This window comes from Aythya marila (assembly GCF_965140915.1).
Source record: "Aythya marila genome assembly, chromosome: 15".
Taxonomy (NCBI): Eukaryota; Metazoa; Chordata; class Aves; order Anseriformes; family Anatidae; genus Aythya; species Aythya marila.
The window spans coordinates 4,192,494-4,420,970 of NC_139056.1; the positions used below are offsets into that span (position 1 = coordinate 4,192,494).

Sequence of the window (228,477 nt, forward strand, 5' to 3'; positions counted from 1 at the left end):
AATTATTTTTGTGTGTTTTCTTGCATAATTAAATGCTTCGCTGCATAATACTAGTCAAGTGGGAGCTGTGGCAATAAAAGGTTTATGATGCCAAAGGGCTTTCACAGCGGTGATGCAGCCAACTCCAACAGGCTGTAGAAAAGAGACTCCTCCACAGTGCAGTTCGGTTCAGTCTCTCTGTATGCTGCAGGCATTACAGGCAACGTTAGCTTATAAATATTTGAGGAGCCCAGGTTGGATGGAGAAATATGCCAGCTCCTCCAGCAGCCAGATGCGTTGTCCAGAAGCATCAGCCATTAGCAAGTGCTGTTCGGCTATTGGCAGACAAATCCATTTCGACACCTAGGGAGCACTACACTGGGAGAGTCCCAGCCTTCCATGACAAGTGTTTGCCTTGTCCCTGGCAAAAATGAAAACAGTAAAATAATGAGCCAAAAGCTCTTCAGGGAGCTGCCTGCCATCCTTCCAACCCCAAGCAAGGAGTCTTCGAGCTAGCTTTGAAATGAGTGGTAGAAGCAAATTCCCTCAAGGACTAAGACGCTGCTTTTTAACACTTCACTGTTCATCAGCTCTGGTCAGCTCCAGATTAAACCCATTAACTTAAACCACCAGGGGAATAGGATCAGGCTGTAGAGGTGGTGTGCTGAAATAAATGCATTTTAATTCTCAAGACTGTTGTGAGATGACTTGAGAATATAAATACAGCTGTGACAGCTTGGCTGATACACAGAGATACACAGATACTCATTAACTGATGAAAACTTGTGTGTTTACAGTCTCATATTCCCTCTTCTCTGATGGTTTTACAAGTAGCAGCTTCAGCACCTTGTCCTCACTGGTGATGGCACCTGAAAGCTTCCTGTAAGATCAGATAGATGTTTTTTCTTAGGTGATAGATTGGGAAACTAGGTTGCATGTCACAGGAGATTTCAATCTGTAAATGCTGCTTCAGTTTCAGTGTGGTGTGACATTGCATTTCTCTTCCTTTCCATTGAGTACCTGAGTCCATATAACCTGCAGACTGCTAGCTAACTGCTTTCCATGGAGGAGCCATCCCAAAATAGTGTTCATCCCACATATAAGTCTACCAACCTGATCCTGCACCACTGTTAAGAACAGGAGATGTTCTGCCTTTGTACTTTGGCCTGGAAAAATTACAGATGTTTCCAAGTAGTCTACAAGGAAATATGGTCATAGATCAGGAGTGGACAATGCCACCACAGTCCCCAAGAAAGGAAGATCTGATCTAATCTAATAGAGGTGGGAAGTTAGAGTTCATCTCTTCTACTTTGTTATTGCACAAAGTTCGATGCTTTGGTAAATCTCACTGAAGTTGCTCATCTTGTGCTCAGAATAGAATTGACTGATTTTTGGTGGGGAAAAAAAAAAAAAAAAAATGTTGTCATTGAGAGAGGGTTAAGAACTGAAGAGCTACAGAAAACCATAGCATTCTGTTTCCTGAACAACCTCATTTACATTTCCTATACCAGTCCTGAAATCTGTCTGGTTCAGTTGTTCAATCCTTAGTCAGTCCGTCATATTCAGGAAATGAGCCATGATATAAAGGTATTTATTTTTCTCTTATAATTTATATTCCCAGGTATTCATTTTGATTGAGTTTAATAATTTCAACATTTGTGACAAATAAACTAAACCCAATACCATTGCTCTATTTCCTAAGAGTAAAAACAGTTAAAATTGTTTGCTTTTTATTTTTTATTAAAAAAAAAAAAAAAAAAAAAAGTTAACAGTACATTTTCCATCCCCTGACATTTTAACTTTAGGTGGCCAGCAGCTGGGATATGTGTCCAGATGCAGTGAGTTACTGTCTTGGATACAGCAGTTCCTAGGTGGGATTCTGTAGGCTTTAAAATAGAGCAGCTACAGCCTCGTGAATGTGGCAGTCTCCTCTTCTCTTCAAACCATACCAAAAGTAGCATGTATGGAAATGAACCATTTCTTTCCAAATACAGCCAACTGCTCAGTGTTGTCACAAGATGTCAGCAGAGACTGCTGCTTCTGTGCAAATCCGTGTAAAACACTAAAAGGTCTCAACTCAGCATTCAAAGTCTGCTTGCTAGCATTACATACGTGTCACCAACTTGGGATGTGACCCAGTGGTGGATACTGCCACTGCTGATGTCCATCCAGAGACTGAATGTGACAGTAGCTTTACTGCTGAAAGTGCTGGCAAAAGGGGGGAAACATTTGAAGGCCCAGTTAGGGTTAAAACTGACTTGTAAAAAGTACAAGAAAGTTACTACAGTAAGACAGCTCTATAATGTTTCAGTAAAAGTAAAAAGATTATGTTTTGTTTTTGTTTATGTTTTGTTTTGTTTTTAACCTAACTATAACGTATTTTAGTAGCTAAAGACCTATAACCTAAAAGAGGGATGGCTAAAGCCTGTGGGTTGAACTGGCCTTCGGGGTGGTGTTGCCTGGCCTCCAAGAACATCTGCCCAGCGCCTGCGGTTGCGGAGCTAATGACTGTGCCTGCTGAGCAAACAAACGGGGAGCACTGGGGCACAGGGGAGACTCTGGAGCACGGCTATGCCAGTTCCAGGGAGAGTTGAGGCAACTTCATCTGTTAATAGGAGACATGTTTTTTACTGGTATATACTGGGACACTGTTTCACTCAGAGAAATTTGTAAACTGAAGCAGAGAAAAGGGAAATCAAGACTTCTGAAGTAGAAATGCTGCTCTATGGCACCCAGCTCAGGAACAGACCCAGACTCCCTGTGGTTGCATGTCTGCATTATATTCACCGGCCTTTCCTCTAAAGCTCTTACAAGTCTTAAGTTTTTCTACCCCCATGGATTTCTGTGACCTTTCCTATCCTAATCTGCCATCCTTTGAGGGAGCCCGTGCATGGCTAGCATTGGCCAGTAGCTCTGTGCACTCTATCAGTTCAAATTACTGCTCTGCTCTGCTCAGTATAATGTTTATTTTTCTTCACTTTAAATGTGGCCAATTACCTATGAGTTTGCAGTTCACCAGGAGGTACTGGGAGCAGTCAAGTCTCTTTGTTTCACTAGTGCATTTTGGAAAAATACAGCAAAGAACTGGGTATCATGTAAATATTAGTTTCATTATAAGTAGGAGGCTGATAAGATCACTTGGATTGAATTACATAAAGTCTTTTCAAGGATGTTTTCTCTTTCTAGTATAATATTTCAAATTGTTTAAAGCTATTGTTTTCTATTATTTCTATCTAGTTTTGTTGACTGTTCAAAACAATCTTTGTATTCAGAAGAACTTTCAAAAAAAAATCAGGGGCTATGCAAGTATAGGAGCCAAAATTACTCTTTATTACCATTGTGCCAGATATTGCAGGAAGTCAGAATGAGAAATTCAGGAAAGCCATGGAAATGTGAATTGCTCTAATTGAATAACAGATTCATTGGCTTTCTAATTAGGTTTGATCGCTTGAGTACTGTATATCGTAGCTGCGTAAGTATCTTATAAATACCTACCACATGTGACACAGGTACTTCAAAAGCATCACATAAACTGTAGAATAGATCTGCAGAAAAAGATAAAGAAAAATATATGTACATCTTAGTTATTCCATGTCTTCATAAATAATTCCCAGCTCTGGGTTGTCATTTTATTTAATTTTACACCATTCAAAACCACTGTTATATAACATCTGCAATAAACACTGAAAAATAACTCAGATGGTATGTTACTATTACAGCTTACTGTAATGTCTGACTAACATCATATAATTGTACTGTGTTAGATAACTTCACCAGCACCAAAATATAGAAGTGTTACACTTTACATAATTCACTTAAAGAGCAATTCAGGTGGAATTTTGGCTACAAAGGATTTTTTCTTATCCTCCTTATAGCGTTGATTTGGTATGCTTTAACTTGTCAAATGACTCCATTACACTGCCCCAACGCAAGGCAACATGGAAAATACGTGAAAACCCATGCGGGAGCAACCGAGAATTACAAATTGTACTGGCTGTTAACAGGACTTCTACGTCTTGCTCCATTCAGGACTTCTAATCTCACTTCATTCTGATGGCACGTCTGCCACCCAAGGTCTTAGGCTGGGATTTGGAAACCTCTGGTTCTGCTTGAGCATGGGCAGTGTTTGTGCCTCAGTTCCCCATTCACAGCAGTGTTGTAATGTTTTCCTTTCCTTTTACCTGCAAAGCTCACTGCTGTTTTTCGTGAAGTGCTTGGTACTGTGGGACTAAGCTCAGTAAATGTGCAAGCTTTAAAAAAAGACAACGATCAAATCGTTCTGATGTTTAACAGAGGTAGGTAGATGATGCCCTTTGCACTGCTGGAGGAAGCACAAGGGACTTGCCCAATGGCAGCGTGCCTTCCTGAGTCACGGTCTGGAGCTGCTGTAATATGCTGAAGTTGTCCGTAACAGAACAGAAAGGTAGCAGGGCAGTTTTACACTTTCAGGTCTTTATGTCAGGCCACAGTAGTCAGGAAAAATTTCCTGAATAACTTCAGAGGGCATGAAAGTAAATTTTCACTTAAGTGCAATTGCCCAGAGGTAAAATAAATGAAAACTAAATTGCTTGGCCCTTCAGATAAAATTCAGGCATCCTGTGTGCTCAGTTTTACTCAGCAGTTTTGGGCACAGGTTAAACATACTGTAGCACAAAGCAGCATGTTAGTGTTTTCATGAGAAAGAAGCATCAAATTTGCGAAGTAACAATTGGGAAATCTATTAGATATGTCTTCTGAGTTACCAGATTGGAAAAGCAGCTTGTAATGAGCTGAAGGGGGTAAGTACGTAGCCCAAAGCATATGATAGATTGGGGCTGGCTGCAGTGGTTAATTAAAACATCCAGAAAAGCAGCTGTAGCTTCTCTGAGAGTAGTACACACCCCGTTATATTGCCCTTGAGAACTTCACTGCCATAGTCAGGGCTGTCTGGAGGATAACGAGTATTGAGTCATTCACAGTATCTAGGCCTTACATCCTTTCATTTCTTCACAGCACCAAAACTCATTTCTAGAAAATCATAGAATAATTTCAGTTGGAAAAGACCTTCAAGATCATCAAGTCCAACTGTCAACCTGACTTACAGAGTCCCATCATTAAGCCATTTCTACAACAATTATTCTCATGTATTATTCCTATACTAACCCTAATCAATCTTTTCCACACTTCAAAGAATGTGAGGATGACATGGAGCTTTCTGCCTGGCAAGTGTCAAAGCCTGAATGTCCGCCCAGCATCACTTTTATACTGCTGTCCTCCATTTAACTATTTATTAAAGGCTGGAGTTGTTAGGACTTTCTGTTCCTGTGGCCCCTTTCCCCCAGGGTTATCCAGTGGCATTATGCCACAAGCATTGGGGGATTTTTACCATAAGAGTAATGATTCTTAAAAAGATGGCATGATGATGTGTTTCTCCTTAGTCACTAGACATAGCTGACATAGAGTAGGCTTCTGGGGTTCTCTGATCTCTCAAATGATCATTTTTGCATGTTGTCACAGCAGTAGTGTGGTTGTGGTAGAGGAGCCAGGAGGGCCTCTTTGGGGAGATGCTATGGAAAAGAAAGATCCTATAAATGTGGGAAGTGGACACTAGACTAGATGTCCTAGCCATGCCATGGTGTTGGAGATTATCACTGAATTTCTCCAGATTCTCTGAAGTTCTTATTCTGGACATTTACATTTGATTTTGCTTTGTGCAACAAAGCCGTATGGAGTGTGCAGTATGAATGGAGGATTCTTAGCCCCCACACTCTCTGCCTGGCTTCAGGTATACAGACATCATATTTCGTATATGGTAGAGGCTGCCAATGTGCCTGGAATTCTGGGCATACCCATTAGGAGTCTCAGAGGAGAAATCAGAAGCTAAGTGGACCGTGCAGCCTGGCCTGCAGGGTACTCTGAGGGACAACAGATGGGGAAGCAGAAAGACAACAGAAAGCCAGAAATTTGTCTTGTTCTAAGCAATGAATGTTGATGTCGTATGAGCTACCAGCTGAAATTATTTTAAAAACACTAACAATGAAGCATACTTTCTTCTAAAGCTACAAAGCTTTCCTTATTGACAACACTAAAAATGTTTTACTGATTTATCAGAATTTTTGTATTTTGTAGATAATTTTGAGGAGAGTTTATGGCAGCTGGCAAGATACTTAGTCACAGCCTTGCCATTTTTATTACCCCCAGTGACCACACAGACCAAGCAATCCACATTTCTGTGCTCTGCCAGATTCTGTTGTTGCAATGATACCTGCTGTTCATAGCGCCTGTTCACGCCGCCGTTTCAGGCCCACGACTCTCGCTGCCAGGAGGAATACAGCCCCAGTGAGCACTTCTGCGACAAACGAGATCCATACCAGGGCCAGAGACCAGCCAAACCTGATGTCAATTTCTACCAGGACATCCTTACTCCTCAGGAGGCAGACAGCTTCTTCAAAGGCAGCAGCTGAATATGCGATGTAGACACAAATCCCTGTAAGCGTAACAAGAGCTGGGAAAGAAAAACACATTCAGTTAATCAGGATCCACTGCAGAAAGTAAAAATACCTGCACTTTGGGCTTCCTTGCCATTCCTTTCTATCTACCTAGGCCAGATTACCATTTAGCCTCTGATTACTTCCCCAGTTGTGTCAAAGCTGTTTTTTAGGGAAGGGTGAGAGAAAAAGTATTATTTTTCTATATATTGAGTTTCTCGTGTTCAATACTGAATCAAAATGTGTAGCAACAAGCCTTCTGCAATAGAAATCTAGTCATGTCTTTTACGGGTACCTCATGCATCTCCGACTTCATTGTATGTTATAACACATCCTAATTTCTCATTGCTGTGCATCATGTACAGTTGTTTACGCAAGAAAGCCCATGGCAAGAGGTTCTTGCATTTCAGGTCAGTGACCTGAATTTAGGCTGGTTTTGAATGTTGACTCTCAAGCAAGAAGCCAGATGTTTCCAGAATGAAAGGATTGTACTGAATCTAGCAAACTTGGGGAACTGTACATCTAGCACAAGCACGTGCTAAATCCTGGGATTATCATCTGTTCACTCAAAGGACATGTACAAACTTCAGACTTCATTCAGTGGCAAGAAAGAAGACAGAGGAAGGCCCATAATTTGAGGACTGTGGTCTAGGAGAAGTGGGAGTCACTGGAACATTTGTTGGAAAAGACGGTGTCTTATCTGATTCTGAGGGATACAAAAATCAGTTGGGCTTTTATCACAGTGTAAGTCTAGATGTGATTATGGTTTTGCCAGAAAGACAAGTTTTAGTAGAGGCAGACTAAGACAGAAGATAATTGGGTTATCCAACAGTCAAAATTCATACTCATGTTCTTGATTTTAGCCATACTTTTATGTCTGTGCCTTGTTCTAGGCCTCTGCAAGGGGAAAAAAACAAACAAACAAACAAACAAAAAACTTTTCTATACTTCTTGTGAGCTGAAATGGAAATAGTGACTGCTTCATTGAAGTTTGAGGGTTTGTTGAGTTGCGTTCCTCCTCAAATGTAACTGCATTTAAAAAAAAAAAAAAAAAAAAGTGGAACCAAATACTATGTCTTGGGATGTGGAACATATCAGTTCTGCTATTTTCCCAAATAATCACATTTCTAGAATTACAACCTAAAATACTTCCTTCTGGCAGGACAGGACTATCTAATCAATATCAAGCTTCATGAACTGGAATATCGTATAGACCTGTTACATACATCAAGCCTCAGTGCAGCTGAAACAGCCAAACAGTACTGCCTGAGTAGGAGGCTCTGGTCTCGTGTCAGTCTGTACACGCTGACCTCAGAAACAACACTAGCTGCAGGTTCAGAACGAATTGTAGCCACCCTTCCCCAGTAATGTCTTTGTGTTTCCTTTCCCTCTCTGCAACCCTGTGTGTCTTAGAAAGGCAGAGTACTCCACTCCTCAATAGGATAATCGTGCTTTGCACTTCACAGCTTTTCATCTTTCACTTACTATTTAGGGTAGTTTTCAAATAGCCTAAGCCTTTTTAGTGAGTTCAGCTTTCTGATGTTCTAAGGAAATAGGACATACAGGGTTGTTGGTTTTTTGTTTGTTTGTTTGTTTGTTTGTTTTTCAGAATAAAAGCATAATGGGTGGTGGCTGGTCTTTGTAAGAACTTCAGACTGAAAGGTTCAGTCAAGACTTTGAGACAGCAGCACATTTATTTCCAAGAATCTCTTCTCACTCTCTTCTTAAAAACAGGATTATAGGAGCAGGTGATGTGGACCAATACTGACGATCCCCTTTTCTGTGGGAGAAAATTTCTATTGCAAGTACCTCACAAAACACTACTGAATATATCTTTGGGGGAGAAAAATGGAGATGAATTTAAACCCAGTTATCCTACTTCAACATAATGTTTTTTGTTTTAATTCATAAATGACTTTTTAAAATGCAGAGGTTGTGGTTACAGCAAAAATAATGACGAAATGAACCCCACAAAACTTAAAAGAATCTGATGAGCTTCAAATTGAAATGTTACACCAACTAAAACAGCTCTTTGGGGGCTCCTTCCATAAGAATTTCAAAACATGGGATTTCAGTTTAGTAATCTGAACGGGGGCAATAAAAACAATGGAGCTTTCATCCCCTGCAAAAGTCTGGTTGTAAAGAAGTTGGTAACCAGGCCAATACCACATGAAGACATGGGCAGAAGGGCCAGGAACAGGTGAGTAACAAACAGGTGGTTCAGGTGGCAGCAGTGTTTGGGTGCATTTCACTGGATTTTGGGTGAACTGCAGTAATTGCACTTATCTTCCATGTGAACAGTGCTGCTGTTCTCAGTCCAGCTACCAACAGGAAAGGAGGAAGGGGTTTATTTAGGGGTAACTTCAATGAGCAGCGCTGTTCGGGATCCTTGTCGGCCCAATGCAGGCTGAGGGAGACTCTGGTCTCACTCACATTTGGACTGGGGATCAGAACCCAGCTCTGCACTGGTGCAGACACAGCCCTGGTCCACGAGGATTAAAGAGGAACTCTGGTGTTACCATAGAGCAAAAATAATGAAATATATATAAAATCATCATATTTTTCAGACAATATGCTGTACAACTGGTGATTGTGACGAATCGGAAAATTCTTCTGTGACATGCTCCCTACAGCACCTTCCTTGAGGAGCACAAACCTCTTCAGTCAGTGTTGCACTGTAAGCATGTGACTGATGGGCAAATAACCCTCAGCGTCTTCCCTGTACGGTGTTTGGCCTTCTCACAAGCCACTGAAGTCCTAGAACCTGCTGCTGTGACCTGAAGCTGCCTGTGGCAAGCTGTGCTGGGGTGGTGCAACGAGCTGAAGGCTTTGTGCCCCAACAGTTAGGAGACAACACTCCAGCTCAGAACTAGCAGTAAAGCCAACCCAGGAATACCAAGCAAAACCCTCTTCAGGAACTCTATTCAAACTCCTTTGAAAATACATCATTTAATTTGTAGGTATAAGGTGTGTGCCAGCCTATCAAACCCTGTGCTCTACTAATACCAAAATCACATCTCCATAACTTCAGATTTCAGACCTCACCTGTGAAGACTCCAAGCACTGTGCTGTGAAGGTATTTAATCTTTTTTGTCAATGGACAGAGCAGTCATATGTTCAGGGTGTGACTTGCTCCATGTGGATGTATGGTTGTGTGTGCTCACAGCCACTCCTGGCTCTGTGGGGCAGCTTTTCTACTCCAGAGCCCTGTCAGGAGCTGCACAGACACCAAGTGAATGAGCAGCAGCATTATTCTGAAAGCGAAGTCTTGCTTCACCTTTTCCTCTGGAAGGTAAAGTGATGTTTCCCAGATATAATCTCTTATTATCTAAAAGCATTAAGCCAGGAGTTTGATATAGTACCTCCAAAAAGAAAAAGCAGACCCGTCATTAGAAGCAGTAGGTAGGCCCTGGCAAGAATACTGATGAATCCAGTCATTCCTCCAAAAATCATCAATATCAGGCTGAGGGGCATCAGGATGACAAATGTCCCATGCATGTCTGAAGAAAAATGGAGAATGTTAGTATCATAATGTTTTACTGTGGTGTCACTGGATAATTAATAATTAATAACTTGTAATCAATCATTATTGAGAGCAGGGCCCCTAATCAGGATGAAAGCCTTTTTCTGTGCAGCACGAACAAGGAGCTGACCTATCTCTGGGGTTCTCGGTTTAAGTAGGCAGGACAAATACACGATATGGAGAAGAAGGCATCACTCAGAGGGAGCCCTTTACAGACTGTGCTTGAGAGACTGTGACGATAAAGGATACGTCTACATGGACATGTTTAAGCAATAAATCTGTTTCCAGGTATTAAACCTAGCTGGCTAGCAGGTGATGCATTGCATCTGGTAGTCACTAGCAACCTTAATAAAAAGCAGTCAGGTTATCTAAATCATACCTATCATAGTGAGTGGCATTGTTCTGTTTGGCTGGTGAAGTCTAGCAGATGCTTTGCTTAAACGCTTTCTTTTCTGTCACACCCTCTGCTGATCTACCAAACTGTTGACCTTTTCCTCTGTTGCAGCAGAACAAGAAGTAGAGGCAAATTTCCCTACCCAGCTCTCATTCTGTGTCTGTCATTGTTTTCTACAGCAGCTTCACTAAGGACATTAGCCTCTGCTGGTTTATTTCCTCCTATGCTAAATGTTTTACATTAGTCCTTATTGATCCCTATAACGTTTGAATAGCTGTGTAAACAGAGGGTTGCTATGTATTTTTCATATCATGCTGTTTTTCCATTATAAACCATCTTTGTCTCATTCTCTCTCATGCAATCTATTCACAGTGTTCAACCCTACCTTTCCTAGAATAATAACAAAAAATCAAGTAAATGCAATTTCCAGCATCCTCTTACTTTATACCTGAATAGAGAAAATTTACTGAGAAAGGAAACCTACATTCCATTTTCTGAGGGGTTCTGGGCTTCAGTGACTTACTTAATTTCACAGATAAATAACAATACAACATTAGCTAGTTCCCAAGGAAAATGAGTCAGAAGATCAGAGTTTGTGTGTAATCAGATCATTTTTTTTAAGTGTCCGTAATTCCTGCTTAAGTGGAGGTACACCACTTGTCACTGGGTAAGAAGCCAGCTTATCCTCTTCAGTATAATTGTAATGATTGCACACAGTCAGGGATCAACTTGTGTTGCTTCTGTGCTTGTTCTTTCAATTAGTTAGTTCAGTCTGTGTCTTTGGAGCTGTGACTCGTGAGTGATGCTCAGAACTGCAACACCCACTTGACTTTGATAATTAGGTAAAGATTTGTTATTACCTCATTAATATAGGTATTTGTTCCTCCTTACCTTCTGTATAAAGAAGAATCTGCAAATTGCCCTTCAGCTTTACTCGGAGAAAATTTATGAATGGGAGTAACTTATTCATCTTATTCCTCATTTGTACTACTGTAAAGTCACTGAAGCAAGTTGGAGAATGTCTGTGTAAACAAAACTGAATCTGCTCTAAGGCTAATTAAAAAATGTAACTTGGTTCAGTTCTAGAACAAAGCTGCTCTTTCAGTCATCTTGATGGTGCCTTGTAATGTGTCAAGGACTTAGCTGTTTAGCTCTTAATGGTTGAAGCATCCTCTCAAATATTCCCAGTGAGTTAACGAAACATATTGAGGCAAAGTACTAGATTACTCTGATCAAACATAGCAAGGTGGTTTTTTTTGTTGTTGGTTGATTGGTGGTTGTTGTTGTTTTATGTAAGAAAGTCCTGGTAGTTTTGGTCATTATTTGTTGTAGCTTGGACTTTCCTTGGACCTGATGAGTGGAGAAAAGGAAAAATCTCAAGCAAATGTGATGAAAAAAGAGCAAACTGCCTCAGCTAGAAGATGCACCAAGCAATAGAGATAAATGAAAAGATGACTCAAGGGAAGCCAGAAATAAAACTATAACAAAAGCAAGAAAGATAGCATTCAGTTTTACAATGAACTGGCAATGAAATATTGTGACCTACTAGAAAGCTTGGATTCTCTTTGGAAAGCATGATGTGAGTTCTAGTTACTCTGGTGTTCTGGAGACCCCGAGTTATGCTCAGGGAGACATTGGAAGGCTCGGAAGAGCCAGCATGGGAACAGGGCAGATACCTCATTTCTTGAGTGGAATGTGGTCTTAAGACATAACTAGTCATTTTGTGTCGTACATGACATGCTCCCAAGGAAAAATGTTGCACATGACAGTTTTGGGAGGTCACCCTTTTGTTCCTCCATTTCCTTTCATTTATGCTGGAATTAGTTTCTGGTATTAAATGAGCCCGACGTAGCCCTCCATTGGTATCAGTTGATGTCCAGGAAGCAGGAATTCAGCATTCTGTGCAGAAGGGAGCTCTTTCTCTCTTTGCTTCTAAGTCTGGGGATAGTGCCTGGCCTTTCCTTCAGCAAAACTGGCCCATGGCTGATGTTGATGACTGGGAAACACAAACCTGCAGGAGTTCTCAGGTGCTAAGTTTCAAATCAGCATTCAGCTCACTGCGTATAAATCAGAATGTCAAAGCTGTTGGCAAAAGGAGGAATAGGCACAGAACTTGGCCCAGGAGATTTACATAGTAAGAGTGGTTGTCAGGCACACAATGCAATGTGACATGACAGAACAGAGGTTTGGTACACAACTGAGTTCTCATTTTCTACAGAGGCAGCAGGAACAGGCTCGTCTTCTGCCCTGGTTGTGCTTCCTGAGGGTATTAGGCCTGATTTTGATCTTCCACCTTCCTGATATCTATGTGTCCTCTTGGCTTTAGTAATACTAGTCTTGTGGGTAAGAGGTGAGAAGGGGTTGGAGGAAGGAAAGCTGATGCAATTAACATTAAAAAGTATGAATAGTGCAACTGTCCCTAGGCCTGGCTTTGGTGGGAGGGTAGCCACGTCAACACGCTCACCACAGGGCCTGTGCTTTGTCACATCCCTCACCAGTCCCTCACCGCTACCAAACCACTCCTCAGGACAGAAGTGCTGACAGCTGCTCGTTCTTTGACTTTCCTTTCCACCGTGTGATTTCAGCTTCTGCAGCTGGGACTGTAACCTTAGCTAGGACAAGTGCAGACAATCAGGCCCTGAGTGTCTTTTCTTTTGAACCAAAGGGAGAACAAACCCATACCCCAGACTGTTATCCTGGGGAGTGTCATAAACTGCATTACTGATCTGTGACAACTGCATGCAACATCAGAATAAAGATTTTTAGGCCCTCTGCAGTGAACGTATGTATGTTTTAGGGATATATCAGGTGAAACCCCACACATCCCACTTAACAGCCTTTTCCTAAATACAGCTGGGATCATTGTTTCTCATGAATCACCTGTGGCTGTTTTAAAATCAAATATTTAATGGGCTGCATTTGGCTAAACAGGACTTCTATCACCTTGAGTGTTCTAGTTCAATACCTAATACCCATTTGTGCTTCTTCTGTGTAATCTGCAACTGCCTGGAAAACTTATTCTAAGATGCTGCCATGGAAACCACTCAGGAATTTGAATTCATGCCATCTGGCATATGATATTATGCCATTATATGCCTTGATTAGAGGGACAGAATTAGTTTATAGAAGGACATGACTTAAAATATCTTTACTGTATTTCTGCCTTCAATAATTACCTGGAAGAGAAGTTCAAACACAAACTTTGCAAACTTTTCTGTTTAGGTTGTGTTGAAATACACATTTCTGTTATGTATTATGCATATAACTCTTTATTTTGATAAGATCAGTATTGAAAAAACAATTATTTTGCACAACAGGTACGTGTACTTCCCATAAAGTAGATCTGTTTTCCACATTGATTTCTCAATAATGCCCGAGTTCCCTGTCAGTCTAGCCCAGAAGATCCAATCCTGAAACAAACTAACATATAAAAAGTACTTCGCTTGCTGTGTCTTCATGCGGTTTTACATCAGCTAGCCAAAGCTGCTTTACTCGAGCTGTGACCAAATGCCTCTAAGAGTGCTGTCCACACGCAGCATGCATCTAGATCTGTGCTTGGCAGACATTTCTAAATTACCATCTGACACCGTTGGTGATGAGCAGTTTGTAACAGATACCTCTGGGACGAGGTACAGGAATTGAACGGTATCGGAGCTAACCAACAGCAGGTCTAGCAGCTTTGTTAATCGTCTCCTGTTAACCTGATGGAGCTTTGTTGCTGCAAACTAACTTTGGATTTGTTTGCACAGCTTATAATATAGCAAGGAGCCTCTAGAAATCTGCAACAGTCATCTCATCAGAAATAATCCAAATGGCAGCAGCTCAGAAGAGCCTTATTAGGGACCTGTTTGCCTTCCCCAGCAGTAACTAACCAGCCCCTCAGAAGGAGCTGCGCAGAAGCCTGCAGCTCCAGCAGAACGCTGGCAGGAGCAACAGCCAGCAGGGCTGCCTTGGAAAGGTTTGGCAGGGGGGATGAAGTGGTGCACTCAGAAAGCCTGACCTGGTCAAAAGGAAGGAAGGAAACAACCTGAAGAAACAAGCAATAGAAAAGAATTGCTGTCTGTGGCTGGATGTAAGGCTTCTGGGCTAGAACCCCAGGGACTCAAGGGCCTGGATTCCCTCCTGTTCAGCAGAGAAAAGGTGGTGGTGGAGGAGAGCTGACAGCTTAGGGTGGCCCAGGATAATTGGCTAGGCTCTGGACTTTGGTTTGGCGGTGTCTGCTCTGTGCTCTTCTCTGCTAACAAATCTTTGAGCTGAACTGGAAGACAAAGTGAAGACAGTAGAAATATAATGATGCTGACCTGATGGGAAGCTTCAATGCCAGGAATGGATGGAATGGTAAGCATAAGCAGTGCAACACGGTTCAAATTCTATTGCTATGATAGCAATGATATAGGAAAATGAGAACATTCATCTGAAATTGTCACTCTCTGTTATTTCAGATTTCTGTACATATTTACTATAATATCTACTGTGAGGACTGGAGCCCCTCTGAAGAACCACTGCACTGGTGCTCAGAAACAACGATCTGTTTGGGTATACATCTGCCATATCAGTGAAGACAGAAATTCTGTGTACTGCACTTGGGGCTTATTTCACATGGCCCCTACACTGGCTTTTGATGGGTAGTCCAACCATAGCTGTTCTTTTTGATAAGTTGAAACCAAAAAGAAAAATTGCAGAGAACTGTAAATTCACCAGGTAATATGCAATGGCAGCCAAACAGATGGTCATTCCAGGATAGCACCATGAGTACAATCATTTAACTCAGTACAAATGAAGCAGGACTATTAAGAGGGGGGAGAAGAGTGAAAGCAGTTGGTTAGTGACTGTTACAGGGTCTGCATGCTGGGAGGAAATCCAGTCTTATTAAAGTAATTCTGTTGAGGAAGAAACTGAGGCAACTGTTACATTACAACGGAGGTCTTTAGGAACTGACTCTACTGCGGAGCTTGTTTCTCTCCAGGAAGCGCCAGTTCCCTGCAGGAAGCACTAACTTGTCTGCAGCCTCATGGGTCCAAGTAAATTAATGACTTTAAAAAATAATAATAATACACTGGGGAGAATAATTTCAGCAGTTGTGGATGGGCAGCTGCACACTCCCATCTTGGTTTTACAAGCATTTTCTTTCAGTTGCGTATAAGTGGAAGCCACAGACATTACCTGACCATCCCAGGACAGCTCAGGAAGAAAATAGTACTAAATAAAGGGGAAAACCAGGTAGCCATCAGTAACTAACAGTTCCTGTAGCGTTATTTTTGTACCACTGGCTCCAGCTCTGCAGTGTAAATGGGCCCCAACACCAGCTATTGGTGCAAAGTTAAGAGATTTTAAGAGGAATTAAGCATTTGGTAATTTTGCATCTGCTTCCATCTTTGGACCAAAATGGCCTCTTTTAAGTTTTGGCCAAGTAACACATTATGGATATTGCTTTGATGTGCCAAAAGAAAAAAAAAAAAAAAAAAGGAAGGAAAGAAAGAAAGAAAGGTTCTGTGGTTCTATGACACTTTGGTTTTCAACAAGGCAGGGGGAGTCAACACACATAAATCACCACGATTTAACAAATTCCACCATGCTCTGGAAAAACATTTGTGACAGCTTTCTGGGATCAGCAAATCATATTGCATGTGGTTCAGAATGTAGCTGGAAGTAATTGGTATGCTACCAGGCAGGGGTCACTCTCCAACCACAACTGAGACACATAGGAATAGGTTTTCTGAGCTTCCAAAAAGTCAAGTTCACAGAAGGGTCTTGCCAAGACACTTCAGTACCTAGCTGACACATTACTGATTTTCTTTTGACAGCTTAACTGTCCTACAAGAAGTACTCAAACCCAGCCTGGAGTACTGATTAATTCTGATTTAAAAAAATATATATATTTACAAAATTGTCCATTTTGCTCAGATTACACTGGTGCACCTTTATTTAAATTTATACTGGCAATTACTACTTAAATGACAATACCGAGTTTGGTAAGTTAAAAATATTTGTATTACAAAAACTCCCAAGAGTAACCTTTTCCCACTGAAAGCTTTTTTTTTTCCCTTTTTTTTTTTTTTTGATAAAATCATTTTACAGCAACTCTTGGGGAAAACTTTTCAGTTGATTAAATCCTGCCACTCCTTCCCTCTCTCTGTATGTGATCCTCAACATCTTAGATGTGATTTTGAATGTTACCTGCTGGTAACAGTGGAAGCTTTGGCTTCTGTCAGGTTTTGCTGAAAGGATTACCTCTGACATCTGGGATGGGGTAACAGTCATCCCGGCTCAGCATCATTTGGAGAGGGAAAGCACTAGGAAGATTCGAGCAGTTCTGCTAAACACAGGCATGGTTCAGGTCTTTCAGACATGCAGAACCTGCTGCAGCCTGAGCTGCTGTTGTGAAAATCCATGTTAGAAAGTGCCCAGAAATGCAATAAAGAGGTTTTTCAGTTTCTGTACAAAATTGATGGGCTTCCATTACACCAAATTAGCAGAGCAGATCCAGAAAAAAGAAATAATGTTAATTTTATGTTATGAAAGCATAGAGGAATTTCCCTCAGAAAGATACCTTTTCGTGGTATTTCATAAAGTCCCGTATGGAGCAGAGGAAAATAAACACCTCTGGCAAAAATGCATTTTATAAATGCAGAAAATTCAGAAAAGCTCCTGGCAGGTAGTCAAGTCATATCTTTCTTTGGATGGTGGCTGATGTTTTAAACAAATAGACTCATCCCATAATGTAATCTGTAGTGGGAAAACATTTTATACATTGTAGGTTTGGGGAGGGGGGGTGTATGTCATATGTTCAGCTGGAGGGAGTGGTAGGAAAAGCAGTGGAAGGTTAATGTCCAGGGGAAGGCATGCTTGTGGCTAATCTGTTAGAGAAATTGCTCGGGGGTGCTCTAGTGATGTGAAAATCCATCATACTCTCGGGGTTAACAAGACTGAGGCTAACTGCCTGAGCGATGCTGCTGGTAGCACAGAACTTTAATTTGTACGCCCAATTGTTCTAATTTGTCAGGAGCTCCCTCTGAAGCATGCAGTAAGCCTCAAAGGAAACTGCTGGGAATGAATAGGGGAGGGATTGGAAATGTGGAGGGAGGCAATGTGCAGGCTTTTCATTCCCTAACAAAGGGTTCATCTTCAGGCAGTGACCAGCACGTCGGCTGCCACTTAGACTCAGCTCTATGCACACGGGCACAGACCTTCCCTCATCTTTTTGGCTCTTGTGTCTAGTTAAGATGTGCCAGGAAGAGCACGGGAACACTGAAGAAAGCAGAATGGGATTCCTGATGTGTGACTTAAGTGCCCGCACTAAGAGACAGCCCTTTACAGATTTTTAAGGAATAAAAGGCAAGAAATGTGCCTGATGTTACCAGAGCTGCTGAAAGGCAGTCTGCCAATCAAACAGGGAGAGATACGGGTGTACAGCAAGACAGGATGAGACTAATTCTGTGTGAATGTGACTCATGCTGACACCGGCACAGGCACACAAAGGAAAAAAATGCATTTAAAGCTGTGTAGTTAGCCTGTTTGCCCCTTGTAGCAACACATGAAGAAATTACCTTAACTACACTGGAATCAAGAACGTGGGAATTGTCCTCTGAAATTCTAGTTAAAATTTACTCTAGGTGAAGGTTAGCACTGATCTGCCGAAATATGATTCAGTGACCACCGGCAGAAAATACCTAAGGAAGAAATACGAAGCTCAGTACTTAACAAATCTAGATGACCCTTAGAAATACCTGTTGTTCCTAGAAGTACAGCTGCTATTGCTGTGGTCTGTAGCCTAACTGCGTTGAATCTGCCCATCTAAAATATCAAAAACTTCACTCTGTAACACATTCTAATCAAACCTCACAGGTTCTTCTAACTAAAGTGTCCTTAATTCCTTACCTCCTGATTTTTAGGCATATTACACCTGCTTATAAGAAAATACACGAGTGTCTTTGCAGCCTGTGGTCTTTGCCCAAGAACCTAAGAATAGTATTTAATGTGAGAGACAAAATTTCTCTGAGGCTTTGAAGAGTCTGTAAACACAGTTATGAATCCATTCTTTTCCCATTCATTATTTTTTTACACTTTATGACTACCAAAGACGTCCTTTGTTTCCAAGCCAACATCATTTTTGTATCAAAAAGAGCTCCATAATAGTCTTTGATTCTGTTTTGGCAGAATTCAGCTTCCATCAAAGAGCTGTAATCTAAAATTTCCTTGTCTGAGAAGAATTACAGATGTAGCATTTGCAAATATGACCACAATTTTTGAAGTGCCAATAATTTTGTCCTAAAATTTTAGACAACCTCCAACTTGCTAGTTGAGGTACCCACACTTAAAATGAGATCAGTGTGGTTAGGTTCAGTGAACTATTAAATAATAGTAAAAATTATTTTACTTTGGGGTAAATTAGCCGGAGAGGATTACATGATCCAGCAGACAGTCATTCTCAGTTACCTGCACAGTTTTCACCAACATCAAGCAGCGGAGGTCCTGCGTCTTCCTATGCAAGGAAGATGACAGCAATGGGACTTTTACACTGGGAAGCACAGAGAACAACCTGTGCTGGTAGGCTTGAGCCTGTTGATCCGCCAGTTCCACAGTTACAGCAGCCCACGGGGGTCGTGCTGCTGCTTTAACTTCGCAGCCACTGCTGCAGCACAGCTGCGATAGCACCATAGCCTTTCCTTGCCATGTTTAGCTCTGTCTGGAGATGCTGCTCCGAGAGACTAAAGACACTCTGAGCCTCTCGGAAGGGCTGCTCGGGGAGATGGATGGATTTGGGGGAGAGAATACAGCTTTAAGGCACAGGACAAAAGCATATATTCTGCTTGTATGGGGAAAACAAACAGGGTCAGAGAGGAGAGGTAAATAAAATAAAAGGGCCCACATACAAACTCTTGTATGAACAGTATCATGCTAAAGATGATGCAAATAAGCTAATTCGTCTTTTATGAGAAGCCCAAAAGCATTTGAAAGTGTTTAGTATGGACTGTCGGAAAACATGCTGATACTGACAAGTGAATCTAAAGGCAAGGAATACCAGCGTGTGTAATTAGAAACTTCAGGCAAGCTTTTTGAACACGATGTTCTTCATTGAGTTTGAACACTTTTAGTTACCAGTTTGTTTTATTAAGTTCCTGCATACTCATTATTTTTTCAGTGCAAAGGATCCCAATGACAGGGTAGATAAGTATCTGTCTTAAACAGCAATTTAACTGTCTGCTTAAGGGATTAAACTATTTGGGAGGGGTATTTTGAACACTCTCGCTGTTTAGCTTAAGCAATCAGGTACCTTCCTGAGCCATGCCAGGCAGAAACATCTTGCTTCCCTGGAAAAAACTAGCGGAACTTGACCTGAAATAAATGCTTCCATCAACAGAAATCACACTAAAGGATGCCACGCAGTGACAGCTCTGGCACTGAAGCAGCCAAAGCACCTGCCTGAAGAGTTCCCCTCTGAATCAGAACCAGGACCGTGTAAGTGGCTCAGAAGGGAGGGAAGGGTGGATGGCAGCACAGAAATAACACGGCGTTACTCACATAAAAGCTGTCTGTGCGAGGCGGTGATGTTTGCATTCCCATGCCAGAAGGGGTTGATCAAAGGGTAGCATTTGTTCCTAACTGATAAAGAAGGGGAAAAAGAAAAAAGCAAAGGACAAAAATGAAATACAGCAATATATTCTCTTCCTTGTGTGTGTGTGTGTGTGCATACAATAAATATGCTATCTTCTCCTTTGCAAACAGTTGTTCCTAGCAGGGAAGCAGAGGAGGGGATTTTCAGTGCTCCACCAAAGTAACGTCCTTCTCGTCTACGATGCCCATCGGTTACTCCACACTCCTAACGGTGGAGTCAAACCCCAGATTAACCCCAGTGCTACAGCAACACGCCCCGCATGCAGTGAAGCTAAATGGGCAAAACCCTGGAACATCCACGCGTGGCTGTGGGGTCCTTCGTAACAGCGCCAACCATCAGGGTCCCATCCCGGGCAGTCACCTGCCCTTCTGCTGGACGGGGCTGCAGCAATGGGGTTGGGGCTGGGGTTGGGGTTATTGCAGCGCGCACCAAGCGCTGCGGTACCCGGGACACCCAGGGCAGCGCCCGGAGCCCCCGCAGCCGGCACCCCCTGGCGATGCTGGGGGAGAGGGGCGGGGCCTCCGGGTGCCACGCCCCCCTCAAACCCCGCCCCCTTTGTTCAAGCCCCGCCCCTCCCGCCGGCCCCGCCCCACTCACGCCGGCAGGTCCGCCAGAGCCCCGAGTGGGAGCTGAGCGCCGCCGTGCCGTTGGCGGCCGCCTCCAGGCGCGAGGCGTCGATGATGTACCAGAAGTCGGTGGCCATGGCCACGGCCAGCAGCACGAAGCTCGAGGCCCCCGCCAGCGCCAGCACCAGCGGCAGCGCGCCCAGCCCGCCCCGCATCGCGCCACGGCGCGCGGGCAGCCCGGCACGCCCCGCCCACCGCCCCGCCGGGGACACGCCCCCTCCGCGAGGCCACGCCCACCGCCCAGGCCACGCCCCCGCCGTGCCGGCGGTTCCCGCGCGGGGCCGCGCACGTGGTGGCGCGGGGCAGCGGCCGTCGGCGCAGGGAGCGGCGGTGCTGCCGCTCGGCGGGGCGCTGCGAACAGACACAGCTTTGTTCTGCGCCTTCGCTGTCTCCTACGTGCCCGGGATGTGTTCGTGATACGGGTAAGAGCCCGCCGAGATCTGCAAACCGAGCAGTTGTTGCCACCAGGTAACATTGAGAAGGGCGGAGGACAGAAGCCGTACAGGGTTTGCGGAGGAGGGTAAAATAAGTTTTGTTAGACCAATTGATCCAGTAAAGAGAAACAAATGAGTTTTGGGATGTCTTAGTTGGGACCTCAAGCTCATCTGTTTCCTCTAACTCTATTTGCAGTTTACTTGAAAGATTTACTTGGCCCCGCAAGCATCGTGTGTTGAGCGGGTGTTTTATCAGCGCTCTTCTCATAAGCCTGCATCAGAGCCATTCGTATCTGAACCGTCACACCACTGTGATGATCAGCCATTTGTACAAATGTTAAAAAGCCCTCATGTTAAAATCAAGGGGAGGCAAAGGGTGTTACAGAGCAAAGCGGCAGGAACGTGCAATCCGCTTAGGTCCAAGCTGCAAATTGAGGATTTTATAAAGTGATCATCTGTGTCCTGGGCAGTTCTTTTACTAATTTTGGTGCCACGAAGTTCTAGCTATATGCTTATTTGTAGAAACAAGTAAGTTGTTTTAGTCATCAAAATATGTGGAAGCCCTTGTCGAATCTGTCTAGATTCACTTTACAGTAAACAAAAGCCAAAGCCTGCTAACTCCTGATCCTTTTGTGCCCAGACTGTGATAATAGAAAAGCTTATGTCCAGAATAAGTCAACTCTATGCGGAGATTTAATTTCCACGTCAGCATAATCAGATTAGGCAGTCATCCTTGTGCTGAGGAAAAATGAAGAAAGTCAGAAAAGTAAAAAAGTACAGTTCATCAAAATAATCTTCTTGTATTTGCCAGGAAAGGTTCATAATGAAAGGAAAAAGACAGTAGTACAGATTGGCTTCACCAGAGATACAATTTCCAATTTACCGAGATCTCTAAAAATAACACAAATTCCTGAAGTTATGCTAGGATTTTCAATATAGGGTAAGAGCTCAGATTTTAATACAGACTTATGTTTGTGGAAAAGGAGGGACATGCTTTGTGTGCACAGACTAGCTGTTGATTAGATCTGCTGACATCAACCTGCTATGCAGAATACCAGAGATCGTTCAGAAAATGCTGCCAAATTTGCAGTCAATTAATAGCCCATGGAGTGCAATGTACCAAAATTAGCAGTCCTCTGGCCTGAATATACCAGAGCTTCTCTAAGTAACTTCTACCTCACCCTTTCTGCTTGCAAGGTGACACTGCTGAAGGATTCAGGGTGTGTTCTGCTCTGAAACCCTCAGCATGGCTTCCCAGGGCCCTTATTGGGCAAAATGCATCTAGATTGCAGTTCCTTCTCAGATGCTCTGATTCTATATTGTACTGGTGCAGCAGAGGCCCCAACCCAGTTATTTTCATAGATTAACAGCTAAATCCAAAAAGTTATTTGAGGTAAAGCTGCTGAGGAAGTGCTGTGCTAACTCACTGTGTTACTGCTGGAAACGAGTGATGAAAGAAAGGCAGAGACATTGATTTGGCACCCTGTGGCCAGTCATTCTGGAACTTTTAAATGGTTTACTGAGTATGAGCATTTTGAGTAGGAAGCAGCATGTTATTAATTCCATTATAAACATGTTTGCTGTCGGCAAAACATCTACCTTGTGTCTGGACTTAAATTCTATCTGGTCTTAAAAGAGCCATTCCTCTCATAGGGTCAGTGTTTATCTTTTCAAACCATATAAACTATCCATGTAAGTTCAATAATGGCTTTTTAGGACATTTATAAAAACCTTTATTTTTTTAAAAAGGCTCTTAGACAATAAATTTCTCAGTTTTCCCTAATGTTTATTGTATTTTCTCTACTCTGTATTTGTGAAAGAGATGTTTGATATACTTACAGTAAATTATATGAAAATCTGTTTCTCACAATGTTTACCCATATGACTGCAAAAAAGGTAAAAGCCAGACACCATAAATGTGCACCAATGAATTTAAGTAATTCCACCAAAACGAGTAATGCCAACTCATCCAGCATCATTCAGAATCATTGCCCCAAGTAATGAGCTGCAGGGTTCCCTGCCCTGCAGGTATATGGAGATCACAGCTGTGAGCTCACATGAGAGGGAGCAGAAAGGTAATGAGAGGTTGTAAAAACAAGTAGTGTATAGCAGCAAATCTGGATTAATATTCAGGTTCAACAAACATCAGTAACACTATGGCAGTGAATAGACTTAAAGATTATGAATTTACCAATTCTGTAGCAGCGAATATGCTTGTGGTGGGTCATAGTTATCAAGACTACGCGTGCAGTAGGTCATGCTTCTCAGTACTGTACTTATGACAGGCTACGTACATGTATATACGTATTCACCTACATATTCACCAGACCCAAATGCAGCAGGCTGACCCCAGAAGAGGGGGAAAGGTCATACTGACCTCAAAGGGTGTGATTTAAAAAACAGTCTCAGAGGAGACTGACCACCCCCAGAAATGGGCCCAGACATGGGACCACAGTAGCGTTCACAGTCTCACTTCGAAGCTGAACCATGCCACATTGCGTAGAGCATCAAAGAGCTGAGAGTCAGTCTCAGGCTCTTTTTATTTCATTGAGACTTGAGAGGATGCAGCACACCACCACTTCTGATGACCAACAGATCTTGTTACTTTCCATCTTCCTCCTGAGACAGCTAGTAGATGATGATATTTCTTATTTTAGAATCATAGAATATCCTGAGTTGGAAGGGACCCTTAAGGATCATCAAGTCCAACTCTTGACACCGCACAGGTCTACCCAAAAGTTCAGACCATGTGACTAAGTGCACAGTCCAATCTCTTCTTAAATTCAGACAGGCTCGGTGCAGTGACCACTTCCCTGGGGAGCCTGTTCCAGTGTGTAACCACCCTCTCTGTGAAGAACCCATTTTCTTTCATTTTCTTAAGCAAAAATTATATTTTCCCAAACTGATACATCCTTTCTCAGACAATAAGTTGTTGCACAGTTTCTTGCTTTGCCCTTATCGATGGTATCTGTAGGATGTCTCCAGTTCTCAGGATGTCCCAGCTTCCCAAGCCGAAGGCTGAGTTCCTAGGCCTGGTTTCCAGCCTGGCAGACATTTCTTCTGTCAGTGTTCAGCAGCTGTTTTAAGTCACTATTTTCTCATGGTTGGGTTGTCTTCATAACTGCTGCCATCACCAGGAAATGTCCTATTTTGTCTGCTATTTTTTTTTCTTGGCTGAGGAATTTAATAGAAAAAGAGTTTATTATTCAGCATTCCAGTAAAGCTAATTGGATTCTGAAATTTATTATTGTTTTAAGCTATTAAAAGGTTACTGCAATTACTTCTCTGTGATTAAAAAGAGAAAAGCTAAAAGGCAATGTATGGTATTATAATTTTTAGAGTTAGTGTCCTTTGAAATTACTAGCTTTTGTCTGATTGATCTGAGGTTTGACCATTACTTCTCCGATTTAATCTTTTTCATGCAGTTGTACACATTCATTTTTTTGAACAGCCTCAGCCTGCAGTGAATTTAGAGGGCAGGCCAGTCAGAATTGTATCTTTGACAAGAGAATACAGGGCGTACATCGCAACGTCCTCACGCCTACTCAGTATTACCTGGTCTGCCAAAGAACCCATAGTGTAGTTATGTGGTATTGAATTAAAAGGGTAATTACATGAGGGACATGGCTGAAGTACCCAGCACAGATTATTGCAACCAATTAATTTTTTTTCAAGTCTTGCTGCAAATTGTTCTGTTGAAAAACTAGTTACTGAGGTTACAGTAGGAAGGGTAGGTAACTCATTCTGAGCCAGCTGACCGTGGCATCCTCATCTGCTTGAAAATTCTGTAGTGCTGCACAGATTGTATCCCGTGATCTCATCTGCAACAGATTCTAGCAATTTTATTCTGAAAATTGCAGCAACAAAAAATTCTGTAGCATCACCTATCATTTTGCTTACTGTCTGCTAGGGAAGAATCTTCTGTCTGTGCAGAGACAGCATCATCCATGTCTAAATGGAGGTAGACTAATAGTATCTCTACAGAGATCTCTTACCAAGCAAGAATATAGGTTTCTAAACTTTTTTTATTTTTTATTTTTTTTGGGGGGGGGTGGGGGGGAACATCATCTTTCTAGTTACTGATTCACATATCCCATAGGCTCTGGGTCAATAAAACATTCCAAAAAAAAGCATATAACTTCAAATGTGTGTACATCAATAGTAATTCCATGATCAAAACCTAAATGAGACTAAAGTCTTCCAGAAGCGTGACTGTGGAATTATTTGTTGGAAGTACACTGTGAAGGTAGAAGTCAAGTTATGCTGTTCAAGGCTTCCCATTGCAGGGAGCAGCACTTTGATCCCAACAGGATATATGCTTTTATTTGCACAATGCCCTAAGAGGATAGGTCTGCCAGGACCTTGAAGAAGTGTGCCATGTTAGTTTACATCACAGTGCTTTCCCAAAGGAGAAACCTGTGTGCTTCTGAATTTAGTCACATCATGCTTAGGCATCTTCCTTTGGACTGGGGTGAACTTGAGTCTCAAGCCTTCCTGCTTTCACTGTGTGAGAATGGAACGTGGGAAGGCTTTGGTTATCCATGCTTATGCTTGGTGATGCCATGAAAAAGACTGAACTAAAGAATCTCAAGAGGCTGGTTTAGGTAAGCTTTGTAGTTAAGATTTTCCAAATACTTCTCTGTTTTCAGGCAGTACAAAACGCTCAATAAAGAGATTAGTCACATCTCATCCTTTTTGAAGTCCTTAAAGCCCCCCAAAAATACCTTTTTTATCTAGCCTTTCTTTGAATAGACAGATGGTAACTGTAAGCATGCCGGACAGTTAATCCATTGCTCTGAACGTACAAAGTGTTAGCTCAAGTATGTGAAAGAAAAGCTCCTGGTTTAGGCACTCTACTTCTAATCCTGCCTAACAATATCTGAAAATGATCTCCTTGTTGTTGTATTGAATATAAATTTTTCCAACATTTTCTTCTTTCATTTTTGATCTCCAGCACTGTAAATGACCCAAACCTCAGTGCTGTTTTTATATGTCACTTCTCCCAGTTTGTAGTAAGGCCTCCAACTCACCTCAGTCCCCAGAGATAGCAGCACTGTTCCCCCATGGTGCATCCCAGCTTAAATGCTGTATTTAAACATATTTTAAAAAAAAAAAAAGAAAGTAGTCTTGAGCCTCAAATCACTCAGTTACTCATGAAAGATGCCAGACATAAAAGATACGAGTATTGATAATAAAAAACAACAGCCTTCCTCATTTCTCTCCTCTTGCAAATTGTGTGCTCTGGAGATGAATTTGTGGAGCACTAGGTTGAATGCTGATGTGACCACACACAAAGCGCTGCATAAAACCCTGAGAAACACAATTTGATCTACTGGAAATTGTAGAAAACACAAAGTAAAAATGGAAGTTTGTGTTACTTAATCAGGGATTTATTTAGCATGCGAAGCAGAAGTTGTGTAGCTTTTAAGCTGGTACAACAGGTGCTGATAACCTGAAACACTGAACAGGGACAGGCCTGGCATGGACAAGTAAGTTCAGGAAGACTGGGTATCAGGGCACAACACAAAGGCATGGCACGCTAAACAGAAAGAGCCCATCTGTCCCAACAGAAGGAGTTTAGATTGCAGTCTCTGTGTGGGCAGCCTGTGCCAGGGCTCTGTCATCTGCCTGGTACAGAAGTGGTGCTGGTGCTCAGAGGGAGCCTCCTGTGCTCCGGTCTGTGCCCACTGCCTCTGGGCCTGGCCCTGGGCACCGCTGAGCAGAGCCTGGCTCTGTGCACCCTGCGAGGAGAGATCCCTGAGCCTCCACTCCTCCAGGCTGAGCAGGCCCAGCTCAGTCAGCCTCTCCTCACAGGAGAGGTTCCCGTCCCTCCATCGTCTGTGTGGCCCTTCACTGGACTCTGTCCAGTGTGCCCAGGTCTCTCTCATACTGGGGTCCCAGCACGGGGTGCAGCACTCACTGAGCTTCTCTATCTTCTAGCTCTGCTTCAGCTCCATAACAACAGCATTCACAAACAGTGTATTAGCTGAAGTTTCACTTTCCCTGAATCCGCAGAACTTGGAATTTTCTATTATTCCTCCCATTGCAGGCTTTTCTACCAGCCATAGTCGCAGTACTGCAAAATCACAGTGTGTCACTTCAGCTATTCTTCATCTGACAGGCATGCTAGCAAAATCCTTTCTTTTGGTGTGATGGTATTTCAAGAATCTTTTCAACCAGGAATATCAAAGTAAGAATCTTGCTTTTACATTTCTAATGAAGAAGTACTGTTTTGCTTTGTAAATTGATGTGGTTCCATTGAATTTGTTTTTAAATATTTTTCATGCATGATTAACTTAAATTGAGAAAGCAGCTGGAAGATGACTTTTTATTTCTGAAAGCATAAATGCCTCTGTTTCCTTTTATGATGTCTTTAGGCTTAGAATCAAGTCCATTAGACAGGCCATTAGCAGGTTCATAGTTGTCCTTGAGCTCCACATCGGGCCAAACTAGACTGAATTAATTTGATTCTTCTTTGTTCTGATTTTATTTTTGGTGTTGGGATAGTCTTGTTTTGTGCAAATGCTTTACCATAGGCATATTGTTAAGTTTATGGACAGCTTCACTTATTTATTGCTTTGGCTTTGTTATTCCTTCAGCTTCCCCAGTAAAAAATACAAATGCATTTTCCATTCATTTGCACTGTAATTTGTATTTAAAATGAAATATGCCTTTGCACTTGTTTATACTACTAGTTCAAACAGATAAGCTAACAGCTGCTAGAAAGAGATGGATGTGAAATGTTCATAAAGAGAAAGTTCAGAATTGATAAATCTGGTAGAATGAAATAGGTATCAAGGTGACATTATCTTATGATGAAAAAATTCATATAGGCTAAACTGAGAGTCTTGGCTGCACTGCAGCGGGAACAATGGGGCAGATAGAGAGCAGGTGGTATGTGCTGTGACACGCAGCGTTACCTGCTTCGGGGCTAGGCCTGGAGACATCTGAATTAAATTGATTAATACATACAAGATTATGGAAACCAAACACTAAGCCTTCAATCAGGGAAGGTTTGCATCTCAGGTGGATGCATAGTGGGTAGGAGGCAGAGACAATAAAGACCACACACGATGAGCATCACACTATTCTCTGACCCATTTGTTACTCCTTTTCTCTTTCCACTGGACTGATGATTTTTCAAGCCATGTTTGTCTAAGCAGATATTTGTTAGGGATCTAGTAAAAGCTTAGGCACAGATAAGATACAGCTACTTTGAGTGCTTTTTTTGTGTATAGCTCTTACATGCTGAATAATTTATCCTCTCTTTGCTGTGCATTCTACGGTGCATGTTTAAGTTGGCTGTGTTTGATGTAAACAAGTAGTGAAAACTAATTCCACGTATCTCCTTTCAACAGCACTGGTATAGTAGGATTGAAAGGATGGGGGCTGATGTATTTCTTCTTCCTGACAGCCTTCAGTTTGGTTTTGGTTTTATTTTTTGTTTTTACTGACCCGATGAAAGCACTGAATGTGTTTCTGTCTGCTAAGCATGTAATGAAAGAAAAGAAGACAAGCAAAGAGACAGTACAGTAAGTACTGGAAAGATACCATCAGCCATCAGGGATAAACTACTGAACAGTACAAGATCAGATAGATTTATTTGTAGTGATAATTCGTCTGGTTATTTCTGTCTTAGAATCAGCTCTGTTCTCTTACACATTGCTAAGCAATTAGATTTGTCCCGTGATACATATTTTTCAGGGCTGTCTCTGGTTTTCCTCTTCTCTGAACCTCATGCAGCAGTGCTGGTGTTTCAGAAGGCATCCTGCAAGGACATTGTCCTATCAGTCCTATGGGCCATGAAAGGTTTGGGTGAAAATGGGATGCTCTGGGGTTGCCTTCTGTAAGCAAACTCCTAGTTCATGGGGCTGCGAGGAAGACATAAAATTGAAGTGCATCTTAGTCTTTTACAAAATAAGTAGATCTCAGGAATTTGAAATACAGTTCAGGTTCTTGAGATCCTCGTGACTGTAAAACAAACCAATTTGGCAGCTTGAATTTTAAGAGTGAAATTCTTGTGGCAATTCCTGGTGCTCTTCTAATCACAATGTGTGTTGTGGGCAGAAGTAGCAATAAATATTTCCAAGACTTGCAGTGGAAAAATAGAGCTTTTAATATGTGTAACTATGTTAGAAACCAAGTAGAGCTACATTAGCAAGACTGTAAGCTGTACTGAACATGAGGATCCTTGCCTACAAGGATCAAATAATGAAGCTAGAATCAAATTCATGTGCCTTGTAGCAACTGAAAATTGAAGAGATTCCTTGTTAGACACTGCCATGAAAATGGTGAGGGAAGATGCAAACAATGTTACTAAAGAGAGAAGATTTTTATTTTTAAGACACAGGAAAAACAAGTATAATCCCTATGAAAGGGACAGTGCATCTTTGGCCTGTGAGCTTCATGCACTGTCTTCACCAGCGTTTCATTGTCACTCATGCTGCTGTTCCACACCAGCAGTTCATGACTAAGAACAGAGAATGGCAATTGAAATTAAAGGCAGCTAGTTTTCATTTTGCTTCTGGCAGGAGTAGCCTGGTCAGGGGCAAAGTACAGCACTGGGAGGAAGCGGGAGCCAGAAGTTTTGAGTGGATGCAGATGAGGTCATTTTGGTTGGGCCATTCTGAGTGATGACTGTAGTGAGTTCAGCGACTGTAGCTGTCCTGCTGGGAGTAGAAATTACAAGCCAGAGCTGGGAAAATGTAAGAAGAAACATGACTTTAATTTTTCTGTCACCAGATGTGGCCAGCCCAGACTTTGCTTTCCCTCCCACACCTCTCAGAAAAGGTAAAGTTTTTATAAACTAAATACCTTTACCAACTTCAAGGAGTTGTTGAGGTCGCTAAGTTATTACTACACATCTGCATTGCTTCCAGAAGTGCACACAGCCAAAATCTCACTTCTCGGCGTGTCCTCATAACCTTTATGCTGCAGTGGAGAGGGAGGATGAGTGTTGAACCCATCTGCCTTCTGCTGTGGGGCATCCCTTCAGAGCTTCACGGGCATTTCTTGGTCTGAAGCTTTCCTCTTTTTAGGTGTATCCCTGCAGCTGTTACCAGCCCACAGCTCCTACTCATCCATGGACTGCCTTGTTGCTAAAGCCCTCTTGTGTGTAGTCCAGAAACTGCATCTGCACAGCTAGATTGTCAGCTAGCTGTCAACTGCATTAGAATGTCTGCAACCACACTGGCTCCTTTAAGACCTTCTGCAGCCATTAGCTATTCGTGCTTTGCCTAATGATATTATCTATGTGAAACAAGGTAATTGCATTTTTTAGAAAATAAATTATAACAGCTCCATTTGTCATACAATATGCTCTTGTGTTTAAAACACCTGTGTAATGGAGTGAATTGCCTAACTTTTTAACTGCAAACTACAAACTTTGTCTGCACACCAGTAAAGCATCTCTTACTACAAACTGGTAAGATTTTGTGACAAATATCTGCTTTGTCTGCATGTTGTTAGTGCTTTATAGCAGTGGAGAATATGCCAGCAGAGAGAGACTGCAGTAATAACTTAACTGGCAGAGTATCACCACAGGAAGCAAATAATATTCTGGTCTTTCTCAGGAGCCAGACAAAAGGAAAACAAATCTCCGAAGCATTTTGTCAGATATTCACCCACAGACACTCCAAGGAGAGATCTGAATGGCTCACTGTGTTTTCCATTTCATTACCACTTAGACTGTAAATACAGGGAAAGATTGCTACACTCTCTTAATAATTCTTAGTCTTTATAAATAGATGCAAATAACAAGAAACAGAAAGACGTCTAAAAATACAGACTTTGCATTACATTCCAAGTTTTTTCTAAGAGTATTGATTTAAAATCTTTCTTCGCTACGAGCATCCACTCAAGAAAAATACAAGGATCATGCGTAGCAACTCTATCATAGTATATAGTATCATATAGCAAGTAATTGATATGTAAATGTCTGCTTTTGAGACACGTCCTCCAGCAGTTAAGATAGGAACAGCTTGACTAGCCCTTGAAGAGGAACTGAGCTAGAATCCAGATAGGAGTTAGAGCATAGCTATGCCTGATGCTGCACAGAGACCGGGAACCAGAGGGGTGGTCAGCCCGGCCACCACAGCACATGGCACCCACAGGCTGCCAGGTGAGAGCAGCCTGTCCCAGGCCCTGCTGTGCCTGCCCTGGACCCTTAGACCCGAGGTGTGGGTAATAGAAGCTGCTAGTCAGCGGGTGCCTAACGCTACAAGTTGCCTACATCTCTTGCTAGTTTCCCCAAGTGCTCTGGCACAGTGTTCCTGCTCAACACCAGACTCGGGCTTCTTTATTTTACCTGGCTTATTACACCTGGTGAAAACTTTGGGATTAAGCAAAGCTCCTGCCCCCAGTCAGTGCACGGCTGCCGCTGTTGCTCCATCTAACTCCACTGCGGCAGCAGCAGCTCTGACACTCTCCAGCTACAAAGCGCTCTGCCCGCTTGCCCCTTTGGTTTTGTTCTGTGCTGGCGTGTTTTGAAGTTTTGCATGGAACTGGGTATGAAGCGAGGCAGCGTAGCTCTGAGCCAAGTAACTAGCGGCAGTGGGGAGCGTGGGTTCACTGCCTAAACGCTGGGGCTGCTTTAGGGACTGACAGAACTTAGCCGCTGGCGTCTCCTTTTGCCAGCGTGCCGCACCTCACCTCGGGCTTAGCGCTAATTACAGAACCTCAGCGCGAAGCCACCTCAGCGTTTGCTGTGAGGAGCTGCGCAGGGCTCGGGAGCGGGCACGAACGGCCCCGGCGTTTCCTCAGCGCCGCGGCGGCCTCGCGTCAGCTGCGCGCCGGAAGGGGCCGGCGGCTCCGCCATGGCGGCGGGGCCCGGGCTGCGGGAGGTAGCGGGGGGCGCGTGAGGGCCGAGCCTGCGGCCTCCGGGCGTGGGACGCGGTTCTGGGTTGGCGTCTGCGGCTCGGCGGCGCTTCGCGAGCCCCCCGCAAAACGCCCGGTTTGGGGCGTGTGGGGAATAAACGGCGCCTCTCGCCCCGTGTTGCTGGGGGGTCAGTCACCCGCTCGTGCCCCAGCGGAGCTGTGGGTGTGAGGGAACGAGGGCGGCTTCGGTCGTTTGTTTTCTGGGGGGAAATACAGAGCGGGGATGGCAGGCAGGGTGCCTTACCTGCTGAGTGGCAAGCTATGCGCTCAAGTCATTTCAGTGAAGACTTGGCTTTGTCAAACTGTACATTTGCAATAACACTTCCTTTTTCACGGGTTTGTTAGTATTTAAGACTAGCTAATTAGCAGCTCTACTACCTAAAGTACGTGGTATCTGCCAGCAAGCTGCAGGTGACAGTTGGTACAGTGGAACATTGCTAACGAGAGCATTGAAGCATTGCAACTTTATAGTCCAGTGAAACCATATTTTAACCTTCTAAAATGCTGCTGGAACAACACTATATAACTAAAAGCTGTCTGTATTTGGTTTTAGGTTGAATATCCAGATTCACAACTTGGTGTCGTATTGGAGCATGGGGGAGCTTGCACAACTGCAGCTTGCATGAGCTCTTCTCAGCACCTGCGTTGTGAGGTTGTCTCACCGAGCAGAGCTGCTGCCTGATGCCTGCTGACAGAAACTATTGGGTCTCTTCGTGACAGCACAGCACAGCACAGGAAACTGGTTACTGTAAATGTGCCTGTCACCAGCGTATCATGGGAGATGTGACAGAGAAGGAGATGGATAGCCTCACGTTCAAAAGTGACACTGTGCTTTCTGACGTTCACATACACTGTCCGAACAAGAGACATCTCATGGTACGGTTGAATGCAGTTGGACAACCAGGTAATGTGTATTTAGACTGATGGAACTGTATTTTAAGTATATTTGAATATCTTTGTAATGGCTGAATCCTCTTTTGAATGGTTGATAGTAATCAGTACATATTTTGCTCCGGCTAGAAGCAGAATTGCTTCCTGCTCAGTCTTTAGGAAGAGAGCTAACTGGATTGTCCTTGTGAAATTAAATACATAAATTAAAACTGTTAATGTGGAATTTGTAGACAACCCATCTTAAAAAAAAAACACAAGTTACTTTCTGAGAAGAAGTAACCACATTAACCTTCATGACGGCTTAATTTTATTTATCTGTAATCTCAGGACAGCACCTTGGGAATCATGTTAAAAAGTTAGGATGTTTCTTACATGTAGACCAAAGCTGAGAAGCTGTTGTTTTTAAATATTATCACTTAAAATAAAAAGATAATTATTCATGATTTCTATAAAATTTTTAAGTGATGATTTACCATTTGTTCCAGAGGAACCTAACAGCTTATTTATTTATTTGTTTGTTTGCTTATTTGCTTGTTTGTTTTTTTAAAAAAAAGCAATGACAAAGCTCAGTATAGCAATGGACTCACATTAGCAATGGCTTGTGTAATTTGAAGAGTCAAGGCCGTAGTGAAAATGAATTGACAAATGAATGCCTCTGCCAGTTTGTGGGCTTCTGTAAGGTTGTCAGGGAAAATGACTTTGAAGCTGTTACTAAAATGTTCTGCAGAAAAGTATCTCTTGTGCTGTGACAAAAGTGTTAATTGTTTTTCAAACCTAGTTGAGACTTTACAAATAAAAAAATCTTGCAGTTATTCTAGTGCATGCTAATGTAAAAAAAAAAAAAAAAAAGTATAAGAGACAAGAGGGTCAAAAGGCTTTCCAAGGAAGTAGAAACTAATTATGACCTTGATCAGGTCAAAATCAGGTAGTTAATGCTGTGATGTGTTGTCACAATGACTAGCATTCATTTGCTGTGATTCTTCTTGATGTGAAGATCCTTTCAACACAACAAAATGAGAGTCAGTGCTGTGTACTCTGAAATAAAGGAATTTTCCAGGTCAGAACTGGATAGCAGTGTGACAGCTTTAGCTTAACAAATGTGACAATAGAATTTCATACACTGTCGAGCTGTTGAAAGCAATAGTGGCAATTGGTTTCCCTTTGATAAGAATAAACACAATTGTAAGAAATTCTTAGAATCCTGCTGGTATTGACCTTTTTCACTGGTCATGTTCTTGCTTAAAAAAAAAAAAAAGTGATAGCATGTCAGTATGTTCAGCCTGAGCTGATACAAGACAGGTTGCCTATTTGTGCTGTCTCATTCTGCTTTAAGCTGATTTCAAGGTAAGAAGTTAGGTGAATCTCAAAAGATTTTTTAAATAGTAAAAGAAATTCTGTTTACTTTTTACTAGAACATGTTAGTTTCTTTTAAAACAGGAATTAAATCAACATAAAGATACAAATTGTAATTTATGATATTATTTTTTCTTTCAACTTGGTTTAAGCTTGTCTCAGCAGAAGTTCTCTTGAAGGATGTAAAAAAAGCATTCCTTTTCCCAGTTGCTAAAAGAGGTGTTATTATATCAGGTGAAAACGTAAACTTGACTGAGTAGATGTTGAGTCAACCAGCAGACTGTGGAAGTGCTTCATTTATTCCTACTGTGACAGAAATTAGTAGCAGACATATTTCTTCCTAGCAAATAGAACTGTATTTCAATATACCTGTATGATTTGCAATCTTCTATATTTTTATAATATGTGAAATGCACATCAAAATGTCATGCATCTGGAAATTGGCCTACAGATTCTGTTCTTACCTAGTGCTAATCTTCAAATTCTTCCTCCTCCTGCTCCATGTTCTTGCAGTATTCCTGTCGTATTTCAAACTCCTTTGGAACACAGATGATTCAGCATCTGAGAAATCTGGAAGAGAAGCTACAGCTGAAGGGGAACACCAGTACAGCAGTGGAGATGAACTGTGTGACAAGGACAGGAATAATCTAAAAAATGAAAGGGAATCGAATACTGAAGGACTAGAAGCTCTGCTGGATGATGATGGAGACTTGGAAGTGGTCAGAAGACCTCGAAGCACTTCTGATTTAGAGGCAGAGGATCTTTCAAGGGATAGGGTATATCCTGTAATTCTGATGAAAGGGAAAGAAGATGCTTTTGAAGACGAAGAACAAGAATGCACTTGCACTGATGTTGTTAAAATAGGTAAATAGTAAGCTTATGTTCAAGGAGAAATGGGATAAGTATCTGTTTGGGTAAAACAAAAGAAAAATAGCTCTTATAAATTAAACAAAAGTAGTTACGTGAAAGGAGATAATAAACCAAATGTAATACTGTGATATTGTAAGTATTTTAAAAACAAACTGCTTTTCTCCAGAAGTGATTTGGGCAGTAGTATACCATAGGGGAATGTTTCTACTTGATTAGAGTGGGGTCTTCAGCATTATCTAGCATTACTATTTAAAATGAACAGTGGTTAGTTCTAGATTTAAAAGGGAAGCATGAACTGACTTTTCAAATTTGCTACTTCCTATGGAGCTTGATTTGAAAAATGTTTTAAAACAATTATTTCTGCTCCTCCTCCATTTTCACAGAGCATACTATGGCAACCCCCTTAGAAGATGTTGGAAAACAAGTAGGTATTGTACCTTGTATTATCTTGCTGTTCATGGATTGTGCTTCAGAATGTGCCCAGTGTAACTGCATCTCTTATCTGAAGGTCTGGCGTGCAGCTTTTCTTCTTGCTGACTACGTTCTGTTTAAACGGGACATGTTCAGGTGTTGCACAGTACTAGAGCTTGGAGCTGGCACTGGAGTTACGAGCATTATCATGGGAACAGTTGCCAGCAGAGTTTATTGCACAGGTAAGGCACTTGCTTTTAATTAAATATTTTCATGAAACTCCACAAAGCAGTATTTTCATCCTGGGATTTTCATCCTCATCTATTCTTTTTTTAATTAATAATTTGTTATCAATGTGTATAAAATTGTGTTTATTGAAAAGTAGCAATAACTTTCACAACAGGATGAAAAAGCAGTAATATTTCTAGGTGCAAGCGTTTTAAAAAACAATATGTTGCTGTGAGTTAAGGATAGATTGCCTGTTAAAGTACAGCAACCTAACGTTATTCAAGGATGACTCAGAGCTTAGTACTGAAAGACACAAGCAAGAAGAATGCTAGGGAAGCAGTTATCAAGGGAGAGAGTTGCTCTGAATTTTCCGTAATCTCATGAGCTTGACAGAAATTTAGAGAGTTAGTCTGAGAGGTTAGGGACACACGCAGCACATGTAAAATAATCTTATTTTGAATATTGTCACTGCTTCTTTCCAGATGTTGGTGACGATCTTCTGGCCATGTGTGAACAAAATGTTGCATTAAACAAACATTTGATGGAGCCAGGAGGTAAGTGCTGTGCAGTCAATACTTGTACTGTTGCCTATCTGTGGAATTCCTTTGGGATTAATCAATTTAAGTCATTGGCAATGTGGCGTGTTTACATGTAAAATTAAACTTCTGTCTTGGTTAAAAGTCACTCATTTAGAAAGATAGAAGAAATCTATATGTGGTCCATAATGGGACAACTTCCTTTGGAAAAGAGCAAAATACTTGATCTTTCTTTGGTCAGCAGTTAAGACAAGCTGTGGTTCTAGTCATTGTGTTAGTTTCACTGAGGTATTTGGAGGATCACAGATGTCTAGGTGCCAAGGGTCATGTAAACAGAGTGTAAATGACAGAGGTGGAACTCTGAGAAGTATTTAGCAGCTGAGATACGTAGAAGAGAAAGTGGGGTGTTTCTGATCTTTAAGTTCATCTTACATTCCTTTTGTAAGGGGTAACTGGTTTTGTAAAGTAAATGATTTGATGTTCAACCTTATTTGTTTCATGTGTCCTCATAATACGTCTTTATCACTTGTTGCAGCACTGGCTGAAGGGCTGTTTGTGACTGTTGTGGTCTTTCTTCACCCACAGGAGGAGAAATTAAAGTAAAGGAACTTGACTGGCTGAAAGATGAATTCTGCACTGGTAGGTAGTTGTAACGGGTCCTTTGTGATGATTTTTTTTCCTCTCAAATCCATCAAGAAAAGTTCACTGTTTATGTAGTCAGCTAGCTAATGAGTAAGAAAAGGATTACTGATAGGTTGAGGATAGGTGAATAGTGGTTGTCCTTTGCTTAGTGAGATCAAAATTCAGAAGTGCAAATACAGTGTGTCATTATGTGGTGGTAACAAAATCCAAATACAATGACGTGGATTTGTATAATCCAGATTGTGATGTGATGGTATTGTGTTGCTTATGATGGCTTGCATACAAAACAATGCAAGGTGGGGGGGAGGACAGAAGATCTCTTGAAGGTGTGTAAATCTTTTTTCCAAATGTAGGGATGAATGTTTTATATTTTACATATTTGGAAAGAGAATACGGTTTGCTACTTTTAGTAAAAAAGGCAGTTAATACGAGTAATTTTAAAAGTGCAATTAACAGTAGTAAAGCAGATCAGTAAAGCTGTCTAGTAGTTACAAATATAGACCTTTTGTAAAAGAAATTTAAGGTCAACACAAAATTATAGCACTTGGGTGTATGAATCCTGCTTTGCTTTTTAGGTTTTGGTATCACTTAACTGTAGTAGTTCGATGTAATGATTCGAAAAATAGAACATCTAAGTAGGGAAGTAAAATCATCCTTTACACTTTCAAAAGCCTCTCTAGGACCTTAGAAATTTTCATGAAATGATAGCATTTAATACCGCTAGTTGAAAAGGCTGTGTGATCTTTAGACCATCAAAGAGAACATCTAAATTTTAACCAAGTCTAAATTTTAGAAAGCATAACTAAGCAGGAATCCTAATCAAATTTTGCATGAAAATGCATTTTTCTAGTTAAATCTGTGATCTTCCTACAGGGTAGTAATTGGTTGTAAATTCTTATGTCAAGGAAAACTTACTCGTGCCAATTGATCCTGAGAGGACTGGACATATGGCACAGAAAGCAAAGGACTGCAGGGAACTTAGGGAACAAATGGAGGCTGTGATTTCCCTGTAGTGGGATGCTCTGCTTGCTGAGTAGCAGATGAGCAGAGGAGTTAAAATGTTTGATTGTTTGTTTTTAAGTCTATCAAACACTTGAGCCAGTTAACCCTGTACACCAAAGCCATCTTTGTTGTTACAGATCCGGAAGCTCTTTTTAGCTGGTCTGAAGAAGAGATTGCTGATTTGCATGACCACTGCACTGTGATAATGGCAGCTGATGGTATGAAAATGTAAACAGTAAGCTTTTTACATCAAACACGAGTAAATAACATAACCATGCCTATTTTGCTTTTTAAATCTAACAGATCAGATCCCTACGTAATTTGTCAAACCTCTGCCACATGTTCTTGTCTTTATTTTTTTTTAAACAATTATATTTACAATCTGAATTAGCAATAGGAGAAGAGACACTGAAAACATCCACTAACCTTTTCTTTCGTTTTATGTGGTAATTTTTTGTAACTAAATAAATTACTCAGAGAACATAATCACATATAAGTGATGAAATTGACTTTCAGAAAAAAAAGAGTTAAGTGTTGTTGTCCTACCTTTGTCTTTCATCAAATAACCTCTATACAAATAAAGATTGATGGTCAAAATCACGTGTACTCTAATGTGGAAAAGAAGTCTCAAGCATTGCACTTACCCTTAGAGTGTGTCCCTTCGGACATTTTTCACTTATTTTCCATTCTTGCTTAATGGAAAGAAAAAAGATGAGCTAGCTTATCTGTATAGAAAAACTTCTTTTAATATTTAAGTAAAGGAGGATTATTTTTAGTTATGATATTGAAAGATATTGGAAAACTGCCTTCCAAAGAGATACGCTCATAGTGGTATAATTTACTGCTTTTTTTATTCTTATTATTAAATAAAGGTGGCCCTATACACTGTGATATCATGCCTTTTTTAGCTTTGTGGTAAGATATTTCCAGGATGAGGGAGTTTTTGTTAAAGTTTTGTAAGTTGCCTGACGGAAGGGATTGCCATAGACAGAAGAGAAATCTTTAAGAACGTCTGACATAAAGAGCAGCAGTGGATATTGATATAGGGTCAGTTGTTGCCATTAAAAATATAATACTTTGGGATTTAGCTAAAATAATGACTTATAAAAAGCTCAAATGATGACTTATTTGATTAGAATGATTTAATTGTTGTTGTTTCATGCCTGAGATTTAAGTAAGTACTACTTTTAAATGTACATACTCTGTGCTCTTTTTCCTGTAGTGTTCTATGATGATGACCTGACAGATGCCTTGTTCAGAACGCTGTATAGAATCACACACAACTTGAAAAAATCTTGCACAGTTTTCCTAGCAATAGAAAAGAGGCAAGTATTGCCAAGAAGCACTAAAATTTTACATGCTTACCTTTATTTGGAAAAAAACCCTGATTTACTTGAAGGTTGTTTTATGATTATTGAATTGGTTGATCCAAGGCTGCAGTAAATGCATTTGGTTTTATACTTATTTAATTTTTATCAGTTCAGAATTTTACTTCCAGAAGAGTTTGGCTTTTGTGATCTTACTTGTGTCTTGCATCAGATAGATAACCTCTGTGCAAATAAAGGTGCAAATATGTGCAAATAGTTGGCTAGTCTGATCTGCAGTACTTGGTGTGTACTGTGTGTAAAGTGTGCTGTGTATTTAGGAGGTCATGGACTAAAGTGTCGAGTAGAGTGAAGGAGCTTAGAATGAGGACATAATCTCCCAGCCTGCATCCCTCCATAACAATTTCTCTTGTGTTTTCTTTGAAGGAATCTTTGTATGTTTTTGAGTACTCACATGTTGTAGTCCGTTCATGAAGTGATGTATACATAGTCCTTGTGTAAAGATGTGTAAGCAGTAGCTATTCATATGATTTGTTGCAAAGCGTTTCTCCCAGAAGCTAAATTAGTGATTTTGTTGAGGCAAAATGTGCTAAAATCAATGGAAAGCTTCATCCAAAACTTCCTGACTTATTGATAGCATGTCTCATCGGCTTTTTGGGGACAGCAGGGGTTACTTCTTTGACTGTGAGAGTTAATTACACTGAGAAGACCCACATTTGCCATTAGCTGAGGAAAGTTACATAGCTCTTTAAGAAACCAGTATAGGAGAAAGGTTTTAAATTAAATATTTTGTTGCCAGACTGAACTTCACTTTAAGACATATGGATATTACATGCGAAGCCTACAGCCACTTTAGAAATACTCTAAATGATCTGGAGAATCTCCAGGATGGAAAAATGAAATATATTGTGGAGCCGATTAAGCCTGATTTCTGCCAGTTTCTCAGTTATGAACGGATCGAGCAGTTGGTAAGTGGCATTCATTAAAATAAATGTAATGTGTTGGGCTAATAATCTCAAATTAGATTTTAGCTGTTTACTTAATATGAAGTAAGAACAGCAGAATAAATATTACCTTCTTATTTCCATTTAGCTGTTTATTATTTTAAAATAATTCTTGTCCATGCTTACATAATCTATACTAAATTGACATAACGTGCCCTTTGCTATTATGGAGCAATACAATGGCTTAGATTGTTTCTTAACTTCTGAGGAAATGAGTGCAATTTCCATTACTTTGTAAAATACATGTGTTGCGATTGACTAGAAAATGGACCAATATCTCTTTTCATTTATTTGCTTGTAAAAGAGCTTTCATTTTATAGTTTTTATAATTCCTTTCTCAGCTCAGGGTTAAGGTAATAATATTCTAATACCTGTGAAGAAGTTGATTAGTAGTAAACTTCTGGTATTCAGAAATGTATCACATACATTATTTCTGGTTTTCTAATTACATTCCAAGCATTCATGGTTCTCTCTCTCTATTTTTTTTTTCCTCAGTTGTCTTCTCTTATGAATATTGTGCAGGCTAGCTAGTAGCTTGCTAGCTTCTATAGTGATACAAATTAACTGACCTTTCGGGAGAATTTGCAAGTCCTATAGTGGATTGCAAATCTATTACCATGTAGTCAACGTGCTATTGCTTTGTCTACTACAGTACGTGTGCATAGTAAGATTCTGGGGACCACAGTTGTTTTGTGAGATTGATTTATTTTTCTAGTTAGTGCTTACACCTTCAGGTACCAAGTTTTGCACGTATGATTTATAACAACTTTTACAAGTGTAAAAATATAATACAGGTTATATCTAAATGTGTAAACTCGTTCCCTGCATACTTTCTATGGAAGGTTGCTACTGGTCTTTGAAATAGATGCATTTTTTAAAACACACGTGTTTTTTTATTGTGAAGTACACTGCCACAATTCAAGATGTCATGGTGATGAGTATATGATAGTCTGATTGCTAATCTTTATTTGACAGGCAAAGCTTATACTGATTTATTCTACAAAAATGAAGTGCTCTGTTTTTCATCTTTGTTGTACAGTGGATTGAGAAGTGTGTGTGTGTGTGTATAAAACATGCACTTGTGGGACCTTGATTCCTCGGTACATCAAGTACTTTTTCAGTTGTATCTTTATTGGCATTATTGGAAGCATTTGTCAACACAGGCTAAGATAAGAGCAAGATTCTCAGTCAAAATACTGCAAAAAATTATGTAGACCAATGAAATAATTTTAAGAAACTACCTGAATTATACTACTTATTATTATAAAATGTAATAATAATAATAATAATAAAATCCATGCTGCAGGAAGAAAGGACTCAGTTCTGTTGCTCTGTCTCAAGGACAATTTGGTGGTCATTGTAAGAGACTAGAGAGCTGGATTGACTATAAAGTATAGAGTGTGTCTTAAAAGTTGTGTTAAAGTGTGCATGTTTAACATTATCAAATAACAGTCTGCTGGCCTGAGAAATTAACTATAAATATTTTTTCTCGTATAGGAATTGTGGAAGATTATTGCTGATCAGCTAACGTGACAGGGACATGAGAAAATAGAAGATACTTATCGAAGGACAATGACCTTTTTTTTTCCAATGTTTATTAAAGAAAAAATCCTGCTGGAACTGAGTTCTCAGAAAGTAATTCCACGCAGATTTGCCTTACCTCAATAAGTTTTTGTTTTGGCACTTAGGACATAGCTTCTTTGCTTCCGTTATGAAACTGGTTAATGTTGATCTTCCGAGTACATGCTGGATGAGAAGCTGGCTGTGGCACGGTACTGTCAGCTCTCCGGGACTGATGGCTTAGGTTTTAGATTCTGACAAAGAGGTATTTAACCTTGTTTTGTGTGGCTGATTTGCAGATGTCATGCATATTCCCCTTGGGTTTTCTGAACTTGGACACTGTTCTGTCTTATCCTGAGTTGCACATTATTATATGTATTTATGGACACTTGTGAGACAGTCCTCTGTCATGAACTTTTCTTTAAACAGTCTGTTTATGAAATGTAGTTCTTTGGTTTTGGTTTGCATAAATCATGCTAGTTAGGGCAACTGTCTCAGCTGAAAAGAGACAAGATGCATTTAGTCTGAGCCTCTAAAAATGTTCCACATAGGTCTCGGAGCCATATTATCCTGCTAGCATTTTAAGCTATTCCGTGCTCGCCAGGTTGAGGATAGGAAGGTGCCATGTGATGTGACCTCCCCCTCTTTAAAAGCCGGAATTCAGAATGTATACATGTGAGGCAGGGGACAAGGAGGTGACCCACAATGTCTTGCCCATGAGGGGCTATCAGTGCCTTAGCTTTTGGATTGAAGTACAACATACTTATCGGATCTCTCCTGAGTTATTAATGAAACCAAAGTTCACAGTATTTGTACTTACTATAAATGTTATGTGTCCTATCATGTTTATATCACTTGCCATATGTACACTATCACTCAAATTCTTGTGCCTACTGGATTCTTTAGCATTACAAGAATGTTATGATAAAGCTGTCCCAGCCCGTGACTCGTGGGAGTGTGCATACATTACATTAGAAGCATCTGGTTGTCTTCTTGGAAGTCTGTTCTACATTTGGTTTAGTTTGGTTGGTTTAGGTCAATTATTTCATAACCTTAATGCTCATCTACATGAAGGCATACTTGTTCTATTTTTCATGTTGTTTAACGAGGTGAAAGGTCATTAGATGAAGATGGCCTTTTCCTTTGAGTATAGCCAAAGTAAAAAATACGTTATGTTGGTGTATACCTGCCTAGATTATTGTAGAACTCTCTCAGAACCCTCATTTAAAGCTGAATGATAAAACAAACAAACAAAACCTTCTATCTTAATCCAAAGATTCCGAAACCAGAGTTCTGGGTTTTGGTGCGTAGTGGTTTTGGCAACATGCCACCTCCACTGTCCTAAATGAGCATCTGAACGGTTAGAACCTAAGCCATAGACTAAATCAACTCTGTGGGTAGTTTATGGACATTTCACAGGGGTGGTTCATAGACTAAGGGAACGATACGTGGGTATAAGTTGAAGGATAGTTAATCAGTGAGCACATACTGGATAAGGTGGGACCTGAGCATAATGTAAATGGTGTGGAATGAGGGGTGGATATTTTACCAGCTTTGTCTGGGATAGAGTTAATTTTCTTCGTAGTAGCTTCTGCTATGTTTTGGATTTGTGATGAAAACAGTATTGATAGCACACTGATGTTCTAGACATTGCTGTGCAGTGGTTACACAGCATCAAGGTCATCTGTGTTTCTCATGCTGCCCTGCTGGTGAGTAGGAAGGGAAGGGGACGCAGCCGGGACTGCTGAGTGCAGCTAACCAAAGCCATGCTCCATACCGCGTGGTGTTGTGCACAGTAATAAAAGCTAGGGGAAAGGAGGAGGTGGGAGGGACGTTCCGAGGTACAGTGTTTGTCTTCCCGAGTTGCCGTTACACGTGGTGAATCCCAGCTGTCCTGGAATTGGCTGAACACCAGGGGGAAGCAGTGAATGAGTCCTTGTTTTGCTTTGCTTGTGCACGCAGCTTTTGCTTTACCTATTAAACAGTATTTATGTCAAACCATGGATTTTTTCATGTTAACGTTTCCAGTTCCGTCCCCCATCCACGTGGGGGAGTGAGAGAGCAGCTGTGTGGTGCTGAGCTGCCTACTGGGGTTAAACCGAAGTTTGTTTTGCAGTGATATTAACTGTGACAAATTAACTGAAGAAAACTGTTTTTAATGTAGCTGCTCATTTAACTAGCGATTTTCTGAAGGTTATAGCAAGAGATGAGTGTGAACTGATGTGAAATAGTGTATGTAGTTAAAGAAGAGTTTTACTTGCATGGGAATTCTGAACTCCTTTGGAATTATCAACGGAAATTCATCCAGGTAGGGGGGTACTCGAAATCTGTTCAACATAGAATTCAGTCACTTTACCACAACTGGCTTAAATTAGCATCTTAAAAATATATACACACACATACATTAAATAAATAAATAAATAATATATATATATATATATACACACATACATACACCTGTGTCTTTGTTTGAGTAAATATGAACATTGCTGCTGCTTGGGAAGCAAGCTGGAATAGAATTTCCTCCTAAAGACATAAAGCTAATCTTTCTGTTGAAGGGAAACAACTTCTTTGGGGGATCGGTGACTGAGGTCTCTGGTCAGCTTGCAAATTTGGATGTGACACTTATCACTAATGATAAGGAATAGTCAAAACCAGGCAGTAATTCTAAGAACACAAGAATTGCAAAGAGTGTTAGAATGCCTTGGCTTTGCAATATAAATGAGAGAGAAATATAGGCTGACCTGCCAGGGAACTGGCTGCTGCTACTTAAGGATACTTAGTGAGGACCTTTTCAATTTTGTTCTTAATCGCGCTTTAAATAGGTCTGACATGGTAGTATTTTTTTAGAACTCATCACATGAATTTACACCTTTTTTGTTAGGATGATTAAAAGTGGAAAATTGCTTGGTGTTAAGTATACAGATAATGACTGGAAATCAAGTTAGTGCCTAAAATGATAATATTTCTGGCATGTTACCTGTATGTATATGATCAAGATGGTGTTGTGTTTTTTTCCTAATAAAGCGTGATTTTCTTAAAAATGGTATGCTTGTGGGGTGGTGCATCTGAATTCTGAAAAATTCCAACAGGTAATGTTCTTTGATTTTTGCCAGTCCTGTCTTATAAGTGATTTTTTGCTGTGTGTTAGATGCAGTTTGCCATGATTCTAAAATCATAAAAGAGAAAATACGCTGGGGGCAGGGGAGTGTACTGGTGTGTGGACAGCGCTCCAGTATAAATTGCATGTGGCTTTCAGGTCCTACAGAAAAGTCAAAGTATTCAGCATCAGTTTGGATTGTCTTGGACTTGTGAGCTACAAGGAAAGAGTTTGCACATTTTATTGTCAAACACTTAAGAGCTCTGCTGGCTTACTCATACATTTCTTTTTGATCACCTTGTAGTGAGTAGGAAAATAAAAAGGTTTCTTTTTTTATTTGCAAACCAGTAAATGTTCCTAGTCTGTGTCACCCATTTCAGCACCAAATGTTTCTACTCTTCTGTGGAGTTGAGACTGGAAAGGTTTCACACAGAAAACCGCCTTACTCCTCAGCTAAGTAAAGGTGGTCGGCTCCTGGGACACCTCTGCTGCTGGCTGGTCAGCCAAACACATGGTGAGGGTGGAGGGCAGCCTGCACAACCCCTGCAGGGCAGTGCTTCTGGTGAGGGAGCAGTGTCCTGCTTCTGTTGGGAAGCAGAGTAATAGTAGATACGATCTTCTGGTAGGATTTTGGTTGGAAACAAACTGACTTTTCTTCTGTCCCTCATCTGTTTTGAAATAATACGCCTGTCCTTGGTCCCCATGCTCAGATAAAGATGCCTAGCATCCCTGTCCTTCTCTCTTAAAAGGAACACAGATTACAATTCTAGATACTGGTCAAAAGAAGAATTTGATGTGACGTTTGAATGAGCCCTGCAAGTTGGTAACGTTTCTTTCTTTTCATTCTTGGTCAACGTGAAACTCAGCAGCTCTGTTGTGAACTCCTGTTTGCGAAACTAAACTTCAGTGTGTCTTTTTGTATTAGAAAGAAAAGTTACATGAGATAATTGCTTTATTAGAGGCATTATAGATGTTTATTAACTTAGTTCTCACATGTAGGTGGCTATTCATACATCATACTTGCAGCTCCATCTGCTGTGCAACACTTTGAGTCAAAACATTTTGCAGCTTGTTAAACACCCTTGTTGTTAAACACTCTGTTCTTTTCTGTTTTAACAGTATTGTGGGTTTGTGTAACAGTTTAGGTTGAATACACAGTTCTGCACTTCTGACTTGCAGATGTGTGTGTTAGAGATGAAATGACTGTGGAAATAATCACAAGAAAGGCAGTGTGTATTTACTAACTTTTTAACGGTACTTTTAGGATGCTGCCTCCAGCAGTTTGGGATTCTCAGGCAACATTTTAGGGAGTAGCGGACATAAGGTCTGGTCTGTGCTAGGAACTTGTCATTTGTTAGAAAATCAGAGCTTAAAGTGGAGCTCCAAGTTATAGCAGCTAAATTTCATGAGATCAGCTCTTTGTTGTTTTAACTTGACTGTTCTGGTGAACTTTCACGTGCACCACTGGTTCCACTTGGTTTGCGTTTTCACCAGAGACTTGAGGGTCTATCCCTCACGGCTGCCTTTCTGTTATTTTTCGGTTTTTTTTTCCTCCGTTCTTATGGTTGAATTTCTGTTTTGCAGTGTTTGTTTTTTTTCCATTGTGGTGGACATCTTCATGAAAACTGAAGAAAATTTTGTGAGCTTGAGATTTGTACTCTGTTTCATGTAAAGATCAATAAGCCAGCGGACTCCAGCATCTTTCCTTAGAGAGCCAACGTAATGCTGGACTGTCTCCAGTGGGGTAGCACAATGTGCTCGGAGTAAATTGTGAAATTGATTGTTTCGCAACAATAAAAATGACTGGAGTTGATTTTGGAAAACCTTAAGTGTACATTAGCAGAGACCTTGCAGTATTACATGATGTTATAAACATCCATCTTGCTGTTTCTGAAGCACAGACCTACCTCTTGCTAGAGATCTTAAATAGAATAAAGAGAAGGGAAATAGCAAAGTGGATAATACAATACGTATACAATAATATAACACATATATAATAATACAATATAATACAATACAATAGTGCAATAGTAATTATTGTATTTTTCCTGGTGCTTTACAAATAAATCATGTTAATTATACAAATAGAAATGAGAGGAGTCCTGGTGAGACAATGAGATTCCCTGAAATGAGGGGGAGATTCACAGAAAGAATCAAAGAAAATCCTAGAAACCAGCACAGGGAATTAATTCTTGGAAAGCCAGTGGACTTAGAGGGGTAGGAGCAATCCTACAGAACTGAGGGAAATCTTAGAAAGTAGCACTGGGCTTTCCATGAAAAGCCAGGAGTTGGGGGGATCAGGGTGGGGGGTGCAGTCCTACACAGCAAAGTGGGGTTTGTCAGGAAGCAGCACAGGAAACTCCTAGGAAGCAATGGGATGGGGAACTTCTGAAAACCGTAGGGGAAATTCAGGAGCCCAAATTTCTAGATTATGCATACAAGTAAACAATGTATGATTTATTTTTTTTCTTTAATGTCCTTTTATGTAGAGGTAGCAGCCTGCTAAAAGATGAAGATATAAGTAAATGTCTTTTTGGAGAGAAAAGAGGGTAGGTTGCTGGGGACAAAATGAGGAAGGAAGTCCTCGGTTTTATTCCATCTGTGCAGTTGCCTCATTCCTTGCAGTGAGAAAGGCACTTTTGGAAGCCGATTTCCACGTGTGCTGAGGTTTGGCTTGCTTGCCTTTGAAGATCCCTAGTTCAGCTGATGGGCTATGGGGCTGTAGCTGAGCCACACACAGCCTGTGCCTGTCTGAACTGTGATCACTGTAGGGTATGCATCATGTTTTGCTCTGTTAGCTACAGGTCACAGGTACAGTCTTAAATCATGCTTTATTTTGATATAAGAATAGGCAGCTGCAGTAGAAGCAGTCCTGCTTTCAACCCTTTTGGACTTTTTTTTTTAATTATTATTTTACTTGTATATTTTCCACTTCCATAATTTTGGTTATAGCAGTTTTGCAATCTGAGTCAGTTTTTGAATCCAAGGGCATCTAATTGCAGGTGTATTTCTCTATTAGCTCAATGAACTAATCCAGCTGACTCCTGTGTTCCTGTACAAGGTCATCAGCAGAATTTTGTTGCTGAGGTTACAACGAGCAAGCAGACCACGTGTTCTGAAGACAATGGATTGCTGGGTTGGCTTTGGAGTTCCACGAAACCATTCTCCTAACAGGTGTGGATGAATGCACCAGCACATGGCATTTTAGGAGCTGTATTACTTGTAGTCAGATTGACAGAAGTGCTGATGCCAGATGCTGCTGTTGCTTTTAGAGGCAGTTTTTGGTGCTGAGCGTTGGGTCTAGAAAACTAAAGATTGCTTCTGAAAGATGGATATTGAATTCCTCTGTATCTGCTTGTTGTGAAATGTTAAGAACAGTTGCCTGTCATAAACTTCAAGAGATTTTTTTGAATATAAAAGTAAATTGAGAATTATTCTCTTTGTGCTTATGAGATGTCTTTAAGTTGCAGTTCAATTTGTGAGTGTGGTGGTGGTGTTGGTAACCTGGAAAACACAGCTGGCAAAAAAAAAAAAAAAAAAAGCTTTTCTGTATATTAATCCCAAAGGGAAGGGACTGAAAATGTGTTAAGACCCATGTGATGTGACATAGAAAATTGGGAAGGAATGAAGGTAGGAAGTAATACTTGTCCATTTCTCCCTGCATTTTGAAACGTGATTTCGTTCATTTGATGACACGGTCAGTGAGAAGTTAATTATGGTTTAGCAAAAACAATCAGGCTCAAGTCTTGAATGGGATTTGTGAAAGCTGCTGCAAAGAAGCTGCTTCTTTTCTGCTTCTTCCGTGTCTAGTTCAAGTCCTGTTCCTTCCTCATTTTTTCTTACCTTCTAGAGAGAAGATTTAGTGGTTTTCACGGGACAAAATATAATTTGTTGATTTAATGTGCTGTTACCTAAAGACTGACCAGGTGAGCACATTGTGTTGTGCACAGCTAAAAGAAAATAAAGAGAAGTCCCTAGCTTATACCACACTGAAAGCTGGTGCATTAGCAGGGTGAAGGTTCATCCTGAAGGTCCTGCCAAGAGAGGGCCAGAACTCTGTGGCGTTTCCAACAGGTCAGTCAGGTGTGTGGGTACAGTGTGTTGCCTCAGAGGTGGCTTCTTCCAGCAGATGGCACATGGAGTTCCCTTTAACAATACCATCACCCAAGTAAGTCACAACATCTACATGTGTGTGTGATTACGGATTGCTTGCCTAGGCCGGTCTGAGAAGTGTGGAGGAGGAGATGTAAAGGGACCTTCAGCAAGCTGAGCGTGCTCTGTCAGCTCCTGCTTCCTTTGTAGGAGGGCTTTTCTGAGGTACAGGTAATGGCAGTAAGTTGTACTGTGTAAAAGTTATCTTCGTTTGACGGGTGGTCTTTTTCACTGGTTTCTTATTATTAGTAATAATTCCAAAAGAGCGTGAGTCTTGTTTTATGTTTTTGTTCCAAGGGTTTGAGCAGATCAGGCAGTGCAAATAATAACAGCACCAGCCATAAAGAAAGTGTGTTCTTTGGAAAAAGAAGACAGTTTAGCAATGTATGGCCCAAAGATGCCTTCCCAGTCTCTACGTGCAGCGTGTTGCTAGCACAGGAGCCTGTGCCGTGTGCTCCCTTGGGAGCTTTGGTTCAAGCGGATCAGCTCTCCTCCGCTCCTCGAGAAACGCCGTTCATTTTCCCGTTTGACTGGGGGGGAATTGCAGTGGGTCAGATGGGGACTAGTGAGATGGCAGTTGATAATTATTGACATTAACTCCTGCCTCAAGGCTGAGGGCAATAACGCAACGTTGGCAAGCAGGCGAAGGGTGATCTGGGCAGAGGCAGCGTGAGAGGTGCTGTGAGGAGCAGGGGTCGGGCTGGCGGGCAGCGGCCCAGCCGCCGGCTCCCTCGCAGCCTTGTGCTGCCGGCTGGTCCTCGCCGTGACGGGCTGCGAGGGCGGCGAGAGCTCTGCCCGCAGGGGCCGGCAGCTGCTGGAGGCGAAGGGGCCGGGGCGGCTGAGGGGGCTGCGGGGGGGGCGCGCTCCCGCTCCTCCCTCACGGCCCCTGCGCGCCGCCGGGGGCGAGCCGGAGCCGCGCGCCCCCATTGGCCGTGGGGGGCGGTGGCGGCGGCAGCGATTGGCTGCGGCGCGCCGGGGCGGGGCGGGGCGGGACGCGGCGGCGGGGAGCGAGCGCGGGGCCCGGCGCGGGCGGGAGCTGCGGAGCCCCGCGGGTGCGGTGAGACCCGGGGGGGGGGGCGGAGCGGGGCGGCCCCTGCGCGGCGGCCATGGGGGAGGGGGGGCGAGGGCGAGGGCTGCGGGGCCGGGGGGAACCGCGCCGGGCTGCGGGGCTCGGGGCTGGGGGCGCTGCCCCGGGTGGCCGCGCTGGGAGCCCGGAGCCTGCTGCAGCGGCGGGGCCGGCGGCTCCCTGCGGCCCCGGGGGCGAGGCTGGGGGCGAGGCGGCTCCCCCGTTGGCGCTCCCGGTCTCCGGGCGCTGCCGCGGTCGCCGAGCCCGGCGGGGAGCGGACTGTGCCCCGCGGTCCAAAGGCGGGGCTGCGCGGCGCGGGCAGCAGCAGCCGCCGGCAGCGTGCTCGGGAGCCCGGACGAAGCTCGGCGGTGCGGGAGAAGGTTCCAGAAGGGTTCCCAGCGCCGCACGGAGCGGGTCAGCTCTGGAATCCCGCTAACACCGCGATATTCTGCACCCCTGGAAAACGGGGGGTGCGGAGACACAAGGAACCCCAGCTGGAGCTGCGCTGGGTTAACGCACGGGCTGACCGCTTGTACGGGTTGTGGGGATGAGGCACGGCACAGCTGCGTCAGGGCCCGGGCAGTGCTGGGTTTGGGGACGCGCTGTACAGCCAGGGGTCGGAGTGTCCGGGGGCACTGAACTGGACCAGAGGGTGGAGGTGGAGGTGGGCGCACAGCGGGCGCTGAGCTTCCGTGGGTGCCCTGCTGGCAGCTGTGCTGCCCTCAGAAGAGGAAGGTGTCCAGACAGGGGCTGTGTCGGAAGCGGAGGGGAATGGAGATGCTCAGAGGGCATCCACATGTTCGTGCATCCACGCTGGCTCTCGCTGGACCTGACGGCCCCGTGGTTGGAGCGGTGCTTGGCAGTGAGGTGTCGGAGCAGTTGGCACGCGGGGCTGCCCTGTGTCGGCATGCTCAGCAATAGTGACCTGTGCACGTAGGCAGCGGCTGTGCCAACGGCAGTGCTGGTTGGGCTGACTCCTGCCGACTTTGTGCAGTGCTCCAGCAGCTCCTGGTTTGTGCTCCAACTGCTTGGGCTGGGATGAAAGCAGCTCAGGTGGCATCACGGCACGCAGCTCTACGGCCTTTGCCCTGTGCCTTGGGAGGCTGTAGCGTGAGGGTTTGCAGGGTTAGGAGGAGCTCGCAGCTGGCGTAAGACAAATTGGGCTGGCTCTTGGCCTCTCAACTCTGCTCTGTGTCTTCTAGGACTGATGGTCTATTTAAGCAACACTGAAAAAATGATTAGCTGTTTTCAAGTACAAACTAAGATTCCCTTCCTTTCTTAACAAAATGGTACCAGCCTGTGGATATCTCAGGAATAAAAGTGCTGTTTGATAGTGATTATGGCCATACTGCACGGACAGTTCGGCATTTGTTGTTTATTTACAACAACAAGAGCAAAAATGGTTGTATCTTAAAGTCTTAATGTACTGGCTGTATATCAGAATTTTTTTTTGAAGTGATGGTTCTTTGAACTTGAACAAATCTCCCTTGTTCTTGTCTTTGCCTTTGTGTGCAAGGGGGAACATGGGGAAAAAGGAGTACGTCTCAATGGGGTAATTCTGCCGTAATTCTCAGATTTCATGTAAGACGTTTCTGCTCTTTATTGTTTTCAGATACCATTTGATTTGTTCATGTGTGTTGCAAACTTCCAGTTTGTGCGTCATTTTTGCTCGAGCAAGCTTTGCAGTAGTGCCTGCTCTTCCTTGAAGTTCTCTACAAGTGCCGAGGAGTTTTTCAGGTGCAATGCTGAGTCTGAATCCAGAACCGAAGTACCTTATCTGCTTGGAAAGAGTAAATAATAGAAAAGAGCTGGACTGTGTCTTCCATCAGAAGCAGGGCAGCTGGCACTGGCATGCAGAAAGGTGTGAAACTACTGGTAAGCAGGGCCAAAAGCCACATCAGGAGCACAGCAGCTTAAAGGCCGCTAGCACGAGGCACAAAAAGTGACCCACTGGCACCAAGTATGGAAGGATGAATGTGCTTTAAAGCTGGTGTAATGGATTTGTCTTCCAAGAGGCTGCAAACACCCGGTTCCTGTTCCCAGCTGATCTCCGTTTGAGTTCCTTTTATCAATGAAGAAGAGGTTGCCTTAGGCTGGAGCTGCAACCAGCTTAAAAGAGATAATTCTGCCAGCAGCTGCTGTGTGGCTTGAAAGCCATGCGTTACGTCCCCATCCCCTCTTTGTTTCTGTATTTTGTGATCTGTTTTGTCAAATCCCAGGCCTGTTTTCGGAAATGACGGCTGTGGGCCAGGAAAACAGGGAAAGTGATGTTTTCTTAGCCAGATGGTGTTTGTGCAAAAATAACAGTATTCTGGGGGGTTTCCAGAGCATGCAAAGCGTGCAAAATGGGGAATATTGTCCTAAGCGGCTTCTGTGGCTGTCAGACTCCTGTCTGATCGGTGGGAGTGGAGTTCTGTGCTGTGTCCTCAAATTACTTTGCTTATCTTTCCTTTTGCAAATATTTTACCGTTCCTTCCCTGTGTCTTAGGGAGCCAGATGCTAGAAATTCAGTAGAAGAACGAGGGAGGAACCTCAGTTGTGTGTTGTCAGCCTTTCGTACCTCGGTTGAAAAAATCACACCTCTTGCAGCATGGAGTTTATGTCCTTCTGTCTTAGTTTGTGGATTTGGAGTATTTTTCTGTTTTGTGCTTGGCAGCTTCTCAGTTGTAAACCCTCATGAGGAGAAGAATGCATGTTCTAGCTCAGGCTGAGCAGTCATTTCCCTATTTGACAGCTGGTCTCACTTAGGCGCCTTTGTGAGGGCATGCTGGAGTTGGTTCTGAAAGCTGCACCTGTGGTGTTAGGGACACAGTCCTGCCCTAGTGATGAACTTGCTTTTTAAAAAATAGTAGAGCTGCACTGTGCTAGTCAACGTGAGAAAGCACTAAAACACTCAGCTGAAGTGCAGCCTTCAGTGAGCAGATGCTGCCAGCCTCAAAAAAAGGGCTGGGAATGGGCTCCCTTATTCAGACTCAGGTGATTCTGCTTTATGATGCCTGATGCAATTCCTTGAGAGGTGCTCTTGGTTTTAGTGCAAGAAAAAAGCATTTGTGTAGATGAGTGCTTATTGTACTACCTCAAAATTTCATTTGAGTCTCTGGCTAAAAGGCAGTGCGGCAAGGCACGAGGCACTTCACAGACAAAGCTTCAGCTTGCGGAGTTTCTCGTCCAGATTTTGTGATATCACTGAAACAATTCAGCATTGGCAGGGAGCAGAGCTCTTTCAGATGTGTTCATCTTATGACTCTTGTGAAGCGTTGCCATTTAAAAATTAAATTTTAATTCTTCTGTTGGTTCTGGGGGTGGGTTAGGGTAATGCAGCTTGCTAGGGATTTCTTGTAAGAAGTCAGCCTGTCTCAAGTACTCTTTGGATGGCAGGATGAAATGCCAAGCTGTCCTGCTGGCTGTCCAGCTGTAATTCTGAGAGTAAAACCACTTCTAAACCTGTCTCTAGTTTCCTTTATCTTGGAGGATTATTTTTAAGCCTTCTTTCTGATGGAGCATTCCTCATCAGACCCAAGCAAAATTCAGTTTAATTTTTACAAGTGAAAATACGTTGCTTCGCAATGTTGTACCTGTATGTAGTTTTGTTTTATGTTGGCGTGGTTTAAGAATGTCCTCAAAATGCCTCGACTTTGAAACCTGGCACGTCTCAAGTACCCTTTTTTTTGGAATACATCCCTAGCTAGATCTGGGGCAGGAGACTGGCGAGGAGAGTGAGGAGACTGAGCGATCATTCTTTAAGCAATTCTTGTCTGGCACCTGCTGAGAGACTGGCGGAGGCCAACCAAGCCCTGGCCGAGCATCGCAGGCACGTGGTGGTTCCCTAGCCCCAGGGGGCTGCTGTTGCTGCTGTTGCAGGAAAAAACCCGCACAGGCTTCCCCTGGCTTACAGAGCATCCCTGGTTGGTGCTGCCTCTCTTATGAGCTGTTTCTCAGAGTCCCCTGAGAGGTTTGGATTCAGGTTCCTGGTTTCAGACCTGCTCTCCCTTCTGCACTGCCAGTGCAGGTTTCGTAGCTCTGTCTGCTGTTTGTGAGCGTGGGTGCTGCTGTCCCCAGCAGCATCTTTCTTTTAAGACTTCTTGTCTTAAAAGCAACTGGTTCAGTAGTACTGGTTACTACACTAGCATCAACGGTACGGTAGCAGTCACTGGTTTTTCATTTTCTGTGTCTTAGATCTGTTCTAAGGACTCTCAGCCCTACCTGTCTGTTCTGTAACTAGGTGCATTTGACTAGAAGAGCACTGCAGGAGGTGGAGCTGCTCCCGTGGAAAGGCAGCAGGACGGGTGGCCGTGCGAGAAGTGCCGAGGAGAGGCACTGTCCTGCCTGTGCTGCTGGCTGGCGTCAGCCCGCAGCTGCTGTATGTACAGGCATGGAAGAGTGTTAACGGGGGGCAGGCTTCTACCACAAGGTTTTCTTTCTGGTTGTCGTCTTTTTTTTTTTTCTTCTTTCTTTGAGGGTTTCTGTTTTTTTCCTCCCCTCGTAACCTTGGTTTCATCTCTGGTTCCTCACAGAGCAAAGCAGTGGGCATTGGAAGAAGACCTCAATTAGTGCCGATGTTTTCATCATCTGTTTTTGATGCTTGGCTCAGTTCTCAAGTATCCAGCTTCCACCTGTAAGCCTCGTAACAGGCAAAGAACAGTGGCAGAGAAAGTCTGTGCCCTGGTGCTGGAGGCTTCCATGCTAACGTTTTTGCCTGTAATCCTGGTATTAAATCATCCCTTCGTCTTCCTCTTCCCTACCCAGCATATGAACAGCCCTGTAGATGTTTTTGCAAAGGCTGTCACCTTTTGCCCTTCTAGTTCTTTGCTTTGTAAATGAAATAATGCAATCATAGAGGCTTGCAGAAGCCCTGGAGAGAGCAGGAAAAAAATAGTAGTTGTGGGGAAAGGAAAGAATAATATCGCTCGTTTGTATGTCATCAAGCTCAGTCTTGATTAATGACTTTGAACATCACAGCAGCGTGCCAGTTTTGGGTTCCTCTTTTAGCAAAGGGTAGAGCGTGTGGAGACTCTTGGCAGCATCTCTTGACAGCAAACAACTGAAATCCAAATTCAGAATTCAGAGAAATGTGAATGTGAATAACCAATGTTAAATATCTGCAGTTTGGTGTCGTTTATTAACAGTGATTTTTTTTGTGTTGTGTTTCCTCCATATCCGTCTGTCCGGCTTTCCTCACATTAGGTGCTGAACAACCAGCTGTCCTGCCTGTCATCTCTCTCTGCCTCTTGCATGGATGACACGGGGTTTTTTTTGCCAGGTGCTTGGCTGAGGCTACTGTTGTGTTGTGCACTTAATAATAATAACGGAGGAAGTTTGTACTGACGCATTTTGACCATCTCACCCTATAAATCTAATGCTAAACCTCGGTGGGGATTAGAAAATACAACAGGTTAAAAAGCTATTTAGAAACCCAGGCTGCTCTTGGGTGACCAGACAGCGATTGGTTCCAGGGCTTGGGCTGCACCTCTTGGAAGGGGCTGGCGTAGCTGCCCTAACATGGGGCTTGTACCTTGGCAGCTGAAGAAAACCCTGAGAAAGGCCAGCTTCTGCTGCTGGGGGAGGCAGTGGTGGCGCATGGAGATGACAACGAGCGGTGCTGGGGGCTTGGATCGCGATGCTGTAGGACCTGCAGCTGGGAAGATCCCGGCAGCCACCCGGGCGTTGCAGGAGCTATAGCTGACAAATCTCATTGTGCTTCTTCCTTCCAATTGTAGAGTCTAAAACGCCAGCTCTTTTAGAAGAGCCTTTTAGCAATAGCAGTGACCACCTGCTTAAATCCTGCCTAAGGTTTGTTTCCACTTGGCCAAGGCTGTGGTTGGAAGCTGCCCCTGCTGACGTGACCCGCAGTATGTCCGTTTGCTCATCCGACCATTGTGTGCCCGTGGATGAGCTTAGAGTTTGTTCTTTGCTTTTCTCTAGACCTTGGCATAGTGTGACTCTGTTCAAAACAGTACGAGCATGGCTTCATGGCTAGCTGGTATTCCAACCCGGCGTGCAGGGTGGTGGCTCTCCTGCTCGGGCGTCGTGGTGCCCGCGCTGCTCGGCTGCTCCTGTCTCTCAGGTGCCTCCTCATCTCCCAGCTGAACTTGGGAGGAACAGCTGGATGCTGCTGAGGGTTTGGTGGTGTCTCCTCTCCAAACTGGGACGTTCTTTGGTGGGGATGGGAGGCTGCAACCATGCAGGTGACAGAAGAGCAAGGTGAAAGTGGGGCTTTCCTTAAAACAGAGGCGAAGGAGATGCAACTACCCTTGCAAAGCATAGGGCAGGGCAGGTTTCCTGATGCACACCGAGCAGCTGCAGAGTGACTGACCCTGTAGCAGGGAGGCAGGTCTTCACCAGGACAGCAGCTTCAGCATAGCAGAACAATGGTGAAGAAAGAGGGGGGAGAAAAAAAAAATCATTTTCCTGAATGCTGCCTTAATTACCTTTTCACTGCAGTCAGATAGACCAAAAGAAAAAGAAATAATCGCCTGTGCAACTCTGTAAGTCCTTGGAAGCCGGGGTAGATCCTGTGGAGGCAGAGGAGAGTAGAAGAGAGGAAAACCCTACTAGGAAAAGAACTGGAAACACAGAAGGCTGAAAAACAAATAACAAGGAAGGAGGGAAGATGGGAAAATGAGTCTTCCAGGTCCTGCACGCATTAAATCATCAGAAAAAAAGGCCTGTCCTTATCTGTTCTCCTTCCATTTGGGTAGTCCTCTATTTCTGAAATTCCTGGGCTAATTGTGTAAAAAGTGTAACGACCCAATGAACTTCTGTTAGCTTAGAGGTCCCTAGAGATTTCCTTTTTAGATTTCTTTTCTTAACACTTGTCCTTGCTGTATGCTGAGGAATTAATCCAGCTGATGTTAAAAGGAAGAGAGGGTTTTTTTAAGCAAACCCAGGGTTGGTTGGGTGACACCGCACGTAATTTCTAGAGGCAGCACTTACATAAAGTGTATTTGCATTGCAGTAGTCGTGCTTTCACCCCTAACTTTTACTTCTGATCTTGCAGCACGAAGTAACGTGCAGATAATATGCAGGGGAAATTGTGTTCCAGAATGATCTGATAAATGGTGAGAAATGACTCATGGGTCCGATTTTACTTTTCTGAAAAAAAAGGGAACAGTTTGTTACACCTGGTCAAAATCCATAGGCAGCCTTGCATAACTGAGCTCTGTTCTGGCTGGTAAGCAAGCTGTGGAGGCTTGCAGCTGCATTCTTCCTCTGTTGCGAAACTCCAACCTCTGTTATCTCTTTCGGCTACTGTCGGTAGTTATCAGCAGAGAGGGAAGGGACAGTGCTTCTGAAGCTAGCAAAGCACGTGAGTTGGTAACTTCTACAAAGATCTGTCTGATTACTGCTAAATCCTGTGGCTGCATCCATTTAGTGAAGCGCTGATTTTGTGCAGAAGATAATTTTTGCCTTTTTTCTTTCATTTTGGAGCTGCTATGGCAGGGCCCTGTTGGTGGCTGTGCAGGCTGGGGGCCGCGCTCCGGTGTGCTCTGCTCACGTTGTGTGGGGCTGCTTGCTTGTGTGAACTGCCCCCGGAAAGGTCAACAGCTCCCTTTTTATTAAATAAGCTGTTTAACCTAACTATTCCTGGTGTAACCTGGGGCAGCTGCTTCAAATTACCCATGCAGTGGACTCACCTTGGTATCGTTTGGGTAGGACCCGTCCTTCCTGGTGTTCACTAGTGCCTCTGGCAGCACTGCAGTCACAGAGGCAGGCTGAGACATACAGAAAGGAAGGGTAGCTGCTGCCCCGTGCCGCTGGAAGTTCTACTTTGCCATGCCTTTCTCAGGCCTTGCCACAGCATTTTTATGTTTTTTGTTGTTGTTGTTGTTTTTTTGACAGACAACACTGTCTCCTACCTGTCCCATCACCCAAACTTAGTGCTGTTGCCAGCTGATTGATTTGTTGCTTAGCATTCATAGTTGTAGCCTATATTAGCAGAATATTTCCTTGCAACAAGTAGATATTCCAGAAAAGGTTATTTCCCAAATACTTAGCTAAGTTAGTCTCCTATGCGGGTGTTGGTGCTGCCACTGGAGGAGAGGCTGCAGCACAGCTGTGCCTCCATGAGACTTAACCCCCAAGTTTGGCCATGCACACATCAGCAGAGTCAGCACAGCTCAATTTCCCTCCTCAAATTGGTGTCCAGGCATTTGCTGCTTGGGTCAGGTGTTGTAATGCAGCAGCTTTATTATTTTGGTCAAGTATATAGGTATCAAGCAAGCCCAGTTAGAGCAGAAGCCCTGTGTTTTTTCTCTAGTGGGTAATTTTCAGATTTTGGTAAACATCAAACAGGACTTCATTAATGATTTTTCCTGCCATATTTTCGGTTCAACAAGGCCCTTTGGCTCATTCACAGCTTCAGGTTTGTGAATGGGCCCAGTGAAACCAAAGGAATTCGCTTGAGAAGTCTGTATCTTGCTGAATCAGGTTGGAACTCTTTTTTTTTTCTTTTTTTTTTTTTTTCTCCATCTGGAGCCCAAAAATAATTGTCAAAATATACTAGGGAACTGAGCCATGCAGTCTATTGAAACTGACGCTGCGTGTGTCTTTCTCTTCCCTAAACTGCTTTGGAAACTGCCCAAGTGATGTTGTTTAACTGAATCCTGAGCATCAGGCAATGACAGGACTTTTCAGTAGCAGAAATTAATCGGAATTGTGCTTAATTCCTGTTTCCCTTTTCTTTCCTCTCCTCCCAGCTGTGGCGTTCTTCCGTTTAATGCAAATTAAAGTAGATGGCATCTGAAAAGAGGGTGGCTCCCCTTTCCCCATGTCAGTACGAGGTATTGCTGTTACTGACTTGTCAGTAGTGCGGGTGCTGCAGCTCAGCCGTGTCCTTGAACACATCCCAGCTCAGGTGATTTTATTTTTAAGATGTGCCCACCAAAAGAGATGCCTGGAGTTCAGTGGTATTGCTCGTGGCAAATTCCACGCTGTTCACTGCTGGTTTTTGTTTCTTTTAAAGGGGAAAACCTGCCTCCGCAAGCTTAATGTGATTTTATTGAATGTGGTGGAGTAGGAAGCGGTCCTAGGACCAGCCACAGGCTGGAAAAGCTGTAGGGTGTTGGGTTTCCCACCGATCTGAGCTATCCTGGTCCTTCCCTTTATTAGCAGTTACGCCTTTCGTGGTCACCGCCTTCGTCCAAATAAGGTTTTTATTCTTGTCTCTGTAAATCACCTGCTCAGATTTTTATAACTAGCTTGTGGTTGACATTTCTATAGTCTCAATTTGGGGTTTCTTCCATATGCATTGAAAGATTTTTAGAATATATTTGAAATTGAAGCTAGTGGTTCCATCAGTTGTAGTTACCGTAGGTGACTAACGTGAAGGTGACGAAGTCAGAAATGCTTTAGAACAGCAGAATTTTGCTTTTCCAATGCTAAACCAATTGGCTTTTCTAAAGTAATTTATGACACCTGTGCTGATGGATGTGAGAGTTTACCTGCTGGTTTGTGTTAGCGTGCCTCTTCCTAGAAGACCTCTGGGTTCAGCGTGTTTTTGTTTAGCTGAAGCCAGGCTGCCACTCACAGCACCCTAAAAGTGGAGCTAGCACTGCAATGGATGCGTTAGTCCTTCTCCAAGAGCACCAGGCCCTTGAGGTGGCTGTTGCTTTCCTTCCCCATGCAAGTTTGGGGGTCTCAGACCTTGTGACGACCTTGGCTTTTGCAGGAGGACTGGGACCTGATGCTGTGTCTTCTGACTTGCCTTGCCCTCTGCGTTGTGAGGCTGGTATGCTTGGTTCCTGTTTCATGCAGGCATACATGACATTTAGGATTTTGACACCGTTTCTACCCTTGGGCTGTTGTTTCTGGGTACTGATTTTTTCTCAAGCACTGTAGCTGTGTGTTAGGTGAAAAGCTTTGTTCTTCCTAGAACATGGAGGCTTTCTAGAGCATGAGGCAGTGATTAAGGGAGGTTGTGCAGTTGCTTCTGGGGAAATTTACCATCATTTGCAGTGAAAGTCAGCAGTTGATAACATAGTTAAACCTTCCGATATGTTGAATAAAATCCAAATATCCTTTATACTAACCTTGTGCTTTTACTTTGTCTTGTGGACCAATCTGGCCGGAATCTGATCCCCACTTGGCTTTGCATCATTGTAATGCTTTTCAGCAGGATGTGCGTAGCCTTGATGCATGAAAATATGTATAACAGTGGAAATACATGTTTTTGAGCAAGAATTCTGCTAAAGCAGGAGATTATTTTCTAACAATAGAGGGCTGTATAACGTGTCGTCCTTGGAAAAGTGCATATCAATGCAGATTGTAGAGTTATTGTGGGCTGTCAGCAATGTCCCTTCCAATGACAAACAATTTGAATAGATCTTGTAACCAATGTTCTCTTGATTAAACCACATGGAGGTGTGTGGCTTTCTTGTTGCAATTCACCATTTAGTGAGCTGCACACTTTCAACACTGAAGTGTTGAACAGTTACAGTCACTTCAAATCACTGATCTAGCAGTGGCTGGGACTCGGTGGTCTTCACCCTGTAGCTGGCTGGCACAAGTCATTGTCACCCCCTCGTGCAGCCAGCCTTTCAGGCAGGGTGGTTGTAGGTAATAAATGGGCTGAAAGCAGCCATCTGTAATAGCATTTAACCCAAGGATTAAAACACAAAAAGCCACTAGAAATAAAAGTTCACTGCTGAATAATGCCTTCTCTGGAGGTGGGTTTCCAAGCAATTGGACATGACGTGTCTTAGCCTGACGGGGCACTGTGCGGGCTGGAGGCCCTAAGTCATGTTGTCACGTAAATGGTTAGCACCACTGTAGTGCTTCACCATAAGGAGTGTGTTTCATCCCGGACAGCTTTGTTTAATGCATCTAGCCTCATCCTGCCCAGTATCCCCTAGCAGAGGCACTGAAATTTCCTTCTCTCTCCAGAGTGCACCTTCAGGAGCTGTGATCCTGATAGTTTACCTTAGAGTAAGTAAGAAATTGCTGATTTGCATTTCCTTCACATCCAGCTTTCTGTATGTGTGACTGTGAACACCTACAAGTACTCTCAGTCCTTACCCCGTGCCTTGTGATATGTCCCCGCCTGCATGGAGTTGCTGAACTTTCTGCGGCAGGTGAGCATTGGCAAGTTGACTTCAAAGCTGGATTGTTTTACTGCCTGGCAGCCAGTGCAGGCCAGTTTCAGGGGGTTGTTTTGAGGCACAGTTATGGAGCGTGGGATAACCACCAGGTTTGAAAAAACAGTCTGCGTAGGTGAATGATACCAGATTTCAGGTTATGAATCCCCAGCCTGTTACTTAGGAATAGCACGGTGTCGGTGGGCTCTCGGTGGTTTTGGTAGTGGTGTGTTGGCGTGGTGGCCGATGGCCCACTGAGTGCAGCAGAGCTCCGGAGAGCCCTGCAGTGACTCCAAGCCACATTCTCCTGCAGTGGGTGCAAATGGGGTGTGTGGATGCTGGCATCGCTTCTGTCAGTGTGTAAACTGCCTGTGTCCAGATGATATGTCAGTGGAGGGAGACTGCAAGGTGTGTCTGGTCTGTCTGAATGACTTCGTCCCTTGCTGTACTTGTGTTTGAGCATGCTAACTACCACAGCATCCGTCCCAGCCAAATAAGCACTGCTGAGAGAAGGTGACAGAACAAGGCATGTTGCTGTAACTGCAGCACGAACTAGCGTCAGTTGTAGGGTCTGTGAATCACCAGGGATCTCAGCTGCTTCCCGTACGCATCGCATCCTCTGTGGCCTGCTGCTGGTACCCCCTCTGTGCCTCAGCCCCTTCGCAGCACCGCACCCTGAGTGCAGCTGCGGGGGCATCGGGCTGCTCCTTCGGTGGGCACGGCCACAGGCCTGGGCCTCTGTCCCAGGCCTCTGCCGTGGAAGGCACCACGCGGAGATGTAGTATCACCCGTCTGCACCCACAGGGCATGCAGCGTGGCATGGGTGCTGCAGCTCAGACTGCGGCCTGAGTCGTTCCGATGCCCTGAGTGCGGGTAAGTCACTGCCTCGCTTGTAATAATTACAGATTTCCACCGTGATTTTCACCCATCGGTTGCCATGGCAACAGTGCAGCAGCTCAGTTGAAACGCTGTCATGCGGATTTAAAACTGAGGCGGCTCGGGCACATCTTCCCAGCCCCCCTGGCACCATGGCAACCCATCAGGCCCCACATCTTCCCTTGTGCCCCCCCAGTGTCATGGCAACCTGTTGGGCCCCCAGCCTGCAGGGGTGCAGTGGCACCAGGGCTGCTTTCAGTCCCTGAGAGCAGCAGCAGGGTTTTTGTTTTCTGCCCGAGCAGCGCTCCGCGGGAGGTGGCGTTACGGTGCCCGCTGGCTCTTGTGCTCCCTGCGTCTGCGCAGGACCCGAAGGAAACAAGCCGAGGTGGTTTTGTGGTACTCCCTGGGTGTTACCCTGGGGATATTTGCAAACTGGAGTCAAATGAGGGGTTTTAAAGACAAAACCTTGTTCTTAAGTTCACACAGTTCTTGAAAACTAGGGGGGGGCATTTCGAGCTGTAATAGCCAGGCCCTGCATCTCAGCTGTCTGTTTTCAGAAACCCACAGAGAAAGCGTGCAGATGAACTCGGCCGGTAGGAGCTGATGGGCTACACCTACACGTCAGAGGCAGTGGAGTGGTGGCTGGCAGTCAGATGATCTCGGTTTGGTTTCATTAACTAGCGGTGTCCCCCCGGCTCAGCTCAGCTCGGGCTGGGGGTTCCTCCGGGTGACAGATGCCCGGTCCTGCTGCCAGCAGTCGCAGGCTGGTGCTGAAGGGAGCGACGGCAGCGGTGCTGCTCCTGCACTGCTCCTGGATGTGGCCCGCTTTAAACTGAAGGGGAGAGCGGGTTTTGAAGCTGGCAAGCTGGCTGCTGCACATTTTCATCCAAGCCATGTAAGTGCCTTTGGCGTGTGCCGCGCGGTAGGGCTTAGTGCAGACTGTGCTGAGCCCGCGTTCGGGCTTTGGTACCACCGCACACAGGGGCCCTGGTTCCCCAGGGGTGGGTTTGTCTCTGCAAGCAGGCATGTGTGGTGTGAAAATGTGCCCCCATGAATATGCATGCTTGGCTGTTATGCAGCTGGCTCACTGAACCCCTTGTGAAAGAAATCCCCTGCATGCATCTGCTTTTCTGTGTCTTTGGCTGAAGCAGGGGTCACCTTGAGAAGCTGGAGTGCTTGCTCCCATTTGAGATGTTTCCCTCGCTTTGGTGCAGGCTATCTCCAAGCGAGCGATTTTATGACCTCAGGAAATAAATAGTGCTTTGAAAGTACAGTTTACTGGATGCTGTTTTCGTGACCTTGAGGAGACTGTGATGGGATAATGAAGAATAAAATCTTAGAAGGAAGCTTTGCTTGAGGTTATTTTGGAATACTATAATTTTTCACAACTGCAGAGTGTTTGTGGAGCAGCTGATCTGAAAAGCATAGCTGTGTCATAATTTCAGCTGTGTAACCCTTTGAGAACTGGACTGCCTGTTTTGGTGAGGAAATGTCAGGAGATAACATGCAAGGTTCAGATATCTTGTTATCTTCATTTAAAATAACGCATTCAAAATATGTGAGCTAGAAGAAAGGTTCTGATGGGTAGCTCACTAATAAAGATGGTACCGTGAAATATCCAAGTGCAGTTCTTGCTGTGGGAACTATTAAAGAATGAAAAATTAACACTAGAAGTAACATTTCAGCTAATATTGTCATGCTTACTTTTACCAACATTTATTTATACACAAACTTCTAATATACAATCTATGCCAGTTTTATAGGTATTTTTACCTGTGGCTCTAGAATTTGCTTAATTCCTACCAGATGCTTTCTAGGCCCCCTGTTTTTCCTTTCCTGAGACAATGCATTTCTTTCACGCACATATAATATTTTAGCTGCTCCAATAGTTCTTGAATCAAAGATGAGCTGCTGAAAGGTTTGGTGGGTCACCTGAATTCTGGTGTGTCATAATTGCAACATTTCCACCTGGTTTTACACGTTGGATTTTGGACCAGGGATCATTTGTCAGGCCAATATTTGTGGGAGAGAGGGAAAACAAGGAGAGACAAGGGCAGAAAGATTAAACAAGTAAATAAGTAAGGCATATCTGTATCCAACCACCAAGTGTGCTTAGAAGACATCTGAAGAGGAGAACCTGGGCACATGGGAATAGTGACAGGATAATGACAATTCTGCCTGTGGGTGAGTGTGACGGCAGATCTGAAGGCTCCTGTCCTAGCTTCTTTGCTGCCTCAGCCGTGACCTGATTGTTGGTGTGATTCGGCAGGTCGGTGTTGCTATGTCACGATGGATCATGCATGGTACTTCCAAGCTATAGGCACAAGGTTTTGTCTTGCGTGTTGCATCTTGCTTCGTGCTTTCGCTGCTGTTTTCAAAACAGACTGACTGAAATGCCAGCTGAATGTAGAGGGAGAGAAGGTAGCTGTGCAAAAAGCCAGTTTATTAGGGAAGGCTTACGCTGCCGTGTGCAGTATTTACTGTTTTGTCAAGACGTGAAAGTCAAAACCAGTCTCCCCATTTCTGTTCTTCTGAACAGTGGTGGGAGCGTTTGATCCTGTGGGTGTCAATAAATAAATAAGCAACCACGAATAACAGACACTTGAGCTTTACTTGTAACTATGACAACTGTGTCCTTGGTGACTTAAGTACAATCATGGAGTTTCCAATTACATCCTGTTCTACACAAAGCCACTAAGGTTATTAGAGGAAGAAACGTCAAAAGCAACTGTCAGCTCGTGAACTGTTGCCTGCCAAAATCCAGCTCGGTGGCAGACGCAAGCTCCCCCTTGCAGACACCCGCCGCTTGTTTCGCTGTTGGTGCTGCTCGGTGGTACATGCCTTGGCGAGCCGTGCCCCCCAGGGCCAGACTTGCCAGTACAGGTGCCCACTTCCTGGGTTGCTGTCTGTGAAACTGTAGGGATGAGCTCCTGAGCAGCTGGGGGGCTCTGCTGTGAGGTGGGGGCCGTCCCGCTGGCCTCTGCTGCGGAGTGGGGCCCAGCGGCTGCAGCAGGCCCACGTGAGGCCTTTGGGGCCGGGGTACTTTGTGACCATCCTGCTTTGGTGGCCCCCAGCTGAGCACAGCGGGTGAGGAGCCAGCTGGGTGAACCACCCCTGAAGCTGAGGGGTTCGGCCCGTTTCTGTGCTGGCCTTCTTAGATAAGCACTGGATAGAAAATGCGGTGCTGGCCTTGTGTGAAACTAAATGTGCATTTTCATGAAATTACCTCTTAACGAGCCTTTCCTGTTCCCATGAAGGTTTCAGATAGCCTTAGCTCTAGTTATCATTAGAAATTCTTGGTGATGCTCTAACAAACTTTTGTTGCAAATGCTGTTGTAAGCTAATTAATTTTTTTTCAATGAAACATGTCCTGAAAAAAACACCTGTTGAAGTTGGAGGACCTGTTGTATTTCACTGTGTGCAGTCAGGCTTTCCTAACTACCCAGGCTTTATTGAACTCTTAACTCTGCTTCTGGGACCAAGTGAAATGCAGTTCAATACATTGACATGCTGGCAGGCTTTTTATTTTATTTTTTCATTTATTGCTTTGTTGGTTATTCTGTTTAAGTGGCTCAAGCAGTTCAGTCAGGATTTCTGACATTACCTGGCATTCTGTCAGTAACACTGGTAAGTGGTTAAGAAGTCCATCAGCTTTTTCCTGCTGTAATCTATGGAAGGGGACGTTCCTGTTCTCCCCAGAGGAGTGTGGGGTGGGACATAACTGCAGTGCAGTTTTCAAACAGCAAATGCTGTGTATGTTGATTATTCTTTTTTTTGTGGATACAATGATGCCATCGAGTTGGCCTATTCTTCCTCAAATGCAGGCTAAGGAAGGACTCGATAATGTTTAAATTATTCTCTTCCACCTCACCCATACTTACATCTTCATGAAATTTCAAGGATATTCCAGACTCTGGGATGTCCTTGAGCTGTTTATATGAGCAAAATGCTTGAGCAGCATCACTTAAGCCATGAAAGATGCTTGCTCATGAGCACTAAATGCCTGGAGAATTGTCACTGTTTAACAAATGGCCTTGGATATTTATTTTTTTTTTTTTAGCTGTTCATGTCAGAAGCTGCAATCCCATCCAGCTCCTTTTTCTCAGCCTTCCAACCTTCCTCCTGTTGTTTCAGAACCACTTATCCCATCTCTGACCATATGACAGTCCCTGCTTGCATGGTGGGGTCTGACACGCCTCCTTAGTAGCCTCCTTGTCCTGGCCCCGTTATCTAAACTCTTCCCAACTTGCTTCTAATCATTCAAGTCTGACTTTCCTCCAGAAAAGCAGTCTGAAGAGCCCCCATGTGCAGTTGAGGAAACATTGTGGAGACTAGAAAAGGAGAAGTAAGAGCTCACAGGAGATAAAACGCTACAAAAGACTGGACCATGAATGCTTTAGCATGTGGTGGGTCTGTGTATCATTATTTGGACTTGCTGTCCTGCAAAGCCAAGGAAATACACTTTTAATTCAAAAGAAAGCAAACTTTGCTTGGTTTTCACATCAAACTTATAGAAAAGCCAAGTGAAGGAAAACAGCAAAGATGTAATTAATTTGCCTTTACCTCCGCCAAATACGTATTGGGAAGACTTTGTGGAGTAATTGCAGTGTGCAGCTTTTGCTGCTGTTTCTAAAGCACCTAATTGTTCCTGGTAAATGGGTTTGGAACAGCTGAGAGATAGATGCTCCCATGAATTTAAAATGGGTTTCCATATCTTTGACATGAACTAGAAGAAAGAGATAAAAATCTGCAGTGCTGACTTACACATCTTACAATGTTTCTGTTTACCCTCTTACCTTTGAATCTATCCCGAGGATGCTTTCGGGGCAGGTTTTGCAAGCTGCAGTCTGAAACGCAGATGTCATGCTGCATTAGCTTCTCTGCTAGCAAGAGAGAACGGGTCATACAAAGTCCTCGTTTGTGGTTTTTGGCTCTTGTAAAAAGCGTCTGGATCAAGTGCCTTAAATGTTGGGGTCCCTCCCTAACTTGTTTTATTTTTTCCAGGGGTTCTCCCCACATCTTGAGTTCACAGAAACAATTTGTCTTTTATATGCTTGCAATAAGCTGCTGTTACTACTGCTGAATGACTGTTTGTCATTCCTGGTAACTAATTTTGCCTGTCAGAAATAATCACTTAGTACATAATTTTAGCAGATGCTGTTTTAAAAACAATACATCCGATTTTACATTGTATGCATAAAAAAATCCATGTATCCCCATTTCATGTGCTCTGTAGACTTAATGGAGCTGCTTCTTTGAAAATATATTTTCTTACTAAAAGAATGCGACTTTGTGACTTACGCATGCATTGGCAAACACAGTTTATATGTAACACCCAGAATATCTGCAAAATTGATATATTTACCGTTCATTTCAGAATAGCTGCTGTGTATAGTGAGCTCTAACCTCCAGCTCAGTCAGTTGCCATTAGAGGAAAAATATTTAAAGATGACTGTTGTGAATCTTTTTTCTGGAAAAGTCTCGCTTTGAAATCTAAGATAGCTAGCTAGCATTTAATTGTAAAGCTAATCAAAAAAATTGTTCGTCACATCCCATTTCCAATCTGATATCTGAAATTGGCAGGCGTATTTTGCCTAGATTTTAACACATCTGAAGCTGTAAGCAGCTGCTGCGGAGCAGCAGTGCTGATGGAGCATCACTTTGCTGCAGCTTTGGCACGTGCACGAGCACTGATTTCTGCTGGCTTCCAAATTCTGCCCCTGCTGCTTGCAGCGCTAGAACAAGCAAGGCCAGTGGGAATTGATCAAGAGATGGATTACGAAGGCAAAATTCAATTGGTTATTATGGCAACCAAATAACACGTGCTTAGACAAATGTCCCAGTCATATCAGCTAATCTACAGTGAGAATTTGTGCACTTAACGGAGATGGAAAAGAAGTTGAATTTAGTTATGCTCAAATGTGATAGTACATGATTTATTCTGACTCTGGACTGGAAAATGGTAAAACTTTTTATATAACAGCTGCCAAGGAAAATTAGGGGTAAGCTGCTTTATTTTTAAACCTCTTGCAATAATATTTTCTATGACTTTTTCAGAAAGCCAATACCTTTTCAAAATGTAATTTTGAGCCTTTTATGAATATTGTATTTCAAACGTTAAAGGACTTTAGATAAACTGTAAATAGAAGTGAAAGGTAAAGTAGCGTTCTAGGAGCAAACACGTAGGAGATGACTCGCCTAGGAAAGGGAAAGGGGGTGTCACTGAAGGAGACCTGGTCACTGACAGATAGGATGGTGTGGTGTGACTGGAAGGTAGGTTTGATTTGGATGTGAAGAGACGTCTCAGCAAGGACGAGGTAGACTAGTCAATTTGTAGCAAAACACCCACAGGAGATGACTCTAAAGGGAAGCAGAACACCAAAGTGAGTCACGGTGGGTTACGTTTTAGCTTTCTCATAGGAACGTTTGCACTGCTCCAGTTGTTGGCTCCTGCAAAGCTGTGCTCAAGTTAGCTTTTAACAGGCTCCTGGAGACTTCTAAATCTTGCAGAGCAAAGTTAAGGAGGAAATTGAAGGTTGCAGGAGTACGGAGGAGGTGAGTAGCTCTGAGCAGAGGACGTCAAGGTAGTTAATCATTGTGAGAGGTGCTGGGCTGATTGGCCCTTTAGCAGCTTTTTTTCCACTGTGGTGATTTCACTGACTCAGACTCACCTTTGTTTTTTGCCGGAGAATGACTGTGAGATAAGAAATGCATGGTATTGGGATTTTCATAAGTCTAGTTCCTTCTACGTTCCAAACCTCACAAAGCTGAGCAAGCTTTTTGTAGACTGCGCACAAACGTTGTGCAAGTGTTTGCTCACCTTGGCAGATTACAAAATACATCAGTTTTTAAATTGAACTCAGAGCAAACTGCAAGAAACCAAGTGCTGCGTCAGTGGTCTGGGAAGGCACAGGGAATTTTCCTTGTACCAAAGTATTAATGTTGTCTGTGAATTAATAGATCTCTGCAGGTGAGGATGTCTTTTTTTGCTTTATTTTGCCAATTCTGAAAAATCTGAAGTGTGAAGGAAAGCAAATGGTGTGTTGACTAAAGATGATACAGAAATAAAACTTCTGATACATTACTGTGGGATAAGAGATGCTTCCTGCCATGGCAGCTTGGTGTGTTCCCTGCATCCAGTGCCCAAGGAGTGTTTGCGTGCTGTACCAAGGGCACAAGAAGGATGCTGGCAGGGAGCTGTGGTCTCGCTCTGCGGGAGGAGCAGCGCCTTTCCATGGAGCTCTTCCCGGGAGGTGTATGGGTGGTGGCCGCAGTCCCCTTTGGACCGCAAGCCTGGATCCATTGCCAGCAGATGGCCTGCCCCTACTGGGGGCACAGGGGCACCCACTGAGGAGGAAAATGTCAGCACGGTCTCTGCACAGGCAAGCAGGGCCTATGAAGTCCTAGGTAGAACACGCCAGATTTTGAAGCGTAAGGTTTGAATTGAACCTGTATCATAGATAATAATTTAATAACCTCTTCTATCTACTTGTGCCTTCCAGACAGGCTTTCTGTGCAGGTAATCCAGAATGAAAAAGGAGTCATATTAGCATCCGTGCTACTGGACTTGACAAAGTCATTCTGATACAGCTGGCTGAGGCAGTCGCCAACTGGCTGAGGCTGAAAGGGAGCTCTGGAGGCCTGCTGCTCTGAGGCCTGCTCACGCAGGGCCACCCAAAGCAGATGGCCAAGGGCAGTGTCCAGCTGAGTTTTGAATACTACCAAGCAGGGAGACTCCACAACCTCTTCTATGGTTTAGGTGGAACTGACTGTATTTCATTTTTCACCCATTGCCTTGCCCTCTCACTGGACAGCACTGGGAGGAGCCTGACTCTCTTTGCGCCCTCCGTCAGGTCCATGCCTTGCCTTCACCAGACTGAACAACCCCGGCTCTCACAGGCTGTCTTTGGAGAGATGAGATTGCTTGGTAGAAACTGTGTTTTCAAATAATTGTTTTTCTTTTATTTTCTAATGTTTCTCATGCTATCTTTTTGGTTTAGATGAAGTTTTTATCATGAACATAGGTTCAGTCTAAGTAACACATTGTCCTGAGAGACTGACAAGAAAAAAAAAAATTAAATGATTAACTTAGTCTAACATGCATGCAGAAAGTCGATGAGCAAGCGAAGAAGGGAAGCTAAATGATGATCTTTTATCTCTTGGCCCCACTGAAGCTGGGAGTTACAAATTTACTCTGGTAGTCATTTGCCTTAACAGGACCTAGTGTCAGACTCAGGTCTCAGTCCTGATACCGAAAGGAGAAATTGAAATGAATGGCACAGTAGCTGCATCCACAGGGACATGAATAAATGTTTTTCTTTTTTTTTTTTTTTCTTCCAGAACATCAGCCTCAAGATAGAGTCTTTTTGAGTAAAGAAAACATAAAATGGCGTCAATGTTGCTTAGTCGACAGCTGAGCTGTTGTCTGCAGCAGAACTCCAGGCTGCTTGTATTTGGTAAGTGGCTTTTGTACTATTTGGTTTGTATTTGGTAGCATTCATGTTATGCTAGTGAAGAAGATTCCAGTTTGAAAGTTGCTGGCGTTTATCTAGTGCTGCATCTTTCAAAACTTGAACGATACTGCGTTCTGCATCTCGGATAGTGATGCAGTTGTAGTACAGAAGTGGCACACAGGGATGCTGTGGGGTTTTTTATGTGATTTTTTTTTTGTTTTGTTGGTTGTTGTTTGTTTTTTAATTTGGCAAATTGAAGGACTCAGCACGTTTACAGTGCAAATTATTAAACGAAACAAAGCTCATCAGCCCTTGGAACTCTGCTCTAACAGGGCTACTTTCTCATGCTACGTGGTGCAGAGGTGAAAAAGTCATCCATCAAAATCACCTTTTGCCATCATAGCGTGCCCCTGCCTGTCTTCTTTGTGGGGAGGTTTTGTGTGACTGACACCAAGAGGTGGCCTTTGCTGGGGGTATTTTTCTGCCTGCACTTAGCTCTAATGTAAAATAAAGGCCTAACCCACAGCTTCAGGCTGTTTTCTCCTAAGTGTATGATGACAAGCTCTTGCTAGACCCCAGCTCCTAGGTTAGCACATGTACATTGAGCCTCCAGTCTCATGAAATACATGCGCAAACTTCAGTCTTATGCTTTAAAAGTGCAAATTTCTTTTGGTCTTTTTGGACAAAGTGTTGAACTTAAGATCTAGCGTCCACTTTATGTGCTGTTACACTGAATACAGTATGGCTCAATGGCTTTTTCTGTGACCAAGTAAATATTAATGTTTCTTTTCTTCTAGGCCTTCTGCTGAGCCAATGTGCTCCTTGTGCCACTGCCGTGCAAACACAGAACCCCTCCATTTGCTTAGAAATTAAAAAAAAAAAAATGATTTCCTTTTAAACAATAAACTTTGCGGAGCAACTGACCTTTGGCTAAAGAACAGAACGTTTGGTCTTGTAGCTATTGGAAAAGTATTAGGTCAGTGTTTCAGGACTGGATGCCCTTTATGTATGGGAGTGATGCACTGATTACCCGAGCTGTGCAAGTGCGGTGATCGTTTGGTCGATAGTGGCCAATGGAAAGTGCTTGCAGCAAGTAGGCCCTCAGCAGCTGCCAGTCCTCTGAGCTCATCTGTTGTCTTGCTATCACTTAACACTCCCTGTCTCTCCCAGCATCTTGCACACTTCCTGATGCTCCCTGCCCAGGAAGACAAATCACTACAGCTGTGCAGTGCACCTGAGGTCCCTGAAGTGCAGGTGGGCTAGCTCTTCTGTTCTCACCATTGCAATGAAGGGCAGCAGTACAAAAGAAATGCAACTCTGGGCCCCATCAGGCCATCCTTTTCGGAAACGTGTAAGTGGAAAGGCTGCTAAAAGCAGGCTTATAGCAAAGGATGGAGGGCCTTGTTGGCAGGTTGCGTAGCTGGCATGCTGCTTTGGGTGCATGTCTCCAGAGATGAAACATGGAGCAAAAGCAGAAGCCCCTACCAGAAGGAAATGTCTTCTGGTAGTTTTTTAGCCTGCTACGTTCCTGGATGACACAATAGGCAGGAGACTGACAGCTGTAGAAAAAATGTGAGCTTCGGGTCATTTTCCTGCTGAGTACCAGCCGAGGCTGCAGCACTGCTGGTCTCTGCTTGTTTTTAGGGAGATGCAGAGGGGGATGTCCAATTTCTGCCTCAGGGTGCTCTCCTCCGACATGTTTTTGAGCATGCAAACTCCGAGCTGTACAGACTGAGAAAGACTCCTCATACGTTACTCCCACAAAATTCCTGCAGTGCCATTTGGTCTGCTGTTTTTTTCAGTGAGATACTGAAATGGCAGGGTTTGCAAAGGGGAGGTGGAGAGAATAGCTTGCCTCTTGGTAGAAGTCTTTCTGTGGGCTGTGATGTTTCAGTTGCGTGTCTGCATTGAGTGCAATAATTCGCGCAGCTTGAATCTATTATAAATTTATTTACAGAAAGAGAGTCTTCCTCCTTGATTATTTCTGATTTTTAAAGCAAATGTGGGTGGTAGCGTTGTGCTGGCCCTGAGCATGAACTATGCTGGTTTCTGACAAAAAAGGGGCATGTGAAAAGGGAAGGATGTTGGCAAGTTTGCATTCACTGTGGCAGAGAATTGTACCCACATTCACTGTTGTAAAACACATGGGAACAAAGGAAACTAAACTCAATATTAATCAAAATATTTCTAGGAATTTTTTCTCTGGTTGTATGTGGGAGATGGTGTTTAATTCTAATCGAGATAGATTTCAAGTCCTCAAATCTTTTAACGAATGTGGGATAAGAGTTAAGCATCTGGGAGGAGAATCTTCTTAACTTGACCATTGCTTGTGGTGTTCTAATTCCTAACACAGTGCTAGTCCATGGCCAGATAACTACAAAACGAAAACTGAAAATTGTTTAAGCTGATTAAAATGCAAAAGCTAAGTGAAATGTATCGATGTAACATACAAGTTAAATCTTCCCCATACATGTAAAGCCTGTAATAATTTGGAGTCCTTATGCTTTCCTGAAAAATAATAATAAGCTGTAATCAGGTATCAATTTGTTGTCTGTATGTATTTCTTGTACTTGATAGTTTGCTATCTAAGGTACGGTTTAATAGAATTTGAGAGGTGGCAGAACATCGGTAGACAGAGTAGCTAGCATAATATATATATATTTTTTTAACAAATAGTCCTGCATAGTGCTCTCAGTACAGTAACATCGAGACAAGCCCAGGAGAGGCAGTTGATGCTGAAGAAATACTGGTGTTTCTCAGTGTACATCATCAGCTGAGCGTTGCAGTCACAGCTGCGTTGCCATCAGCAGTCTCCATGCTGCAGGTTAATTAGGGCTGACAGTCAGAATCACGCACTAGCCTCACTTCGTGCTACCTCTGGTTTGATCGGCTGTGTCTGATGGGAAAACTATTCCATTTCTGTGCTTCAGAGGTGGGCCAAATCATAGTTTGCTGTTAGATGGTAGAGCAGCAGCACAGTTATGAGGACTCTAGAGATCTCGGTTCAGTTTCCTGCTGATTACCCTGAGGGGTTGAATTCTTCTTTGATTCTTGAACTGGAAAGCATGCCAAAAGGCCAGTCTTCTGCCTTAAGGAGGCATCAGTTCCCATTAGTGCTCGCACATGCTCCTCCAGGATGCTGACCTGCTCTTAAAAGCCCCCAGCGGTGCGGCTTCTGCAGCCTCCCCAGGCAATCTGCTCTGTTGCTGAATTGCCCTTATCTTTAGAGCTTTTTTCCTAATGTTTAACCTAAGTTTCAAAAACAGGAAAAGTCAAGTCCTTACTATTTGTCCTATCCTCAGTGGACCTGGAAGCTGGAATGTTTATTATTTCTTAGCAGCAGCCTTCTACATATTTGAAACCTATTACCTCTCCCAAAACCTTGTACTTCTGTCTCAAATGATTTAAATAATATTTCAATCTTAATTCATAGATCCAGTTGTTCTCTTCCAGTTTCTCAGCACTTTTATTGCAGTGCCCTAGGTGAACTAACTCTAGTTGAGGCCATACCTCACATATCTCAGCCTATTTCCTCACTCTCGTCAGAGAATAATACCACCTTATCTCACCGGCATGCTGCAGTGAAGACTGAGAGATGTTCATGTTCATTCTTGACTTGTCCCCATCACAGTTATCTGAGGTTGGAAGACCACGAGAACGGTTTACTCTAATCCTTTTGTCTCCAGTATTAATCCTTGCTATGACTTACTGCTTTTTTTTAATTCTGTTTATACATTAGAAGTTTCCCTAGAAAATCAGGACAAGAAGTGAAGTGGTCTGAGGTCTTGCTCTGCCTAACGCAAACCTTATTAACATCCAGATAATATTTCTCTCTTTCAGTAGAGAGAATAAACTGGATATGTTTGAGGGATATGTGGGAGAAGCAAAGATCATATCCCTTCTCTGGGTGATAGAGGGCACAAACTTGAGGTCACCTTCAGCTGCTGCCCTGAGAACCAGCTGCTGATGACCTGGGGTGCAACCTCTCCTGCTAGCCTGAGGAACCTTTTCTTCCCAGCCTGATCAGATGTTCTGCCGAAAGCTGAGATACATGGCAATGCTCAGGTTAAAAAATGGTGGCTGGACAACTACTGGCCAGGAGGCTGTGCTGCAAGGCCAAGTTTGGGCAGCAGTTCTCAGCTCCTTAAGGCGAAGGAGGACAAGGCCCATGACGTCCCCATCTAATTTCCCATTCCTTCTGTCCCACACGGGGCAGCCATGGTAATGCTGGCTGTTTTCCCTTGTGGCTGTTAATCTCTAGAGGGGTCCTGATGAACTTTCACTTACTGTGGTCTGCCGGGCTGCAAATGAGGCACAATGTTGTGGCTGATTCACATCACAAGTTCTGCAGGAAAACTAGCAGCTTGGTGTTCCCATTAGTGCTGAAGAGTTGATTTGGGATTATGGTGCATTTGGGGGGAGGGAGTTGTTCTTGCGCTTTCTTTTGGGAGCCTCCACTCCTGTTCACCCTCTTTGTTTTCAGATTTTGTCTTGGTCTTTGGAGAATCCTTTTCCCATAAAATCTCCAGTGTGTATGTGGGAGTCCTGAAACCCAGTCAGTCTCATGTGGAGCAGCTTCTGATTTTACAGCATAAGCACTCTGTAAATAGCAGTCTCAGTTTTCATAATATTATGCAACAGCAATGTTCGCTTTCCAAACACCTCTAGTTAGCCTGGGCTTTTGCCATTGCATTTCAAGAGCTGTTAGTAACAGATTATACTTGCAACACCTAAAATAGTATTTGGGGGAAATCACAGTCCTCCTACATTAGGCTGTCAGGGCCTCCATGCTCCAAAAATTCAATCTGGAAGGAGGTTTGGGAGACACCATGGAGTAGAAGTTACAGACACGCATGGGAAATTGCCTTTCTGCACTTGTACAGGGCAGCAGTGTATGGCACATGTAACGTGCCTCCTTTGGGACTGGGGATCTTTCATTCTACACTCTTTCACAGCAAAACGTTTGAATTTGAGAAATGTGTCAGCATTTATTTTTTCTATCTTTTCTTTTTTGCCTTAGGATAGTTCTTCCTCTTAATTACACTGATAAAATTACAGTGCCTCCTCTGGAGTTTCTCTCAGGTAATATCCAGTTGTTGTACGTTCAGGAACTGTATTTATAGAGAGTGGTTTGGTCAAGCGTATCAGAGGTCTAAGTACTTCCTAGGCCTCTGGTAAACCTACCTGTCAGAGATCACTGCTTACACCAGAGACCTGCTAACAGTAGCGCTCTTTGTGACTGCTAACATCACCAAATGTTAGAAGGGTGTAATTATATTAATTATGTTGCTATAGCAATGTGGTTCTTTATTAAAAATTGCTGAGTGAGACACCTGGTGAGTGATGAAGATAGCTTAGAAAACAGGAGTTGAAATACGAGCTTTTCTGTCTGCTGGCAAATGATGACATCCTGTTACATGAAAAGGAAGAATGAGAATTTGCTGATGTTAAACACTCAAGTGTTTAGAAGGATGCTATATGTTGTATAGAGCTTTGAAGAGTCTGCCAGAAGCAAGAAAAGTAGAATTTAATTTGTTGTACCCACCATCTTCAAATGAGAGGGGTCAAAAGTTCTCTGCAAGTCATTTAGCTGATGTGGTCTCTGGTAATTAGGTTCATTAATCATGCATCATTTGTTTTCTGACTTTTGATTTGATGTTAAGAGATACTCTGTTCAGTCTTATTAGCTACATGTAATTTAAAAGCCTTCATAATGCTTTTTTAGGAAGAGTCATAGTATTTGGTCCTGTTCTTATGCTAAGTTAATATACCATGAGAAACTCTTCTTCCATTGCTGTTTGATCACAGACCTCAACAGAAAGTCAGTAGGTTGAGTTGGTCCATTGGCTCAAGAGCATAAATATTGATACATCTAGGAAAAAATAAATAAATAAATAAATAAATAAATAAATATGCTTGGACCTGGTAAGAATCTGTCACTTATATATTCTGGAGATGCAAAGTGGAGCATTCAAAACCAAGACCTGAATTCATCAGTCCCAAAATGGAGTAGCTTCATTTGCAGAGTTTCTGTTGCAGAGTAACTTGACATTAAAAAGTCAAACAGGAGTAATTCGATCCAAGCTGTAACATACATTCAGTGCCTTTGAGAGAGAGAAATTCCAGCTGAGCAGACATGGTACAGTTAACTAGGGATGCATTGCAGTGAGTGGTCTGATTTACTTGATCTACTGATTTACTTGCAAGGCTCGCAGAGTACTTGAGCTCCATTCGTTGGACAGGGCATTACTGACTTGTGCAGTTTTTGGAGTTTATTCTGCAATTACTTGTGCACTTCAGTCTTCTCTACCTGCTAAGCTGAGTTGTGTTACATCAGGACACCTGGTTTCCCAGGAACGCTACCTTACATAGTTCTGCTTTTGTTATAACGATAGATGTGCTTGTGCACCATGGTGTTGGTCATGCACTCAGATATGATGTGTGTCTCTCTGTGCCCATGAAACATGCTGTGTGTTGGTTATGCACACAATTGCTGCTTATTGTGGCAGATTGGGCCATCTGCCATACGTGTGATCACAACTTTTTTTTTCCTTCAAATGAAAAATCCTATTTCAGGTGTAGGATTGGGTCCAGGCCCACCAGTTAACATGCTGTTAGTGAGCAGTACTTCTGGGTGCAGGTAGGCCTAGAGAGCCTGTTCACAGCAATCCCTTCCTTCCCAATGTGTTGGCAGGATGAGGTAACACAAGCCATTTTCATTTTCTTCATGGCAGGCTGTTCCTTCAGATTCAAACCATAGCATTAGCCTGAGCTAGGAGGTGGAATGACCCTTTGAGAAGCACAAGGACCAGTAAATTGGTAAAGCTGTCCTTATACCGGTGTTCATAAAATGATACACACCGTGGGCTCTTGAAAGCAAATGTATAAATCAAATTTGTATCAGTGAATCAGCTGAAAGATCACTTGTGTTGCTCCTTTTTTAGGTGACTCTGGTTCACTGACATCCTGAAAGTAACTGAGGTTTGGCTAAGCTGCTCCTGAAAGCTGTTTAAAACAAAGTAATCTGTCTCATAAATTGACCAACGCCACTAATATAATAAAAATGATCTTTAAAGCAACTCTTCTTCGGGAAGACTGGCATGCTTTAGTTTCACTTGAGCAACCTTTGCTGTGTATAAAACCCGTCTGTTGACAGGTACAAGCTGTGCCAGTGTGAATTGATGCAGCACCACACAGCAAAGCTCTGCTCATTTTTAATCGCTCATGTGTGCCTTTAGCACATATCTAGTTCAAATATCAGTGTAGACGAGGCTGTTGCATAAAGAGCAGCAAAAAGATGATGCTACTAGCTTCTGTGGTCTTTGCTGCTCTACTGAGCATTTCTGGGAGGCTGGTTGCCCTCTCCCCAAAGTAGTCTTTATTTAAAAATCACAGAAATACAGTGTGCTAAATGTTTCCCCTAACAGGAAGATTGCACGTGCACGTTACTGATAGACTTGTTTACAGGCTGTGAGTCTTGGAAGGGTTTCCTAATGCCCACTCGCTTTGTTACGCTGAGATAGGTGTTAGTGCCCAGGGAATGTGGCCTGATTTCCAGAGATGGGCAGCTGATGCTCCAACTGGGAGGAACGTTGGCGATGGTGGAAGAAGAGGAAAGTGCATGTGGGTCCTAGTTCACCTGTCTTGGATGCGCAGCTTTGTCAAACTTGTCAAAAGTGTACTTGCCATATGTTTTCAGGAGAGAGGAAGTTGGAGAAAAGTTCTTGTTGGAGAAAGTTCTGGAGAAGAACACAACATTTGCTGTTTGCAGAACAAGTCAAAAAGGTTCCTCCCAGTAAGGCTCATACGTGCTGCGTGTTTTGGCTTTTCAAAACTCCCTGCTGAGGCTGTCACTGCAGAGAACAGGGTCTAGAGCTCTCCAGCAGAAACACACTGAATTACATGTTCCTATTAGCTCCTTTTCAGCAGAGGAATGAACTGACCTGCAGTGGAGCATGACTATAATATAAGCAAGTCTTTTCTTTTAAATGACTCAGAAAACAGTTTGGGGCCACAGAATTCGTAATAATGAAATAACAATAAAGACTTTGGCTTATTAAAACAACTAAAAGAAGTTCACTTTTTCCCTTACATCTGGAGGAAAACTCATTTTACAAGTATGTTTAAGTCAAACTTTCAAAAATAGTGGTAAAGCTTTAAACCTGACAAAATGTAAAAGCTAAAATGAAGTTCCCTGCATCTGTTATGGGAAATGGCAGCTTGGGCTATGACTAGTTAGAAAGAGGGTTCAAGGCGTGTGTTCCTTTTGCTTTGTACACACCCTGCAACCATAGTTCAAAAGCATCAAGTGCGAGATAAGTGAACGTGCTTCCACACCTTTAACAAAAAATACCAGCAAAGTAATACCAGAGTACAATAAAACATTTGTGTCTTACTGTAAAGCTATTTCCCTCTCACCCCTGTTCTATTTGGCATGTTACTGGGCAACATTATAAACCTTAGTAAATCTTTGTTGTGCAGGTATTTCAGAGTACTTGGAGCAGAAAATACCTGCACAGAACACCAACAGAAGGGTTATTGGTGGTACTTCTTGAAAGCTCATTAGATTTTTATTTATTTATTACTTTATAAGGTTTACAAACTAAATGCTGTTTTTCTGTTATTTATTGAAGCAGATTAACCTACCATAAAATAATTACATTTAAAGACCTGAAATAGTCCAATTTTTTTTTTCATGCTTATATTTCTAAATGCATCAGATCCAGTTTTTTTTTCCATATCTTTTATGCTACTGCTGACTTCCAAAACGCCCTGGGTTTTCTGTGCCTCTCTTGGTGCTCTCCCCTGTACCACACAGCAGCACACGGAGCCTGGTAAGGGAGAGAAGAGAACAGAGGGCAGGGAAGTGAATCTCCTGCCCTCCGTCTGCACCATACGACACAGGGATGCCCAGAAAAGTTGTGGGCCCAGCCCCACTCTGCAGAAAAGAAGGTTAAAAGGAAAGGAGGGGGATATTGCAGTGCCCTGTGACATGCAGGGGGACAGTAAATTCTTCCATAGGAGGGAGAGAGCTGAGCTTGTTGAGGGGAGGGATGGAGATGAAGAGCACTGGGGCTTGGGTGATGCAGAAAAAATTGAAATGTTCCTGCTGGCTTGCTGTGATCTCCCATCCGGGAAGGAGCTGGGGGCATGGAGGGGTTGGTGGGGTCTCTTTCTTCCCCTTGTAGACTTCGTAAGCTGCCTACTGGATCCGCAGCTTAATCGGCTCTGTATTATGTAGCTTCTGCTGATCTTTTATCTGCAGTAGCTTTTTTTCTGGTGGAACAGTTGCCATGCAGTCTGCAATTTACATGAATGCTAAACAGAATGACACAAAAATGAAGTGGTGTGTTGCTGTAACAAAACCTATTAATAGCTTCGCGGAGAGGCAGTGACGCATCTCAGATATAACACTTGGAATTAAAGCTGGGGAGAAGATTTCTCTTTGCAGACCAAGTTTTCCCAAAATGAGCAGTGAGTTTAAGTGCTCAGCTAGAGATCCTTCCAACGGGCTGTGATTTTGCAGATAAACTTTCTCAAAATCAGCCTTGCTTGGCACATCTCTCTATCGTAGCCCCCTGGGCTCATCTGCTCCCCCTGCCCCAGCAGGGCCACCCCGAGCAGGGGGCCCAGGCCCGTGTCCAGGCAGCTTTGGGAGAACTCCAAGGAGGAGACTCCACAGCCTCTGTGGGCAACCTGGGCCAGGGCTCCAGCACCCACAGAGCACAGAAGTGCCTCCTGGTGCTCAGAGGGAGCCTCCTGTGCTCTGGTTTGTGCCCACTGCCTCTTGTGCCCATCTCAGCCTGGACTTACCAAATCCAAAGACAACGTCTCTAATCACAATTACAAACCTTGGCCAAACAGCGATGTTCAAAGCAGTGCTGAGCACTCTCAAAGTATAGCCTCTCTTTCTTTGATAAATACTTATTTGACAACCGTCATTTGAAAACAAGAACGCTTCTGGTGATTTTCTTAAATGAAGTTGTGGCTGTGAGGGGCGGTTGTGGATGTCCCACTGCCCTTTGCTTGCATGGACACGGCCTGCCTCACCTGGTGCCTGCCTTTCAGGGGTGATGGTGACATGGGGTGTGTTGTACCAGCACTGCGCTGCCAGAGGTGCTTCTGTCACCTTACTTCAGCCACCCGCCACCCCTCTGACCTGCAACTCGGCCTTCCTCTGAGAGAAAGGGAGCTGAGGATCTTCACGTGAGGTTTTGCAAATTGCACCATCTTAAAATGCCCATCGCAGCCCAAAACAGGTGATGCGCTTATCTTTCAAGTGTTAATCTGCTGCAGGAGCGATGCCCCTAAGTTGAGTTTATTAAGACCAATTTGTCATTGATACCGTGCTGTGCGAGGCCTTGCAGGTGCTTGATGATAAAAGTCACAGGACTGTCAGACGGTTAGTTCAGTCCAGCACTTAGTCACAGTGTGCAGAGCTAGCTCATAGTCTCTTGCTGGGCGCCTCAGTAAAGCCATCAAGTCTGTACTTCCTCTGTTGCAAACGTGCAATTATCCCCTAAACCCCTGAATGGAACATACACATACTCCAAATGGATGCTTAGCATTACTGAAATGGTGCTTCCTGACACTTCCCCATCACATCAGCCTGGTGGCGTGGGTAGGCCGTGTCCCCAGCTTCCCTTTTGCATGGCAGTAAGCAAAGCATGTTCTGTTCTGTTCTGTTCTGCTCTGCTTGTCCAAAGCACGTCCTTCACTTCCCTTCTTTCTGCCGCTCAGGCGTGTAGGGAGCCCAGGGCTGGGAGGGACCAGATGCACTCAGCAGGGTCTCACTGTCACTCCGGCCTCCAGCACTGGGTTGGTGCTGGTTTGTGGGGACTGCTGTGTGCACATGCTAGCACTGCTAACCAGGTACTGGGATATAGGCCTGTCTCTTTATTTTGTACATCCAGCACTCCTCTGAGCTAACAGGCTATTTGTGCCCTATCTGTTTCTAATCGATGTAGACTGCTCCTTTCTGGCCTTCTCACACACCCCAATTTGGGTGGAGAGAACAAGCCTGGAGAACCGAAAGGTGCTGCCATGACTTTGTGGCTGGGCACTGACACTTGCCGGGGTCAGGGGTTAGAGCTTTGTACATGTAGATTTCAGATGACAAGGTTGAGAGAGCTGCTTTTCCAGCTCTGCTGGCTGAACCCCACCGATATCGTGTAACATTTCTGCGTTATTCGAAAGGCTGTATCCTGAAGTGTTGGTAAAGATGACTTGTAAAGCTGCTTTCTCTCTTACGAGCTATGCCCAAACACTGCATTGTGGTACAGTTGCTTCAGAAATGGGAACCGAGCATGTTACTGATGAAGTTCAAGAGGTTTTGCCTTTTAGCTTTGTTATGGATATAAAGTTTATTGTGATATCCCCATTACATACATGGATAAAGAACAGCAACCAAGGCATAGGACAGAGCAAAAGTTGTGTTGCTATTTTTGACCCGGGTTTCAGAGCTGCAGTGCAAGATGCTGGATTCACATGAGATTTTCAGTTTATTTTAAACATACCTATTTTCCTTTCTGAGGCACTAATATTTTCCAAGCAGTGTTCTTGGAGCTATTGCAGAACATTGCAGTGCTGTTTACCAGTGGACTCAATGAAGCTTTTTGGTTGTTACTGGTGGTGAGCCTTCGCTGCGTAGGAATGGGGCATTCCCAGCAAAGGCTTGCTCAAGGTGTATCAGCAGACTTACCAGTGGAGATGGAAACAGATGTGCTCTTAGTCCTCGTGTCTTTTACAGTAGGATTTGCCTGTTTTTCTAGGCTTGTGTTGTCGTTTCACTTCTTTTTTTTTTAAAGCTACCTCACTGGTATTAGTTTTATTTCACACTTGTCAAAGATGAGGTATTTGGTTCACTTCAGACAGCACAACGTAATTGGTCTCATCTGTCAAGTGTTCTCAGTCAGATAAGGTATGGATATTTATTCTGAAGGAGAACACAAAAAATATGGTCTGTACTCAGGTTTTCATTATTTCCTACAGGACACAGATACATCAGTCAAGCTGCAGCTAAAATTGATGTGGATTTTGATTATGATGGACCTCTAATGAAGACAGAAGTTCCTGGACCACGATCTAGAGTAAGTTCTCAAAGTATAATGGCTTGTATATTTTTTCTTTAGCTGTGTTTAACTTCCTAGAGAACAAATTTAATTCCAAACTTTAAATCCAATATGAATAAATATCATTTTACAACAGTCTATGCCCACTTTTATCAAGATGCTGAGAGTGAAAAGCTAGGAAGGGGGGAAGCCTGTCTTGCTCCTCTCTCAAAGAGACATCTAAATTTCACCTGAATTTCAACTGCCAACTTCCTATTCGAAGTTACTGAGAACAAAAGAGCATCAAGTTGCTGAAACTTCTCATCTGCCTGGTGCAGAGACGTGGCTACTTGTCCTCCTGCTGAAAAAGAGCAACCTAGTTGACTTTATGATGTAAAATAATGCTTTGGTTTTGAAATGAATCAAAAGTTTCAGTTTGCTGGACAATTTTACTCTGACAGAGTCAGTGTTTATACGGAAGCTGTTCAGTTAGCACAGGAAAGCTAACAAGCTTTAGAGCTAAAGCACTTAAAATGCTTTCAGTGTCAAAATAATTGCTCTTCAGTAATTTCCATATTGCCTCCTTTGCAAGCTCTCTGCAAAACACAGGAATTTGGATGGAACACAAATACAATTGGCATAGCTAGTCTTGATGTTAAGAAACTGATTTTATAATTTTTTAAAGCTGTATTTCTAGAACCAGTGTGCCAGCATCACGTCTGCATATGTTTTGTACATATGCCATTTGTCTCTTTTCTTCTCAGTTTGGTTGATCAGTATAGGACAGGCAGCTTTTCCTTTCTGAAGATTTATAATTGAACAGTGTGTGCAGCTCATGCAGCTCAACATGCCACTGTAACAATTTAAGTGTCATGTGTGCAAGATATGCTATGAAAATTCATGTGGCAAGTGCAGTTGCCTGGGAAGCATCTAAGATGGCAAGTTTTGCACACAATTTTTGTGGTCATGTAAAAGAAACATGTTTTTCTTCAGTGTTTGGTAATTACATACCTGGGGCTGATTTTTTATTTTTATATTTTATCTGCAGGAATTAATGAAACAGCTGAATGGAATTCAGGTAATTTGTCAAATTTTCTGAGTTTGGGCAGGTATCCATCCGGTGATTTCAGAACTTGCTTTAAAATCCTGTTTTGTATGTTTAATTCAATTCAAAAAAATAAGGTGGAGGACTGAGATTGGGTTTGAATGCTTAGATGTGGTGTATGTGTGCATTTGAATAAAATCTAGTCTATTTTGAATACAGCAGAATGGTTTTGCTAGAATCAGTGATTTATCTGTAATTACTTAAACAGTTTATGTGCTTTTTGAGTTGTTATGTAGTAGCTAGTGAGAACACAAGTATATTTGGTCTTAAAAGTATGCCAACCTAAGTGCATATTGCCTTCCCAAGACAAGCAGTTCCTCAAAGTGCGTGCTTGCCCTTAACTTCCTTCACAAACTACTGAAAATAAGATTTCATAACAAAAAAAGGCTGTCAGCCTGTATTTTTATATAACTGCAAGCATCATGTGGAGGTTCACGGGATAAAGAAGACTAAGTTATATTCTCAGATCTGAAACTACCTAGTTATTGAGGATTGGCAGAATTACTTTGTTCACTCCGAGTTGTTCAGTCATTATATATTATTTAGCTGATAGATGTTAGAAATGTGCATTTTTCTGCCTCCTTTTTTTCATTAGAACAGATGATTCTTAACAGTCTCTATAAAAATAGCTGTACAGTTAATTCTATGGAATGGATATAATGTGTCTTTACATTTTATCACTAGATATTTTTATCAAATTTTGCTGTTGCTTCCTCCACACTGCTGCTACTTAAAGCTTTCATTGTTTGTTTTTTCTTTAAGAATGCAGAAGCTGTACACTTTTTTTGCAATTATGAAGAGAGCCGAGGGAACTACCTAGTAGATGTAGATGGCAATCGCATGCTGGATCTCTACTCTCAGATTTCATCCATCCCAATAGGTAGGAAACAGCTATACCAATGCTTTGCTTTGTCCTCAAGCCATTGTTTTCTTCTCTCAGCCACTACCAAAGAACTTGGTTGATGAACAACAAAACACAAAGCTGACGTAATTTATGTCTTGTTGTAATCAGTACAACACTGCTATGTAATATGCAGTGGTGCTTTTTAGTAGCTGGGGAGATGGGGTTAAAATTCACTTGGAGCACAGAGTGGTATCTGGAAGAAGCTCTAATACTAATTTTAATTTATATATGCAATTCCACAATGTAGGCTGTCTGTGCTTGCATTTGTATACCTTGTGATTCTATAATAGTTTGTTACTTTTTTTAAACATTAATATAGCAAACATAACTTAATGATTTTAACATGAAAACATGTTTTGCACTTTAGTTAACATACTTGTCTCAAAACAACTGAAAAAAAGAAGCTGGCTATGTGGAATCCAATAAGGTGAAACAAGGCCAAACACTGAACCTGTGCTGCAGAGTTCAAGCAAAGGTGGGGTGGCAGGCTAATTGGGCTCAAGGACCAAACAAGAGACTTAGCAAGTACTTGGGAAAGTTGCTTGATGTTTGTGGAGCATTTCAAGAAGAAAAAACCATGGGCAGAGATGTAGGTCCCAGCTGCAAGGAATACAGGTGTTGGTAGGTGTTTAGTTTGTTTGTTGCTGTTCCATGGTTCCTCTCGGTTGCTTAACAATGTATTTCTGCAGAAGCAAAAAGAACAGAACTGTTTTAGTTTATAAAGTAGATATTATGCTATACATAGAAACAATGATGACTCAAAAGCATCCCTGCGGACTTCCCTTTTGGGAAAGAGAATTTAGTGATGTTTAGGTCATTTTTGGTATCTAAGACCTTGAGATTGCAATAGGTTTTCAACTATCCCAATCTTCTCTGCAGACAGTTAATATGTTTGCTCTCTTGTAGCACCCTAAGAAATGTGCAATAATTTCAGAACTCTTTAATGTTTGTAGCTAATTTTCATCAATACAGTTTCTAGATATTTTTCCCCTTTAGAGAATACACTGAGAAAATTTTGTCAGCGCTAATGTAGAAACAGGATTGAGACCAAGAAGCACGATGCTTGTATGCCAGTCCTCATCTAACTGGCATTGGATTTTAGGGATCTAGGAAAGGAAGTGTGTTTAGTTTTGAAGACCTCCCATTCTTCAAACAAGAAAAGTTGTTTTGGAAAAATTCATCTGTAATCAGCTAGTCAAAGGCAAATCAGTGCGTACACCAAAAGAATGAAATGAAGGTTGTATAGACGATGCACTGAGATTTTCTAATGTATTAGTTCATGATGGTACAAGCATGCCTCTTTTAATACAGTTTTTGCGTATAAAATATTTAAGCACTAGTATTATTTTAAGTGAACTTTATTACTAATGTGTGATGGTATCTGTTGGTTTGCGACTATCAGGGTGTCCAGTGGGCTGTTCCCCAAAAGGAGCTGACTTCTTATAAGCAGTGTCTAGAGCCAGTAGCTTTAGAACCCCTTTCTCCCTCCAGGCCAGGTCTTTCAGTTGTCCAATTTTTACTTATTTAGTAAAGCTCACAGAGTATTGGGAGCACTGGTATTAGCTAAGAGAGAAGACAAATTTAAAAAATAAAAATAAAAATGTGCTGGGTACACATAAAAGCTCTCAGTCTCCTTACTTTTATAATGAAAAATAGTTGAGATCTGTAGTCCTTACACATGGACGAATATCTTCTTAAGAGGTTAGAAATTGGGTCAGCAATGCTCATCTTCTTGCATCCACAAGAGGAAAGAAATATTTTCCTAATGGGCAAAACTTGTTAAAAATACGTTCAGCTATTTGTTATTCAGCTATTTATTAATAGCTGAACAACTCAGTGTTTAAGCATCCTAAATGCCATGTAGCTTTTTCTGACAGTTTTAGCATAATGGTAAGTTAAAGCAGCTGATGGCTAATGCTTTTCTGTTTCTTTATTTTTTTTTAATTTTTTCTCCTCTTATCTAAACTATAGTTAGCAACAATTGTTTGTTAATAGGATCTGTTTTATGACCACAGTCATCATTGTAATATGTAATATTAATAATCTGCAGTAATGCCTGATTTGGTTAAGATTATCTTTAAATAAATTATTTTTAACATCTGTAGCATTATTAGATTTGCTCTTAATATAATCTGTGACCAGAACTGAACTGCGATCTATTAACTCTCTTGAGATAGGTATACTTGTCCTGTGATGTGACAGCTGAGGCTTCTGCAGTTTTCTCTGGTTGGTTGAAATTTATGACATGGACATGACAGACTCCAGTCCATATAGCTGATCTTCAATTAAGCCATCTAGTTCCTCCTCCTTGAAGACAAGCTTTTTTTTTTTTTTTTTTTTTTTTTTTTCAGGTGACACGTTCCTCAGTCACCTAAGAGCTATAGTACAATGCTTTATATGGCTTCTCAGGTAGTGGGTCTGTGATGTGCAGCAACAAGTAAATGGAAGCATAATACTTACAGGCTGACCTAAATCTGACTGAACACACAGAATTATTTTTTTTAAGTTGAATGGAATGAGAAGCTATGTGAAGCTGCAGAGGCAGCTTGGTGACAGAGGTTCTAGACTAGGACACCAAAAGAAAATCATGTTGGGAATTCTGGGTGAGCTGACGTTCTCAGATCAAGGTGCTTGCTCGTTGCCTGTGCTTATCTCTACAAGTAAATCCAATAAAATCTTTTATGAATCTGTCAGAACTCCAGAAGATTTAATAATGATTTGGTACACTAGAATATACTTATCAGTAGAGGGTGAAAGGTAATACATGACTGTGTAGAGAGATAAAAAGTATATATATATATAAAAAAAAAAAAAAACCTCTAGGCAAAGGTGTTCTGGACTGTTTCATGCTGAAAGAGCAAACAAAAGTTGTTTTTTTGTTGTTGTTGTGTTTTTCTACCTCTTGTTTTTTTTGGGAAATCGTAACACAACATATTCCTTTTAATCTGTATCTCATCTGTGTATGAGTTAGAAACCCCATGGAGCCAAATGCAAGGTATGTTTACTAGCAAACTGCCTGGAAGAGCAAATGAAATATTTTTTTTTTTTTTATTGTTGGCAAGGTCTGTTGTTTGGGGAGATTCAGAGAGGTGTGGTTTGGTATTCAGAGAGGTGTGGTTTGGTTTGCTGGCAGCAGCCTGGTGTTCAGTTCAAATGGTTTCTTAGGGCTTCCTCCATCTCATTAATTTAGCAGGCTGCATTTTTTTTCCTGTTGCAGGCAGGGACACTCATGAGCCTGAGGATATGTTCTTTCCTGCCACATTGATTGAGAGACACAGCAACACTGATGAAGTGGGTGCCCTTCTCTCAGAGCCAGCTCTGTCACTTCTTATAGGAAAGTAGTTAGGACTGGAGTCATAAAGCTACAAGCCACTGCTGTCTTAGCCCAAGAGCTTTTTGACTTTGTGTACAATAGTTACACAATAGTTAACAGAATAGTTACTTAACCAATTAGTTCTTTCTGGTGTTAGTTTTATGAATATAAGCCCACATACCAATTCAGCATTCTCCTACCCACTGACCTACTCTTTCAGATACTCAGGGTTCAAGGATTTTCTCTTATTTTACCATGGCCTATACAATAATGCTCCAGTGGAACAGGGAATGTTAGGAGGAGGAAGACTGAGCCACTTGGCATGAGATAAGAGAAAGGAAGCAAAAGCATCTTGTGTGGATGGAAATAGACAGTTATGGGTAGTAGCAGCCTCGAATTTGTGTTGCATAAGAGGAAATACCAAGGTATCTCCTGTGATTTTGTGATTCTGTGAATACCAAGGTATCTCCTTCAAAATCTCATGTTCTTCATTCAAACGCACCACCACCAGCAGAATCTCACATTTTTACAAGCAGTTTTAGAATTAATGGTTAAGCTATCTAGGCAATGGTAGTTATTTATAACAAACTTAAGTTTAATTTGGAGATTTCTGAAACATGAATACATACTCTCAAAGGTGCTCTCAGCTGTAGCCACAGTGACAGCTCTCAATGACACAGCTCTCAGCTGGATCACTCCCTCTAGCTTAAGCATAATTCTTCCCGTGACAGCAGGTGCAATGTGGATTTAGTTGTCTGTGTCCAAATAACCACTTATATTATCTTCCTACTAATTTTAACAGTTGGTTGTTTTGTTGTTGTTGTTGTTTTCAGTATGACGTGCAATTAAAAACATACTGGATATTTCTTTATTTTGAACTAAAACATGTGAAGGGAATGTGTAAAATTTATTTGTTAACATAGTAGCCATATGCTCTGCTGCTCAGACAGGATGATAAGGGCTGTTGTCATTCAACTAGAATGCGGAATTCAGGAATGTGATATGCTTTTGTAATAAAATTAGAGCTGACTTCTTGAGCAGTAGGGAAGATGAGGTTTCAAACTGTTTCTACAAGGGAATGTAAAAGATGATGCTAGTCAGTGGCCTTGGCATTTCATAAATTAAATAAAATTAGAGCTGACTTCTTGAGCAGTAGGGAAGATGAGGTTTCAAACTGTTTCTACAAGGGAATGTAAAAGATGATGCTAGTCAGTGGCCTTGGCATTTCATAAATTAAAAATCAGTCCTATAATAAATTTTTCTGGGTTCCATTGCTGTTTTTTGTTTGTTTTTGCATCAGGTACATTGGTTTACCTTTAAGTAAGCAAGTTTTCCCACAGAGCATAAATTAAGCACTTTTGTCTTGTTAAATCTGAAGTGCTAACAGATAAAAACTCCTCGCATCATATTTAAGATTTTTCATGTAATAACTCACTTGATATTTTAGAAGACAGCTCTAACTGCTACCATAAAAAACAGCGCATTTTTATTTTCAATCAATTAAAAAAGCTGTTGCTTCTACCTAGGTACAGTAGATGGTTTTCATTCATTTGTGCTCTTTTACTGTCACTAATTTTTTTTTTTTTTTTTTTTTTTTTCAAAATACATAGTGATAATTTCAACATTTTGAAATGCAGGGTAAAGTACTGCAAATATAAAAATATTAGAAAGTTGTGGATTTTTGTTTCTTCCTCCATATAAATACATTGACAGATATATTTTCTTTGGAAATGTATACTGACAACAGCCAGTGCAGGATGAATAAAGACAAATGAGTGAAAGTAATCAGAAGTTAAAAGAAAAAAAATATATGTTGATGGTTGATGTTTGTTATTTCAAAATTGCAAGCACCACAAAGGGTCTGATCCTCTCTTACACTGGTCTCAGTCTGCTGTAATCCATCCCTTCGGTGGACTTGCTTTACATTTGGCCACATGCTGAAGAAAATAGAGCAAGTATTGATTGTTGATGGTGAGGTACTCATGTATTAGGAACTAGAGAATTTGTGTCACATAAGAAAGGAAGAAAGATTTTTTTTAAAAAAAGGAGAAGCCAAAGGAAAAGGGCACCAAGGAAGTATCAAATGACAGTTCAAGGGGGTTTCACATTGGCAGAGATGTGGTTAGGAAGTTGCAGCAGTTTTGAACTCGGTGTCTCACCTGGCCATTGGCTGTAGCTGAGAGATGAGAATTGATCCCTCCAAGGTCCTGATGTGCTGAAAACTAAAGACTTTGTGTAGAGAAGACAAGTGCTATTAAATGGAGGGTCCTTTCTTTCCTCTGGAAAGAAAATGCAGACGTTTTCTGTGTCAGCTGGGAGAGTTACCCACAGTCTGAACGGCAGCGTTGGCACTGCTTGACACCGGGCCTGGGCTACACTCAGCTCGGCGTTCGGTGACCAACAGAGCCTGCACGAGCACCCTAAATTCATTCTCACTGAGGTCATAAGAGTTGGATCCTAACATTTTAATACGTTCTCATGAGGAACTCACATTATGGGAAATGATGTAGAGCTTTAGGTGTTTACAGCTGAAAAAGATACTTCAACATAAACTGTAATGAAAGCCAGGACTAAAATACAAGTTTCTGGGTTGCCTGTGTGTGGCTGTCCACATACCTCTCCGTGTGGTCAGATTGTTCATGGTCGTGCATAGACATCTGCAGTGTGCAGGAGAGGAATATGCATCTCTATGGGTGCAAATGGATGTGAGTGTGTATGTATGTGTGTATGTAAGCCCAGATAACATAAAGACCAGTACGGGCACGTCTCAGAACAAGTCTGACAGCATCTTGCGTAGAGGGGCCGTTCAGATAGCATTACAGAGGATGGCAACGATGAATGTCCCGGAGTGCTGTCAGACCATAGGCAAAATTCTGCTCGAGTCCGGTGCTTGTCCCTGCTGGCTCTGCCTGACATGTGCTCACTGCACGCATCGGTGATGAAATCCATCCCTGAGCACAGCACCGCTGCGCGGCCACCTAGCTCTGCTGAGGGACAAAGAGCCCTGGCGGATATTTTGGTACTAACTTCATGTCTGGATATGTTATAATGCATTGAAATTAGAATTATTAAATGAACTTTCTTTGGGAAGTTAGGTAATATTTAAAAGAGGGGAAAAAAAGTTTTACAATGAAGAAAAATCCAATCAGTAAAAAAAAAAACACAGTGGAGGGGAAGGAAAAAAAGCTGCTGTTGTACCTAGGGTTGATCAGTCTGATATTCAAGAAGGGTAAAAAATGGTTTGAGACTGGAAATGTAGTTAGTACTGGCTACTGTAAACAGACACAGCTGCATAGGGAGCTCCCCTCTTGTGGCGGCTGTCAGAAGCTGTTTCTGAAATGCGTGCTGGGTGGGCAGAGCTCAGTGAAGGAGATCAGGAGGATGTGAGCAGGCATGGTAAGCAGCCTGCTTCAAGTGGGAGCACAGGCATGGCTCTGTACCACAGCCAGCGGAAACTACAGCTTGTAGAGGCTGTACTGGCCAGAAGTGGCTTCTCCTTAGCTGAGGAAGAGGAGAGGTTTGGTGTTGTGCTGTAGAGAAACCAAATGTACACAGGAGACCAAGAAATAAGAGCAAGCTAACTTAGTAATGCCAGACCTGCAATATTTGGTGGAAACTGATGTTTCAGTTGTCCAACAATCTACATCATGTTCATTTCTTTTTTGTTCAGTTTTTAAATGTAAATACAAAATTTCATTGTGTTATTGCCTGACACCAAATTTGTTCTGAAGTTGTAGATAATACATTTTGATAAATACGAGGTTTGTCCTACTTCAAAAGAAGTTGTATTATTGATAGCTAAAACACACACAAGTCAAACAGAAATTGAATTAAAAACTGAATGAGGTTATTCTCTAGGTTACTCTCTACATTAGTTTATACAAACCAGATACAACTGTTTTCTCTTTTTTCTGTTTAATTAGGTTACAGCCATCCCTCTCTGATAAAGCTTCTACAGCAGCCACAGAACTTGGTAAGTGAATCAAGACATTAAGTACCTGAAGGCGTCCCCTCCCTCCTTGTGGCAGTCTTCAATTTTTCTTAAGTTGATAATCAACGCTTAATGACTCAATTTAAAGAACGGTAGGAACTGTTTTTGTTATTTGTCACTAGACGAAAAGAGATTGGTAGTGTTTAAGATGTCAAAAAGTATGTGAAGCTTTATAAGAAGTAAACATTTGGGTGATGCAAGCACTTGATACGTTTGCAGACAGCTTTAAGTCATACTTTGAGCGTAGTGTTTCCAATTAATTAACAATGCTCTTGACTGAAGGTTTTTGATGCTGAAAGCAAGCACAGGTCCTTGAGAGAGAATACAGTATTCTGAATATGAAAATGGCACTTTAAATCTGGAATGCTCCATTTCTTTATTTCTTTTTGTTGCTGTTTTCTTTTGGTATTGTTTTGTTTTCATTTGGGGAGGAGCAGGGGAGGTGGTGGCTAGTTCACATCTCCGAAGTACTAAATTGACTAAACCACTGACATGTCCTTGACAAGTTAAAATAGTTGGACTACAGCAACAGGATGATTTCGGAGCTGAGGAAGTGCTTCTAAAATAAAGTATCTTCATGTTTTACAAAAGCTATACTGACAGTGTTTGGTAATAATCTAGATTGAATTACAGAAGTAGTTGAAATAAAGTTACGTTCTAATTCAGGCCTTATTTTTTCACTTCTTGGACAGAAGTTCCATAGTCACCTTGTGCTTTTTTTTTTATTATAACTTTTTTACACAATAACTTATGTATAAGGTACCTAGATATTTGTGCACAGAGATGAGATTTAACTGAAAACCTGGAATGTAGCCATGCAAAACTGAGCTGCACTGGCTTTTGGCTAAAATTCAATACATCCTTGGTAGTTGTGCTGTCTTTCAGGGAGTTAGCCACGGGTCCTGCAAACCAGGAATGGGTGTCCATGCTACCTGCAAGGCATTGCTCAAGTCACATTGTTCATTGGTCACTTTCCTCTCATTTCCCTTCCTAAAGAGCCTGCTGGCTCACCCCAGAAGGGTGCAAAGCTTGAGCCAACACATGACAGAAGTGCAGACACTTGAGTTCCCTGAGCTGATTTGCTTAACAGAGAGTTCTCAGGTCTTCAGGATGAGAAAAAACTCTGCCTTTCCCAGAACCAAAATACTTCTTTTAAAGAATAAAAGATAAAAAAATCCACCACTTAGGCAGGATATCCCAGAGTTATCAAAGGCAGATCTGGATATCATGGAAGCACTAATATTTCTAAATGCTTAATGTTAACTCATAAAAATGATTACTGATGAGATAACAATGCCTTCATTATAATGCAACAGTAGGCAAAGTCAGATTTAAAACACAATTAAAAAAAAAAAAAAGTTGTTAATTTGTCTGCTGGAAAAGGGAAATTAATAGGCTGGCAGCTAGAAGCCTGCATTAAAACAGCTACCTCCAAAGTCCAAAATGCACAGTGCAACCAAAACCCATCTCACCTGCATAAAAGCATCAAAAACATTAGTACCCCCCATTCCAATTTCTGAAACCCGCATTAATGCAGAGGAGAAGGTGGTGCTAAAACTGTGGCATGCTTATGATTTCCTGCAGCCTTTAGTCCAGATAAAGCACCAGCTTTGCTGTGAAAATCCTTTTTTTTTTTTTTCTTTTTTTTCTCCAGCAATACACACTGATGTAGGGCTCTTGTTTATTGTTAGCAATGGAATTGGTGTTTTCTTGAAGAGATTTGGTGGGAGGGGGTGTTTATTTGTAATGCTTCATGTACCCTCTTTATAGCCAGCTATAAAGAACAGAATATTTATCTATTCATTTGAGACCATAGCAGCTTGATGTGAATGTTCTGTTTTTCTCAGTACTGAGCATCTCATAAACAACAAAGGAAAAATACACTCTTCTGCTTAACAGCAAATGTTGTCAATTGACTGTGACAACCCTTAATCAAATTCATGACAGATTTATGTTCTCATATTTCTAACTTTATATGAAAATTTCCTTCTAAACTGAAGTAAAAAGTAAGAATTCTCATATGTATTAAAAACTTAGTGGATATCTGCCAGTAACGTCATGATTTTTTTTTAAGCTTGAGTCTGTTGAAACAAATACTGTTTTGGAAGTAACACACTTGTATGAGTTACCAAGTCCTAGCTCACTCTTTATTGTAGCTTGTGTGATTTTTGGTTATGCCTAAGAGTTCTGATGACGTGTTCATACGTGTACAGTATGACCTCTGACAGATCTTACTGTGCTCTGAGTGAGTACCTCTAGTAAGGAAAAAGATGGAAGGATGATGAAATATGTAAAAGTTTGGGTTGAGGTCTGTTCCCTCTGGAGACCCATAAAGACTTAAGTCATCAAAGCTCAGCCTGTAATTTCAATGATGACTTGCTAAAAATAAAAAATAGAGGGCAAATAATGCTTTGCAGTAGTCAAACTTGTTGAGCTTGTCCTTTTGTGAGCAAATGTAGTTTCAAATAAAAAGTAGCACATTGTGAAGCAAATTAGATTACCTACAAAGCAATGATAAAGCAATTTTAATCCATGACACCTCATTTAAATTAAATGCATATGCACAGCAAATTCATCTCCATTAGTGGACCGAGGAGAGACCAAGGGGAACTTTTCCAGAGCTTCCTGAAAACCACTTTTGTGGGCAGCAGGCTCAGCCTTCCACCAACTGCTGTTCACTAACACCAAAATTATCTTTCTCTAAGGTGTGAATCCTGACGTGACCAGTTCATATAATCAGTGGGACAGTTCAAGTCGGAAGGGACTTAGGAGGTCTCTGGCCCAACCTCCTGCTCAGAGAGCGTCAGCTGGGAGATGGACCGGGTTGCTCAGGGCTTTACCCAGGAGCCTGAAAACTTCCGAGGGAGACAGCACAGTCTCTTTGGGCAACCTGCACTGTCTTCTTCCTGACAAAGTTTTTCATTACACCCAGTCAGTACCTCTCATGGTTTGACTTATCCCCATTGCCTCTCATCTTCCCAATGAAGGGCTTCTAGTCGGGCTACATCTTCTCCATAACCTTCAAATAGGTATTGGAAGTCTGTGTTCCTGTAGTCACTTCTGTGATTACCAAGGCCCTTGCAGTGGCACAGATTCAGTTTTGCTGACTGATTAGTTTGGAGAAAAGAATTCCGGGAAGCCGGCATGAGTTCAGCTGGGTAGGCTGTGGGAATGCACTTTTAGGAGGGGTCACATTGCAGCCATGGAGGTTATTTCAGTAGTGGTGGCACCTGAACTAGGTCAGGCCTCAATCAGGAAATGGAAAGGAAAAAAGAAGAGGTGAGCATATAAGCCACTGAAAAAGCCAGCAGTGTGCTCAGGTGGCCAAGGCCAACAGGATCCTGGCTTGTATCAGAAATAGTGTGGCCAGCAGGACTAGAGAAGTGATTGACCCGCTGTACTCAGCTCTGGTGAGGCTGCACCTCGAGTACTGTGTTCAGTTTTGGGCCCCTCGCTACAAGAAGGACATGGAGGTGCTTGAGTGTGTGAAGGGCAGTGAAGCTGGTGAAGGGTCTGGACATCAAGTCTTATGGGGAGTGGCCAAGGGAACTGGGGTTATTCATTCTATAATAAAGGAGGCTCAGGGGAGACCTTACCGCTCTCTACAGCTACCTCAAAGGAGGTTGTAGCGGGGTGGGGATCAGTCTCCTCTCCCAAGCAACAAGCAATAGGATGAGAGGAAATGGCCTCATATTGCACTAGGGGAGGCTTAGGTTGGTTATTAGGAAAAAATTATTCACTGACAGGGTTGTGGAGCATTGGAACAGGCTGCCCAGGGAAGTGGTTGAGTCACCATCCCTGGAGGTATTCAAAAGACGTGTAGATGTGGTGCTTAGGGACATGCTTTAGTGGTAGACTTGGCAGTGCTAGGTTAATGGTTGGATTTCATGATCTTAGAGGTGTTTTGCAACTCTCTGATTTTATGAATACTATTGAACGACAAGCTGGCAATCTTTTATTGTAACGCACCATAATAATGAATGTACCTAAAATTCAGGCTGAGGCACTAAGAAAGGTGACTGTGCAAATTGAAGGCACTAGAACAGAAAACATTTAACTGGAAAAATTTCCAGTGCAAATCAGCAAGCTTCACGAAAGCAGTACATGGTTGAAAAGAATCTTCATCAACTTTTCTGGATATATCACGGTCAATGTTCTTGAGCTTGATTAAACGCCCGTTGCAGATTAATGAGAGAACAGCAAGCAAGGTAGCTTCTTGCCGATCTTGCTACCCTGCCCCCTGCTGCACATACCAGAGGAGTCCAGAAGGGAGACAGCATGGCTGTATACAAGTTTTTTGTCAGGAATCTATTTTCTTGTACTGTTGGCGTTACTGATCGTTGCATGTGTGTTATCTCTCAGATGTAGTCCCTATCCTTTACGTCTACGTTGGTCTTGTTCCCTCAAATACCATTGTAATAGTATCTGGAGAATGTTTATAACCACAGTGTTATGAAATAGTCTTATTAGAAGCCTAAAAATGAAGAAAGTGCTGTTACCTTAATTGAATTTAGATCTAGCTACTCCAACTGAAGGCAATTAATTAAGATTTTAAGGTATATTTCCTGTGCATAAGGAAAATTGAGATTGGGTGACTAAAACGGCAATATTGAAGAGGAAATGTAATTACCAGTTAGTATACACCTTTTCTAAGGTGCCCTGTAAGAATAAAATATGAAATGATTAGATGGAAAAACTTGATCTAAGACATTATAGTATCACCTGATTTTAAAACCCTTTGTGCCATGACTACAAATTTCTGGTTGGTATTTGTAATTAGAATTCAATGTAACTGCCTTGATATCAACACAGTATTTTTCATGTAATACTGAAAAATAACATCTTTTCATTTGTCTTTGTAGAGCACTTTTGTCAACAGACCTGCCCTAGGGATTTTACCTCCAGAGAACTTTGCAGAAAGGCTGAAGGAATCTTTGTTATCAGTAAGTTTGAGATAGCAGTGATGAGGTGCCACATTTTCTGTTTAGGGACATGGGTATATCAAAGGATGTTATGGATTTTAACAAGGAACATTGCAGATTATCTATTTTCCCACCTGCTTTCGCTCTTCCAAGAGACTGGAACCAGCAAGTGATGAAATTGAACCTTTTTTCTCTGACTTGACAGATGTGAGAGGGTGATGTGTCTGCTTTGTACAGGTACTGCCTCTTTCAGTGTGGATTCAAGAACTGATAACACACTGCATTTTCACTAAATTCTGTTCACTGTGCTTTCATAAGAGATAGCAGAATATGTTGAGTGTGTTTTTCCTGTTGTAAATTGGAAGATCTTTGGGGGCTGAAACTGAGATGAGCTTCCTCAGGTGTAGTTAGAATCTGTTTTCTTCATCCCAGGCATGACTGGTTTCCCATTATATTGAAACTGATGATATGTTCAATTTACACTATAGCTGTGCTTAGTATTTTGGAGTAATTTGCTCTCTTTGTTGACAGGTGGCTCCTAAGGGTCTGCCACAGGTGATTACCATGTCTTGTGGATCCTGCTCAAATGAAAATGCATTTAAAGCAATATTTATGTGGTACAGAGTGAGTAAAATATTAAAAGTGGTTTGTTTGGTTGGTTGGTTTGGGTTTGTTTGTTTGTTGTTGGGTTTTTTTGTTGGTTTTTTTTTTGGGTGGGGTGTATGTAGAAATTAGAATTTATCATGACTGCTATTATAAAACAGAGTAAGGCTTGGAGGCTCTCCAGGTTGTGATGTGATTTTTATTCAATATAGTATAGAATCTATTTAAAAGTTTTTATCTAAGCTTTCAATTCTTATTGACACAACTTTAGAAATGAAAAAATAAACAAAATAAAGAAAATGTATGTAGCATTACTGTTTATCCTTTCTTTGGTTAACCATGTGATCACCTGTGCAGTGTGATCTGTTTCCTCTTCTTCCAGCAATGGTTTAACTTAAAAACTAAAATAAATTCTCATGTATTCCTTGGGACTTACCTCCCTGAAATGGTCTTCTTTCTCCTATAGTCGAGGCGACATCTTAAACTGTCATTTATCTGAAATAGTTTGTATTATGAAATGCATATTGCAGTCATAGGAACCACTCTCATCGTCTTCATTGGCTCTAGTTTGGAATACCAGAATTATTAGTTTGTGACTCAGCTAAAAATTCACTGGTTACAACTAAAGGATAACTCTTTTTGTTTTTTTGCTTTTTTGCAGAACAAGGAGAGGGGCCATAATAATGTCACAAAAGAGGAACTGGAATCTTGCATGATTAACCAGGTAACATTGTTTTTTTTTTACCACACCTATGCATGTAACATTGTTGTGTTTTTATAAAAGAATATTGGGGGGAAAATTGGCTTTCTGATCCTGAAGGTTTGTAAATTCAGAAAACGGTGAAATACAGACCGTTTCCGAAATATTCAAGACCAGCTGCTAGTGTTCTTCTGCATCCTTCCCAATTGTGAATTTTGGGAAGATCTCCCTTATTTCATGAAATGACACTAGAAAGGGAACAAAGTGATGGATGGGTCCATAGAGATTATTACTACATGCAACTTTTTACAAATATTAACAGTCCTTTTTATTTTTCCAGAAGCTGTAATTTTATGGCTTAAAATTCATCAGGGGGACAGTTAAATTTGACTAACCGTTAACAATGGGTGGGATGAGGAAATTGAGATGCAGCTGAGAAATCTGAAATCCTATAAACTTTCAACTGAGGTGGTCTTGCTCCTGCCAGTTAAAAATCTTACATGCAGCAATAGCAGAAAATGGTGAATTTAATTTCTTTTTGAGATACATATCTTAGAAATGAATAACCTCCTGGTCTTAGCTTGACTCTTTCATTTGTCTAGGGAAACATATTCCATTCATTTGCATGGAGTTAGGGAACTCATTCGGCTTTAAAAATGTGGAGGAAGAGGGTTTGGTTTTACTTGTCTTCAGAATTACTTTTTAAAGTTGTTACTCAGCCATGTCAGACAGGTGGCTGTGCCTGGATGGAACATCTTGACCCGAAGGAATAGGAATTTTGTGAGATGACTAAAGATTTGTGAAACTGATGATCACTTTTTGTCCAAGTTTAGCTATCTAAACATTAGGATTCCCACTTGAGCTAATTCTCCAAGTTTTCTTTATAGTTGCAGGGGCAAGAGCAATTTTCAGAGGGCAGCTCATCCCGCTTTCTTGGAGCAATTCCCCAGAATCCAATTGCAAATTTTGGACCCTTCAGCCTGTAGCTGGCTGGGGTCCTCTGCAGGCTGCAGTGAGTCTCAGGCATGGTTTCTCTGGGGCACTTTTTTCCTCTCCCTGCCAGGAGAGCTCTGCTCAGACTGAAACCTGTGCCCTGTGGCAGCACCGAGGGGCTCCGCTGTGCCCTACGGGGCCTGGAGCCAGCCGGGCCCAGCTGTGTCCAGCATGGGGCAGCCCCGGCCCAGGCCCCGCCGCCAGCACCACGCCCTGGGCACGCAGTACATGTGTGCTCATAGTTTGTACAAAAAGTGCATTGTACTCCATGTTCTGCTGACGTGTCAGTTCATGTGCAAAATAATACTACAAATCAGTATAAATTGTCAAATATTCATTAATACCAATGATATGCTTTAGGAGGTCAGGAAGATCTTAAGGGATGACAAATGTGTTGTTTAAATGTGTCAGCGTAACAGTTTTTGATGGTGATGTTGAAGAGGCAACCTGTGGGCAGGCTGCGGGGGGCAGCAACTTGGCTCCAACCCCATGCCCCTCTCGGGGCCACGGCCCTGTCAGGGCAGGGTGTCTGAGGGGGCCGCATACAGCAGCAGCCCTACTGCTCACCTGCGGCCCCACATGTTGACCACTGTGCTTTGCTTTCAGCCCCCTGGCTGCCCTGACTACGCTATGCTATCCTTCATGGGCGGCTTCCACGGCAGGACCATGGGTAAGAAAAGCACTGCCAGCAGCACCTTCCCTCCTCACTCCTGGGGTAAAATTACCACAATATAAAAATGTGATGTCACCTGTTTGTACCATTTTATATTGGATCAGTCCCTGTTACAAACATGTTACCCAACATGTGTGTAATTGAGAGCTGTGCACCTGGTTTTCTTTAAACAGGTGAAACCCTCTAGACTAAGCACTGCTGTTCAGATTCATAAAGGTTCCCTTGTCCTTGTGGAATAGTACATATGGAAAGTGATGCTGAAAAGTTAGAGCACTCCACTTAAGTTCGACTAAATCTTATTCGTCAATATTTCAGAAAAGAAAAACCTGGAACAATTAAGACAGACTTTTTTTTTTTTTTCCTAAAAAGAAAAGCAGTTGAGAAAGTCCTGGTGTCAGGCAATTTTTCACCTCTTGGTAGCTTTTTTCCTGTATTGTTCCTAGTCAGGTGTTTTTCTAATTCTTGTGTTTCTGGGTTTAGGTTGCTTAGCTACAACTCACTCTAAAGCAATTCACAAACTGGACATTCCATCGCTGGACTGGCCTATTGCTCCATTTCCAAGACTAAAGTATCCTCTGGAAGACTTTGTGAAAGAGAATCAACAGGAAGAAGCCCGTTGTTTAGAGGAGGTAAAAATTCACTGGCAGCTTTCTGTTATTTTGTTTTGAAATGATGAATAGTGTTAGTAGGATTAGCTGCTTTTCACTAAAAGAATGTTTTCAGGGATTGGAACACCATGTGATTAAAATAGCATTCACTGTTGTTAGAAGTTTGTCCTTGCTTTTCAGAAGAACAGCCAGTTTACTGTGAATTAAGGTCTACATGAATTATACTAAAATGAAATTTCACCTGCTTGTTATATCACAGTGAATTAGCCTGCCAGATTTTGCAGAGGGACATGGACTAAGAGCTCAGTGCGTATAATACTCTGCAAAGAGAACCTGTACCAATATTTCATTTTTTTCAGGTTTTCTGTGTTAGCTTTCTGGTGTAGAGCTCTGATCCTGCCTACAGCTGCAGGGAGTGAGTGGGCAGAGATTCAGAGCCTTCCCTAGCACAGGAGAAAGGTGGGCAGAACCAAGTTCAAGGGAGGCAAACACTCTGCAAGTACCAGAACCATGGGATTCCCTGTTGGGCTTCCAGGGATCTAGGATCTGTCATTTGCAAGGGGTTGTTCTTGAGAGAGGGCTTTGGGGAGCAAGGCATGATGTGCCCTGTGGCTGGAACAGAAACAGTGCGCCATCTAGAACATTCTGACCACCGAGGAGTGGGCTGTGATGTGCTGAATGGAGCTCAGCAGCACTGCGTGGATGGCTGCACAAAGCTGGATTGGAGAGACTTCTCATTCAAACCTGCATCATAACTTCAGGGAAAACTGAAAGCACAGCAAATTGCTTTCCTGTGTTCGCACCACAATAGCTTATTGGGCTGGAAGGAAAGTGGGATGTAAAAAACAATCCACAAATGTTAAGCCATTATTTAAAAAAAAAAAAAAAAGCTGAACACTCTCTTGAAAGTCTGTAAATTTGCTTCCTGACTCCCTTTGGAAATCATTACTTTACACAGCCTACACAGGTTGTGGGCCTTGAAAGCTGTAAGTGGTATTTCAAATACAAATGACACTACTAATCACAGCAACTGGCACTACAAGGTTAATTAGAACTTCTCTGAAAGCCCCTTATTAGCAACAGGATTTCTTCACCTCTTCATCTGATTAATTTTAAAGTATCTTAAGTGAGTGATTAGAAAAGGCAAATTTCCCACATTGCATTCATTAATACATTAGATGAGTTTTGTTTTGACACCAAATCTACTTTTTTTTTTTTTAATATAGGTTAGGTGGAATGACAGCAGTGGCACAGCAAACTGCAGTGGTTTCAATGGTATTTTCAGCTGAAGTTTGCTGGACCTTTCACACCATCGTAGACAACTACGCAACTAGTTACAATATGGTTCAGGATATGGTTTAAATTTCATTATTTAGGAACAAGAGGGTAATGTTAAATCCTGGATGAAGTATTTGTGGATTCCTTGTGGTTCCTGGCACCTTTATAGCAAGAAATAAATGTGAAGAGTTGACGTGCTGGTGCTGAGGTTTAATCATTCTGGAAAAGAAATGTCAGAATGTCAGAAAGGAGAATGTAGCATAAATGTTTGATTTACAGGTGGAAGATCTGATTGTAAAGTACAGGAAAAAGAAGAAGATTGTGGCTGGAATCATTATAGAACCAATACAGTCAGAGGGTGGGGACAATCATGCCTCAGATGACTTCTTCAGAAAGTTACGAGATATTGCCAGAAAGGTAATCAAATATTTCACTGTTCACTCACTGGTAGCTAAACATGAAATTATTTGTTCCTGTCTCCAGATACTTCCTCTGCCACCACTCTGGAGCTTCACAAGCCTCCTCATTAGCAGTTGGGATAGTTACGTGCGTGTACTGAGATACTAGCCACTCCTAGAGTCAGCACAGTGGTTTCTCTTACATTCGGTGCACAGTTAGTGGTTTCCTCAGTCCACTAAATTTTCTTTTACTGTCTAAATGACAGAGAAATTGCTCTGACTCATTTACACTGGATTTCATAGTAGTGTTCTTTAAATGATAATGCCAATTTGTAGAGGTGGGTTAAAACAATTTTAGAAGAGGAAGGTTTGGGTAAGGGTAATTTTTGTTTGACATACTTGTTTTTCAGGTCTTTTTGCAATTATAAACAAATTGAGTCTGTCTGTAAGTTTCAATGTGTCAATAAAACAATGAAAAGGGCAGATGCCTTGATACTCAGAATGTGAACTTACCTATTTAGAAGCAGTGGCCTTCAGTAAGACAGACTGTGCTTTTTTCCCCTCAAACATCTGTATCAAAAGCTTTAATGTGTGTTTACAGAGAAAAGAATAGGTAATATTTGGAAAACTCTCTTTGGAAAAGTGCAACTTTTCCCATTGTTAACAGCTGCTCATACAAGGGTGATATCATAAATAAGGTGAAGTGAAAAGGTTTGTCTCATCTAAAATGTGAATCTGCAAAAAGTACTTAGCAACTGTTTTTAATGACAGTGTCATGATGTAGTTTGATCTTCTTGTCCTGCAGCTTCAACAAAATTGTCCTTCACGTTAAAAAAAAAAAAAAAAAAAAAAGCCAGTTAAAATGAGTAGCTCCTTCAGCAGACTCATCTGAAAAGGCTGTTCCTTCAGTATCATTTTAGGTCCCTAAACTGAACATATCAGCTGCTGGTAGTACTTTTGCGCCACAAATGTCTGACTTAGATTGGAAGCTCAGATTTCTCATCTAAAACAAACAAAACTCCTGGAAATGAGGTTCTACTTCCCTCAGAGGCTTTGACAATGCCACCTAGACTCCTCTCAGATGTTTTTAGGTATCTCTGTGTCAAAAGAAAAAAAAATATACACACACACACATATTCATACATACAAAAAACAGGTATTTTGCTTCTGAGTTTAGGTCGAAAATACGTTTCTGTTGCCTTTCTGAAAAAATAGCTGAGTTCCTAATTGTGCAATCTAATGCACAATAAATATGGCAGCATTGGTCTGTGGTTGAGGAGCGGAGATTTGGAGCAGTGAAGGCGGAGGAAGGAGGGATGTTAAATGTAATTGACTTGTATTCATCATTTCACTAGGGGAGGTATTTTTGTTTTTGAAGTGTATACTCATGTCCCCTGCTTTTTCCATCTGTCTCCACAGCATGGCTGTGCATTCTTGGTGGATGAGGTGCAGACGGGAGGTGGCTGCACCGGAAAATTCTGGGCCCATGAACATTGGGGCCTGGATGATCCAGCTGATGTGGTAACATTTAGTAAGAAGATGATGACAGGAGGATTTTTCCACAAAGAAGAGTTCAGGCCAAATGCTGTAAGAGTTTTCAATGAAAAATTGAACTTTCTGCTAGTTGGTGCCCCCTTCATTGGGTACCTGTAATGTCCATGGAAGAGGCAAGCTTTCTTTCAGTAATGCAGGTTCAGCTAGATGGAGCTGCTATTTCTTAGATACTTGCTTTGTGCTTACATGAGAGTTATCTTTACTTCCTCACATTTATTCTGATTGTTCTCAGTCACAAAGGTCATAAAGCTGGTGGGAGAGAGTGGAGAGCTGGGTTTAGCCTGCTGAAGTAATCCTCAATAGGAAACCAGCCACAATTTGAATAAAACCTTACCTTTTCCGTATTATAAGTTGGTATCTTCAGAGCTTATATGTAAGCATTTTGAATTGTTATCAAGACTTATTCTTCATCGTAATGTCATTTTATATATAATAAATGAAGAAACTAAATGGGAAAAGATAAAGCTTGAATGCAAAACCAGTATAGATGATGCTGGTTTTAACACCATCTACAGCCATGTTTCAATGAGATGTCAGATTAGCAAAATAGAAGGCACTAAATTCATAACATAAAGCAGTTGTTTGCCCTTTGTTTCTGCTGAGCAGGGCAGCTGTATTTTGCTCTTAGAACAAAAAAGGGGACTTGGTGAGGTTAGTGCATGCTTTTTGCTGTACCAGATGTTGCATGACCAGTGTGATGGCTTGCTTTTTTTTCTTATAGTGATTTTCCTGTTAACATATACCACAACTCTCTTTCCATCCTTTTTCAAGCCTTATCGGATTTTTAACACCTGGCTTGGAGATCCATCCAAGAACCTTATGCTTGCTGAAGTCATTAAGGTTATTAAAAGAGAAGACCTCCTAAACAATGCAGCCCATGCAGGGAAAGCGCTACTGACCGGGCTGCTGGATTTACAGGTAAACATTTGGAAGGCTTATTGTAGATAAGGGGAAATTTGAGATAAGGGGAAATTTGCTGATCAGTTAGGATCTGACCTCATGCAGTTTTAAACACTTGAAGTCTGTGGCTGCGCAAACTGTTGTCAGAAAGGGGCAAACGACACACAAGGTTGTGTCAGGTGTCCAGACAGTGCGCAATAGCTCCACTCCCCCAAAACGGAGGAGGCAGCAGGTTCTTCACTTGGTAGAATGCCTGGCAGAGCTTGCCACCTGGTGCCCTCTACTGCAGCAGCTGCCATGCATACATCCTCACCTCTCTTTGCAGGCTCGCTACCCCCATCTTATCAGCAGAGTTAGAGGAAGAGGAACATTCTGTTCATTTGACACTCCAAATGATGCAACTAGAAACAAGTTAATTACAATAGCCAGAAACAAAGGTAAGGCAATTTGTGTGTAGTTTAGCTTCAAAGGACAAACAGGATACGTGATGCTTTAAATTGTCCTTTTTTTGTATGCTGTGTGTACTACACTATCCAAGGACAAAAGTGAATTATAAACAAACTGTGTTTAGGCTTTTCTGGAAATAGATGTATTTTCATGAACATTTAAACCAGTCAGTTGCATGTACATGCACCTTTATCTTTTGGTCTGATATTACTAAGGAGGCCTGTGCAGGGCATATATTTCTGATGTCACTTTAATATTCCTCTGCAGTGAACCTCGGCATGGCTCACGTCTAGAAAAATGAAGTTAACTGTCACACAGGAAAACACAGGGAGGACGTGGAATTTTATGTAATACCTAATAACAAAATACATTGAGTTGCCTAAAATGGGGCTCTACAACTGCCTGCCCCTTTTACTACACGGGCTGTAGACAAGCCTGTGTTTCAGGAGGGGAACCTCATGCTCTGAAGCCTAGTATCCTCTTTGAATTTAACTGTGGGTCCTGGGTTTGCAGCTGTCATGTTTTTGCTACTTTCATCTCTTGAAAGAAGCATCTAACTACTGTGCAGTGAGATTTTAGTGTAAGACATCAGTAACGTTTTGTTCTTGAAAACTAAGCCAGCAGAGAGAAAAGGTAGAGCCATTTGCTTCACAGTACACCAACTGATGATGCTCTGTGTGATTGTATGGTTAGGAGTGATTTGGGAAGCTTCTGTTGCCCCTTCCCAGTGATGTGAACATTGCCAAATATTCAGAAAATGCAGTTCTCACAATGGTGGAAATGACTAAAGAAACTCTTCTTGTCTTAGGTGTTGTACTGGGAGGCTGTGGTGACAGATCAATTCGTTTTCGTCCAACGTTGATCTTCAAGGATCACCATGCACACCTCTTTCTGAACATTTTCAGTGACATCTTAGCAAACTTCAAGTAAAAAGCCGTTCTCTTACACTGAACAACTAACTGATTATGAGATTAGTTTGCATTAATTCATGTCTTCTCCACTTACAAGATAAGTGTAAAGTCATAAACTAAGGGTTGTGTTCTGTCTGTAATGCTGCCCAAGGCAAGCTGCTCCATGCAAACTCGACCCAGGCAGAGTATTGGTACTGGTCACCAGCAGGTACCCGCAGCTGTCCTACACTGTGCACAGAAGCGGTGGCCCTCCATCCTTGGGTCCTATTAATTGCAGAGTCCTCCATGCATCCATGGCCCTGACTAAGTTGTCTAAATACGACCTGGTACAGTCTGTTTTCACAGATAATCCCAGTAGCTTTACTTGTGTCCAGAAGCAGCAACAAGTACTAAAAGCCACATGCCTGCCATGCAGAAAGTGCCATTCTCTAATGGTAGGTAGAACAAAAGAGGTGTTTCAGGGAAAGCTTTGCTTTCCACCACTGCCAAGTACAATATTTTACAGAATAATTTCAAGCTTTACTCCCCTGAATACTGAAGTCTGCCATACCACCTGGATCATGACACTGCTCTACCTAGCCATTAGCCTATACATACTGCTTGAGAGGCACTGATGCACGCAGCCACATGTGCGGTGCCATGAGTGGAAGTGACATCCTTCCCTCCTTGTCCTGGATTTTAAAACTCTTGACTTCTCTAGAAGTCAATTCTTCTAGAATTAGAGAAGAGAAAGCTATACTGAGATGTATGTAATTTGACAAAGCTTAAAGAATTGTGTGAAGCACATTATTTCTATCTCTGTCAGCAATCTCAAATTATTTGGGCTTATTTTACCATTTGCCCATAATATGCCATAAGAGCCATTAATTTAGCTATTACAAGTTCTACATTAATAAGGCTGTTGTAGAACTACAGCAGAATTGCTTGATCTTAGCCATTACCTGACATCAGTGCCACTACAGTGAAGGCCTAGTCCTAACTGCACATTATAATGCGAAGTAGTTGTGTTGTTCTGATAGGTTACTCTTAAGTTATTGATGCTTCAGAAGTCTTCTAGAAAGCCACAAGATGAAAAAGTTGCAACACTTTGTTACTTTTATCCTCTTCAGAGAATTGTTCTGGACATCTCTTTACTATTTGCTTAAGCCTGACTTGACCTAGTTCTGGTGCTTTTTTTTTTTTCCCTTCTCTTTCTTTGGCTAGCAGGCATCTGACTTTTCCTTAGCAAGTTTAACTTTTGTATTTATGCACCAAAAAAGAGGGACCACTTTTAGACTTTACAGTTGCCCTATCAGCAATTTTTAAGTACATAAGAGACAGAGCAGTTAAAGGATTTATATCTGTTTAATAAAGCTGCCAAACTGTGAAAGGTTTCTTACCTGCTCCGGTAAGTTTTAATCATGGTTTTCCCATTTTCCTATTTTTGAGTACTGGTATTGGACAACTCAAGAAAGCTGACTTCTGCTAGCTTAGAAATAATGGGATTTCTATAAACCTCTCTGCAGAACCCAGAATTCTGGTACCAGCTGGTCAGAACCCAGGCAGGTTTTTGAACAGAGGTTGTTGAAATCTGGAGAAAGGACTGGTGGATTGGTGTTCAACAAAACCTCACTGTCATCACTGTCCTCATAAGAGTATTATCATCAAGAGGAAAGTCAAAACAAGAACTGTGTTTGACCACATTCTGGGAATTAGTTCGTTCAACATATCAGTGCAGTAGTTTTAGTAAATGTCTCTAGCAAGTCTTGTACTTCTACAGAAGCAAAGGTCCAGTAATTTGAAGTCTTACCACATCTTCACTTTTATTATGAATACTCTAGGTGTTTTTATAATTTTTACTGACACTCAGTAACTGTATAATTGTGTACAACATATTGATGAAATCATGTTAGAGAATACATAGAGAGCACTGCAGCTGAAGCATATAAAGTTAATATTGTTTACAGCATACTGTGGACAGTGCCAAATAAATGTTTAAACAAATACTTAACTACACTTCATGGTGTAACTAGTAACTGCACACAGATTCATAAAAAAAAAAAAGACATCTCATGTGTAATCAATATTCTTAAATAAAATATTTATAATTGAAGTTCTTCAAGACTCTTTGTTGTAAACCTAGCATATGCCTAAACTGAATCACTAGTGCTTATTAAATATATTCTTACGAAGATAGACAAACCTCCAGAAAACTTGCTATATGCATGCAATCCACTTCAGTCAACCTGTACTTCGCTGCCATAGTGTTAAAGCCAAGGAAAAATTACTTTCCTTTTGATATTGCTGCACCACTTGGTATTAGCCAAAATTTAAAATAATAAGGGCCCCATTAGGAGAAGTTTAACCTGAGTAAATAGTAAATGATGATTAGCCTGTGTGTTATAATGCCAATTTTACTTACCTGCATCTGCTGATCCACCAAGAGACAGAGGTTTCAATAGGCCTGAGGAAGAAACAGTGAAAATAATTCTCCAGACTTTGCTCTTGGGAAGTTTAGCTTATTTGCCATAATTCCAAATGAAGTAATAGCTAGAAGAGCAGTGTAAGGTGTTACCTTGCTTGTAACAATTCAAAAAAAAAAATCTTACCTGTTAAAAGTGATCAGATTTGATTCTCAGATTTTAATCCTGCTTCTTTTTTTTCTGTGGAGGTTTTGGCAAAGAAGGAATCATGCTAACACCACAGAATGAAACCAACATCCTTGAGGACACATGGTGAGGTGATCAAAGCTCCAAGTTAGGGAGAACACAAACTGCATGTTTCATCTTCAGCTTTAATTCAACATAGCTTTTAGTTGTCTTACCTGTTTTTATGTCAGGTAAAATCAGCCTGGGGGTGGGAAGGAGGTCTGCAAATCCAGTAAGTGGAAGGGTATTTGGCAAGGGCACTGTCCATGTTAAAGCATTCCCAGGTGAGCAAACAAATCAAGTGGTGCTCTAAAGGACTGAGTTCCCAGGCTAAACTGTTATCAGTGGTGTAGTAAACAGAAGGTTGTTGAATTCATGTAGTCTAAGATAATTTTTGGCAACATTTACTGCAGTTTTTTGGAACTTAAGAGTTACAGAATCGCACCATCATCTAGGTTGGAAGAGACCTCCAAGATCATCGAGTCCAACCTCTGACCTAACACTAACAGTCCCCGCTAAACCACATCTCTAAGCTCTACCTCTAAACGTCTTTTAAAGACCTCCAGGGATGGTGACTCCACCACTTCCCTGGGCAGCCCATTCCAATGCCTCACAACCCTTTCAGTAAAGAAGTTCTTCCTAATATCCAACCTAAACCTCCCCGGTGCAACTTTAGCCCATTCCTCCTCGTCCTGTCACCAGGCACATGGGAGAACAGACCAACCCCCACCTCTCTACAGCCTCCTTTAATGTACTTACAAAGAGCGATAAGGTCACCCCTGAGCCTCCTCTTCTCCAGGCTGAACAAGCCCAGCTCCCTCAGCCGCTCCTCGTAGGACTTGTTCTCCAGGCCCCTCACCAGCTTCGTCGCCCTTCTCTGCACCCGCTCAAGCACCTCGATGTCCTTCTTGAAGCGAGGGGCCCAAAACTGAACACAGTACTCAAGGTGCGGCCTCACCAGAGCCGAGTACAGGGGGACAATCACTTCCCTAGCCCTGCTGGCCACACTGTTTCTTATGCAAGCCAGGATGCTGTTGGTTTTCTTGGCCACCTGAGCACACTGCTGGCTCATATTCAGCCATCATATATCAACCATCACTCCCAGGTCCTTCTCTGCCTGGCAGCTCTCCAACCATTCCTCTCCCAGCCTGTAGCTCTGCTTGGGGTTATTGTGCCCCAGGTGCAGGACCCGGCACTTGGCCTTGTTGAACTTCTTGCAGTTGACCTCAGCCCATCGGTGCAGCCTATCCAGATCCTCCTGCAGAGCCTTCCTACCCTCAAGCAGATCGACACACGTACCTAACTTGGTGCCCTCTGCGAACTTACTGAGGGTGCACTCGATCCCCTCATCCAGATCATCGATGAAGATATTAAAGAGGACTGGCCCCAGCACCGAGCCCTGGGGGACTCCACTAGTGACTGGCCTCCAACTGGATTTAACTCCATTAACACGCACAGCAGTGGTGACAGTAGTGATTAAATGTTATACATACAACCTAAAACAAGCATAAATATGAATACATGCAAAGAAGGACAAGTAGCTCCAGATTTCCAGATTATAAAGGTTGCAGTTATTAGGATCTAAATAAAAAATAAAATAAAAAAAAAAAAAACAAAAAAAAAAAACAAGGGATTGATCATACGCTGTCCCTGTAATTCAGAGCATCATAGCTTAGGGACGTTCTTCCCGTATTTCACTGGGGAATAAATGTGTGTTAGAGGCTCCTGAAGTGCTGTCCCAGTCTTTAATTTTACATCAGGACTGAACCATCAGCTCGTCTAGCACAATGCACCCCTGTGCTGCCAAGTTTTGTTCACTTCCCCAAGGATGGACTCACAGCCATTGTCCCTGTGTACTCCTACGAGCTGGTCAATGTATCATTTCTTTAACAATGACTTCAAAATCTGACAGAATTTTTGCAGTATTATATGTATAATTTACTGCTTGTTAACGCGTGAGCTTGTAACTCTTAGAACAACAGTGTGACAGCAATACCGCACACACTCACTGTGAAACAGAAGTGATCTGCTCACACCATGAATGAGCTACAAAGACGTTTAATCCATTGGATTGTTCACTACCATTTCTACTTCCCATGCTGAGCACACTCACCAGCAGACGTCACACAGGAAAATAACACAAGTATGTCAGGTTATCAAAGACTTCGTAGAAGAATAAGCACAAGGAACAACGCAACAAGCAGAATTATCAGGAATTTGTTATTGTATCACTGAAGTTCTCCAAATATTTCCCTGAACTTCTGTCTGTCTACAACCTGGCCGTATTTAGTCGTAAAGTACAAGGTATCTTTGCTGTTATATCGTTTGAACTGGAGAAGTAGCTCCCCTTTGACATCTCCAGCTTCGTCCGAAGTCATCACTGTCTCTATGGGACAGTAAATGTCATTCCGTTTTCCCCAAAATGTCAAGTGGGCCACTTTGACTGTTCTGCCGGATTCACTCAGGTAGATTAATCCAATAATTCGTCTGAAAAAATAGCTCATACCGTACAACATCACGCCAGCGAAGAAAGCAACGCCGGTTGTATACAGGAGCACGGTCTGGGAAGCCTGGCCCTGCAGATAGAGGTAGCAGACGGGAGGCACCACAGCCAGGGTGGTCGCGGTCTGCAGCAGCTTCAGCCTGGACAGCGCCCGGCAGTACTTGATCCCCGGGAACCTGTAGACCACTGTGAACTCCTCCGCTGCCTCCGCTACCGCCGCTTGTCGGACCGCAGCAGCCGGAGCCGCCCCGCACAGCCCGGCCGCTGCCACTCGCCGCGCCTCGGGGCGGGCAGCGACGCCCCCGATCCGCCAGCTCTGCACACACAGCCGGGAGCCAACGACGCGGGGAGGGCGAGCGGCCGCTGCTTCCCCCGTGCTCGCCCGGAGCCCATCCTGGAGGCACCTCCGCAGGGGCAGCGCTGCGCGGCCGCTGCTCCGAACCCGGCAGAGCCCGGCCTGGAAGGAAACGGCCCCGCGGGTCACCGCGAGCCCCCCCGGGCTGTCCCGCACCCGCCCCGGCCGCGCAGCTCAGCCCCCCGCGGGGCGGGCAGGAGGGGGGCTCGCACCCGCACCTCCTGCGGCTGAGGGGGGACAAAAGCTGCCGTGACACGGCCGGGGCCACGCGGCCCCCCCCGGCTCGGCCCCGCCGCCCCGCTCCCCCCTGAGCCGAGCGCTACCCCCTCCCCGCTCACCAGCGCCATGGCACCGCCGCCTGTAGGGGGAGGAGGCGGGGAGGGGAAGGGGAAGGACGAGAAGAGAAGGGAAGGGGCGGAGGGAGGCGGCCGGGGAGCTCCCGGCGGCCCCGTGGCGGATTCGCTTCCTCCTGTCCCTCCCGTGCCGCTATGGCGCCGTCGCAGCGCGCCGCGCTCTGCCTCTTCGATGTGGACGGGACCCTCACGGCGCCGCGGCAGGCGAGTGCCCGGGGCCGGGCTGGGCTGGCGGGGCCGCACCCGCCCCGCTACCGGCGGCGGGCCCCTGGGGCAGGGCGGGCTGGGCCGGGCTGAGCCGGGCTGACTCGGCTCCTTGCCGGCCGCGTTCACTGCCAAAGCCAAAGGCAACACCCGAGAGGCGCCCTCGCTTCTGCTGAAAGCTCTGCGCCGCTGTGCTGGGGTTTAGCGGGCGCTGCAAGGCGCTGACAGACCGAACTGCTTTGTTTTGGCATCTAGAAAATCACGGCTGAGATGGCCGAGTTCCTGCAGAGGCTGCGCCAGAAGGTGAAAGTCGGGGTCGTGGGAGGCTCGGATTTCGAGAAGATCAAGGAGCAGCTCGGCGAGGACGGTGAGGACGGGTGGGGGCTGACGCAATGTGGTGCCCGGGGTTGCTCAGAAGGAAGTCCTGAAGGTGAAATGCTAACCCTGCTCGTCTTCCTCCTTCCTGGCTGTAAACCTTTCCTTTAACACACGTTGCACGCGGTTTATGAGCAGCTGTTGACAGGCATTTACAGCCTGCAGGCAGTGTCTGTGTCCTGCAGGCATTCCCGTATGTTCCTAAGGGATCGCTAGGAACAGTGAAACCCCGACCCCGTGACAGTGCCTGGAAGGCACCCACCTCGCTGGTGCCTTGAGATGTAACTCCGCGTTGCACACACGTGTGTGGGCTCCTCCGTCCTAGCTCGTCCCTGGAGGACCTGATGTCGTTAGCAGTGGGGTTACTGTGCAGAGATAAATGCTTGCGTTGGTCTTTGGAGAGACTCCTGAATGGTCTTTACTTAACTGACACCACTGATGCCTGTGATGCCTGCGTAAGTCAGAATTCGTTTGGTGTAGGAGTGGTCCCCAGCAAGCCATCTCCTTTTGCATTGCATGCTGGATTCTCACAACTCTGTCATCTCCTGTAGGTTGGTACCACTGAGAAAACAGACCTAAAACAGTAGTATTTTATTTGTTGTCTGTCCCGGCTGCGTGCCGAGTTTTTGCAGTATTTGACATATTCAGCCCCTTGCATTTAATGCAAATGAACGTACTTGCAGGAGAAGAAGAGACTTTAAGCAAAAACAGAAATAACATGACTGAAAGACTTTAATGTGATTTGAGGCGCATGCTAATCTTGGAGAGAAATCAGTGGTTTTAATCTTGTGCTTGATGTTATGCTGCTGAGTCCTTCATGCCTTATAATCTATGTTTGCTGCATTTTAACCTATGTAAGACAATTCTACGTGAAGAACATAGGGGAAATTATAAGTTACTACGTTTTTGTTTGGTTGTAGTGGTTGAAAAATTTGACTACGTGTTTCCAGAAAATGGTCTTGTAGCATACAAAGATGGGAAATTCTTCAGCAAGCAGGTAAGTGCGAAATTTCCAGTAAGGGGAAATTTTCTAAACAGGATTTTGCTTTCTTGCTACAGTGCAGTCTTCTATAATCACCCTCATTAAGCCAAAATTTCTGCTATTTCTGTATGTTACTTCTGTAGCAGATCTGTTTGCTCTCTGGTATTCTCAAAAGCACATCTGGAGCCTGGAACATCCAACCGGATAAGAACAGTTAAAACCCTGGAACAGCATTTCCCTCAGCTCAGCTATAGGACACATGGCCAGGCCTCTGCCCCTGGAGTTCCTATGGAAGCTGGCACTTCCTAGCCTAGGCTGTTAGGCCTTAGGGTTTAGAAAGTTTCTTTTAACTCTAATGTAGGTACATTTTAGTATTCAGAGCATACATTCTGATACACTGTATATGCTAGAAGGCATTCTAAAGGAATAAACAACTGTTTCTAGATACTTTAGTCACATACCTTGTTTCAACAAGTAATAGTGATGAAACATTTAAGAGATCCTGGCTGAAATCGCTGACTTGGAGAGGTGGTTTCCAGTTTATTGCAGTCACGATCTCCATTCTTCATGCATGGCTACAGCAGCCATTAACTGCAGTTGGCTTTCTAGGTTTGCTCTCTTTGGCAATGTTTCCTTGTAAAGCAGGTACTAGTAGGGAGCATATTAAACGAGCGTTTGTTTTTATGGTTAAAAAAACAAAGCAAAACAAAGTAAGCAAAAAGAAAAATGGGATCCTTAAGTTAGTACCATGAGTGCCTCACTTGAGACTTATTTATTGAAGGAATATTTCTTTGTGGTATTAGCCATATCTGATTATCTAATATCTGTGTTTTCTGTGTGATTCATTTTTGGAATCTCATATTCTGGACCTTCGGTTAAATGGTATTTATTTATTTTGTTAGAACATTCAGGGTCACCTGGGTGAGGACATACTTCAAGATCTAATCAACTACTGCCTGAGTTATATTGCAAAGATAAAACTGCCAAAGAAAAGGTATGTGCATACACACATCTCGGGATCACCATGTTCTCCATGTTATAGTGTTGAGCATCGGGATGTAAAGCAGACTTCTCATTAAAAAAATGAGTAATTTGTGGTTTAGGAACACTGTAGACATGAAACAGAGATCGATTCATGCATACAGAGACAAGCTCCCAAGTGGAGCAGGTGAAAATGATTGAAAAGGCTGGAAAAAAATCTACAGAATTTGAAATACCAATTGATCGCTCATTTGAGAGGGAAGGAAGTTCAATTTTTGAGTAGGAGTATTCCTTGATAAGTCTGGACTTCAGCAGCATAATGCTTTCCAGAGATGAGAGGTATGAATTAAGATCAATTCTGTGTGTTTGCGGGGGTGCAGCTGCTCGAGTCAGTAATGTTTACCATATGTGAAGCTAGCTAGAAACTCTGCCAAGATTCTTTTTTGCTGTTTCACCTAAAAGATGCCAGGCTGGTGTGCTAGTGGCTGAGCGTCTGGTTGGCAGGATGCTCCAGTCACATTTTTAAAACAAATCATGCCTTTAAAAGTTAGTAGTGATGATTTAGTAGTTGCTAGATTCAAATAAAAGTCCGAAAGATTCCCTCATGCCAGTAATGCTGGGTCCTGTATTTATTTTATGCATACAATGAGAACCTGAAGGAGACAGGCTCTCACTGAGCCCCACTGTTCTGATTCCCACTGTTCTTAGAAATAAATGGAACCTCATCATGATACTCAGTGTTTTGAACAATTTTTCATCTATTTTCTATCTTGTTAATCACTTCTTTTTCCAGGGGCACTTTTATTGAATTCCGTAACGGGATGTTGAATGTGTCCCCCATTGGAAGAAGCTGCAGCCAGGAAGAACGAATTGAGTTCTATGAACTTGATAAGGTGAGGTACAACTCTTGAAAAATATCCAACTCTTCTGGAAGAGGCAGTTATAGCCAGGTTATGATTAAAAAAAAAAAAAAAAAAAACTTCTATACTTTGTCCAGTATTTCATTTTTTCATTTTAATTTTTTCAGTGTGTTTTTAACTAATTTCCTTCTCCAGACTTCAGAAAATATATACAGTAGTTAGTTTTTTGTTGCAATAGTTAACTGAGATGACTTACAGAAGAGGTGGGCTTGGCTCATGTTTCTTTTAACCCTATGTCCAGGGTACTGAATATCCTACCTCCACATACGTGTTCCTGAAAAACCCTGTCATAGACAAAACTGTACTTAACTGCAGCACTCTGTAGTATATGCAGCCTCCATCCACTCAAGTCAATAAAACTATTCCTTTTCTCCTTTTCTTCTCAACTCTCCAAGCCTTTTAAAGCAGAACTTAAAAATCAAGATCAAACTATGTGCTCTCATTTATTTTCCTTTGTACACAGCTAAATGTGGGAGGTCAAAATGAATCTGAGCCATGGTATCAGAGTTCTGTTCCCTGATACACCGTAACAACTGCTTCTGATGTGATACAAAAACTGAAATCTACCTCCTTAAAAGCAGTGATTGCCTGTGACTGGGTTAACAGAGCCCGAGGCATTCTGAAAATACCCTTTTGAAATACACGGTGTCAGAAGATTAGCACCATTCTCCCTGTGCCTGTCACCCCATCTGCAAAACTGAACTCTGCTGGGAGATGAGGCATACCTCCTTAGCATCCTAAGATTTTCAGATAAAAATGCAAATATCACAGCATGTATGTCAAGTTTTGCTCTTATTTTATACAAGCTGGTAACAGATTAAAATGGAAATACTCTCAGCACGCTTTCAGTAATAACAGAATGTAGCTCTGTCACACTAGTCCTGATACCCGGAGCTTTGGGTATTTTGAGGGTGGGTTTGGTTTTTTTTGATTGTCTTTTTATTCCTGAGTTAACACGACACATAGCTGATGTTTTTTTTCCCCTCCCCCTTTTTTTTTTTAAACAGAAGGAACATATAAGAGAGAAATTTGTAGCTGATTTACGAAGAGAATTTGCAGGAAAAGGCCTCACATTTTCTATAGGTATCACATTTGAAATAATTTAATTGAAAACCATTTCATTTAAATTTCATTTAAAACAAATCACATCCCCTCACTGCATGCAGTACAGCTTTTTTTTACTTTTAGGTTTTCATTTGGTGCATTTTAAGTGAAACCAACAAAGAACGTCATTGCCTGTCATCAATTTGTTATCTTTCAATGTTAGTTGTGTAACAGATTCTGCTCATTTTTAAATGCGTTGCTCATCAATTTTGATCAGAAATACATCGGTACTATTTCAGTAGTCCGTGGTTCTTTAGTTCTATAGCTGCGTTGAGTGGGAGGAAGGAGAGGAAAAAAATCCAAAAGCAAGTGCAAACAAAAAAAAAAAAAAGTGATAATAAGGTGGACTTAATTTTCCTATATTTCTTCTTTTTTCCCTTTCCCCCCTACTATATTACAAAAATTTTGCCTTTCACTTTTTTAAATCATTTTTTCAAATCAATAAAAGACATATGGGTGACATTATTGATATAGTGTTAAATCACTAATGCAGAAGTGAACTGCTCTCCTAAAGCATGCTGTAAATACCTTTTTGACACTCACTTCAATGGGGAAATACGCTTATATATTGATAAAGTCCATAGATTTGGAACTGGGACATTTTGTCCTAGTCCTTGACATTGCAAAAAGAAAATCTAAGATCTAATCTCAGTGCAGCATTGGTAGTAGTAAAGTAAAAAATGTTGCCCTGATAGTCAGTGACCTGTTAGGTTGAGTTCCTCCTTTTCCTATTTTGAAAGCCTTAAAAAGCTTTTGCACAGAGACAGAAAAATCTCAGTATGAAGCAATCTCTCTGATTCGGACACTGAACACATTTATTTCTCAGTAGTTACAAGATGAAGACACTGTATGGTAAGCAATGGCTGTATTTAGTCATGTGGTTTCCTTCCAAAAGTCAAAAGATTAAATGTAACTTTAAAATAATTAAAAAAGAAAAACTCAGTTTGTTCTAGAGAAGTCAATGGTGTTTGAGAAGTTGCCAAGACTTCTATAAAATACTTTATGAAAATTCCAGGGTCTCGTAGCATTTCTGTAAAGTTTCTTCTACTAAAAATGTTATTCAGTTTTGTTCTTCCTCACTGTCTCCTAACAACTGTGTTCTTATAATAAAGATTGCTTGGTTCATGTCTATCCTAGGAGGCCAGATAAGCTTCGATGTGTTCCCAGATGGCTGGGATAAGAGGTACTGCTTAGGAATCATCGCCAAAGACGGATACGAGACAATTTATTTCTTTGGAGATAAGACTATGCCAGTGAGTATATTGTTTTGTATATGCATTTCAGAGAAGCTATTTTAAACTGCAAGGACTGTAGGTTCTAATCACTTGCCTTACGCCTGACAAGAACTGAATTCAGAATATGTATGTAAACGTGGGCCTGTGCTTAACTGGCTGCGCAGTACTGGTCAGCATAATGCTGGGAGATAGCTACGAGCATAGATTTTTCATGTTTTCTGAAGTGAGCAGAGTGTGCTTAACAGAGTTAGTACTGGAATATGTTTTTAAATTGTGCTTCTGTAATTACATTAGAAAGCACAGATGACTTGACCATTGAAAACTGATACTCCTATTTGATTGCTGTAGATGGATGTTTTTTCTTGGCTGGTGATTATTGAACATTTATTTTCCATTTAATTTCATATGGTATCTTTGCTAACCACTTTATCAGTCCCCTGTTGAGAAACTGAACTTGCATCTAATCCCTGAGAGAGGTACACAATAGGCTGTTTCACAGGCTTTTGAAAATACTGGGCAGAGAACTGACTAGATATAGCAAAGGGTGGTAGCAAGCACAAGGACTTGGATGAAATTCAGGCTGCCTGCACATGGCCAAAGGATGGTGTCAGGCTAAGCTGCACAAGAAAAGGATTAGTTCTGTACGAACTTACAATTTTATAAGTTACAAAGAATGTCATAGTTTTATAAAGTTAGAAAAGCCAAGTTTTCATAAGTAAAATACAGGCTTTGTATTAAGTCGTCCCGCCCCACTTGACACCAGCTGCAAAAGTAATCAGCTTTCCCTCTGGTGTAGGGTTTAAAATCAGCTGCCCCTAAGCTCTATAATTGCCAGTGCAGCATTTTCAGTTGTGAAGTAGCAGGAGTTGCTGTTTTCTCACTATGCAGCAGTGTGGCAAGCAATGTACAAAAATTAGATACCGCTTCCGGTAGCATGAAGCTGCTGCTCTCGGGGATCTCTGCTCACGCAGGTGGTAGCACCTTTGGCAGCACCTCAGCCAGCTGTGAAAGAGCCTTCCGTCACTCTCCTGTGACTAGAAGCCAGTTACAAATGCCACATCAGAGCAGTAGCTAGCAAGGCCAAGCTGCTGCAGTAGCAAAGGATCAACAATGTTAACAGTCATGTAGCTAAAAAGGAACTAAAGCAAGCTGGAAGGAAGAGGATAATGCAAGTAAGTTATAAATATCTGTTCTGGAACAAGCTTTACACCTGGATAAGTAAACAATTTTAAAACAATTTTTAAAAGTTGATACTGGTTTGCTATACAAAACTAAAACCCTGGCTAAACTTAGACTGCGAGTTCTACTCTTTCACTGCCAACTCTAATGTGTGGATAAGGAAGTTCTCATGCAGGTGTTTGTGATGTTCTGCAGAAGTTTCAGCACAGCAGTGGTATAAACATGTTATGCAAAAAAAAAAAAAAAATAACAAAATGGTGGTTTGCAGTTTGTTTTTAAAGCTTTCTGGAAGATGATATCTCAGGTAAGACTTCTGGCCCTCAATTTACAAGAATGGCCATCTCTTTTGGAAATTGACCTGAAGGGATCTTCTTTTTTGTTGTTTGAAACCTCAAATAAAATTTTCCTGCAAATTGTTTAGTTATGCTACTTGCTCTTATGTTTCCAAAAAGAAATCGGGCTACTGCTGAGTGCTTGCTAAGTTAGGCAAGACTGATTCTTTCATCAGCATCCTCTCCCCAGTAACCGGTTCCAAATGTAGCGGCCCCTGCAGAGCTAGCAGGATCAGAGTACTGCAGCAGTAACCTGACTGCTTTAGTACCAGGCACTAGTTAAATCAGACCTACATTTCAGTTTGATTAACGTTTCAGTTTGTTTAAGGTAGCTATTTTAAAGGTGTCCTCATTGTCATTCATTAGCAAAGCTTTTAAGTCGGCATGTGATTCAGTCTTTTCAGCATTGTCTTTATATGCTCCTGTTCCACCCTAAGGCTGTGTATATGTTAAGCTAAGTAATGTTAAAAACTCTTCTACTTTTTTCCTTTTCTCTTTTCAGGGAGGGAATGACTATGAAATTTTCACAGACTCCAGGACACAAGGCCACAGTGTCACATCCCCACAGGATACAAGAAGAATCTGTGAAGAGCTATTTTTTAAGTAAAAGACTTTCTTTTAGACTTCATGCTTACAAAACGGTTAAGACAGCTTAATAACTCAAAACATCTTAATTTTATAATATGTTTTTCACAACTGGTCATAAATAACAAGTGCTTTGCAGGTCCAAAGGGAAGTGTTTTAACTGAAGCGAACCTTTCCAACCTGTTAGAGTACAGTACAGCTCATTTAGGACCATCCTTTCATGGTTTCCATTGGAAAAAATACTTTTTGGTTAGTTGTGATTTTATTCTTTTTATTTGATTTTGTTCCAGTTAGGCCAAAAGGGTTTATTGTGTCTCATGTGTTTTCCTGTGAAGTGTTACTTTGGGAACGGTAACTAATTTCATTTAAACAACTCGGTATTTCTGGTAAGAGTAACGTGCACCTACACTAGCATCAGCACAGTCTCCACAGGCATGGACCAACTACTAGCTTGGACTGCAAGCGAGGACACTATGCTTAGGAATAGCAGAAATTGACTCTTTGCTGCTTTTGTGCTTAATGTTACAGGAGTCTAAGACATGAAAAGATGATAAACCTTTATGTTAATGCATTGTCTGACATACTCTTGGCAGTATAAAATGCTTTATACATCTGTGCAGGGGGAAAGGAAGAACCGTGGCGTTCTATTTTTCATCACTTTGGTTTAAAAAAAAAAAAAAAAAAAAGGGAAAAAACTAAAAATCCTTAGCTAATTAATTACACTTTCACTCCGTCCCCTCTCCCAAAGTAATCTGTCTGGTGTCAATTAATAGCCTTAAAATTAGCCCATAAGGCATTATACCTAGTTTTGTCTTTAAAGCTGCTATTCAAGAAAACAAACGTTTTGATTTATTTTTAAATATTTCCTTGTGCTATGAAAACATGAATTATAAGACACTTAGGATTTTCTTGTTTAAAACTGGACAATGAGTAAAAGATAGGCTTGGGTTTTTTTTTCTGGGGCTGGAAAGGCAGAACTGAGCCAGAAGTCTCTGACCTCATACATATTCTGGTCAGACGGCGTGCTGAGTCTACTCCCACGGGACTAGCCGGGGCTAGTTACCTCCTCAGGACAGCAGCTTGCCGTACCAAGGCACAGCATGGTTAACGGTACCTATACTTTTTGCAGATGTTTTTAATTCTGCAGTAGAGAGAAAAAAAACACAATTATCACTAAAGCAACTTGAGCACAGTAGCAAAATACAGTTTTCTCACTAATTACATTTCTGATTTTCCTGGGAGACTTTATGAGTAGATGAGATTTTTAGTGCTACGATAAAATAAATGACATATAAGATGTTTCAATTAAAATTCAAATTGAAGTATGACAATCAGTGTAACTGTTAATACCACTTTTCTCATCTGGAATTAGGAAAGTAATCTCTTGTGTGAACAGTTTGATTTAGAAAAGGAGAATAAAAATCTTTTTATCATGGAAAAAAATTAACAATTTGTCATTTTGGCAAATAAAATATTTTAAGCAGATCTGTTGTATATTGCTTGTCTGTACAATTAAATGACTAAATCAGATCCTTTGCATGTCAGGTTTGCATGATACTGAACAGTTAAAAAAAAAAAGTGTACAAAATAAAATCCCCACAGGGATGAGAAAGGGAATGTGTGATGCCCTCCTCAGAAAACACCTAGCCTTCTAACACACTTTTCACATGCATACTTCCCTAGGGTAATTCAGCCTCAACCATTTTAATGGAAGCAGATGCTGGACCAGACCTAGTTGTAGTGCAAGAAGAGACTTAAAAGAGGACCAGAGTCTATTTGCTGCTTTGTATGTACCCAACTGTGATGCAATTAATTATTGGGTCACTTCACCGTTGTTCCTTATAGTAGCAAAAACCTGTGCAAAACACTGTGCAGGACCAACACCATCTTTGTTTTCTACCTCAATTATGATCGTCTGTGTGCACATGCCCTCATAGCAGTTACCTTGCTAGTCCTGTGCAGCCATTGCCAGTAGGTAAGGTTACTTACCTACCAATCTATCACTCAGGAGGAGGAAAAAAAAAATCCATAGTCCCTTGCTTCTAGTGTGCTTTCTCTAGTGTGAGCTTATAGCACTAGGACATGCACAATCCCTCCCACTTTTGGCAGCAGCTTCTTGGGTCCCAGCCCCTGAAAGCTGTCTAAAGCTTTGCTGCAGCATTTTTGGCTGCTGACTGCTTTGTTTTGGGAGCACCTTCTGCAGTGTTCTAGCCTTGATCCCCCAGGGTTCAGTCAATGCAGCCAGGCTCTAATGTATGCTAATACAAATAATAGCTAATATTAAATACTATATAAAGATGTATTTGCAGAAATAGTAGTGTATATTATAGGATAATAGATTACACAGCCAGAAAACTTGCTAACTTCCTCCCTAACGCTTCTGGTAACACACCTGATCATACCAGTCTGCATGTGCTGGCACCTCCTCTGTCTTTAATGCTAATTGTCCTCAATACAGATTAAGCAGAGAGCAGACTGAAGACATATATTAAAGCATTATAATGGTTGCATTTATTGTAAAGGAAGCAATGTGTGATATTCCACAAGTTAGTGTTAAACCCACCATTAGTTAATCATGTTGTCGGAAAACAAAACAAAACAAATAAAACAGCACTGCAGGCTCAGCCTTAGTATACACTACAGTGTAATAGAGGCACAGCTTAAAGTAAACCAAGCCATCACAGCAGCTACTAACCTTCATGGAGCTGAGCGCTCCAAGGTCAGCCCTTGGAACAGCTTATCTTCCGGGTAAAGAATCTTGAGACATTTCATGACAGCAAGTGCCTATTGTTAAAACTGCAAAGAGGCAACTGAAGTGATGCTGTCATGTAACTGACAGAAGAGTAGCATGCCATCTTTTTCTATTTTTATTCTTTTTTTTTTATTATTATTATTTGCAAAGTCAATAAAAATCCACTGGTAGGAAACAAAAGGGAAAGATGCTTCATTTGGAAAAAGGTATGGAAGGCAAATGGGAGCAGTATAGTTGCATATCAACTACAGGAAATCTTGCAGGCAGAGCATCAGGGCAAGGGTGACCATATCACATCATACCAAGCAAGTCTTCCAAGGAAACACGGCTGCAGAATCTACGTTGCCCAGGCAGCTGAGCCTGTTAAGTAACTTGCACAGTATACACTGAGCTAAACAGCGTATCATAGAATCATATAACTTGCTTTGCAGAAGTACAGTTATTTTGTCTGTCGAGTGAAAAACCCTAGCAGACATTTATATGCAATCAAGAAGGTAAGCTTCAGATTTGTATAAATTCAGATACACCCAGAGGCTACAAAGCTACGCTACAGCTTTCTACCACTTACCTTAAAGCAATTTTTTTTTTTTTTTTTCAAATTTTTTTTTAATACTGGCCTATAAAATCAGGTTAATCAACCATCAAGGCACCAAAGTAAATTCACAAACAATCCAGGCTTTTTAAAAAAAAAAAAAAAAACACACAAAATTCCACACCTATGAAGACAGATCATATGCAAACAGTGCACCTGAAGGGCACCCAGCCATGGCCAAGAGCACATAACCACCAGATGGAGATTCTCCACCATGCAGCAGCTGCTCTGTTTGTGAGCTTCCCTCCATCAGGAAAACAACTGACAGCAAGGAACAACTTGCTCACTCTAAAGCCAAGGCATTCGAGCTCTGCTGCAGCAGTAAGCATGCTCTAACACTTGCAGAAGAGCAGCTCAAAGGATTACGGTGCTCACGCACCCATGGGGCCTTGGACCTGCACCTCTGCTGTGGCTGCGTGCTGCAAGAGCTCTCCTTCAAACCTCTCCCTGACTACCCTGGGGATTCACTAGAATTGGTTCACAAGATAAAGGAAAAAATAAATCCACCCCCCTCAAAGCACATAAACTAAATCTCTTTAAAATACATTTTTATGAACACATTAATATATATATTTTTCATTTCATTACCATCTGGATTGCCTTTTTTTTTTTCATTTTAAAATCAGGCCTGCTGTAAATATGGTAATTTTGGCCTGCTGCTGCTGCTGTTGACAATGCAGTATTTCCTCCCGCACAGTACCTAGACTATTCTTAGGTCAGGTTCCCTGCAGCCAGTTGTCGAGCAGTGACCCACACAGGCAGTGTCCGCAGCAGCGGCGCTGCCTCTGGGACGCCTTCAGGAGCTGATGACGTGCCCTGACCAGGTCTCGTGCTTGGTTCCTGGGGCGAGGTGGGTAATCACGACCTCCACGGCCTGAAGCTTCTCGTTCTTTGGAGGAATGGTGCACACCTTGTAGGTGACCTCGTCGCCTGCCACGGGAACGTACTCGCCTTCAATGCTGTGGGAAGAAAGCTTCAGTTAATCATAACTCACCCGCTTACTTAAAGTTTTATCACCACAAATGCTGTATGTGCTTAAGATACTTCAGCTTTTCTGTTTGTTTTAATAGAACCCCTCAGTCATCAAAGCTGAGGTTGATTTTGGTTGTCTCACAGTAAAATCCTATGAAATTTCTGCAAACAACACCAGATTAGAAAATAATAAACAACTTTACATACAACCTCTAATATGACTTAAAAAAAAAATAATCCACTGGACCCAACTTTGAACAATACTATGAACCTCACACCTTCACACATTCCTATAACCTCTTACTCATTGGCAGCACTAGGGGGCAGGGCTGACACTTCAGTGCTTTGTTTTGGGATCTGTGTTTTTTGTTGTTTTTGTGTTGTTTTGTTTTTGTGTGTGTGTGTGTGTGTGTGTTCTGTTTTTTTTGTTTTGGTTTGGTTTGTTTTTTTTGTTTTTTTTTAAACTATAGGAAGTTGGTCCCCCACCCTTTCTTAAGGTTATAACGTTTTGTTTTGTTTTTTCCCCCCTCCTCCTTTTTAAAGAAAGATTGTTCAACTGTAGTCACTGATTTTATCTTTAGGTTACTCCCCCATCACATGTGGTTTGCCTGGGGCATTTAAAAAAAATAAAGCAAGCCCAAGTACAACAGCGTCAAATGACTTAAAATCACTTGCTGGGAAATAAATGAATAATTAAATTAGTTCTGTAGCCCTGATGTGTTCCACCAAAAAAGCTCTCCTCCAGCAGCCAGTCGCCCATTTCTACCAATCCTCTCCCAGTGTGATGAGGTGGGGTACTGGAGGAGGTGGGGTACTGGACACCTCGCACTCTGCATTTGTCACTGCATTTGAATCTTATCTGGAAACAGTGGGAAGTGACAGAAAGGCTGGCACCTTCTACCTAGAGTCACGTACTGAGGAGACAGCACCGCGGAGGGTAACGGCCTTCCTCACCTCCCTGTTCAAGATCAGAGCTTTTTAATAAAAATCCCAGCATGTGCCACTGCAGACATGGAGAGATGCCTTCCAAAACCACATTTTCACAATCCTTTGACAGGATGCTACCTCACCCTCCTTTAAATATACCTACACAAGCCTGTGCTCAGGATTCCCTTCTCTGACAACACAGGCTCTTGATTTCTTTTTGTTTAGAGGCTTTTCAGCATCTCACAGCAGCACCGCATACCGTCTGTAGCTAGAACAGGCCAGGTGAACAGATAACATGCTAAATATAAAATCTGGATGCCTTGTGCACATGACTTGCTTGTGTACTTTTTTGAGAGGGATGGGGGGTAGTCCAGAGAAAGGGAGAAGAAAAAAGAGGTCTTCTAGGTCAGGACCGGACTGTTGTGTTTGTTATTTGCCTTCACTGAGGGCATGTTCACAGCACCCAGGAATTTTACCCTGTAAATGCTTCTGTCACTGCAGCTGCAGAAGTTAAAGGCATTCCCAAGGCCTGTGCTTTGAAACATGTTCCTCAGATCCTATCTCCCTGGACTAACCTCCAGATTGCAGGAATCAGACCCAGGAGGGCACGTCCTAAGCTGAACTCTTCAGAGTGGTGCCTGGGAAAATGGCAGTAAATTGCAGGCAGAAAAAATATTTACCAAAAACCCAAGATAAATCCTCCTTCATCAGTCCCGACAACCCTTTCCTTGCCACAAAGGCTGATCTGGCTGACCTTTATTTACTTCCAAAGTCCCCTGGCCAGCCTTCAGCCCAGCCCTGCGTCACACTGCACACACCATGGTCGAGCTCCCACCTCTAGATTCTTGCTGTGTCCATCTCCTTCAGTTATTGTCTTTATCTATAACCCTCACCCCATTTCTAACAGGTCTGATATTTCTTTTAGCTGTAAAGGATTCGCACACCCAGTACTGACTATCCTTTTCGGAGCAGAGGTTCATTAACCTTTCTTACTGCCAAAGGATTTTGCCACCATGCTTAGCCCTGACTTTGAATGAAAGGATTCCATGCAAGGATGGGAAGAGGTTTCTTGTACTGTCTAACAGCTGGAGAAGTGGACACGAAACCTCAAGAAGAGATGCAGGAGAGGGTCAAGCCCTGACTAAAACTGGAATTCCATGTAGAGAAATGACAATATCTCCCACCTGAATCTCTTGAATGAACCAGTAGGTTTGATCCTGGTAAGGCAACGCCCCATTGCCACGCGGTTCTTTTATGCTTTCTCAAGTACTGATCACTGCAAAGCAGCAAAAAGGCAATAAAGCCATGGGCTGCACTCCAGAGCAAGACAGAAATGTGCCCCAGTGTCTAAGCTGGCCTTGAAGTCCTGGCAGGACCTTTGAGACAGTTTCTGCCACAGATGAGGTCAAGGACTGTCCTGTGTCAGAGGCTGAGCGTCCTGCTGCTGCTCCGCGTTAGCACAGCTAAAACACAAACTAAGAGTTCGGTGAGGGAGAGCACGTTCCTGACAGATTGTATTAATTGGTACCTGAAAGCCTAGCATTGATGGCAGCAGCCTGAAGCCCTGCGAGTAGCATGGGAATACCCTGGGGACAAGGAGCCAACCCAGTGCAGGCAGAACTGCCCAGCCATCCTGCACCCCTGTGACAGACAAATTAGGCATCAAAGGCAGGGACCAGGACACCACCACCACAAACAGAACACAAACACTAGAGAAAAATAAAGTGCAAATGAACACTTGATTGTTCTGAGTGCAGTAACTCATGAGCATCAGCTACATGTGCATCATGCTGCTGCAGTGCTCATGCATACAGATGAATGAACCCTCAGTCCCCCAAACCAAAGGACTGCTGTTATTTGAGCTAAAAACACACTGCCACGAGCAGTAACACACAACACAACCCCACGTAGGGCAGCAGTCCCACCTGAGCAAGGTAACATTTTTTGGTGGAAGACACTACCACACAAAAGCATTATCTACACAAAAAGACACCGGACTAGCAAAAAACAGTGAACAGAACCATCTCCCAGCTCAGATGTAATGAGTGTAGACAATACGAGCCGATGCAGAAAGTCTGCATTGACTCAAGTGCAGCTGAGCCACTGGAACAAATTGTAACGAAACGTGTTTCTTCATCTGGCCTCGAGCAGCGGGACCATCTGCAGACAGGATTTCAGGGAGCAGAGGCAGAGCTGTTACTTGAAGCTGGAGCTAAAGCAGCGTCTCCTCTTGATGTTATGGCTGCCCGCCCCACAACCCCGAGCCTCACTTTTGATTCCTGCACAGAGGATGAACACGCAGAGCAAGCAGCGAGCTCGGAAGTCACTGCTTTGCAGGAACCAAACAAAACGGATGCCCTGCCCAGGAAAAGATCTGAAGTTTGGCTGAAAAGCCTTTTTCACAAACAGGAACCTTACATGTTCTCTAAAAGCTCCTGTAAAACAGGATGAGATGCAGTTAGCAATATAAACATTTGAAAACTGCAAAAGGTATTAGTAGGTGGGGCTAAGCGAGAAGGAAAGTGGAGTCACGCTGTCTGTTGAAGCGCCAGAGACATACCCATACATAAGGACAGTGTTTTAAGCTCCTGAAAAAAAAAAACAAAAAGCAATTAGATATCACTTGAATATTCAAGTGAGGAAGGAGTACAGCTCAAGAGCTAAAAGTGATGTGGCTTTTGTTGGGATGTGTTTGGCTTGAAATTGAAATATGAATTTATACCAGGATGAGCTCTGGTAAGAAAGGGGTTGCAGGTGCCCTGGTAACCAAAGTGGTGCTGTTTTTTCCATGAAAATAAGAACAAGCAAATTGGTACGCACACAGCAGTGGTATGCCTGACGTACAACAGGCTGCAGTCAGGGAGAGGAGAAGCAATGGGACCAAGCCAGACTAGAGGCTGTGCTCTCAGCTGTCACTGAGAGCCACCGCATCCCTCGGCAGTTGTTAGACCAGTGGCTGGAGTATCATCTACTGTACCTCGTCTGCACAGAAAATAAAAAGCGCATTAACTCATTAAAAAAAAAAAAAAAGGCAAGTTTCTGACCCAAGATTCTTAAGCTTGAATCATGAGGTTAATTACTGCTGTTCCTTTCACCTGTGAGGTCACATTAGCCCTGAAAAATGCACAGCCCTAAGGATTACCCTGAAAAATACACTTTTCTCCACTAGAAAGCACTTCTTACAAGATTATGCATTACATGTATTCTGACAGCATCAGATCCTTTCTTGGTTTCTTACCTTATTCAAACTGACACTACAAGAGACTGAAGCTTGTGATAAAACCCCCATTCCATCCCAACACTCCTTTTTCTCATCCCCTAGTTTGTCTCTTTTTTTGCTTGACCTGATCAAGACCAGGACTGTCCTTTGCACAGCTATGTGAGTAGGCTGTGGCCACACAAGGAGCTTTAATTTCATACTCTGTTTTCAGTCTTTAAGCCTGTCTCCCACAGATCAGATATCCTTTTTTTTTTTTCCTGCAGCCTTCTGGCTACTCGTTACTCTTGGTGCCTACCAAATACACGATTAACTCATTGTCCCCAGTGCATGTGAAAAGCAAGAGGACAAAAGTCTCAGTTTGCAGCCTGATTACACCTGTTTGTGAACAGTGTAAGAGCACAGTGTTTGCTCACCAAATGCTGCCTCTGGAACAGTGGTACTGGGTACATGCAGGCTGGCTCCAGCAGCAGTATCGCTAAGTGATGCTTAGAAGCAGGAACGAACAGCATCCAGATCACGCAGTGTTTTTGGTGGTGTCAAGAAAGAACACTGTAATGGCACTTGAAAGCTGATGAGATGGCAGAGCTCCACACTGGATGGCAGAGCTGCAGGAAGATCCTCCATCAGGAAGCAATTGCCTTAAGTGCTGGGAGGTAACGAACTGGGGGAGATTGGAGAACGTACACAGAGATCTTGGAACAGATTCTGTCTGCAGCAGCTGCTCTGTACACAATGTAAGTTACCCAGACAAGTTCGAAGAAATTAAACATGGACTTCTTGATGTTATATGTTGATGAAATATTTTATATCTTTTCTACAAATACATGTTTTATATCCATGTAATTATTTTTACTCTATTTAATGTTGATCTAAAGACAAATGCATTAGGAGACTTGTACGCATGTTCCTATTCAAACTAATGCCTACTGATGTATCCAGGAACTTTAAGACACTTTGATAAATTAAGCTAAAAATGTGAAATGTTTTCCTGATGCTTGTGTCAGAGAGAGACACAATACAGCAAGCTTTAGATTATCCAGCAACTCCCATTTCCCAGCTCAGTGCGGTGGAGCATTTTTATCTTGCGCTATTTTTAGGGAGCTGGGAGGTTATTAGGAAATTACCTAAATAAGAAATGTTCTAGCTCTTCCTCCTCACAGCTGTTATTCATATTCCAAGGCACTAGTTAAACCCTCTGGGACAAAGACGAAGTCAAATGGAAACATTTTCGAGCACAAGTTTTCAGGGAATTCAGAGCCGTGTTGGTCAACAAGGCTGCCACAGCTCACACCACGCAGCCAGCTCCCACGGACCGACGGGCTGCGTTATTTTGGCGGCTTCTCAAAGCTCATTTCGCTCCTCAGCATGCCTCCCAGACCTCTTGTGTTTTTACTAAACAGCAGACCCAAACAGAAGTGAACCATCCTGAGTTACTGATCCTGAATGCCCTCCCGTGCAGTCTCGGCAGGTATCAAAGATGCCAGCAATGACTTTAAGGAGGCAGCAGGCAGGCAAACCAGGAGCACGGCTGCCTCTCACCCACCAGTCACACTCATAGCTGGGACAGACAAGTGTGAAAGAGGTCCAAGCACCGAGGAATCCCAGCTGTAAACAACCAAGGTCTCACCTATAGGATTGTCCTGGTCTCTGGGGGATCTGGCCCACTGCAGAGATGTTCCCAGGTGCTGCCACATCTCCCCACTCAGATCTCCAGTCATGGTTTTTGAATCCATGCTTGGGGACAGTTACACCTCCATGCCCACTCAGCAGCCAGTTCAACACCAAGCAGCCCACCAGGCACTAAGAAGGAAGTGGTGATCGCAACAGGCAGAGCTTTCCAAAGAGGCCCACCAGGACTCAGATGTACAGAAAATGCCTGTTCCTCCGAGCATCCAGCTTGGATCCTGTCACAGCAATACCTCCCGTTTAACCAGGGCTTTGGCTTCTGGATGCAGTCGTCTTCTGTGCTCACTAACCAGAGGCTCCATCCTTGGGCACCTACGGCCTCCTGCACTGCCCAGCCTGCAGGCAGTGTAAGTCTCAGCTTTCCCTGTCAGGGCTTTCATCACTCAGGTGGAGGTTCTGGAAAGGCTGTGCTACAACTGTGGCCGCAGCAAGCTGGCATTCCTTGCAGCATGCAAGTTTCCTGAGCCAACCTGGGGGTGGATGGGAACCCTAAGGAAAAGGTTGCCCGTGTTTTTTTAACATCCAAACTCCTCCCAAGCAAGAGCTGCTGTGCTGCAGCAAACAAGTTACTGCTTTCAGGCACTTCAACAGTGGCAGCACGGCACCAGGAGGGGAGCACATCAGGAAGGAAGTGTGCTCAAAGCAGGCAAGTCATCGAGTGCCTTGAGTACTTGGAAGGAAACCTGAAAGCTCAGGTTCGGCTTCCCAGCAGCCCCAGAACAGCTGCCTGCAGCCAGCAGAAGCCGCTGCTGGTTCCCAGGAAAGAAACAGGGGCTGGACGGGTCTGCTCCCTCAGCTCTCATTCAGCTCTGGGTTTGTTTCTAATTACCAGTTAATTTCCAATCCGTACTGTTACGCCCCACTAGGAGAGCAGCAGCATGAAGATGTCAGCATTGATGTTGTGCATTAAACACAGCGAGCTGGCGGCAAGTCAGAGGAAAGCAAGCAGTGCGATAAGACGCCTCCATGGGTGTGGGCAGCTCCGACAGCCAGGCTCTGCGATGCGGTGGGACAGTGGCCAGGACACAGCTGGGTTCCTCCCTGCAGGAAGACGCTGCTGATAGCATGGCTCCAGCACAGCCAGAAACCAAATGCAGCAGAACAGGACCGTATCTCCACCTGGGATCCCGCTGGGAGACCATTTCTGTGCTTGTTTTTTCCCCCAGTACTCCCGAGTTGCGGGCCCTAGGAGCATATTCTCCCGAGGTCACAGCACACCGTGTGAGCAAAGCACAGCAAACGCTGCCTCTCTCCAGGGACCCAAAGGTGCTGTGCAGCAAAGCCCTGGGGGAGGTACAGCGCCAATTCTACAAAGCCATCATTAGACATGGGGTCAGGAAAGTGGCCTGAAGGGCACCCTGAAGGCCTCTCTGCAATGCAGCATTTTCCCCTTCAGAGCCAAGCTCCAGCAAACTGCAGAAAACCCACAAGCACTGCACGTGTTTTTTTTTCTCCTGTTCCAAGAAGTCAGCCACTTTTTCAAATGAAACTCCTTTTTTAAAAAGCGTGGTCATTAATTCCTCGCTGCTCTCTGCTGCTGTCTCCTTGCCTTGCCTTTGCAGGTACGCAGGCTCCAAGCCAAATCCCAGCCTAATGCGAAGGCCCCGAGGGTAAACGAGACTCCTGCACGTGCTCACCCCCAAACACACTGGGGAAGCAGATGTGTGCAGTTCCTGTGTGCTGCCCAGAAGAACATCATCTGACCTACTGTGACAGGCACCTCCAACTCGCCCCTCTCCACCCCGCAGCCCAACCCCAAGGTGCACAAGCTGCGGGGAACCTTGAGAGCCACCACCCAGGGGATTCCCCAGCCCGCTCTCCAGAAACATGCCACCTCTGCAGGAAGTGTATGAAGAGTGAAACTGAAGCCACAGGGGTGGTTACATTCCAGTGATGGTCAAAACATGAAGTAGTTGTGAGAGCTGAGTTACTGCAGCCATGAAACACCAGCAGAGGAGGCGAGGTGTTGAGGATGGTACAGTTCTCAGCACTGGCACTACAATACCACCGTCAGATCAGTGACAGTGGGGCACAGCATCAGAGAGGCTGGAGAAGACCCTTAAGATTAACATGTACATTATTTTAAAATTTACTAAAGGGTTTACCAAAAAAATTTATACCAGGTGAACTCATTTTCCTTTGCTTCCAGCGCTGTTATCTTGAATGACAATCTCAGTGACTGCTGCATCCCCATGCTGCCAGCTGGGGTTTTACATCCACTACTAGCAGGCACATTTTGTTTTCTGTTCTGGAGATGGGCATAGTACTAAACTGAGCACGATAAAACCAAAAAAATCCCACATTTCCCTAGAACAACCCTTTGTACCAACTTGAGAAGTTCTTCCAGCAAGTGCAAGGAAGCAGCACTCGCCATGCACATAGCACAGGAAGCACCAATGAGCCTGGGGCTTGCTCCTTCAGCTGGCTGGCAGGGGCAGGACGCTGCCAGCACGGCACCAGCCCCAGGACGTGCAGAGGAGCAGCTGTGTGGATTGGTACGCGAGAGCTGGCTGCAATCTGCCCATCGGAGCACCGCCAGCGCTGCTGTTGTGGTGCACTTCCAGCCACAGATGCTTGACCTCCAGACCAGCCTGCAGAGGTGCCACGAGTGCTGTCAGGGAAGTGCCACCGCCTGCAGTGACTGTCACCAGAGCTGCCACCACACCTCACTATCTGCCACAGGAGGAAGGCTTGGAAGGAAATGCCACCACCTGCCCCCCGCAGACATCGGCATTTCGAGAGAACTGCAGGCTGCCCTGGCTCACCGTTCACTTCTGTGTAGCTGCACCTCTTCAGTTCAAAGGGGAACCAGCCCAACACAGCGTCTGGGTTGGGTTTTAGTAACACAATTCTTCTCTCCACTCCTCAGAGCTATCTGTTAACCCAGACAAAGCCACACTGACAAAACCCCTTCAATAATTGCTTTCTAAACTGACTTTTTTAGGCTGTATTTCCCCATACCCGATAAATCCAGCTCCCCAGTAACACAGCTTTGCTGCAGACTCCATTCATAAACCACACCCACACAACAGAAGCACAGTACTCACCTTGAACTCCAGCAGATACCGAAACTGAAAATTTTGCAACGCCAAATGAAGGAGCGAGAGTTCGAATGCCACATGCCACACATGCTTGAATTTATTTTTAGGCTAACACTCATTCATTTATGGAAATGTAAACATCACGTTAAGTATAATTAGCTTCCCCCCCCCCCCCTTTTTTTTTTTTTTGTAAGATATGGGAAAGAGAGATTCCCTTTCACAGAAGGCATTTCCATTGAAGTGTAACCTTGCTTCCCAAAGCTCAGGGGGAAAAAATTATTCTTTCAAATTAAATTTTTATGTTTAAAATCTTATTAACCTGCAAGATTGGCAGCTGCTCCTGATGCTCAGAGCATTCACTGATCACCACAACATAGAGCCCTCTGCTGTGTTCTTCACAATCTTACTGGATCTAAACTGGCAGACCATTGTAATCATGTTCCTGAAATCCTAGCTTTCAGGAAGAACTGATTCAGCAGAAACAATCCTCTTTCTTTTCACAAGTAGATGTCTATAACACACTGAGACAGTGAACAGGTTGATGTCTATCCCACATCCAGGTTTAACCTCGGAAAACACCTAGAAAAGCACTGCATGACAAACCTAAGCAGTATCTCAAAACCCACACTATGCACAGAGTCATTGGAGTCTTCCCGAGACACGGTGATGGTTACAGCATGCTGCTGTAAAAAGCAATTCTCATTAGTAAAGAGCAACGTTTCTAACTCACAGTGAACTCCACTGAAATGAAAGACATTATTAATTCATCTTTCCAGTGCTACCTTGCACCAGAATTAAGACAGTGATACCATCACCCTCTAGCACTAAAAGCTGTTTCCAACTAATTCAGACACACTCAGAGTAATTAAAGAATAATAACGTGCTGAAAACTTCAGTACTTTGATGATAGCACTTTGTAATAACATGTTCAGGCAGAAACATCAGCTATGTTTGAGTCTAAGCTCTGCAATTATTCCTATATAGAATACCCTAAAAATTATGGCCCAGTCCTGGTTCAATGTAAATAAATAAATAAATAAATCCTGTTGACTTCAAAGGAGGAGAATTTAGCCTAGAAGACTTGCATAAAGTGCATCCTTCAATCTTACAAAATTCATATGAACTTACCTTGCTAAAACATCTCTGAAAGAGCAAGAAAAATAGTCTTTGAATGCATTAATTATATGCTTAAAGAGGAAAGACATCATCCACCTGCTATGGAGATGGAAGGAGCGAAGGGTCATAAAGCAAGGGAGAGAGGGAGGTTGAACATCAGAAACAATTAAGAACCAGGTCTGTTCTTTAGAGGAAGAGATCAACCAGGGAGGCAGTGGACCCCATCACCGGAATTGTTAAGAGGAGGTTGGGAAATGCATCTGCCAGAAAGGCACACGCGCCCTCCAGCAGCAGGCAGGGCAGAGGAGGTCCCCTCCAATCTTCTCATCTATGGTAAACAGAAGACCCCTGCTCTGTTTTAAGGGATCTGCTGTGCTACAGAAAAACTGCAGCATGCCCTACTCTGTGCAGCGTGACACAGAGACGGGCTGTTCTCCACCAGCACAAGAATTACACTGAAATGAAGCAATTAAACCTGAAGAGAAGCAGCATGGCCTGAGGGCTAGGACACCAAATTGAGACCTGGGAAGCCAGAGCTTAGGCTGAAGCTGGAGCTTGCCATGCCCTGCCCATGCATCAGCTCTCCCCCCCTCATCCTTTATCTACTCCAGCTTTTTGTTGCAGGGGCAGGCTGAGGGCATGGCCGAGTGAGGGTAAACAGAGAACACGACACACATCAGCAAAATAAACATGCTGAAAATACATCAAGAAGTGCGATTGCTCATGAACCTTTACAACCACAATGACTTGTTCGATACTGTTTTTAGGATAGATCGATTGGGTGAAGGAAAGGGGAAAGATGGCACGCCACATCCAGGCCATATTCATTTAAATATAGTATAGAGATGGCTCAGAGTCAAAGCGTTTTGAAAGCATCCAGGATTGATACGGTTAGTAGCAGAGCCCACAAGAGGGGCCACCTGTGAGATGGGGCCTCTCACACAGGCCACTGAAAGCACTGCAGTCAAAAAATAACCTTTATAAAAAAGTCATATAGGTCCTCAGCATAGGAGACATGCTGGGGTCTTAAACAGAAACAGTGAAATGGAGTGGGATTGAGAGCAGAAGCAGCACGTGTACCCAGAATGGTCCATCATGCAGTAAACATTTCAGAAAAATTGGAAGAAGGCCAACGTGCTCAAAGGACACATGCTAACCACATGAGCAGGAAAGATAACTGGGGCCACCTGGATAATTTGGTAAGGCTTCTATTGACTTACCACTGGATAACCACTCCAAACAAAAAACGAGGATTATACAGCTTCAACATAGTAAGCAATAGGCAGATTAAACATGGTGACAGATCTAAAAGAGGTTACTGGAAAATAAACATTCAGTGATCTTAATACAGGCCCGCAGAAAACAGTTTCAGCCTCCATGCTGGTGAACATCTCAATCTGGAAACAAATATAAAATTGTCTACTAAATGCTGCAGATGAGCCAAACAAATAAAGACGACAGCGTGGTCACAGAGCAATCTGGATGCCTTGGCAAGCAGGGCCTGTTCCAGTCAGATGTGCTGCAGTGCAACCAAATATGAAGTCATGTATCCGGGAGCCAGGAATGCAGACCCTGCTGCCAGGGGATGACAGACTGCATCTGGGACTGCACCAAACTCTCACACTGCAGAGGATGCAGAGGTCAGAGCAGATAAGCAATTCAGCAGAAGACTAGGGATTAGAAGGGCTAATGCTATTATGGGACATATAGAAAGAGAAACAGAGCAGGAGCGTGGAAGAGATTTTTATCTCTGTATCCTGAAACTATCCATACATTTATATTCATTATTTTTAAGTGATATTTAAATCCTGCAGCACAGTTAGAAAAGAAAAGATTGTTTTAGACTGGAGAAAAAAAATGAGGAACTTGAAAAGTTCAATTTTTCAGAAGGTATATTCAGAAGTGATAAATCTGTGTTCAAGGAAAAAAAGCGGGGGTACTAATGAACCTGTTAACAGAGAAAGTTTAGCCATAAGCTGCTTGAGACCGAAGCTAGGCAAATTACTTTTCTTAACAGTGAAGGTAATTAACCTTTACTTTAGTAATGATACAAGCAGTGCAAAAGTAAAAAGTGAATTTTCAGTGTCAGAAAACTTTAAATTAAAGCAGGGTACGGCCTAGATGATTTGCTTCACATAAATGCAAGCTTCTTTGTTTGGGTGAAATCACACAGCTTATTCTAAGAGATCTAACAGGATCATCTACAAGTTCTCAACTGAACAGATTTATAATAGTACTGGCAGTCAGAGATTATGCTGTTCTTTTTCCGTAACATCCACAGAACTGCTCTGTGCTAAGATAAGGGTGACAGATTACAAACCATTCTTGGCACGTGATGTGTCACAAGCCTTCCATAATCAAGGCAAACTGGAGCTCCAGCTTCCTCAGTGACCCGGACAACTTACTCAGAAATGTGTACGAAGATGTCAGGTCCTCCATCTGCGGGGGAAATGAAGCCATGGCCTTTGGAGCGACAGAAGCATTTGCAGACACCTTTGTAGATGGGGCCCTCCGATGCTCTCACAGTTCTGCAAAAACATAGCAGACAGAGCGGTTTGTTGCTGAGCGGGGATGTGACAGCTTCAGCTGCAGCATGTCTAGCAAGGCAGCACAGCCAAGTCCCCGCTTGCTCCCCAGTGAGTGTGTTCCTCTGCAGCAACTGTTCACTAGTGTCAGGCTGCACACGTTCTGCCTGTAGCCTTTTGAAAGTGGGATAAAAGCGATGAAGATGTTGGCTAAAATTATAATCCATCAGTTGCCATCTTGAGTCCATCTACTGCATCGTCCTGCCTTTTCTCAGACACTGTATCTGAATGTAAGCATTTTATACATTATAGGAGTTCTGGCAGTCCAGTGTACATCTGGGTGCTGTGTGCACTTCCAGAAGCTTACAAATAAGCGTGTGCATGTGCTATGGAGAGAATGCAGTGCATGAAGGCACACATGAATGTCTCTGTATGTATGTACATAAGTACACGCACACCCTTCTGCAGGCAATGTCTGCTGCTATCCTGCCAAACTGGGATCAGTGAAGTCAGTATTTCACCTCCTACCGACTCCAGCAGGCTAACTGGTATGGACAACACCCATACTCAGGGCTGATCTCTTAATCCACTGTCATGAGGCTTGTGTTTAAGATGACACTGATTTTAGACAAACCCTTTGGATGACTTACCACCATCAAGAAAAACAACTTACATGAACCCATCCTGACAATTGTGTGATTAAATCCCTTCCCCCCCCGCCCCATTAAATATACTGAATCTTCAGAGATCCAAATTCAGTAATTAACAAAGCCAACTGTCTTAGACATCTTACATAGTTTACACGGAGGAGTTACTAAATCAGGACCTTCTTGCGACATGATTATCCAGTAAGTTACTTCCATGTTAGAAGATGATTTCTGTGGGACATTTTTAACCAAACCCTCAGTAAGAGATTGTGGTGTTACTGGTTATATGCATTGAGACAGTTTTGAGATTACTTCCATAAGGTTTCAAGTTTCCTGAAGTCTTAAATAATTAAAAAACAACAACAAAAAACCAGCTCTGCTGCAGAAGTTATATTAACATTAAAGAAATTGGAGTTGAAAGGGTTAAATTTCCATTAAATCATTTCATTTCCAGTTCTATAAAGCTGTCGACACACCTGACCCCCCCCAAGCGCTCATTACACAGAAAAGCACTCACTGCCCTAAATAAGCCATTAAAGCTCAATTGCATCTTTCAAGGAGACAAAGCACTGTGAAGGATAAGACCCCACACTTGCTAATGAACCAAAATTAAATAATCCCACTGAATAATAAACCACTGCCTGGCACATTTGCCTTTTCCATACAACTGTGAGGCTAGGGCTCACTTAAGCCTCTTGTTTAAAGACTAGACTACAAAAAAAAAAAAAAAGCATTTTGATTTTCAGGGCTAGCAAATACAGCAAGATTCCTACACTAATTAATGATTAAAGAACTATGGGAGCAAAACAACCAAATTCTTTAATTTTGTAGGAACAAGACTAAGATTAACAACTCAGAAGAATAACAAAGAGTTCATCAGTAACACCACTGAGACAAGCTAGTCTGGAACTGGTTTTTAAGGTCAATCCCAATTATCAAGTCCATTACGTTCTTTTCAGCAATATACTTTCATTACAAAGTTTATGGTATCTGAAGCCTTTCAGAACAAAGTAAAATTCTCTTCTGCTGCTGCTGCGTTTTCACCTCATTTTGAATAGAGAGATGACACAAAGCATCACTGAAATTTATCCACACATTTTTAAATACCGCTTTTGAAGAAAAAAGCTGGGTAAAACTGCAAGGAGAAAAAAAGAGGGAAAAAACAAATAAACATGCCAACTAAATTATGTAGCACAGAACAGGCTAGTTGCTGGGTTGAGATCTTGTTTCTAATGTTTCACTGAGCACTGCCAGACCACCCATACACAGAGGTAACTGTAGGACTGTGCCAAAGACACAAAGGATTGACCAGAGCTTCACGCTGTACCTGCAGACAGGAAAGCTTGGGGAAAGCTTACCTCTGCTGTAGGATCACCATCTCTAATGACTGCAAATAGCAACACACCTTGTTTTACGAGAAACTACGTAATTTTACAGAATCAAAGAGATTAGCCTTCATATCTTGAAAACCAATGCATTCTTTTACATGTCTGTTTGAACAAACCCCAGATGTTAAAGCTGCATTAAAAAGAAATGAGCCCTCTGACAAGTGCCATGGTCATGAACCAGCCCTAGAATGTGACCTGACTGATGGCAGCACAGGTGTCAGGGGTGAAAGAACTAATCCTTCAGGGGTGGTGAAGAGATTAGGTCAAAGGAGGAGGTTGGGCTGATAAAGAAACACTGTTGAATGATGGGAACTGGTCCACCAAGAGCCTCAGCTCAATGCACAAAGTGGAGCAAAACTTCAGAGAAGAGGAATCTGTTTTGAAGAGCCTCAGTATATTTTCCTCACCCTCTAAATCTCTAGTCTTAAAGAGGGGAAAATACTTTCAATATTCTTTACCCAAACAGAGTGTAGAAGAACTACAGGCAATTTAGACTAACAAATCTAGTAGGATTAGAATACTGGAGGGGGGAAGAAAATAGCAGTAAAATGCCAAAGCATCTTCCAGACACAACGAACTCCCCCCCCCCTTCACCCTGGTGAAAGCAATCTGCCCAGAAGCAAACATTTGGCTGTGCCTACTAAATGCAGTTTCCCCAATACTCACGCTGAAAATGTCCTGGTCCGCCGGGTGGGCAGCGGACTGGGAATGAGGTACCCTCTCATGGGAGACGGGGAGCGATCTCTTGTCCTGCGATTTTCAGGCAAATGAAGGGAACTGGGTGAGTGCACAGAGGAGGAGGACTGCTCCAAGGTGGGTGAAGTGGTGTCAGAAGACATTCCTGACGCCTGAGAAAAACCTAGAGAGAGGAAGAGATCTGACTTAGCCCAGAATGGAATTTTTCATATAAAGTCACAAATTCTTCAGCTTAGGATTTTGTAAGAATATGACTCATTTCCTGCAGACGTACATGCAGACATAGTTGCAGCAAAATCTCCTGCTCTGTGTCAGTGAGTTCAATTTGTTTATTTTTTTAGAGAGCTCACGGCTTTTGTAAACTGTAGAAGGCAGCTCCACTGAAAACAGATCAATTTGCAGCTAACCCGAGGTATTGTGTTTTGTTTCCTCCTGCCTCCCTTGCAGGCAATGGCTCCCAAAGCAGAGCTCAGCCCCAACATCAGGCATCAGCGTGCCCCAGGCAGGCCAGGTTTGACAGCACTGCAAAGCCTCCTGTAAGTGCACACGAACAGGTGCTACAAGAAAGAACCACCACAAGAAGAAATGCAGGAATACAGGCTACATCTCCACTGCTGGAGGTTATCTTCACTGTGCAATCACCAGTGCTAACTTCATTCACTGTGGCTGCTGCCCAGCTATTAGCACACCTCCAGCACAGCTTGTAACACCTTCAGCTCGACTGGAAGATGAAAATGACACAAGTGCTCTTTAATTCACTTCAGCTGGGGTCAGACAGTTAGTTTACTCTGCCAGGGATGGGGAACGTGTGAAGCCAGCAGAGCTGGAAGGCAGTGGCTGACTGCACGGAGGTGAACACGCCGGCCTGCAGACCTGGCAGACACCACAGGGTGCTTTGGGGGCCTACGTCTGCTATGGTCTTCCTGCAACTACTCTGTGAGTGCATTTGGACTCCCCACTACCCAAGCCAGACTTCCTCTTATTCACGTCCTAGAGCAGGGGAGGAAGGTCCCTTTCTCAGCACAGCAACAGTGACACGTGGCTCATCGCACAGCACGCAAAACCCAGAATCCATGAGAAACAGCAGCACTTCTGCATACGCTTACAGGTGTAAGCAGGGACAGATAGAAGAGAAGTAAATCAGCACTGCTCTGCTATTACTGTGCAAGGCCCCTTCCGATGTGGAAGGGGAATAAGCAATTCAAAATTAACCTATAACCCACCACATTCTTATTTAAGAAAATCTAAAAATAACTGGATGAGTTAGCAAAATATGTAGTGATCTGGGTCAAGAAAATAGCACGAAGGCATGAAAAGCTGTCTTTAGGGGCAATAGTCTCACTGAACTGCCATCTCTCATCACCATTTTGCACCCTCCTTTCCACACCCACACTCCCCAGCCCATGAATTATGGAGTGGATCCCTCACACAACATTTGACATGAAGCCTTCTTGTCAATGACAAATTCCCATTACTTCTTCCCGAAACTAATAACTAAAATTAAAAAGGCCTCTTAAGAATGAAGTCACCAGGGAACAAAGGCTTTTATGTTTAATTGTTCAGGGTGCTGAGAAGGTGGAAGTGGATAGTCATGTTCCCTCGTGTACCAGCTTGAGCTTTCCACCCTGCTCTCAAGCACAACAGCTCAGCTGGAAACAAAAGCATGGCTTTAAATTGTTTAAATACGGATGGCATTTGCAATCCACTCAATAATGCCCTGCCCAGCATTACGGCCAACATTCAGCTGCGACCAAGAGGATAACACCAAGGGGATGGGATTTTCCAAACCTCCTGGAAAAAGGCTTGCTGCACTGGCTGTACGTGGAAGTCTCATCAGAGTTTAGAAGGCCTCTGCTCTGGGCATCTTGTTGTCAATGAAAGCATGCTATGAATTTGCAGGACTGTAAGAAGTTGTAGGAAAAAAAAAATGAACAATTAAAACCGCATTCTGACAACTCAGCACCTGATCTGAGCTTTTGCATGAGTGAGAACGCAGCTTTCACAGAACCACACGCTTTCTCTCATCTGAATATAAAGCAGCTCGTCAGGTGATGAGCAAAGTGCAGATCTCTTCCCCCGTCTGCAGCAGGGTAGTCAAGCCAACCACAAAGTGCTGTCGGTCCCCATCCTAAAACAAGGGCAGAGAGGCAGAATTTTCCCTCCTCTCTTTACAACACAGATGAGCCACAAATATTTACAAACAAAGCAGGCTAAAAGGATTTAGACGAGCGCTAACTTAGGCGACTGTTCCCATTTATGATAGTTTGTGCGTCCTCTGCTCTGTAGACACAAACTAAAACGTGGTGTGGAACATGAAGCACTGTTTCGCTGTACAAATAGCCTTTTGTTCTCTGCCCACAGCCCTGGCAGATGAACAGCCTCGTAACTTCGGCCCCACGAGCCCCTGACCATGACGGGAGCCCTGTGGGGGCGGACGCGTGGAGGCCGCAGCTGGAGGCCGCCCGCCCACCGCAGCGAGGGGCACAGCTCAGGGACAGGGCAGGTGCTGGCAAGCGGCTGTAGGAAGCCTGTGGCTTAACCAAGGTCTGCTATTTTAGCTTATCTGTTACCATGACGTTGTACGTGCACGGATTCACCTGACGGCATTCCTGAAGGAGCAGGAGCGCTGCTGAGGAGACGCCGGGGCTGGGCCGCGTTGACACGGGAAGCCACCAGCAAATGCCCGAACCCAAACCCGCATCCCCAGGCCTCCCGGCCTTCCCCTCTCCTGCAAGCCTCGCCTTCCAAATGCAGCTACCAAGAGCTTTCACAGAGGATTTTCTGATGTTGTCTTAGGCTCTGAACTGAGCCCTGCAACGCAAGAACCGCCCTCAGACAGCTCGCTACAAGCCCTCCTCAGCAGCACAGCTTCCCCTCTTCGTCTCTAGCTGAGCACACCTATTTTGCACACATCGTTCACCAGCCCAGCATCTCCCACCCTGTTTGGCTTTCCTCCATCCCTCCGGTCCAGCCACAACCCTCCACCTCACCATGGTGATGAGGACGTGGCACGAACCCCACGCAGAGCCAACAGAGCACCCCAGCTGGCCTCCCCCGAGCAGCCGGAGCTCTACAGCAGCACCTCGTTGCTACCCAAAGCTGAGGCTACAGCAGAGATGAGGGACACTCAAGACAGTATCTGCCTTCTCCTCGAGCCAGCAAAATATTTACCTTCCAGCACTTGCAGAATGAAAGCAATGTGACGCAAGGTGGTGATATTTTCAGGCTCCCTACTTCAGGAAGCTCTGACCACACGCCACCCTAGCCTTACGTCTGCCCGTATTTCAACATGCGGTGCGTATCTTTGAGCAACACAGATTTGTTGTTGTTGTTATTTAAAAGCTGTAGGAATGCGCCACTCTAAAATATAAATTAAATACACCCTGGAAGCATCATGGAAGTAATGGGCTAATTTAGCATTTCAAAGCTTTTTTTTTTTTAAAACCACACTTTTTTCAGAAAAAGTGGCCAATGTTTACACAAAGAACTCAGAATATCATCTGTAACTGGTGACCTACAAAGCACAAGTTGCAGTACATGCAGGAAAATAATATGAAAATTTTCTATGAAAATATAAATATTTCCATGAAAATTATATGAAAATAAGAAGGTTGGTGGCATGTAAGTGCCACTATCATTTCTCTATTTATCTATACATCGGTCTTCAATTTTGCTTTAAATCTACCCCATACCACTAAAAGTACCCCAAACATAGCTGTATGGGGGAAGTTAACTGTTCTGAACAGCACCCCAACACCACCAAGGAAATCCAGTCTGACTTTCGATTAAAGGAATCGCCTCAGAAAAAGCCAGAATGGATAGGACAGGGTGACAGGCTCTGGGCAACCTGTCTACAAACAGTTTCCTTTTCACGCAACAGGCATCACAACACAAGCAAGACTTTGGAGACCCATCCTGCTCCAGAGCACGCTTCCCAAGAAGCGCATCCCTCACCTTCATGCACTGAAAGCAGAGGCACACAGACACTGCTCCTCCCTTTACCTTGCTCTGATGAATGTGAGGGTGCTGAGCTCCCAGCGGTGCCCCCGCTTCTTTTAAAGCAGTACCTGGCACCTCTCCCAGGCACCTGATCCTGACTCCCCCGCAGCACCAGACCAGTTCCTTGCCAAAGCAGCTGAGGCTAACTCAGACCCCAGAGCCCAGGAGGATCCCCCCACCGCAGAGCATCACCGCGATCCTCCCGCGTCACAGAGTTCAGCACTTACAAAACACGCAATTATGAAACAGCCGGGTCAGAAAGCTTCCCTTTCCAGCTTAGCTTGCCTTGCCTATGACCAACTTTCCACAATTAATACTGGCATTTCAATTAACACAAACGCAGAGCAGTTGCGACACACGTGTGATGTGTCAACACAGGGGAGTATGGTATAAACATTATGGTTTCAGCAGGATGCAGGAGAGCGTGCACAGTGATGACCTGGCAGTTCAGAGAAGCCAGGACATTGCCCAACTGTCCCCACGTCCAATAAAAGCCTAATTATGAGGTAACCAAAATACAACTAGGAAAATTCCTAGTGCTCATCTACACATGCAGATTAGTTTGGATTAGAACAGGGGTGAGTTTAAGCAGCAAAAGCTATTCACAGTCAGCCCCAACAGCCGGCACCCTTTCCCCAAACGCTGTGGCTGCCCTCGTGCTCCTCAGGACTCGCTGAGTCCTGGAGCAGAGCTGGTGGGGCAGCACAAAGCAGCCCCACACAGCCCAGGCCACAGAAAGGGGGTGTCAGGGGAACCACGTCAGCTGCAGCACAACAGGTCACCACTTTGCACTGCTCATGTAAGCAGCCAGATCTACTTTTTAAAAAATGCATTTTGGTTAAGGATCAGAGCGGACAGTTGGATTAAGTACACGTTTCAACTGGTTTATGGTTATAAAGAAGGCCATACAGTGATACCCCGTGTGTCATTCTGTCGAACATACTGGGGAATCAAGACCCTCTCTTGCTGGAAAGCCAGTACTCGCTGGGATTGATACTGCTTAAGCTTCTTGCTCCCGACTGCCCAGCACACTGACAGCCAGGGTTCTTCACCTGCAAGCACACGCAGGAAGCTGTACCCAGCTGAGTGTGCCAGCTGCCACAGCTGACAGCACTCACTAAGATTTGCCTGAAGGAAGAGCACACAAATTAACAAGGTATTGAACTGTGGGGATGGAAAACTTTCCCTGGCTCATGGCCAGCTTGGAAGAGCAACGACAGGTCCTGGATGAACATCCTGCTCTGGGCACTCTCCCCAGCGCAGCTAGTGGCAAGGACAAAGACAAAGATGACATTTTATGCCATGCTTTTCCCCCAGTAACATGCACTTCTTGTTGGAATCTGCTCCAACTCCCTTCTGGTTGTTACTATTCATGCTAATTGGTGCATGCTGATCAGAAGCAAGTGCTGCCCACTGACTTCAGTGCCTGCACACACACATTGGCTACTGGTAAGTATTTAAATAACTGTTACCTGCAGTGCTAACAACTTTGCTTTGCTGTAGTACAACCAAGTTGTCCAAGACAAGGCAGGGACAGCAGGAAGAAGGGTGAATCTCACCAGCACTCAGCATACCTGTGCTGTCACAGCTGCAGGTACAAGGCCATGAGAACAGTACAAGGAAAGCATGAACACAGCAGGTACTGCCCCAGCAGCTCTGAAGGTCCCTGCCTCATCAGCTGGGGAAAATGCTGCAGCGCTGCAAAGAGCAGGCCCCTGGCATTGCCAAGCTAAGGCTGGAAGGGGCTGAGCTGCTGTCTGCACGGCGTGAGCCAGTCCTGCACACAGAAAGCCACTCCTGAGGGGTGAGCACAGGCACCTCCATTGTTCAGCTGCATCACGCAGTGGCCATGCAACCTTTTCTGAGGTGGCATCCAAACCCACGGTAAGTCTGAAGGCTGTGCATGCAGCTTCACTCCCTTGCTCATGCAAATCCATTCATGCAAATCCCCGGGTTACAGAGCGCTGTGCCTGAAATACGTCTGGGGGGCAGACGTGTGCACTGGCCCTGCATTGCCTGCAGGCTGCCTGCACCTGGGAAGGACACCGCAGCCTCTCACCAGCCAAACACGGTAGCACCAGGTGGGAGCCACCACGGTGGGAACAATAATGCCCTCCTGCATGCTGCTGGGCAAGCCAAAGGAGCAGACCTCAGCCAGTCCGAGGCACAACTGCTGGCAGGTCATAAATCACCATTCCTGGACTACCAAACCGTGACGCTGAGCCAGCAAAAGCCCAGGGTGTGACATCCAGCACCTTGCCTCCCCTTCAGCCTGCCAACTGTTCTGTGTGAACCGCCAGCCTACAAACCCAATGGTTTCTGCAGCAGCGCAGTGATGCCGTGTCACAGAGCTGCCCAGATACTTGCTAAATCACTGCCAGGCCAAGAGCAGCAGCACATGCATCAACGCCCAAAGCTCTGCTCCAGCCACTCTTCTGGAACCAAGGACACGACAGGAGTACACCAACAGTATGAGCTGGTTTATCCAGGCAGAAGTTAGTCTTCGGGTGTCTCATGCAGGCTGTAATAAAGGGAAGGCAAACATGAAGAGAGATCACAAAGAGACTGCAGTCACAGAGGGAACAGCAAGAAGATTTTCAGTCTGACACTTGTGGCTGCCTAGGTCAAAGCGTAAGGTGAGCACACCGGGTATTTACCCCCAACATGTTTCCAGCATCCCATGGTGTACAGCTTAAATAAATGCTAAACTGAAGGTGACACAGGGGTATTTAACAACATCCTATCAATTTTTTCAGATCCCTCCAGAGCCCACACAGTCTTTTAGCACCCACAGTATCCTGTGGCAAAGAGCCCCACAGCTCAACTATCACATGAAATAAACATCTGCTTAGAGGACAGTGAAGGGAAGCTCCTCTTACAAAGACATTATGAAAGAACAGAGCTCAGAAGACAGATTAGCAAATAAGGTAAGGAAAGGCAAGGGAAGGGAAAGGCATAATACACACCAGACAATAGAGGCATTAGCTCAGAGCAGCACACAGGGAAGGGTGCAGGCTTATTCATAAATCAAGCCTTAAATTTTCAACCAGAAGAGTCACAAATGGTGACAGACAGAAAAAGGGGCTACAAGCTTCTTTCTGTTCTTTTCCCCCACTTTTAAACTTCCAACTACCAAAGAAAAACCTTATGACCTTTTAAAACATCTTCGGATTTCTAAATCACCCCCGATTTGACACTTGAATGGTTGCCATTACTTTTCCTTAGACAATAAGCCCTACTAGTATTAAATGCTTCTAAAGAATCCGCTCGTCAATGATTTAGCTGGTTTTGTGTGGACCAAGCCCAGATATTATCTATTCAATGTTTCAGGGTCTCCAGCAAAGTGCCCCCGTGCTGCTCACACACTAGCCTAGCCTCTTGCCCCCTCCATCACACCTCAGTTAACAAAGGCTGAGAACTTTGTTCTTGGATAGCAGAGGCAATATTTAATATATCTCATCCTATTCTTGCTAAACAGGCATCAAAAGTGCTGAGCTTCTGCCCTTCCCAGATGAAGTACAACACGTGGCTGAACAGGGAGCAAGCATCTTCCTTCCAGCACTTGCTTTTGAGCTCTGCAACTCAGCTCTTCCTGAAGGGCTTCTGCAAGCCTGAAGCTGTGTTCCTGCCATTACTCCCATCCAGCACATCCCATGCAAGTTTATTCCAAGATTTATTTCATTTCAGCTGAAAATATTTATACCAAAACATGAGTAATCTTTCTTAAAGTGTCTGAGCAACTTAGCGCTCATCTACAAGGCAAATGGCCTTACGCAGTGTCGTGCTGTCGTAGCCTGGTTATACATATGTAAATCCTTCCGTGCTTCTGAGAACTTCTCCTTTCAGCCTTCTCACATCACAAAACTTCAACCACGATTACGGGTAAGTTTGTTCATGTGCAACTTTGAGCCTTTTAAGGCTACTGAAATCCTCTGAAATATTTATGTAGCTCAAGTGTTTCTCAGAACAATTAGTTCACTGTTTTCTCCCTAATCAACATTTTCAACAGGAAAAAAACAGATCACATTAAAGAGCTCTATAACCATGGAAGTTTATGAGGCACACAAGTATTGCCAAAGGAAAAAATACTCCTCTGAGGATATTCCATCTGCCAGCATTACAGCAAGAGGCACGTTGTAGGGCACAGAGTAAGAAACCACTCACAAATGACTCAGTCCTCAGGGCACCCACAGACCCCAGACTCCTTTTTGCCAGGCCTGGCTCTGTTTTCTGTTATCACCTTCCAGTCTCAGCGCCTCACAACCCTACGCTTCATTGCAAACACAGCAGGTTAGAGGAGCGGGCTGGTAACAGAACAGGAACCCTGCTCCCCCCAGAACACTCACGCTTCATGGTGGCTTGTTCCCACTCAGCTAACAGTCCTGCGAACATGGAACAATCAGAGCACAAGTGAAAAAAAAAAATTAGAAGGTCAGAAAACACCAGGAAAGGCTTAAAAAGTTCAACGTGCAAGAGCAAGGGATGATCTGGCGCATCCAGCTCGGAGCGGGAGTGGGGAATGGCTGGTGTGAACCTGCCCCAGGTCCGAGAGAGCTTTGCGATGTGACCCTGAGGCACACACCTCGGTGTCCTCGCTGCCTCAGCCCCTGTAGCAGCACTTTGCAGCAGCAGCGCTAGGACTGGCCACATCCCCACAGACCTCGGGACACAAAAACCTGCACAAGCCCAAGAGCTCCGTCCAGCTGATGACATCCAACTGTGGCACCCAGTTCGAACCCGGAGCTGGTCTCACTGCAGGCTGAGCCCTTCCCAGGACCTCCAGTCCTCAGGCCGCCATCTCTTCAGGCAGCAGCAGCGAGGTGCAGCAAGGTGCCTGCTGCAAGACCACAAAACTCCCTGCCAGCAGTCCCACGCTCTTTGCTGAGAAGTAGATCAAGGCCACGGATCCTCACGCTCTGGGTCAGGGAATACAGCTCGTGCTCCACCAGGAGGTAACTTGGTAACACTGATGAAGCACTTCATGCTTCCTTCTTGGCTCCCAGGCTGAAATTGTCTCAGCTCATTTAAAATTTACAAGACAAGCACTACAGAGACACACACATTCCACAAGTCTTATTTTTCTTTAAAAATACATAACAAACCACTTGCAAAATAGAAACCATTTTCATTTTACCTTATGTCTAGCTAGACCTCTCCTCAGCTCTGTCTGGGCAGCACCACCAGCCTCACAGCGAGCTGTTGCTGTCGATGGATCTTTGTGGTCCACAGCGCTGCCAAACAGGTAGTGCCTATGTGGGGTAATCAAATCTGTGATTATATGAGTAGTCACAGAGCCACAGCACACACCCACTGCGCACAGCCTCCCAGGCTGCTTCAGAACAGCAGCCACTTCAATAAACACCTTGAGCCCTTCAGGACCCAGGTGTTATACAAATCCTCTGCCACATCCCTTTGGCCAGCAGTTTGGGAAACACAGCTGATAGCACCCTGTAGATTTCTAGGGGGGAGAAAAAAGAAAAAGAAATCTCTTCAGTCTCAAAACCGTCTGGCAGTACTGGCAGTCCGGAGTCCAGTAGGTCTCCTGTAGGCAGTGTCCCGCTGTTATCTGACTGATGACAAAATGGACCTGCAGAAGTTTCATTGCTTTCACTCGGATTACCATGCGTGCAAAAACGAGTTTTTCTTGCTCAGCAGATCCACTCTCTGCATTCAGAGCCAGTTCAATGACAAAGGGAATGGTTTTGTGCTCTACAGCCTGCAAAATCGCAGAGCCAGCACAGGCATGTGGATTTCATGTCTACTTACGCATCAACAAAACTATTTACCACACTCTGATTTTGAGAGCCACGGCTCCAGTGATGTGCTGGAAACGTACGGAACAGGACAGAGCTGTCCAGAATCACAGATGCTGGAAGTGTTATTTATGCCTACTGAGCTAATGCTCAAAAGCGAACGAGACAAAGCTGGGGAACAGGCAGCACATGCTTTTCAGGGAAGGTACAAAAAAAAGTAAGGAAGATTAAAAAACATCAACTGATACAGTCAGAGAAAAAGCAGACAAATCCTGACATGTATGTCCTTCAGGTAGGAAGATAAAAATCCATACAGAAGAACAAATTTAACAGAAAATCGTGCTAGCCCCCGTATTGAAGCAGTTATTATCCCAAAGAGCCGAGCAGACTTCAGTGCAAGCACAGAGGGAACAGGCAGACAAGCAGAGTGAACACTGCACAGGACAACTGCTGGGAGTGCCTTTATGAAACACTCTTGATTGAGCTCACCCGTCCAGCCACATGCCAGCAGTTACGTGCCCTTAAGAAGCCAGTTGTTCCCAATTTGCTCACTGGGAGCAGATAGCAACCTCCCCACGCGTGCAGCCCCACATGCCAGTGACAGCGGAGGAACCAGACCTGCTAACGTGGTGCCAGGGTGGGAGAAGCCAATAAACCTGCCAAACCTAGATAACCAAAAGCACTGAGCAGGGAACAGCCCACGGATTACTGCAGGAGAGCTGACTCCCTGCTTTGGGGTCACTTGAGACCAGGTTGCAATGGGAAGATCTCCCATCCCTGTCCCTTGGGCAGTGCGGGCAGGGTGCAGGCAGCAGGGGGCTCAGACAGAAGGCTGGCTGCCCACAGGGACAGCTGAGCCCCAAAACAAGCCTTGCTCCTGCCTTCCACACACACACAGAGTGCAGGGCGAGCAGCCCAGCCGTAAGCAACCCACAGCATCCACAGCACGGGACATGCCAACAGGGCTCTCGGGGAAAATCTTTTTGGATGTCCATGACCTGCAGCCCAGCGCACCCCACTCTGAGGGCAGGGACCCGCACACAGCCTTCGCTTTGGCAAGCAGGCAGGAGCCACACTTGCAGCCAGCAGAAAAGGGCTGCTGGGGTGCTCTTCTCTACAGCAGCCCCGTGCACACAGTGCTGGGTGCAGCTCCTCCTGCCCACGAGTGTTTGGCACTGTGTGTGAAGGCCTGCAGCAAGCCTGGAACCCAGCAGCATCCAAGAGATGTTTGAGAGCAGTGAGGAAACAAAGGCAGGGAAGTGCAGAGCAGTGTGTTATTTTGTCCAGAGCAACGTTTTGCATGAAGCCTGATGTTACAAATATAGGAAACCTCAGGTAAGCTCGCACATCTGCCTGCCTTGAGAGCAAGCCACAAACCCAGAACAAGTCACATCACGGCACTGGGAAACCGTGAGCGCGCATGTCTGGTGGCCTCACCCTAGTCTTGGTGGCCAAGGGATCCCGGGCTGCACGGGTCCACATCAGCAGGGAGAAAGATGATCTTCAGGGTCTGTGCCAGTGAGGGAGGCAGCACTGCAGCCCCGCCACACCAGAAGCTTAAGAACAAATCTAACTAGATCCCAGATCCCTGTTGGACCAGGCTCATGAGTGTTCGGCAAGAAACTTCTCTCCCAACGGGGCTGCGGTAAACACCAGGACAGCTCTGCACTACCCGTGCTCCTTATTTTGCCCCTCTGGGAGGATTTCCAGGACAGGTTTGGCTGCAGAAAAGACAAAGGGACTGAAGGGAGGGAGAGGTCAGCGTGTTAAAACGTAGGCAGCAGTATGACAACACCGTAACACCAGGATGCTGCCAGGTGCAGCCCCGGTTGGCTCCAGCAGCAAGCTGCCTCTCCCAAAGTCCTGCTGCTGTGGGTAAAAGACATCGCATCACATCTCGTGTCCCCAGGAGGGACCTTTCTGGCCTAAATTTTGCACTGGGAAAAATAAAAGAAGGGGGAGAAAAAAAAATAAGCAGAAGACAATGGAGTTGCATGGAACATTAACAAGAAGTTAATATTTATCATCTAGAACCTTTGTTCTATGTGTCCGAGAGAGTAATTTTTAGGACCCTGCCAAGGTCCTTGGAACAGGAAAGGACCTTGCAAAGGCAGCTCCTCTGCATGGAAAAAACATGCATAATTATTAGAAACTTTTCAGACCTAAGATCACTTTGCAGACACTTTCCATAACACCACAGAGCAGAAAGCAAACACAAATATTCGCTCTATTCACTCTTTCCTCTACTGGTGAAAAGAAAAAGCCAACACATGAAAAACTTTCAGAACTACTCCTACCAGTCTCCATCAGGAAGAGGCTCCTTGAAAAGGCAATCGCCACATTTCACAATCCTGGTTGTTAGATTTCCTCCAGTTACTGAAGGAACAAAGTCACGATCTACACAGCCCAGCAGAGTTTGCCTGTCCCGGCTGCCACCCGCAGCAAGCCGGCGGGCAGGGCACGTCCCTGCCTTGTGGGCCGGGTGAAAAGAGCCCAGATCATTTGTTTACTCCGCAGCAACAGGTATAAGCTCTGTAAACAGGACATTCTCTTGCATTGTGGCTTTTTTTTTTTTTTTTTAAGCAGTTACATTTCCTCTTTCAAGTAATTGTCAAGAAGTTGCAGTCACGACTGTGGTTTATTCTAATCGAGCAGCTGATGTAACCGAAAAGAAGCAAATGCCCCGGACCAGCTTTCTCAAATTGTATCACGCAGAGAAAGCCACCAGACAATCACCAGGAGGGCAGGAGCTCATAAAGCAATCTAGTCCCTATTGCTAGAGTGCCTTGGTCAACTTGCCTGGCTGTGCAATGCAAAGCAGACATTAAATGTGCACTAACATCAAAACAAGACTCCTCCCCGCAGCTAGAAAGGCAAGATTTAATGACTATTTCCCGGGCAGCCTTTGAAACCGCACGGGCAAAGAATTGGAAAGCCTGGGGAAAGCAACGCTGGCAGCCCCCCAGTGCTGCAGCCTACCTGCTCCTTACGCCAGCAGTCAACGGGGTGGGCAGCCCACGAGGTCCCACCCTAAGCAGCAGCAGCATGGACTTGGCTTTTTTTCTTGGGCTCAGCCTTAGCTCTTAACGCCCCGCCGCCTCCAGCCGGCTGCTGCCCATGAGGCGTGGCAAAGGATCAGGGCGGTTTAATATTCAAGGAAAAGCGCTGGGTCAAGGCTCTCTGCTTTCCTCTGCCCTGCACAGAGCGTGCTGTGATCAGATCGGGCACACAGCCATCGCGGGAAGGAGCAGGGCCACGCAACGCGGCGCACGCCGCCGTCCCTGCTTTTTCCAGAGCGCTGTACCGCAGCCCTCCTCCACCGCAGCGCTCTCAGTGGAAAGCCACCCAGGGGTGTACACAAAACAACGGCAGGTTATTTCGTTTCCTCAGCGCCTTTTCACCTCCAACATCTGGTCACCTCTCGAAGGCAGGCTGCAGCTCAGTCCCAAGCTTACCTCCCCAGCCCCAGCTGCTCTGTGAAATGCCTGCCCACAGGGCAGCAGGCAGAACGATCCCCAGAACCGCCCCACGGGAACCCAAAGGCCACGCTCACATTTACTGCCCTTGAATCACCCTGGTATTTAAACAGTGCTCGAGACCTTCACCCTCTCTCCAGCTCCTCCCTGGAGAAAGGCAGAATTCACGGCGAGCGTTAGATGAGACTATGGAGCCTAACACGCTGTGGGTCACAAATTTTATGTCCATTTCCCTACTGAGGCTGCTACTCAGTTTCCAAATTGCATCCATAATGCAGCAACCTCTTAACACCAGTGTCATTACTCCCCAGAAACTCAATCAGTTGTTAAAAAGGATGTATTGGGTTACTTTATTATTTATCTCTATCTCAAATTAACCCAATGAGAAAAGCAGCAGTGCAACAGCCTCAGGCCAGCGCAAATACAGAACGAGCAAACCTCTGAAATCAGTCGGATTATAGTGTCAGGAGAACCACTGGAATAAAAGCAGAAGTGGGATGGGGTATTTCAGGCTGTTTAAACCCTGTCCATTAGTGTGAGGTCAGGCTCCCAGGGCAGAACCCACGCCCCATTTTCCCGTAAGCCCTATGGCCAAACCAGAGAAGATGCAACTTGACTTGCATGGTGTTTTACAGCTTCCCCGGGGCAGGGCAAACAGAAGCATCATTTTAATGCATTCCACATGGCCTACAAATAACAGAAATGAAAGCCAAGTAAGTGCCTTCCTGTGCCACGCAGAGAGGGAACGCATCAGCTCGGGTCCTCTCCCACCTGCACCTCGCAGCTGACACCAAAGCTGGCCCGGTGCTCCAAGGTGCTGCCACGTGACAGAGCGCTTCCAGCTCCTGGCCCTTCACATTTTTTTTTCTTAGTAACCAGCTGAGTGGGGAAAAAGCAAAGTCTGCCTCCAAGTGAGCTCGCTCACGCTTGTTTACAGAAAACCTTGCTCCACGTAAGAGGCAGCTGTTTGTTCTCAGGAAGGGGAGGCTGTGCAAGGAGCCACGCTGCAGCAGGGAGCGCTGAATGCCGCTCTGCGCAGCACCGTCTTTGTTACTGCACAGGCACCGCTCAGCGCCTCCCTCAGCACTCTTCCTCCCAACCTGGGCTACACGACACAAGGTACATCCGCATGCCCCTTGGGAACGATGAGAAGGGAAGAATCCTGAACCCACCTCCTCGCTAGCAGAGGGCGGCTCAGAGGAACAGAATTACACAACTGAAAGAGCAGAAAGCAGCGCGAGGCGTAGCTGCTTCACGCAGCTCCGAATTCCCCTCTGCAGCCCCCAGAGACAGCCCAGCCAAACAGCAAGAACGGAAACAAGCTGGTCAGGAGGCAGAGGAAATTAAGATTACTGAGCTGTCGAGGGGGCTGCCTTGTACACGGTGGAAAGACAATACTAGACTGAGACAGACGGAAGCAAAACAACTATGTCTACCCTGCTCCGAGAGAAAAGAGAAAACAGGCAGATGAATGCTTCCTATTTTCCATTTTATCTGAGCTATGCTGTGGAGTAACATATCATGCAAACACCACTTTGTATCTCTCAGTTCTCTCCCGTATTTCAAGCTGATCCATTTTGTTCTCCACTACAACCTGTTGCTGGAATCAAGAGTTGTGTGTGTATTATTTTGGGGTTTTTGTTTTCTGGTTTTTTTTTAATTGCACAGGGAGGAGAAAAAAAAAAAATAAAAGGCAGAACATTTCATTGCTTTTCTGCTCGCCAGAGACTGCCAGCCCTCGGCAGCACGGAGCCCTGCTCCCAGCCCCACTGCCCAGCAGCCCCAGGTGAAGGCAGCTCCTGGCCCCAGGGCAGGGCTGTGACCACCACACACAGGACTCGCTTACATCAGGAGGAAGGTGACAGATTTTGCACTTTTCCATACTAAATACCTGTCCCCAGACTCTCTCAGAAACCCCCCAGATGAGGGGCAGACCAGTCACCAACTCTTGCCACCAGTACCCAGAGTATCTGTCAATGTAGCTTTGAACTGGTTCAGCCTCATCATATTTTTCTAACGTTGGGTCCTCAGCAGTCTTCCCTCCTTCATGTTTTAAGCAGTTACCATCCCTCCCCGCTGAGTCTATCCCACAGGCAGTAATCCAAAAATGGTTCCTGGCAGAAATATAGGTCAAATACAGATGAAAAGTGAAATCAGCAACAACTTTCCCCCTGAAGCCACTCCAGCCACGACCAGCCTGCTGGCCGGTTTCTCTTTTCTCACATTCCTGAACAAGACTACTGCCATACCCCCACCTCCACACACACGTTATCACACCGTAGCGGTAACTTGACCACTGTGGTTTAGCCTTTCTAATTCCCTCTTAGAAATTACATCCACCGGCTCTTCCAACATCACGCACCTCTGCCCTCCAGGTTCCCCTCACCCCTCTGCACTCACCCACCAGCGACGTGTGCCTGGGGACCGTGCTGAGCACAGAGATGAGCAGCGAGAAGTCAGCATTACCTCACTTTATCAGGCTGCTTTCAAATTATTTGCATGCACATATTTCTGCGTGTATGTGCACACAAGTAAAGGAGAGGATGTTGCTGCTGGAAATAAATACACCCAGGGGCAAAGCTACAGCGAGTGACACCTGGGGCAGTGAGGGGGTGGCTGCGGCCAGAAGCAGGTGCACAGGACGTGCAGGGACAGAGGTGACACAGCAGCGTGGGTGCTGGTGTCACACACAGGTGCCCTAATGCACACAGGGGCAGCAGGACCAGCTCCAGCCCCGGTGCTGCTCCTGCAGGAGCTGCGTTTTGTCTCCTTCTGCTCCTCACGCAGCACATGAAAATCCCCCCATCGCCACAGGACCGGGACGTCTTTCCTACATTTCCTTTGGCACACTCAATTTCTGTAAATGTGTCAAGTCTTCCAATATGAATACCTGTGGGGTTTTTGTTTGTTTGACAGTTATCCTTGCCACATGTTAGCACGGCCTCTTCAAGTTTGCTCGGTGCTAAGCCATGCCAGCGGCAGCACACGGCACCGGCCGGCCTCAGAGCACCCAGCTGAAGGAACAAGGGGCGTTTGTCATGAGGTACAAAAAACAGAAGGTGAGGCTTAAAAACACCAGTCAAAAAAAAATAAATAAATAAATAAAAAGGAACCTTTCAATTTCTCGAAAAATTAGCAGCAGCAGCACGTCAGAGCAGCTTTAAAACGTTCCCAGGCTCTCAAGGAAATCACAGCTGGCACCGCCGAGGGCTTTGCAAACACTTCTCAGAAGCGGCTCAGCAGTTCCAGCACAAACAGCGTCCCGCAGAACTTCGCATCCCCGCCCTGACCGCCGGGCTCGGAGGCACGGCTCCAGCGACGAAGCTGGGAGGCTTCTCCCCGAGAGCAGGGAGGGACACGGACAGGAACAGGGACAGGGACAGGAACAGGGACACGGACACGGACCAGGAGCGACCCAAACGCGGCCGGGCTCCCCCCGCCCCAAACCCGGCTCCGAAGTTCCGCGGGGTCCCCTCAGCACCCGACCCGTCGCCACCCGCCCCGCAGCCCCCCGGGCACCACCTCTCCGAGGGGCAGCAGGGGGGCGCCGAGCCCCCGGCCCCTCTCCCCCTTCCCTCCCTCAGGCGGCCGCGGCCCCGTTCGCCGCTCACCTCCCCTCGGGCAGGACGGGCTCGGCACGGCCGCGGCGGGCCCCGCGCTATGAGGCGGGTGGGCAGGGCCCGCGCCCCGCCCCGCCCCGCCCCGCCCCGCGCCTGACGGGGAGCTCCGGGGCGGCCTCGCTTTTGCCCATTTCGTGGGTTTTTGGAGCGGGTTTTGGCCGCCCGGAGGGCGCGCACCGCGCCGGCGGAGGTTGCGGCTGGTGAAAAGAAGCACGCTGGGGAAAAGAATGAAAAGGCAACAGTGGAGAGGAGAAAGGCTGAGAGCTGCCCAGGCTGAAGGAGAGCGCTCAGGGAAACCTTACTGTAGCCTCTCGTTGTGTAAAGGGGGCTGTGAGCAAGTTGGAGAGGGGCCCCTAGGCAGAAATGTTTGGCCACGAGGGCGGCGAGGCCCTTTTCAGGCTGCCCAGAGCTGCGGGTGCCCCATCCCTGGCAGCGCCCACGGCTGGACGGGGTTGGGGCACCCTCAGCTGGTGGGAGGTGTCCCTGCCCATGGCAGGGCTGAAAATTGATGGTTTTTAAGGCCCCTTCCAACCCAAACCATCCCGCGGCGTTATGAAAAGTGTGCTAAAGAAAGGCCGATATGGGCAGAGAGGCTGGTCAAACCCGATGACTTTCCAGAATAACCCTGGTAAATCTTCCTCGATTTTGCAGTAAGAAGGATGAGCAACTTGGCTGTGGTGCCAGCTGATGAGAAAGCACCTGCACGTGCACTTAGTACAATCATTTGGACGCGTTTGAGGTCTGCATGAACCAGAGCTGTGCAATCTGCCACAGCAGGGCCTGAAGTGGAGCTGCAGCAAGACAACTGATGAGACAACGCAGGATAGTTACAAGGACAGATGCTCAGTTAATTGTCACAGACTCTCCTAGGAAAGCAAGGATGACTGAATGATGCTGCATCAGAGAAGCGGCTGTCTTCATCCAGTGTCGTCACCAGAGACCAGCACCAGTTTCAGAGTGCAAGAAGCTGGGCTACAGGTACTACTCATGACCCTCAAAAGATCATTTCAAAGCAAGGTGCATCCACTTATGCCCCAAATTGACATAGATCCTTGTGGAACCTGCAAATTATGCAGAGCTATTATACACATGATTTCTCACCAGTCACCTCACCATGTGAACCAAGCCAAAAACACCATCCAATCTGTTTTCTTGGCTGGCCGGCATAAGGGGTAGAATCCTGGAACAAGTTTTAGCCGTGCTTTTATTTGCGCACAATTTTCCTAGCTGATAATAAGCCACAATACTTTAGAGCATGGTTTCCAGAAGATCACTTAGACACTGAATTATTGTTGTTGTTGTTTTCCATTTATAGATACCAGACAAAGCACGTACTTGTATCATTACAAAGGTAAGATTTACAGAAGGCAGAAGTATACAGACTTTTAGCCAACCATAATCAAATAAGAAACAGCACTGTGCAACTTGTGGCAAACTGCCATAAACAAATAGTGACAGGGCTTCCTTTTTTTTTTTGGGCAGGGGGAGAAATAAGCAAAAGTCCCCTAACAGAGTAGCCAGTGCTTTATCTTAGGGGTCTAGGGGAAACTGCACAACATGAAGTAATCATCTTTCTATGTCAACCACAAGGTCTTCTTTCAAAGTATCTTACCTCTCTGTGTTCTTACCCCTCTGGAAGATAAACAGTGATAGGACTGATGACTTCTCTTGCTTCAAATATTAATTGTATTCCTGGAAATCTTTTCTGTTTTGCTTTGTGTGGCCAGACTGACTTTTTTTTTTATAGGTGGAGGAGGTTGAAGGGAAAGCATTACGTAAGTGAGCACTGTTCAGAGCAATTCCTCCAGGCACATGGGCTGGGATTAAACCCATGCTTTCCTCAAAAGTTCTGAGTTGTCCCTCTTCCTTTCCCCTCCCTCTCTACTCTTCCCAAACATATGTGCGCAACATGTGGGAGATAATGCAACAATGTATGTCCACAGTCATGAGGCTGTTTTTTTATATTGGATTCTGGGTTTGGGGGACTCCACGTGAGTGTGTGTACATGCGTCACAGTTAGGAAATGCGATTTTGCCTGCTGCTCTTTCCACCAGCTGCTGCAAACAGAGAGGTTCCAGCATCCCCCTGAACTCTGACCTGCCTCCCTCTCCTTTTCCTTTCCCCCAGAACAATTAAATCATGACCAGTTAATCATCTTCAGCTCACATGCCTACCTTGCTCTCTCCGTTGCTGGCGTGGGGTGGGCAGCAGGGCAGCGTTGGCTCCTTTCCCAGGACACGGGCAGGACTGGGAACCCTGCCCAAGGCCACTGTTGTCAGCGTGGCCCAGCAAGGCACAGCTCACAGCTAGAAGGAGGGCAGGTGGTGGTCCAGAGCCACTGGGTTCTCCTGCATCTCTCCTTCCCTGCTGCCTGGTCCCCTGCTTACTGAGACATGGCTCTGGGCTCCTGCAGGGACTGAGCACTCCCCTCAGCAATCCTGACAGGGAAAAAAACAGAAGGATTTCTTGATAGCATAGCATCATTATACCACTTTTCATTCATTTAATGCAATTACTTACACAATTTGAGACAAGGAAATGAGTGTGTAGGGGGGAATGTATCAGCTAATGTGATTCATTAGTAACGGTGGGTGAAATACGTCCCTGCGCAGTGGCAAGGATGAGGTGGCTTGAACAGGTCTTCAGTGGTTAGGTGGGTGCTGGTGCTCAACATGCTGTCCACCACTATTAGAACAGCATAAGTTAGTCTGGAACAGCTCACACACCACAAAGGCAATCCTGATTCCCAGTTCCTGCTTCTGGACCAATTTTTGGCACTACTTCATCTACAAGATATGGTTGGCACAAGCACAAATAGTGTAGGCTGGACATGAATGAATTCTGCCTGGAAATAAGAAGCAGGCTTTCAATGATTAGATTAGATTGTAGCAGAGAATAATAGGAGGAGAAATACTCTTAACTCCTTTGAGATATGAGTGTTCAGATGTGTTCAGAGTGCTCTGTTCCACTTTATGGTCTCATGTCCAGTCACAATGCCATCTGGAAATTGAGCATTGCAACAGCAATGTGCCAAATTCAAAGTATGCAATCCAGCTTTCACTTAAAGCTGTTTACTCTACAACTGGATAGAGTCATTCTATTTTATAAGATCCATTTTTTCATAGCCAGTATCTGACAAGTTATTATATGCTCTCACTATCTTAATCATCTGTAACTTTGAATCATGCTTTAGATTGCTTCTATTCAGTTTGCAGAGCGTAGGAATTGAGGACATCTTTCCTATTCTCAGATAAATCATAGCAGCAGGATCAGGGAAACAAAATGTTCTTAAAGGTACATAAATCTCCTTCCATGGATAGGATTTAGAATTCAGGTAATGCTAATTACAGATAAAAATAAACTTGCAAACGCTTTACATATTTGAAATGATGAAAACAAAGGCCCAAATTGTCATTTGATCATCAATAACACAGCACAGCAAGAATAGCACTAACGTAACCTTCGCAACAAGAACTTATCCTAACATCTTTCCACCTTTCCCTCGCGCGGAGGATTTAGCCCCCAGATTTAGTTATCGTATCCAGAGCATTTTTAATAGCATGATGCAAGATGAGTCCCACACAGACCCTCACAGCCAAACTTGGGACTCTATACCACGGACAAGGAGTAAGTCGGCTTTCCAGTAAGTTGGCCCTGGGTTGTAACCACCTCTCCCATTTTGTACTCTGGGAAGGTGTGCCAAAACCCTACCAAAGAGCTATCACTTACCTCTTTACGTGGTAAATAGCGAGAGATGGCGTGAGCTGGCCTCTAACAGACTTATCTTCTTATGGTCGTTCTTCCTTTTCTTAAACAAAAACATTCCCAGGCTCCTCTGCCCATGATTTGCATGTAGGTGAAATTCAGTCATCTTTACTGGGAAGGGAGGGACTCTGTACCAGTGCAGAAGTCATTAGTGAGCAGCTTGGCAGGAAGATGTATCCATCGACTCTCTGCATTTGGGTAATTTTTTCTCTTGCCAAGCATGTCTTCAGGTTCTCCTTCTAAAGAAAGATTATATTACAAGCAGCAGAATGCCTTAGATGGCTTACAGAAAGTGGCATTAGTGTGAAGTAGAAGACTATTTCCTGTTGAGTGAGGGCACATCTTTTCTTCGCAGAGGATTCAGGACATCAGGCAACTTCCCCTTCGCTACTGGCTCCTGGTTCTCACCATCACGTTCTGCTACAAAGGAATCTTCCCCTTTGTGGCAGATGCCAGGAATTGTTCTATGGCCACATTCCCACTGACTGACACAAGCCTATCTGAGCCCTGTGGACCCTTGATTTTTAGTTGACTGGGAAATATGGGGATAATATGGTTTTTCCTTCCACTCATGAAATGCAGAGTAACATATTTTTAACACTTAGTTAAAGAATATGAGGGTTCTTTGACCTTTTTTCCTCTTCAAAGACAATCTGAGATGAGGGAGGCTTCTGAAGCAAGGTATAAATAACTTAAAGGGAAATGATTCATTCAATATATAAAGCTTGGAACACTGCTAAAGGAAGAACAGAAGGATTTGGGAGAAGGGGAAGAAACACTTTAATTAAAAAACAGTTCAGAGACATCTCACCTTTGTGCTAGTGTAGCAAACTGCGTTTAGAGATGGGTGAGGCTTTGGCTTCACAGGCCTCGGGCAGTTCTGTCCTGCACTTCCAGCATGTTGTCTGCAGTGCTTGGAACAAAGCAGCCCAGGTCTGGAAGCGAGGAAACCTTTGCATCCGAATGCAAGTCTTGCAGACTTCCTTTTTCATACCTTCAGTTGCTTAAGACAAACAGCGACCCATTCAACTAAATGAGGACTCCTATTTCTGTCCTGTGGTTCTGCTTCAGACTGTCATTTTGCAACTTTATTCCTACTTGTGAAATGTGGATGATGCGGCTTCTGTCACATAATAATTGTAAACTTTTATACTAGCAAAGGCCTGTAGTAAAAAACATGAAAATTATTTTGGTAGTATTTCATTAGTGAGGTATCATAAGCCACCCTGAATGGGTGAGGAATGAAGAAATGTTATCAGCTGTTGTAGCAAACATAAAATCAGGTTATTAATAGTAAAACAAAGAAATTCAAGAGGGCAAGACTAATCAAGGCCTTGATGAGATGGACTTTCTGTAAGTTTTAACTGAAAACAGTTACATCTGAAAACACAATCCCCATTTTGCAATTCTGCCTCCTTGCATTCTGTTGTGCAGCAAAAGTCAAGGCACTAAGTCATGTTTCAAGCATCTCTTCTGGCAAAATACGCTCTGCCGCTTCTCTGTTGGAAAATAATGGTTTCAAGGCCACTCCTTGGTGAATTCTGTTGCAGTAAAACTTCAGGGGACGGTGTTGTTTCATACTTTGATGACAGCACAAGCTATAAAGGCTAATTATTACTAACAGTAAGTAACAATGCAAAGCCAGACTAGGTTTAAGGAGGTACAGGATCTCTACATAAACTAGTCTCTCAAAGCTGTTGTGACTGTAAATTCTGTAAAGAATTTGAGTAAGATTTTATGCCATCTTAATGTGTCCCTAGAGAAGGAGAAAGGCTGACTTCCTAAAAATGAAACAAAATCTGGTTTATATAATTTCTGCTTTAACTAGAGACCATCTTAAAGATGCTAAGAGGCTATGGGGGAAGTCTTGGTTCTTCAAAAACATAGATGTTCAATTTAAATGCTGGTCTTTGCTGACAGATTATTTTAAAATATTTTCCTGCCCCTCAGCATTTTCACTCGTGGATTGAGAATCGTTACTGTCTCTTCAAAGAGAAATGCTAAAAAAAAATAATAATAATAAAAAAAAAGCCATGTTTTGGACAGGTGACTGCAAAATTTTTTCCTGTTTTCCTGTGAGCTGTGCTGGCATAATTGAACATAAGCAAAACCTCCACCTGCAGTTTTACTCTTTGCTTGCAGGCTTGCAGACAAGTCTTGAAAGTAGTGCTTTAAGCTACCAACTTCCCTGTGCTGTGCACCAATTAAAAAGGCAATAGAAACAAATTCACCAATGCTTGGAACTACTATCCAGATTGTATCAAAGTTGCTTACAAGTCCCCTAATTAAAACCCTGTCTATATATTTGTGTTCAGACTTAGTTTCCATCAAAATAACCAGATCAAGAATCCTTGTTATTTAACTTTTTTCTTCCAGTCGTTTTATTTTTTAGCAAGTTTATCCAAGATAAATATTCTGGTTGCAATCAGCAGGATGCCGCTTACATTGCTGGGGCAGTGTACGACAGCTCCCTTGTTCTCTCTGCAGCAGTTGGCATATTAATTGCGAATACCCAGAAACAGAAGTACATTTTCCTAATTTTTTCAAATGTCTATTATAACCCCCCCATCCAGAATTTAGCCTGTTGTTGCTGGACAAGCAGACCTTTAATTCCTTGCAGCCTGCAAGATGTGCTTCTGTCTGAATTAAATTGTGAGAAATAACGTTAACCGGTGTATATGTAACCCTCTGATCCTTAATTCCGCTGTGGTATCACCAAACACTGGGAAATAGCTGCACGTTTTGAGAAGTGAGACTGCAAAAGCAAGGATCGGGATAAGATTTGCAATGGGGAAGGACAACCTGCACACAGCCAGCCCACATTTTGTCAAACTCTTCCTTATTTCTCTAACCGTAGAACGGTGTATTTTTCTTCCCCCCTTGATTAAAACCTACCATTTCACATGAATACTGAACACTGATTCTCTGGTCAGGGTTTGTCCCAGCACATGAGCTAGGAAATAGCTAGGGCTATTTTCAATAGCTAGAAAGTCACACTACTGCCGCTCATACCAGCCCGCTTTGCTCAGCTGCTCGTTCCAAGGACAGCACGAGGATCTGCGGGAAGTAAGGATCCCTTGTAAGAGGCTTTCTCTTTGTTTCCTTTACCAGGACTACATTGGACTGAGAGGCATCTTTGCTGTTAGCTGTGCGGCACTGACCCTGCCAGTCTTCGTTCTCCTGGCATTTACATCTGTTCCTCCACTGGTATCTACCACCTGGTTGGGAATAACTTACTCCTTTGCTGCTGTAAGTTCACAGCACCACTGCTTTAGTTGAGTCTTTCGTGCTGTGATCCTTCCACATCCCGGCTGGCGTATATCACGGCTTCTGTGTGCTGAGGAGCAGGTTTAACAGGTACAGTTTGAAGTCATTGGCTCCCGAGACCTTGGTTAGTAACACATGTCCAGCAGTGAATCAGTGTGGAACAAAACTCAAAGCACAGTAAGGGACCATTTGATGTAGCATGAAGCATTAAACTGTTTTTACTTTTCCTAGTAGTTTTTCCAACTGAATGTACCACATGAATCTTTTTAGAGTCTTACAAGCTAAGTCATCAGGTCTAACTCCCCTTCAGAAATCCAGCTGCGTTATTCCGGTTTCAAACTCCATGCGTTGTCCATGCTGCCTCAAGCCCTGCTTGAAAAGGAGGGATAGCAGTCTAGAACTTGCCATTGGCTAGGAGGGACATATACCAGATTTTATTTTTTTTATTTTTGAAGATAAAGCATAGATGTTTATTTAGTAGGAATAAGTCCTCTTAAAACTGATGACCATTTAACACCTTTCAGTAACACTCAGTTAATTCTTCCTTTCATTATTCCTACCAGGTTAGTATGTGGCCACCATACCTCTGGTGGTCCCTCAAGCAACTTTAGGGACAGGTATGGGGCTTGCAACTTCTGTTCAGATGACTGGAATTGGTTTTTCAAATCTTATTGTTGGATACATTCTGGGAACAAAGTCCAGGTGAGAATGCTTCCCCCCACTGCAAGCAAGGGCATCAGTGTGTTAGTGGAGTACTACAAACATAAACCCGTGTCTTTGCAACCTGATGTTGCACGAAACTGTAGAGGTGCCTTAAATGTCTTCAAGTGACTTGTTGTTCCATCTTGGTTTGGCCTTTCCTGGTGAATTAAAGATCCCCTTGTGGCACTGACAACAGATGATGATCTTTATGTTGGCAAACACTATTGCATGTATTGTTGTTTCTGTCAGCCTCAATGTTGTGGAGAAAAAACAGGTAAACGTGATAAAAGGCAAAGAATAGCTTTGCATCGCCAGCTTGCTTTTATCGGTGCCATAGCTGGTAGGTGTGTGTATAAATAATTCCCTCTACACAAAAATGGGACTGCATAAAAAGGATTTTTATGAAGATAAAAGATTATCTTCAGATTATGAAGATAAAGGATTATCTACTAAGATATTGATGCAGTGCACATTAGCCTGACCTAGTATCAAGTTAGTTGTGGCTGTGATTCTTTGGAATGTGAGGGTAAGGGCCTCACCCTGTGATACATGTTGGCCTGGTGTGGCTGGGATAGAGTAAATTTTCCTCCTAGTACCTGCTGTGGTGCTGTGTTTGGGATTTAGATGAGAAGAGTGCTGATAATGCACTGATGTTTCAGTTGTTGCAGAGCAGTGCTTACACTAAGCCAAGCACTTCTCAGGTTCTCACATCACCTTGCCAGTGGGCAGGCTGGGGGTGCAGCAGGAGCTGGGAGGGGACAGACCCAGGACAGCTGCCCCCAGCTGGCCAAAGGGGCATTCCGGGCATTCCGTACCAGCTGGCATCGTGCTGAACTATTACATGGGGGGGGCTGGCCATGGTGAGGAGGGGCATCACTTGCTTTGTACATTGTTATTATTATCATTACTATTATTATTCCCCTTCCTTTTCTGTCCTATTAAACTGTCTTTATCTCAACCCGTGAGATTTTATACCCCCCTCCCCCGCCACTTCTCTCCCCCACCCCACTGCAGTGGAGGAGACTGGGTGCGTGTGAAGCAAACAGCTGTGTGCTGCTTACCTGCCTGCCAGGTTAAACCACAACGCACGTACAGGAAGAACAACAGACTTTTCATCACTAATTCCTTCTCTGAATTTCTAGGGTGGGACACTGAACAGAACAAGAAGGAGAGCACCTGTGGAGCAGGACGACAGAGACCCTGCAGACAGCACACCGCTCCTTGATGAAGGAGAAACAAAGGCTCTGCCAACTGAACCTGAGCAGTCCGAGAACAATAACAGCTGCCAGGCACATCACTGATCACTTCAGTTTTAAAATAGACTTTTAGTCTGCCTGTCTTTAAAGGGAATCATGGAGGAAACTACCTACAGAAACAGAATGTTTCCACTTTCTTGTAGCCGGCACACAAACGAAACGGCTGCGACGTGGTTCCGAGGCACTGATACACAGCCAGCGAACAGAGACCTCCATCGGGCACCTTAAGAGCTGCACTGCAGTGAGTAAAGACCAGCTGAAGCTTGGTCATGAGCCATTAGGTTCTGTACATCAGAACTTGCTAAACCAGGTACCTAGAAAGGCCTGTTTTACTTACTGCTCTGCATTAGCATGCATCATTTACAAATTAGATATCCCAGGTAACACCATCATTATTCTTTAGGCAGGAGGTAAAAGACCAGGTAAATCAAAGGGATTAGGTTTTGCACACAAGCATAGCTTTAATTGCATTTTACCTTACAGCCATGCTTCCACAAGCAGTGCCTATTCATTTGCCCGCAACAACATAAAAGGTTTTGATCCAAAATCCTGTCCTTTAAACCAGGGTGCTCTTATGAATACTAAGGGCATACTCAGCCAATTACCCTTTTCACCATGCAAAACTAACACTTGCAAAGTGTTTACAAAAGCACAAAGGATGCCTCAAAAATGAAGTAAACTTTCACATAGCCAAATATAAGAAATGCTGAAATGAATGCCTTAAATAAATTACAAATTCTTAAGAGAAAAAGTTCTTTAAGTTGCATTTAATATAAACACCGGTAGACTGAAGGCACTTTAGCCACTGACAACATCCGGTCTTAAGTGGTGGTCACAAGATAAATCCACACAAAGCAAAATTTTCTTAAACTGAATATTCCCACAGAGACTCTACTACTGCTAGGCAACCTGTTCCTCTGTTTGAGCACCCTCACAGTTTAAATAAAAAAGGTTCCTTGTGTTCAGATGGAATTTCATGTTTGTTTGTTTTGTTTTTGTTTTTTGTTTTTTGCACACTGCCTTATGGCCTGGGAAGACTCTGGCACCTCCTTCTCCACTGCCTCCCAGCAGGTATTTATACATATTATACCAATATATTATTGATGATTCATGATTCGGATGAGGGAATTGAGTGAACCCTCAGTAAGTTAGCAGATGACACCAAGTTGGGGGGAAGCGTCCATCTGCAGGGGGGTAGGAAGGCCCTGCAGAGGGACCTGGACAGGCTGGGTCGATGGGCAGAGGCCAACAGGATGAGGTTCAACATGGCTAAGTGCCGCGTCCTGCACTTTGGCCACAACAACCCCATGCAGCACTACAGGCCTGGGGGAGAGTGGCTGGAAAGCTGTGCAGAGGAAAAAGATCCAGGGGTGTTGGTCAACACTCACCTGCACGTGAGCCGGCAGTGTGCCCAGGTGGCCAGGAAGGCCAACAGCATCCTGGCTTGTATCAGAAATAATGCAGCCAGCAGGGCCAGGGAGGTGATCATCCCCCTGTGCTCTGCTCTGGTGAGGCTGCACCTCGAGTGCTGGGTTCAGTTCTGGGCCCCTCACTACCAGAAGGACATCGAGGCCCCGGAGCGTGTCCAGAGAAGGGCTGCAAAGCTGGTGAAGGACCTGGAGCACAAATCCTGTGAGGAGTGGCATTTCCTCTGGTCTCAGGGGCATGTGATTCCTGCAAACCAGTCTTACTGGTAAAGACCAAGGCAAGGCAGGCACTCAGAACCTCAGCCTCTTTCATGTCCTTTCTCACCAGGTCTGCCATTCAGCAGCTGGCCCGCATTTTCCCTCATCTTCCTTTTGCTGTTTATGTACTTGTAGAAGCTTTTCTAGTTGCCCTTCACATCCCTTGCTAGAATCAATTCCACATGGGACTTAGGAGGAGTACAGAATTGCTGTCTGAGGGATCAGGAAAGCCAAGCCACCTGCCCTTGCCACCACCTCTTGTATGCTTCTTTTTTTTTTTTATGTCTGAGCCCAGTGAGGGAGTTTCTTTCTCATCCAAGGCTTTCTGCTGCCTTTGCTCGATTTCTTGTTTGTTGGGACGGATCCTTATTGAACCTGGGGGACGTGATCCTTGAATATCACCCAGCTCTCCTGGACCACTCATCTCTCTAGGACTGTATCCCAAGGGATTCTTCCAGGAGGGTCTTCAAAGAGGTTGAAATCCAGGGTTGTGGCCCTACTCTTTTTGCCCTGCTAACCACCTCTTAGAATCCCGAACTTCACAATCTCGTGGTCACTGCACCCAAGGCTGCTTACAAGCATCACCTCCCTGACCAGTTCTTCCCTGCTTATAAGTATCAGGTCCAGGAGAGCACATTGTTTTGTTGGCTCCTCAGTCACTTGTGCCCAGAACCTGTCATTCATGCACACTATAATCTCCTAGATTTGAGATCTCGTGCTTGAGGGCTGCAGTATTGCCCTTCCAGTCAATACCAGGGTGGCAAAGTCCCCCATGAGGATCAAGGGCTGTGAATTTAAGGTTTTAAAAGTGAAGAAAGTACTTGTGGACATGTTGCTTACTTGTTAAGCAAGTGTAAGAATTATTTCTTCTTACAAAGAAATATTTCATATGTCCTCTCAGAATAACACCGTTTTTTCACTGATTAAGCAGTACTAAGGACTTGTTCTTTTACTCTGGTAATATTGCAGAAAGCTAGCACTGTTGTTTAAAGCTTTTAAGCAAGCTTCAGTGATTTATCCCTGATGTCCAACTACAGTATTTTCACTCAGCTGCTAAGTCAGACTTGCTAGACTGTGGCTTTAAATACTTCTCAACTATTCTTCAGTGCTCAAATCCTGCTGTTTCATTTTTTTTTTTCCCAACTGGAATAATTTAAAGGTATTTTTCCAAATGTGATTATTACAAAACACATGCAGCATATACTCAAGCTGGAGGCTTGTCTAGAGAAGACACGTCCAGAAGAGCTGATTTTGTGTCAGATACTACCAACACCTCACATAAAAGTGATGACTATCAGTCAAATCAGCCTGGTTGAGAGGAAGTCAAGCTGTCTCAGTTTATATACCACATCATTCTGCAGCCAAACTCAGTGGAGTTGTTCTTGTAATGAGTGCTGGAATAGCCACTGGAAGTCCTGCATTCAGTTCCCATGAAGAAGGTCTAAACCATGGCCATCTATTTTCCATCACATTATCTACTGCCCAGTTACTCCAGTTTTACTCTTCTGTTTTGATGAACAGTTGTGACATCCTTTCCTTAAAACCTGCTACTGGTTAGCAGGTCTGAAGAGGTAGCCCTGGAAGTCTCACTGCGAAGCTTTCCTGGGTATTTGTGCATCACAGCCTGTAACATGAGAACTTCTGCTCGTTGCAGAGGTCTTTGTAGATACCATTTTACAAAGATCACTGGCAAATGCTCTTATAAACCCTTTCATGTAATCTTAAAAAAAAAAAAAAAAAAAAAAAGGGGGCGGGGGGAGATTTTGTCTGTTGTACCATCTTTGTGTTGGGAGGCTTCTGTTAGAGCCTCTTACAGAGAAGAGTTGTTCCTAAAAGACTGTTCATGCCTGCCTGCTCACACTAATAAGACTTGAAGCTGACATAACTATCGTAAGGAGGTAGAGAACAAGACAGAGTACCTGCTCATCTCCATTAGAGTACATCAGCAGCTTCCTGTCACTCCTGTTTAACTGCTCTTTTCACTAATTACTCCACTGATGACTAGAAAGTCACCTTCACTTTGCCTGTTTTCCTGCTTCTTGTTTGCAGCTACTGTTGAGATGCCAGAGTTAATTTCCAAGACAGGAATTGCAACTTGAAAGAAAGGAAAGTCAGACTCAGTGTCCTATTGCTTCCTGTAATGTAGTACAGCACACTATCTTGCTTATGACCCTACTTCATTCCTCCAAGAAGAATAAACAAATAAATGCAAACCCCTAGCCTCAACATTCTAAACCTTCACTATTCCCTACGGAAAGTGATACAGAACTTCAGCAGAGCTTCAAGCAGAAGTTCAACAGGAGATAAATCAGAGGACTTGAGCGAAATGCTAGGTGGTCAGTTGATTCCCAAAGTATGAAGATCCAAGTGCCAATTAAGCACAGTCCTCACTTTGACAGGCAAACCAACTCCTCTCCATCATGCAGTCACATGGACAGCTAAGGTACGTGGACACCCACACACCAGGATGATATACAGCTAAACAACTATCGGCTGCTAGAATTTTTCAGTAATCCTGGAATTAGCAAGGAACATATCACAACAACAACTCATTTTTAGTGCATAAATAATTGAATCCATACAACACCACTTTACATGTGCTCTCACTAGACAAGCCCCAAGAATGTACTGTAGATATTCCAAATATGATTAATGTCTATAAATACTTCAAAAACAAAATAGCAGTAACACCACTTATTTAAAACACCGATAGAGAGGACAATCTTCCTTATCAAGAGCAAAAACTATGCTTTTGTTTATCAACGGTTATACAGTGATGTAACAGGACACTATCAGACAATGCTTGCTTAAAACAGAGTGCATAGAAGTCAGTCTTAACAGTGGAAAATATGCACTAATCTGGATTAATCATTTTCACAGGGGATTAGCAGGGATTACACAATGCAGCTGACTGTTCGTTAGAATATCATCTTGTACCGTACAGGCATGGTGATGTATTTAGGAACTAAGTAGCAATGCCTAGAATTGTTTTATCTACTTTGACACTACTTGTCAAAACACACAAGTAATCCTTTAACCACTTCCCAAGCTTAGTAGAACAGATACCTTAATTTTTCTTCCAAAAATAAGCCAGTAACCTGGATAACATTCTACAGTGTTTAAACTTCAAATTCCCAATTAGGGGCAAAGCAATGACAATGTGTAGTTGCAAAGTGAAACTATAGGATTGTCTACAATACAAAGACAATCCCTTGTTACCAATGCGGTAGGTATCAAGGATATTCACAGGTTCTCACACTCAGCAGATGCTATCCAAAGCATTGTGCATGCTTGAGAGAGAAGTTCTTAACCACAAGCAGCAAAACTCTCAGTGCAGAATAGAATGACTAGAGGCAAATGGTAGGTGAGAGGCTCTGTAGGGTATCACAGTCTGTAACTTATGGCATAGACTCATCAGACTTAAAACGAGCTGGCTGAGAGGACAGAATGTCTAACTCACCAGGAACTGGAGGTATAGGTAGCTCCATTCCGTTGGCAGAGATAACATGGCATAAGAGCAGAGTTCTACTCTTTGGAACTGTAGAAGTGGGGATACAATTTCTCCACATGAAGAACATCCCTGCTTAAGGGGAATTATGTTATCGTACAAAACATTTAAATATTGAGAACATGTGAATATTCAAGCCTATTTACAGTATTGTTGAAGAGCACAACAGCATTCCTGCATCACACAGAATATGGAACGTTACCCACAGAAATGCAGTGATCTGAACAGCCCACCCTTGCTGCTGTCCCTTAACTCCCAAGATGTGCTTTCTCATAAGCAACCTCAGGTAGGATGTCACATCTCCAAAGATTACTCTCCACTACAAAATGCCTGGAAACATTTGTGTTATTTCTCCAGTTTCAGATAACAAAATTCAGTGTTACCTACACTGAACTAGACCACCCATTAATTTATTTAAAAGAGCAAACATCTACAGCACACAGTGATGTAGCAAAATACAGAGGTTTATTGAGAAGTGCATGATTAATCATCTGATTTCCAGTCCCCTTCTGTGGCAGAGAAATGTTACCAAATTTACTTGATGAACTGAAAACAGTTTAAATTCCAAAGGAAAAATAAAAACAACATGAAAATGAACAAAAATGAACAAAATAAACACAGTTTAACCAATTTAAGGCCTTGTTGGAAGTTTGTTTAAAAGACAGGCACTGTAGCCAATGCACTAAAAGATGCCAAGCCTAAGCTCAGTATCCAAGACAGTATCAATTACACCAGACCTTTCAATGCAGAAAGCAACTTCTGGTTGACTTTTCTACCTGGTAACCTCTTAAAAGCCTGTAAAGTAGTACAATAAGATACTGAAGCAGAAGTATCAGACTCAACCAGAGGCAAGACAGCACAGACTCTATAAAAGCTGCTAGGAAATACACATTTAGAAGTAACACAAATTGAATACAGGGTTGAACTTTTTGAAGTTAGAATTCCTGCATTGTTCTCCTGGGGGGGCAAAATAACAGCGAGTCCCAAATTTATCTGAGAGGTACAAAGGCATTGTAATTCCTGCTTTCCATGATTATTTCTACCCTTAGCACTTCCCATACATTTCATTTTCACAATCTGAAAAGGCAACTAAGTCTTCAAGCAGTCATCCACCACTTCTGACGTATACAGAACAGAACAGTCTAATAAGCACCGTAATGACAGAGCTTTTAGCACCGGACCCAGAGACAGTCCCCTCTAAACAGCAGCAGTTTTCAGGGAACCTGGGCTAGTACAGCAGTGGATATACACAGATAAGGCCACTTGTTCTTTGGTGTACCTGAACAACTCCTGTTTTGAATGTCAGATTTAAAAATCGCTACTAAATTCACTGAGCCATCTAAGCAACTAATGTTAGCATTCAATTACCAGAACTCTGAACATAAAAGCTAATTCAGAGAATCAATGATGTGAGCTACCCTCCCCAACATATGCTTCTGCAAAAGAAAGAAAAGCACATCTTCCACGTATGATTTAAGATAGCCAGCATGATCAAAAGGTTTGTATTGCTAAAGTCTTTGTTTCTCCAACTATGATAGTCTACAGTATGTCTCAAAACAACTACAACTGTGGTGTGGGGAGAATCCAAGTAGCTTTTCCCCCTTACCAACAGAAATCTGTGTCAGTCAAAGGCAAATCTAAGGCTGACCAAAGACAAGAGAATTCACTAACAGAGTCAGCACAGACAAACAAAAAAAATGCACTGTGGTAAAGACAACAAAACAGTCCTGGTTTCCGCAGTGTACAAAGTAAAAAAAATGTTGCAGAAACTAAGGCATTTCTATACAGGTTGGGTTACCAAAGCTGGCTGGCTAGACATCTCAGTATGTTTTCTACATTCACTGCACATCTTAAGTCGTTTCTCCTCAAAGAACACCATGAGGAGATTGTTTGCACCAACGTCTTTTCCAGGAAGCGTGCAAGCACTCAACCGAGATGCTTTTAAAGTCTTCTAGAATCACCTACACAAACCAGCACATTGGACTGGTATTACCATTCATCAAGAGCTAGTCAGAGTAATCAGCAGATTACTGAAGGCAGCAGAAATGCCTGAATATTCTGAGGAGGGGAACACTAAGACACTTATTAACATTGATGATTTATGAGAGTATAAAAGACTTTCAGCATGATTTGTCTTTGTATCCACAAACGTGGTGTTCAGCAAGAAAGAAGAAAAAGAGAACCAAAGACTACAGACACTCAAGAACACAGTAGCACTAGTTGTTCCAGTTGAACGTATTTACATTAAAGTGACTGCAGGTCAACTCATACTGTGAATCTGTGTCCTGTTGCCTAGAGAAAAGCACAGCCTACCTGCTGTGCTTCAGAATATTCCAGATGTGACCTCTGGGTCCCTACCCATTCACACTGTTTTACATGTTGACTGTATGGAAAAGCCTGACTCCACAAGAATGTCCTGAGCCACTGGCAAGCTAAGAACCTAAGGGCCTGATGAAGTCACCACAAAGTAGCACTGCTCTTTCACAAAGTTACACTAATGTCCCCCTCTGCCACCCACCCAGGCAGGCAGTCCATACTCATGTCTTCTGCAGGGCCCCCTTACCCTCCCCAGCCCTCCCTCCCCAAATCATCAGGTTTCCTTTGCACACACTTTGGCATAACCCTCATCCATCTGCCTAAGAACCTATCCACAAACAATAGTCCATAAACTGACCTCACAACCACAGACAAGACTTTCTGTGCAGACTCCGTTAGTGAAAGCGAACAGATGACCCTAATAGAACGCAATGCTGGATTTTCCACCCGGGGGATTGAGAACTTTGTTGTGAGAGCGTGGCCTTGGCCCTAATCTGGGCTCATGATTGTCTATCTTGGGTTCCGGCTCCTTGCATCGCTCCTCTTTGCCCAGATCTTTTTTCTCACCACCATCTTCCAGCTGTGGTTTGTTGTTTTCTGCAGCTGAACAATAAGAAAAAAGGATTAGACCAACTAGCAGACTGTAGTGAACAAAACTTTTTTGCACGCATCATCTTGTCTAGGCTGCATTTTTTCCCCATGCCTCCCATCCACAGTACACTAAGGATGTAGTTTATACCTATTCATTCTTTCCTGAAAGAAACAGGTACTGAAGAAGAATTTCACTTTTATAACAACTCCTTTCTTGCTTCAGCAATCTTTCTAAGGCAGACACGAAGGCCTAGCAACGTACCTTTGGAATTACTTTGGCAGTGTCAGACAATTAAGAGATCCATCAATCAATCCTTTCATACTGCTTGAAAGCAGTGCTCCCATCATTCTTTAACAGTAATTAGCAGAGTAATAACACATTTTGTCAGGCAGCTACTTGTTACTCGCAACTAGAGAAGGCCAAGACTACACACTTGAAGGAAGCAATCTGACAGATACATATGGAATCTCTGTATATATAGAAAAACATTCTACCTACAGTATCACGCAAAGTAGATATGCAAGCTATATACACATTATTAAGGCTTGTGCATGGGGTGCTCTCCTCAGTAAGAGGAAGAGAACAATTTCCATGAAGTTACGTGATTCAGTTTCTGACTAAGAGAAGGAAAACCTCTGTTATATAATGCTGAACTTCAGCTTTAGTCTTCTGTTTTTAAGAGGAAAGCATAAGAAACCGTTCCTCAGATCATGTCTTCTCAAAAACAGCAGAGAGTTTCTGTTGCTGACCTTCTGGCTTCTTCGGTGTTTCATCTTCTTTCAAGACAATGTGATCCTGCAATGAAACCAAAAAACTGTCTCAGTATATCACCATCCTCAAACAGTAACTCTGTCACAAGATCTTTTAGAAGTTTTTCCTTTGTTTCTTATCAAAGTTCATACATTTATTATGGTAAAAGCCAACAGCTACAGACACTCTTTTGCACTCCTCAGCCCTTCATCCCCTTTCACCACTTCATAATCCCAAAAGAGCTTCTAGAGTTTAGTTCTACTAGTGGACTCCTACATTACATTCAGGTGCACATCCCAGACAATCCATTGAAACAGATGAACACACTATGCTGATTCGTTAGATACTTCAAGCTTTGCCTGTGATAAGCAGTTCAGTCCAAAGGCACGGAATTACCATTCTTGACAAGTACATAATACCATCCAAGAGAAGTTAAGACAACTTAGAACAGCTAGCACACAAGCAGCCCTTCAGCACCCAAACTGACATTTGGCAATTACTGTTGTAGGTGAGTAGCAAGAGTGACCCAAACAGCGAGGTAATTCACAAAGCTTTTTAAATCACTTTCCCAATAATGTTAATTGTCAGAAATACAAAACAGTAATTCAGAAAAGCTTCCATGTTTTCCTCACCCACAAAATTCAACTTACTGTAATTGTTGCAAATATGCTACCCCCTTTCCATCCCTGTATCTCCCACAACTTCAATGCTCTAGTTAAATTCAGAGGAGTTTCCAGAGTTCTGTCCTCCCTTTAGTCAGGAAATCACAGGAATTAAAATTTTACATTAAAATAGAAAAAAAAGACTAGCCCCATAAAGGGGTACAGAGGAACAAAACAAAGCCCTCTGCTACTCCAACAGTGCTACTCCCAAGCAAACCTAGCTTCCACAGCCTTCCCTCCCCTCCCTTTTCTTATGACTCAACCCCTCCAAATAAACTTGGGAGCATGCATAAAGATCTAGGCAAAAGCCCACTACCCGAACCTTCAAATTTAGGAGGGAAAACTGAAAAAAAAACACTTAGATTTGTGCAATCTTTCCTTCTTAAGGTTCCAAGAAATTTGAGACTACTACTATTTCTTCAGCATAAAGAGTGTCAGCTACATTTCATAGGATGCTAGGTTTTCCTGGTACCTCGCATGTGAAAAACACTGCCAACATGGCAATTATTACTCTAACAGTAGCTACTTAGCATAAGGCAACAGTTGTAAATCCAAATACAGGGCTTTTGAACAGACAAATCAACCCAATGTAACTGGGAACGTTCCCTCCTTTTTTTCCAAAGCCAGATTTGGTCACAACTTTCCAACTTGTACATATCCCAGCTTGAAGACCAACAAATGATACCCGATACAGTAAGATACACTTGTCTGGCACCACAAAATCCATCACATGCTAGACCTGAAACTCAAAGTTGATTATCAGTGTTGATCACTGAAGCTTAATCATCTCCTGCTGAAGTTCTTTCATGTTGAACGTCAATGCATATATTTAAGAGAGGTGAAGACAACAGCAAGGCCATGGGACAATTTTGACTGTAGTTCACTGGTGTACACTGGCTTTCCAGAGTGGGTGTCAACATCACCTCTGCCAAACTGCAGAATACAGGGAAATCTTCTACCCATTTTAAAATACCTCTTGGCTCTGTGCCCAGAACTCCATCTGTACCTCACTTATAAGATGACCAAAGGATTCAAAAGCACTTAAAAAAAAAAATACACATCTGCAGTGTAATTAAAAGTTTTATCAGAAACTACAGGGCATAACGAGAATTAATATACCAAAGTTGATAAACTATGAAGAGATTTCAGGAATAACTGCCTAATTTGAGATTACCCCATTCACAATTTAGGTTTGTCATTTAAAAAAAATGCAGGCATTGCTGTGTTGGTAACAAGACTAGAAGATGACTCACTGAACTTCTCGACTCAGTGAAAAATGTACAAATACCTTAGGCTTGTTTGGGTGTGCTCGCACAACATTGGTAGATACTGGAGACCCAAAGATATCACTTGTCTTCCCACCAGGTGGATTCATACGCGGACGAGGCTGAGCAGTACCAGAATCCTCAAAAATACCACTTTCTTTTCCCCCTGAAAGGCAATTGTTACATTTTTTCCAGATGACTTAGACTTACCACATTATATCAAAAAAATTGCAAGAATTCAGAGACTTCTAGACCTCTGCTATCTAGAGATATCTTGCCTGAAGATAATGGTTGAAATCCCTTGTTACAAGAACTCAGAGAGTCTCAGATTCACAGCTGTACTCATTGCAGCTAACTGATGATAGAATTCTAGAACAGAAGCAGCATCATCATTTCCTAGGCCCCAATTTTACTAAATGTATTCATTTTGTAAAGACACATAATATAAAAAGATAAATATTGTTGTACAATAGTAACGCGAAACCACTTCTGCTTTGCAATTCAGAGCCCAAACATGCTGCAAGAAGAGACTGCACTTACCTGGAGGGTTTGTTCTTTTGGGAAAATTCTGTGGTTCTTCTGATGCTCCAAAGATATTGGATGCCATCCGATGTGGCCTGCTGGAAGAAGAAACTTCTTCTGTACTCCCAAAGAGATTACTAGACCCTCCTCCAGGAGGCTTCAGTACCCTACATCACAGAACAAGAGAAGCAAGAGATGGAAGTGTGTTCAAAACGTACAACGTTCCACATATTTAATGCCCCCTTCGCATTTCCCCTTCTATGTTATGATTGACTATGCTGATTTGAACTTACTTCAGGTAGATCTGTTAAGTCTGTGAAGCATCTACTTTTGAGAAGATGCCCTAATAAAGTATTCTCAAAATATTACCAGCCTTCTAGTCAGTCAACTTGATTGTTATCTGCTATTATTTGGAATGGTCACAACAGTGCTACCAGAAGGAAGGTCTATGCTATCTGTGGTCTTCCAGACAACACAAAAATACTTATGTCTCTGGTATTTTAAAAATAACCACTGCAGTGTCAGTCTACATTAAATTACATATATTGATTTTGCATCGGACATAAGTCAAACATTTCAACTTTTAAATAAAATGAGGTATTTCCTAGCTACTAAATATTTACTAGTTTCAGCCATCTGTTATCATACCAGATGCTGGAGAGTTTAGAATGGAAATCAAAGTGTGAGAAGCTGAATTTTCAGTTGCCAAGATGCACCACCATTAAGATTAGAGCTCCGTACCACAGGTATATCAAACAGATCCTATTAAAAAATGGAGATTACAACAGAATTAGACCAACTTCTTGAAAACCTACTAAAAGTCATGCTTGCCATCAAGTAATAAGTCTCCAGTCAATACCTATGCCTTGTTAATAGACTTAAGTCCTTTCCTAAAAAGGAAAGGAACCATTACCGGAGAGTAGTGTAAATAGAATTAATTGGAGAACTCACAGAAGAAGCATGGCAAAGCAATGAACGTGTAGGTATCAAAAACAACCTTCACAGTCATGGCTACCTGGTCAGTTACCCAAAATCTTAGCAGCTGAGCAATACAGTAGCTGAATTACACCTCTTCTAACCTGAAAACCTGATCTGGAACCTAAGCTCACCTTTCCTCTAATAAAATGGGAACAATTATAAGTTATAATTGTAACTAAGTCTTGATTATACAATTAGCAAGCTTAATAAAACATGAAAATAAATCCAAAACTAAGTGTTAGTCTTATGTTGTCCTCCTGTTTTTGTCACACACAGCATACATCCTAAAAAACCCTACTCCTGCAACGAGCAAGCTGGAGGAATTGTTTGAGGTGCTCAGGAGGCCCTTTCAAGTCAGCACAAGCAGCATCCCTTTCTCCTAGCATCACCCAGAAAAAATGTTGGAACCCCACAGACATTAAGTGGATTTCCCTCCTCGATTTCTAAAGCTTCCAATTACTAGCGTCCTTCCAATTATTCCAGAACAAAATAAACATTCAAGCAACAGCAACACCGAGTCCATAGAACTCTAAATAATGCCAAGACATTCACAGGAACTGCCAAAAATAACCTAGAAGTATAGCAACAAACTCTTCCCACTTCTGGTTTCACAGATGTGACAGGGTTTTGCACTCCCTCACTTTAGCCAAAAACCAGGAGAACACAAAGTTGTTTTGTTTCTGCACAGACTCTAGGGCAGCGTTGGCCTCCTCATACTTCCAAGTTCCACTTGCTTCTAGATCCAAGTGAGACAGTCAGGTCCCACAGGAACACGTCCAGGTGGGTTTTGAATGTCTCCCAAAAAGGAGACCTCACAACCCCCTGGGCCTGCTCCAGTGCTCTGTCACCCTCACCGAGAAGTTTCTTCCCATATTTAAGCGGAACCTCCCACGTTCCAGCTTGCACCCATTGCCCTTTATCCTATCATTAGACGCCACCAAGACGAGCCTGGCTCCGTCCTCCTGACACTTGCCCTTTACATATTTATAAACATTAATGAGGTCTCCCCTCGGTCTCCTCTTCTCCAAGTTGAACAGACCAAGGGAGGTGCTCCACTCCCTTAATCATCCTCATGGCTCGGTGCTGGACTCTCTCAAGCAGACAAATTCAGCATACACTTTATAGTCATTTTAGCTTATATTTCTATACCAGTTTATACTGCGATACTTTTTGTGCCTCATAGCTAGAGAATTTGGATCTTTTCTCTTTCCGGGGTAGGGGAGCAGAGAGGAAGCTGTGGTGTTTTTTTTTTTTCTCTTTTAAACAGTAATAATAAAACTTATTCTGTGCAATTTAAATCTGCCCCTTCTCGCCCAGACCAGAACTCTGTCAATTTATCTCAAACAGCTAAATTAGGAACCTACCCTGTAAGTTTAGAAGCCTCTACAAATTGCTTTGTTCTCTCCTGGCAGGCTTGAAGAATTTTAATTAGGTTTTGTGGTCTTTTTTGCTACACTCAAACACCCCTGAATTTGAATTTTCTTCCCTAATTAAACCTCTCAGCCAACCTCTGGAAGGGGTGCCAAGACTCAACCATTACTGCAAGACACTGACTAAATAAATATTTTTATATAAAAGATAGATCTATAATTATATACAACTGAAAGCAGAACAATGAATTCCTGCCTTTCGGAGTGCTCTAGTGAAGGCAGAAGAGGACAGTTGCTTTGTGCATCAGAGACCCTCACTGGGATAACCAGCAGAAGGGCAATCAGAAAGCAGGCACCGAGGTTTGGAACACCAACAGAGCCCCAAAAGTTGCAGGCCAGCTTCTGCTTTTAGATCAGTACAAATTCCCTGCTGATTAAATACCTCCCTCATCTTATACGCAAGCAGCAAGCTTTGTTCAGTCAATCCTCCTACTGAGCTGAAAGCCCTGCAGTATTTTGCAATAGCACTGATGGGGAGGACGTGTGCTATATTGTGATATTTCCCAAGTGGCTACCAGTTAAGACAACATTTAATGTTTTCAGCTCCACAGAGTAGCTGTGAAACTGCTCGTACACTCAATAAATTGAGGGTACAGGAAAGCAAGGCATTTGTATAGCCTACATCAGCAGGATGGTGAGAGCAATCTGCCCTGCTTTGTCCTCAAAGCAACAACAATTAAACGTGCGATTTGGTTTTATTTTGGAACAGCAAAACTTTTAAAGAACACAAAACTTCATCACGAAGGTTTAACAGCAATCAGACCATGCAGTCAGTTTCTCGCAGCAAACAGCAGCGGGCCGGCAGCGCTCGCTACATCACCGTGCACTGCCCTGGATGGCCGAAGACCACCACCTCTCCGTCTGAGGGCCGAGCAGAGCGTGCTTTAGGAAGAAAACATCCTATAAAGCCCTGCCACGGCTTAACAGCAGAACAAAGCCGAACCCAAAGCCCCCCCCCCGGCTGCCGGACGCTTCCTTCCCCGGGCCGGCTTTAACCGCCCCAGCCCCGCGGCCCCGCCAGGGGAAGGAGATTTTTTAAGCCGCTTCCGCGGGTCGGTGCCGGACCCGGTGAGAGGCGCCCCGGGCCCGCCCAGCTCCCTCCTCGCGGCCGGGGTCGGAGCCGGGCCCCGCCGCAGCCCGGCCGCCCCCCGTGAGGCGAGGCCCGGCGGGGCCCCCCCGCCCTCAGCGCCGCGCCTCAGGCCGCCCTCAGCCCCGAACAAAGCCCCGCCGGGGACCCCCCCCCCCGCCGCCCGGCCCCTGCCGGCTCCCCCCTCTCCGCCGCCCCACCTGGAGCTGGGCTTGGCAGCGTCGGCCTCCGGGCCCTGGAACATGGCAGCAGCCGGGCTCGCAGCGCTGCGCCGCGCCTCACCGGGGAGCAGGTAGAGCCGGCAGCCCCGCCCCCGCCCCCTCCCCGCCCTGCCATTGGTTGATGCGGCTGCCCATCACGCGGATCCGCCTATCGGACGCGGCTCGCCCCCTTGGGGTCCCGCCTGTCCGGTCAGCCTCGCGGCGGGAGGGAAGATTGAAAAGGGCCCGCGCCGGCGCTCGTCCTGGTTTTGCTCCCATTGGAGGCGCTGCACGTCCGTCAAGGGAAAGCGGCAGAGGGATTGGCTGGGAGGAAAGAAGGGCGGGCAGAGCGGAGGGAGGAGGCTTAAAAGGGCGGAGGGCGGCGGCCGGCCCTGGGCGCGGCTGCTGCGCGTGGCGGTGCCGCGGGGTCCCCGTGCCCGGGGCGCGCGAGGGGGGAGCTGCTGGGGGGGGGGTCAGGTCCTCCCCACCGGGAATCGGGGAATGCCCCGAGCTGGAAGGGACCCACAGGGACCGAGTCCAGCTCCCGGACCCACACAGCTCTGCCCAAAATTCAGACCGTGGGACTGAGAGCACAGTCCCAACGGTGCCGTGACTGCGTCCCTGGGGAGCTTGTTCCAGTGTGCACCCACCCGCTCAGTGAAGAACCTCTTCCTGATGTCCAGCCTAAACCTCCCCTGCCTCAGCGTGACACCATTCCCTTGGTCCTGTCACTGGTGATTAAGGAGAACAGATCAGTGCCTGGCGCTCCACTCCCCCTCATGAGGAAGGTGCAGGTCACCATGAGGTCCCCCCTCAGCCTCCTCCAGGCTGAACAGGCCCAGTGCCCTCAGTTGCTCCTCATCCATCTTCCTCTCTAGGCCCTTCACCATCTTCGTCGCCCTCCTCTGGACACTCTCCAACAGTTCGAAGTCCTTTTTGTACTGTGGTGCCCAGAACTGCACACAGCGCTCGAGGTGAGGCTGCACCAGCACAGAGCAGAGCGGGACAATCACCTCCCTGGACTGATCAGCAATTCCGTGCTTAATCAATGCATAATTACCTAAAGCTGCCCTCGGATGGTGCAGACCAAATGCTGAAACACACACAAAAGAGAATCAGATCAATTAGTAACACAATTCAGGTTGAAAGGAACCGCAGGAGGTCTCCAATCCAACCATCTTCTCCAAGCAGGCTGAGGGAGCTCTGCCATCAGGCCGTTTCCTCAGGGCTGTATTCACTTGTCTTGAAGAGCTCTGCAGACAGACACTGCACACACCTCTCTGGGCAGCCTGTTCCCCTGCCTGCCTGGCCTCAGGGTGGAAACTTCTTGCTGTAGAGATTATACAAACACAACGGCATAAAGTTTTTATTGCAGCTAAGCTCCTGCTTATCCTCAGTCATGACGATGTGCTGGGGCGTGTCTGTGTGGATAGGGGGAAATCAGGACGATATGCAGATCCTTTTGCTTTTTTTTCCGCTTGTTATTGGTAACCACTGTCAAACATAGGAGATTCAGGACAGAGAGCCCCCTGCTTTGACTCATTATGTTCACAGTTAGGGGATGCTATGGGGAACGGAAGCTGGAAGGCATAAAAAAGAACTACACAACCCAAAAATCAAAACATTCTCTCACCCTGGTGAAAATCATGACAATTTGGGGATGGGAGATGATGGAAATTATGGCATTGAGTTCACTGGAACCAGAATTTCACCTTGAAAAACTCAGCATTATGGACACACTTTTATCCCCAGGATTCTAATGGGGTCATTACTACGTACGTGGAAGTTAAATGGAAGATTTGATAGGATATGAACTGCAAATAACACACTGGACATGAGTTAGACCAAGTATTAGTATGTATTTATGCACAAGAATAAAAACAGCTTTACAAGTTGAATTGGAAATTTAAACAGAGGAAGTTTAACAGCTTTTGTATATTATATTAAATAACCAAAACACCTTTTTCCAAAATTGGTAAAGAATAAATAATATAATTTACAATATGGTACAAAAAATAATCAGTAAGGACAGGCATTCTGCTTTATACATACACTATATAGGTATATTTATAATCTATAAAACAAATTCACATCTCAAACAAGCCAGAAACCTTAGATGATATGGCTTAACTATTATTAAAAGAAACAGCATTAAATTTTGCTGCCAGAACCATAAGCTCTAAAGCAGTTATCATGTTTCAATAATTAATGATAACTTATTGCCGTAGTGCTTGCCAAGGTTTCACTTAGTTAACATTTACAAATTGCTGTCAAATTAAGAGATTCAAAGGTTTGAAAAGTTTTTTTCTTTCTTAAAAAAACAAACAAACAAAAACAACAACAACAAAAAAGTGCAGTACTTTTCTCATAAATTCATCCAAAGTCTGAGTGTAAAGAACAAAATGCAACTTAATTTCCACTCTGGGACCTGTGGAGTCAGTAAATTAGATGTTTTTATAAGTGTAGATTTCATCCAAGCTATTTAATTCAATTTAGAAACATAAAGAAGGGTGTCAAGGAAAGGCTTATCAATGCCATATTAAAAACAATCATCATTCCTATGCTTAATAGATTTAGTGATAAAGGATAAAATGAATTGTGTGGCTAATCAGGATGCAACCCCCAGAAGAAAACCCACTATTAATGTGCACACAGGTAGATCTAATTCTTAGGATGTAGTACTGCTTTTCACCCAGACTATTATGACAACAAATACTGAATTTTCTGCCACTCACCTTGCTGAACTACTCCGAACTTCCTTATTGTACATACAGCTGCTAAACCAACATGGGGCAAGCCATTCAGAAGTTTACAAATAAAACCAGTAGAAACTAAAGCCTTAGAGCAAATAATACTAGAACTGGAGGTTCTTAGTGTCCATTTGTCCTCTCCAACTGCCTTACAGTGTCTCAGGCAGCTATTAAGCTACCAAAGTTACACTTAACTTTAAAAAAAAAAAAAAAAAAAAAAAACTGCCCAAATTTCAGTGTAGCTTGCTTGAATGTTTGCTTAGGATAAGCTGACATTGTTACAAACATGAATCCTCTTACTTCTGCTGGGGAAGCTGAAAAAATTAAACTTGAAACAAATTTTGGGTTTTCCCAATATACGCGTGTGGGTGTATACGCATGCATAAACAGATGTACGTACACACATCCACACACCAATTTTTCCCTTAGCAGTCCTAGGCACAAATTAACAATAGGTATGTAAAGCACATCCACAGAGAATCCAGTACTGGTGGAGTTAGATGTGTGTTTAAGTGAGTTTTCATGTAGTAAGGGTAACAAATTCTGCATCAATTCAAAGTTATCACAACGATCTAAGTTATTTTCAAGTTTTTCCCTGATAAAACCTCCTTGTCCTGAAAATGCAGTTTGCAGAACATTACACTTCTGGAATCAGAAACCAAATATGGAAGGCAGGACTGTTTTGGAGCTTCAAGTCTCAAAAGACAGGACCACACTAAGAGAATTTGGTGCAAGAAAAGATGTCAAACTGTTTCATAATCAAAACTTTTAAGAGGCTGACGTTAAACACGTTTCTAATCACAGCGTTGATGCTGAACTGACTTCTGTCATTTCCACTTTATTACTTGGTGGTCCCAAGTCTACTTGCAATGGTTCAGCATATTAAAATTTTTTGATCTCGTGGCATCAGTAAGAACAGCCACCATGCTGACATTCATTCTGCATTATTATTATTCCCCTCTGGCCACTGAATGGGCTGAGAAGGGGCAACCTGACAGCTCCCTGTATCAGATGGCAGAAACTCTTCACATACCTTGATGAAATGCTCTGCCATACGGTGCAGCAACACCGGAACTTACTGTAGGCAATCTAAAAGTCAAAATTAGCGTGGAATCCACTTAACTGCTGTCATGGGTAGAAATATTTGTCAAGCAACCTAAATACATCAGAGACCATCAAGCTAGTCTTTCAGTATTTTAAAGTTTAAGAATGAGTTCAGATTTTTTGTTTATAATACAGTACTTCATACTAGAATACATCACATCCTCCTGCATGTCCTGTAATCCATAGCCACAGCTACATGAGGAGTCCTCTACTTCTGTCCTGCAAGTCTGAAGGATTCGGAGGTACAGCATATAGGATAACCAGCATTACTTATGTAAGAAGCCAAAACTGATAGGAGACACTCTGGGAAAGACTGAATCAAAACATGTAAAACTGAGAACTTTTAGGGTGAGTGACTCTCAAGATTAATGGACATCCTCTCCACACCAAGGGTGAATGCTCAGAATCACATACTCCTCAGCATTCATTCTTCTGACATCATTCAACTTTTTATGTTCCAGGTTAACATGATTTCCTGATAACTGCATCACCAAACAACACTCTGTAAGGATAACGAAAGAGAAATAATGACCAAAGGACTTAACATCCCATGTGACATGGACAGAATAGAAAGTTAGCCCACAGGTACAAAACTCTGTTTTTCTAGTCATGACTGTCTTCTTGCTAGTACTAAAGGCTTGACTCCCAGTTGGGAACAGCTGTTCATACTAATGCTGTTTTACATAGGTCTGTGGTTCCTGTATCAGAGAATGTAGCAACCTTTTACGTGGGGTCCTGGAATGTCATACAAATCTCAGTACTTCTTGATTGACATTAGTGAAGTTGCTCTGGGCCACACAAAAGGTGCATCAGAAAACTTGTGACATTTTCTTTAAATGACAAGGAGCGTAAGGCAAACCATGTAGCAGTAAAACAAAATCTTCCTAAGCAGGGTAAAGTGACTGGGAAAACAGCAAATCCAATCAGTGCATCATGAGCAAGGTTACGAGCAGAAACTCCCAGTCAAATGCCTTGTAAAAGCATCTAAAGGCAGGCAGAATTCCATCCACCAAGTATAGTGCAAGTTGGGAAAATGAACCCCTGATAATAGAGATGGAGTTTTATTATTTATTAATAATATAAAGTTGAGGTTTATACAGGGCTATGCCCTTGGAGGATAAGTTCAGAGCAACTTAAAATAGCCAAGGGACATCCTCTCAATGGAGAAGCAGACAAGTGCTTAAAAAAAGGGGCACAGTAAAGGTATTCTCTCTCAGGACTGGTAGGAAAGGAAATAGGAAAAGTCTCCTGAGTTATAAAGGCAGAACTGAAGGAAAACCAGCTGTAATTTTAGATTCCTTTCAAACAACTGGAATCAGATCTGTGTCTTTCAGATACTAAAACACTACCATTAAATGCATAGGGATTTAGCAGAGGGGGATCCAGATCCATTAGTGCCTGGGAGTGACTATAGTGAAAAATGATGCCCTGAGGTACTACAGAGTACCTGGAATTCATAGAACAAGGAAGAAACAAGGACGGACCAAGGGGTTAAACGAGGACTTGACACCCCTCCTCTTCATGACACAAGACAGACAGACAGATTTCAACAACTTTAGCATTAAAATATTATTTGTATCTATAGATTACAATATTTTTTTCCTATTTCCTCTCCTGGGAAAATTCTCAGGTATTGTGTTTTGTTTTGTTTTTTTGAGAAAGATGGCAATATATACAGGTTTCCAGCACAGCCAAGACTACTAATGATAAAGCTTTCATAGTGATTCCAATAAGTTGTTTTGCAGTTTCTCCTGACTTGAAAAGCAACCGTTCTTCAGGGAAAGCAGGAGAGCACTCTCCCGCTCATGGAATGAACTGTGCAATGTGGTGAAGAATCTCAAAGGTGGAAAATACGAGTGCAGTCAGAAGGATGATTGTGACATTTGATGGGGTTTAAAAATAGAGGACACTCCCTAGGGATCCACACAATCTGGGAGTAGGGTGAAGCAGAGCTCTCCTACAAAACAAAAAAGCAGGTGTATGCCCCTGCTGGAACGGTCAAACAAACCATAGCCAAAGAAACAGAATGGTCTATAGAAATGAAGCATCACAGAGTTGCAGCGTCTTTGAAGAGAGTGCAACAAACTTCAGTTTGACTGATTTCATAAAAAGAGTGCCAACTAGGACATGTCAAGATGCAAAACAGTTTCCATACCTACCCGCACCCTTCATCCTCCACAACTTCAATGTGGATTCCAAATCATGGCATTTCGAGTACTATGCAAAAACAACTCATGTAGGGGAGCTTCTGGCAATACCTGCTTGAGCTTCTTGCCTAGGCCGTTCCAAAGTACAAGTTCAGGACTGTCCTGTAAGCTTGCCATCTTACATCACTGATGCAGGGGACGCACCATTCCTATAATAATACTCCATGTTTTGTTGTTCCCGGTATATTGCACATTCCAGGACCTGCAAGTACTTCTTCAGACCTTGAAGACAACGCTTCTCTTTTAGAAAGAAGTGCACAAGACAGGGACAACTGAGCCTCAGCTGCTTCTCTGCAATCGGCCCTTGCCATGAACCAGCACTGCAAGCTCCAAATTAAGCTAAACAGTCTACACCAGCCTGCTGGTATCAACCACTCACTGTGAAAGATCCCCAATGGGGGGCCCACCACCTCCTCCATCAAACAGAATTTCCCTGCGGGTTGGCTCAGGTATCGACAGTTCCTGGGCAAGGTCATTAAAACGAGATATGTAATCTATGCTGTTCTCATTCATCATGCAAGCCAGCTGGGAATCCACCACCTAGAAGAGAGATGACAGAAAAGAAGAGCTACACGTCAGTGGAAATTTCATAGAGGTGTTTGAGTTGTAAGGGGGGTTTTGTGATCATCTTGTCCAACCCTCCGGCTCATCAAGGTCAACAAGAATAGGTTGCCTTGTTGTCCAGTTGGTTTCTGAGCATCTCCACAGATGGAGACTCCACAACCTCTCTGGGCAACTTGTTCCAGTGTTTAATCATCCACACAATAAAAAAATTCCTAGAATAGAATAGAATAAATAGAATTTCATGTGTTTCAATTTTTGCCTGCCACCTCTCGTCCTTCATTCCCAGCCTCCTCATATGAAGGGAGCACTTTATCTCACTTGATCTGAGTAAGAGAATAGCTCTTACCTGTGGCTAAATGGAAGCCTCTCAAAAAAATACATAAATAAATAAATAAATAAAACAATCTGAATGGACCTTACCTTAACATCCTTAATTCAGCATTAAAGTACACTAGTTGTTATGCAAAAACTTTATAGACATTGCATTCTACGCAATACCTGCATTTGTAAATAAAGCTTGACTCTGCAGGACATTTAATAAAATGCCTTTCAAATTTCTCCCATCATTAAAGCTATTTTAAAAGGATGCTCTAAATACACCTAACGCAAACCCACATCTGCCACAACAACAAAACGCTACATCTGCTCTGGTGTGCTTAAAATTGCAGCTGAACCCATTTTTCCCTGAAGGCAGTTTGTTACATCAGGGGCTGCAGGGTCACTTCAAGCCCACACAGACAGATCATCATACATGCCCTGCATGAACACACACACAAACGTGTGCATGCCACTCAACAGCTTCTCGCAAGGTAGCAGAATGTCTGAATTTATACCAAGAAAACAGACCAGCTTCCTCGGGCTTTATCTCCACTAGTCTCGAAAAGTTCTTAAGATGGAGACTGCACAACCAGACTGGGCAACCTGTTTCACCACCCGTTTCCCCTCAAGGTGAAGAGGTTTTCCTTTCCAGGCTCTGTAGTCAGAACCTCTCGGTTCAGCTTTTGCCTGTTCCTGCTACTGTTCCTTTGTTACAGTGAAGGCCCTGACTACATTTTCTTGATGACTTCCCACAAGTACAGGAAGGAAGCTATTGAGTCCCCCACACCTGAAGCCTTCTCCAGGTTGCAGCAGCCTAGTACCATCAGCCGCTCCTCACAGATTGAGGCTTCAGCCCGCTCATGATCCTGATGGCCCTTCGCTTATCTTGATCCAGTTTATCTACGTCTTTTCCCGTATCAGGGGCTCAAAACTGGTTCACAATATTCTAGATGTGGTCTCACAGCAATTCGGTAGAGTCAGATGATCGTTTTTCTTCAGTCTACTAGCTATACTTAGGCTAAGACAGCCCAAAACATTGCTGTCTTTGCTGCCACAGCACATCTTGGCTCACATTCAGCTTGCTGAACAAAGTAGAACACACAACATAGAAAGATAAAAACTCTGTCAAAACAAAAATATGGCCAACAAGGCAAATACAACCTCCGCCAGCAAAAAGAGCCTGGGTCAAAGGTGCTCACGACAGTTTCATGCACCAGCCCTGGTGTAGTACACCCTCAGATCATTTTGCATCTTTCAGTTAAGACTGTAACTTTGTTAAGCTACAGTGCAGATGTCAAAATATCTTTGCTGTAAGTATCTTGGGAAGGTATGATGGGTAATATGCAGTAACACTGCACTAAAAAAGGAAACAAAACCATCCAAATGTAATTCGATGACATACCTCTGCTACATCTGCCAGAGATCGTGACACAAAAGAGTCCCGGGAGTTTCCATCCAGAAGGCTAGGTCCCAGTAAGGAGGTGCCACTGGCAGTCCCAACAGGAGTTGGCAACATTTTTCGTCCCTTTTCAGGGGAGATGAAACTTGCTATAAAGAACAGGCAAATCAGTAAGTCACTGCACTGAAAGTTTGCAAATGGGAGGACAAATAGAAGAACAAGGACACTGCAAATGAAGGATGACTACCCATTCCTTCTATCTCCTAAAATTTACATGGTGCCAGTATGAACACCATCAGCAGCTTGCTAAGAGTACAGACTCATTACACTTGCCTCATTAAGTGTTAGCTCAAAAACCAACCAAAGAAACAAACAAAACTAAACAAAACAACAACCCAAAAAATAAACTCCATGATCTCATCTCTGAGATTAGGCTCACCAAACACAGCAAATTTCCAAGAGCAGAGCCAAGGGCATCTTTTCATTTTGGCAGAACAGCCAAAATATCTCAACTTAGATGATGAGTCAGGCTCCAGGCAGAGTACGAAGTACCACCAAAGCACTATTTACTGCAAGGTAAGGGCTCTTGCTTTAGTTTAGCAACAGGATCTTTTCAGGAACAGATTTATGAAGAGAAAGAAAATGCACTCAAAGGCAATGCCATACTAACAAGTAGTAAAGCAAAAATTCCAGAAATGTCCTACTAACTTGACTATTTTCTAAAGGAATCAGTTCTAACTATGCTTCTTTTTCATTTCCCTATGTACCAGCACTTACAAAACAAGCTGCTGAGAGACGAGTCTGTGGAGTCATTGGGGTACCACTGGGGATCATGGCTGGGAGAGGCAATCCAGTTCTGTTGAGGACTACTGGATGGGGACGGAAGACTTTTGGAGCTGTCACTACCATTCAGCTTTGCAGGAGAGAGAGAAACACCTTCACCTGTAAGCCAACATCAGGAATCACTGGTTCAGTCAATGAGGTTAAGTTACAGGACACTGCATCAATTTATGTTCAAAAAAAACAACCAAAAAAAACCAAATACATTAGAAAAGACAGGCCAGCCACAGTCATATTTCCAACAGATATATTTAAAAAAAATCAAAAAACTGCTTCCCCAAATTTTCAGCTGACATGCACGATGACAAGGATTTTTTTATTATTTATTTATTATTATTTTTTTAAGTTAACAGGAAGACTTCAGCTAAGCTCAGACTTACTGTATTGCCCAGAGCTGATAGCTATTTCAATGATAGAATCACTGATTTGAGTGGCAGGTTCTCCTTGAGAAAGCACATCTTCAGGTGGTCCAGGCAGAGAGATATCCAAGAGAGCAGAAACATTGGGAGGAGAGAGCCGGGTACTGGAAGCCTCTGATGAGGGTAGTGGAGGAGTGGAAAGGCCATTTTGGAGGGGAGTCTTGGACAATTCTGATAGAGAAAGAACTGATGTGCCCTGTTACAAGAAACAGAGATAATTGCTCATGAATTTATGAAGAACTTCGATATGTCTGAAAAACAGCACCTTAACTCCTAAGCATTGGATTAATATCAGACTTTTAAAAAGACTAATAACCCAACAGAATATATATATTTTTTTCCACGGATCCAAAAATACTTCAAAGTATTCTTCTCAGTTACAGAAGAGCAATTGATCCCATATTTTGGATATCCACTTCTAAGGGTAATTCATATTCTTCTTATAAAAAATGTCTAAGTATGAACTGATACTCTTCAGCCCATATCCTGCCAAATCATCTGAAAAAAGTATGGGTCCATAACACCTTGGAATTTAATACAGTCTACGTAACAGAAATAAGCATCCATACATAATAATAAAACGAACATGATTTTGAGGAATCTACATGATAGTTCTTAAGAATTATAATATCTGCCTTTGTATAGGCAAACAACCTGTAGCTTAGAGTATACATATTTTAAAAGACTAACTCATTTCTCCTTAGAGCCAGACTTCCCAAAAATCAATGGGCTTTTGTAAGGAGTCTAGATTCTACTACCCCTTAACAGAACTGTTTGTGATTTTTTTTCTGATGTAGTACAAAGTGAGTAATGTTTTGAAAATGTGATTGCCATTACTAGTTAGATGCCCTTGTTCCCCAGTAATCGTATACCATTATTGCTGTTTTGTGGAAAGTGACAGAAGTCCTGCACATAGGAAGGAACACTTCCATGCACCAACATATTCCAGGGTCCCACCAGCTGGAAAGCAGCTTTGCAGAAAAGGACATGGGTGTCCTGGTAGATGTCAAGCTGGACATGAGTCAGACATGTGCCCAAGTCAGAGCTTGTCAGATTTACTTTGCTTTTTTAGAGAATGCCCCCCCCAAAAATTTAAACAGCTTTCCTGACATTCTTTCTTTAAATTTACTCCAATGGTAGACTTCCATTCCTACAAAACAATAATGATGGTATACAACTACTGTGGAACAAAGGCATCCAACTAGTAATAGCAGTGGTGTTTTAAAACATTACCTATTTGATACAGCTTTCTTTCAACACATACTCTACCTGGAAACCATCAGCAACTGCCTCCTGCTCATGCCGTGTTGGTAAGCTTATAAACGGAACGCGACACCCAGGGCCTGAGCTCTAGAAACAACAACAGGAATCATGTGAGTGAAACTTTTATAGGAGATGGTGAAAATATAGTTGGGGAGATAAGAGACAGGTGCATATCACCATTTATGCATGCTCTTTCTATATACCCCACCTTTCAAAACAGTCCATTAACTGCCTGAGAAAATGACAGAGGCAATCGTGTATCAGGATCTCAGTAAACGAGGCTAGCAATGGGGAGTCAGTTTCCATTCCAAATGCAACCCCAAAAGTTCATGTTTTGCCCCCAGATTCCCTTCTGAGTCACTGTCCCTTGATATACCACTGTTTCTTTTTAAGCCCAGATTTCTGAATGACCAACTTCAACAGTCTAACAGTTGAAAGGTATTCTATGGGATAGAAATCTGCTCAGCGCAGTGATGATTTGATCCCTTAAACTCCTAAATACATGTGTTAAACAGCAAGCCCCAGGCGAAGGCTCACTGGAGAATCATTACTAATACAGCTTTCCACACAATGGAAAAGCAAGACATTTAGCTCCTTCAAAAGGCATGCTCAGGGGACTGACCTCCACTGTGGTGATGGAGCCTCCATTCTGATGCGCTGCTGTTGACTCCTGCCCTGTTACTACCGTGGTCACTCTGTCTGGCGACAACGGAGATACACCGGGCAAACCATCTGCATCCAGGACAGGCACGGGGCTACCAGGGATTATACCAGCACTTTTAGCTGCCAAGTCAATAGCACCTTTTGTGAAACAAACAAGCAAAAAACACATTACAGGTCTTTTACTCGCACAATTACTTTGTTGTGACTACGTCTAAAAAATATTTTTTAAGATATTGGCCAGCAAGTCAAAACTTAATACATGCAAGAAGCAAACATGGTTATTATACGATCAGCTATATCAATTGTTCTTCCTCACGAAGTGCAACTTTTCTTTTAGCTGAACATTTGTAATTCTTCTACCCTGCTCCAATCAGCTACATCAAAACAGTTTAGAGAAACATCCCAGTTCTCCTCCTTCCCACTATTTAAAAATTTTTTTTTTTTTGTCATGAAAATATTTAAGTTGTCGGTTATGAAATTCCTAGAAATGTCCTATGGTTTAACAGAGAAACTTTAAAAACAACATAGTCTTATTTTTATGTATTTTTTTTCATCTTGCCCTTATCAGCAGTTTAGCCTCAATATATAAACTTACGTTGTTGCAGGGTCAACATCACGCAGAACTTTTAAAATCTCAAGATTTTAAACTTTTTAAAAGTTTAAAAGTGTGGAGTTTTTTCCCCCTCAAGATTTTAAACTTTTCTAAAACTCAAGATACCTGAATCATAGAATGGTTTGGGTTGGAAGGGACCTCAAAGATCATCTAGTTCCAATCCTCCACCTCCATCTAGTTCCCTGCCCTGGCAGGAACACCTGCCATTAGGTCAGGTTGCTCAAAGCCCCATCCAACCTGCCCTTAAACACTTCCATGGATGGGGCACCACAGCTTCTCTAGGCAGATGTCTTCTCATCACACAGAATTGTCTAAGCCTGCTGTAAGCCACCAAGGCAGTGACTGCTTTCACCTCACCAATCATTCTAATTGTGGGACCCCTTTTTTGTTGCAAGACTGTATTTGCTTGGGGTGCTCTGGCATTTTACTTTCTTGTAGAATTCATAATCCCATGTTAGTAGATAGAGTGTTTATAACTTTATTTGAAAAGGCATCTTGACATGTTTGAAAGCGGCCTTACAGAACAAAAGCAGAACAAAACAAACAACAAAATCACACAAGTCCTCAGCTTCAGTTACAAATTCTAAATCCTTTCTTAGCAAGCAGCTCAGACACACCAAAGGAACCCAGTTTGGACTGTCCCACAACTGACTTCATCCTTTCTCCAGCCACAAAGCCAGCAAGTAAGATATCATTAACACGACCATTTTCTTTAACTTTAAAAGGCACTAACAATTTTTACACAGGAAAAAGAAATGAACAACACAACATCACACATACCATGAAAGACTAACTCTCATTCTTTTTAAGGAATGACTTACTAGACAGGTGGTTGGTAGCCTGTGTTGGAAGAACTTTGGGCACAATAGGACGAGAAACAGCAGCTTTTGTCAGTGAGGACTGGATCGGCCGAAATGAACCTCTCCCTGTGGTGAAGAATGAAATACCTCTCAAACAAATGAGATCTACCATCTTTAAAGCAGAGCACAACACAGTTCAGTTAAAGCAAAATAAATGCATTTCAAGCAGCACTGAACTTCCATGAACGCAAATAGTGGAGACAATTAAACAAGACTTAAATAGTAATGCAAGCTAACCAGTGCCTTATCACAAAAATGCAACAGCAAACTGTTAGTTGAAGCTGCTTTCCTCATTTTAAATGAGGGTAACTTTTAAGCTCTAGTGTTGATTTTGAGAGATTCAAGCTGAGATGAGACAATATTTTGAGGCGTTGTTATCTTGAGACATCAAGAGTAGTGTAACAGCAGGAAAGGACAAATGGGCAATATATTGTTTATACTGTATGAAATTTAAACAGTATCCCAGGTACTAGGAAAGGTTTATTACAAAATCTAAACAAATTATTACATCCTGTAGAAAAAAAAATCTTATCTTAGTAATTTATTCCAAATTGTCTCCTTGTACAGACCTCCTCACTCTTCCCCATTTTCAATGATGGGAAATGGAAGAAAAATAATTCTATTGTAACCATGACTTGCTTAACAATGATCCAGGACAACAATTCTGTCATCTTGTAGAAGTGACTCAACCAACTGATAAATGACTTTGTGGTTTTGAAAGGATATTTGCCTCTTATTATATAACTTACAAGTTATTCCTTTATGCAGTATGAAGAGACACTTTCAAGTCCACCTCATGGCAGCATAAAAGTAACAGAAGATATGTGGAACTCACCTGTAATAGACGAGTTGGATAGGATAGAAAAGGAACAGACATGTTGGGATGGATTTCCAGATGGCCTGGGGAGCAGAGTTCTCTATGTGACAGAAAAAACAGTAAATCAAAATATATTCAAGCAGAGAACAGAGGGTAAAGCTGATCTTCTAAGGCACAGAAGTTCATGATACCTTCCAGAATAAGGAGCAGAGTACTTATATGGTGTGACTGTGCAATCTTGAAAAAGAAGCTACAGATAGGAATCATGTTTCCTCTGTAAACTACCATAAAAGAAAATTTCCACATGGATAATTCTCAGACAAATGTGAATTAAAACTAAATTCCTCTCTGATTATTCCTTGCAGTAATTTTCTCTCAGTTATAATCTCTCAAGAAGTTACAGAAGTGATCTTAAGGACTAGACTATGTACAAACTGATCTTCTGATCAGAGTTAAACAAGAATGAATTAAATAGGCAGTTGTATGTATTCATGAAGTTTACAAACAAATGGAATTGCACAGACCAGGGTATTTCACTACCAGAAATAACCTCTATGTAATTTCTAGGTCTCCTACTCTTATACAAAGCAGAAGAGACCAAAGTGCATATTGACGCTTGGTAACTTCCTCTTCTCCAAACAAGTTTCCATTATTTTCCATCTTTCTAAACTATTTCTTGTTCTCCACCTGCCACAAGTCCCTAGAACAGGTCTGTGGTTTCACAGTGCCAAGAATCTTTCTGCTAGGATTATAAAAGTAGTCTAAGTGAGTTTAATGCTTGCCAAACTCTTAAGATCCATGACAGCATGCTAATTCTCCCATACATCTCTTTGAAAATTACATTTTTCCCCCTGTAAATCAGTGTTCTTTCAATATTTTGTTTTATTTCACTACAGTATTTATACCCATCCCAGTTTCACAGTCATTACCAAGTAGAAAGGTGGAAAAAACATCTACAGGGAGATGTTGTTGCAGTAGCACTGACAGCTCTAACAATGACAGATCAGGATACCACATGAACATGCAGCTTGTGCCAGCAGGCCCAAACAGCAGTACCTGCTTTCAGACAAGGCTCTTTTTTATTCTTTCCCAAACTACCACACACACTAGACTACTACTGTTGACATTCCTCATACAGAGTATATATTATGGCTCGTTATGACATAGACATCTATTTCAGTTTAGCTCAAATCATTTTTAACCTTACTGTTATCTGCTCAAGAACAAAACAGGCATTTTGCACTTCCAAATTATTCTGACCTGTACTACTAACGGCTTCCGCAAGTGCCTGTTCCGTAACTTCCTTGGCTTTGGCAAGAAGAAGTCTGACTGCATCTGGAGAAGAACAGGAAATCAATTAGGAAGTATCCTAAGCAGACAGATGCAGCATAAATTATATCCTCAAACCTCTTTTCAATAAAACTGTAACTATTAATTAATATACTGATTTGTTTCAAAGCGTGTAATATTTTTCTTGAAACTACCTTTAAGTTAAACATATCTCACTGGATTTTGATATTTTACACTACCATATGTATCATTTAACTGAAAGCTCCTCAAACACAGTCCAGTAAAAGAAAAGCCTCATGGAATATGGAAACCCCATTTCCTTAACCCAAAAGTTAACACTTCAGATTCATATCCCAAAACTTCTGCTAGAGTAGGAACATTTTCCACTAGGAACTATTTTTTTTTTTTTTGTTTTATGGGGACAAAACTTTTTTCCCAATAAAAGCCATTTCACTACTTAACTACTGTAGCTTGATATGAAGCTGTTACTGAGACTGTATGTATAAAAATAACTGTTTCAATCAAATAGAGCAATGTGGTTGTATTAAAAATCAGTTGCACAAGAAGAAGGGTATCAGCTTTGCCAAGTCTGGCAAATATAGTTTACTGGAGCAAACTAGAGAGTGAAGCAGTTCCACCAGGTTGTGTGATGGCGTTCAGGTCTGAAGAAGTGATGACACTTCAAAGCATAATCATGCCATCAAAACCTAAGCTCAGCTGATACAGTTATGCTTAAACATCACCAGAAACACTGCTTCATGAGGAAGCATTTTCTGATGAAACAAAAAACCTCTAATCCTACTGCAAGCCAACTCAGGCACAGTATGCTACTTTCTTCATTTACTGATCTCACTTACACTGATTGTGTCTAAGTGCTGCCGGAAGGTCAGCTCTGCTTCTTTACTAGGCAAGAAGAGTTTCCCGTGGCGGCTGTTGGGTGGCAGAGTTGTAGGAACTGCAAAGAGTCCACCATCAGCATCAGTGTTTCCAGAACTTGAAGGACCAGCCACCAAGAGAGGTCTAGGGAGGTTTCTCAAACCTGGAAGATTTCATCAGCAATTTAAATTAAGTGGAAACAAGAAGAAAGCAGCTATTTACTAACTGAAGGATCAGATGGAGAGCTAAGACACGGGTAGTCTGGTTTTGCCAACGTTTGCGACCTCAAACAAATCATGAAACTCTCAACACTTCAGTTTTCCCACCTGTAAGCAGTCAATATTTACGGGCTTCACAAGGACAGCGCAAACATTCACTTGCTTTGAAATCTTTGGATGAAGGGGTTTAAATGCAATTTTACACTACTAAAGGAAAGAGAATCTAAGCACACAGTTTTGAAACCCCGTACCAGCTTTGTTAACCAGCTAATCTGTTCAGTTTGTAGAAACACTTGAAGGTCCTTCTGCTCTGCAAACTATGCATTTACCTGATCCACTCCTTTTGTAGGGCAAGATAATACAAAAATAGATTCATTCTACAATAAGTATTTTTTACTTAGACCTCTCCCCACCCTTAGCGTGGTAATTCAAAATGCAACCTCAGCGAAATGATCCTGATGACAGAGAAGTGAAAGAGCAGGGATCATTTACCAAAAATACTTCTCAAAAGATGGAGTGTCTTAGAAATGCGTATGTCACATTAAATAATATCTGCTCTGAGTAAAACTTCTTTCACATTTAACTTCAAAACAAACAAAACCACGCTGTACTATTTCAGTGCTGTGCAGGCATCCAGTTAGAATGAAAAACACTGCTGCTGGTATTCCACAGAAGTGCCTGCTTTAGTTACAATGCTGGACTTCATTACAATAGACAAAAATGCCTATTTTCACACTCAGTATTACACCCGTGCTTGCCATGGAGATAACAGTGAGGAGGCAACAGTCATCCAACTCACCCAGAAGCGGAAGAGGCAAAGTGGGCAATGATTCTCAGCAATGCCTGCTTCCTCCCTGGGCACGTAAACCACACAGCACAAGCTTGGGCCATCCTAACACAGAGATGGTTACACACAACACTATTCCAGAAGAGTTTTTTCCAGAAGAGTTTTGAAGAACAAACTTCACTTGCTTGATAAATAAACAGGAGGTGTTATTATCCTCCTATTTAAAAAGGAAAATTGCCACCTGCCATTCTACACTGCTTGTTTTTTTCCACAGCATAGTTAAAATTCCAGCATGCCAGAGGATCTAAAAAGCAGCTAAATGTAGAATAAGAATACATTTGTCTCTCCTGCCTGACCAGGAGTTAGAGAGAATTGTTCATACACAAGTTATTTTCTTAAAAGTCTGCAATGGGATGAACTAAAATTATCTAATGCTATTTTATAGATAACTATTATAGGCTATGTTCCATCACAGTTGTTGCTTCGCTCTTTTCTAAATCTCTTTGCATGACTCTTTTTAACCCTTTTGTTTTTTTTCTCTCCTGCTAGCTGTGTGCCTTTTGTAAAGCTACCAGTTTGTCAACACTTTCAGTTCTGTAGAAGACAATCTATTTTCTATATTTCCTACTGAGAAGGCCAAATCAACTTATCTTTATTAAAAAAAAAAAAAAAGACAAAAATGAAAATGCAGGTTGTACCTACACAGACTTGGGACCTAAGTCTAAGAGGGAATGTAAGGCTGAGCTGTGAGATATTTTCTGGATTGTAAACAGTATTATTGACACGTATTGTTTTTCAAGATTCAAAGAAATACTGAATTTAGGACAATCCTAAAGCAAATTAACATGTACCAATGTTCTTAAGCAATTAAATTCATAACAGCAGAACCCTCGTTCTCCCAGTGTTACCTTACTGGAATGCATTCATCACGTATGAGGCATTAATGGCCTGATCTCTTGAAATGTATTTTTACGAGCATTCACCTGAGGAGCTGGAAGCAGCACCAGGAGAAAAAGTCTTGTTGTTGCGAAGGGCAGACTGATTCCGCGTGCAGCCTGGACTTCTGGTGCTGACGGCAATTACCTTTCCTGGAGGAGTCAGTGACTGCTCCTCTTGAGTAGGCTTTATAGGTGATGTGGCAACAGAGCTCATCTCAGGGGTCTAAAAATGCGAGTACATTAAATGAATATCGTGTATTGTTACAACAAAAATGTGGTTAAACTCATTCTACTTAGGAAACATTAAAGGTGTTTTAGTGTGTCAAATAGCACTCTAACCAATACCTCCAAAAGTCTGTGGAAGAAAGCTGAAATTCCTCCAGTGGGCATTTAGAAGTGTTAAATACCATTGGTTCAATATTGTTAATTTATGTTACAACCATGTTAGCATCCAACAAGCTTCTTACACTGTGCTGCACCAACCCAGGCAAAAAAAAAAAAAAAAAAAAAACAGAGGTAAAGATGAAGATTTGTCACAGTAACAAAAGAGGCGTTGCTTTTAATTTAGTAGGAATTTTCCTGAACTCTAATAAACCAGAGACCTCTTCTGGATGGAAATACACCTGGACAAAAATATTTTGCTGTTAATTTTGATTGAATAAAGAAGAATAGTTTGCAAAGCTTTTCCCATTCCCTTTCATATTTCATACTGTAACTCAAGAATTAAACCAGAAGCACATGGCAAGGTGCTTTACTGATTTTCCAGGCCTATCCAGTTGACTTCCTTTTTGTTTATATGGTTTTCTAGAAAATGCTCCCTTTTTAAAAAATCTGTGTGTAACCACAAGCATAAAATTATCAACCTAAGCTTGACTGCAGTGCAATTTGCTACAGTTAATTTTATGCCTGTAATATTCATTTAAAAGAATGAACCCCAGAACAGCTGACCATTTTGGCTTTGTTACATATTATCTTGAGAAAGTTGTAGGGATCAAGACAAGCAATCCTTTCTCTGCTGAAGTACCCTGTGGCAAAAATATTATGGTTCGTATCATTATTTGATGAAACAGATGTTTTAAGAGATGAAACTTTCAAAAAAAGTCTACAGCACTTTCAGTTAGGCAGTAAATACCATCCTTTTCCCTTGAATGGGTGTGTCACTCTTATGACATTCATTGCCACAAGATGTGTATCTACCTCTTTTTCTGAAATACAGAGTGCATAAAGTGATATTTGACAAATAAAGCAAAAGGTTACTTCTTTTTATTGGAATATATGTAATGATGCATATCTAAAGTAATGCCAATCTTTTCCAGGTGTATGACTCGGCTTTGATTAAGACAAAGTATGCTGAAGTGACAGGAAAACACTTGCAAATAATAACTGCCTCATATCATGTTTTTTGTTTGGAGTATTAACATGAGAGAGAAGAGAAAACACCTACATGTCTGATCTTTTGAGCTCACTGTAATACTACTGAGACTCTGACTCATGCCAAACAAGAAACTAAAAGGCATGTTAGAAAAGCAGGTGCAGCACACTGAGGAAAAGTCTACCCTGTAGCAATCGGTTTTGATTTTCTTTTTAAACATAGGAAACTCCAAGATCTTGACATAGCTGGTCATTGATTTACTATGAGAACAGCAACGGGAATTATTCCCCAGATCAAGTAATATTTAGCATATGGAGCATAAAGAAGAGCTACTTACTGGTTTGGGATTGACTTCAGTAGAGATGAGTTTTAAAAGGCAGTTTAGAAGTCTCTGCTTGTGAAAAGTGGTACATGCAGGAACAGCACTTGATTCAGATGTTTGCTCCCTAGCATCCTGGGTTTCTGGCTCCAAGACAGCCAACCAGTCATATTCCAGCTGCAACTTGTTCGGTTTGCCCATCATGAGGTAGACTTCAGCCAGCGTAAGGCTCTCGGAAGTTCGTAGACTCCATCCTTCTTCTCTGACTTGTTGAGAGAGCCGGCTCGGGTCATCCTTGAGAGACTTTGTACTAGATTGTCCCTGAGGTGGAGGTGGAAACGAGGAGCTCAGCTTCTCTTGAGAATCCTCCGTTACTGCATCTGTAATCTCCTTGGTACAAGCATCAAGCTGCTGACCCTGGCTGTGGCTAGCCTGAGCTTCGCATCTGGCTGGGCCACTGCTGGGTGAAGCCACACCACCTCTCAGCAGCTGCGAACAGGACTCAGATGTCTCTGTGCTCCTCCCGCTTGGAAAAGCCACAGGAGAAGTATCGCCAGCTGCTGGAGCAGAGTCTTTCCCATGCGGTTTGTCTGTGCAAGAACATTTCTCTGGGACAATCAGGTCCTGACAGGACTTCATGTACCGTGGGAATGGATCGAGCAGAGAGAGCTCCTCGACATCAGGGATCTTACTGCAAGCACAAGCTGTGCTGCACGATGCTGGTACAGTTGCTTGGTCACCAGCCAAGGCCTCCCTGCCTTCCACACAGAAGGCCACTGAGCTCAGCTTCTCATGGTTCCCTCCTGGATCTTGAAGTCCAGAAGGTGGTTTGCTGAGGGAGTTAGTGATGCCAAGATTTGAGGCTGTTCCTTCTGCCAGACCAGCCTCTGGGGAGCCATCTTCAGTGCCTGCAGGAGCCTCAGCTGTGGGATGAGGGGTTCTGCTTGATTCTGTAGTGCTCTCTGCCCTTCCAACGCTCTTACCTTCTGTTCCCCGCGTGTATTTTAGTTGTCCCCTAGCTGTTCCCTGACCACTCTGTATACCTAGGATTTGTGCAGGGGGCAGTAAGTGAGAGTCTTTTGTGTTCTGTTTGCATTTGCCAGTTTCCTGCCAATGCACTGTGCAGAAAGCCTTGGAGTGAACCACTCTGGCTACCCCAGGCAGTGGAGTGAGTGTACAATTCTCTCCTGGAAAGAGATGGAGCATCACCTTCTCCTCTGAGAAGCTACCTCTTGATTCTGAGTCTCTGGAGTCTTGAAGCTGCCGTTCCTCTAGTGTTTTACGCTAAAAAAGATGTGTTAAAGACTACAACCACCATCTGTCCTCTCATAACAAGTATTTGATGGCCTATTTTGCAAGTTAAGTTAGTAGCTGATCAAGGATATGTTCTCTATTCAGCATAGATATAAGGGCTCTGATCAGAAATTAGTCTTGCTGTGTTGATAAGGACTATATAGAAAACACAGGCACAAACTAAATCTACAGTCCAGAAAAAAAATCACTAGTGTCTGCTTCAAACAGCATTGCAATAGGAAAAAACAAAATCTTGCATAGTGAAACAGACTCCCCTTTCTGCACAATAGCCTTCATTTCACATATTTTGGCATCTTTCAAAGTTCAAGTGCTACGTGAAACTTCTTCCAGGCTCACAAATTAAAGAAAGATGCCTGAACTAGAGGACTAAGAACAGGATACAGCTTACCAGTCAACAGGAAAATACATGGCTGTTATCTCACAGCTAGTCTCACAGGTCTGCTTCTACTCCTTGGATCTAGGCTCAGAGGTAGGAATATCTCTGTAATGAGTTCTGTGGCTCGGACAGCATATAAAAACTTAACAGGCAGCAGCAGCTACCTAAAGAAGCTTAAATGTTCGTTTGTTGAAGCTGCGTACAGCAAGTGGAAAGATCCATTCTCAATTTCCTTGCTGAAACTGTAAATCAACAGTTATTATCCAAGCTTCTACAATGCAGTCACCCATCTGTGCTGAAACACACCACACCCACTTTTTAAGGCAATGAAATAAAGGCAGGGAGCTTCACTTATTACTAACTAGTTTTTCAGAGGACCACAGCAGAGAAGAGTTGAGGTAGAAGTGAAATCCTGCACAATTTTCCACAAAAGACTCCTTTACATTAGTGATGCTGAAATGCTGACTTCTGTTATTATTCAAACACGAACTGATAAATTTGTTAGGTAGACTCACATTTTTGATGTAAAGCTGAACCTAGAATGGGAATGGAATTGCTTCCAGGACAGAGCACACAGAACAGAGACTAAACAAGAAAAGGATACGATGCGTACTTCATGGAGAGCCCACTTCTGCTTCAGGAACTCAATGAGGCTGGAGACCTTCCGATGCAACTCCACAATCATCCTGTATGCAAGGTAAAGCAGTGGAACAGATAAAAATGTCAGCAGAAATTCAAATCAGACCCCCAGTGCTAGAATAGGAATTAAGGGAAGAAACTGGCATTCTGTGGCACAGAGAGCACAGCTACCACTCCCAAACTGTAAGAAAAAAAAACAACGCAACAAAAAAACACTGGCAAAATAACGGCAACATTAAAATGTAACTCACAACTGTGAATGATCTGAAAGCCTATCAGACAAATCTGATTGCTGTGACTCAAGGTACTAGTTTCTCCAGATGCAAGAAGATGAGAAAAGACGGCAAGATTTCGCTAACCTGCAGTACTGCAAGCAAGGCACAAAGCTATCAAATGAAATATACAAAAAGGAGGACAAAATACTTTTACTTTTTTGCACTGAAAGCATTTTGCAAAGTAAACATTACACTGCAAACCTTCATTCTCCTCTCTGCATGGTATTTGGTCACTATACTGAAATGTTCTATTTGAAAGAGAAATCAGCATCACAGAGGCCTGGTTGTTTTCTGCCTTGAGTTTTGGACCAGCCACAAGTACTAAAAGGAAAAAACACTGATGACGCTGGAACAACAGCACCAACTACATTTTGCAGGGGGAATTTAAGCTAAGTATCTTCCTTCTTGCTACCACTGTGTTGCATTTGACATATTTAGACTCCCAGCCTAAAAGGAGAGAAGGCACCTCCAACCATTGCTTCACATCCCTTCCCCATGCCTCTGTCACGTGGCATGTTCAATACAAACTTCAGTAGCACTAACGCTGCACGTCTCTGTTCTACCTGCACTCTGACACCTGGGTGTAAATGGCACCAAGTATATTCATCTCCAACTCCAGTGTCTCCTATCATTACTCAAATCTAAAGGTATAAAGAATAATGGTAAACTAAATATCAAGTTCGATATCTCACTATCTACACAAATCATATGCTCTGGTTGTACAAAGGCTTCAGACTGAGTACATTTAGGCAAACTGCATCATCAACTGCACCATCTAGATCACAAAGAGAACCCTGAAGGGAAAGCAAGATGCTAGAACACCGTCCCTGCATTTCACTGAGCACTAAAATCAGCTCCTCATTACCTAAGCCGTGGATTCTGGGCGAGACTCTGCACTCGAGCCCATGCATGATTATTTCGTGGCTGCAACTCCACGGGAACCTTGAGAGGAAGACGTACTGGCTTCTGGTCCTCTTCATCACTAATGCCTGAAGGGAGATAAAGCACAAAGGTCAAAGCAAGGAAAATTCAGGCAGAATGCTATATGCTCAATTACATGGAAGAAAAAAAAAAAAGCATCACAGATATCAGCACCATCTACAGATGACTTAAGCAACCCAGCTGCAGCCATGGAGGGAACTTGCTTCCTTAGGTTTACTCCTGTTGCAATTCCCCCCCCCAGCCACTGCAGTAGTACTAGAGCTCTCAGCTGAGCAAGCACTGTCAAAATCAGGTTGCTGGAAACTCCAAACAAGTACAATAGTAAAATATTTCAGATCTTTAAACTACACTGATTCTACTGATTGAGGGAGGGAGAGAAAGAGAAATCACACAGCTGAACTGGAGAAGGTTATTTTTTTTTTTTTTTTAAATGTTCAGTGCTAAACAACATACTGCTCTTTATTTACTGGCACAGGAGGAAGACTAATTTTGGAATATAGTGAATGGAAACCTGGCAAAGCAGTAGTGATCTTGTCCTGTGTAGCTGTTTCTTCTGTAATTTCACTAGTACTGTACACTAAGAATTAAAGAGCTCAGTGGATCTTAAAGTTAGTGGGATTACACAAACTAACGGGATTATGTAAAAACAATGGGGACGTATTTGTGCCCAATACAAATGCAAAATAGCACAAATTCCCCTGCCAGTGATGCACACATCAAAACAGGCCTACTCTCATATTCTTCCAGCCATCTGTTAAAACTCTTTCACGTTTCAGCATCTTTTACTTACCATCTGGATCACAGAGTTTCTTCAAAGCCCTGCACATTGGAGCTTTGATACGAAGGTTTCTGCCTTTGTAACGAACAGTTGTAGCCCTGGATATATTGAAAGAGAAGTATTTAAAGGCACCATTACCAAAAGTTTGGGAATATGTATCTATCAGTGACACACAGTCAAATACAATCATCTCTATAGAAACGAACAAAGACATTTAAGGATTTACAGTGCAGATTCACAAGGGCATAATAGAAAAAGAGGGCAGAAATAGAAAGGGCAAAATAGAAAAACAGTCTGAAGTTTTTAAATGGTCTTCCAGTGGCACAGTGCTTTACCAGATGCTTATCTATGGTATTTCTTTAATTGTTTCCTTTTCTTAAAAAAACATTCATCCACAAATCCCATAAGTTTACAAAGATACCCAGAACTATTTATATTTTGTCTACTTTTTTTTTTTAATCAAATGTAAAAAAGGTTGCAAAAACTAAGCTAAATAAAAATTTTTCACTCCTAGAAGTGAAACGAAACAGAAACCTTTGCTCTAAATCTATTTAAATGGGTTCCTGAGCAGTTCTAACACACTGCCCCAAAGCTTTGTTTCTTGTTACGTATTCTAATCACACAACCCAGATACATATCATTACTGTAATAAAAAACTAGTAACAAAAACTGGTCAGATAACGATTCAGATTCTCCATAGTTTCTAACCAAGTTCATTTTTCACAGTTGCCCAACTTCGTGTTTGTGAAAAATTCTTTAAGCAACTTGTGTGGGCCAGTGTTGTCTTGAGCATGCTGAACTACTCAGATCAGTTACAAAAGCTGACAGAACAATTCTTACATTCCCCTTGGACTTAAAATATCTAAACTTTGATCTATTTTCTGAAATATCGCTGATTCATGCAGCTGCAAACTAAAGACTATCCACTAGCCTGATCTTACAAACTGTCAAAGTTTTGAAGACATAGAAGCACAGCATTGAATGGCCTTAGCTTCACTAACCAAAAAAGGACGTTTCACACAAAGATTCTGCCATTATATTAAATAACCAATTGATTTAATTTTCAAGTGCTCTCTGCTACCTGTGACCATGGTTGTAAGTTTAACTAGGAATATTTTCAACATGGTTTTGCTATGAGCATCTCAGTCATTTTTTCATACACCAGACAATTATTATAGAAAGCCTGAGTTGATGTGTAACACAAGAAATATAAACACCGAATTAAAGTCAGCAATTCCAGGGTCTAGACTCATCCTGCAAACAAACTGCCAGACAGATCCTCATAGTTTTAGCTTCTCTTGATCTTTCTTACCAATCTAATTATGCTGATGTTTACCTGCTTCAGGAGATTATCACGTGTTCTCATTCCCTATTCTTACTTTCTAAACAACCACTTCCATAGTGACAAACTGCACAGACTGCATTGTACTTAGAGGGAGAGGAGTATCAGACTTGAAAAAAAAAAAAAAAAAAAAAAAAAAAAAAAAACACTAGGAACTAAAAAAAAAAAAAAAAAAAAAAGAACTGCTTACAAATAGAGTGATCACAGAATTCTAATGCCACCGAGAGAGATGGAAGGAAAAAGCTTTATATAATGGGTTATATGCAATTTATAATGGGTTATATGCAATTTATTTGCTTGAGAAGACACAGGGCTGCCCTGCACATGTAGGGAATTAATTCAGATAGTGCAAGCATACTGGTGCTAATGAGGATGAAAATGTGAGCACGTTTTCTTGCACAGTTTATGCCGGTATGAACAACAAAGTTTCCCAACAACTAGGGTAAGAGATGCAGGAGAACAAAGGAAGCAACAATGAGTCTTCCACATTGTAGAGAAAAAGCCTATGCAAGAGCAAGTGTTTCTGAACTGCCCAAGAATGTAAAAATTTATAAACACTCTACATTTTGGGTAGAAGATGCTTAGGAGTAATATTTTCAACTAGAAGGATTCTGACTTTCAAAATGGTTTGTTACAAGACTGGATTTTATAGAACAAACAGTTAGACTGCACACAAATTATTAGCCCTCATAGGCAATTTAATTACAGTGACTCAGGCCTCAATAATGTCAAGTGCTAGATTAATACTATAGCTTGCTAAAAATCTCCTTTACTATGATTTAGACTATTTAGATGACACAGTACTAGAAAAGCTCTCCAGTACAACAAAGAGGGACCAAAATGACTGCCTATAACCTGAACTCTAGATGTACAAAAAGTTAACTTCTTAGGGAAAGAAGGCTCAGGCTGGGTCATTTTAATGGATAATTCAAATTTAAGCAATTTGTTTAAAATATTATTTCATTATATGAAAAAAATTTACTGGTAAGATTTTCTGATTTGTACAAAGCCCAAACTAAACGAAGATTTCTGTTCTAATTTCAAACTTTGTAATTAACAAAAGAATGAACAAGTGATTTCAAAAACAACGACATTCACGACCTGCAACACAACAGCACACTGTACAGAGTGCAGCTCTCAGGAGAATGAAGCCTAGTAACTGTAAGGAATAACTGTAAGGCACTCACTTGGGAACTCAATTTGTGAGCAATGAAGGTGCAACAAAAAGTAGCCAGTTTATGTAAGGTGAAGTCAAAAAGTCAGCAGCTCTCTCCTATTTGCAGTAAAGTTTACTTCATTAATAATTTGCTACAATAATGTACCCTAGAAGGACAAATGCCAATAATAAAAAGGGATCTGTAATAGAGAAAATGATGCTGTTTTCAAATGTCTTCTGAAGACATGTTCAGGACAAACCAATGTCTGCTGAGCAGCTACAATTTGGAAGAAATTAAGTTTAATGATCACACACCTTAATGACAGCTGTTGAAAGATACTTCACTGTAGAATCCACAGACTATAAAAGCAATACTACTTAGAAAAAAATGCCCAAATATCAGAAAATTCCCTCATTTTGTGTAGTATGGCAACTTCTAAACAGTTCTGTATTCTAAAACTACATTGTCATCAAAAAGGAACCCCCACTGCCCGTAATTCATTCTTGAAGTGAAAGAGACTACTCATCCTCAAATAAAGTAGATGCAGAAGTGACTACAGGGCTGTGGCCTACAAGCACACTGGAACTGCTGGTGCATGTCTGAAAGTCAGGATTCAGAAGCACTGTTGGCAAAACTTTTGGAGATGAACTATATTGAACTATATTCCCTATACTTAACATACTTGTAATGCCATAACTTCTGTAAAGAATTCTCTTTTAATGAATTTCTTAAAGCTCACCTATCCTTTCTACCTAATTAATGGCTTCATGGAAAAAGGGAGAGAAAAAAAACATACAAAAGAAACTAAGAATATCAAATGTCAAACTCCAACTCCAAAAAAGTAAAAATAGTACCCTAGACTCTGGATGATGAATTAAACAATTAAGCTGATGAACAATCCAGTTTTCTGAGTTTCAGGAATAACTTATTACTTACCCAGCCTGAATGAGCTCATTGAGTTTAGCTGCATTTTTGTCATCCATACCTTTACATGAAAAGGGATAAAATAGTAATTAGAACTTAAAGTGATATAGTTATGACTGTTATTACTCTATTTTCATAATATACAAGCTTTACACAGTCCTTGCCTTGCATGAAAACTACATTTTACTCAAGGATTAATTAAGTGATCCTAGTTTAGGTGCTACAGACATAGATTCATAGAATGGCTCTGGTTGGAAAGGACCTCAAAGACCATCCAGTTCCAACCCCCCTGCCATGGGCAGGGATGCCACCACGAGATCAGGTTGCTCAGGGCCTCGCTTAACCTGCTCCTGAACGCATCCAGGGATGGGGCACAACCTCTCTGGGCAACCTGTTCCAGTGCTTCACCCAGGTTGTTGTGCGTTACTCTGACTCTGAAGTGTTAAAAGAAAAGCTTCCTCATCTGCCTGCTCAATCTCTGTTGCTAAGGCACCACAGCATAATGAAAGAGCACTGAGCGTTCGCAGCTCTGGATGCAATAAAAAGAAAGTAAATAAAAATAATAAAATGCAAGTATAACCTACACCTTTCTTCCATGCGCTATACTGAACATTTTAAAATAACTTGATTTCTATTCTCTATGTTATGCCCAAACCTATTTACTGAACAATTAACATCCCTCTGGCAATACTGAAATCATTCCTGACATGCTTTTAATTCTCCGTAGCTGTACATAAGGCACCCCTATTTCTGGGAAAACAGGACTGGGTGAAAACCACAAAAAGAGGAGAAAGAAACTACTTTCACCAGCTGTAGAAAAGATCTCTCATAAGCTAGGTGTAAAGACTTGCTGCTCAGGTCCATTTGGTCTTGAAGAGACTGGAATTGTTCAAGTGGGTAAAACATTTAACTGAGTACCAAAGTTATAAAAAGACCGAAGCACAGAGTATGCATGCATTGCCATGGTGACCGTGTAAAACCTCATTCCCAGTCAGAGCCACGGAGGGTCTGCTGATTCTTTTAACGCAAGATGTGGAAAAAAGGAAGAACCACTAATACTAATTTATACTGGCAATGCAATCTATCTTGCTTCTGACTGTCTTGTTACTAACAGCTCAAAATTGCTTCTCCAAGATGAATTAACATAGTGGAGATCTTTGAACAAACAGAATAAAGTCAGTATGAACGTTGAAAATAGCCTAATTCATGATGCAGTACAATGAAAACCCATGTGTGAAAATAACCTAGCAAAAAAAAATCTGCAAAAGCATCACAATTGCTTTAGGAGTTGTACATGTCCACTACTTCCTCAATTTTTTTCCACTTCGCAACTAGCTTGAGTTTACAAAAAAGTCAAGGTATTTTGATGACTTTCCACCTCTCGCAAAACAAGTGAAATGTAGTACTTCACTCTAACACCAACTCTACAAAAAACTTGGGGACAAATGAAAAAAGTACACAGAAAATAAGGTATACGTGAAGGGACTGGAGCATACAATGCTTTCTACTTTGCCCATTCTCCAAGTCACATCAGAGCTCCCTCTAGTCTGGAAGCCATAAAGACCATGCCAACATTGCACTAAGCCTCAGATCAGGAACCTTGCTAACGCAACTGATCAGTTTGCAGAAGACAGGAGCACAGGTTAAGGCGCACACTCATCCATCTACACTCCTCTTTATGGACAAAACCAGCCTCTGGGGTGGACAAGGTCAGCATGCATTCTGGTTAGCCGGTAAGGTTATTATTTCTGATTATGATTTGTAACGCTTTTTCATCTTCAGTGTTCGTTGTTATTTAATTATTTAGATACTGACTTAGAGGACGGTACCATCCCAGATTTTTACAGTATAGGCAGAAATACTCATGAGCGCAAACAGTTTTCAATAACAAAACAGATGGATAACCTAAACTGCATACACATTTACCTGTCACCTGTGCACTGCATTCCACAGATAGCAAAAGCTAAAGAAATCTGTCAAAGAAAAAGGGGACTCGTGCAGTTGACTACGAACGTCTTTAGAAATACAAATACACTTAATGAAAAATACTACTACTACACAGACTACTGCCATAAAATACAATGAACACGAACTCCTAATAACACAACACTTCTGATTCTACCATATAAAAAAAAAAAAAATTCAGTCAGAGGAAATTCATACTTACATCCCCCAATCTTTTTCCTTAATTCCCCATAGCAGATTAAGCCATAAAGCTCCAGGGATGACTTTTTCAGCCCTTGAGAAAACACTGAAAAACAAAACAGGTACACGTGAGATGACATTATCCACACTGTAGTTACTCAATTCAACACTGAAAATTAGAGTATACTGTGAAAAGATGAAATGATTCAGATTTTCAGTGATGAGACAAGCATCTTATTGAAGGCAAGTCTAAGTGGTTACACAGAATTTAAACATCCAACGGTTCAATATGCAAAATAGAGCTAATTCAGTTGCATCAACCTTAGTATCACAAAACTGTTCACAATTTCTAAGGGAAACGTACAGATGTCCCCAGAAAATGCATACAGAGCTTTTGTTATATGAAAATTAAGAAGTCAGAAATTTCCAAAACTCATACTGGCTTTCGTGCATAAGAATGCACCTTAGAGATTTAATGCAAATTCTAGATTCCACGTCTTTAGCAGTATCATTCCTTCCCCCTTTCTCATCAACACACATCATATAGACACCATTATTTCTAAAAGATCTAGAGTACCCACACCAGCACTGACAGTGTAGGGACCAAACAGCAGACAAGGAATTGGCTGGATGGACGCAGCCAGAGAGCTGTGGTCAACGGCTCTGTGTCCAGGTGGAGGCAGGTGATGAGTGGTGTAACTCAGGGATGTGTCCTGGGACCGGTGCTGTGTAGTATCTTTATCAATGACAGACAGTGGGATCAAGTGCACCCTCAGCAAGTTTGCAGATGACACCAAGCCGAGTGGTGCAGCTGGTACACCAGAAGGAAGGGATGGCATCCAAAGGGACCTGGACAGGCTGGAGAAGTGGGCCCACCTGAACCTAATGAGGTTTGACAAGTCCAAGCGCAAGGTGCTGCACCTGGGTGGGGGCAATACCAGACACGAGTGCAGACTGGGAGAAGAACTCACTGAGAGCAGCCCTAGGGAGAAGGTTTTAGGGGTTCTGGCAGACAAAATACTCAACACAAGCCAGCAAAACACACCTGCAGCCCAGAAGGTGAACTGCATCCTGGGCTGCATCAACAGAGGAGAGGCCAGCAGGTCAAGGGAGGTGACTGTGCCCCTCTGCTCTGCCCTTGTGAAACCCCACTTGGGGTCCTGCGTCCAGATCTGGGGCCCCCAGCACAAGAAGGATGTGGGGCTGTTAGACTGAGTCCAGAGGAGGAAGGCCACGAAGATGATCAGAGGGCTGGAGCACCTCTCCTATGGAGAAAGGCTGAGAGAGCTGGGGCTGTTCAGCCTGGAGAAGGCTCCGGGGAGATCTCACTGCAGCTTCTCAAAACTTAAAGGGGGATTACGAAAAAGGATGAAGAGTAACTTTTTGCTTGAATAGATAGTGACAGGACACAGAGGAATGATTTTTAAACTGAAATAGGCAAGATTTAGATTAGATGTTGGGAGGATATTCTTCTCTCAGAGGGTGGTAAGACACTGGCACAGGCTGCCCAGAGCAGCTGTGGGTGCCTCTTCCCTAGAGGTGTTCATGGCCAGGTTGCTATGGTGCGGTAAACTAATATAAAAGAAATGACACTAGTACCATTTTTAGTAAGTATTAAAAAAGAAAAAAGAAAAAAAAAAAAAAACTCAATAGGGTCATATTAATAAACATACATCATATTCACAGATATCCTATTCAGTACTTACTTTTTCATTTCCTTCATTCCTACCCTCCACTATGGCACTAAAAGGCAGGACTCCAACACTCACAAGACTGAGCTCTACACTAAGCCCACTTCATTGCATACTAACCGTTATCAAAGTCAATGTACTTTGAAATCTTGTGCCAGGTGCGGTAGTAGAAATGGCGGACCTGCTCTTTATTCTTCACCATGCTTGCTGGCTTGCCTTTCTTCTTGTATTTCAGGGCAATGTTGTTCTGGATAGCTTCAAAGTCCTTTCCATGCTGAAGAATAAGTAAAACAAATCTAAATACTCATAACCAAACTTATCCCTTGTCATAGGACAACTGAAACAACACACGGGATTTTGAGGTTCTTGAGAGAAATCAGATCTCAGTGATCATAAACAAAAGTCTTCGTTATCAGAACTCAACAGCACAGGAATGACAATGTTTTCCTTTATGTTATATAAAATGTATTATAGATACCAAAGAAATTATATTTTCTTGATTTTTTTTTCAAAATAAAGAAATATAAGTTGCTAAAAACCTTTTAAAAGACACCTTTGCTTAAATGCACTGAGTACCAGAATTGAAAATACTGACTTTCTCACTTAGCTTTCTTCACTTTCTGCAGCATTTTTCCTCTCCTCTGTCCTACCTTCACTTCTGACTTGGGCAAATGTTATATTTAATAGCTTCATTTCTATTTACAGTGAATTTCATATTCAGGTTATTAGCGGTATAAAATTTGAGTTTCAAATAATAAGGAAGAGTTGTTAGGTTTTGATTATTTCTTTTGTTTTCTTGTTTTGTTTTTTAAGCAGAAAACACCCTTTTACACTAAGTTATTTAGAAGCTTATTCTCAGGGTAAAAAGAAGGCACGTTAAGTGTCCCCTTAAATTATTTAATTCTCATAAAATCCCTGGAGTCCAAAAAAAGGAAAAAGTAATTTTAAGAACATTACCACTGAATTCCTGTATCATAAAATTTCTCAAAATTCAAATACTTGATTCAAGTATGACTACAAAGTATGACAACCTCTTTTGAAAGGTAACAGCATGAAATGAATCGAAGCAGGAAAACAAACGTTCTTTCAGTGATGGAGGGACTTAAAAGAAAACAGTTTAATTGTTCACTTTTTTCCACAAAATATACACATGAATCACACTTACCACTAAAAACAAACAAACAAACAAACAAACAAACAAATAAACCCATAAGCATTTATTTTGTTTTCCCCTTTAGGACCTGTTTTTGTAACAGAAGTGCTCTTAAAAATAATTGTAAGAACAGGACATCCAGGAACATATTGTATAAAACATATGAGACAAAAAGTGAGATGACCTAACTTTTCCTTGTCTCTCAACCCTAGTACTGAAATGGCTTAAGCCTGCTTATCCCCAAAACACTGCAGTGTCTACGACAGTTTAAAAGAAAATGCATTTTCTTATTTTGCAAATATTACAGCATGAGCGTGTTGCTTTTCAAAGTTGAGATGGGGACTTGACTTCTTCATACATGAAATAATAACATTTTTTATTATGGTTCTATTAACATTCGTGAGTAAAATTCACATGGATTTCCAATGTATTTCAGAAAAAAACTTGACAGTTTTGAAAGGTGGCTTTGATCCACAGTTGTTGTATAGCCAACTGCATAGACACACATATGCACAGACAAACAAATGCAATATATGCATAGGGGTGGTGCTCTTGCAAATCCCAATTAAATCAACATTCTTTAGGAATACCCACATACCAAAGTAAGCCATCTAAGCTGGTTATTTTCCACTACATGTACCTCATACAGTCCCTCGAAGAAAGTATTTTTGTCCTCTGTGCTCCACGATTCCCATTGACGTCTGACCTTCTTTCCTTCCTCCTTCTCTCCAGCCGAGGAGCCCAGGTTTCTTGCTGCTGACTTGGAATTTGCAGTAGGATTGCTGGCAGGAATTCCTGATGTGCCACCAGATGCAGATCCTCCATTATCTGCTGCTGCAAAAAACACGACTGGTGTGAATATTAAACCATTATGAGGATTAACATATAAGGGAGGAACTACGTCCACCTGGGAAAATTACAAGGATAATTCAAGCTATCCGAATGATGGCAAGTCCCAGTCCCTCTTTGTAACACAGATTCTGACGTGGCTTTTGGAAAAAGGCACAGAAATGTAATCTTGATTTTATGTTTGTCAGTTGTTGGCACCCCAAAGAACCTAATTCAGGGAGTCACTCAGGGAATGATTCAGGAATTTGCAAGTAGTGAAGAAAGATTGGAAGCTTCAATAGCTATGTATGACGCAACAAGATTCCCCACACGTTAATTCCAAAGAATAAAATATATTTTAAAATCACCTCTGGAATGGTAAGTCTTCAAAAGACTGTTTAATCATTACAAACATTATCAACCAACCTTAAATATGTGATTTATTCACAAGAGAAATCAAACCAAGCATGGTATTTGGTTTGCCATTGTAACAGATTATCAGAATCCAGAAACCAGGGAGAAACCCAATGGAGCGCACTCAATTTTTTCCATGAAAATGTAAGCACTCAATAACTTACACTTCAAAAATACATTTTCTCCAATTTTTCTGAGAATACGGATTTGGCTGCCTTTATCAGTGTTGATCATTGTTGGAACAATGCCTTTATCAGCATTGTTTGTTCCAACCCCCTGCCATGGCCAGGGATGCCACCCACTAGACCAGGTTGCTCAAGGCCCCGTCCAACCTGGACCTGAACACTGCCAGGGATGGGGCACCCACGGTTTTTCTGGGCAAACTGTTCCAGTGCCTCCCCACCCTCACAGGAAAGAATTTCAACCTCACATCTAATCTAAACACTCTCTTTTAGTTTAAAGCCATTACCCCTTGTCCTATCACTACACCCCTGACAGAGTCCCTCCGCAGCTTTCCTGTAGCCCCCTTTAGGTACAGGAAGGCCGTTGTAAGGTCTCTCCAAAGCCTTCTCTTCTCCAGGCTGAACTCCCTCAGCCTGTCTGTATAGGAGAGGTGCTCCACGCCTTTGATCATCTTTGTGACCCCTCCTCCAGACCCACCCTAGTAGGTCCATGTCCTTGTGCTGGAGGTCTCTGACCTGAACGCAGGGCTCCAGGTGGGGTCTCACAAGAGCAGGCCATGGGGCAACAGTCACCCCCCCCGACCTGCTGGCCACACTGCTTTTGGTGCAGCCCAGGATACATTTGGCTTTCTGGGCTGCAAACACACATTTCCAGCACAAGTTGAGCTTCTCATCAACTAACACGCCCAGGTCCTTCTCCATCGGGGCTTCTTTCAAGCCATTCTCTGCCCAGCCTGTATCTGCACTTGGGTTTGCCCTGTCCCAGGTGCACGACCTTGCACTTGGCTTCAGCTCAGTTATCTTTTGAAATTCAGTTATCTGAAGCAGTTTGCATACCTGACAAAGTCTGTGTTAATTACATAGCTAGGATATCCCAGTTCGATAATCTTGAATTATATTAAAATAAAAAAAGAGTATCAGAAGGATCAATTTTTAAAGGCTTGCTCTGATTTAAAGATTTGAAGGACTTGTATGTAAATCTTAACTGTAACTACTCAGCTGCATTTCAAAAGGAGGTCCTTGAGACTACAAAACCACACTGCTCCAAACCCTAGAGCAGCAGTATGTTCAAGCAACAAAGTATATATGAAAAAATTTAGAACAGAGTAAAATGCATGAAAGCACTTTTTTCCTGCAATAAGTATATACCTGATACATATTATGATATTGTGACCATTTTGAAGTTATTTTTTATTTCCAAAAACTGTTATTTGATCCTTTCAAAGAAAATTACTGCCACCACAAAGAAGCAAATAAGGCAAAGCATGAAATAGAATCATGTAACTATAAGAAAATTCACCTAAAACAACTTCTGGGGAAAACAACCAACCAACCTCCTCTATTTCCTAAAACCTTCATCACAAAATAACTCAAAGTTAAGGAATTTAATTCTGATACTACAAAGACAAAGTTAAGCAATTTATTTCTGATACTACGAAGACAAGTCTTCAAAAAATAATTAGAAAGATCTGAGACACTTTAACGGGTGGCTGAGAAGATAAACAGCTCTTTGTCAGACCGAGAATTGTTTCTTCACCCTGTAAATGTGAGACTGGAATATGACAATTTGCATGGGAAAGAAATACAGATCTCAATGTTTAAGATCTCTGGCCAAGAAAGGTGAATACATCAGTCTTCAACCTCAATGTACAACAACATCCTGTTGCTGCAAGCTCCCAGGGCAAAAGACCATCTTTATCACAAGACATCTACAGATTTCTACCGTGCAGCTACTCTTCTGATAGCAGACCTAACTTTCTTGCAAATCGTTTACAGGAACCACCTATAATATATACATCTATACCTATCTACATATAGGTATTATCTATATAGGGATCTAGATAGGATAGATATAGGTATATAGATGTATTTTTTTAATCATCTGTGTATACATGATCAAGTAAAAACCTAAGGTCAGATGCTGTAAGTACAAATTTTATCAAGGATTTTCTAAAGATTGTACAGCATAACTGGTACACAAAGTTTTCATGAAGTGTTTTTAATAGAAACTTAAGAAAGGACTATCAAAACTATCAGAAAGGACTTTAAATTCTAGTGAGACTATAAAGTTCAGCGGATTTCCACTTAGCTGCATGTAAAAGATGAAATGAAAAGAACAATTCTATCAAGGATCCTCCCCTCAGGACATGCTAAGGAAGGACTCCAATGATCTGGCTTCTACCAAGGCTGCGTAGCTCAATACTGCTCCTTCATTCCTTTCGGTTTACTTACTATTCTACAAGACAGAGTCCTGCAATGACAAATTGTAATCCTGGGAAGTTCATCACATTCTTTTTTGTTTTAAGCACAAATAAATCACTGTCCAGAGAAATGTTTACAGTAACATATGAAGATTTAAAAATTCTAATATCTTGTTACCTCCACAGAGATCTTACACGCCACTCAATTATTCCAGGAACAAAGGATTTTGCTCTACCATGTGTTTGCAGTATCTTCCTTGCTACTGTGCACAGTAATATCTATCCTTGCATTACCACAATCCACTCTGCAGCTTACTGGATCTCAGTAAGGAAATGGAATGCAGTGTATTCTAAAACATAACATTATAAAACAATTGAGGATAAAGGCAAAAGTAAAAATAGTCATATGTTATTACATCTCACCCTATAAATTCATTGTTTCAATCTTACTGTATGAGATTCTTGTAATAGGCAAAACAGCTAACAAGTTTCCATCCTGTCAGTAATGACAGATGATAATCATCATTAAATCCCAACAACAGATTATTTAAAGTTTAACTAACGCATTAAAACAGAGTTCCATCAAGGCCAGCCGTACCCACAAATGCTGCAAAACTGCTGGAGAGGAGGGGAGCTTACTCAAACAACCCGGTTAGGTGCTTCTTCTACATACAGACATTTATGTGTGATCACTGCAGACAAGACAAAGACAAGACCGTTATCCTCACTCTGCCTACTCATCCTCCTAGGCTGTAGGTAGCATCTTTGTGTCTACTCTTCAATTTTACACTATCAGCTCCTAGATGCCAGCTGATTAGTATCTTACAGATTCTAGAGGCTGCCATTCAGCAGTTAATCCCCACTACACTCATGTGTCTCAACATGCAGTCCAGTTTCCTCATTGGTGTTCTAAAGGGTTAGTTGCAAAATGTGAACTTCTTCAGGAGTCACCAGTCAAATGCAAGGGGAACATCTACTAGGAAATGCCTTTACAAATGAGATGATGCTTTCACAGATTCTTGCACGTTGTCACCCAAATTCGGAGTGTAAAACACTGAACTCCCTCTCCAAAGCACAGGATGCAAATGCCAACTTGTACCATGACATGAAGTTTCCTTCACGACATGTTTTCTTGTTTTAGATTCTATACAAGCCAGTAACAAGGTTGAACTATACAGTACCATCTTTGAAAGCATTTCTGAGCAAAGACTGCCATTAAAAAGGCCACAGTAGAAAACGCTTTTGAGTATTTTTCCCCCTCACAAACCTGTACTAGTGCTTAGCAGTCTTTGGAAAGTACATCAAAACATTTGTTGCCAACAGAACTGGACAGGGTGCTAATAATCTAGAGTTCCCAGATGGCTTCCAAGTGCATTCTGCTATTCTCACGGCAGAGCATTCCTCGGTAAGCATCCACTCCTCAATTTTAATGAAAAAAAGCCAAGACATGTCCCAACTTTCTTCCTGGTCATTTGTTAAACAAATCCCATTTTTAGCCATGTATCTTTCCGAAGTTAGATACTACATCATGTACTTCAGAGAAGAAATGCATCAGATAGACAGGAATTTAAGTGAAGCCATTTGTTCCATGGAAGGACCCAACAAAGCTGCAGCTAAATCCAATTTGCTTTCCTCTCCAAGAACTGTAGATGAGAAGAGAATACAGACAAGAGAAGGAGAGATACCAATACATTCCTTGCATGTCAATGCTTCAGTCTGAGGATTAACATTTTAACTGGGAAGTGGGTTTCGACCTTGTATGCCTCTGTGGCACATGGCATGGACTCCTAGGAAGGCTGATCCAGTACAGCCATGTTGTATGTTCACACCGTATTATGCTCCTCTTACGAATTAACATCCAAAGTTTTATTTAAAACATGTCAATGTCCTACAAAGACAAATTAATTTAGCTTCTTCCATCTCTTACTATTTTGAAGACTTGCAAAAGCAAGATATAGTCGAGTGTTTTTAATCATATGCAGTGCCAGTTAGCAGCAGGAGTCTACACTCCTGATACATATGTATGTGTGTGCGTGTGTGTATAAATATATACGTATATAAACACACACACGTTACTATACTGCCATACTGAACTGAAGGCTCACTTGTCTATGGACAGCGCACATTCAAGCAATCAAATAAAGTTGTATCTGAGCTAACCAAACATGACTGTAAAAAATAATGGTGGTTTATTATAAATTTGGTTACTCCCCCACCTCAAGTAATTCATTCTCTTGTTCTTCCATTAGAAAACACCCTTAAAGAGAAGAATGCATTGTAAGCACCTCGTACAAGGCTCTCGCTGAACTATGTGGTTGTGCAGCCATGTGCCTTGCAGGCAGCCACCTTTCAAAGCTCAGTACCTACAGCATAGGGCACACCAAACAAAACCCTCCTCTCGTGGTGTGTGGAATGAGACTCTGCACAATTTCTGAGCCACTTTCAGGGGAAGGGACGGGGGAAAAAAGCGTAAATGAAAGCACCTCAGTTTAGGACGGGAAGAGAGGTACCAACAGGAAATGAGATTGATAGAATTAAGAAGAATATTAGAACGAGGGACTGTGCTAGCAGTCTTTAAAACTGTCATTCATTCCCCAAAGAAATAATGCTGGAGGAATCGCATTTCACATGCAGGTTACGATACATTCTTCAGCATACAAATCTGCAAAGATATTATAAAATCATACTGCGAGTACATATACTGGGTACCTTGGTCTACACAGCCTCTCCACAGGAAGACCCAGTAGTTAATTTAATTCACATACTACAGAACATGCAACTTTGTTGGGCCAAAACAAACTGTGAACTGCTTTCCAGTGAGTTTTATGCAATGCCCAAAGATTGAATGTTTTAATTCAATTAATGCTTTCAGCTGAGTAACTTATTTTTAAAGAAAACTGCTTATTACACGTTTTATGAATAAGTCTAGAGTAACAGCATGAAAGACGCTTTCAAGCTTCAGCTCGTCACCATTAGATTTTGTTACTATTTCCTCCCTGCTTCATTATGCATTCAGAAAATGAATAAAAACATGAAAATGAGAACGCCCTACTTTAGTTCCTAGTACATCTACAGCATACGATGGCAACACAGTCTGCATTTACTTTTACTAACGTGGTCACAACATACACACGTTTTCACCACTCATTGCTTCACAGTGCTGCAAAACACACCTTAAAACCTGTGGCAACAGCGTGGCCTATCAGCATTTAAGAAGTAAACTCTTAGAAATGCCTTTTCTTCAGTGACCTTATATTGGGGCTGCTTCTTTTCCCTCAGAAAACCTTCCTGCATTTGAGCTCTCAATCAACTGACTGCACCCCACCAATCCTTCAGGTTCCTTCTCTGGTTTCGTGCACAAAAGTTACTTAAAGACTTACTTCCAAGCTATTCCACTACTTCCACTGTTTAGAGCATAGATTATGAACTTGAAATAATAAAAAGATGATCAAGATATGAAAATAAGATAATCATTCTAAAAAAATTACATATATTTAGATACTCGCACAGAAACTTTGATAAACCTTTTAGCAATCAAAATGGTGTGACTTTTAGAAGCTAAACAGTTCTCAAACTTTATTTTACTGTAATATTTTTACGTCATTTTTGCTCTAAAGTTAAAGTGTAACAACGGTACACAAAGATCCAGAATAAAAAACAAAAATAAAAAGTAAAGAAATCCATAATTAAACATTGTATCAGGGAGATCCAAAAATTAGGAGTGTGTTTATTTATTTTACTAGGCAGAATTCGAGAATTATTATTAAATATCCTCTCTGAACCATAGTAAGATAAAGTCAGAAAGTCCGCAGCTGTTGAGCAGGCAAACTTTTCCTGCTGCATGCAATGAAGTTTACTTTGAGAATAATTTGTTTGCTGCAATAGAGTACCCTCAAAGCATAAATGCAAAAAAAAATTATAAGGGATTTGTTAGAAAACACTGCTATTTTCAAATGGCTTTTAAAGACATGATTGGGATAAATCAATGCCTGCTGTGTAACTACAATTTGAAAGAAATTAATTTTAATGATCACATTCCTTAATAATAGCCTTCAAAAGAGACTTCACTTTAGAATACACATATTCTAAAGGCAGGACCACTTTAATATAATTTCAAGGGTGACGTAGCTTTATTGAAAGATCACGACACAACCAAGTTTCTGGTTTCACCAGACCAAACGTAAGCATGGTCTTGACACTCCCGCTGGCCCATGGCACCATTACCTTTGCAGTCACCATCTTGATTGTGCCATGCAAAATGCAAAAGCTTCCAACTTTCGGAGCTGATACAAAGGATTGCAAATGCATTTGAGCTCTTCATCATTTTTATACTTACAGAGGAGGAGAAAGTTGGTGGGCCAGCAAGTGTAAGGACTTTTGTACAATCCTTATTGGTAATCTTCACTATTCAACCTGTTCCCTACTGGAAGCTAGCTCTGAGGGACGCTTCACTTGGAATGCAAACCCCTAGAACTTCTTAGCACAAAACATTTCATTAGGGAGAATCCAGACAAGCCTGGAAAGCGTCTCTGCATGTAAAGAGCTCCAATTAGAAAGGATTCCACTCCATGGCTCTGTTCTCCAAGATCTCACAGTTACGATCTCAGCCATATCAGAAGTATCAGTTTTAATACATTCACATCTAAACCAGCCAGGCAAAGCTGTGGCTGGTCTTACAGTTCAAAATGTGAAAGCGTAATTGTCATTCTACCAGTGACCGTTTCCCCCAATAACTGAAAGTTTCTCCAAACCTGACAGTATAGTCAGGTACAGTGATTGCCTATCTATGACCGATTACTGAAATATTAAAACCTGTTCTGCATGTATGATTAATACACACATTTATTATAGTTATTTTGGGATCTGAATTGCAAAACAGAGTCTGCTTTTCAACTGTATCAATACACCTCATTAAATATCATTCCACTCCTCTAAAACATAAGTGAATGTTTATGTACAAATACAAAAATATGAATATACATGTACACATGTGCAAGATGCGCATATTTTGTTCACATGTGCACGCACTTCCAAAGCAATGGAACTGCAATTGCACTTATTACACTCGGCCATTATGGGTAACGTTCATTCCAAAGGAGTATCTCCTCCCATTTAACGCTACTTACAACCCTTGAAATAATTGTCTGTAGCTAAAGACTCCTGGGTATTCCATCTGTTTGTTTATTTGGTTTAATGCAGCTGGGAGAAAATTTACGCAGGCCTTTCTGCTCTATCCTCCAATACCACACACGGAAGGTGTTCACTTAGATCAAAAAAGTTTAAGAGATTATAGAGGATTTATAAAGGTATTGAAAATATTCAATTATATTCAATTATATACTATGAAACAACTAAATTCAATATTTTTTACATTATATGGCAATAACTAAAAGGTGGCAATGTGTAAAACACTGCTTTCTTACTGCAACACAACACTGCCACAATTCTTAGTGTTTACCTAAAGTCCAGCAAGTGCATGCCACTGTAATGGACCAAAAAAGTGAGGTAATGTTCAATATATATTTATGCTACGTGGAGTTTTATTTAGTTTCAGCAGACAAAAATAAATTCTGCTATTTCAAATCTTAAAGAAATCGACAAGTGTTATTCTTTTCAAAACTTAACAGAAAATAACACAAGAACTTTTGTGCAAGGTATCCAAAATTAGTCTCAAGCTCAGCTCCGCTACAGTGCCAGGTGTCTGCCCGTAACTGCTGAGCACACACAATAGCACCAAGATATTCAAATATCCTTGCTCTTTTCCAGCTACTTCAGGAAGAAACAGCTTTGAAAAAAACATATTCTCATCCTCAATGCTGAAGTAAAAAAAAGCATGTATACGTATGTAAAAATATGCATACATAGATGTATACAGAGCAACCTTATTAAAAAAAAAAAAGTAAAAACATCAAATTGCATGAAAATCCCTTAACTGTTCTGAACCAGTAATGCAGTACTAGTGACTCACAAAACCTTGGAAATAAATAGTTCAATATGTGTATTTCACAACTGTTTCAAAAATAGTTCCTTGAGTAAAACAGTCACAGAAATGAGAGAAATCATCAATATCTTGTGGTTAGCTTTTTTCCCCTTTTTTTTTTTTAAACTACCACCCATTTAATATTTTGTTATTATTCAATGACAGAAATGAGAGTGCAGCCACCTGATTACACAGCTTGTTAGAGTCTAATTTCCTAACCAAAATACAGAGATTTCCTAAAACTCAAGAGACAAAATGCAGGAATTAAAGGTTTGCTTCAATAATGAAGGGCTTTTTTTTTTTCTCCCTCTTCCACATACACATCCAAATCCCTCCATTTTTGCAAGTGCAAACGGGAGAGTGGGCAGCAGAGAAGCTGAAGCCTTGGGACACAAAGAAGATTTCAGCTACTGTGCGAAACAAGCCCCAGAACACCTTCCCCAAAACCAAACAAAAGATGGCATCTGCAGGAGGAGAATGACAACCCCCAAACACAGTGACCCACACCCCGCTCGCCTGCGTGTTCTGAGGGTTCCAAAATACAGTACCTTTGCCTTTTACAGCAGTGCTGCTGCCAACTGAAGAGGATGCCTGAGAATCCTTCTTCAGCCTCTTGCTCTGAGGTCTGACACTGGACCTGAGAAAATGATGCTGGTCCTGGCTGTGGGAGGGCTGGTGGGCAGCCGGGGCCTGGGCCAAGCTGGGGTTCGGTGAGGGGCTGCTGTTAGTGTTGCTGTTGATGATCTTCTCTTCTTTCTTTGTGCTGCTGCTGCCTGGAGCTGCCTCTCCTCCTCCTCCTGCCCCTTCTTCTTCCAGGGACTCCTCATCTCCTCCTGCTCTCTTGCCCAGCTTTTTCACCCCTTCCTCCCCGCTGCTCTCGCCCAGTTTCACCGTCATCCTGTTGGGGAGGAGAGAAAGAAAAGAGGGGGGCACAAAGTCAGGCCGGGGAGCCCACCAGAGAGGGGGAGAAACCCCTGGGCTGAGAGGGGAGAAGTTTAGCTGCAGAAATTCCTCTCAACATGGCCGCCGTTGTTTGTTACTAAATCCCCTTTCGTTTGCTGTCCCGACCCAACAACCTGTGCCGAGGGCGGGAGGGGAGAGCCCCGCGGGAATCCCCCCCAAAGCGGCCCAAAAGGCTGCGGGGCTCCCCCGGCAGCCCCCCGGAGGCCTTCGGGCCGCCTCGGGCGGAAAAAAAAATATATATATAAAATAAATCGCCGAGGCCAACTCGGGCGCTGGAAGCGCTCGGCAGGCGGCGAGGGAGGGAGGGAGGGAGGGAGCGAGGCAGCCGCCGGGCCCGGCGGAGCGGGGCAGCGCGGCCGGGGCTCGCCCCCATCCTACCCCTTGCGAAGCTGCGGGGGCCCGGGGGGGGCTCCTCGGCCTCCTCCCCGCGGGGCCCAGCCGGCCCGGCCCGCCGCGGGGGGGGGCTCCATGCTCCTCGCTGCGGCGGCGGCGGCTTCTCCTCCTCCTCCTCCCTGTGTGTGTGTGTGTGCGGCTGGGGCTGGGGCTGGGACTGGCCACGGCGACCAAGCTTGCCAGCTCCCCTCCGCCCCCACCCCGCACCTCCCGGCCCTCCCCAGGGGGCAGCCGGCCCCGGGCAGCCGGCCCCGAGCAGCGCCCGGCCGGCGGCGAGCCCGGCACGGCCCGGCAGGGGCCCGGCCCCCCGCAGCCCCCTCGCTCGCTTCTCGCCGCTTTCAGCTCGGGGGGCACCCGAAGGGCCCCCCCTCGCCTCCACGGGGCCAGCTGCGGGGTTTTACACCCCCAGCTGCCGGGACAGCGCTCGGCACCCCGCGAGAGGCAGCGAGCAAAGCAGCCCAGCGCCCCGGCTGCCATTTGGGTGCCATGCGGGGTGGCCTCGCTACCTGCGGAAACCTGCCCGGCACGGGGGGACCTGGAACACAACCCCAGACACGGGCACACGCACAGGAGCTTCAGGCATTAGACCACGTTATCTGCTACAAGCCAACAGCAGTTTTTGAAGAGAGTGTAAAAACGGGCCTGGCACCAGATCCAGCAGTCAACTTCTGAGAAAGAAACCCTTCCGCAGCAGAAGGGAGAACTGGCGCTCGCAGTGCCTTATCGCCAGCACGGAAGCCACAGTCCAACTTTAATTAAGGGCAAAGATAAATGCCAGTGGGAGAAGGAAATTCTTAATATCACTAATAAAATGATGGAATTGCAACGGATCGGGCTGATACCAGGATGGAGTGTTTTAAAGTAAGCCAGGTGCATCAGCACAACAGGGCACCTGGATGCGTGTCGTTACAGTGTGCGGGCTGTGTTCCTGTCACTAAAGTGTTATTTTTCTCTCTAACAGCCCTCAGCTGCAATACCATACCTAACAGCTCAGAACAATGCGGGGCAATGCTCCATTCTTTGTGAAAAGCCCTGTAAGCTGGTTTGAACTGCAAATCTAAGTTCATATTAAAACTTCATATGGAACCTGATGGAGCCCCGATCGCCAACAGAAGTCTTCTCCATGTAAAAAAGTCACAATATTTTCAGTCGCTGTGGTGACAGAAAGCTTCAAACCCTGACAGTTTGTGCTCAAAAAAAATATTAACTTTGAGAAGACTCAAGCCTCCTTGATCCCAATTTGAGTTTCATTCCCGCAAGTTAGACGACGCAGCTGCTGCGCTCCCCCCAGCAACCCCTGCCAGAAGGGTTTCTCCCCCAGCACCACACAGCTCTGGGGCAGCCTCAGGACGCGTTAGGACACCAGGGCGGCCACCCCAGCACCCACCCCCCTTGGCAGCATCCTGGCCAAACCCTCCAGCGGGGGCTCTCCCCGTCCCCCCCCCCCCCCACCCGCTGTTTTCGCTTTCCCTTTTGCTTTCAGGCGCCCCCCCCCTCCCCGCACCGCCGCACGCCCTCGCCCAGCGCCGCTCACAAAACCCCGGCTCCCCCCGCACCCCCAGCGCCGCCCCCTCCCGCTGCCGGGGGCTCCGGCCCCAGGGACTCCCGAGAGCCCCGCGGAGCCGCCCCCCGGCGCCGTGGCCGCAGCGTTACCTGCCGCATCAACGCCGCCCCGCAGCCTCCGCGCTCCGGCTCTCCCGGCGGCGGCCGCTGCGGCTCCTCCGCCCCCCGCAGCCCCAGGCACCCGCAGGCCGCGCCCCAGAGCCGCCAGCTCGGGCGGAGGCCGGCGCGCCCCGCGACCCCCGCGGCCTCCAGCGGCCCTCCCAGCGCTGCCGCCGGCCGGGGCAGGCCGCCTAGCCCCGCCGCTCGCCGGCCGGCCTCAGCGCCCCCGAGCCGGAGCCGCGGCTCCCTGGCGGGCCGGGGGTGGCTGCGGGGCGCGGGGCGCTGGGTGCGGGGCGCGGGGCGCTGGGCTCCGCCGCGGTTCCGCTTCCTCCTCAGCCTGCGCCGGGCCTGGCCGGGCGCGGCGGGCCGCCCCTGGCGGGACCCCAAACAAAGGCCGCCATTGGCTGGCGGCACGCGGGAGCGAGGCGGGAGGCGGGGCCCCGGCGCCGACGCTGGCCAATCGGCGCGCGGCGCGGGGAGGGTGACGGCGGCGTCCGGCGGGGGAAGAGGCGGCAGCTGGGGGCCGGCCGAGGGAGAGGCCGGCCCCACGAGGTGGCTGCTGATTGGCTAGGAGGGTAGCTAATGGACGGTGTCTGGGTTTTCATTGGCTAGAGAGATGTTGATTTGCATGCGGCGCTGTATTTATAGAGCCCGCCGGAAGAGGAGGTGCTTCCAGTAGTGAGGAGCTGGGAGAGGGGTGGGGCGCGCTGGGCTTGGTGCCGGGGCTCCCTCTGGCAGCGGGCGGCCCGCGGCGAACGGGAAGGGCCTCGCGGCTCAGCCCCTGAGAGGCGCTGCGGGGAGAGGGGGAGAGGCCGCCGCCTGGCATCGCTCGCTGTGCTTCTCTACCGCAGCGTCCCGGTGCTCGGTCACTGCCGGTGGAGCGCTGCGGGGCTGCCCCGTGCCCGCCCGTCCCGCTGCGGAGCCCTTTCCCCTGTTAGCTGGTGGCGCAGCGCTGGGTGCCCGCTGCTCCCCGGAGGTGGGGTGCGGAGGGGGGACCTGGGGCTGCTCTCGGCCCGGAGCACACCGTGCCTCTGGCAAAGCCTTGGCACCAGCAGGGGCTGTGTCCGCGGGTCTGGTGCTGAGCATCCCTACAAGGCCTGGGTTTGGTGGGGACTGAGGAAATGGCCAATTCTTGCAAATTTTGTGGGAGTTCTTACAAAGAACAGCGCTAGAAGTGGAGCTGAGCACTGGAGGCTTGCCCACAGAGCTGCCGAGAGGCTGGGTCATCCCGAAATGGTGGCTGTGCTTCTGGAAGGCTCTGAGCTGAGGGGGGCCCGCAGGCTGAGCATGCTGCTGAGGTGCTTGGTTAGCAGCACCTTTGTTACCACTGCAGGATTTTAATCAGCTTTTTCTTCTTCAGTGTTGTAAGTGATGTACTGAAAGCAATAAATATAAAATCTCCTGGGAAGGCCTGTCATCATCCCAAATTGAAGTCTTCTTGTGATGTTTGAGTTCATATAGGTATTATTAGGTGGGCTAGTGAGTTTTGCTTAGTAAATGATCTTCAGGATTAAGGAAGCTTTATTCAGTGATGGATGAAATAAGTGAGGGTTGAATTAGATTAGTGCATGAAGTCTTTTGTCCTGTTTTCCAGTGACCATTGTTTGGCACTTAGATGTGGCAATCTCATGTTAACTGATAATGCAAATAATTTCCAAAAATCTTAAATTTTTGTATGAGATTTTTCTTTAATAGCTATTAGTAAAGTATTTATGAAAAAATATTGGATATCCATCTTTTTAAAACTTCCTGAATATCCTAGCAGGGTAGGATGCGTTAGTCCTGTTCCGTTGAGGAAAAATTCATAATCTGTAGCTTAGGAATCAATGCTTTAGCCATTTGACCTTTATGATAGCAGGTAAATTGTGGAAGGCAGGGCTCCTGTGGAGAGTGTTGCAAGTAACTCTCATGACAGTGAGCTAAATTTAAACATACCTCGGGCTTTGTCATCTCTAAATATGCTGTAAAGCATAGCTATGAGTAACAAGTATATTGTTACAAATTGAATTCTTAAACCAAGAAGAGCCAAATAGCTTAATGGTCTTGTCACAACTGTAAAGCTTTGTATTTAAACTTACATGTTAGTTTGTTGAGAGTATTTTTTCAGTCTTGTTAGAACGTGGTGCAAGATCATATGGTTTATATCAAATATTCTTGCCACTTGATTTGACCACAGCCAAATTTAACATTACTGACAGGAAATGATGCATTCTGCATCTACAGTGCCATGTAGTTCATTTCCATGGTTCTTTGCAAAAACATGTGAAGGTGCCTTCAGTTCCCCACGGAGCTCAGAGTTGAAAGTTCCCATTCTCTGTGTATGTAAATAACTTCATGTGCTTGCATAGCCTCATTGCCTCAAGTAGACGGTTATGGTGTAAAATTGCCTATGTGCATAAATGTCCAGGAAAGAGACTGAATAAAAAGACATTAGACGAGAGTTGAGAGGGAAGGGGAAGGTTGAGATGTCAAAAGACACTTGAACTTTTCTTCATTCTGTTTTAGTGGTAGGGAGGTCTCCATGATCATGCTTGTGCAAACCTGCACAGATACAAAATGCAAACAGTCAGTGTTCGTTGCCATTGTTCTCTGGACTAGGCAAGAACACTAACTTGGTTTGTTGGGCATCCTGCGTATTTTAAGACGAATAACAAATTGTGTGCACTGCATACTTATTGTCTGTGGTGGTCTCAATTTTGCATCTCAAGTGCATGTTTATTACACTAATTACAATATGAAACTACTTATTCAAAGGCCTTAAAAACCATCAACATAGAAGATGTTATCCTGTATTTTCCTTTTAGGTCCCTTAGCTATTACATTTCATAATTCATTTGTTCATACAAAGCTCTTAAATTCCTTAATCTAGCAAATGATAATGGATGATTTTTGTTGGCAAAGCAGTTCTTTCCCATTCAGGTAAGAGGATTTAAACCAAAGGTCAGACATCTGTTGTTAATCTTTCATGTCTTACTAAATAGGAGTCACCTAATCACAGCTTCACTTTTTTCTCGGCAGCTGAGGTCAAGCCCTTAGAGGGAAGGCTAAGATCCACTGTGACTGTGCTGCCGAAGCACGTTCTTTGTGTGTCCTGGGGCCTCAGGGTCTCTGCAGTGATCAGGCCTCTTTCATGAGGGCAGTACTCAGGTGAGGGAAGGCCAGAGTATCCTGGGATGCTCTGCTTATTTCTTATTTATTTTAAAGCATAAATGGTCTATAGCAGGGCTTCTCTGCTGGATGTAATAGGGCAGGGAATTTAACTTTGTTAAAGGCTATTTAACCAGGTGCATGTAGTTCAGGTATTAGGCAGAAAGTTGTGTAACAGTGGAACCAGGTAATTGTGAAAGCTGTGAAATGGTCACCCGAGCATAGCTGGTCAGGGGTTTTAGATCATGGAATAACTTAGGCTGGAAAAGACCTCTGGGATGGTCTGGTCCACCCTTTAACGCAGTCCTGCCAAGGACACTGCTCGGCCGGGTCACTGAGCGCTGCATCTGAATGCTGTTGAAGACCCCCAGGGACGGTGACTCAGCCACTTCTCTGGGCAGCCCGTTCCAGCACTTCAC

The 228,477-nt window shown here is 43.2% G+C and overlaps 8 protein-coding genes and 1 pseudogene across 21 annotated transcripts; 4 read left to right on the plus strand and 5 right to left on the minus strand.

The window, feature by feature from the left end:
- Positions 1-3,294: 3,294 nt before the first annotated feature.
- TMEM114 (transmembrane protein 114) lies at positions 3,295-20,760 on the minus strand (the record flags this gene model as incomplete). Its single annotated transcript, XM_082772790.1, has 5 exons — positions 3,295-3,524; positions 6,224-6,463; positions 9,809-9,946; positions 19,886-19,966; positions 20,577-20,760. The coding sequence occupies 4 exons, from the start codon at positions 20,758-20,760 to the stop codon at positions 6,231-6,233; spliced, it is 636 nt and encodes a 211-aa protein (XP_082628916.1). The 3' UTR covers positions 3,295-3,524; positions 6,224-6,230.
- An 11,077-nt stretch (positions 20,761-31,837) lies between these two features.
- On the plus strand, positions 31,838-44,777 carry METTL22 (methyltransferase 22, Kin17 lysine). Of its 2 annotated transcripts, none has more exons than XM_082772899.1 (11): positions 31,838-31,880; positions 32,468-32,818; positions 34,672-35,022; positions 35,412-35,452; positions 35,537-35,681; positions 36,150-36,221; positions 36,789-36,842; positions 37,985-38,065; positions 39,070-39,172; positions 39,972-40,140; positions 41,674-44,777. In XM_082772899.1, the coding sequence occupies exons 2-11, from the start codon at positions 32,689-32,691 to the stop codon at positions 41,707-41,709; spliced, it is 1,182 nt and encodes a 393-aa protein (XP_082629025.1). In that variant the 5' UTR covers positions 31,838-31,880; positions 32,468-32,688; the 3' UTR covers positions 41,710-44,777. The 2 variants fall into 2 exon arrangements, with proteins under 2 accessions (XP_082629025.1, XP_082629026.1); XM_082772900.1 differs by lacking the exon at positions 31,838-31,880 and adding an exon at positions 31,888-32,073.
- A 5,218-nt stretch (positions 44,778-49,995) lies between these two features.
- On the plus strand, positions 49,996-106,497 carry ABAT (4-aminobutyrate aminotransferase). 4 transcript variants are annotated; one of them, XM_082772098.1, is made up of 16 exons: positions 49,996-50,040; positions 70,343-70,458; positions 82,447-82,544; positions 83,554-83,583; positions 84,373-84,490; positions 91,751-91,800; positions 96,681-96,761; positions 97,272-97,364; positions 98,005-98,067; positions 99,643-99,706; positions 100,190-100,338; positions 101,875-102,012; positions 103,413-103,580; positions 104,319-104,465; positions 104,773-104,884; positions 105,703-106,497. In XM_082772098.1, the coding sequence occupies exons 2-16, from the start codon at positions 70,389-70,391 to the stop codon at positions 105,822-105,824; spliced, it is 1,503 nt and encodes a 500-aa protein (XP_082628224.1). In that variant the 5' UTR covers positions 49,996-50,040; positions 70,343-70,388; the 3' UTR covers positions 105,825-106,497. The 4 variants fall into 4 exon arrangements, with proteins under 4 accessions (XP_082628224.1, XP_082628223.1, XP_082628225.1 ...); XM_082772097.1 differs by having other exon boundaries at positions 49,997-50,045; XM_082772099.1 differs by lacking the exon at positions 49,996-50,040 and adding an exon at positions 50,474-50,586.
- Positions 106,498-110,633: 4,136 nt separating this feature from the next.
- On the minus strand, positions 110,634-112,411 carry TMEM186 (transmembrane protein 186; the record flags this gene model as incomplete). Its single annotated transcript, XM_082772610.1, has 3 exons — positions 110,634-111,392; positions 111,629-111,975; positions 112,291-112,411. 3 exons carry the CDS (start codon positions 112,409-112,411, stop codon positions 110,661-110,663), a joined length of 1,200 nt encoding a protein of 399 aa, XP_082628736.1. The 3' UTR covers positions 110,634-110,660.
- On the plus strand, positions 111,720-121,895 carry PMM2 (phosphomannomutase 2). Its single transcript, XM_082772151.1, has 8 exons — positions 111,720-111,847; positions 112,103-112,214; positions 113,143-113,219; positions 114,107-114,198; positions 114,979-115,078; positions 116,113-116,188; positions 117,347-117,462; positions 119,458-121,895. The coding sequence occupies exons 1-8, from the start codon at positions 111,779-111,781 to the stop codon at positions 119,560-119,562; spliced, it is 747 nt and encodes a 248-aa protein (XP_082628277.1). The 5' UTR covers positions 111,720-111,778; the 3' UTR covers positions 119,563-121,895.
- Positions 121,896-122,028: 133 nt separating this feature from the next.
- On the minus strand, positions 122,029-156,014 carry CARHSP1 (calcium regulated heat stable protein 1). Of its 6 annotated transcripts, none has more exons than XM_082772153.1 (5): positions 155,942-155,975; positions 148,236-148,350; positions 139,073-139,265; positions 136,252-136,374; positions 122,029-123,843 (listed from the first exon to the last, which is right to left on the minus strand). In XM_082772153.1, exons 3-5 carry the CDS (start codon positions 139,243-139,245, stop codon positions 123,681-123,683), a joined length of 459 nt encoding a protein of 152 aa, XP_082628279.1. In that variant the 5' UTR covers positions 139,246-139,265; positions 148,236-148,350; positions 155,942-155,975; the 3' UTR covers positions 122,029-123,680. The 6 variants fall into 6 exon arrangements, with proteins under 6 accessions (XP_082628279.1, XP_082628280.1, XP_082628281.1 ...); XM_082772154.1 differs by lacking the exon at positions 155,942-155,975 and adding an exon at positions 151,834-151,880; XM_082772155.1 differs by lacking the exon at positions 148,236-148,350 and having other exon boundaries at positions 155,942-156,014.
- LOC309883999 (lysosomal dipeptide transporter MFSD1-like) lies at positions 155,300-164,985 on the plus strand (annotated as a pseudogene). The gene is made up of 7 exons: positions 155,300-155,389; positions 160,071-160,171; positions 162,108-162,219; positions 162,827-162,964; positions 163,546-163,684; positions 163,847-163,958; positions 164,827-164,985. The product of its transcript is annotated as a lysosomal dipeptide transporter MFSD1-like (transcript).
- Positions 164,986-172,723: 7,738 nt separating this feature from the next.
- JPT2 (Jupiter microtubule associated homolog 2) lies at positions 172,724-180,032 on the minus strand. The gene is made up of 5 exons (XM_082772073.1): positions 179,936-180,032; positions 176,259-176,407; positions 175,742-175,884; positions 173,791-173,836; positions 172,724-173,052 (listed from the first exon to the last, which is right to left on the minus strand). The coding sequence occupies exons 1-5, from the start codon at positions 179,977-179,979 to the stop codon at positions 172,868-172,870; spliced, it is 567 nt and encodes a 188-aa protein (XP_082628199.1). The 5' UTR covers positions 179,980-180,032; the 3' UTR covers positions 172,724-172,867.
- Positions 180,033-182,809: 2,777 nt separating this feature from the next.
- Positions 182,810-225,251, minus strand: CRAMP1 (cramped chromatin regulator homolog 1). 4 transcript variants are annotated; one of them, XR_014318524.1, is made up of 22 exons: positions 224,903-225,251; positions 222,442-222,791; positions 212,929-213,122; positions 211,256-211,409; positions 209,467-209,550; positions 207,312-207,360; positions 203,889-203,974; positions 203,022-203,145; positions 201,847-201,928; positions 199,571-200,836; positions 197,907-198,084; positions 195,900-196,081; positions 195,013-195,087; positions 193,771-193,852; positions 192,897-193,001; positions 191,422-191,600; positions 190,806-190,886; positions 189,498-189,732; positions 189,055-189,219; positions 188,281-188,426; positions 185,949-186,536; positions 182,810-184,291 (listed from the first exon to the last, which is right to left on the minus strand). XR_014318524.1 is itself a non-coding variant. In XM_082772431.1 (21 exons), exons 2-21 carry the CDS (start codon positions 222,788-222,790, stop codon positions 186,372-186,374), a joined length of 3,978 nt encoding a protein of 1,325 aa, XP_082628557.1. In that variant the 5' UTR covers position 222,791; positions 224,903-225,251; the 3' UTR covers positions 182,810-186,371. The 4 variants fall into 4 exon arrangements, 2 of the variants coding, with proteins under 2 accessions (XP_082628557.1, XP_082628556.1); XR_014318525.1 differs by having other exon boundaries at positions 182,810-185,746; XM_082772431.1 differs by having other exon boundaries at positions 182,810-186,536; positions 212,929-213,119.
- Between the last annotated feature and the right edge of the window lie 3,226 nt (positions 225,252-228,477).

What these genes read in the sequence shown, in the direction of transcription:
- ABAT (XM_082772098.1), top strand. Translation starts at nt 70,389, where the DNA reads ATGGCGTCAATGTTGCTTAGTCGACAGCTGAGCTGTTGTCTGCAGCAG. An exon ending in CTTCCACGGCAGGACCATGG is followed by an intron (nt 99,707 to 100,189) that starts GTAAGAAAAGCA and finishes TTCTGGGTTTAG; the next exon opens with GTTGCTTAGCTACAACTCAC. An exon ending in AAGAGTTCAGGCCAAATGCT is followed by an intron (nt 103,581 to 104,318) that starts GTAAGAGTTTTC and finishes TCCTTTTTCAAG; the next exon opens with CCTTATCGGATTTTTAACAC.
- METTL22 (XM_082772899.1), top strand. Translation starts at nt 32,689, where the DNA reads ATGGGAGATGTGACAGAGAAGGAGATGGATAGCCTCACGTTCAAAAGT. An exon ending in GAAAGATGAATTCTGCACTG is followed by an intron (nt 36,843 to 37,984) that starts GTAGGTAGTTGT and finishes TTGTTGTTACAG; the next exon opens with ATCCGGAAGCTCTTTTTAGC. An exon ending in ATGAACGGATCGAGCAGTTG is followed by an intron (nt 40,141 to 41,673) that starts GTAAGTGGCATT and finishes TTTCTCGTATAG; the next exon opens with GAATTGTGGAAGATTATTGC.
- CRAMP1 (XM_082772430.1), bottom strand. Translation starts at nt 222,790, where the DNA reads ATGACGGTGAAACTGGGCGAGAGCAGCGGGGAGGAAGGGGTGAAAAAG. An exon ending in TGCTGCTTCCAGCTCCTCAG is followed by an intron (nt 196,082 to 197,906) that starts GTGAATGCTCGT and finishes GAAATCTTCCAG; the next exon opens with GTTTGAGAAACCTCCCTAGA. An exon ending in CAGTTGCTGATGGTTTCCAG is followed by an intron (nt 189,733 to 190,805) that starts GTAGAGTATGTG and finishes TTCTTGTAACAG; the next exon opens with GGCACATCAGTTCTTTCTCT.
- PMM2 (XM_082772151.1), top strand. Translation starts at nt 111,779, where the DNA reads ATGGCGCCGTCGCAGCGCGCCGCGCTCTGCCTCTTCGATGTGGACGGG. An exon ending in AGTTCTATGAACTTGATAAG is followed by an intron (nt 115,079 to 116,112) that starts GTGAGGTACAAC and finishes TTTTTTAAACAG; the next exon opens with AAGGAACATATAAGAGAGAA. An exon ending in TTGGAGATAAGACTATGCCA is followed by an intron (nt 117,463 to 119,457) that starts GTGAGTATATTG and finishes TTCTCTTTTCAG; the next exon opens with GGAGGGAATGACTATGAAAT.
- JPT2 (XM_082772073.1), bottom strand. Translation starts at nt 179,979, where the DNA reads ATGTTCCAGGGCCCGGAGGCCGACGCTGCCAAGCCCAGCTCCAG. An exon ending in CAAAAGAACAAACCCTCCAG is followed by an intron (nt 175,885 to 176,258) that starts GTAAGTGCAGTC and finishes ATTGCCTTTCAG; the next exon opens with GGGGAAAAGAAAGTGGTATT. An exon ending in CACACCCAAACAAGCCTAAG is followed by an intron (nt 173,837 to 175,741) that starts GTATTTGTACAT and finishes GTTTCATTGCAG; the next exon opens with GATCACATTGTCTTGAAAGA.
- CARHSP1 (XM_082772152.1), bottom strand. Translation starts at nt 140,936, where the DNA reads ATGAGACTTCCACGTACAGCCAGTGCAGCAAGCCTTTTTCCAGGAG. An exon ending in AGCAAGCCTTTTTCCAGGAG is followed by an intron (nt 139,266 to 140,890) that starts GTTTGGAAAATC and finishes TCCTCTCTCTAG; the next exon opens with GTTTTTCTCAGGCGTCAGGA. An exon ending in CGGACCAGGACATTTTCAGC is followed by an intron (nt 136,375 to 139,072) that starts GTGAGTATTGGG and finishes ATGTTTTTGCAG; the next exon opens with AACTGTGAGAGCATCGGAGG.